The sequence below is a fragment of the Callorhinchus milii genome, unplaced genomic scaffold (genome assembly GCF_018977255.1).
Source record: "Callorhinchus milii isolate IMCB2004 unplaced genomic scaffold, IMCB_Cmil_1.0 Scaffold5, whole genome shotgun sequence".
NCBI lineage: Eukaryota > Metazoa > Chordata > Chondrichthyes > Chimaeriformes > Callorhinchidae > Callorhinchus > Callorhinchus milii.
Genome location: NW_024704746.1, coordinates 51,644,914 through 51,917,873, shown reverse-complemented (window position 1 = coordinate 51,917,873; position 272,960 = coordinate 51,644,914). Strand labels below are relative to the sequence as shown.

Sequence of the window (272,960 nt, the reverse complement as noted above, 5' to 3'; positions counted from 1 at the left end):
GTGTGTGTCTCTCTCTGGGTCTGTGTGTGTGTGTCTCTCTGGGTCTGTGTGTGTGTCTCTCTCTGGGACTGTGTGTGTGTCTCTCTCTGGGTCTGTGTGTGTGTCTCTCTGGGTCTGTGTGTGTCTCTCTCTGGATCTGTGTGTGTCTCTCTCTCTGGGTCTGCGTGTGTCTCTCTCTGGGGCTGTGTGTGTCTCTCTCTGGGGCTGTGTGTGTCTCTCTCTCGGGCTGTGTGTGTGTCTCTCTGGGTCTGTGTGTGTCTCTCTGCGTCTGTGTGTGTGTCTCTCTGGGTCTGTGTGTGTCTCTCTCTTTGGGTCTCTGTGACTCTCTGGGTCTGTGTGTTTGTGTCTCTCTCTGGGTCTGTGTGTGTGTCTCTCTGGGTCTGTGTGTGGCTCTCTCTGGGTCTGTGTGTGTCTCTCTCTGGGTCTGTGTGTGTCTCTCTCTGGGTCTGTGTGTGTGTCTCTCTCTGGGTCTGTGTGTGTCTCTCTCTGGATCTCTGTGTGTCTCTCTCTCTGGGGCTGTGCGTGTGTGTGTCTCTGGGTCTGTGTGTGTGTCTCTCTGGGTCTGTGTGTGTGTGTCTCTCTCTCTGGGTCGGTGTGTGTCTCTCTCTCTGGGTCGGTGTGTGTCTCTCTCTCTGGGTCGGTGTGTGTCTCTCTCTGGGGCTGTGCGTGTGTGTGTCTCTGGGTCTGTGTGTGTGTGTCTCTCTCTGGGTCTGTGTGTGTCTCTCTCTCTCTGGGGCTGTGTGTGTCTCTCTCTCTGGGGCTGTGCGTGTGTGTGTGTCTCTGGGTCTGTGCGTGTGTCTCTCTCTGGGTCTGTGTTTGTCTCTCTCTGGGTCTGTGTGTGTCTCTCTCTCTGGGGCTGTGTGTGTCTCTCTCTGGGTCGGTGTGTGTCTCTCTCTGGGTCGGTGTGTGTCTCTCTCTCTGGGTCGGTGTGTGTCTCTCTCTCTGGGTCGGTGTGTGTCTCTCTCTCTGGGTCGGTGTGTGTCTCTCTCTCTGGGGCTGTGCGTGTGTGTGTCTCTGGGTCTGTGTGTGTCTCTCTCTCTGGGTCGGTGTGTGTCTCTCTCTCTGGGTCTGTGTGTGTCTCTCTCTCTGGGTCGGTGTGTGTCTCTCTCTCTGGGTCTGTGTGTGTCTCTCTCTCTGGGTCGGTGTGTGTCTCTCTCTCTGGGGCTGTGCGTGTGTGTGTCTCTGGGTCTGTGTGTGTCTCTCTCTCTGGGGCTGTGCGTGTGTGTGTCTCTGGGTCTGTGTGTGTGTCTCTCTCTGGGTCTGTGTTTGTCTCTCTCTGGGTCTGTGTGTGTGTGTCTCTGGGTTTGTGTGTGTGTGGTCTCTGGGTCTGTGTGTGTGTCTCTCTCTGGGTCTGTGTGTGTGTCTCTCTCTGGGTCTGTGTGTGTGTCTCTGGGTCTGTGTATGTGTCTCTCTCTGGGTCTGTGTGTGTGTCTCTCTCTCTGGGTCTGTGTGTGTCTCTCTCTCTGGGTCTGTGTGTGTCTCTCTCTCTGGGTCGTGTGTGTGTCTCTCTGGGTCTGTGTGTGTGTGTCTCTCTCTCTGGGTCTGTGTGTGTGTCTCTCTCTCTGTGTCGGTGTGTCTCTCTCTCTCTCTGGGTCTGTGTGTGTGTGTCTCTCTCTGGGTCTGTGTGTGTGTCTCTCTCTCTGTGTCGGTGTGTCTCTCTCTGTGCGTGTGTGTGTGTCTCTCTCTCTCTGGCTCTGTGTGTGTGTGTCTCTCTCTGGGTCTGTGTCGTGTGTGTCTCTCTCTGGTCTGTTGTGGTGTGTCTCTCTCTCTCTGGCTGTGTGTGTGTGTGTCTCTCTCTGGCTGTGTGTGTGTGTCTCTCTGGCTGTGTGTGTGTGTCTCTGGCTGTGTGTGTGTGTGTCTCTCTCTGGCTGTGTGTGTGTGTCTCTCTCGGTCTGTGTGTGTGTCTCTCTCTGGCTGTGTGTGTCTCTCTCTGGGTCTGTGTGTGTGTCTCTCTCTGGTCTCTCTCTGGGTCTGTGTGTGTGTCTCTGGGTTTGTGTGTGTGTGGTCTCTGGGTCTGTGTGTGTGTCTCTCTCTGGGTCTGTGTGTGTGTCTCTCTCTGGGTCTGTGTGTGTGTCTCTGGGTCTGTGTATGTGTCTCTCTCTGGGTCTGTGTGTGTGTCTCTCTCTGGGTCTGTGTGTGTGTCTCTCTGGGTCTGTGTGTGTGTCTCTGGGTCTGTCTATGTGTCTCTCTCTGGGTCTGTGTGTGTGTCTCTCTCTCTGGGTCTGTGTGTGACTGTCTCTCTCTCTGGGTCTGTGTGTGACTCTCTCTCTGGGGCTGTGTGTGTCTCTCTCTCTGGGGCTGTGCGTGTGTGTGTCTCTGGGTCTGTGTGTGTCTCTCTCTCTCTGTGTCTGTGTGTGTGTCTCTCTCTCTGGGTCTGTGTGTGTGTCTCTCTCTGGGTCTGTTGTGTGTCTCTCTCTGGGTCTGTGTGTGTCTGTCTCTCTCTGGGTCTGTGTGTGTGTGTCTCTCTGGCTGTCTGTGTGTGTGTGTCTCTGGGTGTGTGTGTGTGTGTCTCTGGGTCTGTGTGTGTGTGTCTCTCTGGGTCTGTGGTGGTGTCTCTCTCGGTCTGTGTGTGTGTCTCTCTCTGGGTGTGTGTGTCTCTCTCTGGGTCTGTGTGTGTGTGTCTCTCTGGGTCTGTGTGTGTGTCTCTCTCTGGGTCTGTGTGTGTGTGGTCTCTCTGGGTCTGTGTGTGTGTCTCTCTCTGGGTCTGTGTGTGTCTCTCTCTCTCTGGGTCTGTGTGTGTGTCTCTCTCTGGGTCTGTGTGTGTCTCTCTCTCTGGGGCTGTGCGTGTGTGTGTCTCTGGGTCTGTGTGTGTGTGGTCTCTGGGTCTGTGTGTGTGTCTCTCTGGGTCTGTGTGTGTGTCTCTCTGGGTCTGTGTGTGTGTGGTCTCTGGGTCTGTGTGTGTGTCTCTCTGGGTCTGTGTGTGTGTCTCTCTCTGGGTCTGTGTGTGTGTGGTCTCTGGGTCTGTGTGCGTGTCTCTCTCTGGGTCTGTGTGTGTGTCTCTCTCTGGGTCTGTGTGTGTGTCTCTCTCTGGGACTGTGTGTGTGTCTCTCTCTGGGTCTGTGTGTGTGTCTCTCTGGGTCTGTGTGTGTGTCTCTCTCTGGGTCTGTGTGTGTGTGGTCTCTGGGTCTGTGTGGTGTCTCTCTCTCTGGTCTGTGTGTGTGTCTCTCTCTGGGTCTGTGTGTGTGTCTCTCTCTGGGTCTGTGTGTGTCTCTCTCTGGGTCTGTGTGTGTGTCTCTCTGGGTCTGTGTGTGTGTCTCTCTCTCTGGGTCTGTGTGTGTCTCTCTCTCTGGGTCTGTGTGTGTGTCTCTCTCTGGGTCTGTGTGTGTGTCTCTCTCTGGGCTGTGTGTGTGTCTCTCTCTGGGTCTGTGTGTGTGTCTCTCTGGGTCTGTGTGTGTCTCTCTCTGGGTCTGTGTGTGTGTCTCTCTGGGTCTGTGTGTGTGTCTCTCTCTGGGTCTGTGTGTGTGTCTCTCTGGGTCTGTGTGTGTCTCTCTCTCTGGGTCTGTGTGTGTCTCTCTCTGGGTCTGTGTGTGTGTCTCTCTCTGGGTCTGTGTGTGTCTCTCTCTCTGGGTCTGTGTGTGTGTCTCTCTGGGTCTGTGTGTGTCTCTCTCTGGGTCTGTGTGTGTGTGTCTCTGGGTCTGTGTGTGTGTCTCTCTCTGGGTCTGTGTGTGTGTGGTCTCTGGGTCTGTGTGTGTCTGGTCTCTCTGGGTCTGTGTGTGTGTCTCTCTGGGTCTGTGTGTGTGTCTCTCTCTGGGTCTGTGTGTGTCTCTCTCTGGATCTGTGTGTGTCTCTCTCTCTGGGTCTGTGTGTGTCTCTCTCTGGGTCTGTGTGTGTCTCTCTCTGGATCTGTGTGTGTCTCTCTCTCTGGGTCTGTGTGTGTGTCTCTCTGGGTCTGTGTGTGTCTCTCTCTGGGTCTGTGTGTGTGTCTCTCTCTGGGTCTGTGTGTGTCTCTCTCTGGATCTGTGTGTGTCTCTCTCTCTGGGTCTGCGTGTGTGTCTCTCTGGGTCTGTGTGTGTCTCTCTGTGTCTGTGTGTGTCTCTCTCTTTGGGTCTCTGTGACTCTGGGTCTGTGTGTTTGTGTCTTTCTCTGGGTCTGTGCGTGTCTCTGTCTCTGGGTCTGTGCGTGTGTGTATCTCTGGGTCTGTGTGTGTGTCTCTCTCTGGGTCTGTGTGTGTGTCTCTCTCTGGGTCTGTGTGTGGCTCTCTCTGGGTCTGTGTGTGTCTCTCTCTGGGTCTGTGTGTGTCTCTCTCTGGGTCTGTGTGTGTGTCTCTCTCTGGGTCTGTGTGTGTCTCTCTCTGGGTCTGTGTGTGTGTCTCTCTCTGGGTCTGTGTGTGTCTCTCTCTGGGTCTGTGTGTGTGGCGCCGACCCTCAGAGGTAGGAGCTGGTGAGCTCCTGTAGTCTCCCTGTTATGTGTTCCCCCCACTCCACAAAAAAATGGCCAACCAGTTTTTGTTAAAGAAGCAATGAATACTTTTTTTGCAACAATCTAATGTGTTATTTCCTTATATTTAGTTTTTATCCTAGTGAAAAAAATACCAATAAAATGTACCTCAATAGCACCAATCAACCCCCGCAAATTTCCCCGCAGAATTTAGCAAAAAGCCCCTCTGCAACTTCCCGCAGGGCCCATAAGGCGCCCCACAATTTTTTATTGGTCCAGGTCATGATTTAAAAGGTACTGATAAGTTGCACACATCTTGATTTTGTGGATGCTGTATTCTATTGCTTCTTCAATCTGAGTACAGTTGTGGTCACTGCAAAACAAGGAACTGCCCAGACACAGCAAAGGGGAAAGCAACATAGTTGATACTCGGTGTTTGAGCTATGGTAATTCCACAATTAGATAAACTAGATCTCTTCAGACTTGCAAAGAATAGAGGTAACTTTAATGAGGTCCATAAAATCTTAATTAGGATACAACAACAACAAAATTACATTTATAGAGCGCCTTTCATGTCGGGAAGATGTCCCAAGGAGCTGAGTACCTAGGTCCAAGGATAGAGAAGGTATTCAGAGTAATATGTTCAGATATGCCGATAGCAGAATAAGGCATCACATGTTTATGGTTGTGAAAGGCAATATCAGGATAACAAAGTATTTGTTTATATTGAAGGGAATGGGTTACCAGGAAGAGTGGTAGAATCCTGGAATCACTTATTCAAGAAGCAGCTCAACAGTACAATGGGAAGACATTGAAGTTCATATTTTGACCAAATTGATAACATTCTGCTTCTGTTATCTTTTTTGTGGTCTCCAATACTACTATCTGCACTGGACGCTGGAATCAATCACTTATCTGGGATGAATTTTTTGTTACTATTTCTGAGCTAGCAAACAGCGTTGTAAACCTCAGTGGTGTCATGTGTGAGACAGTCAGTCTATTCTGTGTTTCACTCCTGCTCATGTTAAACGTTTAACCCTATTTTATCATGTTAAAACTCTGCAGTAAAGTTCTGACATTATTTGTTGCTTTTTGAGGCTTTTCAATGCCAAGTGTCCCTAAGTGATGAAACTAGGCCTTTGGCCTGTCCAAGCTTTGTCAGTTCAGCTCTTAACCTGGATGTACAATTTACTTAGCATTTGACTTGTCTTCAATCACACATCAAGTCAATCCATTGCCCCTCACAATAGTGCTGCGACTTAAATTCAAAGGGGAGAAATGCACAGGGAAATGAACAGAACTGCCATAGTATGGTAGGGTACACTGTACAGCGGCCATAGTGTGTTGGGGGTACACTGTAAACAACAACAACAAGATTATATTTGTATAGCGCCTTTCACGTCGGGAGGACGGCCCAAGGCGCTGCACAGAATACAGCATTTCAGACCCAAGCTGGGGGAGGGGGGGAGGGGAGGGGAAGGGGGGTGTATAGCTGCTCTAGTGTGGTGGGGCACACTGTTTGGCTGCAATAGTGTGGTGGGGTACACTGTACAGCCCATAAGAGGGACACTTCACTTTGGTCATGGAATGAAAAGGATAATACAGGAAAGGATTAACCTGCATTGTTTTAGTGTCTTCTGTTGAAACGTCTCAACGAGCTTTATAAATAAAATGCAAAATACTTCATACCCTGGGAATCTGAGACAAAAAATGAAGTCGTTGGAAACACTCAGCAGGTCAGGCAGCATCTATGGAGAAAGGAAACGTTGACTCACTTTCCTTTCTCCATAGATCCTGCCTGACTTGCTGAGTGTTCCGAGCTTTATAAGTAATTACTTTTCAGTGTAGCAATTATTTTGTAGGATAATACAGCAGCCATTTTTACCACCAATGTCTCACAATCAGCTATGAGGTGAATGACCAGCTCATCTAGAGGATTAATGATGAGCACACTGGCAGACAATCTCTACTTTTTTCCATATAGAGTAATGACATATTTTACATCCACCTGCATAGGTAGAATAACTTTGGTTTTAACCTCAGGATACATCAGAACTCAATCCTTGCCCCCTCCTTTTCTTAAACTACGTACTTCCTCTCAATGACATTTTCCACAGAAATTCCCAATGCTATTTGCATATCACATGTATGCAAATGGAACTCAAATCTACTTCCAATCACAGAACCACTGATGTTCTGCCTGCCTGCTGGACTATAAAGGCATTGAGAGCACCAGCTCTATTCAGCTCAATATTGCCAAGACAGGAAGTATCCTTCTTGTCTCCCATCAACAACTCCTCACCTCTGGCTCTCCCTTTTCCAACCTTTCCCTCAAATTCACCAAACCAGTGTACAACCCAGGTGTCCTCTTTGATCCTCTGCTTCATGTTTGGTTCCTGACCAAGACTGCTTTCCTTCATGTCCGCCACATTGCCTACCTCCACCTCAACCTCACATCAAATGCCGCCTAAAGCCTCATACATGTCTTGACTTCTCAAACGTATTCTCACTGGTCTCCCCAGTTCCACCATCCACAAGAATCAACAAGCTCATCCAAAACTCTGCCACCCAGATTCTCACCCACACTAAACTCCATAATCCCAACACCTCAATTCTTGCCAGGCTCCACCACCACCCATCCATTCCCCCATTTGTTCAAACTTGCCATTGTGAAGCACTTCAAGACTTTATCCGACATGAAGGGCAGCATATAAATGCAAGTTTCTGTTAACATCTGAATTTGTTGGAGTAGGAGACCGTGCAATGAATTTTGATTTCAACATAGAAAGGATGCGACATGTAGATAGTATATCTGGAGATTGGGAAAAATAGAATGAAAATTAAATCCCTCCCTCTGTGTTTGCCTCTCGGGCAGGTACCTGTATTTTTATAAAGAAACCATGGATCTTTTAGTGGAGAACGTGATTGTGTCAGTGGAACAGATTGGCCTTCCGATCGTGTCAAAAGCAATCTCGCATCTCTGGCAGGGCATGTCTGCAGAGAAAAAGGCAGTCATATTCAAAAAATGTCTGTCCCCCAGCAAAGCCATTACTTTACAGCTTCCCATGCAGATGGACTATTCTTTGAGAGACAAGATGCTGGACAGCCAGGGGGCAAGTGCTTCTTCTGAATCTACTCCTGATGAGGTACCTACAACACCTTTCCATGTGTGAGATTAGACTTGATATTAAAGCCATATTGATTGGGAAGGATTTATGTTCAATCCGTACCTTGTGCTGAGTTGGCTTATGTCAGCATGTCAGCAGTGGAGGCCCAGTGTCCCTTTAACCCGGGATAGAATTGTAATGCAATTGTAAATGTGTAATTTAATTTCCATATTATAATGTAATCTCATGTTTTGAGGATCAGCTGGATGTCTGACTCACGCAGAAACCAGTTACAATGCTTAAGATTATCCAAACCAAACTGAGAATTCCAAGCATCCCACCTACAGATGGAAATACCATAGATGTTTATTGGAGTGGAATAATAATAATAATCCTTGCATTTGATATAGCGCTTTTCACGTCGGGAGGACGTCCCAAAGCGTTTCACAGAACACACTGTAAAGTGAATTGACTGTATATTTGTGGGCGAACCGGCAGCCAATTGCGCACAGCAATGTCCCACAAACAGTCGTAGATTGAAAATGACCAATTTTATTACTGTTTTTGGTTTTGGAGGGATTATTATTAGGTGTGTGGAGTAAGGAAACTTGCCTAAGGTTTCGCCCTGCCTGGAATTGAACTCAGGTCTCTTGCTTGCAAAGCGAGTGCTCTAACCACTTAGCTACAGGAATGCACACACTCTCCCTGGAGGGACGCATCCTGCTTCCCTAATTCCGGGAAATATTAGGCATAGGTTGCCAAGGCTTGGGGACCTCAGAGTGTGCGGTGGGGTACTGCTGGAGACTAACCAGCTAAAACTGCGCAGCTTGCCATTGAGAGTACTCCCTGGCTAGCTTTCCTGCTGCTTATCCAGCTAGGATCACCCTACCCATTAGGGCTTTGTCTTCCAGGGTTAACAGGAGCTGAGTGTCACAGTGCATTTTAATGCAATCTCAATCACAATAAAGTAATTTAAATGTTATCTCATTGTTATCTCAGCTGATCCCATAACAGCTGGTGATTGAGGCCAATAGCAATGAGGACTTTGTGAGTGAGCCACTGTTTTGGCTCACTCATGAAGAACTGGGCAAGGTACTGGAGTGTGTCTGAGGTTTGTGGAACCAAACCTTAGCACGGATCAGTGCCTCAATGAGATGTGGACAGAAACAAATAATGATAGTAATAATGTAATTTTTTAAGAATGAGAAAACGTGTCTCCATTAATCGCTAACATACATGAAGTGCAAAGAAGATTGTTTCCACTTTCTGTCTTTCTTCAAGAATTATGTTATTGTGGGTTAAAACTGACCATGTGTGAGATGTCCACATTGTGCTGCTTTTCAGCACTAAGAAAAAAGGGTTCATTTTATCTTTTGTTCTGTGTTCCTCACATGTTCTCCTGCTTTATTTGCGTTCCCCCTCCCCCCTATCGACTGTCCAACATTCTCAGACACTTGCCAGATGCAGCTATTTCTCTTGTTGTTGATAGTCAGGAAATTAACTTCTGTTTTTTTCTCTTTTTATTCTCCATTGAGGGGCAAACTCGCCTGGATACTCACCCGCACAAAACTCTGCCCCCCCAACACACCAGTGCTTGCCAGGTTCCACTGGCTTCCAATTATGGAACAGATCGTTTTCAAGATCCTCTCACTCGTTTCAAATCCCTTCATGCCCTCGCACCTCCCTACTTATCCAATCTGCATACCCCTCACCTCCACCACTCGCTGCCTCCGCTCAGCTGGCTCTGACCTCATAACATAACATGTAGGAGCAGGAGTAGGGCATTCGGCACTTCGAGCCTGCCCTGCCATTCAATCATGACTGATCTTCTAATCTAACTCCAGCTAATGTTTATTCCCTCATTTATATTTTGTATTGTTCTCCTTTTACCTCCTGCTTGTCCCTCGTCCCCTCTGCATATCAGTGGCCGTGTCTTCAGCCATTATGCACCAAAACTCTGGAACTCTCTCCCTCAATCCCTCTGCCTTGCTCCCTCCCTCCCTCCCCACTTTCATATGACCTTCCTTTTTTGATTGTGTTTACGGTCACCTCCCTGCTCCCTCTCATCCTGGCTCGGTGTAAGACTCCACCACTGTCAAGCACTCCGGGACGTTACCCCGTATGAAGGGCAAGCTGTTGGTGGTGGTACTCTTTATGGTGCCTCTTAAATGACTCGGGGGTTCTCCTGGAGGAAGGCTGCCTTTATGCAGCATGGAAGGGAATGGTATGTGAGAACCATTTGTGTTCATTGTATGTGTGAAGAAGATACCTCTTGTTTTTCTCTTTCTTTCTTTTCCAGATGCTTTTTGAAGATGCATTTGATTTCGCCTCAGGGTTCCTGATAAAATCCGAATCAAATGCTCACACTGGAATAAAACGAGAGAACAGGTAGAAATGTCATATAAGAAATAATAACTGTATTGTAACTATGAAATCCACATTTTTGTCCACCAAAGCCTGGGGTGTTTTCTGCCTAATTAAACCCAGCATTCTGTTCTACAACTGTAATAGTTTGCGTATTTTTCATGAGGAGTTGAAAGTATCAAACGAAGTGGTTTCCATATGAAATATTTGGAAATGTTTATTCCATCATTTATATTTTGTACTGTTCTCCTTTTATCTCTTTTTTCTTCTATTTCTTTCTCAAACTCTCATTCGCCGTTTCTATTTCAAAAAAATGCAGAGAGGAATACATGCAAGTGGGAATATGACCTCAAGTCAGAAGACAGTGAAACGTTTAGGAGGTATTGGTGTCATGTGAATTAATAGGAATCTCTGAGCCTGTGGCACACTCCCACCCTTTCGCCCACAAAATACCATCGAACCACTGTAATATATTATATGAGATGTCTCAAACAACATGATTAGGCATAATATCAAATGCAAGGATTATTTATTATTATTCTTTCTCGTTGTGGATAATCTGCAGCTTGAGCTTCATTTGCCCCAGGTTAAATGACCATGGAAAGATGCTGTTTTTCCACATGCTAACCCTAACCCTAACCCTAAGGATCACATGATAATGTTCAACAAGAGAAGATAAAGAAGATTTTCCCGGTGTCTTGGTTAAGATAGAGTTGTTCTTCCAATTCATAGTGTTTTGTGGGGACATCTCTGTGTGCAAATTGATTGCTGCGTTCACCTACAAATACACAATCACTATACTTCACCGAAAAACTGTGAAGCACTTTGAGACATTACAACACAATGAGGAACTATTTTAAATGCAAGCATTATTATTTTCTTCTCTTCCCTTTTCCTTTCTCCATCCTCATCTTCTGAATCTTGTTGAATATCATTCTTTGGCTCTCAATCACTCTTTGGTACTTTGTTCAGATGGCCAATTTTTATCAAAGTGCCCAGACAGTGAGTGGGATATTTACAGGTATGCCCAATTAGGTGCAGTTCATTGAGCTGGTGGAGACAAGGATCAATAATTCAGTGATCTTGTGTATGATGTTACACTGTATTTCAGCATAATCATTTAATTAACTAATTAATTAAACTGTAGTTAATGCATCTCATTTTATTAAAATAAAATATTGATTATCCCACATGACTCAGTATGAGATTTACATTGCTGTTTACAGTGGACTACATTATTAACCACGTAGATGCGAACGTCCTGACACCTGTATCTTTTATCTTTATTTCCTTGTGATTGGATGGAAAGCTCTACCTTCACTCATTGTGCTTCTGAAAATCCAGAAGAGACCTGCACGCTCTACAAGCAGATTGTTAACTTTGTGAAGGCACAATGTGATGCAGCAACACACCTCCTGCAGGTAAGACTTGTCAAGTACAGGACAGCTAAGTACTGATTCCTGAATTAGGCGGGCGGTGGGGGAGGAGTTTAAAAATCTTTGCATTACCAGCAGAAGACTTTTTGCAATCAACATGAGTCTGTATACTTCACCTCAAAATAAGTCACCTGCTCCACCTTCTTTCTACTTATACTGTAGGGGAGGTGGAGACAAGAGTCTCCACCTCCCCTACAGACACAACCTGGAGTTTGATCCATGGGCATCATCAACTATTTTGTTCACAGATGGAATTATAGCTGAGCTTGACCCAATCACACCTGAGTTTCTCCTGGTCTCTTGGCTCACAGCCCACCAGATGAAATTGTTTTCCCAGTTCATCAATAAATAAATAATCCTTGCATTTGATATAGCTCTTTTCACTTTGGGAGGACGTCTCAAATCACAACACTAAAGTGTAGTGACTGCGTATTTTGTAGGCGAATGTGGCAGTCAATATGCACACAAGCAAAGTCCCACAAAACAGTATTTGAAGTGAGTAACCAATTTTATTTGTGGGACTGTAATCAAATGTAAGGATTATCACTATGGACATTCCTGAAGGGATCTCTGGACCATGATCAGAAGCAGAAACCTGCTTCTGATCAGGACCATGACTAATTTTTTTCCTTCCTTAACCCAGCATTCTGGAGTTATCATATACAACAACAACAACAAGATTACATTTGTATAGCGCCTTTCACGTCGGGAGGATGTCCCAAGGCGCTGGACAGAGTACAACATTTCAGACCCGAGTTGGGGTTGGGGGGAGGGGAAGGGGGGTGGCCGATGGCATGGTCGAAGAGGAGGGTCTTGAGGTGGGACTTGAAGGAGGCTAAGGAGGGGCGAGGCAGAGTGACTGGGGGATGGAATTCCAGTGGTTGGAGGCAGAGTGACTGAAGGCTCTCCCGCCAATGGTGGGGCGAGTGGGTCAGGGGATGTGGAGCAGGCCAGAGCCGGCTGAGCAGAAGGAACGGGCGGGTTGGTAGGGAGTTAGGAGGTCCCAGATTTAGGGTGGGGCGAGACCATGGAGGGCCTTGTAGGTGAGGACAGGATCTTTAATTGGATCCTCTGAAGGATAGGGAGCCAATGGAGTCGGGCGAGAGTGGGGGAGATGGGGTCACGGAGTTTGGTACGGGAGAGGACACGGGCTGCAGAGTTCTGGATTATCTGCAGCCTATGGAGAGAGGAGTTGGGAAGGCCGACAAGCAGTGCATTTGCATAGTCGAGCCTGGAGGTGATGAAGGCATGAACAAGAGTTTCAGTGGCCTGAGGGGTGAGGTAGTGGCGGAGTTGAGTGATGTTACGGAGGTGAGGGAAGGCAGAGAGGGTCATGGCTTGAATGTGGGGGAGAAAAGACAGTTGAGGGTCGAACAAGACACCAAGGTTCCTGACTGGCTCGGTGAGGTGTGGTGTGCAACCATGGAGGTTGATGTTGCCAGAGCCTGAGGTGCAGAGGCACTGGCGTGAGACAATCAGGAGGGCCTCAGTCTTGTTCACATTCAACCGAATAGCCCCAACTGCTCTCGTAAGCACAGTCGAAGAGGAACGTTTTCATGTGGGACTTAAAAGGGGAGAGAGGGGGCAAGGCGGAGGGATTGAGGGGGAGAGTGTACAGAGACACAAAAGACATCTGGTTCATCAGAGGGACCATATTTACATTCCTGAACCGTACATGGATTTGCATAGACTGTACAGGTTGGAAACAGACCATTCAGCTCAACTAGTCCGTGCCGGAGTTTATACTTCAAGTGCGTTTCCACCCACTTCCTGCTTCCTCCCATACCCTTCTTTTCCTTTCTTCATCATATACAACTTCAGGGTGGATTCAGTGTATTGTAACTTGTTGGAATTTATTTTGTTACTATATAACAACTTGCATTTATATAGCGCCCTTCACGCGGGGTAGCGTCCTGGAGGACATACGTGGTTTGCGGAGTCTGACCCCAAGCCAGGGGGAGAGGGAGGGGAAGTGGGGAAGTAACCATAAGCACAATCAAAAAGGAGGATCTTTAGGTGGGGTTTGAAGGTGGGGAGTGAGAGGTTAAGACGGAGGGATTGAAGGAGAGAATTTCACAGTTTTGGGTGTAGTGGCTGAAGCAACGGCCACCAATGGTGGAACGGAGAGAACGAGGGACAAACAGGAGGCTGGAGCCAGCCGAGTGGAGGCCGCGGGTGGTGGAGTAGGGGGTAAGCAGGTCAGATATGTAGGGAGGTGCGAGGGCATGAAAGGATTTGAAATGAGTGTGAGGATCTTGAAATGATCCGTTCAGTAATTGGGACGCAGTGGAGCCTCACAAGGACTGGTGTGATGGGGGAGTTTTGTGCAGGTGAATATCCGGATGGCGGAATTTTAAATTATTTGAATTTTGTGTATCATGGAGCTGGGGAGACCAGCGAGAAGGGCATTGGAATAGTCCACCCGGGAAGTGACGATGTCAATAGTCCAGCTGGGAGGTTCAGCTGCGTCGGTTATGAGGTACAGACAGAAGCAAACAATATGGTGGAGGTGGAAAAACTGGACTGGAGGGGTTCAAGTAGGAAGTGGAGGGTAAAGTGTGAGTGAAGTTGGTTTGGAACAACGTGTTCCAGGGCGTTGGTCAGAAAGAGCAGGTTTTAAATGGGATGGTAGTGCGTGAGGTTGAAGGGATCAAGAGTAGGTTTTTTAAGGAGGGGAGTAATGACAGCGGTTTTGAGGGAGAGTGGGACTGAGCCTGAGAAGAGGGACCAATTTATCATGTCTGCCAGAAGTGGGCAGTGGATGGAGAGTTGAGCAACCAGCAGCTGGGTGGGAGGGGGTTGAGACATTAATATAATAAAAAATTATGTTTGTAAATCAAGGGATTTAAAGCTATAAATTAATGATAACAGTGGGAATAGTGCTAGTGAAGATAATGGCAGCCTTGGAGCATCACTGAGAAGAGAGATTGCTCTGTCTTGCAGATGGTAGCAAAGAAATATCTTGGTCAGAGTAAGAAGTCATCGCACAAGAGCATTGAAGAGTCAAGAATAAGAAAAAGGCATTCAACCCATTTATCTGTATCCCTCCACAGACCATGTAAACCCTAACTTGGACGCACATCACCCACCTCCCATAGTAACCCCCGACAACTCAGATATAATTTTGCAGCAACTCCAGAGTATTTACTTGGTGCTCTGAGAGAAGCTTTAAAGCGGAGAGAGCGAAACTACCAGCTGTTAGTGTCTCACTTTCTTATTGCAGACAAGCTGTGTCCTGGCTATTATTATTCTCTATCTCTGTTGATTCACAACCAAACCACACAGTCACTGCATTAACCGTAAATCCTGTCAGATGCTTTGAAACATCCTTCTGCAGTAAAATACTAAACCTTGCATTTGATATTGCGCTTTATCACGTCATTGAGATGTCTCAAAGCTCTTCACAGGATAGAAACATAGAAACAGGAGTAGGACATTCAGCCCCTCGAGCCTGTTCTGCCATTGTATAAGATCATGGCTGATCTGTACCTCAACTTCAATTACTTGTCCTGGTCTCATATCCCTTGATACCCTGACCTAACAAATATCTATCCACCTCAGTCTTGAAATTGTGAATGGATATACTGTAAAATGGATTGACTGTGTATTTTGTGGGTGGAATGAGGATGATATATCAAGTGCAAGGATTATGCGCTTCAGGATAAAAGCACAGCAGTGAAGTGTCAGATGACACTTTACGAGTTCCAAGTCCCGACATAGAGCTTGAACCCCAGCCTTCTCAATCAGAGGCAAAAATGTTACTATCAATTGAACCAGGCTCAAACACAAGCTGGGTATTTCCCGGAATCCAAGCCAGTAATCCTTCAGATAACTATCATACATTTCAGGGCTATTTGTGGGATCTTACTATGTGTAAATTGGCTGCCAGATTTGTCTGTCGATACAGTCCTATGCTTTGCAGCAATTGTTTGTGAAGTGCTTTGAGACACTTTCATATTTAAGTGATATATCAAATCCATAGATTATTATCGGTTTTGAAAGTGGTTCAATCAATCATCAATTTGGAACCGCTAAAATCTGCTAGAATCTGCTATTGGGATCAGATTTTTTAAAACTAAACTGAGTGTTATTCCTCTGGCTTCAGCTCAGCCTGTGTCTCTCCACTCAACAGACTGGCTCCCCAAACTTCGATGATGAAGCTTTCCTGCTGAGGTGCACAGAAACGTTTGATGATGATCTGTAGTGAATGGAATTTCTGCACCAGACATTTAAATCTGCAGAAGTACAGGAAGCAAGAAGTGGGGTGGACCACAATTTAAGAGTTTGGGTTTATGCTGCCGTTACTGGTAGCAGTACTCTGGTGCATCATTGTGACAATGTGCAGCTGAATGGATAACTTATTAGTTTAGTCCGGGAAGGGCTTGAGGCCCAACTTCAGTATAGCATGGTTACCATTCCTCCCACACCTAGTACTTGGTACCATGTGTTGTCACCATGAAACAGCACTTCCTCTTTTGGAATGGATTGTGCTACATGGAGAACTGTACACGTCACTCAGACTGGCTTATGAATTGAGAGGTTTCAATGAGAAAGAAAACCTTGCAAAGTGATTTAACCGCCAGGGAAGTTCTTTTGTACTTCCAGTCCTGTACTCGAGGAAAAAACAGTTCTGAGAACAGTTCAACTTCTATCAACACTCAACACTTTACATCGGATTCAACACTTGTTGGGGGAAACAGCACAAGTGACTCCTTAAAGAGGAGTGAAGATGAGGACACATACTTTGAAAGTCTTTTCCCCCAAGCTAGTAAAACGTTAAAAATAAACCTGCTCAAGTAGTTTATCTCAGAGCAATGTACAAATTGTTTTGAGGGTGGAGTTTTACTTACCAATGTACCCCTGAGGACTCAGCTTAACTGCAGCATTATGATACAGATTAACAGGCTTATTTATTTGTGCATGTATAAAATGCCTATTTGTCCATGACAGCGCTCCATGATAGTGCTCAAGCGGTCGGGGACACTACCCTGCGTGAGAGCGCTATATAAATGCAAGCTGTTGTTGTGATAAGGAAGTTCGCTATTTCTCCTTTGCATTAACCACTTGGAACCATGTGAACCATGTGGCTCAGTCTGCTCGGATCCTTCGCACCTAATATAAACACCCTGACTCCAAAGCCCAGGACAAATGAATTTAAACCAGTGACAATATTTCATAGATATTATCACTGAAGATCACAGTATTTCTGCAATACTTTACCGGCAAGTCTGAGCCAAAAATCGGGATGCTGTTAACTCTTTAATTCATTGAAAACCAGCTCCTAGCCCAAGAAGCCCACATCGTTCCTTGCTCCTCTTTAAAGAGCTATTTGTGTTGGAACCGATGTAAATGAACAGATTGTGAGAGCTGATAGAAGTTGGAAATAGAATATTATAGAGACGTAGATACTGCACATTCCTTATTTAAAAATGGCCAAATTGTGTCAATTAAATGTGCAGTAGTGTCATCTGATTGTTTGAATTATCTGATTAAAAGACAGGCAGCGGAGGGGGGAACGGATATTCAGAACAGAATTAAATAAAACAGTAACATTTTGCATTAGAACCGCATTCCTTGCAGTTTGTATGTTATAGGAGCTTTTTCTTGAAATTCCTATTAAAATCATCTTCAATGATGGGTTTTATAGGTTACAACGGTGGAGAGAATATTGTTGTAGGATAAATGTGTTAATCAGTAGGTTATAGCTGTGCTGTTCAATATACATTGTGATATCAATGTTGTTTAATGTCTCTCTAACCTACTGTCAAGGGCAGGTCATGCAATCAACAAGGTATTACACACTCTGAAATGTTTCTGTTCAGAAAATAATTCATCAATAAAAAGATAAGTGAATTAACTTCCTGGGTTTGATTTCACGATGCTTTGATTCTTGAAAATTTTCTTCCCCCACAATATTTTTAATTTGCAAATGTGGATACACCCACCCTGCTAATGCTTTGCCCACATTGGATTAGAGAACTGGTGTGTGAGAAAGCAGTTCAACAAATCTTTAGCATTTGAAGGAGTGAGTTACATTTATGTGGTTTAAAACGTAAAGGCCACCACCAGATTTTGCAAAGGATACGGAAATATAAAATCCTGATGATAACCAGATATGCATGTCACTGTCCTGCAGAAACTCTGCTCCCGCATTATCTCTCTTCAGGCGTGTCAGAGCCGAGTTCCCACAAATGGTTGCTCTTTTGACCATACTCTGACACGCCCTCTCTGACCCCCTCAAAACTGCTGTCACCACCCCCCTCCTCAAAAAACCTTCCCTTGATCCCTCAAACCCCAGCCACTACCGCCCTATCTCAAACCTGCCCTTCCTCGCAAAAGTCCTAGAACGCGTTGTTGCCAATCAACTCCGCGCACACCTCTCCTCCCACTCCCTCTTCGAACCCCTCCAGTCCGGTTTCCGCCAAGTCCACAGTACAGAGGCTGAGCTTGTGAAAGTCACAAACGACATCCTCTCCATCTGTGACCAGGGCTCCCTCTGCCTCCTTGTCCTCCTGGACTCCTCCGCTGCGTTCGACACAGTCGATCACGCCATCCTCCTCCACCACCTTTCCTCCGTCATCCATCTCAGTGGGACCACACTCGCCTGGTTCGAGTCCTACCTCACAAACCGCCAGCAGTGCATCTGCACAAACGGCTTCTCCTCCTGCTCTCACCTGGTTACCTGCGGGGTACCCTGAGGATCCATCCTTTGCCCCCTCCTCTTTCTGATCTACGTGCTCCCTCTTGGGGATGTCATCCGCAGACATGGAGTACATTTCCATATATATGCAGACGACACACAACTCTATTTTTCCACTTCACTTTGCGACCCCCCAGTCCCCTGATGTTGTCAGCCTGCCTGTCAGATCTCAGGGGCTGGATGAGCACAAATTTCCTTCAGCTGAACGTTGACAAGACGGAAGCCATACTCTTTGGCTCTTGTCAACATCTAAAATCTCACGGTTCTCACCTCCTCCACCTACCCGACCTTCCCCTAAAACTCTCCGAACCCGTACGCAACCTAGGTGTCAGGTTCGATCCCCAATTATCCTTCCTCCCCCACATCCAGTTCCTCACCAGCACCGCCTTTTTCCACCTCTTAACGCATCGCCCGTCTCCACCAATACCTCACTCCGAAAGCCACTGAAACCCTGGTCCATGCCTCTGTCACCTCTCGGCTGGACTTTTCAAATGTCCTCCTCACCGATCTCCCATCTACTACCATCCATAAAATGCAAATTATTCAAAACTCTGCCACCCGCATTCTCACACACCCCGGTCCTTGCCAGACTCCAGTGGCTGCCTGTCCCAGAGAGGATCGACGTCAAGATCCTCACCCTTGTCTTCAAATCCCTCCACTTCAAATCCCCTACCTCTCTGACCTCCTCTCTCCTCAAAAGAGTTCCCGTTGCCTTTGTTCCTCCGGGTCTGGCCTCCTCCCTGTTCCCCGAGTTCTCCGCTCCGCCCTTGGCGGCCGTACCTTCAGCCAGTATGCCCTGAGACTCTGGATCTCCCTTCCTCACTCCCTTCGCCTCGCCCCCTCTCTTCCTATTTTCAGGTCTCTACTGAAGACCTTTCTTTTTGACTGCGCCTTTAGTCACCTTTCTCCCCCTCCCCCTGGCTCGGCTCCGGGATCCGTTACTATGAAGCGCTCTGAGACGCCGTCCGGCATGAAGGGCGCTATATAAATCCAAGTTGTTGTTGTACTCTACACATGAGATTTTCTCATCAGAAAATGTTACCCATTATAATTACTCAGGTTTCGTGCATTGTGTCAGGAAAAGCAATGAAAAGGAACCAGTCAGTACAATTTACGTATGAATAGTGACAAGCTCAAAATCAGATTTTCAGCCATATGTACAGCTCTTCTGGCTGAAATACTTTTTCATACGTTTCATAGAATCATGGAATGATACAGGTCGCATTCAATGCATGTTAGCAATACAACAGCTTGTAACAGCCAATGTGTCAATGACCATGATTAAACAGTACCAATTAAACCAATCCTAGCAATAAAACCGCCTCAGTAACCATAACAGATTATCATGTAATCTTATGAATCTTGCAATTACTGAATCCGTAATTAACTTTATTTGCCCAGGTGTCTTTATGGGTGACCAGATGGGTACCCTGGCGTGCTTTCATTTTAAGATTGGCAGTCTCTCCTCCAATTGTAGGATCCAATGACAACTTGGTATCACTTGTAAATTTAACATTTTGCACTGAGTTTGTTAATCCAAATCATCAATGGATTCAGGGTACAGGAGAAATTCCAGCACATTTCCCTGAGGAGTTCCATTCAATAAATGCCACTTTGACCTAACTGCTCTTACGACCATTCTCTGTTTACTTTAGCCAATTTTTGTCCATGTTTTTCCCTTCAAACCCATTGACATAAGTTTGTAATAGATAGCAAACCTAAGGGATTTTTTTTAAAAAAGAAGCTGACCCAAGGGATATGAGGCAAGGCAGGTTTAAAGGGATATGGGGCCTGAGGCCTGGGTGAGAATCAAGAGATATGGGGCAAGGGTGAGTTGAGGTACAGACCAGCCATGATCCTATAGAATGACGGAACAGGCTCGAGGGGCTGAATGGCCTACTCCTGTTCCTATATTTCACATGTCTCTCGCCCAAATTATGAAGTCTAAACTTGCGAGTCAAACTTAACTGAATGAGGATGAATGCACACTGGCTAAAAGAAGATAATCTAATTGCACAATGAAGGATTTGCTGTTAAATGATATCCAGCAGGAAAAAATTTGATTACCAAAAATTATCTGCAGCAATCTCAATCACTGCAAACTTTGTGGGGCACAGAGTTTAATATTTTCACTGAGCACAAGGAGATTAGAATGATTTTGTCTCTGTCTTTCTTTCTCCTTCTCACCTTTTGCTTATTTTCTCTTAATATCCTCATTCTCTTTATATTAATCTTTGGACGATGATGAATGCACATTGGCTAAAAGCAGCAAATCTAATTGCACAATTGAAGAGTTTGTTGTTAACTGACATTGTAAGATTATATTTGTGATGTTTACTGTTGTTAAGGTTTTTAATTAGTATACTTTTAGAATATAACCAACACTTATAATCTTTTTAGTAAGGATTTCATTAGTTACTAGGGTTGTGTATTTTAAATGACTAATTTAGGGCCCCTGAGAGGGTACATATGCCAATTATCGTCAGCGAAGGTAAAGATATATTGGCTTGACCCCGGCTGAGGTCAGGTTGTGATAACTTTCCCTCATCCAGTATTTGGGTAGGTGTCATCCTCCCATCTATATGTTAACCAATGTAGTCAAAATAATTATTTTAATCAATGGTTAGAAATGCTTATGTTGAATAGACACCATTTTGATTAATAGTTAAAAATGATGATGTAGCTTGGAAAATGTCAAGCTGATTTGTTTATTGTAGCTGAAGGTTGTTGAAGATGTTCGCCATCACAGATTCATGTTCCATAACAATCATGTTTTAATTAAGTGTTGTGTTAATGATGAGGTAGTTGAAGAGGTTTTCCTGTAACAAATTATTTTTTGGCTAAAGATGTTTTCTATAACAATTCAAGTTTTATAACAATTCATGTTTTCATATATCAATTGGTGTTTTTAATTGGTGTTTGTTGAAAATGTCCTTCTATAACAATTCTGTAGATTATATTTTATTATTATGACTAAAAAACAGGGAGATGACAGAATCCTCCCAAAGCGAAAGTCCTGGGTTCAATTTCTGGCAGGGCGAAACCTTGGGCAAGTTTCAATAATTCTTCAAAAAAAGAAATAATAATAATTTGGTCACTCAATCCCCAACTGTTTGTGGGACACTGCTGTGCACAATTAGTTGCCGTGTTTCGCCCACAAATATACAGTCAATTCACTTCACAGTACTGTGAAGTGCTTTGTGATGTCTAGAAGATGTGAAAAGGATTATTATTATTAAATTAGTTGTCCATATCTCTTTCTCCTTCTTGGTTATTTCCCATGGAAAAGATCCAGCTCAAGATTGCTAGCAGCCTGCGAAGGGTGGGGACTATCTCTGTGACAAGGGGCAATGGAGTAAGAAATACCTAAAAGAAAGATATAACTTTGGAATAGTTGGAATCATCGTAGGAAGAACATTTGTGAGGCAGCTGGTGGTCAGCAACTTCCCCAATGGAATCAGGTAATATTGGTTTTGTTGATTCTTACTGATTTAATGTAACTTAACAATACAATGTGTTAAAGCATTAACCTTTGAATTGTATATGAATTGTATATCGTATATGAATTGTATATGAAAATAAAAGATCTGTAATTCCCACCACCTGTATTGGGTAAAGTCTCTTTCTGGCGAACCTTATGACATCCAGCAGAAAAAGATTTGATTATAAAATTACCTGGGATTATTAATCAGCAATTGTTTAACAACTGAGTTACCTATTGCTAGGTAAACAGAGGCATACCGAGAAATGTTGCCAACTATTTCACCCCGCCTGGTAATCAAACCCAGGTCCTCTTGTTCGCGAGGCGTGCCCTAACCATTAAGTTACAGGACTCTAATTGGCTATATTGCAGGTTTAATCTTTGACAAAGGAGGCTGTGTGTACATGAGCTGGAATTTTGTTACGAAGAAACTGAATCAGGAAGAATTTATAGCTAATGCATAACATTTGGCCGTTGCCTGGTTGCATTTGAAAAGCAGCTTGTTTTCTGGAGAATGCTGAAAATCTCTATCAAGTCTAATTCTCTCTCACTTGTCTGATGGAATGGTGATGTTTCAGGAAGCTCACAAAGTAATCTTTCTTAAGAATTTTCATTGTAAACAAACAGTTTATTAGGATTTCTTTTAAAAAAAACTGACGGAGAGATCACTCTAGTGTTGGATGATTCATTCAGGTTATCAGGGTTAACAACTCCTAACAACTCCTATCAGTTCTTCTGGCACGGTTCGCTGTAAACTTTCTTCCTTTGTTAGAGGTATATCAACTGCAATGTCTTCGGAGGAGAAATCCAGTGGGCTGGATAATTACAGTTATATTGTAAGTACATATTAGCAATCTCAAAGAAGGATCATTTGTATTCTATTTTGAATATCATGGGAGCTCTGTAAAACATGTTTTTTTTAAACAGCATCAAAGCAGTTAAATGATAAAAACCCATATTGTAACTGCTGTGACATGCACTCTTATGGCTCACTCTCATCCTTTTGGAGTTGTGTGTAAATTCTTTTTTATGATTCCAGGGGCTATTCATCCCTAACCTGCTTCAAATTTTATTTTTCGCTTGGATTTTTCTTGCTCACCCTATGCCATATTTGTATCTAGAAAGATGGGCAGCGACCTGTCCAAGGTCTCTGCTGACACGACTGTTCGAGTGCCTATTTTACAGTACATGGTCTTGCTTTGTGCTCCCTCTGCATAATGGTGCGGAACGCTTTGGGAATGGTGTACTCGTGGATAGTTTGAGTGTCGATGATGACTGATCCAATGGTGTAATTTTGTCATGGATCATGTATTCCACAGGTGTCTCCTTTCTAGTGTGTAGTGACAGGGCACACTTTAGGATGGGGTAGTCTACTTCAGTGACAGCTGTTTGGTATCTAATATACTGGTCTGCAGGAAACCCTTCTTCTAATCTACCATTTTCAAGGTTCAAAAATTGAATGGCAAAAAGCCGGTTAACTTCATGCCTAAACATGTTAACTTCCTGCCTAAATGTCTTGTCAAAAAAAGTGACTGTGGAGCTGGTGCCCAAGTATTTATTTATTGTTTCTTTTCACTTCCTGCACTGCTACGTGTGCCAATAAGAAGCACTGGTTGAGTACAAATCAGTACATTTGTTATTACTCTTAAATACAGAAGAGGATTGTTGCAGGAATCCGGTTGTGTGACAGAGATTTAAATGTTTTATTCTCACATAGAATGAAGATGGAGATGCTCCTAATATCAGTGAACACGAGAAAATTGAGAAGAGCAACAAACTTTCTTCTGAGGATAAGAATTCAAACAAGTTGGCTTACATTATCACTGATGTCCCTCCATGGTATCTGTGCATATTTCTTGGCATTCAGGTAAGAACGGGATGGGAAAGAAAATAGAAAGGGCAAATAGAGGGAGAAAGAGAGAGAAAATAAATGAGAGAAATGGAGAAGAAATCAGAGAGGCAAAAAAAAGTAAAAGTGGGAGACTGAAAAATTAAAAGAGAGGTACATACAGAGCAAAACAGAGAGAAACAAATAGACCAAGTAAAACAGAGAGAGAGGAGAGAAAAAATTAAACAGAAATAAAAAGAGCAAAATAGACAGAAATGACAAAGACAAAAACAGAAAAAAAGAGAAAGAGCAAAACAGAGAGAAAGAAAAGCAAAGTAAACAAATCAGGGAGAGACAGAGAATAGTGCAAGGAAACAAGTGGAATAGATGGAGCGATAGGGGAAAACACGGAAAGGGTGAGAAAACGAGGTAAACAAAAAGTCACATTCTTGGCTGATACTCCAATTTACAATGCTGGGGGAGCACTGCATTGTAATAATAATAATAATAATAATAATCCTTGCATTTGATATAGCGCTTTTCACGTCGGGAGGACGTCCCAAAGCGCTTCACAGAATATACTGTAAAGTGAATTGACTGTATATTTGTGGGCGAACGCGGCAGCCAATTACGCACAGCAATGTCCCACAAACAGTCATATGGATTGAAAATGACCAATTTATTATTGTTTTTGGTTTTGGAGGGAGTATTATTAGGCTCTATGTGGAGTAAGGAAACTTGCCCAAGGTTTCACCCTGCCTGGAATTGAACTCAGGTCTCTCAATTGCAAAGCGAGTGCTCTAACCACTGAGCTACAGGACTCCATTGTAGCAGTGCCATCCTTCGCTTGAGAAGTTAAACCGAAGTCTCCCTGTTCTGGTAGACTTTAAAGATCCTGTGACACTAGTCAAAAACCAGCAAGAGGTTTCTCCTGGTGTCCTGGCCAGCAATCCCCCTGAAAAATTGGTCATTCACTTCATTGTTGTTTGTAAGATATTGATATACGCAAATTGGATACCATGTTCACCTACACATATATCATCATTACAATTCACAGTAAAAATCATGTGAAGTGCACTCAGGATCCTCCTAAGAGGAAATGCACAACATAAAATCCAACGATTAATATAAAGAGAATGAAGATAATAACAGAGAAAATAAGCAAAAGGTGAGAATGAGAAAGAAAGGAGAGACAAAATCATTCTAATCTCCTTGTGTTCAGTGAAAATATTACCTTCCCAGGGGCCCTAAGTTCATCTTTTGAAACACACAACCTTGTCCATGTCCTAGTCTAACGAATGCCATACTAAAAAGATTATAAGTGTTGGTTATATTCTAAAAGTATACTAATTAAAAACCTTAACAACAGTAAACATCACAAATATAATCTTACAATGTCAGTTAACAACAAACTCATCAATTGTGCAATTAGATTTGCTGCTTTTAGCCAATGTGCATTCATCATCGTCCAAAGATTAATAATAATAATAATAATCCTTGCATTTGATATAGCGCTTTTCACGTCGGGAGGGCGTCCCAAAGCGCTTCACAGAATATACTGTAAAGTGGATTGACTGTATATTTGTGGGCGAATGCGGCAGCCAATTGCGCACAGCAATGTCCCACAAACAGTCGTAGATTGAAAATGTCATGCATTTTGTCACGCAATCTCATGCGTAGAGTACAACAACAACAACTTGGATTTATATAGCGCCCTTCATGCCGGACGGCATCTCAGAGCGCTTCATAGTAACGGATCCCGGAACCGCGCCAGGGGGAGGGGGAGAAAGGTGACCAAAGGCGCAGTCAAAAAGAAAGGTCTTCAGTAGAGACCTGAAAATAGGAAGAGAGGGGGCCAGGCGAAGGGAGTGAGGAAGGGAGATCCAGAGTCTCAGGACATACTGGCTGAAGGTACGGCCGCCGAGGGCGGAGCGGAGAACTCGGGGAGGAGGCCAGACCCGGAGGAATGAGAATGAGGATATTAAGAGAAAATAAGCAAAAGGTGAGAAGGACAAAGAAAGACAGAGACAAAATCATTCTAATCTCCTTGTGCTCAGTGAAAATATTAAACTCTGTGCCCCACAAAGTTTGCAGTGATTCAGATTGCTGCAGATAATTTTTGGTAATCAAATTTTTTCCTGCTGGATATCATTTAACAGCAAATCCTTCATTGTGCAATTAGATTTTCTGTTTTTAGCCAGTGTGCATTCATCCTCATTCAGTTAAGTTTGACTTCAAGTTTAGACTTCATAATTTGGGCGAGAGACATGTGAAATATAGGAACAGGAGTAGGCCATTCAGCCCCTCGAGCCTGTTCCGTCATTCTATAGGATCATGGCTGGTCTGTACCTCAACTCACCCTTGCCCCATATCTCTTGATTCTCACCCAGGCCTCAGGCCCCATATCCCTTTTAACCTGCCTTGCCTCATATCCCTTGGGTCAGCTTTTTTTTTTAAAAAATCCCTTAGGTTTGCTATCTATAACAAACTTATGTCAATGGGTTTGAAGGGAAAAACATGGACAAAAATTGACTAAAGTAAACAGAGAATGGTCGTAAGAGTAGTTAGGTCAAAGTGGCATTTATTGAATGGAACTCCTCAGGGAAATGTGCTGGAATTTCTCCTGTACCCTGAATCCATTGATGATTTGGATTAACAAACTCAGTGCAAAATGTTAAATTTACAAGTGATACCAAGTTGTCATTGGATCCTACAATTGGAGGAGAGACTGCCAATCTTAAAATGAAAGCACGCCAGGGTACCCATCTGGTCACCCATAAAGACACCTGGGCAAATAAAGTTAATTACGGATTCAGTAATTGCAAGATTCATAAGATTACATGATAATCTGTTATGGTTACTGAGGCGGTTTTATTGCTAGGATTGGTTTAATTGGTACTGTTTAATCATGGTCAGTGACACATTGGCTGTTACAAGCTGTTGTATTGCTAACATGCATTGAATGCGACCTGTATCATTCCATGATTCTATGAAACGTGGCATCTAAGTTTATGTTGGTGGTTTGTTCGTGATATGTGTTGGAAAATTGCAAGTATTTCAGCCAGAAGAGCTGTACATATGGCTGAAAATCTGATTTTCAGCTTGTCACTATTCATACGTAAATTGTACTGACTGGTTCCTCTTCATTGCTTTTCCTGACACAATGCACGAAACCTGAGTAATTATAATGGGTAACATTTTCTGATGAGAAAATCTCATGTGTAGAGTACAACAACAACAACTTGGATTTATATAGCGCCCTTCATGCCGGACGGCGTCTCAGAGCGCTTCATAGTAACGGATCCCGGAGCCGAGCCAGGGGGAGGGGGAGAAAGGTGACCAAAGGCGCAGTCAAAAAGAAAGGTCTTCAGTAGAGACCTGAAAATAGGAAGAGAGGGGGCGAGGCGAAGGGAGTGAGGAAGGGAGATCCAGAGTCTCAGGACATACTGGCTGAAGGTACGGCCGCCAAGGGCGGAGCGGAGAACTCGGGGAGGAGGCCAGACCCGGAGGAATGAGAATGAGGATATTAGGAGAAAGAAAGACAGAGACAAAATCATTCTAATCTCCTTGTGTTCAGTGAAAATATTAAACTCTGTGCCCTACAAAGTTTGCAGTGATTGAGATTGCTGCAGACAGATAATTTTTTGTAATCAAATTTTTTCCTGCTGGATGTCATTTAACAACAAACCCTTTATTGTGCAATTAAATATTCTGCTTTTAGCCAGTGTGCATTCATCCTCATTCAGTTAAGTTTGATTTGCAAGTTTAGACTTCATAATTTGGGCGAGAGACATGTGAAATATAGGAACAGGAGTAGGCCATTCAGCCCCTCGAGCCTGTTCCACCATTCTATAAGATCATGGGTGATCTGTACCTCAACGCCAATTACCCGCCCAGGCCCCGTATGCCTTGATACCCACCCAGGCCTCAAGCCCCATATCCCTTAAACCTGCCTTGTCTCATATCCCTTGGGTCAGCTTCTTTATAAAAAAATCCCCTAGGTTTCCTGTCTATAACAAACTTATGTCAATGGGTTTGAGGGCAAACATGGGCAAAAATTGGCTAAAGTAAACAGAGAATGGTCGTAAGAATAGTTAAGTCAAAGTGGCATTTATTGAATGGAGCTCCTCAGGGAAATGTGCTGGAATTTCTCCTGTACCCTGTATCCATTGATGATTTGGATTAACAAACTTAGTGCAAAATGTTAAATTTACAGTTAACACCAAGTTGTCTTTGGATCCTACAATTTGGAAAAGGGACTGACAGCCTTAAAATGAAAACACGCAAGGGTACACACCTGGTCATCGATGGCAAATAAAGTTAATTACAGATACAGTAGTTGCACAATTCTATGTATTACCATGAGCTGGGCATTGGACAGAGTGGGAAGAAAAAGAAGAGAGTTGAGGAAAGAACCAGGAGAGATGTTGAATTGAAAGAGAATGAGATTCTTGATATCTAAGTCTACGTTCTAAAAAATTCAACCTCCGAGAAAACATGGTTTCCCACTATGCCACAGAATTTTACTAGCTAGAGAAAATCAGTAGTGGGGAGTTTGGTGCTGTGCATAAATGTGTCAAACGTCTGGAGGACTGTCTCTATGCCAATAAGCGGTTGAAAAGACCTCTGTCTGGATCAACTGATGAACAGACAGCGCTCCGTGAAGTGTATGCACACGCTGTGCTGGGACATCACCCCCATGTGGTGCGTTACTACTTGACATGAGCAGAGGATGATCACATGCTCATTCAGAATGAGTACTGCAATGGTGGCAGCCTGGCAGATGTAGTGATGGATAACCTGAGAAAGGAACTTCACTTTCTGAAGGAGAATTGAAGGAGATTCTGCTGCAAGTATCCATGAGCCTGAGATACATCCACAATTCTGGCCTGGTTCATATGGACTTGAAGCCGAGCAATATTTTCATTTGTAAAAAAATGATTGATGCTAAGTCTGGATGCTTGGAAGAAGAAAAGTGATATTGACAAGGATGGTGTTTTGACCACAAATATACTATACAAAATAGGTGACCTTGGCCATGTGACCTCAATCTCAAATACCCAAATGGAGGAAGGAGACTGCCGCTTCTTAGCCAATGAGATATTACAAGAGGACTATTCTAATTTGCCCAAAGCGGATATTTTTGCCCTGAGTCTGACCATCACCCTGGCTGCAGGAGTGGAAAGACTGCCTCACAAGGACGTAGAAAACGCTATATCAAATGCAAGGATTATTATTTTATTATATTATTAGTATCAACTTCACTTTCACATCATGTTCAGAAAGTTGTGCACAACTTTCTGAACATGATGCGAGAGTGAAATTATCAGGTAAGATAAACTTATCAAGAGGGAAGCTGAAAAAGACCTATGGATGTTAGCTGAATCGCCTCTCACCATATCCAAATACTGAGTGAGATGCAACAAAAAGGCAAACAATGTTACAATGCCAAATTGCCTTTAGATACGTAGATGTTCTTCTCAAACTGTGTCGTGCTGTGATCAGGACGTATCTGGAATACTGTATTGGGTACAGTTTTAGTCACTGCCAAATGAAGTGCACAATAAGGGGCCATGATCTCAAACTTAAAGGAAGAAAAACAGAAATTTAGATTTCATTAGTTTACAAAGAGAAGCGATGAATATATGGAACATGTTGCCCAAGGAAACACTGGTAGCAGATAATGTCAACTGTTATAGGTGATATTAGATAGGTGTATGGTGGTGGGGCACGGAATATGATAGACAGAACTGAGCCAGCCAGTCTGCAATACCCTTTCGTAGTCATGTTTTTCTTTGTTGTTATCCCAACACTCATAGAAGTGAAAGGGCCTATTAACAGTACAGGACGTGTTAAGTAATAGCATTCAATGTTTTACATTCTTGTTATCAAAACTGCTTATCATTATTTCTGTCTCTTAAAAACAAGATAAGATAGTGAACTCCACAACTTCACTCACAAGTCCCAGTGGCAGGTAATCTGTGAAGCCAGGAAGAGAGCAGATATGCCACGACTGTTTGTGGAACACTGCTGTGCGCAATTGGCTGCCATGTTTTGCCCATATAATATACAGTCAAGTCACTTTACGGCATATTCTGTGAAGCGCTTTGAGATGCCTCAATGATGTGATAAGGCGTTATATGAAATGCAAGGATTATTATTATGTTGAAGTTGTCCCCATTTTTGTGGATGACATCGCCGAGAGGGAGCATGTAAATGAGGAAAAGAAGGGGGCCGAGGATGGAGACTTGGGGTAACCCACAGGTGACCAGGCAGCGGCGGGAGGAGAAACTGTTTGCAGAGATATATTGTTGCCAGTTGGTCAAGTAGGACTCCAACCATGCAAGAGGGGTCCCACTAAGGTGGATGGGGGAGGAGAAACGATGGACGAGGATGGCATGATTGACTGTGTGATCTGCTGCACTTTAACAGCAGACAGGACCACAGTCTATTGTCTAATGTGAAAAGCAGCACCTCAAACAATGCAATGGTCCCCCAGAACTGCACTGCAGCCTGGACAATGATTTTGAAACCCCAATCTCCTGACACAAAGGTTAAAATGCTACATAATAATAATAATAATCCTTGCATTTGATATAGTGCTACATACTGAGTTAAGTTGACACAGGAAAACTAGTGGAATGAAGAAAGGTAAAAGGTCATCTTCAGGGAAGGCAACAACATAAACAACAACAAATAATTGCATTAAATAGTGCCTGTCACATGGGGATGAAGGGAACAAGTATCATTTGTGCCCCAAAGAGCAAGCCATCTTTTGGTGTGAATCATTCCATGTTAACAAACACAATTTGAAAAGGTTTATTTCATATTTGTGACCCGTGTTAATATCCCTTCACAGAAACAGTCAATACCGGAAGTAAGAAAACAGTGAAAACAAATCACACATCAATTGTGTTCACTGAAGGAGTCTGGTTGCTTTGTTTAACTTCTACTTTCTCCTGATTCCCAGCATTTCCTGACTGCATTGGGTGGAATAGTTGCCATTCCCCTCATTCTGTCTCGAGAGCTCTGCTTACAACATGACCACATCACACAGAGCAAGCTCATCAGCAACATATTCTTTGTGTCAGGATTCTGCACTCTGCTTCAGGTCCTTTTTGGGGTAAGGTAAGAGCTCAGAAATATTCTTCCTGCATCAACAAGCCAAAAACACAAGCAACAAAAGGAAACACAAGTCTTCCATGGATGGAAAAGAACTTGCCAAGCTGACTCATCTCTTATCATCAAAATAGTGTGATGTGAAAATAAACTAGGCAAATGGGATGCTGGACTATATTACCAAATCAGTTTGAATCCCTGTAAGAAATACTCAAGCTATATAGTGCTCTAGTCATGCTGCAGCCAGAGGACTGCATACAGTTCTGGTTACTGTGACAAAAGGTCTGCCCAAGAGGCACTGCAGAAAACCCTTCACAGAGTTGAGCCCTACTCAGTGTCAATCCTGTACCATTCCACGACATCCAAACTTGATCATCTTGTAATAGGTTGCTCCTTTCAAGGCTTCATTTGACCTCTGAAGGGCAAATAGCAATAAGCCATGGAAATGTTTTGTACTTCAGATCTATGATCATAGTCTGTTAGCTCTGATTAAGTCCTTGTTAGAATAGAAGAAATCTTTTCACTTTTCGATTCCCGTTTCAAATGGCAATATAGAGCATTTGACAGGCTCCATCGCATTTTGCAAGAAACATGTTGCAAACATAATTTAGAAATCATAGAATCATAGAATGATACAGCACAGAAGGAAGTCATTCGTCCCATCATATCTGTGCCAGCTCTTTGAAAAGAGCTATCCAATTCAATCCAACTCCCACACTCTCTCCTTGCAAACTTGTCCTCCCCAAATAATTATCAATGTTTCAGCCCAGTAGATAATATTGATCATAACATAAAACTTGCTAACATTTCTGAACCATTAAACACAATTCTAAAGAGGTGCTGTTTTTTACCAAAGATGTGTAATATAGCCGCTGATTTCTGAGCATTATTTCTTTCAGGCTGCCCATCCTACAAGGAGGTACATTTGCATTCCTGACTCCTACACTAGCCATGTTGTCTTTGCCAAAATATAAATGTCCTGAATGGACATACAATCAGACAAAAGTTAACACCAGTGATCCCATCTTTATTGAAATATGGCAGTCACGCATGCAAGAGGTACTTTGCAACTTTAAAGTTGATATCATTTTAGTTTTGCTAATTTTATACTTCTCTCTTGAAGGCGCTGCATTACTGTAGGAATGGTTCTGTTAGCACTGGCCACATTCTGCTACCCTTCTCATGTGGCTGGTCATTCTTCAGTTGGAATTATCTTTGTCTAAGCCAAGGTGCGTTTGACCTCAGAGTGCTGGATGGGTCAGTGCAGAAGAACATTTCTTTATATCTAACCTATCCTGTATCTGACCTGGGAGTGTTACACTTAGGGTCATCGGAGTTAATGAGCTCAATTCCTGTTGTACTACATGATCCACAACCTATGGATGCAAAGACTAGATTCCTATGAACCAGAAAAAGCATCACTTAATTTAACATTAAAGCAACAATAAGATGACACTATGTCACTGATATTTGGCAAAGAATGAAGTAATGATAAATTGTTTTCTTTTCTGTGAATCCTAAATCAATTGATTGCTGTAGGCCTGCTGTTCATATTCGTGACCCCATCTCCTGCACTCACGCCCGACTTCATTGGCTCCCTATCCTTCAGGGGATCCAGTTCAAGATCCTGGTCCTCACCTACAAAGCCCTCCATGGCCTCGACCCACCCTGCCTCTGCGACTTCCTAACCCCCTACCAACCCGCCCATTCCCTCCGCTCAGCCGGCTCTGGCCTGCGCCACGTCCCCCGACTCACCCGCCCCACCATTGACGGGAGAGCCTTCAGCCACTCTGCCCCCAATCTCTGGAACTCCATTCCACATTCACTCCGCCTCGCCCCCTCCTTAGCCTCCTTCAAGTCCCGCCTCAAAACCCTCCTCTTTGACCATGCCATTGGCCACCCCCCTTCCCCTCCCCTCCCTTCTCCCCCCTGACCCCAGCTCGGAAATGCTGTCACTGTCCAGCGCCTTGGGACGTCCTCCCGACGTGAAAGGCGCTGTACAAATGTAATCTTGTTATTGTTGTTGTCTTTCCCTTTATAAACATGGAAATGTATCCTGTGTATAAGAGATGCTGCCTTCACTCGTACAGGCATGGTTCAGTTAGTAGTATTCTCGCATCTGGATCAGAAGTTTGTGGATCTCCAAATTGGGAACTTGACCTGACATAATCTGGGCTGACATTCCAGTGAATAAATGGGGAGCGCTGCTTTGTTGAAGATGTGGTGCTTTGGTTGAGATGTTAAACTGAGATCCCGTCTACATGTTCAGGTGGACATTAAAGATCCTATGGAACTACTTGAAAAGAGAAGCAAGCTTCTCTCCATTTTCTAGCTCAACCTCATGACTGTTTGTGTGACCTTGCTGGTGCAAACGTCTGTTGTGTTTGCCTGTAAAAACAGTGATGCACTTTGATATGTTTAAATATAAGACACTATAAAAAAGCAAATAGTTTCTTCTTCATTGACATCAAAACGTCCAAGATAAAGACTCATTGAGAAATACTTGGAATGCTGGAATATTTTTCTACTTTATTTAGTTTCGCTATTGGTTTTTAAGGCTTTCATGTTTTTGGTTTTCAAAACTAATTTAGCCACACTAATGACATAATTTCATTGGTTTCAGCTCCAGGGAGCGATTATGGTAGCATCGTGTTTCCAAATATTTGTGGGATTTTCTGGTTTAATTGGATTTTTGATGCAATGCATTGGACCTTTAACCATCGCCCCAACAATCTCTTTGATTGGATTGTCTCTTTTTGATTCTGCTGGAAATGACGCAGGAACTCACTGGGGAATTTCAGGCATGTAAGTAGCACAAGCTAATACCACAAAGAGCAAACTGAACAAAAGAACCGAGGGGATGCAAACACTGCAAAATAACAATAAATAAAACCAATATTGAATGGAAGCACTGCAAGGACTTCAAATTCTATTCTAACGGCTTCTCCTCCCACTCCGCACAGTCACAGGTGGTGTTCCTCGGGGCTCTATCCTTGGTCCTCTTCTATCTATATGCTCCCGCTTGGCAATGTCATCTGCAGACATGGGGTTAACTTCCTCTCTCTGCCTCTACCCTCCCTGCTGTTCTGACTAATTCCCTTTCTGATATTAAGTCCTGGGTGAGAGCTAACTTTCTCCAGCTGAATTTTAACAAGCAAAACTTGGCCTCAGGCGCTGCTGGTATCAGGCTGCATGGATGTACACTCCATCTTATACAGCTGGTGAAGAACCTCAGTGTCTTTTATGACTCTCAATTGTCTTTTAAACCACACCCGTGATCTGACATCTTCAGCTGTCCCCCACCTCCAAAATACTGCCTGTCTCTGCCACTACTTCTGCCCTCAGGCTACCGAGACCCTCATCCATTCATTTAACACATCCAGGCTTACTTTGCCAATATGCTGCACGCCGGACTGCTCAGTTCTTCCCTTCACAAGCTGCAGACTAACCAGAATTCTGAAGCCTTTTGTCCTTTTCCGCACCAGGCTTCACAAGCCTATTACCCCACCTTTGCCCGGCTCCAATGGTTCCCCATCCCCCAGCAGATCGAGTTCAAGATTCTCGTTCTCACCTTTAATTCCCTACACAGTCTTGCCCAATGTTCCTCAAACTGAACAGAGTAGGCCCCTCCCATGCCCAGTACCGCCGAATCAGCCTCATATCCCCCACCCCACCATCAGCCGTCATGCTTTCAGCTATTCTGCTCTACTTCTCTGGAACTCCATCTCGGAGTCCAATCCAACTTCTCTCTCCCTCATATCTTTCCAGATCTTTGACCATGCTTTCAGTCATCCTACCCAGCTTGGGTGCCAAGCCAATTTTGTTAAGTGCCTTGGGATGGCTCCCTTATGTGAAAGGTACTGTACGAATATAGCTTTGTTTTGTATTGTATTATATCAAACAGATATAATACAATACAATGTATTGTATACAATGCTAACCGCACATGCTTTAAGTACTCAGAAATGATAGGAAATACAAAGCACTCAGGACTGCAACTCAATGGAGTTGAGTCAGTTCTCAGGATTGATACAAATGGAGGGGTTGTAATTACTCCAAACTGATACTAATGGGGATATGAATACTCAGAACCTATCCTAAATGGATGGGTTATAAATACTTGGAACTCATACTAAACAGAGAGCAGTAAACAGAATTGATAGTAAATGGAGCAGCAGAAAGTACACCGAACTGACACAAATTAGAGGGGCAATTAGCACAAATTCTAAACAGCACAAACACAATGTCGTGTCAACATTCACCATTTAACCATAGCATCACAGCTGAAGATCTTTGACATTTCACGATGAAAAGGTAGGATAAAAGTTTACTGCCTCATAGTCTTATGAATGCAATAAAAATAATGGCACTTGCAATTTGGTATTATGTCAGCAGATGTCAGCATTCAGTAAGTAACTATTTCATTTGATAGTTACCAAGCTTAGAAAATACTACATTATAATTGTAAATGATCAATATTGACCCAATTTCCCTATGTTTCCCAATTATACTCTGCTCTCTCCTCTCTCCGTCCCTTCTCTCCCAAGGGAAATCATTCATGCTGGTGCTGGCAGCTATCCAATCTCTCAACCAGGTCCTATTTTCTTTATACATTATTTTCTTCATGCGCAAGCCTGGACAGTGAACCTGTCCAATAAACCTCGATTAAAATTGCTTCATGGCTGTTTGTGGCACATTGTTCAAATTGGCTGGATGTTCGACTAATAAATACACACTACAATAAATCCTGGGAAGCGCTTTGAGACATGTCAAAGTTATGATTAGATGCTATATCAAATGCAAGGATTATTATTATTACTAGTAAGATATTTAACCATGTGGCATCACAGCTGAAAATCTTATCCTCTTATCCTCACTCAATACTTTCCAATGAGAGTTACTAGATAATAATAGTAATAATAATAATAATCCTTACATTTGATATAGCGCCTTATCACGTCTTCAAGACATTTCAAAGTGCTTCATAGAATATACTGTAAAGTGAATTGACTGTGTATTTTGTGGAAGAAAAGTGGCAGCCATTTGCGCACAGCAGTCTCACACAAACAATCGTGGTTTGAAGTGACAAATTTATTATTATTATTTTGAAGGAATTATTACCCTTGGAAAAGTGATCTGGCAATCGACTAACAACTGGGTTCCTAATTATTGCTAGGTAAACAGAGGCATGTGGAGTAAGGAAACTTGCCCAACATTTCACCCTGCCAGGAATTGAAACCAGGTCTCTCGCTTGCGAGTTGAGTGCTCTAACCACTGACTCCACGTCCTGTAACAGAGCACTATGATTGGGAGTTATTAGATAGCAATCAGCAGCAGGAATCCTGCCACAGTCCCCAGTCTCTAAAGCCAATCATAGCTCTCTGTTGATGTCTGGCGAGGCAGCAAATTCAGCAGACCACGATTTGAACCTGGGATGTTTTGATAATTCAATCTTGCTTTTACTCAAAGTCTCCGGGCAGGCTTCACTTTGTTTCTACCTTGTCTTCTTATTTTGCAAACCCAAAACTGAACCTAGAATTTAACTGTGCTCCTCACTTCTGTAAAGAAATGCAATTATTGATACTTTGGATCAACATTATAGTTACCAAAATGACCATCTGGTCAATCTGAATGTGACAATGCTGCCTGCCCAGCATGTGTCTTTTACACCAGTTGGTAATCTTTTCATCATATTTCTGTGCTTGATTGTTGGAAAATGTATCTCATTAGAGGATTGGATATTGTGTAATGAAGAATGAGCATTGGTTTCTGGGATTTGGAGTATTGCATTTGTTATTTCATTTATTGATGATGAATCTTGGATATTGGGCAAATGCTTTATGACTGCAAAAATAAGTTATTCACCTGCAGTTATTGAAACCAGGAATGACCCACCTGTTTTTACCAAGTGTTCCAAATATTCTGTAATCCAGCATTCCTTGTTGTAATTGTGTTTCAGGACCACAGGCTCCATTGTAATATTTTCCCAATATTTGCGACATATTCCAGTACCCTTTCCTGCTTTTAGCAGGAGCAAACAGTGCCATATTTCCTGGATGTACATGTTCCAGATTTTTCCGGTAGGTATTAATTATATTCATAATTTATCAATTCAGTCCATTAACTGTTTCAAGGGATTATGGTGCAGTATATATCTATGTATCCAAAATAGTCATTTTATTTCTAGGAGCTAGAAAGATGATAAATGGTTGAAGTGCAATAAAAGTCACATGAAGGATAAATAGAATAAATAAATCTGAGAACTGAGTGGGTTAAGACAAAGGCTGCAAACTTGAACTTGTTACTTGTCTCAGCCAGAGCAGCAGTGATGGTGTTACAATTTGCTTCAGCTCCCCTAGGTTGGGAAGTTAAAATCAGCTAGGATACTTTGCAAGATATAATTGTGTGAATGTTGAAAAATATAAATCCCATTCAGTGTTATGTACAGTGCCTTTGTCAATGTGTGAGTATAATAGGAAATCCATAAGTGGCTGACATCAACAAAAACAATATGATGCTGAATGGTATTATTGTTCATGGATGAGGATGAAGTTGGAGGTCTGCTGTGACACCCATCAAATGACCTGAAAAACATTCATTGTGAAGGCTCACATATGATCAATTTGAGTAAAATACCCCATTGGGTGTATGGTCTGGCGCCTTTGAAACAGTACGCCAGTAAAAGAACAAAGGAATTAAATGCTTGCAGGAGAGGAGGACTGATAATTGTCATGCTCCTCTTCTTATTTAATCAACCGCCTCTATTTCATTTCAGCAAATGATTTCTCCTCCCTCTCCCACCCGATCACCTGCAGGGTACCCCAGGGCTCCATCCTTGGTCCTCTTCTTTTCCTTATCAATATGCTCCCTTTGGGATGTCATCCGCAGACTTCCACATGTATGCGACTGACACACAAATCTACTTTGCCTCCTCCAGTAACAACTCCAGGGCCGCCAGTGTTCTATCAGCTTGTCTGGCAGACATCAGGGCGTGGATCAGTGTAAACTTCCCGTAGCTGATTATGGACAAGGTCAAGGTCTTCACTCCTGCGGATCTAAACTCCTCAGCCTTCCTGGGCTCTCCCTCAGACTCACCGAACCACTACACAACCTGGGTTCGACCCCCAGCTGTCCTTCCTCCCCCACATCCAGTCCCTGACCAGGACCACCTTCTTCCACCTCCGCCACATTGCCTGCCTCTGATCATACCTTACCCTAAATGCAGCCGAAAACCTTGTGCATGCGTTTGTCACCTCCCGCTTGGATTACGCCAATGCACTTCTCGCTGGTCTCCCCAGCTCCACCAATCACAAGATCCAGCACATTCAAAACTCTGCTGCCTGCATACTGACCTGGACCAAACTCCGTACCCACATCTCACCAGTTCTGGCTAGGTTCCACTGGCTCCCCATCACCGAACAGATCGACTTCAAGATCCTCAAACTCGTGTTCAAATCCCTTCACTCCTTGGCACCTCCCTATCTCTCCCACCTCCGCACTCCCCAATCCACCACCCGGCACCTCCGCCCAACTGGCACCAGCCTCCTGCTCGTCCCTCGCGCCCTCCGCCCCCCATCAGGGGTCGTGTTTTCAGAAACTATGCCCCAAAACTCTGGACCACTCTCCCTCGGTCGCTCCACCTTGCCCCCTCTCTCTCTTTCCTCTTTCAAGTCTTGTCTGAAAACTTTCCTCTTCGACCGTGCTTATGGCCACCTCCCCCCTCCACCTGGCTCGGATTCAGACTCCGCCACTGTTAAGCGCTCTGAGACACTACCCTTCGTGGAGGGTGCTATATAAGTGCAAGTTGTTATTGTTGCCATTTTCACTCTGCACTAAAATGTGATAAACAGCCACAGTTGTCACCACAAAACATCATCATCTTCAGGACCCTACACGAAATAACCTAGGGAAGGGACAAACCATCTGTGAACATCACAAACCCATTATTTCCAGGACTGCAGAATAGCAGATCAAAAATATTTGGGCAATATGAAAGTCTAGTCTATTCTTCACAACTCCTCAATTCTTAAAGAATGAGACATTCTGAGCAACGATAATGAGATGCATTATCAGTCTAATACAATAGCAAGCAATGGATCTACTTTGAAAAGAGAGGACATAGGTTGCAGAGCAGAGGTGTATCAGTCAAGGGTAGACCTGGAGATGTCAGTGCAGATCAGTGCACTGGAACGAAGGCTCCTTTACACATTCCTACATCTTTAAACACAAGGCTTTGCTCCAAAAAGGGGAGCTTGACTGATGTGCTCATCCTTGTGCAGATATCAGAACCAGGGGTTTCGAAATATGTGAAGTGCCCATTTTCTAAAACTATATTTTTATTTTTACTTTCTGGACAGGTGCTCCTTGGCATTGTAGTTTCGTGGCTTTTCTGTTTTATACTCACAGAATGCAAAGTCTTTCCTGAGGACCCAGATGATTACGGATATCAAGCCAGAACGGATGTGAAGTCGGACGTTGTTCAGCGAGCTGATTGGTTCCGTTTCCCTTACCCAGGTAAATGCAGGAGCAAAAGCTGAAAGATTCACTAAAATGATCGCAACCAAAATCTAACAAATGTGATGTATTAAAAATAATCCTTGCGTTTAATATAACTAAGCATCACTATTTTCCCTTTTTAATGAAAAAATCAAAACTAAAATAAGTTGGGATTTTTTTTCCAGGTATATTTTTTTAAAAATAAGAGCAAATGAACACCAAAACAGGTAAAAAATAAAAGTTGAATATGGCATTCAGTTTGGAACATTCTCTTTATGGGTTTATCTGAAGCTCTCTCAGCAACATCTGTTTTAATTTCAGATTTCCAGCATCTGCAGTATTTTGCCCTTTAGGCTCTAACATTAGTCCACCATAATGCACACTGTAATACAATGTGTTACTGCTACAATATCACACATTTTAAAACCAGGTGCACCACTACTGGAATGTGCAGTCATACACTCTGTCCTCTATGCACAGGTCAGTGGGGAGTTCCAACCATAAGCATTGCTGGTGTTTTTGGAATTCTGGCTGGAATGATTTCTTCAATGATCGAGTCTGTTGGTGACTATCATGCCTGTGCACGCTTATCCGGTGCTCCTCCTCCTCCAAAACAAGCCATAAACCGTGGGATTGGCATTGAGGGAATCGGCTGTCTCCTGGCTGGAGCATGGGGCACAGGAAACGGGACCACCTCCTACAGTGAAAATGTTGGTGCTTTGGGCATTACCAAGGTAAAAGGAACAGTGAAGATGTTTTTTCTGAGTTACCATTTTTTTTAAATCTTCTGGTTTTAAACCAGATCCCTGGAAGTGAGAAAGAGCACTCGGCAGTTACTTTCTCTCCTGGCCTCCTGAAGAATAAAGCAAGGTCTTTATCACAATGACAGTGATGCATGCACATAAAGTGAAGCTCATCTTTAGCGCATCTAGTGCATAGGAACAAAGCTATCTATGTCCATGTGAGGTCAATGGGTTGATCATTCATGTCTACCAACCCATCTCCAACCTCCCTTTTCTTTCCAAGCCTTGAAAGAGTTGTTGATTCCCAACTTCGCTTTTTCCTCTCCCACCTCACAAGCCCCTCCAATCAGGTTTCCATGCTGCTCACAGCATGGAAACTGCTCTGGTCAAGGTGACAAAATACATTGTGTCCATCTGTGACCAAGGCTCCCTCTGCTTTCTCGTCCTCCTCGACCTCTCTGCTACCATGGACCACTCCAACTTCCTCCACCGCCTCGCCTCTCACCTCAACCTTCAAGGTTCTGTCCTTGAATGGTTCAGGTCTTATCTCCAATTTGTCTCCACCACCGGTTTCTCTTCCAGCCCCGCACAGTCTTGAGTGGTGTTCCTCAGGGCTCTGTCCTCGGTCCCCTCCTCTTCAACCTCTACATATTCCCCCTTGGTGACATCATCCGCATACATGGGGTCAACTTCAATATGTACACGGATGACACCCAAATCTTTCTCTCTGCTTCCACCCTCAATTCCAGGACAACTGACGTCCTGACAGACTGTCTGTTAGGCATCAGATCCTGGATGAGAGCCAACTTTCTACAGCTGAATTTCAGCAAGACCATGGCCCTCCTGATTGGCTCACGCCAGCACCTCAGCACTTCAGGCAGAGAAGAAAAGATATACTCGCCTTAGAGTGGGTGCAACGTAGATTCACTAGGTTGGTTCCTGGGTTGAGGGGGTTGACCTACGAGGAGAGGTTGAGTAGACTAGGCCTATATTCTCTAGAATATAGAAGAATAGAGGTGATCTTATAGAAACCTATAAGATTCTTAAGGGTAGTTATTGTGAGACTGTTTCCCCTGGTTGGAGAATTTAAAACTAAGGGTCATAGTCTCAGGATTAAAGGTCAGCCTTTTAGTTGAGTTGAGAAAACATTTCTTCACTCAGAGGATAGTGAATTTATGGAATTCTCTATCCCAGAAAGTTGTGGGTGCTCAGTCATTGAATATATTCAAGACTGAGATCAATAGATTTTTAAAAACTAAAGGGATTAAGGGATATGGGGATAGGGCAGGTAAATGAAATTAGGTTAGAAGATCAGCCATCATCTTATTAAATGGCGGGGCAGGCTCGGGGGGCCGAATGGCCTACTCCTGCTCCTATTTCTTACGTTCTTATGTTCAGGCATCACCTTCTAGGGATGCACACTCCACCTCACCAAGCCAGTAAGAAACCTGGGTGGCTCCACTGGCTCCCCATCCCTCAGAGGATAGAATTCAAAATCCTCATCCTCACTTTCAAGGCTCTCCACAGCCTTGCTCCCTTTCTACATCTCTGACCTGCTGATCCCCTATCACCCTGTCCGCTCCCTCCGCTCAGCAGGCTCCGGTCTGCTCCATGTCTCCCGCCCGACCCACCCTACATTGGCGGTCCGGCTTTCAGCCGCTCTGCCCCCACCTTTTGGAACTCCATCCAACAATCCTTTTGCCTTGCTCCGTCCCTTGCTTCCTTTAAGGTGCGACTCAAGACTCTCCTTTTCCACCATGCCCTCAGCCACCCTCCTACCTCTCTGCCCTCCCTCATCCAAACCCTGCCCCCCCACACTCGGGTCTTGATCCCTGATTGTTCAGCGCCTTGGGTTGTCCTCCCGATGTGCAAGGCACTTTACAAATGTAATGTTGATGTTGTTCTTGTTGTTGTTCTTGTTCTTGTTGTTGTTGTTTTCAGTAACTCTATAAATGGGAGAAGAACCAGCATTTCTTTCTATATGATAGGTTGGGAGTCGTGCGGTAATCATCACCAGTGGGATTTTACTGATCTTCATGGGATTGTTTGTTAAAATTGGAGCGATTTTCGCCACCATTCCACAGCCAGTTATTGGTGGAATGTTGATGGTGATGTTTGGTGTTATTACAGCCGTTGGAATTTCAAATTTACAGGTATCGCAAAGTATAGCTAAGTTTTCTATCTTCATCTGAAAGCACACAGTGATTTGTTCATTCATTGCAAGACAGCAAAAATAGAGGCTCCTGCAAAGAGTAACGTTGGGAGTACAATCACTTCTCCTCTTTCCTTCTAACACTCTCCTGATTTAATTTGGGAGAGGCAACCCTTTGTATCTGAACATGGAAATGCCAATGCAGTATAAGATAATCAGAGAGAACTGACATACATAATCCAATGCACTTTAAAGCTTGCCGTGATCTGAAGTATAGATTCAGCGCAGTATGAGGTTGGCACAGTAATGTGACACAAACTCCAGAGCAGGATGAGCCTGGGAGAGTGACCCGAAATACAGAATCCAGCACAGTCCAAGGCTGACAAAGTGACCTGATCTGCAGAATAAATCACAGTATGAGCCTACGGAAATCGCCTGACATATAGAATTTAGAATAGTATAAGGCTACCAAAGTGACCTGACCAATTCAATCTAGCTCAGTAGGAGGCTTAGATAAATGACTTGACAGATAAAAAAAAAGCACAACACAAGCCTGGCACAATTGCCAGCTTTAAATTGTTCAACTTCTTTCATGTTCAGATCAGAACCAGTTCCATAGAGGAAGTCCATGTAAGAATTGAGATTCCTGCTTGGAGTGAAATCCTTTAAAGGTTACCACTATTTAGAAAAAATGTAGTGGATGGAGCACATTTAACAGGCCTAAGTTCGCTGAGCAGAGGGGCACAAATCAGGAGTGTGGTGTGGGGAACCATCCAGCACACAGAAAGTTAGTTGGCTGGCTATGTGCAAGTACAGTGAAATTGGCCATCACTGCTTGTTTTAACATGAGTTTGGATTTTATGGATTCCGATCACAGGAATAAAGCAAGACTACACGGTAATGAGAAACAGGAAAATATGCCTGTGTTTTCTCCTCTTACCTGAGGGTGTTGAGGCTAATTGTAGTGTACCTTCTGCCAAATTAAAATATCTAATCTCTGTGTGTCACTGAGAAAGATAGTCATTGTAACATTTATTATTACCACGTCTGTGGTATTTGGGTTTTGAAGCAGCACACTGTTGGTTGCACTCAATTGCATGCTGTCAGGCAGATTGTTTCACTGGTACCTTACTCTTCCTGATCCATTCCCATCAGAGCTAAGGAGTTTGTAAGGAATGTTCTACTCTTGGATGTTTTACATGAGATTCCTTCTCTCATCATTGAAGTCTTACAATTTGCAGTAAATACAGAAGCATTCTCTCTGTCTGACACAAGCGGAACCTTCCCTATGCTAAACAGAATCCAAACCAAACTGAGAATTCCATGCATTCTACAATGGAAATTCCAGAGATAAATTGTTGGAATGGAATATGCACTCTGTCCCAGAAAATGTAAGAAGCATTCATAATGTGGGCAGCTAATTAGATTAAGTGACCTTTCCTCATCCCACTTGCTCTTACATTTATTCTTTTAGTTTGTAGATATGAATTCTTCAAGGAACATCTTTATTTTTGGATTCTCTATGTTTGCTGGCTTGGTCATACCTAACTGGATGAATAAGCATCCCGATGCAATCCAAACAGGTAGAAAGCATTCCTTTTTTCTATTATGACAAATATTGCTTACTTCCTTTTTAGGAGAATATTGTGGAATTGCACCATCTCACTACATGAAATTTGGAAAGTCTCCCATAAAGTATTTTTTGGAGAAAAATTCTGAAATGATTAAGAACCAAATATTCCACAGTGTGACCTAGCGTCAGAGAGCTTGATGTGTATTGTTTGCCAAGACTGAAAGTGCTGCTGCCAAAGATAATTGGGTATATATATTGCTCAACACATTCCATTCCTTATTTAAGGAACATTGTTAAAGTACATTTTGAAACGCCCATCTGACTTGTGATGGTGGTTGTACCCAACCTGGTTCAAAAGCCTGGGGGGTCATCATTTTGGATTTCAGCTCAGTGGGGATCATTTATCAGAGCTGAAAATGGCATTTTCTAGTTTATTTAGGGTATACCAGTCAAGCTCAACCTAAATTACGGCAGTAAGCCGTGGAAAAAACAGATGACTTTCTATGTTCCTGGTTGAGGCCAACAATTTTAGAGACCTTTATTGCAGTTTGTGAGCATGGGATAGTATACAACAACAACAACAAGATTGCATTTGTATCGCACCTTTCATGTCGGGAGGATGTTCCAAGGCGCTGGACAGTGTACAGCATTTCTGATCCGAGCTGCGGTCAGGGAGGGAGAGGGGAGGGGAGGGGAAGGTGGGTGACCAATGGCACGGTCAAAGAGGAGGGTTTTGAGGCGGGACTTGGGGGATGGATTTCCCGAGGTTGGGGGCAGAGTGGCTGAAGGCTCTCCCACCAAGGGTGGGGTGGGTGGGTCAGGGTACAAAATACAAAATAGAATATTACTTACAGCACCAAAATATGGAGCTGTGAAATATTCAATATATTTTAGAAGTAAGAATTGTATTGAGTTAGAAGAGATAGCAATGGTAAGAAGCTAATGATCTGCACAGTATGTAAACAGATGAGGAGAAAGGCCAATGATTTAAAGGCACAGGGTATCATATCAACAGGGTTAAAAAGGCACTGCTTAATTTTCTCTTCCTTGGTTTCTCTGAGAAAACACCTGGTCTCATGTATACCATTAAGCAGTGTGGGATTTCATTGTTGTATACGACATTGAATTCGGAAAAAATATATTTAACTTGAATGCGGCTTTGGTTAGGGTCATATCATTGACCCCAAAAATTGTTTTGTTTTATAGGAGTACTCCCACTTGATCAAGTTATCTATGTTCTTTTAACGACCAGTATGTTTGTTGGCGGATTCTTTGGATTTTTTCTGGATAACACTGTACCAGGTAAACTTTCTTCCTGTCAAATTAGGGAGATTAAGGACTAATAATCTTACAGTGATGCATAGCATTAACAGAAATTGAAGTGACAGGAATGAAAAGGGATTGCTTGATATGTAAGAGACACCTGCAAAGTTAAGTTAATTGGGCCAGCATTCATAGGATAAATCATGCACAGAGACGGAATAACAAAAGGACACAAATTTAGGGTTACAAAACCAATTTCAGAACAGACACTTGGAAGCATTTTTTTTACCTTGTCTTAGATGTAATTCTCTGGTGAGATGGGTTTAACTAGATGATACTCAGTTAAGTTTAGTTTGTCACACTCTGCTAGGACTTTGAGCTCTTAGTGCATGATGACAGGATCAGGACAACATTTTAGATTTCCTGTAACCCACCAGGCCAAACCATATGAATTGTCATTTTATAACAATAATAGAAGCATGAGTGAGAAAATCGGTTGTTCCGAAGGCATATTTTAAATAGCCCAACAAGTGGAAGGACTCTAAGCTTGTTAAAACCGTACATGCCAGTTTCATGACTCAGGGCTCAGGCCTGTCTCAGGGAGCCAAGAAGCGCAGTTCTGTTCCATACTTGGTTCTAATGAGTGATCCAAGCACAAATGCCAGAGAAGGCATACTTGAAACATGAGGCAATAATGACAATCACTCAATGATATTTAAACTAGATTGGGAAGCAGAAGAGAAGCCATTGCCAAACAGCTCATCATTGTGGTTACCATAGGAGCCAGTTGAGGACATATTCTCAGAGAACTTTGTGATGGAACTAATTATTATTGTTTTGTTTCTCAGGATCAGAGAAGGAACGGGGAATACTAACTTGGAAAGAAGCTCATATCAAAGAGGGAGACACTGCATGTGACACCGCTTGCTATGACTTACCCTTTGGTATTGGTACAAAGTGCTGCACTGGCTCATGGCGGAGGTTTCTCCCCTTTTGTCCAAAGCCAAAACCAAAACCCGCTGCCGAACCAGCAGTAGAAGTGAAGCCTGAGGAAAATCATAAGGAGACTCTGTTTTAATTACAGGGAAAACAAAACTCTTCGAACTCCCCTCTGCAATTCTGCAATCAACTTTTGAGAAAGAGCACAATAGACCAGGAGATGGAGACCAGTACAATTCCTAGACCTTGATCAAATCAATTAATGCCAATTCAGTAACAATGTTCACAGCTTCTCCTTCATACCCACATGTATATATACCCATAATTGTCAGAGATATTATCCTTTTCTACAATGTCTGGCAGCTCACACCTATATTATGATGCAAGGGCTAGACCCTCTTGCATCATATTATATGTGTGATTGTCACACCAGAAGTTTCTGCCAGTGTAATTAAAAATTGAACTTCAACGAAACCTCAAGTAGGAAAGCTGAATGATGAGATGATAATAATAAACCTTACATTTGATTTCATGTCAGAAGAAGAAGTGAATGACCATAATTATCTGGAGTATTGTAAGGCAGAAAATCAGGAAAAACTCTTCTTTGCAAATAGGTGTGCCACATGTGAGGTAGTTGGGAAATGAGAAAGTAACAAGAGGGGGGATAAAGGTTGAAACAAAAATTAAAGTTAGAAGCATTGAAATAAAAAAAAACCACTACTGAGTCAGAGGTGAATCTGGGTTCTCGAGGATGGATCCCAGGTGCTGTCATCTGAGGGACAAATATTTTTCTTGAGGCTCGTTATTTTTGAAAGTCACTTAGCTTATCAATATACTAGCTGGACCCGTTGCAGCTTCGCTTGCCACCAAAGGATCCAATATGGAATGTAGATTGACACACAGACAGACATTTCATCTTTATCTATACTCATCTAGGAGGACTCCTTTTTGGAGGATTCAGTTGGTGGACTCAGTGCTTTAAAAATGTAATTTTGTTGTTGTTGCCGCGGCCTAACTTTGTCTGTGTTCTTTATTTTGTTCCCGCCACTTGGCTACGTGTGTGCTCTGTGACACAGGATGCCACAGCGCCACGGTCACCCGGCATTGCCACCAGGTGTAACTGCCCTGTGCGCATACATACATACATAGGTAGTGGCCACAGTGCCACTTTTACTCGGCTGCCACCAGGTGTAACTGCAGGAAAAGACGCAAAACTGAAAATAACTCGTGAATGATAGGAGATACATGAAAACAAGTGCACTCATGTCACTCCCAGGTACAAGACCTTTCTGATGAGGTACAAATCGGGTTTACATCAATTGGTTATTGAGATCCTTCTTGAAGCACAGATAGACATTGTCGTTTTATTGGTATCGAAGATTTTGAAGACTGGGCAAATCTTTGAAAAAATGAGAAGTAAGGATTGTTCCTTCCAGAGTGTACCTGATAGGAGCGTGTAATTCACACCTAAAGAAAACAGATAAGAGTACCGTGAAACACGGGATCTTTAACGTCCATCTAAAAAGGCAGAAGGAATCTTGCATTTATTCTCATCTGAAGCATAGCACCACCAACAAAGCGGTCTGACCCCAGGTCTGTCTTTGAGTGTCAACTGAGATGTGGGCCTTGAACCCACGACCTTCTGACTCAGAGGCAAAACGTTACCAAATGTGCTCGGCAGACAATTCTATGAAAGGACAGATTACCAATTTACGAACAATTTAGAACTAAACTTCCCCCTCTGCACCTAATTCCCACTCTCACCCAATTCCTTCTTACTCTGGCCTCGCCTCACTCCAGATATAGCTCGCTCTGAGCTCTCTGCCCGAGTAAGCCTCTCGCAGCTATCCTTTTTTTATACCCTCTGGATGCAATCAGTTTCCAATTGGTCAGCAATAATTTGGAATACTTTTGGATGCACCAAGACAAAAGAATAAGAGTACCGAAATATTGGATTGTAAAGTGCAATTTCAGGCCAGACACTGATATTTATTCAACAAAGGGTAATTAAACAAACAAGTTTCTTGGAAAGGTGGATGCGACCAGGAAGCTGGACTTGTTTAAAAAATAGCTTGTTGCTGTGATGGAAATAGTTGGGTGAGTATTCTGGAAACACAAGATCAAACGGATCAAAAGATCTTTCTTCCTTCGAACTTCTCTTGTGACCATTAACAGTCATTTGGAATGCTTTTTGTGTTGGAGTCATTACGACAGAATTACAATGTTATATATCAATAATTAACTGGCTTAACATGATGCGCTTTCTCAAGCATGGCTAATGTGCTATCCTAAACCAGAATTTCTTTAAAAGTGAGTGAAATGTCTCTATGGACAAAGAGATTTCTACAATTTTCAGTGCAATGAAAACTTGGCTCATTAGTATTGCACCAAAGAAAGTCAAGTTACAACAATATCAACCTCTTCTGAACAACTTGATTCTCTTGATTCTCATATGTTCAACTTTGTGGCTCCCCTTCACATACCCACATGCATAGCCACCCTCCCCCTCAAACAAAGAGAACCACCATTCCCCTCACACCTGCAAACAGAACCACCCTGAACATATTCAGTAACAGCCTCTCTTATGATCACCCTGTGCAACCTCCCTCCCTCACACCCACCCCAGTGCCACTCTCACTCACCTACCCTAGTGCCACTCTCACTCACGCACACCCACCCCAGTGCCACTCTCACTCACGCACACCCACCCCAGTTCCACTCTCACTCACGCACACCTACCCTAGTGCCACTCTCACTCACACACACCCACCCCAGTGCCACTCTCACTCATGCACACCTACCCCAGTACCACACTCCCTCATTCACTCACACACCCCAGTGCCACTCTCCTCCCACCCACCTTAGTGCCATGCTGCCTCCCTCATACCCACCTTAGTGCCACTCTCATTCACTCACACCTACCACAGTGCCACGCTCCCTCACTCACTCACACAACAACAACAACAACAAGATTCCATTTATAGAGCGCCTTTCACATCGGGAGGACGTCCCAAGACGCTGTACAGTGGGGTCAGGACCTGAGCAGGGGGGAAATGGTCAGGGTGAGGGGAGGGAAGGGAGGGAGCGAGGAGGGGCTAGAGAGTTGAGAGGGAAGCTGAAGGCACGGTCAAAGAGAAAGGTCTTGAGACCGGCCTTGAAGGAGGAAAGGGAGGAAGCAAGGTGAAGGCACTGGGGGATAGAGTTCCAGAGCCTCGGGGCTGAGAGGCTGAAGGTCCGGCCACCGATGGTAGACGGTTGGGACGGGGGATGTGGAGCAGACCGGAGCCAGAGGAATGGAGGGTACAGGCAGGTAGGTAGGGGGATAGTAGGTCGGAGAGGTAGGAGGGAGCAAGGCCATGAATGGCCTTGTAGGTGAGGATGAGGATCTTGAATTGGATCCTCTGGGGGATGGGGAGCCAGTGGAGGCGAGCGAGGGTGGGAGTGATGTGTTCCCGAAGCCTGGTGCGGGACAGTACACGAGCTGCAGAGTTCTGAATGACCTGCAGCTTGTGGAGGGAGGTGGCGGGAAGGCCGGCGAGGAGAGAGTTCCCATAGTCCAGCCTTGAGGTGATAAAGGCGTGGACCAGAGTTTCAGCAGCGTGAGGGGTGAGGTAGTGCCGTAGTCTGGCGATATTTCGGAGGTGATGGAAGGCGGTGCCAGTTGTGGCGCAGATATGAGGAAGAAAGGACAGCTCAGGGTCAAACAGAACCCCGAGGTTCCTGACCGGCTTTGAGAGGTGGAGAGTGCAGCCTTGGATGCTGAAGCTGGCAGCGCCTGAGGTGCGGAGGCGCTGACGTGAGCCAATCATGAGGGCCTCAGTTTTGCGCACGTTGAGCTGAAGAAAGTTGTCTCTCGTCCAGGACTCGATGTCAGACAGGCAGCTGTCAGGACATCGGTGGTCATGGAGTTGAGGGTAGAGGAGGAAAGGTAGAGTTGGGTGTCATCCGCATACATGTGGAAGTTAACTCCATGTCTGCGGATGATGTCATCGAGGGGGAGCATATAGAGGGTGAAGAGGAGGGGACCGAGGACAGAGCCCTGAGGGACACCGCACGAGACAGTGTGGGGGCTGGAGGAAAAGCCGTTTGTGGAAACAAAATGACGACGGTGAGAGAGGTACGACGTAAACCACTCAAGGACAGGGCCTTGAAGGTTGAGGTGGGAGGACAAGCGGTGGAGGAGGATAGAGTGGTCGACCGTATCGAATGCTGCCGATAGGTCGAGGAGAACAAGGAGGCAGAGGGAGCCCTGGTCGCAGATGGTCAGGAAGTCATTGATGACCTTGACCAGGGCAGTTTCTGTGCTGTGGGCAGCACGGAAACCCGACTGAAGGAGTTCGAATACACACCCACCCCAGTGCCACTTTCCCTCCCTCACACCCACCCAAGAGCCACTCTCACTCCCTCCCTCACACATACCTCATTGCCACTCTTCCTCCTTCACACCCACACCAGTGCTACTATCCCTCCTTCCCTCCCTCACTCCCTCTCGAGTGCCACGCTCCCTCACTTAATCACACCCACCCCAGTGCCACTCTCCCTCCTTCCCTCCCTCACTCCCTCTCGAGTGCCACGCTCCCTCACTTACTCACACCCACCCCAGTGCCACTCTCCCTCCTTCCCTCACACCCATCCCAGTGACACTCTCCCTCCCTCCTTCCCTCACACACACCAGTGACACTCTCCCTCCCTCTCTCACATCCACCTGATTGCCACTCTGCCTCACTCACTCACACCCACCCGAGTGTCACGCTCCCTCTCTCACACCCACCCCAATGCCATTCTCCCTCCCTCCCTCACACCCACTCCAGTGTCACTCTCCCTCCCTCACTTCAGTGCCACTCTCCCACCATTCTTCCCACACATACTCCATCCCACTCACTCACTCACGCACGCACGCACTCACTCACTCACTCACTCACACAATATCTCCCCTCCTGTGGCCCAGTCCCTTAACTCAAGTTGCGGCTCCAGTCTGTCTTGCAAGGCGAGGGCAGTGGGGGGGTCACGCAAGCCCTGCCCACCCAGTCAGAATTCCCGCAGCCATGGTCACCCCCACACTCCCCCATAGCCCCAAGGGAGGTAACCAGAGGCACAAAGAAATTGATTTGAATACAGAATTTGAAAACAGATGTAGCCACCAGTGATGGTACGGTGGAATCCTTCGAGTCCTTCCAAAGAGTCAAGCTGACTATTCTGTCATCAGACCCACCTGGGTCAGGAACTGGACTGGAGACCTTCACAGAGTGTTGTCTTGATTCTGACATGTTATTGCCAAGCCCATCACCTTGGAGCCAGGTGAGTCACAAGTAGATTCTGCTTCCATCCACGCCACCTGAGGAATATAATCACAAATGGATGAGAAATTCAATAAGTCTTGAACAGGAAAGAATGCAGGCTGCAGAGTTCTGGATGATATGAAGCTCATGGGTGGAAGGCTGGCGAGTAAGGTTTTGTTTGGAAGTGATAAGGAATGGACATGGGTATCAATGTATTGGGGGGAAGATTGTGACAAAGGTGAGTTTCAGCTAATTTTGGCAAACTGGAGCAAAGAGATTGGATTAAACGAAGTAAGTAAGGTTTAAATTGCTCAGATTTCATACTGTCTCACCATTTTTCGCAAAATCCATGGTTAATACACTTTGTTCTTTGAGATGTTTACAGGCACTATGTCACGTGCAAGGATTATTTTTAAGGAACTGTATTATGTGTGGGCTGCGTTAACGCCCTCTCGCATTTGATGGCGAAAGTGGGCTTCATATTGTGGCTAAACAGTGTATTGATGCCACCTAATGGCGGAGTTGTGGTATGACAAAATTCAGAAAATTTCTTTCTCCACAAAGAGCAAAATGTGGACGGTAACTCAAAAGCTCACTATATCAGCACACTTCTTGAAAATGAACTGGATATGTACCTTTATTTTTGATTAGCCAGGTGTCTCAAGTGGAAATCCATCCCCAGTGGATAGAGTTCAAAATCCTCGGCCTTGCCACTCCTTAACTCTGCGACCTGCTGACCCCATATTAAACTGTCCGCTCCCTCCGCTCAGCAGGCTCTGGCCTTCTCCATGTCCCCCACCCAGCCTACTCCACCATTGGCAGCTGGGCCTTCAGCCTTTTCGCTCCAACCCTATGGAACTCCAACCCACATTTCCTTCACCTCATTCCCTCCCTTGCCTCTTTCAAGGTGAGTCTCAAAACCTTACTCTTCGACCGGGCCTTCAGCCATCTTCCTGCCCTCCCTGCCCTCCAACCTCCCCAATCCCGACCACCAGCTCAGGTCCAAATCCCTGACTATTCAGCGCCTTGGGATGTCCTCCTGATGTGAAAGGGGCTATACAAATGTCATTTTGCATTTTGTTGTATTGTATCTTACTTTAAAGTATCGGGATCAGACTGAGAAATCCACATATACAAAGTACATTGTGATTTTTCTGTCTGAAATGGAGTCTGCACTCTCTTCCTTGAGGGGTGCACCCTGCGAACACTGTAGAGATTTGGCTGCTGCTTCTGACCAGAGTCTCCATTGTGAACCACATCACCTCAGAGCCAATGCAGCCCAAGGGGACTCCGCTGACCAAACCCCCAAGGAGAAATGTCACAAGTTGATCATTTGACATCTGACAAGCATCTAGATGAGGACATTGAAGCTAATATAGCCGCTAAAAATGCAGCGAGACATAGATAGGTTAGGTGATTGGGCAGGTAAGTGGAGATGAAGTATAATATAGGGAAGTGCGAAGTCATCCACCTAGGAGTGGAGTCCTGTAGCTCAGTGGTTAGAGCACTCGCTTTGCAAGTGAGAGACCTGAGTTCAATTCCAGGCAGAGGGCGAAACCTTGGGCAAGTTTCCTTACTCCACACAGAGCCTAATAATAATCCCTCCAAAACCAAAAACAATAATAAATTGGTCATTTGCAATCTACGACTGTTTGTGGGACATTGCTGTGCGCAATTGGCTGCCGCGTTTGCCCACAAATATACAGTCAATTCACTTTACAGTGTGTTCTGTGAAGCGCTTTGAGACGTCCTCCCGACGTGAAAAGCGCTATATCAAATGCAAGGATTATTATTATCATTATTATAGGTAGCAAAAACAGTAGAGTGGGTTATATTTTAGAAGGAGAGAGATTGCAATGTGTTAGCGTCCAGAGGGACTTGGGTGTCCTTGTACACCAATCACAGAAAGTTAGTCTGCAGGTGCAGGAAGCAATTAGGAAGGCGAACGGTATGTTAGCATTCATTATGAAAGGATTAGAGTATAAGAGTAGGGAAATCTTGCTGCAACTGTATAGGGTCCTGGTGAGACCACACCTGGAATACTGTGTCCAGTTTTGGTCTCCTTATTTAAGGAAGGATGTACTGGCCTTGGAGGGGGTGCAGTGTAGATTTACTAGGTTAGTACCAGGGATGAAGGGGATGAGTTATGAGGATAGGCTGACCAATTTGGGCCTATATTCTCTAGAATATAGAAGAATTAGAGGAGATCTTATAGAAACCTATACGATCATCAAAGGGCATGATAGAGTAGATAGTGGGAGATTGTTTTCCCTGATTGGAGAAACTAAAACCAGGGGGTCACAACCTTAAAATCAGAGGCAGCCCTTTCACACCGAGTTGAGGAAGAACTTCTTCACTCAAAGGGTGGCGAATGTATGGAACTCACCACCCCAAAGAGCTGTTGACGCTCAGTCCTTGAACATATTCAAGACTGAGATAGATAGATTTCTTATTGCAAAATGTATTAAGGGATATGGGGATAAGGCAGGGTTAGGTTATTGGCTGGAGTTAGATTAGAAGATCAGCCATGATTGAATGGCGGGGCAGGCTCGAAGGGCCGAATGGCCTACTCCTGCTCCTACAAGGTATGTTATGTTAAGCATGGGTTTGAGGTCCCAATTAGTGGATAGCACGTAACAGCAGGAATTCTCTGCGAGCCTTTTGTTGAGCAGGACAACTCAGCATAAAACATGTGAGAGCAGTGACACTATCGTCTTGCCTTTCCACTGAAAATTGGATCCACTGTTCATAGGGTGGAGTTTCAGGAGCAGCTGCTTAGCTCTTCACCTACCATACAAATAGGTGGACAGAAACCATTGTAGCATACAAATTGGTGGATAGAAACCCCTAGTTCTATGAGCGTGAATGTCACCTCATGGTTCCATGTGGGGTAGCGACCCAGAGTGCTTCACAGTGGCAGAGTGTGATAACAAGACAAGGGGAGAGAGGGGGAAGGTGATTGTAAGTACAATCAAAACGAAAGGTCTTTAGGTGGGATTTGAAGGTCGGGAGGGAGGGAGCAAGACAGAGGGATTGAGGGAGAGAGTTCCAGATTTTCAGGGTATAGTGGCTAAAGGCACGGCCACCGATGGTGGAGCAGAGGGCAGAAGAGTCAAATAGGAGGCTGATGCTAGCCGAGGGGAAGGAGCGGGTGGTGAAGTGGGGGGTAAGCAGGTAGGATATGTAGGGAGGAGCGAGGGAATTAAGTGATTTGAAAACGAGTAAGACGATCTTGAAGTCAATCCGTTTGGTGATTGGGAGCCAGTGGAGCCTGGCAAGGACTGGTATGATTTGGGTACAGAGTTTTGTGTGAGCAGCAGAGTTTTGAATTAATTGGATTTTGTGTATGGTGGAGCTGGGGAGACCATTGAGCAGGGCATCGGAATAGTCCAGCCTGGAAGTGACGAAAGTGTGGACAAAAGTTTTATCTGCGCCGGTTGTGAGGTATGGACAGAGTCGGGCAATGTAACAGAGATCAAAAAAAGCAGTTCTGGTCAGGGAACGGATGCTTCATAGAAAGGAAAGCTGCGGATCTAACTTGACGCCTAAGTTGCGCACGGGTTCGGAGAGTCTCAGGGAGAGCCCGGGGAGATTGAGGTGTTCAGACCTGCAGGAGAGAAGACGTTGACGGGAGCCAAAGAATATGGCTTCCATGTTGCTGACATTCAGCTGCACGAAATTTGTGCTCATCCAGATCTTGATGCTCAATAAACAAGCTGACAGGGCATCAGCAGACTGGTATTCACAGCTGGAGGAGAAGTGGATTTGGGTTTCATCTGCAAACATGTGGACGTTGACTCCATGTCTGTGGATGACATCGCTGAGAGGGAGCATGTAGTTGAGGAAAAGAAGGGGTCCAAGGACGGGCCTTGTGGTACTATGCTGGTGACCAGGCAGGGGTGAGAGGAAAAACCATTGACTGAGATGAAGTGCTGGTGGTTGGTCAACTAGGATTCGAACTGTGTGACTGCAGTTCCAATAAGATGGATGAGGGAGAGGAGGTGGAGGAGGATGGCGTGGTTGATTGCGCCAAACTCAGGTCCAGGATGAGGAGATGGGCGGAAACCGGACTGGAGGGGTTCGAGTAGGAAGTGGAGGGTAAAGTGTGAACCAAGTTGGTTGTGTTCCAGGGCTTTGGCCAGGAAGGGCAGGTTTGAAATGGGACGGTAGGGCATGAGGTTGAAGGGATCAAGAGTATTTTTTTTAAGGAGAGTGAAGTCAGTTGTTTTGAATAGGAGTGGGACTGAGCCTGAGGAGAGCAGTGGGTGGAGGAAGGGAAGTTTAGTCATATTCCGGAGAATTCAAATCAACACTTCCCGCCAACTCCCGGAGCTGAACGCGCATGTGCAGAGAGCCGCGTGGCCTCCTGGGAGTTGTAGTCAGCGCAGCCGCAGCAGACGCGCTGGGACCGTCCGCTTGAACTCTATGTCCCGGCGGCAGCGCGGGGCGGCGGCTCACAGGGCTGCAAAGGCGACAAAAAGATAACAAATACATTGTTACAAAAGGTGATGTCAGACACTGCAGCGGCGCAGCCACACACACCGGTCAGTCACCGCGGCCGAGAGGGAGCAGAGCAGGTAGGGCCGGACTCGTTGGCCGCACTCTCTCTCTGTCTGGAGACCTTTCTTCCCACAGATGGCCAGAGGTCGGACCTTTGCAGCGCAACTAATTTTAAACGGTGACTGTGGCTTTGCGCAGAAAAGTTTTCCAGCAAACATTGAGGGAATATAATCGCTCCTCCGACGGTAACCCCGACACAGTGTCACCCCGACACCGTGTCACAGTGTCACCCCGACACAGTGTCACCCCGACACCGTGTCACCGTGTCACCCCGACACAGTGTCACCCCGACACAGTGTCACCCCGACACCGTGTCACCGTGTCACCCCGACACAGTGTCACCCCGACACAGTGTCACCCCGACACCGTGTCACCCCCTCACAGTGTCACCCCCACACCGTGTCACCCCTCACAGTGTCACCCCTCACCGTGTCACCCCTCACCGTGTCACCCCCTCACCGTGTCACCCCTCACAGTGTCACCCCGACACCGTGTCACCCCTCACAGTGTCACCCCCTCACCGTGTCACCCCCTCACCGTGTCACCCCCTCACAGTGTAACTCCGGCACCGTGTCACCCCGACACAGGCACCGTGTAACCCCCTCACAGTGTCACCCCTCACCGTGTCACCCCCTCACCGTGTCACCCCCTCACCGTGTCACCCCCTCACCGTGTCACCCGGCACCGTGTCACCCCCTCCCACAGTGTCACCCCCTCCCGTGTCACCCCCTCCCGTGTCACCCCCTCACCGTGTCACCCCCTCACAGTGTAACTCCGGCACCGTGTCACCCCCTCACAGTGTAACTCCGGCACCGTGTCACCCCCTCACCGTGTCACCCCTCACGTGTCACCCGACACAGTGTCACCCGACACCGTGTCACCCCCTCACAGTGTCACCCCCTCACAGTGTCACCCCCTCACAGTGTCACCCCCTCACCGTGTCACCCCCTCACCGTGTCACCCCCTCACCGTGTCACCCCCTCACAGTGTCACCCCGACACCGTGTCACCCCCTCACAGTGTCACCCCCTCACCGTGTCACCCCCTCACCGTGTCACCCCCTCACCGTGTCACCCCCTCACCGTGTCACCCCCTCACAGTGTAACTCCGGCACCGTGTCACCCCGACACAGGCACCGTGTCACCCCCTCACAGTGTCACCCCCTCACCGTGTCACCCCCTCACCGTGTCACCCCCTCACCGTGTCACCCCCTCACCGTGTCACCCCGGCACCGTGTCACCCCCTCACAGTGTCACCCCCTCACCGTGTCACCCCCTCACCGTGTCACCCCCTCACCGTGTCACCCCCTCACAGTGTAACTCCGGCACCGTGTCACCCCCTCACAGTGTAACTCCGGCACCGTGTCACCCCGGCACAGGCACAGTGTAACCCCGGCACAGGCACAGTGTCCCCCCGGCACAGGCACAGTGTCCCCCCGGCACAGGCACAGTGTAACCCCGGCACAGGCACAGTGTCCCCCGACACAGGCACAGTGTCCCGGCACAGGCACAGTGTCACCCCGACACAGGCACAGTGTAACCCCGGCACAGGCACAGTGTCCCCCGGCACAGGCACAGTGTAACCCCGGCACAGGCACAGTGTCCCCCCGGCACAGGCACAGTGTCCCCCCGGCACAGGCACAGTGTAACCCCGGCACAGGCACAGTGTCCCCCGGCACAGGCACAGTGTCCCCCCGGCACAGGCACAGTGTCCCCCGGCACAGGCACAGTGTCCCCCCGGCACAGGCACAGTGTAACCCCGGCACAGGCACAGTGTCCCCCCGGCACAGGCACAGTGTCCCCCCGGCACAGGCACAGTGTCCCCCCGACACAGGCACAGTGTCCCCCCGGCACAGGCACAGTGTAACCCCGGCACAGGCACAGTGTAACCCCGGCACAGGCACAGTGTAACCCCGACACAGGCACAGTGTAACCCCGGCACAGGCACAGTGTAACCCCGGCACAGGCACAGTGTAACCCCGGCACAGGCACAGTGTAACCCCGGCACAGGCACAGTGTCCCCCGGCACAGGCACAGTGTAACCCCGGCACAGGCACAGTGTCCCCCCGGCACAGGCACAGTGTCCCCCCCTCACAGTGTAACCCCGGCACAGGCACAGTGTAACCCCGGCACAGGCACAGTGTCCCCCCGGCACAGGCACAGTGTCCCCCGGCACAGGCACAGTGTAACCCCGGCACAGGCACAGTGTCCCCCCGGCACAGGCACAGTGTAACCCCGGCACAGGCACAGTGTCCCCCGGCACAGGCACAGTGTAACCCCGGCACAGGCACAGTGTCCCCCCGGCACAGGCACAGTGTCCCCCCGGCACAGGCACAGTGTAACCCCGGCACAGGCACAGTGTAACCCCGGCACAGGCACAGTGTCCCCCCGGCACAGGCACAGTGTAACCCCGGCACAGGCACAGTGTCCCCCCGGCACAGGCACAGTGTAACCCCGGCACAGGCACAGTGTCCCCCCGGCACAGGCACAGTGTAACGCCGGTATGTGGTGAACAAACACCGCGTCCCCGCGCTGAGAGAAGTGGAGGGCGATAAATTATTAAAAGAATGAAACGAGCAAAAGCAAAAGGGACTGTGAAAATGATCAACTTGTGTCTAATGTAGAAAGACGTACTTGTTGGTCAGACGGTGTCTGATAAGGGCAGAAACCCACCACCACCGGTGCTGAAACATCTCAAAAACAAAACCACATACAGTTCAATCTCTTGTTAGAAACCGGGCGTTGAACGGTTACTTTCCTTACAATGGAATATGCTTTTTTTGCTCAATAGGATGTCTGACACATGAACTCACTCACCGTACTTAAGACGACCCAAAACAAATGAAGAGTAACGCGTGTCCCACCTACACATGGAAGTTCCCATGTGTTGGAATGGAATGCACATCCACGTTGTCTCCCTGGAGGGATGCACTCTGCTTCCCTAATTCCAGAGAGTATTTGCCACAGGTTGGCATGAACCAAGTCCCCAGAGTGTCTGTTAGGAAACTGCTGGAGTTTAACCAACTAAAACTGCATAGCTTGCCACTGATCCTACTTCAGGTAGGACCACTCTACCCATTTAGGATTTTACCTTACATGGTTAAGGAGAGCTGAGTGGGAAGAATTCTTGCCCTCAGGACTTTGATCTGTTATTCCAAGTCCTACGGATGAGGCAGGCTGGCTGGCCTGTCATCAGCAGTGTTCTGGAGTACTGGAGACTGGCATGGCTCAGGACCTGGATAACCTAGATCGCCAGAGGAATTACTCAATTCAAATATTCCATTGGACTTACTGCCGATGTTGCAGTTGCCCTTCTTTAGAAAGCAAGAGAAAGTTTGCTGCTGATGTTACAAAGATCCAATGGACATGTGGTTTTTTGCTTGCTCAAGCATTTTTCTTTCAATTGCTACAATTGGTGTAGTCCAAAGGCCTTATTCACTTGCGTGCCTAACATGAACGATCCACTGTATCCAGATATCACAGAATAGCTAAACCTGTTGCGTAATTAAGCACATGATAACAGGATTGAACTATTTGTCTGATTTCTGTTTGTCTGACTTGGTGTGAGCACATTTACTCTTCCCAGACAACAACAAATAACTTTGTATAACACCTTTCACATCAGGATGACGTCCCAAGACTCTGAAGAGTCAGGGATCCATACCCGAGCTGGTGGTTGGGATTAGGAGGGGTGGAGGGCAGGGAAGGATAGGGTAGGAGGGTGACCAAAGGTAGGGTCGAAGAGGAGGGTCTTGAGACATGTCTTGAAAGAGGCAAGGGTGGGGTGAAGTGGAAGAACTTTGGGATGGATTTCCAGAGGGTGGGGGCAGAGAGGCCATACGTCACATCCTGTTTGCCTCAACCTGGAGCGTTTAGGAGCACGTTGGGGGAACCCAAAGTGTGCACTGGGAGTACTGCTGGAGTTAAATCAGCTGAGACCGCACACCTTACCATTGTAAACTCTATCATAGGTTTACCAGAACCCTTTATACTATTTTGGAGGATGAGTGAGACCTGTTGTAAAAAAGAAGCAACCGAGGGGAAAGATGTGAGGCTGTGAAAGTGGAGTTTTGGAAGTGCTTTTGACCACTCCCTGCTGTGTGATTTGTAATGTTTATAAGAATGTAGTGGTGAAGTAAAGAAGAGATTCTCCACACCCTCAAAACTGAGGGTTGTGAGAAGGCCAGTGCCTTGGAACGTTCCCCCAACGTGTAAGGCACTTTACAAATGTAATTTGTTGTTGTTGTCTGGTAAACACAAATGTTGGAATGATGCAGGAGGTGAGGGAAGCAGGATTGATGAATGCCCACAGACAGACACTTCCTAAAGGTCTGGGGAACTGCTTCAGTGCTGGGCAGGTGTCAGGCACTCCTCTGTTTCCAGAGCAGGGCTGTCAGATCTTGATCAAGGTCATTGAACCCGTGAATGAATCTGGAAGCTTTTGAAGTATAAGGTTGGAAACGAGCGATCAATTGCGAGCTGATATTGCAGACACACTGGGGACAGTGCCAGTTTGGAGGGGTTCATGTGCCTCACGGTTTGTGATGCTGCTCTTGTCCTGTCATTCTTTATGACCTCACCGAAAGCCATGGTTAAGTCACCGTTTAATGTCTGCATTAATTGTTTGTATGGCTGAAACTTTGACTCCCGACATTTCTGACTGATTTTCTGTTTTCTTTCCTGCATTCAAGCATTCACCAGTTGGTGTCAAAGGTGATAGGTGTCAAAGGTGATAGGTAAGTGTTAGGTCAAATTGACTTGATAGTCTCTTCTCTTTGTATGCAGTCCCTGCCTGCATTGTGACCTGTGGTGAGGAAGGGCACTGGACACAGGGTAATACGTGGAGGTTGCACTATTTGAGGATGAAGCTGAAATGTTTTGAAGTCTAATTGTGCTCTTCCCCATCTGTACACAAGAGGGCAATGTAGAAAACTGAAACATGACAACGCCAAATGGGCTCACTAGGCTCTGCATTGATTTCAGTGACCCCACTCACTATCCTGCTTCCATCAGTGGAGATTAACCCCTTTATTAGTCCACTCCACCATTGGCACTGCACCCTGAAGCTTAGGAACTCTCTCCCTTCAATCCCTCCGCCTTGCCCCTTTCTTCCCCTCTTTTAGATTATGACTGCAGAAATATTTCTTTGACCATGCTTACGGACACCTACCCCATTCCCCCAGCTTGGAATCAAGCTCTGTCATTGTTAAATGCTTTGAGAACCTGCCCCACGTGAAGGGCACTATATAAATGCAAGTTGTTGTTGCAAGGCAGATGGGTATTTGCCAGGATGAGTTACTATGCCCCATAATGTGAGGAACTGGATTATCAGAAGTTCTGAAAGATGAGAGAGAATGGCTGAAGGGCCTTTTTCATCCAAACCAATCTTGTGATCTTGTGGGGCTGGCTGTTAGGAGTTGTAGTTTGGGGATATCTTTGAATTGGCACATGCCTAATTGTTTGAGTGACATTAGTGTGGCTTCTTATTCTGTGATTTTGTACAATAAATATTGTATGTGTTGGTGGGGGTGAAAATGAGCTAAAAAGAGGAAGTTGGTGAGTGATCAATCATTACAATGACAACTTACATTTATATAGTGCTCTTCATGTAAGATAACAGCTTGGAGCGCTTCACATTGGTGGGGTTAAATTCTAAGCAAGGGAGAGGGTGATGGGAAGTGACCATAATCCCGGTCGAAGAGGTGGGTTTTAAGGTGGGATTGAAAGACAGGTGAAGAGGGGGTTAGGTGGAGGAGAAGAGGCAGAGAGTTCCAGCGATTTGGGTTATAGTGACTGAAGGTTTGTCCACAAATGGTAGCGTGCAGGAGCGGGGGACGTACAGCACTTATTGTGTCAAGGAAGATGACAGAAATTGGAAGACAAAGCTATATAGGTCAGGGTTAGGAGCTTGAAAGTGATCCTTTGGAAGACAGGGAGACAATGGAGCCTGATGAGGATTGGGGTAATGGATATGAGGAATTTCTCTGGGTGAGGAGGCGGGTGGTGTAGTTCTGGATTAGCTGAAGCTTATAGTGGAGGGAGGGTGACCAGCGAGGAGTGCATTAGCAATATCTGGGCATGCGGTAACAGATGTTTGAATAAGGGATTCAACAGCCTTTGATGAAAAATTTAGGCAGAGGTGGGCTATGTGGTGCAGGTGAAGAAAAGCAGTCTTGGTCAAGAACTGAATTTAAGGAAGAAAGGAGAGGCTGAGGATCGAATCGTAAAACCAAGGTTGCGCATTAGTTCGGTGAGTTTGAGAGCGAGGTCAGGGAGGTGGAGGAGGTCAGAGCTGGAAGTGAGGAGATGTGGGGAAGGACCCAAGGAGGATGAATCCGTCTTGTCAATGTTCAGTGATATTATTTAGGGAATTGTTGGTCAGGACACCAGGAGAAATTCCCTTCTCTTTTTGTGTAGTGCCAGGGAATCTTTAACATCCACCTGAACAGGCAGACAGGACCTCAGTTTAATATTTCATCCCAAGGTACTTCAGACTACAGCACATTTTCCCAGTACTGTATTGAAGAGTCATCCTGGACTATGCATGTTTCTCGGTTGGGACTCCTGATTTGGGTTTGTACCCATAATCTTCTGATTCAGAAGCAGAAGTAATAGTGCCACCTGAGCCAGGCTCACACCAAGAGTATTGAATTCAGTGGAATCCCCCCCTCAGATGTTACAGGGCAGTGACTTGACATGTCAGTAATTCGCAAATTGTGCTTTGTGGCTGTTTTCTAGCCCCAGACATTCTTAACCTGTCGGTGAGAGCTCAGCTTGGGTTCCAAGTAGAAAACTTGATGGCCCACCATCCCTGATACAACGTACATTACTGTGTAACTGCCATCGCCTCTTGGAGTGAGAACCACAAGGTTCAGTTCTCCTAAGGTCAGGGCAGCTGTACCTACAGCTAAATGGACACAAGATACAACCTGGTTATAATTGATGTTTCCATGACTGAGCCCCTTGCTGTAATTTTATCCACAACACTTTGTTCCTCTACCATTACTTTGACTCCACAAGCTACCATCTGTCCTTGTGGAAAGGTTTGTAGGGGTTTGTGGTTGTACAGCTTCAGTGATTTCTTCACACAGTGTTTTGAAAGGATAGAGAGATGACCTGGCGGTGTATCAAGCACAAGCCCGTAATACTGTGTCACTGCACTGCTAATCCTGGATCAGCAGCCGCTGAACAAGCCTAATCTCTACACAAACTGGCAGCTGATTAATTCTGCCGATGCTCCATTCAACATCTCCCAGCAGAGCAGCCAATAATCTGAGTGTGTGCTCTTGAGGATGGTGCTTACAAAGGAAAATACTGCGTATCCATGGAGCAGTGTGAAATATTGAGTTGTGATGAGGAATGTTCAATTACAATGGTGATTGCTGAGAAAATGTTGCTAGGATTGGAGGATTGGAGTCCTGTAGCTCAGTGGTTAGAGCACTCGCTTTACAAGCGAGAGACCTGAGTTCAATTCCAGGCAGAGGGCGAAACCTTGGGCAAGTTTCCTTACTCCACACAGAGCCTAATGATAATCCCTCCAAAAAACAAAAACAATAATAAATTGGTCATTTTCAATCTATGACTGTTTGTGGGACACTGCTACAACAACAACAACAAGATTCCATTTATAAAGCGCCTTTCACGTCAGGAGGATGTCCCAAGGCGCTGCACAGTTGGGTCATGACCCGAGCAGGGGGGAAATGGTCAGGGCGAGGGGAGGGAAGGGAGGGAGCGAGGAGGGGAAGAGAGTCGAGAGGGGAGCTGAAGGCTCGGTCAAAGAGAAAGGTTTTGAGACCGGCCTTGAAAGAGGAAAGGGAGGAAGCGGCGAAGGCACTGGGGGATGGAGTTCCAGAGCCTGGGGGCTGAGAGGCTGAAGGCCCGACCACCGATGCTGTGCGCAATTGGCTGCCGCGTTCGCCCACAAATATACAGTCAACTCACTTTACAGCATATTCTGTGAAGCGCTTTGGGACGTCCTCCCGACGTGAAAAGCGCTATATCAAATGCAAGGATTATTATTATTATTATTATAATAAAGTGGAGAGGCACAGAAATAGGGTCTTCTGTGGGCAAATGTGGGTTCCATCTCTCTGGGGCACGAAAGAAAAACAAACTTTGTATTTTTATAGTGTCTTCTACACTGAAATGTCTCAAAGTGCTTCACGATAATAATTGTCATGTGTTATGATTGTTTTTGCCAAATATGGCAGCTGTTTTGTGGACTTCAAGGTTCCACAAAATGTTCCATTGAATTTTTAACACTCATCTGAACAGGACAACGAACCCTGTCAGGACAACAAGTCTCATCTGAAGGATGACTCCTTTGACATTGCAATGCTCCTCAGTGCTGCAATGGAGAGTCAATCTGGACTGTGAGCTGAAGCACCCACACATGGGGCTTATTGAGCCAGAGGTCAGAGTGCAACAAGCTGAGCAAGGCCAACATCTAAGTTGTACAATGGGCACAGAGCAGTGAATCAATGATTCCCAAATGTGGACAGAATTGTGTTGTCCAAGTTTTCCTGTGAGCCTAAATTGGGTGGGAAGTTATCCCAGTAAAATATCTGGCGATCGAACAGTTTCCTGAGACATGATGTCCACAGAGGGAACTTTACTCTGTATTCAATTTAAACTAGTGTCGAGTGGGGATGGGTATCCCAGGATAAACAATAGATTAGGGAATAGAGGAACAAAACACATGGGAAATATAGAGCAGGTACATGTGGACAATTTCCTCAAATGCATGTACCTAAATGCACGTAGCTTAGGGAATAAGGTTGATGAGCTGCAGGTTCAACTGGCCTTAGGGGGTTACGATCTGGTAGCAGTAACTGAGACATGGCTCAAGCCAGGACAGGAATGGGAGATAAATATTCCAGGGTATAATGTGTTCAGGAAGGATAGAGAAGGAAGAAAGGGTGGAGGGGTGGCAATATTAGTTAAGGATACAATTGTAGCTGTAGAAAGGGACGAGACTCTAGAGGGCCCGACAACAGAATCGATCTGGTTAGAGGTCAGAAATAGGAAAGGAGTGGTTACACTGATAGGGGTTTACTATAGACCACCAGATAGCGGGAAGGAGATAGAAGAGCAGATCTGCAACCAGATCACGGACAGATGTAGGGCGAACAGAGTTGTCATAATGGGGGATTTCAATTATCCCAATATAGATTGGCAAAATAGCAGCGTTGAGGGCAAGGCAGGAGAAAGATTCATCAACTGTGTACAGGAAAATTTTCTTGAGCAGTATGTCTCCAGTCCTACAAGGAAGGAAGCATTGCTGGATCTTGTCCTAGGGAATGAAGTAGGTCAGGTTGAACAAGTTTCGGTAGGGGAGCATCTAGGTAACAGTGACCATAATATTATTAGATTTAGATTACTCATGAACAAGGACAAAGTACAGTCAAGGGTGAAAATGCTTGACTGGAAAAGAGCTAATTTTGATGGGCTAAAGAGGGACCTAGAGTTGGTGGACTGGCAAGTAAGAATGGCAGGTAAAACGACTCATGAGCAATGGGAAATCTTCAAAGATACGATAGCTCAGGGTCTAAATAGATATATTCCCACAAAAGGGAAATGTGCGAGAACCAAGCCAGCCTGGATGACCAGGGATATTCTGTCTAGGATGAAAAAGAAGAAGATGGCGTACGACAATTGGCGGATGCAAGACACTGAGGATAGCAAAGCGCATTATAGAGAATGCAGGAGTGATCTTAAAAGAGTGATAAGACAGGCTAAAAGATCGCATGAGAAGAGGTTAGCGAGTAACATAAAGGGGAATCCTAAAATATTTTATAAGCACATAAAAGAAAAAAGGTTAGTTAAAGGTAGGGTGGGGCCAATCAAAGACAATGATGGCAATCTTGTTGTGGAGGCAGAGGCTGATGTACTGAACGAGTACTTTGCATCTGTCTTCACAACGGAAACGGATCCCCCAAATGCCACAGTATTGGATGAGAGGGTAGAGGAAATAGATCAGATTACTATAGACAGAGAGGAAGTTCTGAAAAGATTGACTGGGCTCAAAATTGATAAGTCACCAGGACCAGATGGGTTTCACCCAAGGTTGCTGTGGGAGATACGGGTTCAAATAGCAGAGGCTTTGGCCATTATATTTCAATCGTCATTGGACACAGGAGTGGTGCCAAGAGACTGGAGAGTAGTTAATGTTACCCCACTCTACAAAAAGGGGCAGAAAGACAAGCCCGGAAATTACAGGCCAGTCAGCCTAACTTCGGTAATAGGAAGAGTGATCGGGGAAGGAGTTCCAGAGGTTGGGGGCAGAGTGGCTAAAGGGTCTTATTCTTTGTTATTGAGTTGTAATTCTACGTCCTCACATGGAAACTTTGGCCCCTGTCTGGGGAACACTTGTCCTTCGCTTCCCCAGGAAAGGAAAAGTTGGAGGTTTCTATGAACAAACAAACTTTAGGAACAGGACATTTAATGTAGCAATCTCACACTCTACCTCCTCTTCATATCCAAATGCCTGAATCTGTTTTATTCTGTCTTGCTTCAACAACCTTCACAAACTGAATCCACATTTGGAAGTCTCCACCGTTTTGCCTTCCAATGGAAGATGGTGCAGAACTATGACAAATTCTTAACATTTTAGCTTGATTTGAAAAGTGGTTTTCAGCAATTCTTAAGAAGAACCAAATTGCAAATTAAGACTGAATTAAAACAATTCGGCGCAGCCATAATTTTTAAAACAGAATCACCTCGATGGAATTTTAGGGCTTTGTTGTTCAAAGTGAACTAGTGTTATTTGTTGTTTTCTCCAGCAGAGAGTTGATGCAGTGCAGGTTCCCCTGACCAACGTGTAGATTATTTATCAGTATGCAGAATCAATTGTTTGAGTGTGAATACGCTCTGCATGTCTCAGTCCCGCAGTAACATGAGCTCTGCATGTCTCAGTCCCACTGACATGTGCTACACATGTCTCAGTGCTGAAGCAGCTGTATGCATGTGTATATATATATATATACGTATGTGTCTACATTGGCAATTCTGTCAGGCTCTATTAACTCTTTTTGTGGGTGGCTCAAAGGGCCACATAACTATAGAAATCTACAATGTAGTTGAGGGCCATTTGACCTGTTGAATTAACGTCTGTTCTTAAAATGAATGGATGCTAAATTATAATAATCTCTACTAATAAAGACACAATGTCTATCTGTGTTTCTTTCAATAACGTAATAACCGATTGACATAGAGACATGATTTATACCTCATCAGAAAAGTCTTGCATAGGTAGTGTCATGGGCATATTTTTCGGGGATCTCCTATTGTGATGAGCTATGACATAAACAAGCTCATCACACATGTATGGACTCCCACAGGAGTCCTCCCCAATCCTGCCCACAAGAGTCCTCCTCTACAAGAAGTCCTCCCCTACAAGAAGTGCTCCCAACCAGGAGTCCTCCCGCAGGAGACCTCCCAATAGCAAATTTTCTTAACCTTAAGGGATAAAGATGGCTAAGAAGCAAAGATCAAGCCTTTCAAGGACAAATAAAAATGCCAGATGAAAGAGAAGGAAGATTAAATGAAACTGAAGAACAAAGAACCACAGGGTTGGGTTTCGACACAGAAAGGCATGCAAGAACACGGCAAAATGAGTTCCAGCAGCAGGTCATTCCATTTAGCTGCGCTCAGCTATGATCCAGACAGATATTACACATCAGGTGGGGCCCATCACCACTGAAATCTACATTCCGTATTGGATCCATTGGTTCCAAGAGAAGCTGCAATGGGTACAGCTATTATTATTATAAAATGAAGCCATCTATGTGAATCACAGTTCCTGTGTGCCCGGGTGCCCGTGTGCCTGTGTGCCCGGGTGCCTGTGTGCCTGGGTGCCCGTGTGCCCGTGTGTCTGTGTGCCCGGGTGCCTGTGTGCCCGGGTGTCTGGGTGCCTGTGTGCCCGGGTGCCTGTGTGCCTGTGTGTCTGTGTGCCCGGGTGTCTGGGTGCCTGTGTGCCTGTGTGTCTGTGTGCCCGGGTGTCTGGGTGCCTGTGTGTCTGTGTGCCCGGGTGCCTGTGTGCCTGGGTGCCTGTGTGCCCGTGTGCCTGGGTGCCCGGGTGCCTGTGTGCCCGGGTGCCTGTGTGCCCGGGTGCCTGTGTGCCCGGGTGCCTGTGTGCCCGTGTGCCTGGGTGCCCGGGTGCCTGTGTGCCCGGGTGCCTGTGTGCCCGGGTGCCTGTGTGCCTGGGTGTCTGTGTGCCCGTGTGCCCGGGTGTCTGTGTGCCCGGGTGCCTGTGTGCCCGGGTGTCTGGGTGCCTGTGTGCCCGGGTGCCTGTGTGCCTGGGTGTCTGTGTGCCTGTGTGCCCGTGTGCCTGTGTGCCTGTGTGCCCGGGTGCCTGTGTGCCCAGGTGCCTGTGTGCCCGGGTGCCTGTGTGCCCGGGTGCCTGTGTGCCCGGGTGCCCGGGTGCCTGTGTGCCCGGGTGTCTGGGTGCCTGTGTGCCCGGGTGTCTGGGTGCCTGTGTGCCCGGGTGCCTGTGTGCCTGTGTGCCCGGGTGTCTGGGTGCCTGTGTGCCCGGGTGTCTGGGTGCCTGTGTGCCCGGGTGTCTGGGTGCCTGTGTGCCCGGGTGTCTGTGTGCCCGGGTGTCTGTGTGCCCGGGTGTCTGTGTGCCCGGGTGCCTGTGTGTCCGGGTGCCTGTGGGGTGGGTGGGCGGGTGCCTGTGGGGTGGGGTGGGTGGGTGGGTGGGTGCAGGATGCTGAGGTATGGTTTGCTGAGGAGCAGGAGTTCACTTTGTTTAAAATTGTGGTAATGTCAGTGAGGCGAGGGTTAATGTGGCTGATGCTGGAGATCAGATGGTGGCACAGTCGGGCGCTGGGGGTGGGGGTGGGGGGTGGGGGGGGATGGAGCTCGCGAGTGAGTGCCTGTGGGCGGAGCAGAGAGGCTGTGCCTCCTTCTCCTGACCTTGCAGACGGTCGGTGTGCTGTGCGGTGCTGTGCGGTGGTCTCGGTGGCGGGAGCTCTGGCCGCTGTGCCCAGTGACATGAGGAATGTTTCGGGTGCGGAGCCATCTGCCATCTCCCCGCCGCGGCCTCGCTATCCCGGGGGTGACCGTCCCCTCACACTCACTGTGAGTACCGGTGGCGGAGCGGAGAACTCGCCTGGGGCTGTGGTGGGGGGGAGACAGGGGCTGTGGTGGGGGGGAGAGAGGGGCTGTGGTGGGGGGGAGAGAGGGGCTGTGGTGGGGGGGAGAGAGGGGTGTTGTGGGGGGGAGAGAGGGGTTGTGGTGGGGGAGAGAGAGGGGCTGTGGGGAGGGGGAGAGAGGGGCTGTGGTGGGGGGAGAGAGGGGCTGTGGGGGGGAGAGAGGGGCTGTGGTGGGGGGGAGAGAGGGGGCTGTGGTGGGGGGGAGAGAGGGGCTGTGGTGGGGGGAGAGAGGGGCTGTGGGGGGAGAGAGGGCTGTGTGGGGAGAGAGAGGGGCTGTGGGGGAGAGAGGGGCTGTGGTGGGGGGGAGAAGGGGCTGTGGTGGGGGGGAGAGAGGGGCTGTGGTGGGGGGGAGAGAGGGGCTGTGGTGGGGGGGAGAGGGGTTGTGGGGGGGAGAGGGGTTGTGGTGGGGGGGAGAGAGGGGCTGTGGTGGGGGGGAGAGAGGGGCTGTGGTGGGGGGAGAGAGGGGTGTGGTGGGGGGAGAGAGGGGCTGTGGTGGGGGGAGAGAGGGGCTGTGGTGGGGGGAGAGAGGGGCTGTGGTGGGGGGAGAGGGGCTGTGGTGGGGGAGAGAGGGGCTGTGGTGGGGGGAGAGAGGGGTTGTGGTGGGGGGAGAGAGGGGCTGTGGTGGGGGGGAGAGAGGGGCTGTGGTGGGGGGAGAGAGGGGTGTGGTGGGGGGGAGAGAGGGGTTGTGGTGGGGGGGGAGAGAGGGGTTGTGGTGGGGGGGAGAGAGGGGCTGTGGTGGGGGGGGAGAGAGGGGTGTGGTGGGGGGGGAGAGAGGGGTGTGGTGGGGGGAGAGGGGTTGTGGTGGGGGGGAGAGAGGGGTTGTGGTGGGGGGGAGAGAGGGGTTGTGGTGGGGGGGAGAGAGGGGTTGTGGTGGGGGGGAGAGAGGGGGGAGTGGGGCTGAGGAACTGCTTGTGCTGCTGTTTTGTAACCCAGGAGGGCACTGGTGGGGGGAGTCGTGCGGATGGGACAAGTGGGACTACGGGAGTGAGTCCGAGGTTGTGGGGAACTCTTTCATATGTGTTTATGTAACGTGTGATTCAGTCTAAGCAGCTGTTGACCGGGACGAGTATTGGACGGTGCTCGTGGTTGAAGCTGACAGTGTGTTTCTCTCAGGGCGCAGAAAGCTGTTATGTTAGTGTTTTGTGTGTGTGTATGGACTGCTGTTTCAGCACAGGGTGTCTGTCTGTCTTCATTGGGAAGGGGGAGAGATGGGGGAGGAGTCTCGGCAATACCACAATAATTGGCTGTGCTCGAGTGCACACTGTTGTGTTACAACCAGATCAGCAGATCCGCACGGAGGGCAGGACTGGCCGCTGGGGATGTTTGAGATTCATGTGGGTTGAGTTTCAGGGTGTGGGTGGGCGCAGTGTGGAAGCCGGGCTGAGCTCTGCTGGGCCCCTCCCCTGCAGGGTGGGTGCTCACACCCCAGCAGAGAGCCACGGGCAAGGGGGTAACTGGCCTGTGAGGCTTTGGCAGGAGGAGGTGGTGGGGGTTGGAACATGAGCGTCTTGGCACACATTTGGTATCTGTCCCATTCTCTATCTCACTTCTACACCATGGTTCAGACACCTCTTCGCAGCCCACATCTCCAGTTATTGACTTGAGTTTCTCAGTGATGTGTTAGTTAGCACATCAAATATTTGATGTTCAGCCTCTGGCCCGACGTGAAAGGCGCTCTATAAATGGAATCTTGTTGTTGTTGTTGTTGTGGCCTGGAATGAGTAGCTTGTGGAGGGAAGACATCCTCTGGAGGTAAACAGGTCAAGTGAAATGGTTGGATTCCCAGCTCCGAATCTCCTGAGGTCTTGGGACTATGAAAATGTAATTATTCTGTTGCTGTTGGGTTTGGACCTCCCGTTGCCTCAAGTTGAGAGGCGTCGGCACTGTGAGGAAAAGTTGCGGAGCTCCATTCCTGGAGACATCCCAAGTTTGGCCCACATCTCCCTGTCACTCACACTATACATTCCAACATTCCTGTGTGCATGAAGCATCATTAGTATTTGATGTGCAGATGAAGATTCAGAGAAAATACCCAATGTACAAGAAATGTGTCTGGCCCCGAATTAATAAATAAATGACTTTTTAATAATAATAAAAATGCTTGCATTCGATGTTAGCACCTTTAGTATCATCGGGATGTCACAAAGAGCTTATATATTAATAATCCTTGCATTTGATATAGCGCCTTATATCTTCGAAGCGTCTCACAGAGTTCACAGAATATATTGTAAAGTGAATTGACTATATTTTGTGGGTGAAACGTGGCAGAGAATTGCACACACACAGCAGTGCCCCACAATCAATCGTGGATTGAGTGGCCAACATGATTATTATTTTTTTTAAAAATTGAAGGGATTATTACCCCCGGAAAAGTGATCTGCCAATTGACTAATGACTGGATTCCTACTTATGGCTAGGTAAACAGAGGTGTGTGGAGTAAGGAAACTTGCCTTACATTTCCCCCTGCCCTTCTTGGGTTTTAGTGTAAAGTGCAGTGACTATATTTGAGGTGAACACAGCCGCCCATTTATAATAAACTACCTGTACCCATTGCAGCTTCCCTTGCAGCCAAAGGATCCAATATGGAATGTAGATTGACAAACAGCCACACAGACAGATATTTTGTTTAGACATTATACTCAGCTGGGACGATTCCTGTGGAAGGGAGAACTCGAACTCCCATGACAACCAGAAAAAAATGCCATACATTTGTTGCCGAATATAGATGTATCTCTCTGAACGGTGTGTGCTTTCCTCTGTCGCTATGTAGTTGCAGAATACGATGCATACCTCATATTTTGGGGCTTATTTAAAGCATTTTTAATATAGCTCATCAATGATAAGAGATCCCCCAAAAAATATGCCCATGACACTGCCAGCTGCAAGACCTTTCTGATGAGGTATAAATTATTCTCTATGAGTGATTGTCGGATACACTGACATTTCATCTTTATTAGTATAGATAATAATAATCCTTGCATTTGATATAGCTTCTTATCACATCTTCTAGACACTCAAAGCTCTTCACAGAATATACTGTAAAGTGATATGACTGTATATTTTGTGGGCGAAAGAAGAGACAAAGAGGAATACTCCATGCGGAAATTGAGTGGACGAACACACTTTACCAAGTGCTTGGTGGGCGGCAGTCTGATGGTCTGAACTGGTGCCCTATCTCCCTCTGCTTACCAGTAAATCAAAGTGTTCCTTCCTTCAGTACTTCCTGTTGCATGTCACAGGCTTGAGGTGTAACCAGGAAGCAATGGAGGAAGGGCTGCGGCAATGTAGAGTGTAGAACAACTCTACTTTTGAATGAGGTGCAGAAATAAGTACAACTACCTAATTTCCAACTTTCCAATTATTGAATCAAAAGGAAATGCAAGAAATCCTTCTGGTTATAAAATGAAGCAGCTTTGTCAGAATTTTCCAATGAAGAAGTTCATATCATCAAAGACCCCACACTTAATGTCAAAAGGACCTTCACCACAAAACACTTCCCACACCCTCTCAGATTAGCATGAGAAGAGTAAATAGGAATTTTAGACCTCCGTGTCTATTAAAAGTTCAAAAATCCCCTCAGTCGTTTTTGTTGTAAGTAGTGATTACATTTTGATGTAAATGTGGGAGCTAATTTGCAGGCAGCAAGGTCCTGCAAATAGGCATTTACATTTGATAAAGTGCCTTTCACGACAGGAGGCTACCTCAACATGCCTCACAGGATACACTGTAAAGTGTAGTGACTTTGTATTTTGTAGGTCAATATGACAGCCAATTTCTGCACAGCTGTGTCCCACAAATACACCAATTTTATTTGGGGGAATTGTCAGCCAGGATGCTGGGAAAAACTCCCTGGAATTAGAAATGTTAAGGATGTGGCGAGCAGGTAGGTGGGGTGAGGGAAGGTGGTATGAGCTGTAGTATGAGATGGATGGAGATGGGACAAGCTTGAACGTAATGATTTGTCTCTCCCCTAAGCTTTGAATGGTCCAGTTAAGTACTTCCAAATTCAAACTGAATTCAATGATTTTCTCCAATTCTGAGCAAATTAAATTTCAAGACAAAATCTAATTTCCACTCTCTAATTTTCAACTCTTTAACATGCTAACATGAGGAATATTTTTGAGCCTTTGATTTCAACGCAATGAGGAGGACAAGGGTGTGGGCAGTGGGAGCTTGGGAGGTCAGTATTGAGAAACACAAGGAACTCTGACCTGGCACTGGAAAACAGTCATTGCTAGTGATGTGCTATTCTTAGAAAATTACTGCACCAAATCGTTTGCTATGGTTGTGCCAGAGTTTGTGTAACCACCCCACCCTTAACCTCATTTTCCGATCATCAGTATACCAGTTTACAGGCCTTTAACCAATCGGCATCTATGACCAGCTTGAGGCAAGGTAACAGACAGCACCCTTCACAATGCCCTTCTTCCAATCGGTCTCTTGACCAATTTTGAGGGAAGAGAACAGTTCTGCTCTGTGTTCCTTTTATGCATTTATATGGCATTCCCCATTTCCCAAACTCGTGATTCATGTCTTGTCAGAGTTTAATTTCTGAGGCCTGAATACTGATATGCTCTGGGTTCAAACAATTTGAAACCTCAGCTCTGAGTATCTGGTCTCAATCTTGTCATACATGTTGGCCACATTTCAAGCCACGTTGGACAAGTGATTCAGACTGCGTAAGTTCATGATCTAAGTTCTCCTAGTTGCCTACGGAATGAATCTACCGCAAAGCAAATGCTTACTCCCTGGAGGGGTGGAATTCTCTTTTGCTCTTTTCCATTTTTCTCCTGGGAAAAGTGGAAGGAAAATAGCGACTTTTTTCAGGGGTCTGGATCTGCTCAGTAGCTTGGCCAACTAGTCATTTACTCATAAGCCCTAACATTGAGTGTCACCAAGCTATCAGATCTCTGAAGCGAGAGGTGTCCGTCTGGCTCAGTTGCTAGTACTGTCGGTGGGTCAGAAGATTCTTCTTGACCTATCTGTCACCTTCGACCACTTCATCCTTCTCCACTGTAATGAGATTCCGGTTATGGCCAATATTCATTCTTCATCCTAATTCAATAATGCAGCCGGATTGAAATTGGCGATGTTGCTGGCACACATTAGCTGCTACATCTATCCACATAAAATGCTACATACCAAGCCCTGGATATTTGAGCCTATGTATCTGCCCTTGTGAGACGCTAAAATTACATACTGACTGGGGGAGCTTGTCCATATCACAGTGCATATGGATATGGAGTCCTGTAGCTCAGTGGTTAGATCACTTGCCTTGCAAATGAGAGGACCTGGGTTCGAACACGGGTAGGGTGAAATGTTGGCAAGTTCCTTACTCCACACTCCTACGTCTTCCCAGCAGTAAGTACAAACCCAGTTGTTACTTGATTGGCAGATCGCTTTTCCAGGGGTAACAATTCCATCAAAAACATGTATATATTATAATAATTTGGTCACTCGATCCACGACTGTTTGTGGGATACCGCTGTGCGCAATTGGATGTTGCATTTCGCCCAAAATATATACAGTCAATTCACTTTACAGTATATTTTGTGAAGCGCTTTAAGACGTCTCGAAGACAAGTGATAGACGCTATATCAAATGCAAGGATTATTATTGTTATTGATTGGAATGCAGCGAGTTAGCTTGCTTATCAAATCTGAGCCTCTAACTGGAACCATCAATCCATGTGTCTGAGCTGAGACAATGTTCTCGCACATTTTACGCTGAGCTGTGCTGTTCATCAGCAAGTGCTATGGTGGTTCCAAGGTGACGTCTTGGCAATGGAATGTCAGGAACGAGTCAATCCTCTCTATCTTTATGAAATGTGTGTGGATGCTTGTGTGTGCATGCACGTGCTCTGGATATGTGTGTGCATTTATGGAAGTCTGAGTTGCTAGGCCCCCCCCCCATACCTCCCTCAATGCTTGTGCTGAGTTCAGATGTACATCTGGCAGGGCAAGGCAGGCAGTGTGTGCTTATGGCCTCAGTTGTGAACAGATGCTTTGGCACAGAATGGAGAACTTTTCCAAAAATAGCCTCTGTGGTTCTATCAAGAACATTTTCTTGTTTCAGCATACAATTAGTGCTGAAGATGGGGAGAAGAGGATGGATGATGAAACATTCACTGCACATAAAAGGCGTTACAGATATGCAAGTTGTTGTTGTGAGGCTGGTGAAAAGAAGAGATTGAGCTATAGGCTTTATTTTAACCTCATGAAGCGAATTTGCACCTGTGTTAAGTCATTTTCACAGTTGTGCCTCAGTCAATCTCCTCCCTCCCCTTGTGTTTCAGCTCTTTTTTTTCTTTCCCTGAGGACCTGTAACCAGCATGTGCTGGCAGGGTTAAGTTGGCACTGCTTGTGAAAGCAGCAAATTACAGGTGGGTTTGAGAGGATGTCTGGCGTCTTTCCTTTCTGTTTCAATGTTGCTCAGTCAGAGTGGATGTTATCATTGTACAACAGCAGCTTGCATTTACATTGCGCCCCCCACTCACGCATGGTAGTGTCCCAGAGCGCATTACAGTGGCGTAGCACGATGCTGAGCTGGGGGAGGTAAACCTAGGCATGGTCGAAGAGGAAGATCTTCAGGCACGATCTGAAGAAGAAAGGTAGGAGTAAGATGGAGGGATAGAGGAAGAGTGTTCCGGAGTTTTGGGAAGTAGTGGCTCAAAGTGCGGCCACCGATGGTAGAACGGAGTGTACGAGGGGCAGACAGGATGCTGGAGCCAGTTGAGCGAAGGCAGTGGGTAATGGGTTCAGGAGAAATCAGGTTGGAGAGGTAGGGAGGTGTCAGGAAATGAGGGTGGACTGTGTATTTTGTTTGCCTGTGAAATGTCTTTCACTACAATTAACATTATATCCTGTGAAGCTCTTTGAGACATTGTTCTGACATGAAATGCACAAAATCAAATGTAAAGATTATTATTACTAACAATAACTTCAGATATACCGGGTGGAGATGTACAGAGGCCCAAAATTCCACCTTGTCTTGCCTACGAGACCATTTTGCCGTAAAATTTAGGATCATACAGAACTGTGGAACACTTTTAAATCCAAAGTTAAATTGGATGGTGTTCCACAGGTCTTAAATTAAAGTCAATTTAAGAATTTTCCACAATTCTGCACAAATCTTAAATTTTAATACAAAGACAGTCTGACAGGTTGAGTGAGGCCAGAAGGTGGATGTTTCTGGCATGAGGTTTGTTGCTCAACCCTCTTAAAGAGAGCTCTTCAATATGTTTGCTCTCTGCCACGTTAGGTGTGGTTTGTACTGACCAGGGCTTGGCGTTGCTGCAGTACACTGGCAGCTGAACAACAGCACAGTGGTCGAAAGGCAGCCGGGGATCAGGCTCCCTGTAATCCCTCCTTCCTGCTCAGCAGCCCAGCTGCTTAATGTGTACTGCCTGCATAAGCTCCGGTGAACCTTCAAACTTCCATGGCAGGCCTGTGCGGGGGCAGGAAGAAAGACACAGGCCCCTGACTGTAACAAGTGACTGCACGCGAAGATTATAATGAACACTGACATGCGTGCTGTTTGCTGTAGAGTTGTGTCAATGTTGTGTAGAGAACAGGAGTAGTCCAGTCTGTGTCAGAGATAAGAGTCGTGGACTTATCCAGTCCCTGCAGTAGCTGCGATGTCATCTGGTTTGTCACAACACCGGCTGGGCCTGGATTAACTGACTTTTTTNCTCATCCCCAGCTCCTAGGGTTGTGGCTGCTTGTCTGTACAGTACCTGTGTTTCTCCACACACTTTGCTGTAGCAGCTGAACACGCCTCCTTGTTTAACTCTGGTAAATCATTTTCAGTGAACACTTCCTTTCCTGCTTTCTTTCCATTCCCGCTGAGTTGGGGGGAAGGAACGACTCTGACTTCTCCATAACCTCACCCATGTGACTGCACGTGTGAGAGTTGGAAGGTAACGCAATTGCTGAGTCTTATCATATCCTTACCTTAAGTCACCCATAAACACATACAACAACGATCACACACATCACAGCAGTCCATCCCAAAGAATTACTTGTAGATTCTCCCTCTGCTCAACTCCAAGCCTTGCTTTCTTACAGTTGCCTCATATATGTCAGTCTGTATAAATGGTAAAGCTCGCTCGACTCAGTGCCATCCAGCACTCATGGGTCTTGTGTAGCCCAAATTAGATACAGAGCTTAGCTCCTTCTGCAGTCCCATCTCGCACATCCAGGTCAGGTACAGCGTGGTTTACAAACAGAGTAAAGTTCCCTGTACCTGTCCTTTCCATCATTCCTTCGTCTGTGTGGGACAGACAGGAGTTTGGTTCAGACATGCTCTAAATGCTTGTCTCATAGGTTACTTAGGAATCTGAGGCTTCTCTCTGAGCAGGATTAAAGGCCACGTTCCCCAGAACTGAGAGGATTGTGTACTTATCCAGTCTGTCACTTACTAGTGCCATATGAAACCCACCACCCACTCCCTTGAGCCCCATCCTTACCCCTCTCCTTACCTCCCACCTCCTTGCCCCGCTAACAACAGACCTTGTTAACCTCTCCCTATCCACTGGCACCGTACCCATCCTCCCAAAGACAACCATCATCACCCCTCTCCTCGGAAAAAAAACCTTACTTAACCCATCTCTGCTCTCCAGCTATCGTTCCAATTCAAACCTTCCTTTCCAAGGTCATGGAAGAAGTCATCAATTCCAGCTTCGCTCTTTCCTCTCCCAGCATTCCCTCCATGAACCCCTCCAATCTGGGTTTTGTGCTGCTCACAGCACAGAGACGGATCTGGTCAAAGCGACAAATGACATTCTTTCCACCTGCGACCAGTGCTCTCTCTGTCTCCTCGTCCTTCTCGACCTTTCGGCCTCTTTCGATACCGTCAACTGCTCTCTTCTCCACCGTCTCTATTCTCACCTCCATCTCAATGGTTCTGTCCTTGCCTGGTTCCAATTCTACCTTTCCCACCATCTGCACTTCATGTCCACCAATGGCTTCTCCTCTAGCCCCTGCACTGTCACCTGTGGCGTCCCTCAGGGCTTGGTCCTCGGTTCTCCTCTTCTTCAATCTATATATTCTCCCGCTTGGTAATGTGTTGTCTGCAGGCATGGGGTCAATTTCCACATGTATGCGGATGACACCCAACTCGATTTTGCCGCCTCCACCCTTGACTCCAGTACCCTTGATGTCCTGGCTAATTGTCTGTTTGACACCATGTCCTGGACGAGAGACAACTTTCTCTCGCTCAATGTTGGCAAGACAGAGGCCTTCCTACTTGGCTCCCGGCAACACCTCCTCACCTCAGCCACTGGCATTAACACTATTCCTAGCTGCAATCTTTGCCCCACCGAGCCAATATGAAACCCTGGTGTCCTTTTCGATTCTTAGCTATCCTTCAAACCCACATTCGTGCCGTGACCTGTTCTGTCTTTCCTCACCTCCGCAACATTTCCGAGACCTTGATCCATGCTTTCATCACATCCCGGCTTGACTACGCCAACTGCCTGCTCGCTGGACTTCCCAAATCTTCCCACCACAAGCTGCAGATTATTCAGAACTCTGCAGCTCATATCCTCTGCCACACCAGGCTCCGCGAACCAATCACCCCTGTTCTTGCCCGACTTCACTGGCCCATTCCTCAGTGAATTGAGCTCAAACCCTCGTTCACCGTCAAAGCCCTCCACGGTCTTGCTTCACCCTACTTCTCCGACCTCCTAACTCCATTCAGTCTATCCGCTCCCTCCGTTCAGCGGACACTGGCCTGCTTCAGTTCCCTCGCATTTCCTGCCCCATCATTCGCGGTCGGGCATTCAGCATCTCTGCCCCCACACTCTGGAACTCTGTCCCACAATCTCTCCGCCTCACCCCTCTCTTGCCTCCTTCAAGTCCATCTTAGACCATGCCTTGGTATCTAGCAATGGACTTGGACCTCTGGCACATTTTCCTGTCAAATACCTGATGAGGACATTTTGAACCTTTTGTAACGACAGCTGCTGGAAGGTATTACCTGGAATCTCGGTTCATGAATATGTGTTTATATATCTAGGACTTGCTCTCCACCTTGATGGGCATGCAGGTTGTGAAGCAGCTGCTGCTCATGCTTTGAGCTTCCAACTGGTGGAACTTTTGCTTAAAGCGTCAGGATGTATGTCTGAGCCATGGTCAAAGAGATGTTGGCAATACTCTCCTGCATTTTGGCCTGAATTTCTTTCATTCACCAAATGAGGGTTCAAACTTCTGCTTGTCAGATGTCAAATGACCATTGCCTGAATATCTTTCTTGGGGGGGTGAGGTAAGTGGAGTCTTCTAAAGACTGAGCTAACTCTAAGGTGATGGCAATGACATGACTGACACCATACTGGTGTCCACAACTGTGAATGACAGGCCAGCAAGACATCTTGCCAGCAGGACTTGGAGACACAACCCAGCAAATAGGAGCAGGGAATAGTTCCAGGAGACCCTGTTAACCCTGGAAACCAAAGCCCTTGGCGGGAAGCTTCCCAAACAATACTCTCATTGGCAATCTACGCGGTTTTAGCTGCTCAAACCAATGGTGTTCCAATGCCGGCCCTGCAGCCCCCAAGCCTTGGTCCAGCTTGACACTCCAGCGTGGTGCTGGGGGAGTGTGGATTTGCCAGAGCTGCTATATCTTTGCATGAGATGTAAAGCTGAGGTACTGTCTGCACTGTTTGCCTTTGCAGGTCTTTGAAGGCATGATTGAGAACAGAATATTTCAGATATTTCACCTCATAATTGTGTAGTGACCTTGTTATGCACAATTGGATGCTGTTTGTGGCTTCAACAGTCGCTACACCTGACAGTCATAACATTTCACTTGTGGTTTGGGTGTCTCCTGGGGAGAAGTGAGTTTCTCCTGGAGTCCTGGCCAACATATCTCCAGGTAAATTGATCATTCACTCCACCTGCCACTTGTTCCGCAAAAGGCTCCTGCGTTTGTCTACAAATACATAATAACTACAAGTAACACTGACATTTGTAAAGGGTTCCGAGATGTTTCGTTTTTTCAGGCACAGCACCAAATGCAAGGATAATTATTATTTTAAGTGCTCAGAGACGCTGCCCCACGTGAAGGGATCTATATCAATGTAAGTTGTTGTAATGAATGGATGGAAAGTCTGGTGAGGGATCCACCCCCAATGTGACCTGTAATTGGGATCTGTCATTGCTGTGCTGGTCTTCCTCCTCGTTTTTCGTGCAGTGATCCAAGACTTCAGCGCGATGTGAGTTACGAGCTGTGCTGCCACAAACTGAGTGATCAGCTCCCCATGAAATTACTTTAATGAGATTTGTTTTGAAAACTCTCTTGCCCTAATGTGTTGCCAGTTTAATGTTTCCCTTCAGTAATGCGTCAAGAGGATGATTTTATGAACCATAAATTTACACACACGCAGGCAAGGCTTGTGATGAACTGAATCTGTCCTACCGCACAATGCTCCCAATATGGCCACTCCCTTTGCTCAACGGGCACTGGCATGTCATGTTCCCTTCCTCACCACCGGCGGTGGGGCTTTCAGCGCGTCTGCCCCCACTCTCTGGAACTCCATTGCTGGAGTCCCTTCAAATCGCCCCTTCCCTCTCCTTCAAGGTCCATCTCACAAGCTGTTGTGCGAAGGTCTGTCCACCACGTTGAAGGCAGATGTCCACCAGATAGCTGATGAGGAAACTCTGAGGTGGGGCGACATCTGCTGGAAGGCGTTACCTGGAATCCCGAATTTGTGAACACACGTTCGTACACCCAGCGCCTGGAACCCACCTTCATTGGCCTGGAGAGAGGTCAGCAGTTGTTGCTTAAACTCTGCATCTCCAAACGGTGGAACCATCACTCAATGGGAAGGGACATGTGCCCAAGCTGCGGACAAAAAGATGGTGGCAATGCTCTCACGAATTTCATGCTGGGATGCATTGCCCACCAGGAAGTTCGCAGGGAGTTCCTTTTGCTTACCATCACCAAGTGAGGGCTCAAACTTACGGATGTTGGATGTCGAATGACCAACTAGACTTCCTTGGGAGTGGGAAGGTAAGCGGGGTCTCCTTGGAGCTGAACTGACTCCAAGGTGAAATGCCTGGCAATGGAATGTCAGAATCGAGCCAGCCCTCTCTGGTGGTCTTGGTAGTGTTGGGTTCCTGAGACAGGTGGGTCCGCAGTATTCCAGGGCACTGCTGATAACAGGACAGCCAGCCTGGTTCATCGGCAGGACCTGGAAGAGCAGACCAGTCATTGGGGTCAGGGAGTCATCGCACTCAGCTCCTATTAATTCTGCAAGCCAGCAGGTAGGATGGTCCTAGATGGACAAGCAGTGGGAAAACGTGCCAGCAGAAATATCAATGGCAAGCTACGCAGTTTTAGCTGGTTAGAGTCCAACAGAACCCCAACTCATACACTCTGGGATCCCCAAACTCTGGCCCTGCACCTAATGTTTCAGGAATTAGGAAAGTAGGATGCGTTCCTCCTGGGAAAGAATGCTCATTCCATTTCCGCAATCTATCTCTTTAGGATTTCCATGTGTAGGTGGGACGCATGGAGATCTCAGCTTGGTTTGAATACTCTCTCTTGGTGATGGGTTTCTGCATGTGTCAGACATCCAGCTGACCAAAAAAAAAGGTCCACCTCAAGACTTTTGATTGTGATTCCCCTCTCCCAACCATATATATATATGTGAGCATATGGTGTATATTATAGGGCCTGCATATAGTTTGTATTATATGGGTTGAGTGTAGTAAGTTTTATATGGGCTGTGTGTATATAGAGTGTGACGGTTGGGACATTGGGCTGCTCCTCTGCTCCCGACATCATAAACTGGATTGTCTGCAGGACCCACTCAGGTGTATCTCAAGATACACAGCACCCAGCCAACTCTCTCTGACTCTCTGCTGTATATTTTGGCATATACTTTTGTTTTAAATTCCTTACATTTCGAGACGGCAAAGTGGACAGGTAGCTGTCTCCACACGTCCTGTCGGATCGCTGTTGCAAGAGAGAAAGCAAACCAGAACCTTGATGCCGCCCTTGCCCCACAGCCCGAGTCGTCGAGGATGTAGCACACACCCAACAGCTGGATTGTGAGAGATATTTCAAGAACAACTTTTTTTTCCCCCCCCTATGTGAATCTGTTACACACTTCACTAATTAAGTATGTGATTTCCACCGAAGCTCGTCACAATCTTTTTTAGTGAGGAAACAAGATGACTTAGGTTTAGAGATGCAAAGCACAGTTTCAGGACAGTCACAAGGAAATGTTTCTTGACCCAGAGGGTAGTTAACAACTGGAACAGGTTGACAGGAAGTGTGGTTGAGGTCAGGAAGCTTGAGTTATTTAAAAACAAGCTCAATGCTGTTATGGGGGAATTGTGGGGTAGGGATGGTGAAGCGCTCCGGGATGGGCCCTTTATGGGCACTATTTGAAGTTGTATTCTGAAGTAATGACATCAAATGTCTAAAGGCCTCCTTTGTCCAAATCAATCTTGCAGTCTGGGGAAGCTCACTCCTTGTCCAGTTACTTAAATTGCTGGGAACACAGCTTTGTTGGTAATTGTGCATGCGTGGTATGTTTGTGTGTGTGTGGGGTGGGGCGTGGGGGGGAATCACAGGATCAGGAGTCAGATAATAATAGTCCTTGCATTTGATATAGCACCTTATGACGTCGTTGAGACATCTCAAAGCACTTCACAGTATACACTAAAGTGTATTGACATATTTTGTGGGCGAAATGCGGCAGACAAATGCCCATTACAAAGTCCCACAAACAGCCATGGAGTGAGTGACAACAACAAATTACATTTGCAATGCGCCTTTCATGTAGGGAGCACGTCCCCAGGTACTGGACAATTCGGGATTTGGACCGAGCAGGGAGTTGGGATCAGGGGGGGTTGGAGGGCTGGAATGGTAGGGGTAGGAGGGTGGCCGAACGTCTTGAGACGTGCTTTGAAGGAAGCCAGGGAGGGAGCAAGATGAAGGGATTAGGAGATGGAGTTCCATAGGGTGGGGGCAGGGAAGTTGAAGATCCAATTACCGATGGTGGAGCTTGCTGGGCAGGGATATGGAGCAGGCCGGAGCCTGTTGAGCATAGGGAACGGACAGGTTGATATGGGGTCAGCAGGTTACAGAGGTAGGAAGGAGCAAAGCATTGAAGGACGTTGAGGATTTTGAACTCTATCCTCTGGGGGATGGGGAGCCAATGGAGGAGGGTGGGGGTGATAGGGTCATGAAGCCTGGTGCAGGAGAGGTCACGAGCTGCAGAGTTCTGGATGACATGCAGCTTGTGGAGTGAAGAGTTGGGAAGGTCGACAAGCAGCAAGTTGGCGTACTTGAGCCTAGATGTGATGAATGTGTGGATGAGGATTTGGCGGTCTGAGCGGAGAGGCAGTGGCGGAGTCGGCTGATGTTGTGGAGGTGGGGGAAGGCAGAGCGGGTCATGGCACGGATGTGAGATAGAAAGGATATTTGAGTGTCAAACAAGACACCAAGGTTTCGAATTGGCTTAGTGAGTTGAGGAGTGTGCATCCCTGGATGGTGATGCTGCAAGTACCTGAGGTGTGGAGGTGCTGGCGGGAGCCAATCAGGAGGGTGTCAGTCTTGTTGACATTCAACTGGAGAAAGTTAGCTCTCATCCAGGATTTGATGTCTGTCAGACATTCATGAAGGTGGGAGGAACAGCTGGGATCTGCTGGGAAGAGCACGGGGGAGTGGGATTAATTTGACAGCATTTTTCAAAGAGTCAGCTCAGACACGATGGGCTGAATGGTCTCCTTCTGTGCTGTATAATTCTATGATCCTATGATAGCAGTGGTCCTGGAGTCGAGGGCGGAGGCAGAAAGACAGAGATGGGTGTCATCCGCATACAATTGACCCCATGTCTGCGGATGATTTCACCAAGAGGGAGTATGTAGATATTGAAAAGGAGAGCCAAGGATAGAGCCCTGAGGAACGCTGCATGAGATGGTGTGGGGGCTGAAGGAGAAGCCATTTGTGAACAATTTTATGGGGATTTGACGCCCAGGACATCGAGACAAACTGCCTTCTCTTTTCGAATACGGGGATCCTTAACATCCACCCGAACAGGCAGATGAGACCTCGGTTTAAAGTCTCATCCAAATGACGACATATGTCATGGCGCTGGGCATGGAAACGTTGCGTTCAGTGTCATGGAGGTGGGAGGAACAGCTGGGGTCTGCGGCATTCTGCACCCAATCTAGGGAGTGTGGGGCAGAGGCTGCTGGTTTTCCTCATCAAAGAGGGGAAGTGAGGGGAGCAAGCAGTTGAGTGCTGTCTATGTAGATCTCTCCCCTGCAGTGGCTTGCTCTCTTGCTCCGGATGGCAGAGCAGAGAGTGCAGGAAGAGTTGGACCTGGGAATGACAGCGCCTCAAGGGCAGCCTCGAAAATGTGTTTGTTATCTCATAACCCGATGAGGTGGTTGTCCGTTTTGCAGAGGGAACCAAGTTAAATGGCAGCAGTGGCTGACATTCCAAAGCACTCTCTGATATCTGGACTCGGGTGAATTGCCAATCATCAGTCATTTTGAAACGCTTAGTGCTCAGGGTTTGGTGTCAATCTGGCTCAGCTGAGGTTGTGGGTTCAACCCTTACATCAGGGGCGTCTGCATTTTTTCGAGGTGCATTCCTTCAGATGAAATGTAAAACTGTGGTCCCATCTGCCTATACACATGGGCGTTAGATCCAGTGCCCCAATTTGAAAAAAGGGTGTTTCTCCTGTTGTCCTTGCCAACAATCCCCTGAATACAATTGGTCATTCATTTATTTTATGGTTGTTTTGTGGGACATTGCTGTGTGCAAATTGGCTGTCACAGTGTATGATGACACTACACTTTACAGTACATTTTGCGAAGTGCTTTGAGACGTCCTCTCAATGTGAAAGGTGCTAAATCAAATGTAAGGATTATTATAATTATACTCTGTATATATGTGGTGTGCACTCTGTATGTGTGTGTGTGTGTGTGTACATGCGGGGTGCCCAGATGTCTATGTAGTGCAGCTTATGTGTGTATCAGGGATGCGGTTGTTTTTCTCCACTTGCTCTCTTCCTGAAACCACAGGAGATTACATCCCGGTTCCCATAGTAACCGCTGCTGATCCCGGCTCCTTGGTTCCAAGATAGTGATATTGTGTGATCGTGCAGCATCTCTGCTCCTTACTGAGCTGAGCACTCGGGAAGACCTTTACAATGCTCCATCTCCATCACAATGCTCAGAGTCTCTCTGAAAGAGGCTAACATTTTATACAGTACGTCTCACAGAGAGGAGTGTCCTTGATCAGGCAAGAATTCGGCAAAGACGAGGGGAAGATGGAGGAAGCTGTGTGACAGCACCATGTCATCCTCCTGACTTTCTGGATTTTAAGCAGGAAGGTTCCCACAGGAGTAGGTGTCTTATGTGCGTACACCGAACGCTCACAGCAACATTGCTTTTGTGCCTTCAAATGTTTGCTCATCCTCTCATTGTGCAGCACAATTCATTGAGCCCTGCATTGTTCAGCCATTTGCAGGGACGGGAGCTGGGATCTATGTCACGGCACAGGTTGGTTTACCCTTTATGATGACGTGTGGCTTCAATCGAAATTGTGCAACTGACATGTGTATATGCTGTGGGCTCACAGGCTCTAGGTGAGGTGTGTGTACGCTATTAGCTCGCGTCAGTGCCTCCGCACCTCAGGCGCTGACAGCATCAGCGTCCAAGGCTGCACTCTCCACCTTTCAAAGCCAGTCAGGAACCTCGGCGTTCTGTTCTATCCTAACCTGTCCTTTCTTCTTCATATCCGCGCCACAACTTGCACCGCCTTCCATCTCCTCCGAAACATCGCCAGACTACGGCACTACCTCACTCCTCACGCTGCTGAAACACTGGTCCACGCCTTTATCACCTCAAGGCTGGACTATGGGAACTCTCTCCTCGCCGGCCTTCCCGCCACCTCCCTCCACAAGCTGCAGGTCATTCAGAACTCTGCAGCTCGTGTACTGTCCCGCACCAGGCTTCGGGACCACATCACTCCCACCCTCGCTCGCCTCCACTAGCTCCCCATACCCCAGAGGATCGAATTCAAGATCCTCATCCTCACCTACAAGGCCATTCACGGCCTTGCTCCCTCCTACCTCTCCAACCTACTATCCCCCTACCTACCTGCCCGTACCCTCCGTTCCTCTGGCTCTGGTCTGCTCCACATCCCCCGCCCCAACCACCCTACCGTCGGTGGCCGGGAATTCAGCCTCTCAGCCCCGAGGCTCTGGAACTCCATTCCCCAGTGCCTTCGCCGCCTCCTCCCTTTCCTCCTTCAAGGCCCGTCTCAAGACCTTTCTCTTTGACCGTGCCTTCAGCTCCCCTCTCGACTCTCTACCCCCTCCTCGCTCCCTCCCTCCCCTCCCCTCACCCTGACTATTTCCCCCCTGCTCGGGTCCTGACCCAACTGTCAAGCGCCTTGGGACGTCCTCCCGACGTGAAAGGTGCTCTATAAATGAAATCTTGTTGTTGTTGTATTAACCCACAGGCTCTAGGTGAGGTGTGTGTACGCTGTTACCTACAGGCTCTAGGTGAGGGATATACACTGTGTACCCACAGGCTCTAGGTGAGGGGTAGTTGTGTATGTGCTGTGGACCCAACAGGTGTTTATGATGGGTTTAAATAAGGAAAATCATACTTAAAGTCCCCTTGGACAGGTAGTTTGGACTAACATCTCATCCTAAGGACAGCACCTCAGATAGCACACCCCCATTATGGCATTGGAGTGTCAGTGAAGACTAAATGAGTTCCAAGTACCGACATGGGGCTTGAACCAACAAACCACTGACTCAGAGATAAAGAGTGCCACCAACTAGCCAGGCTGAGCCCAGGCTCTGCTGGGAGCCAGTGATATTGCTCAACAGTACAGTACTGCCCTTTGTGTTGTTGCAGCAGAGAGAGTGCTGAGCTATCACAACACACCAACCAGCCTCCTGCTGCTGTGTGCACACCGAGTAAGGGTTAAGCACATTCATTTAGGCCTTTGTGCCAGTAACAGATAAGAATGTGATGATGACCAAGATCCCACTTCTCAAAATCATCTAAAGTAATTGGGTCAGCTCCCAGAATTCAAGTGAATGATTCAGACGGTCCTCTGCTCTCAAAACATTCCTACTTCCTTTGTACTTCATGCTCTAGCGGAATATATCCCACTATAAATATATAATGAATTTGGGTGGGGAGGTGTGCGGCTACTATGCATTTGACAGGTTCTCTGTGACCAGCTGCATGGCTGCCCATTGCTGTGCAAAAGTGTGTGTCATGTCCAGGCTCAGGCTTTGCATTGATCTCTGTGGTGACAGGCTGGTGTGGGGCTAATATATAACACCCTTATAATGATCGCTGTGATGGATTGGGTAGTGTGTGATTGTGTGTAATACCGATGATGACGTACATTCTATCCTTTTTACGCTCATGAAAATTAATCAGTGGTGGGGGTGCTGGTATGGATCATCCTTTGTGACTTGGGTCGGGCAGGAAGACATAAATCCCAATGCTGAATGTCGGTGTGTCTGGGCTGGGAGTCAGTGGCCAGGGAGTTGGAGGATTTAGCGTCAGTGGGGAGGGAGCATTGCCCCCCCACCCCATACATTTAGATTAATTCTGAGAAGCACTTTAAGAAGTCCTCCCGACTTGAGATGTGGTCCCGATGCAAAAGGCATTCGTATCAAATACAAGTATTATTATTTTTCTGATATATAAAGTCTGGTTGTGCCTATTGGGAGGAAGATATGTCCAGAGCGTCATGAATGGTGGCTAGGAAGCAGATATTCAGAAACATTTACAGTGCTTCTCTGTGCAAAGAGTTTCTCTGTTACATTCTGGCATTTCTGTGATTAAACCTGCTTAAACTCTTCACCGCCACATACCAGTGCTCAGGAAGGAAGGAATGTGTCAGCAGTGCAAACACCAAGAGCTGACCAAGGAGTGAACAATGCTAAGAATGAATGCACATGTCCTGTCAGTGGAACATGCTGTGTGCTCCATTCAGGATACAAAAATCTTCAGATACCTCAACGGGTGATGGGAGGAGGGGGAACGGGGAATAGAGAAGTAGGAGCTGGGATCCACAGATGTTTAACACCTGTTCTTAGTCTCCAGGATCTGGCTTCTCTAATGATACTAAGGAGTCCTGTAGCATATTGGTTAGAGACTCGGCTCGTGAGAAGACCCAGGTTCGATCCCCAGGCAGAGCAAAACCTTAGCCAAGTTTCCTTACTCTACACACCTCTGTTTACCTTACAGTAAGTAGGAATCCAGCTCTTTGTCGATTGGCGGATCATTTTCGGGGGAAATAAAACCTTCAAAAATAATAACAATCATAATTTGGTCATGCAATCCACAGATGTTTGTGGGGCACTGCTGTGTGCATTTGGCTGCCATTGAGAGGCCTTTAATCCCATCACTTATCTGTGTTTGTCACCTTTCCCCACCTCCGGCGAGTCTTGTTATGAGCTTGGTTTGTTATTAAGCCACCGTTTGCGGTTTGCAGTTCCGCTCATCTCACTCCAAATTGGACAGTGACAACTTTAGACTAACCTCACAGAGTGAAAGAACTTTGTAATAGTTTCCCTGCCCTTCCAGTAAAATAAGTCTGCTCTGATTTAATAGTTGTAGCAAGTAATCCAGAATGTACCAACTCTAGAATGGGTGACTGCATGCTTGTTCAGGTCCTCGTTGTTATTCTCTTTTAAAGACTCCCTTTTTTTCATTTGTGGCCATTTCAATATTAGGGACCAAACTGGGACAGGGTCTGATCCTCCTAAATTATATATTTACTGATGGCAGAGTGGAAGCAGCCCACACTGCGATTGACCTGTTAATTGGATTGGAGAGGAAAAAAGTTAGGGTTCTGAGGGCGATTCTTTGACTCAATTTCTCTTTGTCTTAAAACATTGCTATGGAAGGCATCGACTGGGGGAAAGCAACGGGTTATGTTGGCATTCCTCACTCAGTTCGACATGTTTATTCTACTTAGAGCCAGCTCAGGATCTCCTTGTGACTCACTGAATGTATTTGTGTCTTTAGGAAAACCCTTATTGAATGAAATTAGTTTTATAAACAGTATTCACACGCTGCAGCGGTCTGGCACCAGTATTGACAAAAAATAATATTTGCCCACAAAATATACAAGTCAATTCACTTTACAGTATATTCTGTGAAGCGCTTTAAGACATCTCGAAGACATGATAAGGCACTGTATCAAATGCAAGGATTATTATTCTTCAGAATTGAATAAAAGGCCAAAAACAAGTCATCCTTGGTACACTGTCAGCCTGACTTGATTGTCAGCACTCCCATTTCTGGTTCAGAAGTTTGTGGGTTCAAACCCCACAGAACTTTGAACTCATACCGTCTAGGATGACGCTCCAATGCAATAATAGGGGGTGGCGGCATTGTTAGGAGTACCATCCTTCAGGTGAGATGTTAAACCGAGATACTGTTCAGGTGGGTGTTAAAGATCCCACGGTGCAACTTGAAAAATGAAGGAAGTTTCTCCAGGTGTCTGGGTTGATAATTCCACAGATAAATAAGCCATTTATTGCTCCATGCTCAGGTATGGGTCCCCGTATGGTGGATTGGGCCGTGAGGAGGTCAGAGAGATAGGGAGGTGCCCCGAATGTGGATTGGGGAGTGAGGAGGTCGGAAAGGTAGGGAGGTGCCAGTGAGTGAATGGATTTGAACACGAGTGTGAGGATCTTGAAGTCGATCCATTCGGTGATGGGGAGCCAGTGCAGCCTGGCCAGAACTGGTGAGATGTGGATACGGAGTTTGGTCCAGATCAGTACCTGGGCAGCAGAGCCTAATTAGTGTATCACCACTTTTTGTTTCGCAGAGCACCCCTGACTCTTGGTTCAAAACGTTATATTTTTGGGCAAGCGCTAAGGATTTGTTTACAAATGAAGGTATGATTTTTTTTCACAGCCCATTTAATTTTCCACAAACATTTCCAAGCCAGACTATAGGGGAAAATATTGGGCCTGTGAAAAATCCCTCTTCCTGATTCATCTTTCTTGGGAGCATTTCATTTATACATATATAAAAAAAAGTTGCTCGCAGCAGTTTCACAAAGGGGATTCCCTCATTGTGCTAAAGGGATGTGTCAGCACTGAAAGATTAGGGAATCCGAATCTCATCATTGCAATCTTGCACCTCACAATCTTACACACATCCATTTTTGAATAGCCCCTGTGTTTGACCAACTCACCCAACCTCTGGTGATTTTGTGAATTTTTGCTGCATTACAGTAAGTTTGTGAGTTGTATGACAAATTTAGTGTTGCTTTCAGTTACAGGGAGATATCTGTACATTGTCTGATATTTCTCAGTTCCCCTCTAACAAGGAGATATTTCTACACTGACTTGTATCGCTCAGTCCTCTCTGAGGGGAGATATCTCTAGACACCCCAGTGATGAGTGGTGTGGTAACATCCCCCTTTACAAATAATAATAATAATCCTTGCATTTGATATAGCGCTTTTTACATCGGGAGGATATCCCAAAGCGCTTCACAGAACACACTGTAAAGTGAATTGACTGTATATTTGTGGGCGAATGCAGCAGCCAATTACGCACAGCAATGTCCCACAAACAATCGTAGATTGAAAATGACAATTTTATTATTGTTGTTTTTGGTTTTGGAGGGATTATTATTAGACGTGTGGAGTAAGGAAACTTGCCCAAGGTTTCGCCCTGACCTGCCTGGAATTAAACTCAGGTCTCTCGCTTGCAAAGTGAGTGCTCTAACCACTGAGCTACAGGACTCCACAAATCCCTGGCAGAGGCAGTCTGACACCAGTACTAGGTTTTGTTTCCCTGCACAGCACTGAGATTGATGTAATCAATTGGTTTAAATTGTAATTCTCATTTGTGCCCAGCCAGCGGTACATGACACATGATTAAACAAACACACACACAAATCCTTTCACTCCCATCCATTTGTGTTGAATAGATCACTGAGCTTTGCAATGAAATCTTCTATTCGCCTTTGGTCCATTAGACAATGTCCTCAACTTCATCCTCACCCATAAATCCCTTCATACCCTAGCACCTTTGCTCTCCACCTATACCCATGCCTCTGCTCGTCCCCTCCACAGCTCCCCGGGTTTGCTGCCCATCCCCCAAATTGCCTCCCCATGCTACCATTGCTGGCTAAACTTTTGGATTCTACACCCTTAACTTCTAGAACTCCATTCCTCTACCTCTCCATCTTGTGGACTCTGTCTTTGGGTCCTACCTTAAAATCTACCTCTTTGATCATGCCTATGGTTACCTCTCCTCCTATATTTGGTGTCTGACTCCAGCATTGAAAAGCATTGAAGCATTTTTGTATATGAATATAAATACAAGCTTTTCTAAGCATTAAATGTAGCGCTGTTACTGAGGAGTTTGGATGCATCCTTACGCATGGGCTGAGCTCTCTCTCTCTCTCGTTACCTGAGATTACTTGCTTGCAATTTAGGAATTGCTCTTGAAAGACGAAAGCAGCTCTATCCCAAAGCAGCACTGGACCTGGCAGAGTAGATGTTTGCAGGTTGGATTCTCAGCATTGTAATTCGTTAGGAAGGCTCCTGCTCCCACACAGACTTCCATGTTGAAGAGTTCACAAGTTGGACATTCAATGAGGATGGGCTCAACTTTTTCTCAGTGAGTTGCCCTGCTCAAGCTTAAAATTGAGCCACACTCAGCACCACTCATGGCACCCATGAACTGTTCCCAAGCAGAAGGAAAAGTCGAGCCACTTGGGCAGAGGAGAAGGGGAGGAAAGTTGATGGGAGTGGGTGGGAAATCAAAGAAAGGAACTTGATTTGCAAATCGCTCTGAGATTACCATTTTAACTGTGTGAGGAGGGCAAACTCATCTGAATTTTAATTCCAGGCTTACTCTCCTGGTTCTCGCTGGCACTTCAGTGCAATGCTGGTGGAACTCACACTACAATGCAGTGGGACTCAGAGTCAAAGGTATCATCCTTTGGATGAGTCTTTAAACCGAGGTCCCATCTGCCCGTTCAGGTGGATGTTAAAGGTTCCATGGCTCTATTCGAAAAGAGAAGGGAGTTTCTCTCGGTTTCCTGGCCAACAATCCCCCAAATAAAATTGGTCACCATGGCTGTTTGTGAGACATTGCTGTGCGCAATTGGCAGCCACATTTTGCCCACAAAATACACAGTAGATCTTGTGACGTGCTTGAGGCGTCTCATTGAAGTGATGAAGCGTTGTATCAAATGCAAGGATTATAATTATTATAAATCCCAGGTCCAGTCGTCCTCTCTTCAGAGAAGAATCTGTAATCTTTCTGCAATCTTTAAATATTGCAGAAACACCCATGTTTCTCTTTACATTAAATATTTAGGCTAGAAGGAGATGTAAAAAGCCGAGCCTAGCTGTGAACGTGCGTTGTCAATCAGCCAGCTCCTTTTCACCCTCCCCCACCATTCCTCCAGGAGACACTTTCATTTGCATCCCCAGATGAAGATTGGCATCACCCTGCTGCTGCTAATCAGTGTGTAAAAAAACACTTCAGGACCACGTGGGCCAAAACCAGACAGATATAAACATTTTTCAGTTTAAGATTCGCTGTCTAAAACATTTCTTCTGGAGGTCCTGTCGAGTTTCCCTTGAGAATGTGAGAATTGTTGGTGTGAACTTGATGCTGAAGCAGCATTTGTTTCCATTCTCCCTGGGCTCTCCCTCAGACTCACTGAACCACTATGTGATCTTGGCATCCGGTTCTACCCCCAGCTGTCCTGCTGGCCAGACCCCTCCATCTTCCCCCCTCTCTCCCCACTTTCAAAATCTCCCCGGGGCTCAGAGTCATGCCCCACCACTGTTAAGCGCTCTGAGACGCTGTGCTATATAAGTGCAAGTTGTTGTTGTTTTGCTGTTTTTGGAAAGATTTATGGAGCTTGCATTCTTAAAGGTTGACATGTATCTTGCCGGCCTGGTGTTTTGAAAGTAAACAGGACATTTGCGCACATTGAGGTACCATTTCCAATTCAGCCTCCACCTGAACAGGCACAGGAGACTGGTTTTACATCAGTAAAATGGTACCTGGTACAATGCAGCGTCTCCTCCTCTCAGCCCTGTGCTGGAGGATCAGCGCTCACTGGGAGCTCAGTCAGTGTGAGAAGCAACACTGGGAGCTCAGTCAGTGTGAGAAGCAACACTGGGAGCTCAGTCTGTCTGAGAAGCAACACTGGGAGCTCAGTCTGTCTGAGAAGCAAACTGCTCGTCTGTGAGAAGCACACTGGGAGCTCAGTCAGTGTGAGAAGCAACACTGGGAGCTCAGTCTGTCTGAGAAGCAACACTGGGAGCTCAGTCTGTCTGAGAAGCAACACTGGGAGCTCAGTCTGTCTGAGAAGCAACACTGGGAGCTCAGTCAGTGTGAGAAGCAACACTGGGAGCTCAGTCTGTCTGAGAAGCAACACTGGGAGCTCAGGCAGTGTGAGAAGCAACACTGGGAGCTCAGGCAGTGTGAGAAGCAACACTGGGAGCTCAGTCTGTCTGAGAAGCAACACTGGGAGCTCAGTCAGTGTGAGAAGCAACACTGGGAGCTCAGTCTGTCTGAGAAGCAACACTGGGAGCTCAGGCAGTGTGAGAAGCAACACTGGGAGCTCAGGCAGTGTGAGAAGCAACACTGGGAGCTCAGGCAGTGTGAGAAGCAACACTGGGAGCTCAGTCAGTGTGAGGAACAACCAGTGAGTGAGGGCTGTGGAAGGCGCTGCCTCTCTGAGCGCGGACACGTGTGTTGTCAATCACCCGCACCGGGGACTCTACCATTTACGTAGGAGGGAGGGGAGGGTAAAGTAGCTGTGCAATTGGCTTCTCCCGGTGAGGGGGGGGGGAGGGTCAGCAGTGATAGTGTTGCAGTGTGTGTGTGTGCGTGTGGGGGGGAGAGGAGAGAGAGGCTGTGGACAGACAGTGACCGCTGGTCACACTGCCCCCCCCCCCGGGCTGCTGCCGCCGCCGATGTCAGTGGTGCCCAAACTTGCGGACAGGAGGCGGCGGCTGTGCGGTGCGGTGCGGTGCGGAGCCCCGGGGCTGCCTCCGGTGCCGGTGAGTGAGTGAGTGAGTCTGTGCACTGAGCTTTTAAACGGGTGTAAAAATATCCGTAAATCTCTTCGTTTGTCGCCTCGTAACTGTGAGTGCGGAGCACAGTGTCGCTCTCGCGCTGTTCACGCGGCGCCGCTGTGGGGAATGAATGGGAGTTGGATTTGCACAATATATTTCTTTAAGACACCCGTTGTTGCTGAAGTATTACCAGTGTTGGTGCTGTGCATTGTTACCAGTCTCTGGGACTTGGATGACCCGTGAGGGTCTGGCGATGGTAAGGCCAGTCAGGCTGGACAGCTGCCCACTGTGTCACACCACTGCACGGACTTGTTTGGGCCACAGCACTGACCACTGTTACCCTTTCACCTACTCTGCAACTTTTGCGGTCTCTTCCTCTCATTGTCTTAAGGAACCCAAGTGAACATTTGCCCGTCACAAAGACATGAAAACAAACTGGATGATAATTTTGACTTTTTTTTTCCTTAGTTTTCTAATTCATTAGTTGACCCACAGATTCCCATAGAACACATTTCCTCATCTCCTGGAAAGAAGATGAGGGTTAGAGTTTGCAATTTGCCGAAGAGCAAGTCTTAAGGACCCAGAACCTACCTCTCTACGTTCAGCCCATTCCCACGTTTTCTGCAGCTCCATTCCTGTCTGTTTGACGATGTTATGAACTGATGGTTGAGTCGAAAAGACCAAAAGCAAGTTTATTGATGGGAGAAGACATATTCTGAGCACATACGAAACATGAGAGAAATTATAACTCGGATCAACCTTTCAAAATTATTGCCCAAAATGTACTTGAAGTTCTTGAAGGGTTAACCCTAACTGTATTGTATTGATTTTGTGACTCGGATCAATCGCAGTGATGCACTGTTTGGTCAAAGTTCAAGAATCTCAGCAACCGATTTTTTACCACCACCCCACCCCCCCCAACCAAAAGGTATGAGCAGCCTAAAAAAAATTGAGAATTGAGGACCTTCATAATTTCTCATTTTACTCTTGAGGGGAGGGACAGGCAAACGCCCCTTTAACGACACGGGTTCACACAGCAGCCTCAGATTGCTGTTGGGAAAATCCATAAGGCAAATTTTGTGCTGGGAATCCAATTGTTTTTCAACCATGGTGGGATTTTAAAATATTCCTTGCATTTGATATTGCGCATTATCACATTGTTGAGATGTCTCAAAATGTTTCACAGGATATTGTAAAGCGAATTGAATGCATTTTGTGGGAAAAACACGGCAGCCAATTGCACATAGCAGTGTCCCACAAACAGTCATGGATTGAGAGCTTCAATTTTTTTTGAGGGATTATTACAAAAAAAGCAAATATCCCAATCGATTGAATAATTGGGTTCCTATTTACTGCTAGGTGAATAGAAGCCTGTAAAGAAACTTGCCTTGGGATTCACCCCGCCGGGAACTGACACTGCGTTCCGAGAGAGACTGGAGCTTTAATAGGATAAACTCCTTGGTAAAGAAGCTTTTGTTCAGTAACGTATTTTTTTTGTGTGTAATAATATAATCCTTGCATTTAATGCCTTATTACGTCGGAAGGATGTCTTGAAGCGCTTCACAGGATTTATTGTGGAGTGACTGTTTATTTGTAGGCATGATGACCTGGTATTAACTCAATCTTCATTGTCCTGCCCTTGCCTGGTTCATATCCTACCTTTCGCAGTCTCCACGAATGGCTTCTCTTCCATCCACCACACTGTCTCTTGCGGTGTTCCTTAGTGCTCTGTCTTTGATCCTCTCCAATATATACATGCTCCCTCTTGGTAACATCATCCGCAGACATGAGGTCAACTTCCACGTGAATGAGGATGACACTAAAATCTATCTCTCTGCCTCCACCCTTGACTCCAGGACCACTGTTGTCCTGACAGAATGTCTGTCAGACATTAAGTCCTGGACGAGAGCTAACTTTCTGCAGTTGAACATCAACAAGACCTCTTGATTGACTCCCGTCAGCGCCTCCACACCTCAAGCACTGGCAGCATTATCATCCACAACAAAAACAAACTGCATTTGTATAACGCCTTTCATGTCGAGAGCCCCCAAGATCTCCATCCATGGAGGCACACTCTACATCTCGCTGAGCCAGTACGGAATCTTTCTGTCTTGTTGACCCTCAACTGTCCTTTCTACCCCACATCCGTGTCATAGCCCGTTTTGCCTTCCTCCACCTTTGCAACATCGCCTGACTCTGCCACTGCCTCTCCCCTCAGTCTGCTGAGACCCTCATCCATGTATTCATCACATCTAGGCTCAACTGCTGACCCATTGGTGAATGACATGGACTTGCTCTCTCGCTTGCTGGCGTTACCTCACATTTGAGTGAAATGGTGGAGGAGGAGAGGGTGGTGTGAAAGTTACATGCAACGAGTGGAAGGGATCACTGTGCAGTGAGGGCAAATACGTGGCGCATGTGCTAAACCTTTCTAAGGTTCTGTTTCCAGACGGCTGCTGCCAGTGGAAAGGTCCCACCTGAATATATTGCGTCTTTGCTCTTATTACTTTTTTTCGAAAATAAATAAACTGCCAAAGTTTTTGGTCAGTGCATGGGACATCACTGCATCCTGTTGCTCCAGTGCTGAACCTTTTCACTCAGAGACAGGGACACCTGGAGAGAAGGAGGGAAGGCAGGCAAATGGCAATTGGCAATCAGGCACATGCTTGGAAGGAGTTTGGGGCAGTCCTAACTCAGTTTTGACTGCACTGCAACACTGGATCCGACTGCAGAAGGCCCACAGATATTTATTTGGCCCTGGGCAATTTGACTAGTGCCGAGAAAAATGGCTTTTCCCTGTAAACAAACTGGTAACATAAAGTTGTAGACTCATTTGACACAAATGACTGTACACTCATTTAACACGCCGGCAGCTGGCACAACAACAACAAGATTACATTTATAGAGCGCCTTTCACGTCGGGAGGACGTCCCAAGGCGCTGGACAGTCAGGGGTCAAGAACCGAGCATGGGTGGTGGGGTAGGGGTGAGGGAAGGCAGAGAGGTGGAAGGGCGACTGAAGGCACGATCGAAGAGGAGGGTCTTGAGACCGACCGTGAAAGAGACATGGTGGAAGCGAGGTGAAGGGACTGGGATGGAGTGTGGGGGCAGAGAGGCTGAAAGCCTGGCCACCGATGGTCGGGCGGAGACATGGAGCAGGCCGGAGCTCGCTGAACGGAGGGAGTGGGCAGATTGCTAGGGAGTCAGCAGGTCAGAGAGGTAGGAGGGGGCAAGGCCATGGATGGCACTAATCCGTGTGACAATCTGAAGCAGAGTGTCTCTCCAATTAACCCTTTATAGTATACCAACAAAACAAAATCCCTCTTACAAACTGCGGATACAAACAATCCCTCACACCTCTCATCGGCATTCCCAGTTCAGGTGCAGCATTGGACAAAATTCCATCTGCAGTGCCCAATTCAACACTTCCAAGTCAGGTACAGCATGGGTTAGTACAGAGTGAAACTCCTGGTGATACCTCTCAAACTGACAATCTGACCTAATGGGACTCAGTGCAGTTGGAGCTGGGTTGGGACTGCCCCACACTCGGTTTTGCTGCTTTTATTTTTCACCCTACAAGTCTGGCCTACATTTGAAAGACAAGATCTTGTGAAGACAAAACAATGTGGTCCATACAGGACCATACCCAATTCATATTTCCTTTTTATTTGAAGGAACAGGAGGAGGCTGTTCAAGCCATCAAGCCCATCTATTAGAAATTGGCAGATCTTTTAATCCCAATGCCCTGCCCTTTGGCCTTATCCCTTAATTGCTCTATGACCTGTCTATCTCTCTTTTGAACATCCCAATTGATCCCACCTCTGCAGTGATTTGAAGCAGAGAGTTTCACATCTTCAAATCCCTCTGTGTAAAGAGACACTTGTTAAAGCCGATTCAGGTACCCAAAGCTGGCCACAGCTCTCCAAATGAGGTCTGAACAGCCTTGTATTTAGTTGTTGCTATTGTGGCTGCTGCAGCCAGCGTGTATCAGAGGCCCGGCTCTGAGGTGATTTCTTTGATTGTGGGTGGCTTTGATCACTGCTGTGTAATTGTGAGCTGGGAAAGAGAACGTCCAGCTCAAACAAGGATCTTTGTGCTTTTAGGTGTATGTTTCTTGATAGTCCGAAACACTGATTGTCCATCGCCTTCGGATGTCCTCCCAACGTGAAAGGCACTATACAAATGTAATTTTGTTGTTGTGGTAATGAAGAGCTCGATCAGTCCAAACTGTGGTTTCAACCTGCCACTAACACCTGAGCAGGGCGATGTGATTGATTTATTTTTGGTTGTAGGCTGGCTGTACATTGAGCGGTTTAACAGTGCAGTTATGACTTACCTTGCGACCAGCCCCCTGATTGAATTAAGGATTGAAGGAAGGAAACATGTGCTGGCTTTGAAGTGGTAGAGAAAACATTGCAATAGAGCTTGGAATAAAGTGCCAACAAACCGCATGCTAGAGCTGTGTGTTGTGTCACAGTTCAGTGACTGTCATGCGGAGGCTATTGCATGGAAATATGTGAATGGCATGTGGAGATGTGTCATTGTCGTGGCCATGTGTCACTATTTTGGAAGCTGCCATTATGTAGAGGCAGGTCAACACATGGGAAGCGTGTAATGTGGTGCCTTACTGTCATGTGAAGATGTCCTCATCTCTATCCCCCCCCAAGCCACAGTATCAGGAATATCCTTTTAGAGACATGTGGGCTGACTGGTCATGTTGTAGGTAAACGGTGTGGGATGATGCTCTCTGGCACGGGCCGTTTTTACAAAGCTATGTCTTTCACTTGCCGAGAGGGAAGTGAGAGAGCTCAGTGAGCGGATCCTGACATCAAATAATCTCAGTCTCAGGCTGGTCTGATCTCTGGGTTTAGCATGCCATGAACTAATCGGCAGCTAATCTCATTGTGCATGCAGTGTCTTGAGTGAGGGACATTCTCCCATGAAACTGGTTATTTATTGACAGCTGCGGTACCCTTACAACAACTGAGAAATAGCACACTGGTCTGGCCACAAACTGACCCACATGGAGATTTATGTTTGCAAATGTCCTCCAAAACATGCTGAATCTTAGAACAGAGCAGCAAGTGTGCTAGCACTGAAACCTGCACTGCCGGTCACTGTGCCACCAGCCCCCTTCCCCAACCCCAGATGTGCCCTCATTCCTCTCATCTTCCTACAGCTCCAGGCTACAAAAACAGCAAATTACATTTGTAAAGTGCCTTCCGGGTCGGGAGGACGTGTCAAGGCGCAGGACAGTCAGGGATTTGGACCCAAGCTGGAGGTTGAGATCGGGAGGGTGGAGGGCAGGGAGCGAAGGTGTGGTCGAAACGGAGGGTCTTGACATGAGGCTTGAAGATGGCAAGGCAGGGAGCAAGGTGAAGGGATTGACTCTGAGATGGAACTCCAAAGGGTGGGGGCAAAGAGGTTGAAGGCTTGACCACTGATGGTTTGGTGGGTTAGGTGCAGATATAGAGCAGGCCAATGAAAGGAGAGAGTGGGCAGGTCCATATGACATTAGTAGGTCACAGAGGTAGGAAGGAGCAAGATTGTGCAGAGCTTTGAGGCCGAAGATTTTGAACTCTATCCTCTGAAGGGATGGAGAGCCAGGATGGGGGTGATAGCGTCATGGAGCTTAGTGCGGGCACGACCTCAGCTCCCAACCCACCCCCCCACCACTACCCCAGAGTTGTATCCTCTGTTGTGCCGCTGCACGGACCAGTCAGACCCATTGTGTATTGAAGTTTGTGCCTCCAACCTGAGGACCGTGAGGCTAATGACAGCTGTAAATCCTGCCACGATGAGATCAGTACAAACTCTGTGAATCTCCAGCTGAGTGCTTGAGCTGCTTTCAGGATCACTGAAGAATGGTGTTGGGGCCCTCTTATGTACAGGCTGCAGCTGAATGTACCCTTACTCAAGAGTTGGTATTACTATGATGTGTTGGAGGGTGTGGTTATCACAGTGATTACAGCTACAACCTGGGTGGAAAAACCTTTTTGAGAGGTGTTGGCTGTCAGGACTTGTTGTCGGGGAGGGGTGTGGGATGATGCTCTCTGGCACAGACCATTTATTGCAAAGCTATGTCTTTCACTTGCCACAAAGGGGGAGAGAGAGGTCAGTGAAATGATCCTGACATCAAATAATCTCAGTCTCAGGATGAGTTTATTTTAGCATGACCTGATTGTGACCTGATCGCGAACTAATCTCGCTGCTGCTTTCCAGCCCCGTCATTCGCACTAAACTTCCGGCATCAATCACAGAGAATGTCTGTCTCTCTTCACCCAGTGACATTGCTCATATTTGGTGATGTTGCACACATTCAGTGGCACTTCACCTTCCCATCGACAATGTACCCACTCAATGATGCGTTCTCACCCATTGACACTGCTCTCACCCATTGATACCGTGCCCACCCATTTCTGCATTTCCTACCCCCTTTAGTCCCCAAGAGTTACAGCTCCTTTCCGGGTAATTCTCTTAGCATATGTCGAATATAGGTCCTCAAAGTGAATTACACTCTCAGGTTAAATGTGCCTGATTTATTTGTGCCTGATGTTAATCCGGCTCCCTCACACCGTTGTGCTCAGTAACCCCCAGTTAGTGGCTGTTTATATTCCTGTTATCCCAGATTCCATCAGTAATGCAGTGTTAGTGGATAATGAATTAATACTGGCACTGATCAGGAGTTTGCCTGGGTTTTGATATGTTTGATATGTTTATATTATGCTGAGATCAGAAAGCAGAATGCCTGGCTCTCTTCACCGAGTGACACTGCACCCAGTCAGTGATACTGTGACTTACCCATCGACAAAGTACCGAGTCAGTGACGTTATATTCACCTTTTGTTAATGTATCCACCCAGTAATGCTGCTCTCATTCTGTTCCCACATATGCAGCAATGACCATTGTGCCAGTCAGAGATTGAGAGTGTCCTATGTGTATCAGTTCTGCTAGATAAAACTGTTGGGAGAAGGAGCATACTTGGGACAATGCCAGTGCTTACCACACTTGCTGCAGTTTTTTGGCCAGAAATGTTGCAGCCTATAAAGTGGCAGGGAGATTGCTGAAGCCCCGGCTGGCATGTGTGCACAAATGCACAAGCCATCACATGCTTCAACAGCAACAAAATTACATTTGTATAGCGCCTTTCACGTCGGGAGAACGTCCCAAGGTGCTGGACAATCAGTGTTTCGGACCCGAGCTGGGGGTCTGGATCGGGGAGGGTGGAGAGCAAGGTGGGGAAGGAGGGTGACTGAAGTCACAGTCAAAGAGGAGGTCTTGAGACAGGTCTTGAAGGAGGCAAGGGAAGGGGCTGGATGGAGTTCCAGGGGAGCAGAGTGTCTGAAGGCCTGCCTGCCATCCAATGATGGGGGGTGAGGCAGGGGATGGAACCTGCTGAGCGGAGGGAGCAGGCAGGTTGGTGTGGGGGTTAGGAGGTCGTAGAGGTAGGTGGGGGGAGCAAGGCCACGGAGGGGTTTGAAAGTGAGGACCAGGATCTTGAACTGTATCCTCTGGATGCCAGTGGAGTTGAGCGAGGATGGGGGTGATAGTGTCGCGGAGCCTGTTGCAGAAGAGGACACAGGCTGCAGAATTCTGGATGATCTGCAGCCTATGGAGGGAGGAGTTGGGAATGCCGACAAGCAGGTAGTTTGCGTAGTCGAGCCTGGATGTTATGAATCCGTGTATGAGGGTCTCGGTGGCCTGCGGTGAGAAACAGTGGTGGAGGTGGGGGAAGGCAGAGTGGGTCGTGGCACGAATGTGGGGCAGAAAGGACAGTCGAGGGTCAAACAAGACACCAAGGTTCTGGACTGGCTCACTGGGTTGGAGTGTGCATCCTTGGATGGTGAAGCTGTCAGTGCCTGAGTTGTGGAGGCGCTGATGGAAGCCAATCAGGAGAGCCTTGGTCTTGCTGACGTTCAACTGTGGAAAGTTAGCTCTCATCCAGGACTTGATGTCTGACAGACTATCAGGACAACAACAACAAGATTCCATTTATAGAGCACTTTTCACGTCAGGAGGACGTCCCAAGGCGCTGTACAGTTGGGTCAGGACCCGGGCATTGGGGGGAAATGGTCAGGGTAAGGGGAGGGAGCGAGGAGGGGGTAGAGAGTCGAGAGGGGAGCTGAAGGCACGGTCAAAGAGAAAGGTCTTGAGACCGGCCTTGAAGGAGGAAAGGGAGGAGGCGGCGAAGGCACTGGGGGATAGAGTTCCAGAGCCTCGGGGCTGAGAGGCTGAAGGCCCGGCCACCGATGGTAGGGCGGTTGGGGCGGGGGATGTGGAGCAGACCGGAGCCAGAGGAACGGAGGGTACGGGCAGGTAGGTAGGGGGATAGTAGGTTGGAGAGGTAGGAGGGAGCAAGGCCGTGAATGGCCTTGTAGGTGAGGATGAGGATCTTGAATTCGATCCTCTGGGGGATGGGGAGCCAGTGGAGGCGAGCGAGGGTGGGAGTGATGTGGTCCCGAAGCCTGGTGCGGGACAGTACACGAGCTGCAGAGTTCTGAATGACCTGCAGCTTGTGGAGGGAGGTGCCGGAAAGGCCGGCGAGGAGAGAGTTCCCATAGTCCAGCCTTGAGGTGATAAAGGCGTGGACCAGAGTTTCAGCAGCGTGAGGGGTGAGGTAGTGCCGTAGTCTGGCGACATTCCGGAGGTGATGGAAGGCGGTGCCAGTTGTGGTGCGGATATGAGGGAGAAAGGACAGCTCAGGGTCGAACAGAACCCGAGGTTCCTGACTGGCTTTGAGAGGTGGAGAGTGCAGCCTTGGATGCTGATGCTGTCAGCGCCTGAGGTGCGGAGGCGCTGACGTGAGCCAATCAGGAGGGCCTCAGTTTTCGCACGTTGAGCTGAAGAAAGTTATCTCTCGTCCAGGACTCGATGTCGGACAGGCAGCTGTCAGGACATCGGTGGTCGTGGAGTTGAGGGTAGAGGAGGAAAGGTAGAGTTGGGTGTCATCCGCATACATGTGGAAGTTAACCCCATGTCTGCGGATGATGTCACCAAGGGGGAGCATATAGAGGGTGAAGAGGAGGGGACCGAGGACAGAGCCTTGAGGGACACCGCACGAGACAGTGCGGGGGCTGGAGGAAAAGCCGTTGTAGAAACAAAGTGAAGACGGTGGGAGAGGTACGACCTAAACCACTCAAGGACAGGGCCTTGAAGGTTGAGGTGGGAGGACAAGCGGTGGAGGAGGATAGCATGGTCGACCGTATCGAATGCTGCCGATAGGTCGAGGAGGACGAGGAGGCAGAGGGAGCCCTGGTCACAGATGGTCAGGATGTCATTGGTGACCTTGACCAGGGCAGTTTCTGTGCTATGGGCAGCACGGAAACCCGACTGAAGGGGTTCGAATAATGAATGGGTGGAGAGGAAAGAGCGCAGCTGGGAGGCGACAACTCGTTCCAGGACCTTGGACAGGAAGGGGAGGTTGGAGATGGGCCGGTAGCTTGATAGCTGCGACGCATCAAGGGAGGGTTTTTTAAGGTGGGAGTGATGGTGGCAGTTTTTAAGGGAATGGGAACAGAGCCAGAGGAGAGGGACAGGTTGACGATGTCTGTGATATGTGGGGCAAGGAGGTGGAGCTGGGAGATAAGGAGTGGAGTGGGGATGGGGTCAAGGGAGCAGGTGGTGGGTTTCAGGGATAGGATGAGTTTGGTGACAGAGGGTGGGGAAACGGGTACGAAAGTGTGTAGGGGAGGATGGGTAGGAGTCGGAGTGTGGGAGGGAGGGGGTGGGTGGATGTTGGAGGGGAAGTGACCGCGGAGCGAATTCCCTTGATTTTGGATTCAAGGAAATCCAGCATCTCCTCGCAGTGAAGGTTGGAGGAGATGACCTGCGCGGGGTGGCGGGGGGACGGAGGAGTTGGGATGTGGTGGAGAACAGTAGCCTGGGGTTGTCCTTCGCCTCCAGGATTATCCTGGAGTAGAAGGACGATTTGGCCGAGGCTAGAGTGGAGCGGTAGATTTTGAGGAGGTCCAGCCAGATTTGTCGGTGGACCGTTAGGCCAGATTTGACCCAGGTGCGTTCAGCGGCCCGCACTTGGGTCTTCAGTGAGCGGAGGTGGGTGGTGAACCAGGGGGAGGAGCGAGAGTAGGAGACAGTACGGGAGGTGATGGGGGCAAGAGTGTCAAGTGAAGAGGAGAGGGTGTTGTGGAGGAGGGTGAGAGCAGAAGAGGGATCAGTGAGGGTTGAAGGCCAGAGGGAGAGGAGTTCAGAGGACTCTAAGGCAGCGGTTAGGGATTGAGGGGGTAACTTCTTCCAGGGGCGGTAGAAGATGGTGGTGGGTCTGGTGGAGGTGGGGAGGGGGGTGGAGGTGGTGAAGGAGATGAAGTGGTGGTCGGACAGCAGTGGTCCTGGAGTCGAGGATGGAGGCAGAGAGATATTGGGTGTCATCTGCATACATGTGGAAGTTGACCTCATGTCTACGGATGATGTCACCAAGAGGGAGCATATAGATATTGAAGAGGAGGGGACCAAGGAGAGAGCCCTGAGGAATGCCCCACGAGACAGTGTGGGGTCTAGAAGAGAAATTGTTTGTGGAGGTGAAGGGAAGATGGTGTGAGAGTTCAAGTCTCTGACTGAGATCAAGGCTGCAGTGAAATATTTCTTCAGCAAGAGGAGGAAGCAACAGAGAAGTATTTGATGTTTGGCAGCTTATCTTTCCATAGGTGAGTTTTGGTTATGAGGGTTTGGAAGCCTGTCAGATCATGGTGAGTGGGAGGAGAGGCTTTGACTATCAGCAGATCTTAGTCCTGTGCTTTATACATCTATGTGAACAGCAATTGGAACTGAGGTTGAGATCAGCACCTGTGGGCTTCCTCAGTTATATGTTAGCTTGACTTAGTTGGTAGCTCTCTTGTCTCTTGGCTAAAAGGTTGTGGGTTCAAGCCCCACATTCATATTTGAATTCACAATCTAAGATGACCCTCCAGGGCAGTTCTGGGGAAGGGCTACATTGTGGGTGGTGAGACATTAAACCAATGTCCCGTCTTCATATTTTCAGTTGGCTGTTAAAGATCTGTTGTAAAAGAGAAGAGAGTTTCTCTGTGTTGTCCTTGTAACCAATCCTCCATTTGAGATATTGGTGTTCACAAAAGGCTGTTTGCTGGGTTTCGACAAAAGCAGTCATCACACTTGATAGTAGCTTACTGGAAAATACTTTAAGACATTTCTATACAGTATAATACAAAATTACATTTGTATAGCGCCTTTCCCATCAGGAGGACGTCCCAAGGCGCTAGACAGACAGCTTGTGGTGAAGGAGGTAAGGACGGTGGCCTAAGGCCTCCTTGAAAAGTGCCTTGAAGGAAGCAAGGAATGGAGTGAGGCGAAAGGAATGTGGGATGGAGTTCCCAAGACTGGTGGAGGAGAGGCTGAAGACCCCAACTGCTGGTGGTGGGGTGTGCCGGGTGGGGGATGTGGAGCAGACTGGAGTCTACTGAGCAAAGAGGTTGATAGGGCTTAGCAGATCACAGAGGTAGGAAGGGGCATAAAATGTATTGTAAAAAACGTATCTTTGATCATGATTTTGGTCAAGATCTTCAAATCAAACACCATGGTGTCCACTACATTTACTTTCCACACTCCTGTGGGATGCACCTTTAGTGTGGCAGGGGCTCCTTCACTTCTCAGCAGACCTTTGTCAATTGCATATCTAATTAGAGTAGAGCACTGTGCAGCCCACAGTGGATAAATCCCAACTCCAATCTTGTGGGCCCCCTGAAGATAAGTCCTTCCAGTACACTGCTGGCTTAGTTGGTCACCTTCAGAGAGCTGCCTCGCAGTGGGTGCAACCTGCACAACTCTGTTTGTCTTCAGGATTCTTTGCGGACAAGATGTAGGTGACACTGTACGGGTTGACTGTCTTTTGGTCACATTATTATTATAATAATAAAACTTGCATTTGATATAGCAACACCAACTGTGAGGAGATGCTGGACTTCCTCGAATCTAAAATCGAGGGGATTCGTTCAGCCCTCTCAGCGCCGTCCACAGCCACCCCCACATCACCTCTCCCTCATGATCCACCACCGCCCATCCCCCCATACTCCTTCGACCCTATCTCTCCCTCCCTCACCATGACTGTCCACAAACTCAAACCCACCACCTGCTCCCTCGATCCCATCTCTCTCCTCATCTCCCAGCTCCACCTTCTGGCCCCTCTCCTGTCCAATGTCATCAACCTCTCCTTGTCTCCTCTCCTTGTCCATCGGTTCAGTTTTTCTCTCACCGTCTCCACTTTGTTGCCTCTATCGGTTTCTTCTCCAGCCCCCGCACTGTCTTGTCTGGCGTCCCCCAGGGCTCTGTCCTTGGCCCTCTCCTCTTTAATATCTACATGCTCCCCCTTGGTGACATCATCCGCAGACATGGGGTCAACTTCCATATGTATCCGGATGACACCCAACTCTATCTTTCTGCCTCCACCCTCAACTCCAGGACCACTGCTGTCCTGACAGACTGCCTGTTGGACATCAAGTCCTGGATGAGGGCAAATTTCCTACAATTGAATGTGAACGAGACTGAGGCCCTCCTGATTGGCTCGAGCCAGTGCCTCAGCACCTCAGGCTCTGGCAGCATCAACCTCCATGGTAACACATTTCAACTCACCAAGCCATCAGGAACCTTGGTGTCTTGTTCGACCCTCAACTGTCTTTTCTCCCATGTCTTTCTTCAAGCAATGACCCATTTTGCCTTCCCTCACCTCCGAAACATCGCCCGACTCCGCCATTACCTCACCTTTCAGGCTGCTGAAATCTTGTTCATGCCTTCATCACCTCCAGGCTCGACTATGCAAACGTCCTGCTTGTCAGCCTTCCCAACTCCTCCCTCCACAGGCTGCAGATAATCCAGAACTCTGCAGCCCGTGTCCTCTCCCGCACCAAACTCCGTGACGCCATCTCCCCCACTCTCACCCAAGTCCATTGGCTCCCTATCCTTCAGAGGATCCAGTTCAAGTTCCTGGTCCTCGCATACAAAGCCCTCCATGGCCTCGCCCCACCCTACCTCTGGGACCTCCTAACCCCCTACCAACCCGCCTGCTCTCTCTCCGCTCAGCCGGCTCTGGCCTTCTCTACATCCCCCGACCCACCCGCCCCACCATTGGCGGGAGAGCCTTCAGCCACTTTGCCTCCAACCTCTGGAATTCCATCTCCCAATCACTCCGCCTCACCCCCTCCTTAGCCTCCTTCAAGTCCCGCCTCAAGACCCTCCTCTTCGACCATACCATCGGCCATCCCCCTTCCCTCCCCCCACCCCCGACCCCAGTTTGGGTCTGAAATGCTGTACTCTGTCCAGCACCTTGGGACGTCCTCCCGACATGAAAGGCGCTATACAAATGTAATCTTCGTGTTATTATCAATTGAATTTACTGTTTATTTTGTGGGTGAAATTCGGCAGCCAATTGCACACAGCAGTGTCTCACAAACAGTCATGGATTGAAGTGACTTTGATAATTTATTATTATTATTTTGTTTTGAAAGAATTATTACCACTGGAAAAGCGATCCGCCAATCGACTAACAACCGGGTTCCTAATTACTATTAGGTAAACAGAGGTTTATGGAGTAAGGAAACTTGCCCAACATTTCGCCCTGCTGGGAATCAAACTCAGGTCTCTCGCTCCTGAAGCGAGCTGCAGGACTCCAAGATGGGAGGAGTGTATTTGTGATTGAGTGACAGAGGACTCCAGCGATTCACAAGCGGCTGGAGTTGGGCAGTCAATCACTGAGGGGGCAGAGAAATGGGGAATAACAAGGGAGGGAATAGGAGGAGTCGAACTGTGATTGATTGACAGCCGGAGCCACTTGTGAATGGGTGGAGGGTCAAGTGCCTCCAAGTCTGTCAACCACCTCAGAGCCGTTGCTAATTGGTCCCCTTCCCGTCCGATGGGGACAGCAATGAGAGGGAGGAAGCCCCGGGCTGCTCCTCTGCTGGCGGGACAGACTGTACTGTATACTGCAACCAAACAAAGGGAAATATATTCTGTGAGAGTGATTTAACTTTATCTCCAAGGTTAAAATACTTGGTGCCCTCTTTTGATAGTCAACATGTCTTCAAGTGAAACAACATTATTATATATTATTAAATGGTGCCGACGCCACTCCTCTGCTGAGCGGGAATGGTATTTCAATTAACTTCGGATGCTTCTTAAACTGGACAATACATCTGTCCCCGAGGTGTCAGCCTTAACCGTCTTCCACTGTATTTGTAGTTTAAGTATTTTGAAGACTGAAAAAAATTTATGTTGACTACTGTGAATAAAGCTGCTTTTTTATCTCTCAGACCCTTCATTCCACTTATTGGCAAATAGCTCTGAAATTGTTGCTGACCAGTTGTAGCCTCCCTCCTTTCGCAGAATCATTTGCTTCACCATGCATCTGAGTGTTTGCTGGGAATGTGTTGTGGACGTGAGGAGCACAATGACAGTTTGTTTTTTATTATATTAAATGTGAATGTAGCAGATGAGCAGATCGTGCTTCTCAAAGACAGTTTGCTTTAGTCACTGAGCGGCCTGTGTGCCACTGGGCTTGTTGATCCGTCACTAATAGATATGATGCTTAGTAGGTTCATAAAGGGTTCTGTGTTCACTGACCTTGGTAACTGTTTGCACTCTGTCCTATATCCTGCCTGTGTGCACAGCAATGCCTAGGGAGCAGAGTGGCTGGGCACCCAAGTCACGTGGAAACCCCAGGGACGCACATGGTGAGACTCTCACATCATAGACCCACACATTGTGGAACTCGACTCACATACTATTGAACCATGAGATGAGATTCCTGCTCCCACACCGTTGAGGAGAAAAAGCAGAACTAAAAGCAGCTGTTTCATTGAGTCTCACGCTGGCAGGAGTACTCACGTACAAAGCTCTGGGATACATACGTGGGCTTCAAGGGTAGTGTATGCCTTAACAGAAATAAACGACTTGTAGGCAAATGTTCATTTATCCCAAAATTATCAGCAGAATTATGGTGATCTCAGACTGTTAATGAGGTGGGGGGAGTCCGAACATTTTGTACTCTTCAGTGTATTGTGGAGAATCTGCATATCGTGAGGAATATTGTGTTACAGAAATGGTTCTTTGTTGAGTTCTTCCTGTCTGGGCTTTGAATGGCTAGATAGTGGCTGGTTTGTGAGGAATTGATCCTTTGATGTTTTTCTTTGCAGGTTTATGATGAACGAGAGGTGAGGTGAAGTCACCCTCCATTGCACTGTCTGAGCAGAGTGTTCTGTGACCATGGGAGACAGCAAGAAGCCACTGGACAACCTGAGCCATGTCCTGTATGACCGCTTCATCCAGGCCACCACCTGCAAAGCCACCTTTCATGGGTTCCAGGAGCTGTGCAAGAACCTGGATCTTGAAATCCCTGACTACCCCAACTTCTTCACCAAACTCAAGGCCAAACTCAACTACTGGAAAGCAAAAGCTATCTTTGCTAAACTGGACAAGCGAGCAAGTCACAAGGACTACAAGAAGGGCAACGCCTGTGCTGACACCAAGGTATTGGAGTTATTTTGGCCTCCCAGCTGTGTGTGACGGGCCCGGCCTTACACACATCTCTTTTACAACATAGTCTGTAGAAACCCATTAGGTTGAATGTTTGCCTGAAGTTGTGTTTTCTTCTGATGAACATAAAGCCTTCACTCTCTCTGTGGAGAGATTGGCATTACCCTCCAGTTCCCAGCCTGAGCCTGAAGGGTGTGGTGGTGGGTTTAACGTGTGCCTCAGCAGCCAATAATCTCGCGACACCATGTACACAGCAGCCATCATCCACAACAGGTGGTTGCAACTATGGGTGGTGGTTGCCGTGATGGTGTGGGTGGGGGTGATGGTGAGGGTGTGGGTGATATTTGGATTCATGTTATATCTTTTCTCCTATGAGCAGTGTATGGTGATCGGAGCTGGTCCCTGTGGCTTGCGCATAGCCATCGAATTAGCATTCCTTGGAGCCAAAGTCATCCTGGTTGAAAAGCGGGACACGTTTTCCCGCAACAACGTGCTGCATCTCTGGCCATACACCATTGTCGACCTACGCAACCTGGGCGCCAAGAAAATCTATGGCAAGTTCTGTGCTGGAGCCATCGACCATATCAGTAAGTAGCTTTCTGCATTCGCTCCTAGCCCAGCCCTCCCGACTGCTCTCTTTCACTTGCTTCTCCTTCTTGTCTTTCTTTCTGTCTCTTGTTATCTCTCACTGTCTCTTTCCCTCACTTACTCACTCTCTCACTTGTTGCCCTCCACTCATGTTAAATGTTACCATAAAAAAACGGTTTTGAGCATCTTAAAAACCACACAGCATCCAATAATCGTAAACCAGATATCAATTAACACAACAAAATTGTGTTTTGCCAAAATTGCACATGATAGCTGATAGAGAGACCTCATTACTCTGCAACTAACGCGTATTGTAACTGATGTGGGTGTGCTGCAGGGGTGTTTAGGGATCTTTGCGTTGTATCTAACCCTGGCTGTACTTGAGCTAGCTGTGCTAATGGAACAATGCAGAGGGATCTTTACTCTGTATCTAATGCTGTATGTGAGGAAGTGTTGGATGGGACTGTCAGGGTGCTGTTGGGGGGAATTGCTCACAGTTTCAGAGTGTTGTTGGGAGGAACTACTCACAGTTTCATGTTGAGCCTTGGATTGCGTACAAGATAATTTTTAGTGTTGGGGATGGCGAAGGGGAGGAGGGGCAATGCTGGTGCCAGTATCACACACAGCTCTGGGTAATTTCTCTTTATCATGCTGTAGGTATCCGACAGCTACAGCTGGTGCTGCTGAAGTTGGCCCTGATCATGGGCATCGAGATCCATCTAAACATAGAATTCCGTGGACTCATTCCACCCAGAGGCACCGGGAATACACGTAAGTATTGTCAACAGGACACCTTCCACACTGAGGGGACATTAAGCATGTGGGGGGGTGGGAGGGTCTCTTGGGGTGTGTGAGAGAGAGAGAGAGAGAGAGAGAGATGTTCTCTGTGTGTGGGGGGCTCTGTGTGTGTGTGTGTGTGTAGAGGGGGTTCTCTGTGTGTGTCTGTTTGTGTGTGTGGAAGGGGGGGCTCTGTGTGTGTGGAGGGGGGCTATGTGTGCGTGGAGAGGGACTCTGTGGGTGGAGGGGGGCACTTGTGTGTGGAGGGGGGCACTGTATGTGTGTGTGTGTGGAGGGGGGTCTGTGTGTGTGTGTGTGTGTGTGTGTGTGTGGAGGGGGGTCTGTGTGTGTGTGTGTGGAGGGGGGTCTGTGTGTGTGTGTGTAGGGGGGTCTGTGTGTGTGTGTGTAGGGGGTCTGTGTGTGTGTGTGTGTGTAGGGGGGTCTGTGTGTGTGTGTGTAGGGGGGTCTGTGTGTGTGTGGAGGGGGGGTCTGTGTGTGTGTGTGTAGGGGGGTCTGTGTGTGTGTGGAGGGGGAGTCTGTGTGTGTGTGTGTGTGTGGAGGGGGGTCTGTGTGTGTGTGTGTGTGGAGGGGGGTCTGTGTGTGTGTGGAGGGGGGGTCTGTGTGTGAGTGTGTGTGTGGAGGGGGGTCTCTGTGTGTGTGTGTGGAGGGGGGTCTCTGTGTGTGTGTGTGTGGAGGGGGGTCTCTCTGTGTGTGTAGAGGGGGATCTCTCTGTGTGTGTGTGGAGGGGGGTCTCTGTGTGTGTGTGTGGAGGGGGTCTCTGTGTGTGTGTGTGTGTGTGTTTGGAGGGCGGCTCTGTGTGTGTGTGGAAGGGGTCTCTGTGTGTGTGGAGGGGTGGCTCTGTGTGTGTGTGTGTGTGTGTGTGGAGGGGGTCTCTGTGTGTGTGGAGGGGGGCTCTGTGTGCGTGTGTGGAGGGGGGCTTTGTGTGTGTGTGTGTGTAAAGGGATCTGTGTGTGTGTGTGTGGAGGGGGGCTCTGTGTGTGCGCGCGTGCGGAGGGGTGGGCTCTGTGTGTGCGCGCGTGTGGAGGGGGGTCTCTGTGTGCACGCGTGTGGAGTGGGGGGGCTCTGTGTGTGCGCGCGTGTGGAGGGGTCTCTGTGTGTGCGTGTGTGTGGAGGGTTGGCTCTGGGTGCGCGTGTGTGGAAGGGGGGGTTCTGTGTGTGTGCGCGCGCGTGTGGAGGGGTGGGCTCTGTGTGTGCGCACGTGTGGAGGGGGTCTCTGTGTGCGCGTGTGTGGAGGGGGGCTCTGTGTGTGCGTGTGTGTGGAGGGGGCCTCTGTGTGTGTGTGTGTGGAGGGGTCTCTGTGCACATGTGGTGGGTGCTCTGTGTGTGTGGTGGGTGCTCTGTGTGTGTGGAGGTCGGTTCTGTGTGTGTGTGTGTAGAGGGGGCTCTGTGTGTGTGGAGGGGCTTTCTGTGTGTGTGTGTAGAGGGAGGGCTCTGTGTGTGGGTGTCGAGGGGTCTCCGTGTGTGCGCGTGTGGAGGGGGGAGCTCTGTATGTGCGTGCGTGTGGAGGGGGGAGCTCTGTATGTGCGTGTGTGTGGAGGATGGGCTCTGTGTGTGTGCGCGCGTGTGGAGGGCTCTGTCTGTGCGCGCGTGTGGAGGGGTGGGCTCCGTGTGTGCGCGCGTGTGGAGTGGGGGCTCTGTGTGTGCACGCATGTGGAGGGCTCTGTGTGTGCGTGCATGTGGAAGTGGGGGCTCTGTGTGTGCGCCCGTGTGGAGGGGGGTTTCTGTGTGTGTGTGGAGGTGGGCTCTGTGTGTGTGTGTGTGTGTGTGGAGGGGGTTTTCTGTGTGTGTGTGTGTGTGTGGAGGGGGGGCTCTGTGTTTGTGTGTGTGTGTGGAGGAGGGGGCTCTGTGTGTGTGTGTGGAGGGGGGCTGTGTGTGTGTGTGTGGAGGAGGGGGGCTCTGTGTGCGCATGTGGAGGGGGGCTCTGTGTGTGTGTGTGGATGGAGGCTCTGTTTGTGTGTGTGTGGGGAGGGAGGGGTCTCTGTGTGTGTGTGTGTGTGGAGGGGGGCTCTGTGTGTGTGTGGAAGGGGGCTCTGTGTGTGTGTGTAGGGGGGCTCTGTGTGTGTGTGTGTGTGTGTGGAAGGGTTCTCTATGTGTGTGTGGAGGGGTGGCTCTGTGTGTATGTGTGTGTGTGTGTGGAGGGGGTCTCTGTGTGTGTGTGGAAGGGGTCTCTGTGTGTGTGGAGGGGTGGCTCTGTGTGTGTGTGGAAGGGGTCTCTGTGTGTGTGGAGGGGTGGCTCTGTGTGTGTGTGTGTGGAGGGGGTCTCTGTGTGTGTGGAGGGGTGCGCTGTGTGCGTGTGGAGGGGGGCTCTGTGTGCGTGTGTGGAGGGGGGCTCTGTGTGCGTGTGTGGAGGGGGCTCTGTGTGCGTGTGTGGAGGGGGGCTCTGTGTGCGTGTGTGGAGGGGGGCTCTGTGTGTGTGCGCGTGTGGAGGCGGGGCTCTGTGTGTGCGCGCGTGTGGAGTGGGCGTTCTGTGTGTGCGCGCGTGTGGGGTGGGGGGCTCTGTGTGTGTGTGTGGAGGGGCTCTGTGTGCGTGTGGATGGGGGCTCTGTGTGTGTGTGTCTGTGTATGGAGGGGACTCTGTGTGTGTGGAGGGGGGGGGCTGTGTGTGTGTGTGGAGGGGGGGCTCTGTGTATGTGTGGACGGGGGCTCTGTGTGTGTGTGTGGAGGGGGGGCTCTGTGTGTGTGTGTGGAGGGGGCTCTGTGTGTGTGTGTGGAGGGGGGGCTCTGTGTGTGTGTGGGTGTGTAAAGGGGGGGCTCTGTGTGTGTGGGTGTGGAGGGGGGCTCCGTGTCGCGTGTGGAGGGGGGAGCTCTCTGTGTGCGTGCGTGTGGAGGGTGGGCTCTGTGTGTGCACGCGTGTGGAGTGGGGGGGGGGCTCTGTGTGTGCGCGTGTGTGAAGGGGGGACTCTGTGTGTGTGCGCTCATGTGGAGGCGGGGTTCTGTGTGTGTGTGTATGTGTGGAGGGGTTTGTGTGTGTGCGTGTGGTGGGGTGCTCTGTGTGTGCGTGCGTGTGGAGGGGGGAGCTCTGTGTGTGCACGCGTGTGGAGTGGTGGGGCTCTGTGTGTGCGCGCGTGTGGAGTGGGGGGCTCTGTGTGTGCACGAGTGTGGAGTGGGGGGGGCTCTGTGTGTGCGCGCGTGTGGAGTGGGGGGGGGCTCTGTGTGTGCACGAGTGTGGAGTGGGGGGGCTCTGTGTGTGCGCGCGTGTGGAGTGGGGGGGGCTCTGTGTGTGCGCGCGTGTCGAAGGGGATGCTCTGTGTGCGCGCGTGTGGAAGTGGAGGCTCTGTGTGTGCGCGTGTGTGGAGGGGGGCTCTGTGTGTGTGCGCGTGTGGAGGCGGGGCTCTGTGTGTGCGCGCGTGTGGAGTGGGCGTTCTGTGTGTGCGTGCATGTGGGGTGGGGGGCTCTCTGTGAGTGTGTGTGTGTGGAGGGGCTCTGTGTGTGTGTGGAGGGAGGGCTCTGGGTGTGCGTGTGGAGGGGGGGCTCTGTGTGTCTGTGTGTCTGTGTATGGAGGGGACTCTGTGTGTGTGTGGAGGGGGGGGGCTGTGTGTGTGTGTGTGGAGGGGGGCTCTGTGTGTGTGTGTGTGTGGAGGGGGCTCTGTGTGTGTGTGTGTGTGTGTGTGTGGAGGGGGGCTCTGTGTGTGTGTGTGTGTGGAGGGGGGCTCTGTGTGTGTGTGTGTGTGTGTGTGGAGGGGGGCTCTGTGTGTGTGTGGAGGGGGGCTCTGTGTGTGTGGAGGGAGGCTCTGTGTGTGTGTGTGTGTGGAGGGGGGCTCTGTGTGTGTAGAGGGAGGCTCTGTGTGTGTGTGTGTGTGGAGGGGGGCTCTGTGTGTGTAGAGGGAGGCTCTGTGTGTGTGTGTGTGTGGAGGGGGGCTCTGTGTGTGTGTGTGTGGAGGGGGGCTCTGTGTGTGTGTGTGTGGAGGGGGGCTCTGTGTGTGTGTGTGTGGAGGGGGGCTGTGCGTGTGTGGAGGGGGACTGTGTGTGCGTGTGTGTGTGTGGAGGGGGGCTGTGTGTGTGTGTGGAGGGGGACTGTGTGTGTGCGTGTGTGTGTGTGGAGGGGGGCTGTGTGTGCGTGTGTGTGTGTGGAGGGGGACTGTGTGTGTGCGTGTGTGTGTGTGGAGGGGGGCTGTGTGTGTGCGTGTGTGTGTGTGGAGGGGGGCTGTGTGTGTGTGTGTGTGTGTGGAGGGGGGCTCTGTGTGTGTGTGGAGGGGGGCTGTGTGTGTGCGTGTGTGTGTGTGGAGGGGGCTCTGTGTGTGTGTGGAGGGGGGCTGTGTGTGTGCGTGTGTGTGTGTGGAGGGGGACTGTGTGTGTGTGTGGAGGGGGCTCTGTGTGTGTGTGGAGGGGGGCTGTGTGTGTGCGTGTGTGTGTGTGGAGGGGGGCTGTGTGTGTGTGTGGAGGGGGGCTCTGTGTGTGTGTGGAGGGGGGCTGTGTGTGTGCGTGTGTGTGTGTGGAGGGGGGCTGTGTGTGTGCGTGTGTGGAGGAGGACTCTACCCGTATGTGTTTGACGGGTGGAGTGCTCTGGTTGTGTTAGTGGGTGTACACAGCCACACAGTGGAGGGTGGGCTCTGTGTGTGCACGCGTGTGGAGTGGGGGGGGGCTCTGTGTGTGCGCGTGTGTGAAGGGGGGACTCTGTGTGTGTGCGCTCATGTGGAGGCGGGGTTCTGTGTGTGTGTGTATGTGTGGAGGGGTTTGTGTGTGTGCGTGTGGTGGGGTGCTCTGTGTGTGCGTGCGTGTGGAGGGGGGAGCTCTGTGTGTGCACGCGTGTGGAGTGGTGGGGGCTCTGTGTGTGCGCGCGTGTGGAGTGGGGGGGGCTCTGTGTGTGCACGAGTGTGGAGTGGGGGGGGCTCTGTGTGTGCGCGCGTGTGGAGTGGGGGGGGGCTCTGTGTGTGCACGAGTGTGGAGTGGGGGGGGCTCTGTGTGTGCGCGCGTGTGGAGTGGGGGGGGCTCTGTGTGTGCGCGCGTGTCGAAGGGGATGCTCTGTGTGCGCGCGTGTGGAAGTGGAGGCTCTGTGTGTGCGCGTGTGTGGAGGGGGGCTCTATGTGTGTGTGCGCGTGTGGAGGCGGGGCTCTGTGTGTGCGCGCGTGTGGAGTGGGCGTTCTGTGTGTGCGTGCATGTGGGGTGGGGGGCTCTCTGTGAGTGCGTGTGTGTGGAGGGGCTCTGTGTGTGTGTGGAGGGAGGGCTCTGGGTGTGCGTGTAGAGGGGGGCTCTGTGTGTCTGTGTGTCTGTGTATGGAGGGGACTCTGTGTGTGTGGAGGGGGGGGGCTGTGTGTGTGTGTGTGGAGGGGGGCTCTGTGTGTGTGTGTGTGTGGAGGGGGCTCTGTGTGTGTGTGTGTGTGTGGAGGGGGCTCTGTGTGTGTGTGTGTGTGGAGGGGGGCTCTGTGTGTGTGTGTGTGTGTGTGGAGGGGGCTCTGTGTGTGTGTGTGTGTGTGTGTGTGTGTGTGTGTGTGTGGAGGGGGGCTCTGTGTGTGTGTGTGTGGAGGGGGGCTCTGTGTGTGTAGAGGGAGGCTCTGTGTGTGTGTGTGTGTGGAGGGGGGCTCTGTGTGTGTGTGTGTGGAGGGGGGCTCTGTGTGTGTGTGTGTGGAGGGAGGCTCTGTGTGTGTGTGTGTGGAGGGGGGCTGTGTGTGTGCGTGTGTGTGTGTGTGGAGGGGGGCTGTGTGTGTGTGTGTGTGTGGAGGGGGGCTGTGTGTGTGTGTGTGTGGAGGGGGGCTGTGTGTGTGTGTGTGTGTGTGTGTGTGTGTGTGGAGGGGGACTGTGTGTGTGTGTGTGGAGGGGGCTGTGTGTGTGTGTGTGTGGAGGGGGCTGTGTGTGTGTGTGTGTGGAGGGGGGGTGTGTGTGTGCGTGTGTGTGTGTGGAGGGGGGCTGTGTGTGTGCGTGTGTGTGTGTGGAGGGGGGCTGTGTGTGTGTGTGGGGGGGGCTGTGTGTGTGTGTGTGTGGAGGGGGGCTGTGTGTGTGTGTGTGTGTGGAGGGGGGCTGTGCGTGTGTGGAGGGGGACTGTGTGTGTGCGTGTGTGTGTGGAGGGGGGCTGTGTGTGTGCGTGTGTGTGTGTGGAGGGCTGTGTGTGTGCGTGTGTGTGTGTGGAGGGGGGCTGTGTGTGTGCGTGTGTGGAGGGGGACTGTGTGTGTGCGTGTGTGTGTGTGGAGGGGGGCTGTGTGTGCGTGTGTGTGTGTGGAGGGGGACTGTGTGTGTGCGTGTGTGTGTGTGGAGGGGGGCTGTGTGTGTGCGTGTGTGTGTGTGGAGGGGGGCTGTGTGTGTGTGTGTGTGTGTGTGGAGGGGGGCTCTGTGTGTGTGTGGAAGGGGCTGTGTGTGTGCGTGTGTGTGTGTGGAGGGGGGCTCTGTGTGTGTGTGGAAGGGGGCTGTGTGTGTGCGTGTGTGTGTGTGGAGGGCTCTGTGTGTGTGTGGAGGGGGGCTGTGTGTGTGCGTGTGTGGAGGGGGACTGTGTGTGTGTGTGGAGGGGGCTCTGTGTGTGTGTGGAGGGGGGCTGTGTGTGTGCGTGTGTGTGTGTGGAGGGGGGCTGTGTGTGTGCGTGTGTGTGTGTGGAGGGGGGCTCTGTGTGTGTGTGGAGGGGGGCTCTGTGTGTGTGTGGAGGGGGGCTGTGTGTGTGCGTGTGTGTGTGTGGAGGGGGGCTGTGTGTGTGCGTGTGTGGAGGAGGACTCTACCCGTATGTGTTTGACGGGTGGAGTGCTCTGGTTGTGTTAGTGGGTGTACACAGCTTTATTTACAAATCCCATCTGACCTCTTCACTAACTTGGGTTTGTTTTAAATATAAATCCTTTGGAACTCTGCAGTTCCATCGCTGGGAAACGTGAGCCCACATCTGACCACCTGCCAGGCTGCTCCTGTTTGAAGTCTGCTTTGTGTGGACTTTGGTGTCTCTTTTATGTCCCAGGCATGCGGTAACTGACTGTTACTCTGTCATGTATAGGGAGTTTTGCTCTTTATCTAACCCTTGCCAAATCTGATCTGGGAGGGCTGATGCGACAATGTAGAAGGAGATTTACTCTGAATAGTAACTCCACACATGCCCCCATTCTACTCCACTCTGTGCTGCAGGGACATGCCCCCAATCTCTTGAACTCCACCCCAGAGTCCTTCAGCTTCCCTCTCCCTCACCTCTTTCAATGTCCCTCTCCAAACTTTCCTCTTTTACCGCACCGTTGGTCATCTCTCTACCCCTCTTGGCTCCCACCCTCAGCACAAGTGCCAAGTCAGGACTGTCAAGCACCTTGGGACATCTTCCCAACATGAAAGACGCCATATAAATATAAGTTCGTTCACAGGTGTTATATTCATTGTGAATCCGTAAACTGAGCTATTATTGTGATGCTGCTGGGGTGTGTCTGTTGGTAACAGGAGTGTGTGTGGCTGCTCTGCCTATGGTTTCCTGTGATGTATTGATGGTCAGTGTTGCTCTCTGATTTAGCTTTGGGTTGGAGAGCGGATTTGAAACCTTCCGACAGCTCTGTGGCAGATTTCCAGTTTGAAGTTATAATTGGTGCAGACGGGCGGAGGAACACTCTGGAAGGTGAGTGGAGGAGGTCTTCCTGACTTCTTCCCTGGCAGTCTCGCAGGTAGACCTCTCATTTTTTTTCTGTTGATCCCTCTCTCTGTTTCTTTCCCTAGTTAACCTCTTTCATTCCCTGGTTGACTTTCCTTCCTTTGTGCTTTCTTGGGCTATTTTGTGATGTAGGAATATTAAAGAATGTGGAGGGAAAAGATTTAAACATATGACTTGATCTAATAAACTGACAGAAGAGGAATGGCAGATCCCTCCTGTTCCTATGATGGAACAACAGCAACAACTTGGATTTATATAGCGCCCTTCAAGCCGGATGGCGTCTCAGAGCACTTAAATGGGCTGCCACTTGTATACATTGGGCGGTACCCGTCATGAGATGATGTGTGAGAAATGATCACTTGGGGTCAGTATGTGATGGTGTGTGAGTGTTGATCACAGGGGGTCAGGATGTGACAGTGTGTGCCTGTTGATCACTGGGGGTCAGTATGTGATGGTGTGGGCATATTGATCACTAGCTCAGTATGTGATGATGTGGGCATGTTGATCACTGGGGGTCAATATGAGATGGTGTGTGCATGTTGATCACTGGGTGTCAGTATGTGATGGTGTAAAAGTGTTGATCACTGGAGGTCAATATATGATGGTGTTGAGTCTTGATCACTGAGGGTCAGTATGTGATGGTGTGGGCATGTTGATCACTGAGGGTCAGTATGTGATGGTGTGTGAGTGTTGATCACTGACAGTCAGTATGTGATAGTGTGTAGGAGTTGATGGCTCGGAGTCAGTATGTGATGGTGCGTGGGAGATGGGGACTGGGTTTCCCGCTGAGGAGGAGCAGCAGCCTCGGGGTAGCTCGCTCATTACTATTTAAAATCTTAATTTTTAAAGGGTTTCGGAGGAAAGAGTTTCGTGGCAAGTTAGCAATCGCCATCACAGCCAACTTCATCAACCGACACACCAGAGAGGAGGCAGCGGTGGAGGAGATCAGCGGCGTGGCATTTATCTTCAACCAGAAGTTCTTCCAGGACCTGCGGGAGGCCACAGGTTTGTCCCTGGTCCCTCCCAACAGTCAGGGTGACATTGCTCCGTGGGTCAGGGAGATTCAGGTTGTAGATCCATTGGCAATTTTCAAAAACAAAAGGGGTTTCCCCCGTTGTCCTGGGCAACAACCTCCCCCCCCCCCCAAATAAAATTGATCTTTCATGCTATGGCTGTTGGACATTCCTCTGTGCAAATTGGCTGCCGCATTCATTGACAAAATACACAATCACTACACTTTACAGTGAATCCTGTGAAACACTTGAGATGTCCCCCTGACATGAAGGGCTCTACATGAAATGCAAGGTTTCTTTTATTGTTTTTAACATTGTGCTTCTGTCTCCAACAGGTATCGATTTAGAGAACATTGTTTACTACAGAGATGATACGCACTACTTTGTGATGACTGCCAAAAAGCCTAGCCTCCTGAGTAAGGGCGTCATACTCCAGGTGGGTGTGACTCGCAGATCCCAGCACAGGAGAGCACCAATTCCAGCAGACTGGTCAGGAACGGTGGGAGACAGGGAAGGGGAAGCACGGAAAACAACAACAAATTGCATTTATGTAGCATCCTTCATGCAGGATAGCATCTTGGAGTACTTATCAGAAACAAAATAAGATATCACTGCTGTTGCGTTTTATATTGAATGAGCTGATTGTCTCCCAACTCAAGTGAGACACCTTCTACAACTCAGGGTGGCTGATAGTGCTGTTCTGATCTCAGTGTGTCATCACTTCAGAAGTTGTGCCATTTAAGCTCCACATTGAGACTTGGAATTGCATTGTTTCAGCTGACGCTCCAATGCAGTGCTGGGGGGGTGCTGTCGTTTGGATGAGATGTTAAACCAAGGTCCTGTAGGCGTTTCACCCACAAAACACACAGTCAAAACCACTTTACAGTATATCCTGTAGAGGTCTTGATGACATGTTAAAGTTCTATATGAAATGTAAGGATTATTAATATTATCTCAGTGAATGGCACCCATTGTAGTGCAGTGAAGAAAACTCCCTAAATCCCTTTGCCTTGTTCTCTCTCCCATTCCTCAAACCCTTTTAAGAACCTATCAACTATGGCTTCACTGAAATCCTGCATTCCCCCCCCTCCACCCATTTCTTTCTACCCAGCCCAATCATCCATGTCGTCTGTGACGCACTTGGAAACTTTATCCTATGTGAAAAAAACGGGGTTTGGAAGCTGCGTCAGCTGGTCCTGAACAGGAATCTAAAAACTGATGACAAACTGTACGTGACTCCGGAGTCCCCATGATTTCCTGAAATACATTTAGTGGTGTCAGTATGAGCAGCCGATCAGGTATTCAGTCTGCTGTTCAGATCCCTGGTCTGTGCTGAGTTAGCTGCTGCGATGCTGAAATATAAAACCCCTTAGTTGCAGGACCTGAAATCCCAACTGAGAGCGAGACCACGGGGAGTTATTCCGCTCCACTTTGCAAACTATTTTTTGGGTGATGAATATCCCACTATGTTCAGTTTGGCAGATTTAGGATTGTGGGAACAGGAGGAGGCCATTCAGACCATTGAGTATTTTAGATCATTGCCAAACCTTTTAATCTTTTTAACCATTTTCCCACCTTTTATGTCTATGCCCGAAATATCTGTATGAAGCTGATCTCCACAACGTTGACTGAGGATTCATCATCTCAACCCCCGCTCTTTGCAATTCTCCCTTTACCTTGCACCCTCTCATCCTGCCTAAAAAACATACCTTATGCTTAACGTCCTTAAATTTCATCATTTCTTCAAACCCTGCTTGGTGAACCAGCATTGTCACTGTAATAATAATAATAATCCTTGCATTGATATAGTGTTTTACAAGTCTTCGAGACGTCTCAAAGAGCTTCACAGAATATACTGTAAAGTGAATTGACTGTATATTTTGTGGGGGAAACGTGGCAGCCAATTGCGCACAGCAGTGTCCCACAAACTCATGGATTGAAGTCACCAAATTATTATTGTTTTTATCTACTTGAGAAATTATTATCAGGCGTGTGAAGTAAGGAAATTTACCCAAGGCTTCACCCTGCCGGGAATTGAACCTAGGACTCTCGCTTGCCCGGCAAGTACTCTAACCACTGAGCTACAGCACTCCACTGGTCTGACAGTGCCAGGACCACAAAAGTCACAGTGTTGCGGTCAGAATTCAGATAGCTATGACGTGTGTGTTTTTCCCATCCCAGGATTACCCTGACACAGACAGGTTGCTTTCCCGGAATAACGTGGATCAGGATGCACTGCTGAACTACGCCAGGGAGGCAGCCGACTTCTCCACCAATCAACAGCTCCCCCGCCTGGATTTTGCCATTAACCACTATGGGCAGCCTGACGTGGCCATGTTCGACTTCACGTGCATGTATGCTTCAGAAAATGCCTCATTGATCCGGGAGGAGAGCGGACAGCGTTTGCTGGTGACCCTGGTTGGGGACAGCTTATTGGAGGTCAGTGGAAGATTCAGTCAACTTCATCATGAAAGGTTTGCTATCATAGTTCAATGTCTATCCTAGTGACGGTCTCACTGTGTGGGCATTTTATACCCTGTCTTACTACTACTACTAGTGTGTAGTCACTACTGGTTATTTGTAGGTGTAGTCAATGTGTTGATTATTTGTGGGTGAAGTGCAGTTAACACGGTCGGCTCGCAAGCGAGAAGATCCTGGTTCGATTCCCGGTAGGGCGAAATCTTAGGCAAGTTTTCTTACTCCACATGCCTCTGTTTACCTAGTAATAAGTAGGAACACGGTTATTAGTCGATTGGCGGATCGCTTTCCGGGTGTAATAAACGCGTAAAATAAAATTATTAGTCCACGACTATTTGTGTCTTTCCAAGGTCTTGGAAAGAGTTGTCGCCTCCCAACTGCGCTCTTTCCTTTCCACCCATTCTCTTTTCGAACCCCTTCAGTCAGGTTTCCGTGCTGCCCATAGCACAGAAACTGCCCTGGTCAAGGTCACCAATGATATCCTGACCATCTGTGACCAGGGCTCCCTCTGTCTCCTCGTCCTCCTCGACCTATCGGCAGCATTCGATACGGTCGACCACGCTATCCTACTCCACCGCTTGTCCTCCCACCTCAACCTTCAAGGCACTGTCCTTGAATGGTTTAGGTCGTACCTTTCTCACCGTCTTCACTTTGTCTCGACGAATGGCTTCTCCTCCACCCCCCGCACTGTCTCATGTGGTGTCCCTCAGGGCTCTGTCCTCGGTCCCCTCCTCTTCACCCTCTATATGCTCCCCCTCGGTGACATCATCCGCAGACATGGAGTTAACTTCCACATGTATGCGGATGACACCCAACTCTACCTTTCCTCCTCTACTCTCAACTCCACGACCACCGATGTCCTGACAGCCTGCCTGTCCGACATCGAGTCCTGGACGAGAGACAACTTTCTTCAGCTCAACGTGCGAAAAACCGAGGCCCTCCTGATTGGCTCACGTCAGCGCCTCCGCACCTCAGGCGCTGACACCATCAGCATCCAAGGCTGCACTCTCCACCTCTCAAAGCCAGTCAGGAACCTCGGCGTTTTGTTCGACCCTGAGCTGTCCTTTCTCCCTCACATCCGCACCACAACTGGCACCGCCTTCCATCACCTCCGGAACATCGCCAGACTACGGCATTACCTCACCCCTCACGCTGCTGAAACCCTGGTCCACGCCTTTGTCACCTCAAGGCTGGACTATGGGAACTCTCTCCTCGCCGGCCTTCCCGCCACCTCCCTCCACAAGCTGCAGGTCATTCAGAACTCTGCAGCTCGTGTACTGTCCCGCACCAGGCTTCGGGACCACATCACTCCCACCCTCGCTCGCCTCCACTGGCTCCCCATCCCCCAGAGGATTGAATTCAAGATCCTCATCCTCACCTACAAGGCCATTCACGGCCTTGCTCCCTCCTACCTCTCCAACCTACTATCCCCCTACCTACCTGCCCGTACCCTCCGTTCCTCTGGCTCCGGTCTGCTCCACGTCCCCCGCCCCAACCGCCCTACCATCGGTGGTCGGGCCTTCAGCCTCTCAGCCCCCAGGCTCTGGAACTCCATCCCCCAGTGCCTTCGCCGCCTCCTCCCTTTCCTCCTTCAAGGCCGGTCTCAAAACCTTTCTCTTTGACCGTGCCTTCAGCTCCCCTCTCGACTCTCTTCCCCCTCCTCGCTCCCTCCCTTCCCTCCCCTCACCCTGACCATTTCCCCCTCCTCTCTCCCTCCCTTCCCTCCCCTCACCCTGACCATTTCCCCCCTGCTCGGGTCATGACCCAACTGTGCAGCGCCTTTGGACGTCCTCCTGACGTGAAAGGCGCTTTACAAATGGAATCTTGTTGTTGTTGTTGTTGTTGTGGGACATTGCTGTGTGCAATTGGCTGCCATGTTTCACCAACAAAATACACAGTTAATTCAATTTACAGTATATTCAGTGAAGCGGTTTGACCCGTCTTTGAGATGTGATAAGGTACCATATTGAATGCAAGGATTATTAGGATTATTATTATAGTTCTTGCAGTATTTTCTCTGGGCTTTTGCTTAGGAACTGAGCACTCTGTGTGGTCCGTGATTCTGTGCGGTCCACAATTGTGTGATTCATAGTTTACAGAATTGGTTTTATCTGCCGATGGCATATAATATTGTATACATTCAAGCTGCACTTTAAAACAAGCAAACACTACTAAATAATAACAATAAAAATGTTTCATGTTTACTCTATACAATATCTGACCACCATCTATTATTCCTGTAGCCTGTAGCTACAGTCCTGGAGTCCTGTAGCTCAGTGGTTAGAGCACTCGCTTTGCAAGTGAGAGACCTGAGTTCAATTCCAGGCAGAGGGCAAAACCTTGGGCAAGTTTCCTTACTCCACACAGAGCTTAATAATAATCCCTCCAAAACCAAAAACAATAATAAATTGGTCATTTGCAATCTACGACTGTTTGTGGGACATTGCGCGCAATTGGCTGCCGCGTTCGCCCACAAATATACAGTCAATTCACTTTACAGTGTGTTCTGTGAAGCGCTTTGGGACGTCCTCCCGACGTGAAAAGCGCTATATCAAATGCAAGGATTATTATTATTATATTATTATTATTATCTAGTGGCTAATCTGTTTATCTTGTGTTAGTCCACTTAAATCAGTTGTAAAACACATTCAGCTTGCAAAAACATGAATAATAAAAAAACTTGCTCTTTCCTTCTCTGAACAAATCCTCTTTGTGTTTGAATGAAAATGCAAATCATGACATAGTCATAGCGTCAACACGAACAGAAGACCTGCTTAAAGCATAGCAGTGCCATGCTGTTGGCCAGTTTATAATGCACATTTTACGCTAAAACAGGAGAACAGTCAATGAGCTTGTAGATAGAATTTGAGGCGGGGGCTGAGCCCTCTCTAGCCCTAGCCACCCACCACCAATAGGCAGTGTGTAGGGAGTTCACACCCTTCCCCGCTCTTGTCTGGCTTCTTTTCGTCTCCTGCAATGTTCCTGTGTGTTTATTTTTTTCTTCCAGCCGTTCTGGCCAATGGGAACTGGCATTGCCCGAGGATTTCTGGCTGCGTTCGATTCTGCCTGGATGGTGCAAAAATGGGCACAGGACACAAACCCCTTGAGCATTGTGGCAGAGAGGTGAGTCCTCCTTGTGTGCTTCTCCTTTTCCCTCTGGTCACTTCCTGGGCAAATACACAGCTGGGTCACCCTCTTTGCCAGATCAAACTCTCTTATTCACCACCAGGGCATTGCACCCTCCTTAGAGTGAAATCAGTTGGAGGGTATTGACTAATGGGTGACGTCACATTCATCTGACTCTTCCCAGCTTCTCCCTGATGTGACCACTCCAGCCAGTGTGAGTGTGACCTCTCCAGACAATGCCACCATGACCTAACCTAAGACCCCTCTCCTGATAACTCCCTGTATCCTTTAATACTCCTGCTCTTTAAGAATCTGTCATTATCTTTCCAAAAAATTAATGGATTTTTCCTCAGAGGATGTATCTGCTTGATTTCCAGGGAACTGATTTACAGATTGTTGCCTCAGACAACGCCACAGAATATCAATAAGAACTTCAACCAGTACAGCATTGACCCCAGCACCCGCTACCCGAAACTCAATCTCCAGATCACTTCAACTGATCAGGTACTGTCCCCCCGCTCAGGTAATTCTAAACTTCATTCAAGGTTAACGAAGAACTGTCTACCTCTTTTGGTAACTATTAACAATCGTGTCAGTGTTGAAAACGGAAAATTTACTCCTGTTGAACTGGCCAACAGTCTTCCAGAGAAACTAATCATTCATCACGTGGCTGTATGATCGAATTCGCTATGTATAAATGTGCTGCAATGTTAGCCGATTAAGAATTCTCACGATAATTTACAGTAATTTTTGTTAAGGACCTTGAGATGTTGAGATGTGATAATGTGAAAAGCGAGTTCTTTGTTTCTCTCTGTGACTGGCCTTGTCATCGACAGGTCCGGCACTTGTATAATCCCGGTCAGGGGAAAGAGTTGGAAGTCCAACTTCCTCGCACCCCATCCATCAAGCCCAATGGTGAGTTATTGCAGAAATACAGGCAGATCAAATTCCCATCAAAACCACTTAGATTTCTTTGCACGACTCGTATTAATCACCTCCTAACTTGTAACGCCGCTTCCCTATCCTCCATTACTCCCACACTTACCAGAGGCCTTGAATCATTGGAGTTGACATTCTGACTTGAAAATGTGTACGCACTTACCAGCCTTCTCACAAGAGAATCGCATTCAATCGCGGGAAACGTAGTTTTCATCTGTCACCGCATAAGCAGAAGAACTTCAGAAGAAAGTGCAGTTCAATATCTGTGTGCCGGGTGGGTGGGCTGTTGTGGCTTGTACTGGTGATTTCTTGTTACGCCTGTTTGTTGAAGCCAGGCATGTGGAGGGTCAGCCATGCTGCTAACAGTACACCAATTCCCTCCTTATCAGAAAGCATGGCCCGTGCCCACAAACTGCTCACCTGGTGCCAGAAGCAGACGCAGGGTTACAAGAATGTCAATGTAGTTGATCTGACTTCTTCGTGGAAAAGTGGCCTGGCGCTCTCCGCCATCATCCATCGCTATCGACCAGACCTAATGTGAGTCATGGGTGGAATGTGGGGCCTGAGGGCTGTCAGCACGAGAGAGAGGGAGAGAGAAAGAGAGAGATTTAGTGACCTCATAACAGGGCTCAGTCACTCTCTCTTTCTCTGTCTCTCTTTTTCTCTCTCTTTACTCTCTCACAACTCTATTTCCAACTCTTTCTGTTTGTCTTTTTTCTCCTTTCAAATGAGAGTTAACTCCCAACTCTCTCTGTGAGTGTAACTCTCTCTGTTTACCCTCAGGGTATTTCCAGGCTGATCTCTCCAGTGTCTGAATGTCAGGGTGGGATTGTCTGTAACCTATTCACCAAGTTAGTAACATGTTTAAAGTGAGGATCCAATGTGGTGGGTATTGCCTGATTTTCCTCTGTCTTTTCCACACATTTCCAAATCAGGGTTCAGGTGAAATAACAGGTAAACACCTCTCAACTGTGTGTGAGAGAGAGAGAGACCTGTCACTGAGGGCGGGGGCTTTCCACTCGACTCCTGCTAACCCTCCTCTAACACGTAGGATGGACAAGCAGTGAGAAGTGTAATAATTCCTTCAAAACAAATTAAAATAATTTGGTCACTCAATCCACAGCTGTTTGTGGGACACTGCTGTGCGGAATTGGCTGCCATGTTTCTCCCACACAATATACACTTTATAGTATATTCTGTGAAGCACTGAGACATCTCGAAGACGTGATAAGGCGCTATATCAAAATGCAAGGATTATTATTATATATAAGTTTTAAATTCTAGCAGAACCCCAACATAGACTCTGGGTCACCAATTCTTGCCTCTGACCAACCTGCGCCTAATACCTGGGATCAAATAGCTAATACCTGCATCCTTCAAGGGAGATAGTGCTTATTCCATTCCAGGTGCATGGAAATTTTGATGCATATGTGGGACTCTTCATAGTTTGGTTTGGATATTCCTAATGACAGTGATGGGTTTCTGTGTGTGAAAGACACCTGGCCGACCACCCCAGTTCCCGGAGAAAAATGACTGAATGAGATAGAATGTGCACAGTAGGAAATATCCCTTGGTCTTCTGCCAACATTCGCACTCAGTTACCCCTTCAGCCCATTTTTCACACTCTTTTTGAACCCAAATAATAATTATAATAATAATCCTCGCATTTGATTTAGCGCCTTATCGCGTATTTGAGTAGTCTCAAAGCGCTTCACAAAATCTGAAGTGTAGTCCCAGAGCGTAGTAGTTAAAGCACGTGCCTCGCAAGCGAGAGGACGCAGTTTCAATTCCCGGCTGGGCAGGACGAAAGATTAGCCAAGTTTCCTTACTCCACACGCCTCTGTTTGCCCAGTAAGCAGGAACCCAATAGTTAAGTTGATTGGTGGATTGCTTTCTGGGGTTAATAATTGGTTACTCAATCCATCGCTGTTTGGGACGCTTCTGTGGACAATTGGCTGCCGCATATGGCCCACAAAATACAGTCAATTCATTTCACAGTGTATTCTGTGAAACGCTTTGACATGTATGAAAGATGTGATAATATCAAATGCAAATATTATATAATTATAATACACTATGAAGTGGATTGACTTGCCTGAAATTTCACCCCCCCATGAATTGAACCTGGGGCTCTCTCACTGGAGAGGTAAGTGCAAAAATTTAAGAGTCCCCGAATGATCCAACCACCAACATAGATCACCTGGTATCATCTCGGATTCTCAGTGTAACAGCTGAGCTGAGGGTTGGTGGCAGTGAGTTGGAAGCAACTCGCCTCTTCCTGCTGCTCTACCCTTAACAGTTTAAATACGTGCTTTATTTCTCTCCGCTCTTCCCCCCCTCCCCCCCCACTCTCGTTATATCAGAGAATTTGACAGTCTGGATGAAAAAGATGTGGAGAAGAACAATCAGATGGCATTTGACTTGGCAGAACACGAGTTTGGAATCTCTCCGATCATGACAGGGAAGGACATGGCGTCTGTGGAGGAGCCGGACAAGCTCAGCATGGTCATGTACCTGACCCAATTTTATGAGATGTTGAAGGACGTGACCCCTGAAGGTGAGCTTTGCCAACACACAGCAGCTGCCTGTGCACCAATGTGCTGTGCACCAGTCTGGCTGTATTCAAGGTGTGAGTTACTCGCTGTATGTGAGCTCTTCCTGTGTACAGGGTATGAGTGCTCGCTGTATGGTGTTCTGTCTCGCTCTCGCCCCTCGCTCTCCAAACCCCACCGACACCCCCCCCCCCTCCTCAATACCCCTACATCGACACTGCCCCCCCCCTCGACACCCCCCCTCTCCTTCGACACTCTCCCTCGACACCCCCCTCCCTCGAACACACCCCCCTCCCTCAACACCCCCCCCCTCCCTAGACACACTTCACTTCACAGTGTATTCTGTGAAGCGCTTTGACATGTATGAAAGATGTGATAAGGCGCTTTGACGTGTATGAACGATGTGCACCCTCCCTCGACACACAGCCCCCTCCCTCGACAACCCTCCCCTCCCACCCTCGACCGCAGGCCCCCTCCCTCGACCGCAGGCCCCCTCCCTCGACCGCAGGCCCCCTCCCTCGACCGCAGGCCCCCTCCCTCGACCGCAGGCCCCCTCCCTCGACTGCAGGCCCCCTCCCTCGACTGCAGCCCCCTCCCTCGACCGCAGCCCCCCTCCCTCCACCGCAGCCCCCCTCCCTCCACCGCAGCCCCCCTCCCTCCACCGCAGCCCCCCTCCCTCCACCGCAGCCCCCTCCCTCCACCGCAGCCCCCCTCCCTCCACCGCAGCCCCCCTCCCTCCACCGCAGCACCCCCCCTCCACCAAAGCATCCCTCCCTCCACCGCACTCCCCTCTCACTTCACCACAGCTCCCCTCCCTCCACCGCAGCCCCCCCTCCCTCCACCGCAGCCCCCCCTCCCTCCACCGCAGCCCCCCCTCCCTCCACCGCAGCCCCCCTCACTCCACCGCAGCCGCCCTTCCCTCCACCACAGCCCCTCCACCGCAGCACCCCCCTCCCTCCACCGCAGCCCCCCTCCCTCCATCGCAGCCCCCCTCCACCGCAGCCCCCCTCCCTCCACCGAAGCATCCCTCCCTCCACCGCACCCCGCTCTCACTCCACCACAGCTCCCCTCCCTCCACCGCAGCCTCCCCCTCCCTCCACCGCAGCCTCCCCCTCCCTCCACCGCAGCCTCCCCCTCCCTCCACCGCAGCCTGCCCTCCTTCCACCGCAGCCCCCCCTCCCTCCACCGCAGCCCCCCTCCCTCCACCGCAGCCCCCCACTCCCTCCACCGCAGCCCCCCACTCCCTCCACCGCAGCACCCCCCTACCTCCACCGCAGCCCCCCCTACCTCCACCGCAGCCCCCCCTGCCTCCACTGAAGCCCCCCTCCCTCCACCGAAGCTCCCCTCCCTCCACCGCAGAACCCCCCTCCCTCCACCGCAGACTCTCCCTCCCCCGACCGCACGCGGCCCCCTCGACCGCACACGCTCCCCCCCTCCGACCGCACGCGCTCCTCCCCCACCCTCCGACCGCATGCGCCCCCCCCCCCACCCTCCGACCGCACGCGCCTCCCCCCCCTCCAACCGCACGCGCCCCCCTCCTCCAACCACATGCATCCCCCCCTCCGACCGCACGCACTCTCAATCCCTCAGCCTCACCCTCACTCTCTCTTATTGTCACTCTCTCTCACTGTCACTCACTATTTCAGCCTCACCGTCACTCTCTCACCCTCACTCTTTCTCTCTCACTGTCACTGTCTCTCACTGGCACTCTCTCTCATTGTCACTCTCTCTCACTGTCACCCTCACTCTCTCACCATCGCTCTCTCACTGTCGTGCTCTCTGTCACTCTTGCCATTTTTCTGTGATGGCTCTGAGAAGTTAGTGCAGACAGTAACTGGGATAATTCTCTCTGTTAAAGAATACCTGCAGGGCTTTCATCAAAAATCTGATAATCTGCCTGGGAAATCACCAATCTCCTTCCTGAGCAAACTGGGACAAAGTCTTAGCAAGCGTGTGAAGGTAAGGGCCTCGGGTGGGGTGGGGGGCTGTGGCTGAGTCTTGTGTCGGTCATCCTGTCTATTCAATGAGTGTGTCACACTGACATCTGTCAATGATTTTGTCTGTACAGTGAGTGTGTCACACTGACACCTGTCAGTCGTCCTGTCTCTGTAGTGACTGTGTGACTTGGAGATTAGTCAGAAATCGTGTTCATACAGTGTGTGTGTCAAATTGATGCCGGATATGTTACTGATGAGCCGGGTTGGTAGGCACTGCTGATGACACCCCAGCCAGCCTTATCGGTAGCATTTGGAAAGGCAGACCAGTCAGCTCCCATTCACCTGCAAGCCAAAGCCCTAACGGGTAGGGTGGTCCTAGCTGGACAACCAGCAGGAAGGATGCCAGACAGTGTTTTCAATGGCAAAGCATGCGGTTTTAGCTGGTTAGACTCTGTCTGTCCAGCGCCTTGGGACGTCCTCCCGAGTGAAAGGCGCTATACAAATATAATGTTGTTGTTGTTACGAACACTCTGAGGATCCCAAGCCTTGGCTTCTGCCAACCTGCACCTAATACTCTCTAGAATTATGTTAGCCTTGGACTGATGCCTGGACAACTCTCACCCACAAGTTACTGACAGACTTCACACTCCCATCATGCCAGTTCTTGCCAGGCTCCACTAGGTCCCTGTTGTAGAATGGATCAATTTCAAGATCCTTACTCTGTCTTCATTTCCTTGCATCTCCCTACCTCTCCGATCTGCTCACACTCCACTACCCCCTGCCTTTGATGATCTGGCTTGGGTGTGCTGCACATCCCTTCTACTCCACCATAGGCAGATGTGTTTTCAGCCACTGTGCCCCGAATCTCTGGAACTCCCTGCCTCTGTCTTGTCCGCTCTTTGCCCACCTTCAAATCACGCCTGAAGACTTTCCTCTTCAACCGTATGTTTGGTCACCCGAGCTGGAAAGAGAGGGGAGGTCCACAATCTGTAGCTCCACAAGCTGACGAGGAATATTCAGAACTCTGCCACTCATGTCCTCTCCCACACTAAGCTCCGTGAATCTATCACCCCCATCCTCACCCAGCTTCACTGGCTCCCCATCCCTCAGAGATACAATTTAAAATCCTCATCCTACCCTTCAGAGCTCTCCATGGCCTTGCTCCTTCCCACCTCTGTGACTTGCTAACGCCATATCGACCTGTCCACTCCCTCAAACATACAATACAAAATTACATTTACACTTCGGAAAGATGTCCCAAGGTGCTGGCCAGTAAGGGATTTGGACCCTAGCGGGGAGGGTTGGGATCAGGGAGGGTAGGAGGATAGCCGAAGGCACGGTTGAAGAGGAGGGTCTTGAGACGTACCTTGAAGGAGGCAAGGGAGGGAGAGAGGTGAAGGGACTGTGGGAGGAGTTCCAAAGGGTGGGGGGGGCAGAGAGGATGAAGGTCTGACCGCCGATCGAGGGGCAGGCAGGGCAGAGTATGTAGAGCAGGCTACAGCGGATAGGTTGATATGGGGTTAGCAGGTCACAAAGCGAGGAAGGAGCAAGGCAATGGAGGCCCTAGAAGATGAGAACAAGGATTTTGAACTCTGTCCGCTGGGAGATGCGGAGACAGTGGAGCCGGGCGAGGGCGGGGGTGATAGAGTCACAGAGTCTCGGAGAGGAAACAAGCTGCAGAGTTCTGAATGATCTGTAGCTCGTGGAGGGAAAAGTTGGGAAGGCTGACAAGTATTAAATTGTCACTAGAAAGTTAGCACTCATCCAGGACTTGATGTCTGATAGACATTCTGTCAGTGGTTCTGGAGTCGAGGGTGGAGGCAGAGAGATAGAGTTCAGTGTCATCCGCATCCATGTGGAAGTTGACCCCATATCTGTGGATGATGTCACCAAAAGGGAGCATATAGAGAGGAGGGGACCAAGGACAAAGCCCTGAGGAATGCCACACGAGTCAGTGCAGGGGCTGGAGGAGAAGCCGTTTGAGGAGACTAAGTGGAGATGGTGTGAGAGGTAGGATCTGAACCACTCCAGGACAGAACCATGAAGGTTCAATTGAGAGGTGGTGGAGGATAGAGTGGTCAACAGTATCAAAGGCAGCAGAGAGGTCAAGGAGTACGGGGAGACACCTCGGGTGCAAACCCTTGACTATCCAACCCTTGACTATTGAACGCTCTGAGACGCTGCCCACGTGAAGGGCGCTATATAAATGCAAATTGTTGTTGCCACACTGACACCTATGAGTCATTCTCTATACAGTGATTGTCATTACTGAGAACTGTCAGCCATCCTCTCTGTTTGGTTCAGTGGCATCACAATTCTCCCCTCACACAATGACCAGGCAAGTGAATGCCAAGTGTCATCACTAACAAATTGCTCAGGAAGGGAGACATCTGTGGAATTGTTGACAGTTGACAGTCAACCCCCTCCTCATACCCTGGTGGAGGGGGAGGATAGCAAACCACGCAGTAAATCTGTGCTCAGAAGTGTGCCTATAGCGAACTCTCAGGAATTTAGCTCTCTGTTTGTTGACATTTATTTCTGCACTTTTAGGATAACACTGAAGAAGTTGCTAGTGTAGGACAGTTGAGAACAAAATTTCAGCGAGATCAGAGAAATGTAAGTGATTCTGTTCTTCATGTACATAGCACTGCCTGCTGGTGAATATCTGCACTGACATGGTGGGACCACAATGTATTACCTCTGAAGTCAGGTACACAGCCCTGGTTAGAAACAGATTAAAGCCCCCTCTGCACTGTTTCATTGAGCACTCTCAAGTTAGATACAGCAAACCACACACACAAAAAACACGCACACAAACCACAACATGAAACGACTGGTTGTGGGACACTGCTGTGTGCGTGGCTGTCCCGTTTTGCCCACAAAATACACAAATTTACAATATATTCTTTGAAGTGCTTTGATACGTCTCAATGACATGATCAGGCGCTATATCAAATGCAAGGATTATTATGATACGCACACTTACCCATATACATACACAATTATATGTACACACACCTTTAGACTCTCATATACGCTTTTGCATACACAGAACCACCGTGCACACACGCAGCAGCACATGCACACACAAAGCAGACATCTGTGAACAGCACATACACAGTACATGTGAGAACAGCATATGTCAGTATGCACACTCAACAATATGCAGGTCTGTTTCTCCTGCTGGAAAGTGCTGGTATGTGAAAGTTAGGTCAGATTAACTTCCTACTAAGTCTGATTTCACACATCAATCATCAATCCTCCTTTTGTGGAGGGAGGTAAGCGGGATCCTCTCTGAGCTGAACTGGCTCCAAAGTGACGTACTTGACAGTGTAATGTTTCAATATCTGTCACCGTCTCAGAAGTCCGATTTCTGAGCGAGATAGGTCCGCAGCCTGGTAAGTTTCCATGTGCAAGTGGCATAGATATGTGGACCTCACAGACTGGGTTGGATACTCTAGAAAAGTGATGGATTTCCACATGTGTTAAGACATCCAGCTGACCAAAAAAACAAAACTTACGCAGAGCAGCTACTTGGACGAGGTCCCTGAGGGCACCCCTGGAACTGTGTCCAAGTGACAGTCAGCACCTTCAGGTAAGGAGGGCAAAGAACGTGAGTAGAGAAACGTGAATATGTGTGCAGTAACGTTTCCCGAACTGCAGCATGCAAGTGTCTGTGGTTCTACAGTTCATCAGCGTAATCTTGTACTTCTTGCGAAAACATTTGGGCTTTAATGGTAGAGGACACATAAAAGCAATGAAGGAGATGGTGAGGCGGTAAGTGACTAGATTATTCAGATACAAAGAGCCCCCTTCTGGTGATTCTCTGGTCTGTGTAACCAAACATGTTGTACATATCGCCATCTTGTGGCAATTCTCTACACTGATATTGGGTTCTCGCCATCACTGCCCCTCTACAGAACACTTTTACTATTTTCTGCACTAGTGGTGCAATCATCGTTCCACACTGCTCATTCCAGTCAGTACAGCACAGGTTAGATACAGAGTGAAGCTCCTTCCAATCCAGCACTCAGATCAAGTACAGTATGTCTCACAGAGGAAAACTCCCTCTGCAAAGTCCCATCCAGTACTGTGAAGTCAGGTGCAGCATGTGGTAGATACAGAGTAAAACTCTTTCTACAGTTTTACATCCAGCACTTTCAGGTCAGATGCACAATATGTAAGACACACAAAAAATTTGTACTGAAGTATTTTTAGAGGAGCGAGATGCCTCCAGTGTCCTGGCCAATGATCCATCAGATAAAATTGGTTATCATTCACTTCATGGCTGTCTGCGAACATTGTTCTGCGCAAATTGGCTGCTATGTTTGCTTACATAATACACAGCCTCTGCACTTTACAGTGTATCCTGATGTGAAAGCTGTTGATTTAAATGTACGGATTATTTTTATTTATCATTGGCTGAGGATCAGATGAGGCTTGCCTGTAATTTTGGGATTCCACCCCCTTCTGTTGAACTCCTGACCAACTCTCTGAGTCTGAACTCCAGTCCCTCACCAGCACCGCTTTCTTCCACCTCCGACGCATCGCCCGTCTCTGCCAATATCTCACCCCAAAAGCCGCCAAAACCCTGGTCCATGCCTTCGTCACCTCTCGGCTGGACTATTCAAATGCCCTCATCGCCAGTCTCCCCTCCATTACCATTCATAAAATCCAGTTCATTAGAATTCTGCCGCCCGTATTCTTACCCGCACCAAACTCCGCTCCCCGATCACCCCAGTCATTGCCAGACTGCAGTGGCTGCCTGTCCCAGGGAATGTCGATTTCAAGATCCTCACCCTTGTCTTCAAATCCCTCCACTCCTCTGCACCTCCCTACCTCTCCGACCTCCTCTCTCCTCAAAACAGTACCCGTTGCCTTCGTTCCACCGGGTCTGGCCTCCTCGTCCTCCAAATCCTCCACTCCACCGTCGGCGGCCGTGCCTTCAGCCACTATGCCCCAAAGCCCTGGAACTCCCTTCCTCACTCCCTTCGCCTCGCCCCCTCTCTTCCTACTTTCAGGCCTCAGCCAAAGACATTTTTTACGACCGCACCTTTGGTCACCTTCCCCCTCCCCCTGGCTCGGCCCCGGGATCCGTTATTGTGAAGCGCACTGAGACGCAGTCCGGCGTGGAGGGCTCTATATAAATCCAAGTTGTTGTTGTTGTTGAACTCACACATGTTGTGATCATTTGGATGAGGTCCCAGAGTACATTCCTGGAACTCTGTCGCAGAGACAGGCAGCCTCTTCAGGAGAGGTGGACAGAGAAAAGTAAATATGTGCACATGGGTGGATGGTTACTGTCTGTAGTTCTGGAGTTTTATCAGCTTTATTTCTGCAGGTTAAAAGACAGGGACCTAGAAAAGCAAGCAACCTGCAAGCGTTACTGCAGCAAGACACAGTAAGTGACTTCCTGACCAACCTTCAGATGCTAAAAGGTGGTAGATGGAAGAGGCTTTCATCCCTGTAGCTGGACTAGGTTTGAAGCAAATCAGAGCGGTGAAAGATTGATGTTCCCAGCCCATCTCAGTCTAAACCCAACGCTGACTGACTCAAAACACTGCACTGTTGTTGAGAATATTGAGCAAAGTGACAAAACAGTGGGAAATATTGAAAGAAAACTGGTCCTAATCGTGGCGAGGGGGGTGGGTGCTGGTCTGTATGACTACAATGGGAATTTGAGAGACAGAACAAGATAGAAAGAGATTCTCTTGCATACATGAGGGAGAATACTGGGGTATGGAAGATGGGGAAGTGGGGATTCGGATGGCTGGAGGACTATAAACACTAGCACGGACATGTTGGGTTAAATGCCCTGTTGCGGTGCTGTCTATGTGATTCTGTACAATGAATGGAAATGTTCTTCACATTCCAGTTGTATTTAGTTTAATAGTAACACAGACAGTGATATTTTATGGACACGTATGCAACAACACAGGCAATGTACCTGGACCCACATACACTGATATGTGGGACCATGTGCATTGCCTATATGGGTGCTGTAAATAATAAATAGAGGCTTGCTGCTGCTGAAGTACACCCTGATGCCGGGGTAAAACCATGCAGACAGAACATTTTCCATTCCTGATCTCAGCCAGGTCTGCATTTGGGTCTACAATTGGCTCAAGCACCTTTGGCTTAGAGAGGAGATAATCAGCCAAGGTCCAGCTCCACAGACTCCCTTACCTGACTGGAAGGTTGTTGGTGTGGGAAAGTTGGCTGAAACTGAATCTCCTGCCACCTTTGATTGTTTGAGCTCACATGAGGACAATGGCATCCCATAATGTATTGGTTAGTGTGCTCGCCTCGCAAGCAAAAGGATCCAGGCAATTCCTGGATGAGGCGAAACCTTAGGCAAGTTTCTTTACTCCACACGTTGCTGTTTACCTAATAGTACTTAGGAATCCAGCTGTTAGTCGATTGGTGGATCGCTTTCCAGGGGCAATAATTTTGTGGGACACTGCTGTGCGCAATTGACTGCCATGATTCGCCCACAAAATGCACAATCAATCCATTTTATAATATATTCTATGAAGCGCTTTGAGACATCTCAATGATAAGGCACTATATCAAGTGCAAAGATTATTATTATTGGCCAATTGGATGAAGTCTCAGAGGATGCCTGTGGTATGGAGCTGTGCTGCAATAGCAGTTGGCATCTTCAGGAGAGGCGGGCAGTGAATGTGGGCACAGTTGCATTCCCTGACCTTCTGCAGGGCTATGGTGGATGGTCTGTCTGTACGTCTACAGCTTTATTCTTATCAGCTATCAGCTTTATTCTTATATTTTTAGGAGAGAAGTAAACAACTAGTTAGCAGGACCAAGCCATTCGACACAGAAGATGTAAGTGACTCCACCCTTTAACTAGACCTCAAAGTAGGTTTGAAGTTGAGCTGTAGATCGTCTTTTAAAAATAATTATTGTCCTTTACAAAGCCTACGTAGCTGCATAAGGCACATGACAGATATGTTCACGCAGAGCATGGTTGTGAACCATAGCGCCATGGGCCACATACAATATAAAATTACATTTGTATGGCGCCTTTCACAAAGAGAACATCCCAAGGCGCTGGACAGTCAGGAATTTGGACCGGGGGGGTCAGGATCGGGAAGAGTGGAGGGTAAGAGTGTGGCCGAAGGCTTGGTCGAAGAGGAGAGTATTGAGGTGCACCTTGAAGGAGGCAAGGGAGGGAGTGAGGCGAAAGGAATGTAAGATGGCGTTCCATAGCAGACCTCCTGAAGTCGAGGGTGGAGGCGGAGAGATAGAGAAGAAGCTGTTTGTGGAGATTAAGTGGAGATAGTGAGAGAAGTAGGATCTGAAGCATGACGGTTGAGGTGAGAGGAGAGGTAGTGAAGGAGGATACAATGGTCAATGATATCGAGGGCAGCAGAGAGGTCAAGGAGGATGAGGAGACAGAGAGAGCACTGATCGCAGATGGACAAGATGTTATTTGTCACTTTGACCAAAGCTATTTCTGTGCTGTGGGTGGCACGGAAACCCGATTGGAGAGATTCATGAAGGGAGAGGAAGCAACGACTTGTTCCAGGAACTTAGAAAGGACAGGGAGGTTGGAAATGGGGTGGTAATTAAGGATGACCATGCCATCGGCCACCCCCTTTCCCCTCCCCTTCCTCCCCACCCCACCCCACCCACCGACCCCAGCTCGGGTCTGAAATGCTGTACTCTGTTCAGCGCCTTGGGACGTCCTCCCAGCGTGAAAGGCGCTGTACAAATGTGTTGTTGATGACAGTTGTTTTTAAAGGAGTGGGAATGGTGCCAGTGGATAAGTAGAGGTTTATGATGTCTCTGAGTAAGGGGGCAAGGAGGTGGAGCTGGGAGGTAAGGAGAGAGGTAGGGATGGTGTTGAGGGAGCAGGTGGTCAGTTTCATGTGGGTTATAATGGTGATGCGAGAGGAGGCAGGTTCAAAGGTGTGGAGGGAGAGATGGGTAGGGGCTGGGGTGTGAGGGCGAGATGGGGAGGGTGTAGAAATTGGAAAAGTAGAGGCAGCTGAGCGGATCCCCTCGATTTTGGTTTCGAGGAAGTCCAGCATCTCCTCGCAGTTGGGTTGGAGGAGAGGACTGGTGAGGCGTGAGAGGGTGGGCGGAGGAGCTGGTTGGTGATGGAGAAGAAGAGTCTGCGATTGTGCTTGGTGGCACCACCTGTGTCTTGAGGGAGCAGAGATGGCTGGTGGTGAGGGGAGCAAGGGCATCGAGAGTGGCAGAGTGGGAGTTGGGGAGGAGAGTAACCAAGGCGGATAGGTCATTGCGGGAGGAATCCCAGAGAGGGAGGAGTTCAGCTGACTCCAAGGGTGGGGGCTAGGAGTTTTCTTCGAGTGGCTTATGAAGGCACTCGGTATGGCTCACAGCCATCGTCAGCTTCAGCAGAAAGCATGTGTCTCATAATTTCCGTTGATAATTTGCTTAGAGAGAGATGTGCTGGGCTTTTTAAACGTGTTATAGATATTCGGTAAAAAATTCTCTAGTCAGACTTTTTGAATATTCAATTGAAATAATCATCTCAAATATTACTCATCTGAATAATGTAACAAAATGAGTAAACTCAATTGATACATGTTTTTCGAGTGACAATATAATGATATAGATTTATTTATTTATTAAACTCACAATTCCCACAAATCATTTTCCATGCATTTAAATGAATATAACTTGCACCTCATGATGTCTCTGCTCTCTTCCTATGTAAGTGGGTATCAATTAAATACTAGCAACCTCCACGTGCAAGAGTACAAGGTTCAGTGTTACATTTGAAAATTAACTCTATTGCGTAATTGCTACAAGTTTGAATTGAGTGTGAAATATTTGAACCCCCCCAGTGTTTTCGATGTACACGTGTGCAATGTCTTTGTTGTAATGGCAATGCTGCACTGTTGTTTCATTTGTCTTTGATTCAAGTTGAACATAATTGGATACTCACATGTTCGTTTCTGGTATAACATTTTTCAACTGGTGTGACCCACACATTAATGTGGCTCATGACAAATGTGGGTTTGACAAAGCTAACACACAGAATCTTGTGCTGGAAGTTATTATGAGGACACGTTGGAGACCGAGTGTCCTGAGCTTTTCACTCATATCTTGTTTTTTTCCCTCTCGCTGCCTTGGCTCAATTTGACCTGAAACTTCTCAGTAATGTTTATCATACAAGGGCTTTGAATGAAACTGGACCAGTGACCAATATAAAGTTTTCTGGGTGCATGGCTAAAAATGGAAAAATTGAGAAAGAATGGAAATATAAGTATAAAATATAAAAAAGTGTGGAAACAAAAGATATAGGAGAAGGGTATGAAGATAAAGGCGGGTAAGAGATGTGAAGATATATGCAGTGGGAGGCAAAAAAATATATGCCTTACACTTATATTGCACTTCTATGGCATATAAAAGGCGTGAGGATATAGGAAGGACATAGGTGTGAAGGTATCTGAGGATATATAGGAGTGAGGATATGAGGGGGTAAGAGGTGTATGAAACAACAGGGAAAAGCTTCGGAGTGGTGAGCTTTGGTCTCTAACCTTTGGTCTGCTTTGTTGATGTCTTTCAGGAAGATTGTCGTCCTGAGAAGCCAGTTGATGTAAAGTCTGTGCTGTCAAAATTCGAGGTGAATGCTCCTGGCCCATCTTCAGCCTTTAAAAGACAGGTAAGGAGGCCCAATATGGTTGTGTCGCCAAAAAATATTTGAGGACAGAGTGGAGTGAGAGCTCAGTGAGGTAAGTGTTTCTCTACCAAATCTCTCACGTTATCACTGATGTGATTGGATTCCCGAGGTTCAAGGAGAGACTGTGCCTGGATTGTGTTATCAGCTTGTGTTTATACATTTGTAAATGTCTTGGGAAATCTCGTCATTATCCGCAGACATGGGAACATATTTAGCTCCATTGCCACTAATCTCTCTGTATTAATCACATGCGTTCTACGACATAGTGTAAGTGTACTGGTGTGAAACATGGGTTACAGTGTGTGACACTAGTTAGTATACAGCTAGACACGGGTTAGAGTACATTGAGACATGGATTGGTGTGCCGTGAGACACGGGTTGGCGGGACCGTGAGACATGGATTAGCGTACCACAATGGGATACTGTTTAGCACAGAGAATAGGATATGGGTTAGCACAGATTAGGTATCAATTGATATCACTCAGAGGGTTCAGAGTTCTTGTTACTGAGCCAGTGATGAGGCTTCACTGTGGGATGGTGTCCTGCAGTTTATTACTGAGATGCTGATATTTCGGTGCAGTCAGTTTTGAGTAGAGACTCTGTTATACCATTGGGAGCTCTCCAATCCCATAGGTCGCAATCTTTTAATGTATTTTTCCAGCAAATGTTTAATTCTGCGTTTCTCTTTGTCTATCACTGCCTCCTCGTGTCTCCTACCTGCCGACCTGTCTTTGCTACGCCTCCTCTATTGCTGGGTCGCGCTCCTCCCCCAACCCTCCTTCCCCGCCCTCTGGTTGTGCAGCGTCCGCACCTCCCCCATAAGGAACGCCTTCTCCAGCGACCTGGCGGCAGGCAAAGGAACCCCTCACGGCTTGCTCCTGCACCACAGTGGAGACAGGTAAATTGGCCCATGAAGTGTGGCTCGTGTGACCATGCTTGTGAGCTCCTCAGTAACTCTGCTGCCTCAGTGTTCGTTCTCACCATTGTCGCTCCCTCGCTGTCCCCTACAGCGCAGTCACCTTCTGAGGTGTTGTTGAAACTGCGGTGAGTGGGAGAGTGAAAGCACAGGCAGCAGGCGAGCCATGTCATTGGTGTGCTCGTGTCAGTGACGGGGCACATGAGGCAGAACAGCGTTCTCAGCTTCGGGAGGCTCATCAAAATGATTATAGTGTGCATATGTTGGGGGATTGATGTGGTTATGTCGGTGTAGCTGTGCGTATATTAGTCTGTGTGCATATACATGTGGGTGTAAATGAAAGGGTGTAAGTGTATGTGTGGGAGTGGGGTGGTTGTAAATGAGAGTGTATGGCTGCAGATGAATGGATGTGAGCATGTGTGTGGGTGGTGGTGCAGGTGTGCATGTACACCTGTTTTTATCCAGGTTGATTCCTCCAAACTGCACTTCAAGGGTTGGATTGATCTGCTACTGCTCCCCAGTGACACTGAGTGACTGAATGCACATCTGTAGGTGAAAGGCATTCCCAGTGCTGCGATGGAAGTTCAGTGTGCGTCTGCACGAGAATATGTTGTACCAGGAGCCGTGGCAGTGCTGCACTGAGGCTGGATAATCTGTCAGATCAGGCAGTCGAGAGGGTGGTGGGAATGTGGACCTCTCTGCCACAACAACAGGGTTGATGGGGAAAGCCAGGTAAATGGGATTGAAAGGTTTGTGCTAGCACAGAATGATGGGTCGAATGGCCTTCTGTGCTGTAAATCTTAACAGTTCTACAAATAGTGGCAGAGACCTTCACATTTTTCAGTATGAAAATATAATAATCCTTGAATTGGCCAGCTTTAGGAGCAGGAATATTATTAAATGGTAGGAGGAGCAAGTGGGAGAGTGGGGTTAACACAAGTTTTCTCATGTGGAGATACAAATTGGGTAAATGGAGGGCTTTTGCACTGTTGTGTTGTGTAATTGGGTGTTTTAACAAACATCCTACACTGGATGTCCATCTTTTGGTTGCATTCAGTGTCCTTTCACAGTTCCTATTTACTTCCTTCTCTTTCCCTCTCCCCCTCTCTCCATTGTTTTGATGAAGGGCAGAGATCCAAGCCGATCTGGAACATGTCCCAAGAAGATAATCTCCCTGTCCTCGCCTCAGTCTCCCGCTCACCCCTGCTGCCGACAGGTGATGTCACAGCATGGGTTGCTAGCTCCACATGTGCCCGAGGCTGATGGCACTTTGCTCTCTCCTCTCTTTTCTCCTTTAATACCTCCACTTAAACCTGTTTGCTCCCGTCTTTGGTGGACTTATTTCAGTAACTGGAGTGCTGTAAACCAGTTAACCACCTTATATTTTACACTTAACAACACGTGTTTGGGAGACCGAAAAGCCTTCTGTTATGGGAGTGTGTAGATGCTGTCCTTTCACTGTGGGACTGGGTGATGCAGTGGGTTAGACACTGTTTCACTGTGGGACTCGATGGTGCATTGGGTTAGATACTGTTTCACTGTGGGACTAGATGGTGCAGTGGGTGAGATACTGTTTCACTGGGACTAGATGGTGCAGTGGATGAGACACTGTATCACTGGGATTAGGTGATGCAGTAGGTTAGATACTATTTAACTGTGGGACTAGGTGATCCAGTGGGTCAGACAGTGTGTTTCACTGTGGGACTAGATGGTGCAGTGGGTAAGATACTGTTTCACTGTGGGACTAGATGGTGCAGTGGGTGAGACACTGTATCACTGTGGGATTAGGTGATGCAGTAGGTTAGATACTATTTAACTGTGGGACTAGGTGATCCAGTGGGTCAGACGGTGTGTTTCACTGTGGGACTGGGTGGTGCTGTAGGTTAGATACTGTTTCACTGTGGGACTATGTGATGCAGTGGGTTAGATACTATTTAACTGGGATTAGGTGATCCAGTGGATCAGACAGTGTGTTTCACTGTGGAAATGGGTGATGCAGTGGGTTAGACACTGTTTCACTGTGGGACTGGGTGGTGCAGTGGGTTAGACACTATTTCACTGTGGGACTGGGTTGTGCAGTGGGTTAGACACTGTTCACTGTGGGACTGGTGGTAAAGTGAGTTAGACACTGTTCACTGGGACTGGTGGTAAAGTGAGTTAGACAGTGTTCACTGTGGAACTGGTGGTAAAGTGAGTTAGACACTGTTCACTGTAGGACTGGTTGGTGCAGTAGGTTAGATACTGTGTTTCACTGTGGGATTGAATTAAATTTGTTCTAGATTTTGTTGTTCAGGCAGCCCGGTGGCATGGGCCTGTGGGTCACATACTGCCCCACAGTCTCGTTCGGTTGAGGCTACGGGGAACTGAGACTAGTGGAGTTGGAGATGCTCTGTTCAATTTGGGGTTTGGCACTTTTGTGCCTTCATTGTACTGATTCTATTGATCAGAGTGTAGAAGGAGCTGTAGATTCCCTTCAGTACCACCTGACCTGGGAATCGCACAGAATAGGACAGCTTAACACCAAATCTAAATTATGCTGTACCTCACCTGGCAGCGCTGGGTGGGGCATTGCAGAGGTTTTTCAATTCTCGGGACTAACCTCCCATGTGTAAATGAGAATAACCCTCACTAAGTGTTCTCACCAACACTCCTCCGGTAAAACTCTCCCATCTCACTGGCAATCACAACGATCTCCCCTCATACCAGGTTCTCTCGTCGTTCTCTTTCCTCCAGTTCACTCCTTAACGAGCTATGACAATGCATGGAGTGGCTGTGTGCCGTGTCTCATGTAGCCGGAATGTTATTTTATATTGTGGTGTCGTACAGTCTTTATAGTTCTCTCTTTCTCCAAACCCCTTGTGCAATGATGGTAACTAATGTGCCAGCTTCTTACCAGCTTTACCACTAGATGCCAGTCTGTGTGGCATGATCCCAACCTGCCTCTCGATTCCAGTTTAATAGTGGCAAAATAATCAGAGTCCTGCCTCTTGATGCCAGTCTGTGGGGCATTGATCCCACCCAATTCTCTCGACGCCAACCTCAATGTGGCACTAATCCCATTATTGTCTGTCCATGCCAGTCACAGTGTTGCATCTTGCCGTCTTGCCTCTTCAGCGTGGTAATGATCCCAACCTTTTCTCTTGTTGAGTCACAGCATGGTCTTGTCTCTCCATGCCAGTTGCAGTGTAGCACTGATCCCAGCCTCGCCTCTTGAGCAGGTGGTGACACTTATTCAATGGTGCCTTCTCTGGACTGTCTACTATAGGTGCAATCTAGTGGCAGCATTGGGTTCCTGAGCCAAGAGGTGCACCTGAGCAATCTCACAATACTTTGTGGTCTCCAGTTTTGGACTGGCATCTTCCAGACAGTCTCTACCTCATCCACCACATGCAGTACTGTCGCCTGGAGTGCATGTGGGTTCTGGGAGTATGCTTTTAAGAAGTGAAAATCCTGTCCTGTACATTAATTTAAATAATAAATCATAATCCTTCAAATTGATATAGTGCCTTTCATGTCATGAGGACAAAAGTGCTTAGCAGGAATTATTGTAATGTGGAGTGACTTGTATATTTTGTAGGCAAACGCGGCAGTCAGTGTCACACAGCAATATCCCACAGACAGCCATGAAGTGAATGACCAATTTTATCTAGGGAATTGCTTACCAGGACACAGGGAAAATGCCCTCTCTTTTTCAAATAGCGCCGTGAGATCTTTAATGTCCACCTGAACAGCAAGACAGAATCTCAGTTTAACATCTCATCCAAAGGGCAGCACCATTGGCAATGAGCACACACCCTGCAGAGTACTGGATGGAGTTAAAGCAATGTTTAAGTAGATACAAGAAATGTCTCTTGTGTGTGACACCTCCACTGATTCACTTTCTCCCTTTTGATGTGTGATATGTCTTCCTCAGGACATGGATATACTCTCTGAGGATGTGTGTGCCGATAAGTGGCAACAACCGATTAGATGCAGCCCCTCAGCTCCTCCCTCTTTGCCTTCCCGCAGTGCATACCGTGAGGTAGAGCCTGGCGTTTGCTCAGCTCTGCATGGCTCTGCTCTGTGGACTGAGCGGTCGGCTCATATGGGACAGAGGAATGGCATGACTGTGGGGTGTGATAAACGGATTTGTGGAGTTGCATGAGCAGGCTGTGGGGATGGAGGTTGAAGGGTCCAGGCCGGGGTTGAAGGGTCTGGTCCAGGGTTGAAGGGTCCGGGCTGTGCTGGATGGTTGTCGGCAATAGGGTCAAGTGGAGTTGGCGATGAGTTGTGTCGTATGAAGAATGGAGTTGCAAGGTTGGGGGTGGGGGTATAGGGTGGAGTGGTCGGTCATATGGCAATATAGCGTGGGGCTGTCATGACCATTTGCTGTGCGCTACGTTTTTTTTAAGGTTTAAACCTGCCTGCTGGTTCCCATGTGTGCTCTCTAACACAGGGTGGCTGCTTGTGGAAGGTGAATTGGAAAGAAAGCTGGTGCTTTATTACTGATGTCTCCTTCACTTCAAATAGTGCCACTGCTTATTGCTTAGCTTTCTTTGGTCTATTCTCAATCTTACTATTTTCATTTCCAATCTCCAATTTCCTCCTTCCCCACTGTCTTCTTCCCTTTCTCCTCATCTTTCCTTCTGTTTCTCTTCTTCCCTTCCTCTTTTCCTTCCTCTCTTTTTCCCCTTCCTTCCTCCTCTCTACCCTCCATTTGCTCTTTTCTCCCTGCTCTCTCGGTCTCTCTTGCTCCTGATAATAGGGATGTAGCAGGCTTTACACAGGGGGTGTCAGTTCACTGGCACAACAGATCACCAGTCAGCTTCACCGCCAAGATGTGCCTGGGCCATTCCAGGAGAAACGGGTCCTGGTGAGTGAGTGAGTGTGTGCATTAGCATTGAGCTCTGATCCAAAACACTGAATATTGCAGAAGGATGGACGTTTTCAGATACCATAAAACCTGCCAGTGTAGTTCCTGAGGGTAAAGACTCTAAAGACATTCTCTTCTTTTTCCTTTCTTCCTTCTTGGCTATTTAAAGGCTAGAATTGTCACAGCCAGACACTGTGATGGAGGGGGATTGATTGGTGGGTGTGCCTGAAGGCTGAAATCAGAGGGGCGAGAAGAGGCTTTAACACCACACCTAAAATTCAACATTGCAGAGCTCCAGCTGTGTCAGCCTTGATCATGGGAATAAGGGGAGTTGAGGGATGTGGATAAAAGGTGGGGGTGGGGTGGTATTTAAAGATCAAACACCATCCAATAAAATTTCACAGCAGGCTCTGTAGGACTGAATGGCCTCCTCCTGTGATTTCCCAACAAAATATTGTTATAAACAAATAAAACGGAGAGATGGAAGCTCTGTTCCTCATATTCTCATTGGGGATCCAGATTGTGAATTTGAATCCGGGGCAGACACGGCGATATAGTTTACGGACCAGGAGCTCACTGGTTCTAAACTGATTCGTGCTGAGTTTAGCCCCAGGCCTTCCCCTAGGTTAGGGATAGGACTTCTGCTGTTTGCCCCTGTTTGGCACACACTGTCTGCTGGCATGTGTATGTCATCTGGGTGAGGAGATGTCAGGTTCAGCTCCTTAATGCTCACTGCCAAATCTTACAAGTGATTAGTGACTGCTTTTACTGTTGACACTTGTGCACAAAAGAACAGTCTTCTGAGGCCACTGCCCATCGTGAACATGAGCCAGAGAGATTGAGAATGTCAGAGGTTCGAATGCCTGCTCTGTGCCGTTGCTGATCTCAGCTGGGGCAGATGGCAGTCATTAAAACTGGGTAGCTTTTGCTGAGTTTGGGAGGTGATCCCCACTGTCAATCACTCTCCAGCTGGAGAGATCGCAGGAGGTGACTCTTTCTCCCAACTCTCGGGAAAGGCAGCACCCTGTTAAGCAGCAGTCCAGATCCATTGATGAAAAACGACCTGGCTTGAGGACATTAGAATTCAGTATGCTATCGGAGACAGGGGGAGGGGCTGATTGGACCAGTTCACATTTGATACTTAAGGAATCTTATCAATTTCAAGCTGTGCTTTGTGACTGATTATTTCTTGAAGTGGTGCTGCTTTTGGAAAACAAAGTAAGAGTTTGAGTGCCCTGACCGATACTGTGGAGAGGTTTGAGTCTGGGCAGTGGCAGCTTCTGAGCTTGTCCATGGTCTCCAGCGATTGACTGCGCTTCTCTCTCCTCTTCTCCCCCCACCCCCACCTCCCTGTGTCTCCACAGCCATCGATGAGGATGCCTGTCTCTCAGTATATGGGTGACAGTGACGTGTGCTACTTCTGTGGAAAGCGGGTGTACGTCATGGAGCGTTTGAGCGCAGAAGGTGTTTTTTTCCATCGAGGCTGCTTCAAATGTAACTACTGCGGCACCACCCTGCGGCTCTCCTCCTACGCCTTCAACCCGAATGATGGTAAGATTAAACACAAATAATACAAATCATTGCATTTGATAGAGTCTTATCATTGAGACTTCTCATAGCGCTTCATGTGATATATTGTGAAGTGTGTTTACTATCTCAAGACCCTCCTCTTCGCCCATGCTTTCGATCACCCTGCCCTCCACCCTCCCCAATTCCGACCCCCAGCTTGAGTCTGAAACTGACTGTCCAGTGCCTTGGGCTATTCTCTTGACGTGAAAGATGCTATACAAATGTATTTTTGTTTTTGTTGTAAGGTTTCACCCTGCCAGGGAATTGAACCTGGGGCCTGTCACTTGCGAGACGAGCCCGCTAACCACTACGCTACACTACACACACCACACATTGCTGCTCCTTCCCTGCTCTGGGAGTCTTTATTGGGCAATTACTGGAGGGAGAGTTACTGTGAGGAGTGGGGGATAATGAGCAGAAACCATGTGCTGTCCCATCCCTCAAGAAGCAGACTGAGTGACCTACTTTGCTTCAATGAGAGACAAAACTTCTGGGATCTCTGCCAAATGATACACTGGGAGTGCGGACTGTGTACAATATTTACTGAACTGTACACTGGGTGCACGGACTGTTTACAACATGAACTGAACACTAAACTGTACACTGGGAATTTGGACTATGTACAGTATGGACTGAACTGTACACTGGGTGAACAGATTGTGTAACTATGCTGAGAACTGGGTTCATGGATTGTGTGCAGCTTATACTGAACTGGGTACAGTATTTACTTAGCTGCATATTGGGGCATGGACTGTGTACAGTGTGGACTGAACTGTTCATTGGACACAGCCTGGACAACTCTTTGTTCCAAACAGACCGAGGGATCTTTCATGTCAGTTGAATTCTTTCTCTAATTGTGACTGATTTGTTCACACAGTGAGATCCCAAGCCTGCTCTTATTGGGCGTTTCACACTGTTATAATAATCCTTGCATTTTGAATAATAATTCTTCCATTTGATATAACTCCTTTTCACGTTGTTGAGATGTCTCAAGACACTTCACAGTGGATTGTAAAGTGGCTTGTATTTTGCGGGCGAAACGCAGCAGCCAATTGTGCACAAACAGTTGTGGATTGAGTGACCAAAAGTTTTTTTGGGGGGATTATTACCGCTAGAAAGTAATTCGCCAAGCGACTAGCACCCGGGTTCCTGCTTACTACTAGGTAAACAGAAGCGTGGGGAGTAAGGAAACTTGCCTAAGTTTTCGCCCTGCCCGGGAATCAAACTCGGGCCCTCTCACTTGCAAGGCAAGTGCTTTAACACTACACTACAGGACTGTAAGCACGTCCTGGACTGAGTGTTTGGGACCCTGCCAGCTCTCACCTGTGCTGAAACCTGGCTGAGAAAGTCTTTAACTAAGCTCACACCCTACAGACTGTGCAGAGGAGCTGGGCTCGGGGAGAGTAGGTGTGTCAGAGAGAATGATTGAAACCCTGACTTTTGTGTCTGCTCATTGTTCCCCGCAGGAAACTTTTACTGCAAACCTCATTACCGTCAGTCTTCAACCAGGAAGCGACCAGCAGAGGCTACATCTCGGTTCCGGGTATGAACCACAACACTTAGTCACCTCTCCAGGCTCAGCATCAAGGTCACAAATGTTACAAGTGATTGATCAACATCAGCTACAGTTATACTGCGGCTTTCCATACTGGAACATCACAGAATAGTTGATCATGGAAATGTGGACACCAACTGAATGAGCAGAGATATTAGAAATTTAATTGAGAGATTTGAAGATAATGACCATATTTCCAACTATTGAATCCTTCCGGAGACCTGGTGTGTATCAACCCCGCCCTTGAGAATGCCAGGATTTCCTTCCGGGAATGCAGAGCGGAGTTCCCGCGGGTTGATAAGTCTCAGGTCCAGGTCCCGGCAGGATTCAGTGTTGCACAAACCCGACAATGGACGCATTTTTTACCCCGACATCTTTTAGTTCCCAGCGTGTGGCCTGGAAGAAGATTGAACCTTGTTTAAGTTTTCCAGCTCTTCTGATGTAGGTCTCAGACAGTTTATCTCATCTGTAGCTGAGCTTCCCCCCCAAACAAGGAAAAATAATAATCTTACATTTGCAATAGAGCCTTATCACATTGTTGAGACGTATCAAAGCTTCACAGAATATATTGTAAGGTGAATTGACTGTGTAAAATACAATGTATTGTATAACCCGTGTGAGAGGTTATCAGTTCGAGTCTTGAAACTCAATATTGATGGCGAGATTCCTTTCAGGGAGAAGATATCTGTTCATTGGTAAATGGTTTGGGACCGGAAATGACCGGTTGTACTGTAACATGTGGCTTTATTTTGTCTCTTGTCTGGTGCAGGAAAAAGCGTCTGCCCGTCCGCGCCCGACTCTGATATCCTCTGGAATGGGCCATTACCAGACCGCCTGCCAGGAAGACTCCCCAGGTAGCTGCTGCTCAGTCCTTGATAACTCAGATTGGATTTCCTGCACGATGAAAGGCAGGGTCTCCAAGATGTACCGGGGGATGAACCACTGGATATACAAATCTCTCGGCTCGCCGGACAACTTGAGCTGAGGAAGGGTCTCCGACAGTGGGGCTCTCAGTGTGGGTGCCTCGTTCTCTCTTGAGACTGAGGCCATGTATCTGACACTGCACAATTGCAACATTATCATCACTGAGTTGAAAGGGACCATTTTGCTCTCTTTAGATGGAGTCACAGCCTTGCCACTCTAAACCCACTCTATCTTTGCCTGACGCCATCTGACACATTTGCCCCGAGGTTCAACACGCCTTCTGTGGTTAACTCAAAGTGGGTTGACGTACTAGTCCCTTCTTCCTCCCAATTTTCTGCCAGACGGAAGATTGAAGGGAGACTCAAAATGCTTCAATCCTACCCCTCCCCTTGTTTTTGGAGAATCCTTTCCCAGGAATCATGTCCACTCCCTAATTCTTCACTGATACTCTGCTCTTGGTTTCCTCATTCCTAGGACATAACACAGCCTGCAGCCTCCTATGTGCTGAGGCCTGAGCTGCTGGGTGTGGTGACACCCCTATAATCTTCAGTCTGGCGTCTCCCTGCCATAGTCAGAGGAGATCACAGCAGATGAGCTGGTGGACAAAGAGCGACAGATCACACCTCACGGAGTTTGCGAGCTCTCCTGAGCTCACCCTCCATCAGTTATCACCCAGCTGTGCACTCCCTTCAGTGAAGCACAGAACTTGTTAGACCTCTCTCTGAATTATTTTAGTCCGTGGATTGTGTTGTGTGCTGACCCATTCTCTTCCCCCCGCCTACTCCCCACCCATTTGTGGGACTGAAAGCATAGCTCCTGTGCCTCACCAGGCTCTCATAAAGAGAGTATGGCCAATGTAGTTCTACAGGCTGCTGGGAGAGTAACCGGACGCCTTGGCTGTGCTTCCGATGCTCCTTTCATTGAAGCTGCTTTAAATGTTCTGAACGTGCAGTGCTTTTCAATTGCACCTTTTCTCGAATAAAATCTGGAGCCTTCCTGTGTAGTTTGGCTGTTTTAAGCGCTAGAGCAGGATTCACATTGATTATAGATAAAGCCACTAACTCAGGGAGTGACTCACTCAGCCTGACACTGAGAGGGGATTAACATCAGTAACAGATACAGTCACTAACCAGGGGAGTTACTCAGACTGACAGTGTGAGGGAGGAGTTGAATTTAGCAAATTGAAATGAATGAGATGTAGGATTAATCTTTGCAGCACTGTTACGTTGAACTGGGCTCTTTGACTCCTGTCACTAGCCCTGGAGTTTTGAATTGAGTTGAGAAGAAAGAGGTGGAACAGCAAGGGTGCTGAAGGCTGTGAATCTGTGCTCTTCCCGTGAAGAAGCACTATGCGGCCAGAGCCATTCTTTGAGTTAGAAAGAACCAGAACTACAGAATATTTCAGCACAGAATCGTGGTTACAGATACAGCCACGAATGCAGGGAGATACTCAGACTGAAATGGGCCATTTAGCCCATCATGTCTGTGCTGGTGTTCCTCTCAATATGAGCCTCCTAACCTCATTACACTTCCCTGCTCCCTCTGCATACCCTTTAATATTTTCCCTCTTCAGTCATCTATTAAAACAATAATCCTTGTGTTTGAAGAGCACTTTATCACGTCCCAAAGCACTTCCTGGGCTATACTGTGAAGTGGTGAACTTTTATAGTAGTAACAATAATAATCCTTGCATTTGAGCTGTCTTACCTGTCCTTCAAGGCACTTTGTGATGGTCAAGATATAATCTGTTACTGATTATGTACTGTCTGTACTGTCAACGATCTGTACTGTCAGAGCCCTTCGTAATCATTATCTCTCTGACCTGCTTACTCCCCACGCCACCACCTGCCACATCCGCTTGACTGGCTCCGGCCTTCCTGCTTGTCCCTCGTCCCTGCGTTCCACAATCGGCAGCCGTACTTTCAGGCATGAAGCTCGAAACTGGAACTCTCTTCCTGAACCTCTCCGCTTTGCCTCCTCCTTCCCCATTTTCATATTCCTGCCTTAAGACTTTCCTCTTTGATCGTGCTTACGGCTCACCTCCCCCTGTCTCGGCGTCAGGCTCTGTCACTATTTAGTGCTCTGAGACAGTAACAATGTGAAGGGTGCTGTATAAATGCAAGTTGCTGTTGTCAGTCAGGTCACTCCTAACCTTTGCAATGAAAAAGTCCCAACATTTCAATTGCCAATTGTAAATATTTCAAGTGTCGGCTGCTGAGTCACACTGGGCAACGCTCGAACGAGTGCCTGCTTACCCATCACCAGAGCCTTTTCCCAGGTCAGGAGTGAACAGGCCCATTATCCCTCACCAGTGATGGTCAGCTCTGAGGTCAGGTTGGTGGTGCCCTTGTTTTGCATTTCCCAGCAGTGAAGTGAAGAACAGCCTTTTGCAGTGGTCAAGGAAGTGCAGCTCATGTAGCAGTTGGAGGTGAGAAAGAACCAGCAGAGTGAGAAAGATTTCAAACCCCCAATCTGTTCAGAGTTAAAAGGGGCTACAGTTGGCCTCAGTGCATCTGATATGTGTGTGTGCGTGTGAGGGGGGGGGCCGCCAGTGTTTCCGCTTCTTATCTCCAGTCCGAGCTCCTCTCGCTGGAGAGTGTGTGGCGCTGCTGTTGGGTGAGGAGAGGATCCAGCTCAGCTGCTGTCAAGCTCCCGGCCTCGGCTCCCGCAGGAGACTGGCCATTAGATCGAGGTGTTGTAGGCGCCCAGTGCTTTCAGAAGTAGCGGAAGGAGAAAGTGGAAAAACAGAGAAGGAAAAGCTCCTCCAATTCGTGCGGTCGTTTGATGGATTCCATACAGTCAGGTAGAATTGTGATTAGACACAGTTTTGTTTCTGGGACCCCTCGTGCCCAGTCCAAGGTGGTGAAAGTCTCCACTCTGCACTGTCATTATTGGCTGAACCAGTACAGCAGAAAAGTGACCAAAACTTTTGCACTGGCCGTGAGAATAGAACCTTTCACAATCTAGTTGGCAGGTTGGGACAATTTGGGGGAAAATGTAGAGAGAGCAGTTATCTTTTATCTGCTGCTATACTTGAACTGGGAGTTTATATGAGACAGTGTAGAGGGAGCTTTACTCTGTATCTGACCCACACCAGAGGTGAGAGTTCAAAGGGACTGCCCCATTTCTCTTTCCTTTTTCCTCAGCCCCTTCCACCCTTCTTTTATCTCTCTCCGTATCCCTCTGTCTGTCGCTCTTATATCTCTGCCTTCTCCCTTTTCTCCCTCTGTAACTCCATCTCCACCTCTCTCTGTCTCCCTCCCTCTGTAACTCACTCTTAAGTCTCCCCTTGTTCCCAGACAGCAGCCCCCACGCACTGCTGTGTGCAGTGGAGGGGAATGTGAATGCTGGTGCTCATTGTACGTTTGGCTTTCTCCTGGCAGCTGCTGTGGAAGAGCCCAGTCAGCCGAAGCGTCTGCGTGGCACGCCGGAGAGGATTGAGCTGGAGAACATCCGGGTCTCCCTGGAACGTGAAGAGGAGCTTGAGGAAGTGCCTGAGGAGACCCTCGCTGAGCACAACTTGAGCAGTGGTCTGGGGAAAGGCAGCCAGGAGCCTGCGAGCAGGTCAGTATACTGTCACAAAATCACCCACACCGCCTGGTGGTGTTGGGAATATCCTGTATGTGCTGGTTAAAAGGGAACAATTCACTCTAGTCTTACTGTACAGCTCGTGTGTTTCTATCAGCTCCTGAATGTTGGGTTACAGACTGTTACTGTATGGGTCTACTATATAGTCCACTACTCGTCACTCTGCTCAACTGGCTCCAGCCTTCTACTTGTCCCTTGTGCATTCGTTCCACCATTGGTGGTCGCGTTGCTCTTCGACCATGCTTTCTATCATCTCCCGCCTCCCTCCAGCTCAGTGTCGTACTGCGCCACTGTCGAGGTGTGATATAAGTGCAAGTTGTTGTTGGGTCGTATGTCTACTATATGTTCAGTTGATGCTGGTGTGTCTGTGTGTTCTTGTATGCACCGAGTATGTAAAAAGTAACAATTCACTGCTGTCTGGTACTGTTCAGCTCGTGTGTCTTCTCTGCTGCGTGCTGCAGGTGTGTTGTACTGTTCACAGTGGAGCTGCTATCATGAGATTGGGCCAGGCTGTACATTGGTAATATCTGTCCAAGTGTTCATCTCTTGCTTGTGGGTTATAGTAATAATAATCCTTGCATTTGATATAGCGCTTTATCAAGTCTTTGAGATGTCGCAAAGCACTTATAATAATAATAATCCTTGCATTTGATACAGCGCTTTTCACGTCTTCTCAAAGGCTCAAAGCGCTTCACAGAATAGACTGTAAAGTGAATTGACCGTACATTTGTGGGCGAAACGCGGCAGCCAATTGCGCATGCAATGTCCCACAAACAGTCGTGGGTTCATACCCCACGTCAGTACTTGGGATGCATTGATACTGACACTCCCAATACAGAGCTGCATTGCTGGGGGTGACGTCCTTTGGTTGTTAAACTAAGTTCCTGTCTACCTGTTCAGATGGACATTAAAGATCTTATGCACTATTTCAAACAAGAAAGGAATTTCAGCTGGTGTCCTGGCCAACACTCTCCCAAATAAATTTGGTCATTCACTTCATGGATGTTTGTGGGACAGTGCTGTGCACAAAATTGGCTGCTGTGTCCACCCACAAGATTCACCACCAAACTGCAGAATATCGTGTGAAGAGCTTTGAGATATCCTCCTGACGTGAGGACGTGATACAAAATCCAAGGATTATTATTATGTCTTACTGTTAACGTTGGATATATGATTTCATTCTGTCTCATTCTAAGCGCTCTGAGACACTACCTTGTGTGAAGGATGCTATGTAACTTGCAGTTGTTGTCTGACTTGTGTGTGTGTGTGTCTCTTGGTTATTATTATTATTGGTTCAATTGCAGCAGTTCTGAATCAGAGATGGAGGAGCAGGAAGAGGAGGAAGATGAAGAGGAGGAGGAAGAGGAAGAAGGTGAGGAGTTGCCACCATCAGACCTGGGTGGAGTTCCATGGAATGAGGCAGTGAGGAGACATCAGCTGCTGAAAGGCACAGCTGGGGTAGACACAGATCCTGAGGCCGAGGAAGAGTCTGAATCCAGCGAAGGTGAGGTTTGCAGCTAATTGATGGAATGGACATCAGTCCAGAAGCGCTGCTTCTCCTGCTTCAGTGATGTGAACTGGGTAACCCTGTAACCAGGCAATGACAATCCCTGTAACCAGACAATGATAGTCCCGTAAGACAGTTGCAGTTACTACACCTGGAGAAGTGGGGATTGTGTTTCAGGAAGTAACTTGTACTCATCACAGTGTGCAGCAGGATATGTTGGTTGAGAAGTAGAAGTGAACTGGGACCCACTGGCATGAATCTTAGATATACAACAACTTGCATTTATACAGCGCCCCTCGAGCAGGATAGCGAGAGGAGGTGAGCCACTGGACACTTGTGGATGAGAAACACTAGCTGGAAGGAGCCCATAGGTATTGATGGATTGGTTGTTCTCTGCACTTCCATTTCTGACCCTAATTCTCCCTTCTCTCCTGTCCCGATTGCTTGTCTGTGTGCAATGTCTTGTGTGCTGTGCTGTTTTGTGTTTCTCTTGTATCTGCTCCCTTTGGTATAGAGGGGGAGTACAGCCCCTGGGAGAAGGAGCTCCAGTTCGGACTCTGGCTTCGTCGCCTGTCCGATGAAGAGGACGGTCTTCCGTTCCGAGGTATCCTGCTTTGTATCGCTGCACAAGGCTGTCTTGCTAGACCACTCCTTCTGCTTCTCCTGTTAGCGACAAAAACTGGCCTTCCTACATTGCTTTTCAAAGCAAAATAAGATAAATCGGAATGAAATCTACAAAAATGTAAACAGCCTTTCAAAAAGAGAAATGTGGTGTTAGGGGGAAGAATTTTGATCCCTTGGTTGGAGTTGTGAGTCAGGGAATCAAGGTGGAGATGCTCCAAACTGGTTTATGTGGTGGCCAGTCTTGTGCAACTGGGAAGCGCTGGATAATGAGTATTCTGTCAGCCGTCCAAACTGCTGTCGTCTTTGTCTAATTCAGGTGTGACATTGGGTCCATCCTACTTTACCCTGGTTTCACCGGGCTGGCACATCAAGCAGTTTCTGGTACTGGCCAGTACGTGGTCTGAGGACGATGGGCAAGCAGCCCAGCCTAGCAGGGGCTGTATGTTCATTGTAAGCGGTTGACAGCTTCATTATCCACTGGTCCCATTTTGCGTGTGTAGTGTGCTGTTTGTCTGTGTGCACAGTGTCACCCAACCTCTGTGTGGATCCACACCCCATTGATCCACCAAATATGGATGTGCCTCGGATGAAGGCTGGGGTGAACTGAGTGACGCAGGCTTTTCGGAGTGGTCACCGTCCTGTCTGGCTGCAGTAACAGAAAACATTAACCATGTGGACAGGAAGGACACTTTGGGAAGGATATCAAGGCACTTTAGGAAGGATATCAAGGAGATGCAGAGAAGAGTTACAGAATGGTACTAGGGATAAAGGACTTTAGTTTTGTGGAGAGACTAGAGAAGCTGTGATTGTTCTCATTAGAGCAGAGAAGGTTAAGAGGAGATTTGATAGAGGCGTTCAAAATTATGAGGGGATTTTGATAGAGTAGATAGGGATCAACTGTTTCCACTGGCAGGTGGGTCAGTAACCAGGGCACATCGATTTGAGATAACTGGCAAAAGAACCAGAGGGGAGACTAGAATTTTTTACACAGAGAGTTGTTACAGTCTGGAATGCATTGCCTGAAAGGGTGATTGAAACCAATTCAATAACAACTTTCAAAAGGGAATTAGATAGGTACTTGAAAAGGAAAAATTTGCAGGGGTATAGGGAAAGAGTTGGGGAGTGGGACTGATTGGTTAGCTCTTCCAAAGGGCCGGCGCAGTCACAATTGGCCAAAAGGCCTCCTGTGCTGTAATATTCTATGATTCCGTGATTCTTTGAAAGTTAAAGGAGCCTTTGTGACTGGTGCTGCACTACGGTAGGTGACTGCCTCCAGTGACCCTCCTGCCTGTGCAATAACTATGTTCCTTTGTAAAGATCTTGATGAGGGAGAGGGAGTGTGCAATATGTACTGTGCATGTCTGAGTGTGAAACTCCTTGCTTTTCTCTTAACAGTCTGGATTTGCTGTGTTATCTCACAATCCTTTTGCTTTCCTTTCCATTGATATCTCATCACTCACTTATTCTCTCCTCTCTCTCTCTCTCTTACCCCTTTCTCCCCCCCTCTCCCTTCCCCCCGCACTACCACTCCATCCTTCCATGGATCGATTGACTTTTTGATGGCTCAGCTTCGAGCCTGCGGGTGCAGCAGATTGTCAACCCCATCGACCCATTCGATATCAAAGCAGACGTGCACTGGACACACATCAGAGGCGAGGAAGATGCAGCCTCCCCCAGCAGCCCTCCCTCCGCAGGTACAAAACGTGCTTGCTGACCATTCAATTTTGACAGGTGCCGTAATGAGATCCAATTTACCCTATCTGGTCCACTGACCTAGCCCAGAGATTTTTTGGTTAGCCGAGTGTCTGACACATGCGGAAACCTATCCGCATGCTTAAGAGTATCCAAACCAAATTGACAATTCCAGGTATCCCACCTGCACATGGAAATTCCATAGATAGATTATTGGAATGAAATTCACACTCTCTCCCTGGAGGAACGCAGCCTGCTTCTGTAATTCCGGAAAGTATTAGGAGCAGATTGGCAGGAGCCAAGGCTTGGGGACTCCAGAGTGTGCGTTGAGGCAACTCCTGGACCAGCTAAAACCACGCAGCTTACCATATGACCAGACTAGACACCGAGCCTGGAGACTACGCGATAGCAATTAGTGCCTCACTGGGGCAAGGTAAACCTTTATAGCGGCTGCAGGATCTGTATTCTTGCTGGTTTATCTTAGCAGGTGTTTGACAAACCTCTTCTTGTTTGTAGTCTTTCCTCTGTTCTGTACCGTTTTTCTTTCCTGCTCTTTGAAGGTGACAGTTTGTGCTACAGGAGTCATGGAGGGGGTGCATCGCTCAGCGAAGTGTCCAGTGTTTGCCGGCCAGTGACATGGGTGGTGGGGGCGGGGTATTAGGCTGAGTTTGCAATTCGTGTTGGACTTCACATCTGATGACTAGCAGGGGGGGGTGCATCTTGTGACCAGTAGGCTGGTGGGGGGTGCGGGGGTTGCAGCGCTGTGTGCACTACACTTGGGGAGCTTGAAAGGCTGGTGCACGTGGGCTTTCACTCTTCATGCACATCACACTGAACATTTGTTCCATCACCATCTTCCATTGAATTTCTTTTGTATTTCTGTTCTTTGTTTTGTTTGTTTGTTTTTAATTTAGCATCCAGCGCTCCCTCAGTTCGGAACGAAGCCGTGCGGGCTTGGTTGGAGTCTCTGTCCGGAGGTAGTTGTGTTTCTTTTAAGGCTGCTTGACCGTCCAGCTCTTCGGCTCTCCTCTGCTCCCTTTGCTTTTTTTTCTTCCTTGCCTCATTGCCTTGCATGTCAGGGCAGGTCAGTGCATGCTGGGGTCCTCCGCATGGCTCCTTGGAAACCTTTCAGGTCTTTCCCCGCTCGGGATGGAGTTGTTCTCTCTGCACACTGATTGCTGAATGCCTGGTCACTTGTGCTTATTTATCTCTGTAAGAAATCTAAGGGGGCAGCATCTCCACTGTGATGCTGCAATAACACACGTAGTGCACACTGTGAGAGGTGGGGACATCCTGAAATACGAGGTGTCCAGGAGTGTCACACTAGGGCAGAAATCCTTGGTCCTATTGCTCCAACCTGCTTCTAGTTAGTAACCAATATTCATTTGCTTGTAGCCACTTTTGGTAATTGGGATGTGTGCGTGGGGGCAGTGGAAGTGGGGATTTGCTTTGCTCAGCTACTGCCTTCCTGCGTGACCGAGCGCTGTAATACGTAACTCATTTCTCTTTTGCCAGACCGAGCTGCTTGTTTTCTGTTGAAAAGGTGGGCAAGGGCAAGTATGGCAGTGGTGGGGGGTGAAAGGTCAGAAAAGACCATTTTTCACTCTGTCGTGGACTGAACGACACCTCGTGAGAGGGAAGGCATTCACATTTAACTTTTTATCTTTGGATGGTTTCTAAGAGAGGCAGTAAAATCGGTGTGTAACACACCTCACTGTCTTTACACAGCAAGACATTAGCTATTCTCTTTATACGGTGAGAGACTTCAGATTATCTTTATACAATGTGAGATGTCGATATCCTCTTTATACAGTGTGAGATATCAGCTATTATCTTTATACAATGTAAGATGTCAGCTATTGTCTTTATACAGTGTGAGATGTCAGTTTATTATAGTTTCTGATTGAATTGTCGCCAGTGGGATGGTGCTGTTGTCTGGATGTAAATTCCTTCTCTGTGTGTTGCAGTCCCGGAGGATGACAATGAGCTGGAGTCGTGCCCTGAGCTGGCATGGGATGAGGGAGCAGGGGGCGAGGACAATGGTATGCTGAGCTGCAGAGTGTCTGAGGTTCCTGTATCAGATGTAACTACTGTTTACTTGGGATGATTGGTCCCTGGGAGTTACCGATGCATCATTCCTTAATTATTCATGAATTAATGTAGTAAGTTACCCTCACTGGCCTCAAAATCCTCCTCTTCGACCATGTCATCGGTCACCCCCCTTCCCCTCCCTTCTCCCTCCCTGACCCCAGCTCGGGTCTGAAATGCTGTACACTGTCCAGCGCCTTGGGATGTCCTCCCGATGTGAAAAGCGCAATACAAATATAATCTTGTTGTTGTAAGGATCAGGATTCTAGTCCTCACCTTCAAAGCCCTCCATGGTCTTGCTTCCCCCTACCTCTGCAACCCCCTAACTCTCTATTGCAGGCTTCGTCCTGCTTCACGTCCCCCGCTTCGCTGCCCCACCATTGACGGGCGGGCCTTCTACCACTCTGCCCCCACCCGCTGGAACTCCATCCCGCAGTCCCTCCGTCACGCCTCCCATCTCAAGACACTCCTCTTTGACCGTGCTTTCCACGGTCTGCTTCGACCCTGCCCTCCACCCTCCCCAATCCTGAGCCCCAGCTCGGGTCTGAAACTCTTGACTGTCCAGCACGAAAGGCACTGTAAAAATTTAATTTTGTCGTTGTACTCTGGAGCGAGTGAAACTCAGTTGCTCCTTGCAGTGACTGTGCTGACGACGGACATTGCCTACCGATGCAAGGATCCATCCTTCGCATGAGACGTTAAACCGAGGTCCCGTCTGCCTGTTCAGGTGAACGTTAAAGATCACATGGAACTATTCGAAAAAAGAAGGGAGTTTCTCTGTCCCGGTGTCCTGGCCAACAGTCCCCCAAATAAAATTAGCCATTCACTCCTTTGCACCATAATTCCTGGGAAGCACTTTGAGAGGTCCTTCCAACATAATAGTGCACTATACCAAATGCAAGGATTTGTTGCTAGGTCTCCTTCAACGTCCGTCTCAAGACCCTCCTCTTCAACCGCACCTTCGGTCACTCTCCTGTTCTCACTCTCCCTGCCCTCCTGATCCCAACCCCCAGTTCGGGTCCAAATCTTTGACTGTCCAGTGCCATGGCATCTTTAACGTTTACCAGAACAGGCAGATGGGATCTCTGGGCTGTTCTCTTGACATGAACAGGCCTTGGGACATCCTCCTGACATAAAGGTGCTATACAAATGTAATTTGCTGTTGTTGGGCATGGACTTCACTGCCATGGTGCAGAGAGCATAATGCACGGAGAACTCATTCACTGCTGCTCTTAACAGATATTGCATCAGATGCAGAGGCCGAGAGTCTGTTAGCTACAGACCAGCACAGGCTGGAGGAGGCCGAGCAGGAGGACGGGAGCGAGGAGATGGAGCACCCAGGGAGGATGGGTAAGTGCAGACACACACACAGAGACATGCACGAAGAGGCAAGTGGAGTTGGGATGAGCAGTTTTATCATTGAACCGGGTTTGGAATTGATAATTTATTAAATAGAAATGTACATTTATAAAGCGCCTTTCACATCAGGAGGACATGCTGCAATGGTGAAAATTTTATTAATGTTTTTGTACTAAGTGGCCTCTGCTTCTCTTTAAACCCTGTTGGTGAGACTCCCTATTTCAAAGGTGACTGAACCAAGTCAGAGTCACACACAAACAGGTATTCCCAGTTAACCCCAATGCCCGGTAACTGGAATGTCTAATCGGAGTCTGCTCGCACGAGTAGACCTCCGACGTTGACAACTATCCTCCGAAGTGCTTACTTCTTTTCTTGTCAAGAATACTAGAGACTCAAGGATACATTCGATTGGAACAACAGCTCTTTATTAAAACTAGCAACCCTAGGCTACCTTGTAACACAACAATGGAAAATATACAGCAATAGGAGCAAACATAACAATCACACATAACTATAACAACTGGCAGCACAATACTACATTAGTAAAGGAATATAAAACCAACCCTGACTGTACAGTTGTCCTGCGCACATCAGTATGTACTGGATGATGATCATTAGTTAGCAACCACGTGTTATTTTGCTTGTTAGCTGACTGTCAATCAAGCAGCCCTGGATCTATTGCTTTGTTGCAACTAGTGCAGGCTGCTTGCTAACTCTGTGCTGCCAGCAGCATCTGCAACTTGGAATCTTACAGAACCCTTTTAAAAGGGAAAAGGGGCAGGCCTCTCCATTTCCCTTAATTAATATTATATAGTTTTATATACATATTCTTTACACATTACAAAAGACTGCAAGAATAGGGTAACCTTGATAGTACCAAGGCACTTAACAAAACTTGGAATCAAAGCTGGGGGTGGCAAGTCTGCCGGTCTGACCTCTGTTTGCGGGGATGCTGATTGCTCACTAATGCATCACCCATGTGGCTGTTGTTCACCCTTGAGGCTTGGCTGTGTGTCGATAGGCCACCTGACTGCAGAGGGTGTGTATCACAGCCAAGCCTGACTTCTCCTCACATGTATGCCACAAGCTCACACACCAGGAGAGGGACGAGACCAGCAGCACCCCCAGGATCAACCCCTCCCAATCCTGGTAATGCTGGGACAAATTCACCAGAATACCAGGGGTTAAAGTTTTAAATTATGAGGACAGGTTGCATAAACTTGGCTTGTATTCCCTTGTATTTAGAAGGAAATATGATTTGACCAACAAGCTCCTGGTTTGTAAGCTGTGGCTCTGTCTATTTCATCACCAGGACTCGACCAAGCGTGCTCTGTTCCCTTTGTGGGTATGTACACTCTGCTGCAGCAAAGACCCTTACAGACAGGGTGCCAGGCCTGTGCAGAGCCACCTGATTGCAACTAAGTCAATGGTAGGGAACATTGCAACTGACCACATACCTGGGCTGAGCTGAGGTGACTGTAGATCATCATCCACTGATTACACAGCTCAGGGAGAGTCTGCTATCCAGCTCAGAAACAATCAGTCAGGCCCTTCTTACAGAGAAAAGTGGAGTCAGTTTGCTACTGGATTTGTTACTGAGATGTGTCAGCATGGTCCCAACACAGCGGGTGGAGCCTGACCTTTATGCAGATCTGGTAAATGGCAGGAGAAGCTGGGAATTAGAATAGCTCTCCCCCCACTTCCTCCTCGCTGCCCTTGAGTCATCTGAGCTCCTCCTCCTCTGGACCCCCCCCGCGCAACGACATATTCTCCTCGGTCACTCTCACAACTCTCTATCTGCCATTCTTGAAGCCCCTCACCTCCCAAACTGCCTCCTACTCAAGCAAATCACCCTGGTACACCAGCCACCTCCGCGCTCTCAAGGCACCACCGGTATGTGCCACTGAACGCATTTTGCTCAAGTATAACTTAATGGTCCATCTGGCTGGACCACATCAAAGCCTACCACTCTGATGTCACCTCCATTAAGTCGTCCTTCGTAGAATTATACAGCACAGAAGGAGGTCATTTGGCCCATTGTGTCTGTTCCGGCTCTTTGAAAAGAGCTATACAAATCAATCCCCCGTGCTCTCCCCATAGTCCTTGCCGTCCCCAAACTTGCTGTCCCCAAATAACTATCTACTTCTCTCTTGAAAGTCATTATCGAATCGGCTTCCTTCACCCTTTCAGGCAATGCATTCCAGATCCAAACAACTCGCTGTGTGAAAAAATTTCTCCTCACTTAACCTCTGTTTCTTTAACAACTATTTTAAATCGTGTCCTCGGGTTACCGACCCACCTGCCAGTGGAAATAGTTTCTTCTTCATCCTATCGAATCCCCTCATAATTTTGAAAACTTCTATTAAGTCTCCTCTGAACCTTCTCTACTCCAAGGAGAATAAACCTAGTTTCTCTAGCCTCTCCTCATAACTGAAGCCCTTCATTCCAGGTACCAACCTGGTGAATTTCCTTTGCATCCTCTCCAATGCCTACATATCCTTCTTAAAGTGTGGTGCCCAGAACTAAACACAGTAACTAGCTGAGGCCTAACCAGTGTTTTATAAAGGCTCATCATAACTTACTGACTTTTGTATTCTATGTCCCTATTCATAAAGCCTAGTATCCTGTATGTTTTTTTAACGTATGCATCTAGGTTCAACTGTGCCATCTCCCTGCTTGTCAGCCTTCCCAACTCTTCCCTTCACAAGTTGCAGGTGATTCAGAACTCTGCAACTTGTATCCTCTCCTGTACCAGGCTCCATGACCCCATTACACCCACCCTCGTCTGATTCCACTGGCTCCCCATACCCCAGAGGATAGAATTAAAAATCTTTGTCCTCGCCTTGAAAACCCTCCACAGCTTTGCACCTTTCTATCTCTGCTAATACCAAATCGACCTGTCTGCTTCCACGCTCAGCAGGCTGGCCCGACCCACCATCGGAGATCGGGCCTTTAGCCTCTCTGCCTCCACCCTTTGGGACTCCATCCCACAGTCTGTTCACCTTGCTCAGTCCCTTGCCTCCTTCAAGGCACATCTCAAGAACCCTCCTCTTACATTAGAATACATTAGAATATACAGCACAGAAACAGACCATTCGGCCCAACTGGTCTATGCCGGTGTTTATGCTCCACATGAGCCTCCTCCTGCCCTTCCTCAACTAAGCCTTCAAGCATAACCTTCTATTCCTTTCTCCCTCATGTACCTGTCTAGCTTCCCCTTAAATACATCTATGCTATTTGCCTCAACAACTCCTCATCTTCCACATTCCCACTATTCTCTGTGTGAAGAAATTTCTTCTAACTTCCCTATTTGATCTATTTATGACTATTTTAAATTGATGAACCCTGGGTTTTGGTCTCCCCCCCAAAGTGGAAACATCTTCCCTGTGCCTACATTATCAAAACCTTTCATAATTTTAAAGACCCTTAAAAGGTCACCCCTTACCCTCCTCTTTTCAAGAGAGAAGAGTCTTTTCTGATACGTATAACCTCTCAATTCTGTGATCATCCTTGTGAATTTCCTTTGCACCCTCTCCAATGCCTCTACATACCTTCTATAATGTGGGGACCAGAGCTGCACACAGTATTCTAAGTGTGGTTTAACTAAGGTTCTATAGAGATTTACCATAACATCCCTGCTTTTCATTTCTAACCCTCTAGAAATGAACCCCAATGCCTGGTTTACTTTTTTTATGGCATTATTAACCTGCATTGCTACTTTTAGTGAATTACGTATGTGTACCCCTAGGTCCCTTTGCATCTGTGCTCCATTTAGGTTTTTATTTTCCAGGATGTATGTGACTTCTTTATTCCTTCTACCAAAATGTACCACCTCACACTTTTCTACATTGAAATAAATTTGCCATTTAAATGTCCATTCAGCAAGTTTATTAATGTCTTGCTGTAATTTATTGCAGTCCTCCTCTGTATTAACAACTCCCCCCAATTTGATGTCGTCTGCAAATTTTGAAATTGTACTGCTGATTCCTGAATCCAAATCATTAATGTATATTGTGAACAACAGTGGTCCCAATACCGATCCTTGTGGAACACCACTGCCCCCCCGCTGCCAGTCTGAGTAGCTACCCTTTACCCCTACTCTCTGTTTTATTTTTTGCTATCCATTCTATCTTGCTATTCATTCTGCTATTTTTCCCCTGACTCCACATGCTCTGACCTTATTCATTAATCTATTATGTGGTACTTTATCAAATACCTTTTGGAAATCTAAATATATTACATCTACCCCATTACCCTTGCCTACTCTATCTGTTACCCCTTCAAAGAATTCAATGAGGTTGGTCAAGCATGACCTTCCTTTTTGAAATCCATGCTGACTATTCTTTATTATATTTTTGTTTCTAGATGTTTTTCTATTACCTCCTTCAGTAAGGATTCCATTATCTTTCCTACCACCGATGTTAAGCTGACAGGTCTATAGTTCCCTGGGCTTGTTCTATATCCCTTTTTAAATATAGGTATAACATTAGCTATTCTGCAGTCCTCTGGCACTGCTCCCTTTTCTAATGAGTTATTATATATGTGTAATAGTACCTCTGCTATCTCTTCCCTCGATTCTTTTAATATACACGGATGCAATCCATCTGGACCAGGGGTTTTATCCTCTCTGAGTTTCGTTAGTTTTTCGATTATATCTCCCCTTTGTATCTTAAATGTATTATATTATTTTTGCTCTCTTCTTCTATTGTCATATCCACCTGATCCGTCTCCCTGGTGAATACTGAGGCAAAGTAATTATTTAATATTTCTGCCATTTTACTGTCGTGGCTTGTGAGCTTACCTTGTCCATCCCTTAGTGGCCCTATTCCTATTTTGATTTTATTATTTATTTGTCTGTAGAATATTTTACTATTTCCTTTTATATTCCTTGATAATTTAATTTCATAATTCATTCCTCTTTGCCATCCTAATTGTTTTTTTGACTATTTTCCTGACCTCTTCATATTCTTTTTTGTCACGCTCTCCCTTGTTGTTTACGTACTTAGTGAACGCCTCTTTCCTGAGTCTCAACTTTGCCCTTAGTCTTTATTAATCCATGGTGTCTCATTATTATTTAGCTTTGTCTTGCTTTTTAGTAGAATATATTTCTCCTGGACTCTATTGATCACTATTTTAAATGTTTCCCACTGCTGCTCTATCTCTTTGTTTGCCAGTATTGTTTTCCAGTTTATTTTCCCAACTTCCATTCTCATCTCCTCAAAATCAGCTTTTTCCCAATCTATTACCCTGGTCTTTGTCATACTCGTGTCCTTCTCAATCTTTATCTTAAACCTTATTAAGTTATAATCGCTATTGCCTAGTTATTCCACTACTCGTACTTCTCTTATCTGCTCTGGTTCATTTCCCATTACTAAATCCAGCAGGGATTTCCCCTATGTTGGGCCTCTTTCATACTGGGTAATAATAATAATAATCCTTGCATTTGATATAGCGCTTTTCACGTCTTCTAGACGTCTCAAAGCGCTTCACAGAATATACTGTAAAGTGAATTGACTGTATATTTGTGGGCGAAATGCGGCAGCCAATTGCGCACAGCAGCATCCCACAAACAGTCATGGATTGAAAATGACCAATTTATTATTGTTTTGTTTTTTGGAGGGATTATTATTAGGCATGTGGAGTAAGGAAACTTGCCCAAGGTTTCGCCCTGCCTGGAATTGAACTCAGGTTTCTCGCTTACAAAGCGAGTGCTGTAACCACTGAGCTACAGGACAGGGTAAGAAAGGAGTCCTGTACACATTGAAGGAACTCCATTCCCTTATCCATTTTACCTACCTCTTCTAGCCAATTTATTTGGGGTTAGGTGAAATCCTCCATGATTATTATTCTATGTCTTGTACTCATTTCTCTAATTTGCTTGCATATTTCTTCCACTGTTAGGAGATCTGTAGAGTAGCCCTATTTGTGTTATTGATCCCTTCTTATCTTTTATCTCTATCCACACAGATTCTGTTTCTGTAGACTAATGAATAAGGTCAGAGCGTGTGGAGTCACTATGTCCCTTTTTTCTACTGCCATGATGTTATCCCTGACGAGTGCAGCTACTCCACTGTCCTTTTATCCCATCTCTATCCTTTCTAAATACATTATATCCTGCAATGTTTAGTTGCCAGTCCTGTTCCTTCTGTAGCCACGTTTCAGTAATCCCAATTATATCTGGTTCCTCACTACAAATTATTTCCTCCAGTTCTCCTATTTATTTTGGATGCTGTGTACATTGCTGAACAGACAGTTCAATTCATTACTATTAATTGTTCCTCATTTTATTCTTGATAGTGTTTTCACACTTCTGTTCTATAATTATATTAATTCCCTGACCATTTATATTCTCCTTATTTCTTACTTTTGCCTTTGGTCACCCTCCTACCCCTTCCCTCCCCGTCCTCCACCCCTCCTGATCCCAACAGCCCCGCCCCAACCCCCCGGTCCAAATCCCTGACTGTCCAGCGTCTTGGGGTGTCCTGCCGATGTGTTAATTTGTTGTTGTTGTTAAAAGTCTGAGGAAGGAGGAATATGCATTGCTGTAATGCTGTAGTGCCAATGCTACAACGACTTAAAAAAAACTGTCTCTGTTTAAAATATTAGGTACATCTGAAGGAATGAGCCCAGCAGAATCACCAGTTGGGGACAGGCCTCTACAACCATTAGTCTGTACCAAGCCGGAGTCCTCTCAGGTATAGGATCTTAGAGTGGTCAACTCCAGACAGCTCCTTAATAGGCAACCTATTCTCTATATGCACCTGTGAGGTCTTCAGAGAAGGGACTGGACGATGTAGTGGGTTAGACTTGGTACTTTCACTATGAGAGTGCGTGGTGCATTGCAGAGGAGCTTTCGCCTATAACTAACAACAACAACAAAATTACATTTATGGAGCGCCTTTCACGTCGGGAGGAAGTTCCAAAGCGCTGAACAGTCAAGTGTCGGGGCCCGAGCATGGGGGAGGGGTGGTGCAGGGGTGAGGGAAGGCAGAGAGGTGGGAGGGAGACCAAAGGCACGGTCAAAGAGAAGGGTCTTGAGACCAGCCTTGAAGGAGGCAAAGGAGGAAGTGAGGTGAAGGGACCATGGGATGGAGTTCCAGAGTGTGGGGGCAGAGAGGCTGAAAGCCTGGCCACCGATGGTAGGGTGGGTAGAGCGGGAGACAGGGAGCAGGCCGGAGCCTGATGAACGGAGGGAGCGGTCAGGTTGGTAGGGAGTCAGCAGGTCAGAGAGGTAGGAGGGGACAAGGCCATGGATGGTCTTGAAGGTGAGGATGAGGATCTTGAACTCGATCCTCTGGGGATGGGGAGCCAGTGGTGTCGGGAGAGGGTGGGTGAGAGTAATGGGAGTTCCCGTAATCATGCCTTGATGTGACGAATGAGTGGGTGAGGGTTTCGGCAGCCTGAGGGGTGAGGCAGTGGCGGAGTCTGGCAATGTTGTGGAGGTGATGGTAGGCAGCGCTGGTCATGGCGCGGATGTGGAGGAGAAAGGACATTTCAGGGTCAAACAAGACACCCAGGTTCCTGACTGGCTTAGTGAGGTTGAGTGTGCAGCCGTGGAGGCTGATGCTGAGGTGCAGAGGCGCTGGCACGAGCCAATCAGGAGGGCCTCGGTCTTGCTGACATTGAGTTGGAGAAAGTTGGCCCTCGTCCAGGACTTGATGTCGGACAGGCAGTCGGTCAGGACACCAGTAGTCCTGTAGTTCAGGGTGGAGGCAGAGAGTTAGAGTTGGGTGTTATTCGCATACATGTGGAAATTAACCCCTGGTGTAGCTGACCTGAATCCTGTACAAGAGGATGTGGAGGAATCTTTACTCAGTATCTAATGCAAAAGCTCTGGGTAAGGTTTGATGCTGTCATGATAATTGTTTTTCTGAATCTTGTTACTTTGCGAAAGCTCCTACGGAGGCATCAACTCACCACAAACATGTAGGAATTGCACATCATAAACTGCACAGCAAACTAAATCCTTACCTCCCACTCCACACGCGCACATATATACATGCGCGTGACACATAAACACAAGTTTCCTTCCTCCACATGCCTCTGTTTACCAAGTAGTAAGGAGGAACCAGGTTGTTAGTAAATTGACAGATCGCATTCCAGAGGTAATAATCCCTCCTCCCCCCCCAAAAAAAGAAATTTGGTCCCGCAATCCATGACTGTTTGTGAGATATTGCTGTGCGCAACTGGCTGCTGCATTTTGCCCACAAAATATACAGTCAATCCACTTTACAATATATTCTGTGAAATGCTTTGAGATGTCTCACCGGCGTAATAAGGCGCTATATCAAATGCAAGGATTATTATTAGTATTAAGTGGGTGCGCACACATTTATATAACTCTGTCTCGCATACACGTGTGCACACATGTATAAGGCACATGCACACACAGAGGTAGATGTACACGGAGACACAAACATAGACCCTTGTGCGAATGCACAGATTTGCAATTTTTGCATGTATACACATAAACATATTTCATAAATAGCTGCCTAAGATGTTTGTCACTGTTTGAATATAATTACCAGAATTGTGCTTAATTCACTTTACTGTATATTCTGTGAAGGGCTTTGAGACGTCTCAAAGATGTGATAAGGCGCTATATCAAATGCAAGGGTTATTTGAACATTTATTTTACGAGTAATTAACATCCTTTTCTTCATGCTTGCAGGATGAGGGAGAGCTCGTATCTCCCCTTAAATCTCCTGGCTTCCCATTCCCGGTACCGTTCCTGCTCGGATCTGCAGGTCTGGAGCCCAGGTCTGGGAGTTCTCAGCAAGCCACCAGCGCGATCCTTGCTGTCCTCCCAATCCGTTCACAGCCTGCGCCCAGCATCCCAGATGCTGCTTCGCAAAATAGGCAAATCCAGCCTCAGTCACTCACTGGCTCTGAGGTGGCGAGTCCCGGTCAGTCCCCTGTATGTTCCCAACCATTGTCCTCACCAGAAGCATCTAATCCAACCTCTTCTCAGTCGCCAGTTAGGTCCCAGCCAGTCTTCACCACGTTGATGTCCACTCCGGCAAATGACAACACAGTCAGGATTAGCCTGGGCGAGTGTGATCACAAGCTCGCTCGCCGGACCTTCTCAGACGAAGAGCATGTCTCCAAGTTGGACACCATTGATGAGTTTTGGTTGAAAAGCATGGAAATAAGGAAGAGCCTCGGGGTGAGACCTGCGGACAGATCGGGCAGCTCGGAGACCAGCTTCACCCTGTCCACCCCAGAGTCCACGTCCCCAAGGTCCTTCACCCCCGAGGAGACACCCGAAGAGCACAAGAGACCGCAACCCATCATCAGAACCCCAACTCTCACCATGGCTGAAAGGCAGAGGCTTCCGGGCTTAACATCCACTGCCAGTGAAACCCGGAGCGTGATCAGCGCCCCCAAGGACCTGACCAGCACCTCCGGGCTGGGACTGAACGGCAGCCTAACCCTGACCGTGACAGGCACCAGTGATAGCTTCAACAACTCAGACATCATGCTCACACCGCCCTCCAGCCCGCCCCCGCCACCCCCCGCTGATGAGGAGCCGGCCACCCTCCGCAGGAAGAAGCACTATGCTGATTGGCAGGCCCAGACCCAACCCTCCCCACTATCCGCCCCCGGCACCTCGTCTCCGTCCCCAGCGCCACCGAGGCCCAACGATGTGAGAAAGTCGCTGGCCGAGAGCATCGACGAGATTCCTTTTGCTGACGACGTGGAGGACACGTATGAGGACAAGACCCCCGACAGTAGCCTGCAAGAGAGATTCTACACTCCGCCCAGCGGCAAGCCCAGAGCAGACAAGCTTCCTGACCTACCCTTGTCCCAGGCTTCGCCATCGCCGGGAACCATCCTCAGCCGGCGCTCCCTGCCCCAGATCTCGCCCGAGGCCAAGGAAGTGGCTGAGGAAAGGATGAGAGCACGGGAGAAGTCAGTGAAGAGCCGGGCACTCCGGGATGCCATGGCCAAACAGTTGAGTAAGATGAAGGACATGGAGGTGGTGAGTGAGGCCAGACCCCGGCCAAACCTCCCCATGTCCTCGACGCCCAGGGAGCTCGAGCTTGAAGCCGAAACGCTAAAGCCCCAGGTCTTCTGGCTGAAGGACAGCCACCGGCTGCTGCAGGAAACGCCGGTGGACAGGCAACCTGGCCGGTCTCAGGACCAGGGCTCGGCAGCCTCCTCGGACAGCTCGGCCAGTAAAAGCAAGAAGCGGAGTTCGCTGTTTTCGCCGCGCAAGAATAAGAAAGAGAAAAAATCCAAGACGGACGGCACACTGCCTGACAGAGCTGGAACCAGCCACGAGGAGGCCACCAAACCTAGGTCAATTTGGAAGTCCGTCTTCTCCGGCTACAAAAAGGACCGGAAGAAGAAAGAAGAGAAAGGGTGTTCCAGCTCCCCATCCAGCTCCACCACCATGGACTCCGGCAGGAAGCAGACCACTGACATTCTCCGCACCGCAGCAGGTACTCCAGAAAATCCTGCCTTTGCTTTGTTTCTTTCCTGGTTTCCCGAAGACAGTGATTTATGTCGCCTCACGTTCTACCCCCCCCCCCCCCCCCTCCCCCACTCCAAATCCGCCTGGCTCTCCCCTGAGATTGGCTCAGTTGTCAGCATTCTCGTAAACCACACTTCCAGTCTGACTTTGAGCTCAGAGTCTCGGCTGATGCTCCAGGGCATTGATGGGGAGCGCAGCTTTGTCGGAATGTGCTACCATTCATTAAAGATCAACAGTTCTGTTTGAAAAGAGAAGCCCCAAGTCAGGACTTGTAATCACATTGCCTAAGATGACACTCCAATGCAATGCCGGGGTGTGTTGCATTGTCGGAGGTGTCATCCTTCAGATGAGATGTTAAACTGAGGTCCCGCCTACCTGTTCAGGTGGATATTAAAGATCCCATGGTACTATTTGAAAAGAAAAGGAAGTTTCTCGCTCACAGTGTCCTGGCCAACAATCCCCCAAATAAAAATGTGGTCACTCACTCCTTGGCTCCACAGTCATTGTATGTTGGCAGTGACGGAATCTGCCAGTCTTTCTCTCTGGCATGGTCTAATCTCTTTTTCTCTCTCTCTCTCTCTCTCTCTCTCTCTCACACACGCTTTGCCTCATCAGCTGGTTGACATATTTGACCATGTGTCAGATTGGCACAGAAGGACATTGCTGTGCACAACTGCCTACAGTTTCGCCCACAAAATACAGACAATCCACTTTACATTAAATCCTGTGAAGCACTTTGAAACAACTCAATGATGTGATAAGCCCCTATATCAAATGCAAGGATTATTATCATCCTGGCCAACATTCACCCCCTCCCCCCCAAAAAAAATTGATCACTGTTTGATTGATGGCTGTTTGTAGGACACTGCCGTGCACAAACCTGCTGCCTCCAACTCCCTGTGAAGCACTTTGAGATGTTTGCTCAATAGGGTACGATGGAAATGTCTTGCTGCTTTCTCCATCTCTCGCACTGTGAGGGTCATACAGGTTGACATAGAAACCTGATGCTAACCCTTTGTTCCCGTTTTTGCAGAGCTCCAGTTGCGACGACACCTCAGTTTCTCGGAGGACTCAGACCTGTCCAGTGACGACATCCTGGAGCGCACGTCACAGAAATCCAAGCGTGAGGTACAGCAGTGAGACCCAGACACCACAGTCATTGTATCCTCACGTGATCAATGAGTGTTGCTTGGGTGCAGTGATGGCACCTTGACTAGTGGGTGCCCAGGCTGGTTTATTGTATGTTGGCAGTGACAGAATCTGCCAGTCTTTCTCTCTGGCGTGGTCTAATCTCTTTTTCTCTCTCTCTCCCTCACGCTTTGCCTCATCAGCTGGTTGACATATTTGACCATGTGTCAGATTGGCACAGAAGGAAGGAAGAGGTACCGGGGGAGGGATGAGGGGTGGGGTGCGTGGAACAGTGTTGACTCGGGGACTCCGGCACCTTTGTTCTTTGACCGCCAGTCAGCGACGGAAACCTGGCTCCTAAGGCGGGGAAACAAAATCTCTTTCCTTTCCTGCTATTAATTCCACCAGATAATACAGAACAAATTGCCAGGGGTGGATGTTGGGGAGCAGAGCCAATTCAAGCATTTAATAGGGAATCTGATGGTCACTGGTGGAGGAGAGGAGTAGAGTGTACAAGGAAACAGCGGGGCGATTGGGATTGGCACAGGTGGATTCATTGGAAGTGGAAACACCAACCCCAGGGTGAAAAGGCCTTCTCCTGTCCTGGGGATTTCTGTGGGTCAGTGCATCTTTTGTGTGAAGTGCAAGCCACAGCCTCGACATTCCCGCTTGGCACAAACAGAACAGCCTGTGGGTCTGAGAACTTGGTGGAAACTGGGTTCAAGTCCTGGCCAACAAATCCCCCAAATAAAATCGCTAATTGTCTCTATGGCTGTTTTGGGAAATTGTTGTGTGCAACCTGCTGCCGCTTTTCATCCACAAAATACACACTCAATCCATTTCACAGTATATCCTGTAAAGTGCTTTGACGGGTCTTGAAAACGTGATAAGGCTAGCGCAAACGCAAGGATTATTATTATTAGTGTCAGCCTGCTGACTGGCTGTGACGGTACGCTGCCGGCAGATAACCGCTCCTGCCCTCTGCCGGTGAAACGTCTCCCAGCACGTTGCTGTGAGATGGTTAGTGTGACTTGGCTGCAGGGAGCACGAAGGCTGCCCTTTGTTACTGTATACAAATGTAATCTTCTTGTTGTTGTTCGGGGGATAAAACTGGAAGGACAACCAGCTTCCTTTCCCAGCACAGACCCCTCACAGTGGGCAGCGCTGCATGTTCCTATTTGCATTAGAGCCTGCAAACTCAAAGCTATGTCCAACCTATTCCCTCCCAGCTCTTAGACAGACTAGCACTCTGACAGACGGTATCACGCAGAGTGGCTTTAGCATGTAGCCTAACTGTAGCACTTAGTACGGTGTGTTAGTGTGTGTGTGTACGGTGTGTGGTGCAATGTGCGGTACAGTATGTTAGGTTGTGTGGACGTGTATGTTCGGTGTGTTACACTTTCATGCTCTGGGTGTCTATTACTGTGTCTCATGTTCTGCTTTCATTGCCTAAGTTGCTGCATTGTTTTTCTCTTTTTTTTAAAGTCTATGTATGTTCCACATGCCTTGGCATTCAAGAGATCATACACATCAAAGGTAGTGTACATGGCTAAAAGAAAGCCAATAGCTTCCTGTAGAGCATAGTTAATAGGAAACTATACCAAAGAACAGGGTGCACTCGGTGGCCTGTGGTACAAGGATGGATGATATTTGCCCAGAAAATCAGGGATCCTGAAATCTCACCCTCTGTCAGCTGTGAGACTATTTTACCTTAAAATTTAAGATCAGGCAAAATTGCGGAAGATTCTTCAATTAAATTTTAATTTGAAAGTATAAACATAAATGACTGCTACCTTAAGACTGATTTTCCGCAACTCTTTGAGACCCTAAATTTTATGACAAGCTAATCTGACGGGTAAAACAAGGTTGAATTTTGCGACTTTGGAGAGTCACGTGAAAATAAGGCTACAGCGTGACATGAGAGACATATTCTTTTAGCACTTTTTTGGGTGAGCCAGGTGTCTGACACATGCGGAAAACCATCACCATGCTTACAAGTATCCAAAACAAACAGATTTCCATGCATTCCATCTACACATAGAAATCCAAGAGATAGATTGTTGGAATGGAATGCGCATTCTCTCCCTGGTGGGACGCTTCCTGCTTACCTAATTTCAGAAAGTATTAGGTACCCCAGAAAGGCTTGGGGACCCCAGAGTGTGCATTGGAGTAACTGCTGGAGTTTAACCAGCTAAAACCACATAGCTTGCCATTGACATCGCTGTCAGGCAAACTTTCCCGCTGCTTGTCCAGCTAGGACCACCCTACCTATTAGAGCTTTGGCTTGCAGGGTTAACAGGAGATGAGTGGGATGATTCCCTGCCCTCAATCACCAATCACTGGTCTGTTGACATGGATTGATCCCATGCTCTATTCTGTGTGTTCTGGGTGCTGTGCGCTGTAGATCCTGGACCTGGAGTAATTTGTGGATGTGATTGTTGAAATGGACTCAAGCTTTCAGCACGGTTACTCCACAAGTTTTTCTGTTGATGAGATCTATTGTTCAACAGTGAATCCTGTGATCTTGTGTTGAGCCTCACCCCCCCCCGCGCTCAGAGATCACCTGCATTGTGACTGGCTGCCTCAGCAATCTGATGAATCTGATGGCCAGGTGCAGTGTGTGTGGTGCTGAGTGAAGCTGATGACATTGCTCTGTCTATCTTTCCACAGAAACCCTACACCGAGGAAGAGCTGAACGCTAAGCTAACTCGCAGGGTGCAGAAAGCTGCTCGCAAACAAGCCAAGCAGGAGGAGCTGAAGAGGCTGCACAGAGCACAGGTTGGTAGGTGGGCCAGGTAATGGTCAGGGTGTTCATAAGGTCCTGTTACCTCCATGTTTTATTTTCTATACTGCACTCACTAACAACTGAAACATGTGGAAGAATGATAATAATTGTATTTAGGGGTACTTAATTGTATTCATTACAAGTATTTAACTGTATTCAGATATCCTAAGGATTGGTGTGAGTGCCATTTTCATGGCAGATCATGATCCATCGGCATGTTAGGTGTGACATTTTCCATAACATGAATGTAGTGAACAGGATGTTACTGGTATCAGACATTGTTACACATCTGCAACAGAAAATAAAAATTAATTGTAAGAAAAAACCGGGGCGGGGGGTGCAGTAACAGGACTTTGTGAACACATTGTTGTGAACCACTACCAGCGGGCGCCACTCTGCACCCCCCTCTGGATCTCCATCCCGCAGTCCCTCCGTCTCACCCCCTCCCTTGCCACCTTCAAGACCCACCTCAAGCCCTCTTCGACTGTGCTTTCGATCTCCCTGCTTCCCCCATGCCTGCCCTCCCCCACCTCGACCCTCAGCTCAGTCCGTAACTCTGTCAGTCCAGCGCATTGGGACGTCCTCCCGACGTGAAAGGCACTATACAAATGTAATTTTGTTGTTGTTGTTGAGTGACTGGTGTCTGTCAGGGATGTGTCTGTGCAGACTGGAGTTTCTCAGCCTGTCTCTCTCAGGGAGATATCTGTACAATGACTGGTGTCAGTCTTGTCTCAGGGAATAGACTGGATCCTGCCAGTACCCACTCGAGCACGGTTGTTATTTCACTGTCTTGCATGTGTAGATCATCCAGAGGCAGCTGGAGCAGGTGGAGGAGAAGCAGCGGGAGCTGGAGGAGCGAGGTGTGGCCGTGGAGAAGGCACTGCGAGGGGAAGCAGGTATTTCTCCCTCATCTCCTCTTGGGTTCTTTCAACAGGGTGCGTGTCTGAGCCCAGTCACCAAGTGCTGGGAGTGTATGTGTTGCGCGTGGAGCCTTATCACTGTGTGTTTCTGATATTGTGTGGTTCTGAGGTCAGTAAGGGAGGGAGGAAGGAGAACTGACCCGTGATGTGCCTAGGCTTTTAACACCAGTGCAGTTTTCCTGATGTTACAATTCAGGCAGCGATTCGGCATCGCTGGCTCGCACAGTTACTAAACCCGCCCTGGATGGTTTTGTTTACCGGGGGTTTCTTTGCACCAAGAGCACTTCAGTTCCTTGCCTTGAGCAGTGGCTCCCTCGAGTGCTGAAACGTGGTGTGTGCACGCAGAGTCACCACTTTTAAGCAGAGCCTTTCAGCAGCAGCAGAGGTCCAGTTACTTGTCCAGTCCACAAGACCGCCCCGATCCTATTTGGATCTTTCTCTCTCCCGCTTACTTCCCTTTGATCTGCTTCTCCCTTTGCTTCCCTTTCATGGAGCTGGTGCTCAGTTACGCCTGACACAGTGGATGCCAGTAGCTCACTCTATCAGTCTCGAGAGAAACACAACTGAGCCCAATCCTGCTCTCACAAAACATCCACACATGGGAATATCTTGCAGGGACTAGGGAGTGGACAATTGCAGGAACCCTGGCTGGTTTATTATTTCCTCTCTAGCCCAGGCCCAATACCTCCATGTCCTCATGGTAAGTCACCGTGGTTACAGGACAAGCCAGTGCCATATGTGTAGGAGCTAATGATGTGTCTGGTGCCCAGTCATCGGTGTCTTATTAACTGTCCCTGTGTGGATGTGACAGAGTCATGTCTGGTGCTCAAGGGATGGTGGAGGGACTCAGAGTCAGGAGAGACTGCATGGATGGTGGAGAGGCTGAATGGGTGGGAGAGAGGCTGCGAGTGTTCATTAGAGACTGCGAGTGAGTGGTAGAGGCTGTAAAGACTGGCGGAGAGGTTGCATGGTTAGTGAAGATACATCAAGAATGTCTTAGATGGTGGGGAGAAATTGCAAGGGGGTGGCAGAGGCTAAGAGGGTTGAGGAAAGAATGCTAGGGTGACAGAGGTTGTTGGGGAAAAGACTGTGAGGGTGGGCAGCTTCCTCCATTTCTCTGTCGCTGTCCTGTTTTTACTGCTGTATGTCTTCTGTCCAATTAGGCGGCTCAGCACTGGTCCCAGAATTGCTGAGTGCTTCTGCCAGCCAACACTGTGACTGTGACTGACACACCTGCCAGCCAACACTGTGACTGTGACTGACACACCTGCCAGCCAACACTGTGACTGTGACTGACACACCTGCCAGCCAACACTGTGACTGACACACCTGCCAGCCAACACTGTGACTGTGACTGACACACCTGCCAGCCAACACTGTGACTGTGACTGACACACCTGCCAGCCAACACTGTGACTGTGACTGACACACCTGCCAGCCAACACTGTGACTGTGACTGACACACCTGCCAGCCAACACTGTGACTGTGACTGACACACCTGCCAGCCAACACTGTGACTGTGACTGACACACCTGCCAGCCAACATTGTGACTGTGACTGACACACCTGGCAGCCAACACTGTGACTGTGACTGACACACCTGCCAGCCAACACTGTGACTGTGACTGACACACCTGCCAGCCAACACTGTGACTGTGACTGACACACCTGCCAGCCAACACTGTGACTGTGACTGACACACCTGCCAGCCAACACTGTGACTGTGACTGACACACCTGCCAGCCAACACTGTGACTGTGACTGACACACCTGCCAGCCAACACTGTGACTGACACACCTGCCAGCCAACACTGTGACTGTGACTGACACACCTGCCAGCCAACACTGTGACTGTGACTGACACACCTGCCAGCCAACACTGTCACCGCACAACTTGATGTACCTGACTCACAACCTGTATTTATATAGCACTCTTCACTTGAGTAGCGTTTCTGAGCATGCAACAATTCATTTAACACAGTACTAAGACTCTCAATACTGTCACTGTGACTTGAGATAGCCGACACCCTGATAGCCTAATAATAATCCCTCCAAAAAAGCAAAACAATGATAAATTGGTCATTTTCAATCCATATGACTGTTTGTGGGACATTGCTGTGCGCAATTGGCTGCCGCGTTCGCCCACAAATATACAGTCAATTCACTTTACAGTGTGTTCTGTGAAGCACTTTGGGACGTCCTCCCGACGTGAAAAGCGCTATATCAAATGCAAGGATTATTATTATTATTATTATAGCACTGTCACTGTGAAAGACACATTGTACCACTTGTGAATGCTGTTTAGAATCCCTGTATGATGATGCGAAGCTGAGATACATTGACTGAAAAGGTTACCAGATTCAATCACATGTCTGTTAGACCTGTAGGAATTCCTTATGGACGCCAATGTGCTGAGAACTTCGTGAAATCAGCTTGGATTTGAATCCTGATTGTCGTCATATTCGGCACCCGCAGGATTCGATATCAGTCAATTTGATTTTGAATCCTAGAAGTGATCCCAGTGAACTAACCTGACTGGTCAGGTTATTGGGAGAGCTTCACATCCTACCCAACAAGCAGAACAAATTCTTTTCAAAGTAAATGAAAAACAAAATGGTGCCTTAATGACCCACAGGAGCTGCTTCAGTTCATCTCTGATGTCCCCTCATTACACGGCCTCCAGAGGTCACCCTGACCGCAGCCAAGTGGTTAGCAGTAGATGTTCCGGTACCTGTTCTGAGCTGCCTTTCTCTGTGCATGTGCTACATTCGGGTGTTGCATGGGACTGTACAATAACTCTTTCTAATCCTTATTGTAGACTATTGGGGAGAGTCTAGTTACACTGATATCATCGACTTGCACCTGGGTGGTACGTATGGCTGTCCCTCTGCCTTGCCTCTTTCGCTAACCGCCCCCCACTCTCACCCCAATTTTCTCTGTCTAATGCTGCCTCACTGCTTCCTGCCAACGTCCCCATTAACACCTTTTAAACTTCCAACTCCTTGTCATTGATATTTTCTGGCTGTTACTGGTTCAGAAGGTAAAGGGGCCGGGATTTGTACATGCCTTTGTCTTTGCAAAGGAAACCGCTTTGTTCTTGTCGCTTTGCCCAGTAGTCGTGTTTCAATCTCACAGGAAATTGTCACAAAAATTGCCCCCAGAGCCAAGTACTTCTGCTAGCCCTCCAGCACCCTACCCAACGTGAAGGGTGCTACTTAAATGCAAATTGCTGTTGCTGGAGAGGCCAAATCCATTGTCTCCGTGTGAGTTGTGACAGATGGCCTTAACTTCACACCAGGCTTTCTCACCGTGAAAGGCCTGAGACAATCTGTAACAGTGCTGAAACCTAACCCTGAGCAAACTCTGCAGCAACTCAATGATTCAAGACTGGATTCCGAGCATCAGCCATGATTCTCCTGAGGGTTGTTGCAGTGACAGCTCTCAAAATTTTCAGGAATGGGTCTATCGCTACAGATAGTCCATGACCTGAATTACCTGTCTCCCATACATTCTGGTTGCTGGTGGTACAGCCAGAATGTCATGTTTGGTCACACAGCCTGACAGCAAGTGGTGCCCGTTAACTGAACTGCCAGTGACATGATCATTTGTTTTGATCACTGCCCCACCCCTCAGGCTGCCAAAACCCTCACCCACGCATTCGTCACCTCAAGGTTCAATTATGGAAACTCCCTCCTTATCGACCTTCCCAACTCTTCCCTTCACAACCTGCAGATCATCCAAAACTCTGCAGCTCATGTACTCTTGCGCACCAGTCTCCTTGACCCCATCACTCCCACCCTCGCCCGACTCCACTGGCTCCCCATCCCTCAGAGGATCGAATTCAAGATCCTCATCCTCACTTTCAAGGCCATCCATGGCCTTGCCCCTTCCTACCTCTCTGACCTGCTGACTCCCTACCAACCTGCCCGCTCCCTCTGTTCAGCGGGCTCCAGCTTTCTCTATGTCTCCCGCCCGACCCGCCCTACCATCAGTGGTCAGGCTTTCAGCCTCTCTGCTCCCACACTCTGGAACTCTCTATCCCACAGTCCTTTCGCCTCCCTTGCCTTCTTCCAAGGCCGATCTCAAGACCTTAGTCTTCGATCGTGCCTTCAGTCGCCCTCCCACCTCTCTGCCTTCCCTCACCCCTACCCCAGCCCTCCCCATGCTCGGGTCCTGACCCCTGACTGTCTAGTGCCTTGGGACGTCCTCCCAACGTCAAAGGCGCTCTATAAATGTAATTTTGTTGTTTTGTATGAAACTGGTCGGTGTCCTGCGACCCAAAGGTCTAATGTTGGCTTCACAGAGGTTCCCATTGAGAGTGGCGTAGGATTAGGAGAAGAGGGGTTGTCCTCTCTGGTACATGAATGTTGAATGCGATGCTATATAGATCAATGCACAAATGTAGCCAAGCTGCAGATTGTGTACACGAGCAGATCTGGAAATTCCTGAATGAGAAATGACTTTTAAGAAAAAGTGTCTTATTTTCCAGTTTTGTGCACTCACTTCAATATCAATAGCACTCGCCTTGAAGGTGAGAGAATCTGTGTTTGATTCCCATGTAGGCCAAAACCTTAGGCAAATTTTACTCCACACGCCTTTGTTTACCTAGCAGTAAGTAAGTGTGGTTGTTGTCGATCGGCGGATCGCTTTCCAGGGAATAATAATTCCTCCAAAAATAAAATTGGTCACTCAATCCACGATTGTGGGACACTCCTGTGTGCAATTGGCTGCCGTGTTTCGCCCACAAAATACACAGTCAATACACTTTCACTGACTTCCACATCGTAGCTTTCTCATCCCAACTATAGAAGCTCCTGCGTTGTTTGCAATAAAATCAGTTTCCTGCTAACTATAAGTCAGAACCTGCGAGCTGAAATTTCAATGACATTCGATTGAGAACGAGGTTAAGATCTGGCTCTGGCACATTGAGTGTGGGGGATACCTTGGAGTGGGGCATGGAATGTGGGGCAAAGGCATCCACTGGACCAGTACCTGCAGAAAAACAAGTAGCTTGAAGTAGCTTAGTGTGTGTCTTCCTGAGTGTGTTGGGCACTGTTGAATGTGGTTTCCCCTTGTGACTTAATCTGTTTTCCCAGCTCAGTGGAATAGCTGAGCCACAGAGAATGGGATTTTGATCAGTTTCAACCTCATCGGTGCTGATATGCTGATCTCACCCTGGGCAAGGGTCAGAGTTGCATTCGTGGGGGCATTGAGCTTGTGCTCCCAATCCAATTCTCCACCCAGTGATCCCTGCATGTATAGACCACATAGAATACACATGGTCAAGGCTCACCAGCGAAGAATGTACTCCTGGGGTGAGTTACCGAGGAAACCTATGGCTACTGTACTTCTGTGAGAAGAAGTCTTCATGAGAGGAGAGGGGGTAAAATTGTGAAGAAAAGGATTCAATGTGCACAGCTGTGCAGTGAATAAAACGACCCAGATGTCTGAGTTTTAAGCTCTCCAAGACACTATGTTGCGTGAAGGGCACAATGCAAACCAACCAGAATGAACAAGTCAGGAAAAGTATCTTAAGAATTTGATGCCACACTGGAACCGTACATCAAGCTCACCTCTGAGCGACTCCATCCTCCAATGTAACATTTACTGGGAGTTGCAAAGGACATAATCATCCCCTCGTTCTGGATTGGATGTTTCAATCACAGCACTATAAGGGTTTGGTGCCACGCTTTTACCAACCTTGCTGCACACCAGCCTTATTGTAGTATTTGCCCCTCAGATGTCATCAAACAGAGACAAGCAAAGAAACCAGGGTTAGGAAGGGTTACAAAACACAAAAATACCACAGATGCTCTTCCCAGCTATCTCTGTTTTTGTTTCAGGAAGTGTCATGCTGGAAAAGAAGGTTGAGAGGTGATATGGTGGATGTTTTTAAGATTCTAAAGGGACTAGATAATGTAGACCATGACGAGCCATTTCACCTTGTCCAGAACAGTAGAACCAGAGGACATGGCCTGTGAATGAAGGGGGGGTGAATTCAAAACTAATCTGCGGAAACACAATTTCAGTGAATGAGTGATAAACCTATGGAACAGGCACCATAGGGAAACTGTGGAAGCAGAAAGTGTTGATTCTTTCAATTACAAATTAGATTTAGATACAAGTTAGAGACTGCAGTGTATTGCATGAGGTTTGATCCCATAACCCTCTGACAAGAGGCAAGAATGCTACCAACTGAAGTTAGCTGCCACGTAAGAGCATCAGGATAATACGCACTTCCAGTAAAACACAGCCTCATTGTTTGGTGCACAAGCAGTCTGAAGTCACAGCGCAGTCACACATCCCAAGCTCTCCTTGTCTTGCTACATGCATGTTCCTGGCTGAAGAGGATCTTAGTCTTCTTTCCCATAGCAAATTCTTATGTTCTTATGGCTTTATCATTCTGTAGTTTGCCAATGGTTCCCATCAGCAGACTCTTTCTTGTTGCCCTCTTCTTGTGGACTGTCTTTGCTGAGCTCTGTGACTGTTCACAATTACCCGGTTTGTAGCGATTTGTGTGTTCAAATCCCTCTGGCAACTCTACCGCCCTAGCCGTTCCTTCTGCTTGGGCAAACACTGGCCTGCTTCACTGCCAACCATCTGTCGGTAAGCTTTTAGCCATTCTGGTCCTGCGCTCTGGAACTCCATCCCTCGGAAACATCCAACTGCCTCGTGCCCTCCTTCCTCATCTATAAAGCCTACCTCAATTCCTTCTCAACTACACTTTCAGATACCTTTCCTTCCGCCACCTACCACCAACTTCCTCAGCTCCCTCTATCCCAGCTTGAACTCCCAATCGGCTCTGTGAAAAACTTCGACTTGCACTGACATGAAAGGCACTATATAAAATTGTGGCTGTTGTGTAACTGGGTTTGGCTTCCCCACACACACTGTAGGAGTCTCTCAAATTGACACCGAACGCTTAATGCCAGCATGTTTTAGATTAAACAACTTCTTTTATCATCACCAGATTATTTGACTAACAAAAACAACAACAAAATTACATTTGTAGAGCGCCTTTCACGTCGGGAGGACTTCCAAAAGCGCTGAACAGTCAGATGTTGGGGCCCGAGCATGGGGGAGGGGTGGTGCAGGGGTGAGGGAAGGCAGAGAGGTGGGAGGGAGACCAAAGGAATGGTCAAAGAGAAGGGTCTTGAGACCGACCTTGAAGGATGCAAGGGAGGAAGCGAGACAAAGGGACCTTGGGATGGAGTTCTGGAGTGTGGGGGCAGAGAGGCTGAAAGCCCGGCCACCGATGGTAGGGCGGGTCGGGCAGGAGACATGGAGCAGGCCGGAACTTGATGAGCGGAGGGAGCGGGCAGGTTGGTAGGGAGTCAGCAGATCAGAGAGGTAGGAAGGGGCAAGGCTATGGATGGCCTTAAAGGTGAGGACGAGGATCTTGAACTCGATCCTCTGGGGGATGGGGAGCCAGTGGAGTCGGGCGAGAGAGGGAGTGATGGGAGTGACGAACAGAATTATAGATGGAATACTCTTGAGCACTGTATTTCTCCTGGATGAAAATAAACAGTTCAAGGAATGATTAAAGGTATACATTGTCAGGGAGAGAGCATTATTATTGTATTGATCATGTTGCAACGACTCCCACATAATTACTGTCAAGTGCGGGACAAAAAGAGTAGCCAATTTGCACAAAGCAGTGTCCTGCAAACAGTTCTGAGGAGAATGATCAGTTTTATTTGGAAGTTTGGCACAGGGAGAAATACTCTTTTTACTTTCAAATTGTGTCATGGGATCTTTAACTCCGTGACCCCATCTCTCCCACTCTCGTCCAACTCCATTGGCTCCCTATCCTTCAGAGGATCCAGTTCAAGATCCTGGTCCTCACCTACAAAGTCCTCCGTGGCCTCGCCCCACCCTACCTCTGCGACCTCCTAACCTACCAACCCACCCGTTCCCTCCGCTCAGCCGGCTCTGGCCTGCTCCACGTCCCCCGACCCACCCGCCCCACCATTGGCGGGAGAGCCTTCAGCCACTCTGCCCCCAATATCTGGAATTCCATCCCCCAATCACTCCGCCTCACCCCCTCCTTAGCCTCTTTCCAGTCCCGCCTCAAGACCCTCCTTTTCAACCATGCAATCAGCCACCCCCCTTCCTCTCCCTTCTCCCCCCCCCCCGCCGACCCCAGCTCGGGTCTGAAATGCTGTACACTGTCCAGCACCTTGGGAAATCCTCCCGCGCTATACAAATGTAATCTTCTTGTTTAAAGTCCATCTTATAGCAAGACTGGAGGGTGACTTCGTGTGGAGCACTTCAAACAAAATAGCACAATAAATATTTCCAACGTCACAATGAAAACCTGATAATAAGAGAGCAGTTGTACAAAAAAGTTACACTGTCGATGCGCTTCAGGCGACTGAGACACAATAACCACTAGAAAACGCACAACCCTGAATAAGTTCCTTGCTGGAGTGTGGCAGCAAAAGCAGCTGTTTTCTTATCCTGGCTGGAGAGGAATAATGCTGGGTTGAGTTCCCAGAAAGAGCAGGTGGGGAGGATAATAGGATTACATTGGAACAAAGAGCAGGCCACTCAACCCACAGAACCTGTTTAGCCAGTTTATAAGATCATGGCAGATCTTTTGTCGTGTTTGGGTGATGGCTCTTCGTTCATAATGTGTTGGTTGCATAACAGAGGTAGGAGGTTGTATTTTCTGCAATATCTTCTGAGGTTTGGTTTTAATCGTAAAATCGCAGTTTGGAGAGCAAGCGTGTAAGGATTGGTGTGTAAGGATGTGCTGTATCTGATCCTGGAGTGCTGGGTAGGATAGTGTAGAGGGAGCTTTACACTATCTAACCTGTGCTGTACCTGAATTTAGGGTGCTGAATGGGACAACGTGGAGGGAGCATTTGTCCTTATTCCGTCCTGTATATGGGGCAATCTTATGAATAATTTGTTATCCTTGAAATTGTTTAGTCATTTGGGTGTGTGACTTCCACAGAATCCCATCACCATGCTTCGGAGTCTTTGAGGCAAACAACGGAGAGTGTACAGTTTTTATTAATCTGGTCTGGAGTGTCCACCTTGGAGCCAACTCGGCCCCAGAGAAACCCTACTTACCTCCTCCAAGCAGATAGTCATTTGCGGTAAAGGAGTAATAAACTTTATCGGTACTGTACAAGAACACTGTTGTTGAGTTGTTGATCGTAAAAGAATAATGTTATTCTGTATTGTACATGTACATTGTGGTTGGCAGTAATATTCTGCATTGGACACAGTGACTGAACCCTTCCAGTTAACTGCATGATAATGATGCATTATTCCATTTTATCTGAAGAATATTACCAGGAAATCTGAGCTGTGCTGCCTTATATACATTGATCGCTATAGTCAGTATAGCTGTACTTGATGTGTATGTTCTATGTGCTTTGTGTATACCCTCACTGGGCGATCTCTAAAACCTGTCCTTAGTGCCTATCACCCACGTGCGAGAAGGGAAAGCAACGCAGTCTGGACTGGAAGCCTGTGCCTCTGCTGCTGGGTTTATAGTTTCACTTGTTCTGTGCTGCGCTTTGCAGTTCTGGCTGCATCTCCCCAGCCCCCAGGATGACAGCGTCCTGTCTCAGAATCAAGACTGTACAGTGCCCGCAGTGTGTGCGTGGTGGGGGGACAGCAATAAATCATCAAAACTGCACCACTTTCACCACCTTTTGGCAGCCCCACTTGCTGGTTTGCTGTAGGGTCCCACATCTCGAGGCTGCTTTATTTCCGAAATCTCTGCAGAAAGTGGGCACCTTCCCTGTTATATTTGATTTTCTGCCCTCTCTTCTGTGTTTACTCCCTCCTCTTGCATTTCTTGCTCTGACCTTCAATTGTTTTCCTTCCCCCCTTTTTCTGTTCTTTTCTCCCTCTCACGCTCTGCTCCTGTGCTTTGCTTATCTTTCACCTCTCTTGTTGAAGTTGAGCCCTCTGTCGGAACTCCTCGCCGAAGAGCCCTTTCCTTCTGCCCTTGCTGCGCCCACGATCGAGGTAACGTACACCATCACCACGAAAGGTTGCCATGACAGCGCCAGGGTTTTCAGAACAACCCGCCATTGCCCCGGAGGTTCCGTAGAGTCCCCTTGGACATGTTTCGAGTGCACGTTCTGAGCTGTGTGGCTGAGGGCAGAGGCCCTGGTCACAGTCTAGGTGCGGGGGGAGGGGGGTCGCATGGTTCCCACCGGTAATGTTTCAAGGGAAGAGTGGCAGCAACAGCTCTGAGCTTTATAGTACAGTACAAAATTACATTTGTATAGCGCCTTTCACGTCCAGAGGACGTCCCAAGGCCTTGGACAGTCAGGGATGTGGACCAAAGCAGGGGGTTGGGATCGGGGGTGGAGGGTAAGGAGCGTCTTAAGACGTACCGAAAAAGAGGCAAGGGATCATGGATGGATTTCCAAAGGGTGGGGGCAGAGAAGCTGAAGGCCCGACTGCCGATGGTGGAGTTAGCATGGTCAAGCCTAGATGTGATAAATGCGTGGATGAGGGTTTTGACAGCCTGAGGGGTGAGACATTGGCGGCGCAGGGCGATGTTGCAGAGGTGGCAGAACGCAGAGCAGGTCATGGCACGGATGTGGGGTAGAAAGGACAGTTGAGGGTCAAACAAGATCTCAGCCTGCCAGAACTCACTCTGATAATGGGTCGTTGCGTTTACTAGCAGTTTCCGTCAACTTGGAGTAACTATTAGTGAATCCACTGCAAATTGGCCCTTTTTCAAGCCTGCTAATTTTACAAGAATGCAAAAGATCTTCCTAACTGCTTCGTGAGAGATATGAGTGAAGCACCAAGGCCTGGGGGATAGAGGGGTAAGAGAGTTAGGGTGAAGAGACTATCTGGGTTAATGTAGTCAGACAGAGGAGGAGTTGGAGCCAACCCGTGCTTGGACACATCAAACAATGTGGAGTCTAGGAGGAAGCGAAGACTGAAGGAGGGGAGGATGGTCAACAGGCTGAGAAGGAATGGAGTTTGGACAGGAGGAAATCCACAAAGAGCTGCAGCAGTGGATTCAGGGCTAAGTCAAACTGGAGCAGTTCAATAATGAACTCAGTTTTCCAGGGAGGGGAACATGACCTGGTGATGGTGTTTGAAGTTTTTAATTCTCCCATCTCCTCCCTGTGTGGCAAGAACCAGTCCCACTGAGAGGGCACGTATCTGCACTCTGTGAGAAGACGTCTATTGGCTTCACCTAAAACTCGAATTGCAAATACCCAGCCTCCACTCAGCACCTTTCCACAAAATCCATTGGTGGGAGGGAAACACGATGGAGAAGGGACCTTCCACCCACTAGTAAAACGGCGGGGTGGGGGGGGGGGGGTGGGGGAGAAGCTCTAGGAGCCTGTTGGGATTGGACAGAAAATGGGGTCAACACCTAGCTCAGTGACTTGAGTTTGGGATCGCAAAATGTTGCCATTCAAATGCCAAGTGTATCAGTGCCTGGCTGGGAGGGGTTGTTGAGCCGAGGCCCCCCCACCCCATGGTAAGTCATGCTCATTGCTCGTTGTTCACCGCAACCTCTTACAACTAGAGATACATTTCAGAGTTTAGAAAAGGTTCTGAGGAGATACCCAAGTTCTGTCTAAATCCCAGCTAATTCTAAAGGAATTTTCTCACCAAGTAGGAGTGCATCATCTCATATGGGATGCAATTCCACAGGTCTGTGATATACTTCTGGAGGAGCGTTCCCACAGCCTGGCATGTCATAGTTACGGTTACCAGAAGGAATCCCCATTTACCAGTTTCCAATCTTATTAAAGGATCCTATTAAAAATCATCAGAATTTACATCTGTGTAGATTCCATGGTTTCAATGGAAAAGTGAGGGGGGAAAAGCAGAGCAGGGTGGGGAGAGGCAAAATAGCCTAGGCTGGGTGGGGTTAGTGGGGGAGAGAGCGAGGCTGAGTGGGTGCAGGAATGGGGTGGGGTGTCTTGACACGTGTTTTATGAAATCTGGTCCTTGAAACAGCACATTCCTTATGGTATTCATAACAGTTTTACCACAGGCTTTGCACAGACCAGAGCTGTCACGGCTGCTCCTGGGACTCTACTCAGCCTCTCTGCCTGCCCGCAATAACAAAACGTCCATCCCATCCGCGCTAACACATACGTTCTGTTGGACCGGACTGGCTGTCTCCTCATCTCACTGATACCCTCATTAAGAGACTGAGCTTTGATTCATGCTCCTTTCTTCGCCCGCTTCGCTCCTGAGCTCTGCAAGCACTCTTCGGTGAATGGCCTGATACTTACCTTTGGCTGTGAAAAGCACATTGTTCCAGACACCATACCCCCAAGCCTTGGTGAGCTGCTAATGAACATGGCTGTATCTCAGCCCCGCAGATGTAATTGGAGTTGAGAATCGAGGAACTACAGTAGGTGGCAAACAGTAGCCATAGAAATACATAGGCTACAGGAACATAGATGGTGACGGTCACAAAATATGGTGTGTCTATTCTAAGAATTTAGGTATATACTTGGAACTTTGCTTTGGATACTCTTAAGCATGGTGATGGGTTTCTGCCTGTGTCAGACATCTGCTTGAGCAAAAGACAAATTTGTCAGAATTTCTTTTTTTGGTTAGCATCACCAAGCTTCAGGGTATCCTAACCAGACTGAGAGTTCCACATCTATGTACCATTTACGCAGGGAAATGTCCCATTTGTCTGAAGTGGAATGCGCACTTTCTCTTCCAAATCCTGGAAAATATTGGGTGGAGATTGGCAGGAGCCAAAATTGGGGACCCCAGTGAAATCTATTGGTGTAAAGTTGTTGGGTGTATGAAGTGGCTGACTCTTTCAGTTTCTACACTTTCTGCATACAGAATTGGATTTTCCAAATCTTGAAAAAATCTCTAATTTTACAACCCCCTCAAAAGCAATTTTAATGTTACAAACTCAAAATGGTCTCACACACAGATGCACAACCCCTCTCTCCCCAATTGGCAATGAATGTGACAAACCATTTTTTAAAAACAAAGTCCCGTTCCTGAGCCCACACCTACTGCAGAGCTTTTCAGCATTCACTCAATAATGTTGTTTTGATTGCTTTCTAAAAGGACTGTTCCTTTCATGAGCTGTGGGGCAGCCCGATGCTGAGAAACAAGGTACTTGGGTTCCATCAGTACAGTGTAGCTGGCGGGTATGGACTGCTACGTGACTACACTGTTATTTCATGACAACCTTTCCTGTAATTTTCAGCCACTTTATAAACCATGATTTTATCAAACTTATCTCCGCCGGTGCCATACCAGATTCACGAAATAGGAATAGATTTCATCCCAAGTCCAATCAATCAGTCCTGGAACATAGGGAGCAAGCAAATTTAAGTGGTAATGTTCCCCAATAGCTCAGGAGATAAATGTATCAATTTGGAGTGATATTGATCCCACACAGAGAGGGAAGCATCAACCTTTGATCTATATTGAGTTCTCTGAGAAATTCAATGGGGGCAAGACAACGTTGTTCACTTGAGTGAAATACAAGAGACTGCCCCAATCTAAGCCTGCCCGAGAGATTAATTTGAGTACAGGAATCGAGTCGATTAGGAAGAGGGGATCAAGGGAAAACGATTGTTTAAAAATGATTTGTTTGGGCTGCTTCCAGGCTTCAATTAAGTAACATTTAGTGATTTTATTTTTTGTGCAAATCCCCCCTAAAGAGGATAAGTCAAAGCACAGCCACACTTTTATGGATTCTCGCTCTCAGTTGCAGCCTGTGTTTGTGGGTATGGTTTTACTGCCTTAACAGAAAAGATTCTGCTTTGATTTCATTACCAGAAACCGGCTGCATCCATGTTTCCAAGATGTCAATGGGTAAATTTCAATGAGTTCAGTTTCCCAACAGGACTCTCTCTGCCTTGGCACCTCCTAAGACCACTCGCCTGGTCATCAGTGTCGCACAGTACAGATTACAGCCCAGTTACAGACTGGAGTCTAAACCAGGGCTTCGACTGGTTTAGACTCTCCAGTCTGTAACCGGGCTAACGAATCCCCGGGAAAGAGGATAACACAGGTCCCAGGACTGGAGTTTGGGGCATTGACTCTCAGGGTGCCCTCCTTCAGAGCAGCAAAGCTCCCAATACTGGAACTCGGGACATTGACTTTTTCTGTGTTATTAAGAATAGATGCTCTCTTTATGAGTCTGAGCCAAGAGGCAGCAATGGCAGAGGGTCTGTTGTTGAGCAATCCATTGAAATTCTACTTTTCCTCTGGCCTGAGAGTCCACTGCAGCCGTGCTACCGCGTTGACCCTGACTGTGTATGTTCTCTGACAGGAATGGGAAAGAAAGACGACCCCCGACTCATGCAAGAGTGGTTTAAATTGGTCCAAGAGAAGAACACATTGGTGCGGTATGAGTCTGAGCTGATGATATTGTGAGTAGTCTTTCCATTTGTTCATCCCTGCCTTCTGAACTCCCACGTGAGAGCTCGATGTAGAAAGAGCAGGGAATGGGACAAGACCTAGATACTTGCGGTGAGGGAACGTGTACCAGCTTAGTCATGATGGAGAAGAGCAGGGGAATGGAATTATAGTCAAACACTCCAATGGGGGGTGAAAGCTTATACGATGGAGAAACGAGTGGGATTAGAGAAGAGTACATATCTCTGATTGGGTCATTTGTAAGGATTGGCAAAACAGAAATTAACCAAGCGAGCACAACAATGGGAATAGATAGTGAGCACCAGCTCTTACACAATTGGGAAGGAATAAGGAAAAGGGATAAGCTCCTTGGGAGGATCTGACATCAGCACAGACACCATGGGTCGAACGGTCTATTCTGTGCTGGTGATATTCTCAGATGCGCCAATGAGATCACCTAATTAGGCTCAGATTCTCCTGGATTGTGATGGCATGAATTTACCTAGCAATATGTAATGCTCGGGCAAACTCATCCTGAGCTCACTATAACCCCCTCACACACACACACACACACACACTACATGTGGGCCTGTGCTTGTAATGGCGGTTCGTGTCTGGTCGCCAAGAAAGTGAAATGTGCTCAGATTAACCTGGGATTTGTATGTCTCTTCCCACTGTGCAGTGCGCGAGAGCTGGAGCTGGAGGATCGGCAGAGCAGGTTACAGCAGGAGCTGCGAGAACGCATGGCCATCGATGGTAGGTGGCTCTAAGTTAACAGGGGGAAGAGAGGAAGCTTTTAATTTGCTGATCTGCATCAGTGTACACTGTACAGTTAGAGTCCTCTTGCTTCAAAGGATGGTGACTTTCAATACATGCATGTACCAGTGGAAAATTCTTTTCTAAATTTATATCCGTAATATTCACATATTCCACTGTATATTACAAATATAATAATAATAATAATAATAATAATCCTTGCATTTGATATAGCGCTTTTCACGTCGGGAGGACGTCCCAAAGCGCTTCACAGAACACACTGTAAAGTGAATTGACTGTATATTTGTGGGCGAACGCGGCAGCCAATTGCGCACAGCAATGTCCCACAAACAGTCGTAGATTGAAAATGACCAATTTAATTATTGTTTTTTTTTTTTTTTTGGAGGGATTATTATTAGGCGTGTGGAGTAAGGAAACTTGCCCAAGGTTTCGCCCTGCCTGGAATTAACTCAGGTCTCGCAAAGCGAGTGCTCTAACCACTGAGCTACAGGACTCCACAAATATACTTATATAGTCAGAAAATATACACATACCCTGCGTGATATAATACAGGCAGGGTTTGTAAATCAAAAGTACTTATTTGTAGATCTATGAGATGTTCAAATTGCTTGCTATGTAGACGTTTACACATATCAACTCAGTTGAAAAACTTTCACGAATACGATGAAAGACATCTGTAATAGCTGCAAACTCTACAAATGTTGTCTTAAAAAAACATAATTAATAATTAAAAACTATGTGTAAGGACTTCTGACTCACCCTGAATAGCGCTAATGCATAGTATAGGTACACTTTGTTTGCAGGGCTTTAGGGAAATAGGAGTCCAATGGAACTGAATGAATTGCTCTTTTAAAGAGCCAGCACAGACAATAGACCGAAAGGCCTTCTCCTGTTGTAAATTTCTATAGCTCTGCATAAAATAAAAGATGGACAGTTCTGAGTTAGCAGAATTCACTGCCCGCTTCTGCTCCGAGAGCTGTTGCTCAGATCTTGCAGAAGGGTACTCAGCAATACAACTAACCAGTCCATGCAGGCCAGGCACTTGTAAAACGGCCACAGGTTCATGCATGCAGTGTACACACAGAGTCTCATAGCTTAGTGGTCAGTGCACTTGCCTTAAAGCGAGAGGACCCGGTTTCGATTCCCGGGCGGGGCAAAACTTTAAGCAAACCTCCATCTTTACTTTAAGTTCAATTACCTGCCCTGGCCCCTTATTCTTTAATACCCTCACCTAACAAATATCTATCCACCTCAGTCTTGAAGATGTGAATGGATCCAGCATCCACAACCTGTTGGGGGAGAGAGTTCCAGATTTTCACTACCCTTTGGGTGAAAAACTGCCGCCTGATTTCACTCCTAAATGGCCTACCTCTAATTTTAAGATTATGCCCCGTTGTTCTGGATTCCCCCACCAGAGGAAATGGTTTCATGGGTAGCCTTCTGCAAGGCAGAGTCATTAAACAAGTACTTTGCTACTGTCTTCACCTTAGAAGACACTGAAAACCTACCAAGAATAGAGGGACCAAGCGAGCAACTTGGAGAAATTAATATTAGTAAAGAAATGTTTTTAGGTAAATTGTCAGGTCTTAAAACTGATAAATCCCCTGGACCTGATGGCCTACATCCTAGGGTTTTAAAAGAGGTGGCTGCTGAGATAGTGGATGGCTTGTCTTTGATCTTCCAAAATTCTCTGGATTCTGGATTTCCATTGATTAGAAGATTGCAAACGTAACACCACTATTTAAGAAGGGTGGGAGAGAAACAATGGGGAACTATAGACCAGTTAGTCTGACATCTGTGGTGGGGAAAATTCTTGAGTCCTTTATTAAGGATGTCGTTATGGGATTCCTGGAAGACCATAACAAGATTAGGCAGAGTCAATATGGCTTTACAAAAGGGAAGTCATGCTTAACTAATCTTTTAGTTTTTTTTTGAAGACGTATCTAGCAGGTTAGATGGGGGAACCAGTAGATGTAGTATATTTAGATTTTAAGAAGGCATTTGACAAAGTGCCACACAAAAGGCTATTGCACAAGGTTAAGGATTAATGGGAACATATTAGCATGGATTGAAGAGTGGCTAACGGGTAGAAAACAGAGTAGGGATAAACGGGTCATTCTCGAATTGGCAGGATGTGACTAGTGGAGCGCACAAGGATCAGTGCTTGGGCCTCAGTTATTTACAATTTATATCAATGATCTAGACGAGGACATTGAATGTAACGTATCTAAATTCGCAGATGACACTAAACTAGGTGGGAGAGTAAGCTCTGAGGATGATGCAAAAAGATTGCAACGGGATATAGATAGGCTAGGGGAGTGGGCGAGTAGGTGGCAGATGGAATTTAATGTGGGGAAGTGTGAAGTTGTTCACCTAGGTAGAAAAAATAGAAAAACAGATTATTTTCTAGAGGGGGAGAGATTAGAGAGTGTTAGTATTCAGAGGGATTTGTACACCAGTCTCAAAAAGTTAGTTTGCAGGTGCAGCAAGCAACTAAGAAGGCAAACGGTATGTTAGCGTTCATTGCAAAAGGTTTAGAGTACAAGAGTAGGGAAGTCTTGCTGCAACTGTATAGGGCCTTGGTGAGACCGCACCTAGAGTATTGTGTGCAGTTTTGGTCTCCTTATTTAAAAAAGGACATACTTGCCCTAGAGGGGGTGCAGCGTAGATTCACTCGGTTAGTTCCTGGGATGAGGGGACTGACCTTTGAGGATAGGCGGAATAAACTAGGGCTGTATTCTCTAGAGTACAGAAGAATTAGGGGAGATCTTATTGAAACATATAAGATTATTAAAGGGCTGGATAAAGTAGAACTGAGGGACTGTTTCCCCTGGTAGGAGAATCTACAACCAGGGGTCACAGTCTTAAAATTAAGGGTCAGCCTTTTAGAACAGAGTTGAGGAAACATTTCTTCACTCAGAGGGTAGTGAATTTATGGAATTTACTACACCAGAAGGCTGTAGATGCTCAGTCCTTGAACATTTTCAAGGCTGAGACTGATATTTTTTTAAAAAATAGAGGGATTAGGGGATATGGGGATAGGGCAGGTAATTAGAGTTAGGTCAGAAAATCAGCCATGATCTTATCGAATGGCGGGGCAGGCTCGAGGGGCCGAATGGTCTACTCCTGCTCCTAATTCTTATGTTCTTATGTTTCTCTGTATCTACCCTATGTAATCCTTTTATTATTTTAAAAACCTCAATCAGTTCACCCCTCAACCTTCTAAATTCAAGGAAATAGAGACAAGGTTTATGCAACCTGTCCTCAGAATTTAGCCCTTTTAGTCCTGGTATTGACCTGGTGAATCTGCGTTGCACCCCATCCAGAGCCAGTATATTCTTCCTGAAGTGCGGTGCCCAAACCTGAACGAAGTACTCCAGATGGGGTCTGACCAAGGCTCGATATAGTTGAAGCATCATTTTCTCTCCTTTATATTCCAGCCCCCTTGAGATAATAATAATCCTTGCATTTGATATAGCGCTTTTCATGTCTTCTCGACGTCTCAAAGCTCCTCACAGAATAGACTGTAAAATTAATTGACCGTATATTTGTGGGCGAAACGCAGCAGCCAATTGCGCACAGCAGTGTCCCACAAACAGTCGTGGATTGAAATGTCCAATTTATTATTGTTATATTTATGTATATAGTGTTTTTGAGATAAAAGCCAACATCCCATTTTGATAACTTTTTTGTGCCTGTGAGCTTGTTTTTAGTGATTTGTGTACATGGACACCCAAATCCCTTTGCTCTTCCACGGTTCTTAGTTTCTCACCATTTTGAAAATATTCTGTTATGCTATTTTTGGATCCATAATGGATTCCTCACGCTTCCCCACATTGAATTCCATTTGCCACAGTTTTGCCCACTGACTTAATCTATCTAAGTCCCTTTGTAACTTCCTATTACCATCGGCCGTGCCACACATAAAGGCTGCCAGATTGCACCTAGTATCCGCGTACTTGACTTGAGTCCTGCTATGTACCCTGCTGTGCAGACAATCTGAAGAGCAGTGCGGAGCTGGGAGAGGAGAAGAGGATCCTGAACGAGATGCTGGAGGTGGTGGAGCAGCGGGACTCACTTGTCGCTCTTCTGGAGGAACAACGGCTCCGGGAGAAAGAGGAGGACAAGGATCTGGAGGCTGTGATGCTTACAAAAAGCTATAACTTGAACTGGTCATAACCCCTGCTGCAACTTCAGCCCACACCCTGCCAAAGGCAGACCTTGCGTAGATGCTGCTGGTGGGTGGGGAGCAGAATGTCAAGCAATTGCTGGGATATGGAAAAAGTAATCTGGGAACTCAGGTGACCCAGAAGGAGTGAAGGCAACACAGGTACCAGCGGGGATGGGAGGAGACCACTTTGTGTGACAAGCTCGATGCTGGAGAATTTGTGAAAGGCCCGAGGTGATTTTCTGACATTACCTACGCGAGAGCTGTGTCCGTGACCCCGTTATAAGGTGATCGACCTTCTGAGTTTTGACGAAGGTTGAAAGGACCCTCCCTGTCATTTCCTGGCACTGAGAGGCCGGCCTAGCAGTCTGGGACAGAACAGCCATGCTATACCAGTCTGGTACACATGCTCACATAGAAGTTACACATACAATACTCACAATGAGGCTGTGCTGTATCTGTCTGTTACTATTACACGCCCCCTCGTGGAGGCCATGCTATACCCGTCTTTTGGGTAGGGGAGGGGGGAGTGAAAAGAGAAAAAAAGCACTGCCACGTAAGTTTTCCTGTTATTCCCACTCGATCTCCCCCACCCCATTAGATTCTTCCACCGAAGGGCAAACACGCATGACCTTGCCTGACACTTTCGAGTGGCAGTGACACAGTTGCTGGGAGCCAGGGGATGCTCACACACACACACACACACACCCCATCCCAACCTGCCACCAATGCAGTGTTTCGAGCACTGGTAGAGTGCAGAGCAGTGCGGCTGTTTGCTCCACACATCACAGATGTTGGGCAGTGCAGGTAAAACCTGTGCAGTTACTCCAGTGAATGCATCAATTTCCTGCCTAAAACATTCTTAAGGTGGCAACATCCACGTGAAGTTGGGTGGTCAGGGAGCCAGAAAGACGCTGCCACACCCAACAGCATCGGTTGTGCAAGTTAAACGTGACACAGCCATTCCCAGGGCAACCAGCCTTGGTGTGGTTGAAAATGCAGTGCTTACAAACCAAAAGTCTCGGTTGCTTTCTGCTCTTAGACCAGAAAATGACTGCCAAAGGTCAGAACATGAGTCACCAAGGCAGCCTTTGATGAAGGACAATATTGAATAAGGTTTTGGGAGGCTCACTTGTCTGTGCCCTTTTAGATCCTGCGAGACAATCTCATCTCCAATAAACAGTCCCAGCTTCTGGGTTCTCCCCTCACTAGCCGTGAGGCCCAATGCCAGGCACTAATAGAGTTGCATTACCCCCATACCCTTTTTTGTTCCCCCCAAATTGTGTTTCATGACAAATCCTGCAATTTCAGGTCACAAATTGTAAGTGGCAACAAATGTAGCAAATCCTGAATTTTCAATCCCCATCATGACGTTTATCAGAAGTGTAACAAGCGCTGGGTAGTGGAGGACAGGCATACCGTGCTGTGTTTGCTTGTTAGCTTGTTATGCTCATGGTGGAAGCGGAACAGTGCGTCACTCCACTGTTGTCTTTTATGCTCAGTGTTATTTCACAGTTTGCAAGTTGCACGCGTGTGTGTGTATACATGCATGAGTGTGTCCCGACAGAGATTGCATGGGGCAGAGGCAGAAAATAATGTATTGGGTAAATCCTGTGGAAGACAATGAGAAATGTAATTATGAACTTTTTTTTGTAAAGGAGGGTTGATTTCAGGAGGGGAGAGAATGTGTGCACCTCTTTCAAAACAAGCTGGAGTGTAAACCAGAATGGAAGGAGATTAGAACAGGGGACGGACAGACAGGATTCTTCCGTCCCTATGAGCGCCACCCTGGGGAGGGAGGTAGCTGAGAGTGTTGAATGTGTTCTTACTGGGAACATTATTTTCAATTTAATTGTACCAGTATTTTATATCTTTTAAATAAATGTGTTGAATCTAAAGTTTCATATATATATATATGTGTGTGTGTATATATATATATACAAACAGTATGTATATATATGTATATATCTAATATATATATTATATATATAAATCTGATTGCTATGTAAATGTAAAAGTCTGAGAGTGGCCAATGTGGGCTGTGTCTGAGGGAGTTGTCAGTGTGCTAGGATAGCATCAGGTGAGTGAGTGAGAGAGATGTGTACTGTTGGGGGAACATAGGAATCTACAGCACCAGAAAGCATTATTGTGGTCCAGCTAGTCAGTCCCACAGACAAGAAAAGTAATTCAACATGACTCTCACACACACATACACATACCCCTCAATCCATCTCTTTACCAGGACAGGATTAGATATCAAATTCCCTCTTAAACTTGCTCTCTTCAGGTCGTGCCTGAAGACCTTCCTCTTCGACCCCATTTCACTTGCTCCAATCAACGTTCCCAGCTTCTCCAATATTTTCTCATAGCTTGATCTAACTACCCTTCTTGTAGATTCTCCAGCAGAATATTACCAGTGGACACCCCACATCAGTTCAAAACACTCCAAGTAAAGGGGTGGGGGGCGCAGACTCAATTCATTCGTGGGCTTTGACCCAAGTTCTATGTAGACCCGTAATTGGATCCTGATTTCCACTCTAACTCTCTCTCACTGTGAACGCTAAACTTCTGTTTGCCTTCCATGCCTTGCTGCTGTCACACACTACTGAAGCTTTTACTGTTACTAACCAGTGTCCCAGATCCAGGGCCGTGTCCTTTAAGAATGTATCATTTCAATTTATATCCCCAACTCTTATTGCCCCTTCTCCTAGCTTCAGGTTTGTGTACTTTCCATGTGGAGGAGCTGACAGTAAAACATCCTCACAGCCATATCATACCAGAAAAGAGCCAATCATTCCCTTTCTCCCAGTGTGTGCTGTTTACACACACAGCTGATTCTGAGACACTCACAAGCCATACAGTACTAGATGGGACTGGTTCTTTGTCTTTCACCCCATGTGCATGTACATACAGTACATAATCCTGATACACATAACACGAGTTACAGATGAGCCAAACACTCCCCAACAGGAGAGAACCGATCCCTTTTATCTTGTGGCTGTTCAATCACTGTTTCACTTAGGGAGACTCCAGTTTGCAGTGTTAAAGGGGTGATTGTGTAGATTTGTAGCGCTAAGACTGTAAATATGACAATGACTATTCTGTGACTGGTTCCTGGCTCTGGACATGCTCCAGTCTTTTGCACTCACTGGGAAAGTTACGTTGATTTGTCCTACATGTGTGATGTTACAATTAAAAGTTATTTATTAACACTTATGAGAAACTTTATACATAAAAAAACTTCACTTTTATAATGCATTTTTATTTCTTTGTGTTTTTTTTATTCCTGTGAATTATATTGTAGATTCTCGCTTCTGACTGGCTCTTGCTCCTGCTTTGTGGGTGCAGGTACAATGTGGAGACTTGGAGCTTGTACAGGTGTTAAAACTAAGACCGCTCTTTCACTCTGGAGCCTGGCTTTCATAGTCAGGATGCTGTCTTGTTCTGTCTGAATTTGATTGATTTCTTAGAATTTGGCTGAACCGAGTCAATCTTATGTGACTGTCAGGACTTTAAGAGTCCTGTAGCTCAGTGCTTAGAGTACTCGCTTTGCAAGCGAGAGACCTGAGTTCAATTCCAGGCAGAGGGCGAAACCTTGGGCAAGTTTCCTTACTCCACACAGAGCTTAATAATAATCCCTCCAAAACCAAAAACAATAATAAATCGGTCATTTTCAATCTACGACTGTTTGTGGGACATTGCTGTGTGCAATTGGCTGCCGCGTTCGCCCACAAATATACAGTCAATTCACTTTACAGTGTGTTCTGTGAAGCGCTTTGGGACATCCTCCCGACGTGAAAAGCGCTATATCAAATGCAAGGATTATTATTATTATTTGTGGGGCCTTAAATATTAATGACCAGTCACTCACTGCTTCCCTCTCCACACAACAATGCTTTGTGACTTTCAGAATCGGTTTGCAAACAATATAAATGAAAATAATACTGTGGATTTATATAGCGCCTGACAAGTGAGATAGACCGCTCAAAAACCTTTAATGAAACAAGCGATAAGAAATGAACCTGAATACTGTTAATAGTCACTCAACCTGAGGCAGCAATGCCCTATGAAAATGAGCGATGGTTGGATTAAATTTGGGATAGATGAGGAGTAGCACCTTGGACGTCCTCCTGACGTGAAACAAGAACAACTTGCATTTCTATAGCGCCCCTTATGCAGAGTAGTGTCCCAGAGGCACTATACAAATGTAATTTGTTTTCGTTGAGGAGGGTGAATCTATACTAATAAAACAACAATGTCTATCTGTCTGCACTTCCAAGTAGGATTTCAATAACCAATCAATGTAGAGACATGACTTAAACCTCACCGGAAAGGTCTTGCACCTGGGAGTAATATAGGCATATTTGTTTTCGGGTATCTATAATAATAATAATCCTTGCATTTGATATAGCACTTTTCACGTCTTCTCGACATTTCAAAGCGCTTCACAGAATAGACTAAAATTAATTGACTGTATATTTGTGGGCGAATGCGGCAGCCAATTGTGCACAGCAATGTCTCACAAACAGTCGTGGATTGAAAATGACTAATTTATTATTGTTTTGGGTTTTGGAGGGATTATTATTAGGCTTGTGGAGTAAGGAAACTTGCCCAAGGTTTCGCCCTGCCTGGAACTGAACTCAGGTCTCTCACTTGCAAGGCGTGTGCTCTAACCACTGAGCTACAGGACTCCAAGTTCTCCTATCGTTCATGCATTATGACCTAAAATGCATTTCAGTTTTGCATTTTTCGCTGCAGTTACACCTGGTGGAGGCCAAGTCAAAGTAGCGCTGTGGAATCCTGAGTCACAGAACACGTACGTATGTACGCACACCCCCAGTGACACCTGGTGATCGTGGCGCTGTGGCATTGTGCGTCACACTGGCATCCTGCGTCCAGAGCACGCGCATAGCCAAGTGGTGACGGGAACAAAATAAAGAACATAGATGAAGCTAAGCTGCGGCATCAACCACAAAATTACATTTTTAAAGCATCTTTCACATCGGGAGAACATCCCAGTGATTATAAATTATACATTTACGTTTATCATGTAAAGATGCCTAAGTGAAAATCAAACCTTTCAAGGATAAGCAAAAATGCTAGACAAAAGAGAAGACTATTAAATAAAACTGAAGCAACAAATAACAGCGTGGCTGCACTTCAATGCTGCAAGGACTGCAACAGGTGCCAAAATGAGTTGCCCACTCAAAGAACAGCATGGCCAATATGAGTCCTCCCAGGTGAGTGGAGATAAAGATGAAATGTCGGTCTGTCTGTCAATCTACATTCCATATGGGATCTTTTGGTTGCAAACAAAGCTGTAATGGTACAGCTAGTATTTTATAAACCAGGAGAAAGACTCCATGTATTTTTGAAATAGTAATGTCAGGATGGTTGCTTTTGTCCACCTGTATCACAAGGTAGACACAATCTAAACATCCAAAAACGGGCTCATCTAGAAATAAGCAATAGCAGTTTATTTAACATGAAATGTTCTGAGGGCAAATTTAACTGCTCTGCATCTTTACAGGACCCGAACAGAGTAGGTTTTGACTGAACTTTTCACTAACAATTGGAGAGAAAGTTCACACCTGGCTGTAGGTTTAATAATAATAATCCTTGCATTTGATATAGTGCTAATCACATCTTCGAGACATCTCAGCGCTTCACAGAATATACTGTAAAGTGGGCAAAATTTCAGTGATTTCTCACAGTGTCCAGTAAGTATTTGGCAAAATGACAGTCAGATCACAGCCAGGAGGTTTCTGTAATTCCTTGCTAGAGTGAGGAGAAGGTTGCAAACTGGAAATGGGAGCAAGATCAAATTTCCTTACAATATTACTGGTTAGTGGTTAGTCATAGCTAGTGGGGGGTGGGAAACTGAAACCCTCAAAAGGGTTAAAATCTCAAAAGCATTGGAAGCACAGTGACAGGAATCCTGTGCTGGGTAAACAACCACTTTTATCGCAGCCACTGAAGCCTCTTAATGGAATTTGAGAAATTTGCTGTAATCTGATAGGTAAAAGCGTTATTTAAGGCAGCTCAGAAAGATTTGGGTGTAAAAGGGGGCCACTCAGATCAGGTCTGCATCGTATCTCCTCACCAGGCTGACAGGACTGGGATACTCTGCCTCTGTCGTGCTCTCTCATTCCTGGCTGTGAGGGTGCTCTCTCCTGCGTTTTCTTTTCTCACCGCTGGCACAATTGGGACTTTATCTCGGCTACAGGATGGTGACACCCTCCCTCTCTTTCTCCTTCACTCTCTAGGCTGGCAAGACGGAGACACTCTTGCTCTCTCTATTTGGGCTGGCTGAACTGGGGCCCTCCTCTCCTCTCCCACTGGCACAACTGGGACTTTCTCTTTCTCAAGGCTGACAGGACTGGAGGGCTCTTTTGCTTTCCCCATTCTCTCTCTTGGTCTCACACTTTCTCTCCCAGCAACACATAGATGTGAATTTCAGACACACCTTCAGCTAATCCTCCCTCCGTGGCTTTAGGCCAGTCTCGCCCACAATGAATTACCAAATCTCAAACAGGCGTTTACATCAGAGTGGCTGTGAGCTTAACTCCTCACCTGCACCAGGCATAAACTCTGTTGGGGGGGAAAACACTCACCTGCAATCAAATATAAACTCCTTGGGGATTAACATCAAAATGTCCATTGAGTAATATCAATGCGGTTCAAGGAGAGAAAGTTTAATGTGAGAATTGAAAGTCTTATTGGTGGTGGAAGTCTTATTGGACTTTGGTACGTCCTGATATGAAAAGCGATATATAAATAATTTTTTGCTGTTGTTGGAAAGACAGCACAGATTTATTGTGTTTTCTACGATTATAGAATTGAATCGTTCCCAAGTTAAGGCAGGAGGTTTTACTCTGTATCTAACCTGGGCAGTACCTGACCTGCAGGAGCTGGGGAGGACAGTGTAAACTAGACTCCATGTGTAAGAACAAAGGTTTCAATGTGAATGCTTCATGCTCTGGATGACGTGCCATGGAAAGGGCTCAGTAACTCCAAGGTGTTAGACTGTGTGAAACTGAGAGCCAGATACTAGCCACATGTTGAAACTGGTTCCAGGAAACTGTGGTTGCTGACAGTCAGAAAGAGAATGGTGGAACTATGAGCGGGAGAGGAACTGCAAATCAAACCAGAAGTGCAATGCAGGAAGCAAAGAGGGAGAAAGCGATGTTGAGCTGGGGCTGAAGCATCTGAGGCAGAGTCAGGAGCAAACTGCTGACAATTCTCCTCACTCCCTGCTGGAAATTGTTTTTCTAGTGAAAGGTTTTCAGGCAGGACTTGGAATAAAGGGGAGGAAGAGGACAAGGCAGTACAATTGAAGGAGAGTATTCCACAGTTTGGGGGTGTAGTAGCTGCATGTGGAGTCCTGTAGCTCAGTGGTTAGATCGCCTCACAAGCGAGAGTCTTGGGTTCGATTCCTTATTTCACACGCCTGATAATAATCCCTCAAGAAAAAAAACAATAATAAATTGGTCACTTCAATCCACACTGTTTGTGGGTCACTCTGGTGCGTAATTGGCTGCTGCGTTATGCCCCCCAAATATACAATCAATTCACTTTACAGTATAATTTGTGAAGCGCTTTGAGACGTCTAGAAGACATGAAAAGTGCTATATCAAATGCAAGGATTATTATTATGATTATCTCAGTGACGGGAGAAGTTTGTGTGGTTGGGCAAGAATTCATCAGCACACACTGCATCTGCAGACAAGGAAACAGCTCATATACAAGCACAGACGAGACAAAGACCAGGGACCACCCGCCCACCCCCAATGCACAGGAGCATCCAGAACTCCATAAACCCCAGGCCTTTGGAGGTGTCCTCCCAGGGATTCTCTTATATACATAGAGCACGAAGAACTCTCAGTCCATAGGTGATTCATTGCATTTTAACAAAGCACCGTGGAACGGTGACACTGATCAGGAATCTGTTAAGTTCCTGCAAAACAAGGTGCAGCAATATGTAAGAAGCAGGAATGCGGATCAGCCAGGGCGATGGAGAAGTGGCACATTAGTTTTGCACCTGGAGGTTGCGCTTTCAGCTACCACGCCCCAAAACTGTGGAACACTCCCACAATCCCTCCACCTTGCCCCCTCTCTCCCCCTTTTCAAGTCCCACCTGAAAACCTTACTTTTCGACCGTGCTTACAGTCACCTTTCCCCCCACCCCAGCTTGGAGTCAGGCGCTGCCAATGTTAAGCGCTCTGAGACGCTGCCTGTGTGGCGGGTACTATATAAGTGCAAGCTGTTGTTGCGCCTGGAACAACTTCCCCTCCTTGGCTGCAACAGTTCCGGTTTCACTCCCGTGGCCTGGCAGCAGCGGCCCTCAGTGGAGCGCTGGCAGCATGTATTGCCTTTGCCAGACTGACTCAGTGAGACAGACACCAGAAATGTATTCAGTTCTCCACACCACAGCTTCCGCATGATATGGGGGATTTTAATTTATCTCATTTGGCAATATAGCTGAGTATCCTGTTTGTCTTATTGCTTACCACCACTGTTTAGACCTGCCAATCAATGCGTTAACTAATTCCCAAAGTTCTCTTTCAGCTTCCCTTTGCAAAGTTCCCATCTGCAGACCCTTATTAGAATCGTAGAATTATACAGCATAGAAGGAGGCCATTCAGCCCATCGTGTCTGTGCCATCTCTTTCAAAAGAGCTATCCAAATCAATCCCACTCCCCCATTCTCTCCCCAAAGCCCTGCAAACTTGTCCTCCCCAAATAATTATCTATTTCTCTTTTAAAAGTTGTTATTGAATCGACTTCCACCACCCTTTCAGGCAATGCATTCCAGATCCGAACAACTCGCTGTGTGAAATAATTCTCCTCACCTCCCCTTTGTTTCTTTTAACAACTATTTTAAATCGGTGCCCTCGGGTTACCGACCCACCTGCCAGTGAAAATGGTTTCTTCTTGTTCACCCTCATAATTTTGAAGACTTCTATTAAGTTTCCTCTTAACCTTCTCTACTCCAAGGAGAATAATCCAAGCTTCTCTAGCCTCTCCTGATCACTGAAGTTCTTCATTCCTGGTACCATCCTGGTAAATCTCCGTTGCACCCTCTCCAATGCCTTAACGTCCTTCCTAAAGTGCGGTGCCCAGAACTGAACACAGTCTCTAGCTGAGGACTAACCAGTGTTTTATAAAGGTTCATCATAATTTCCTGTCTTTTGTATTCTATGTCCCTATCTATAAAGCCGAGTATCCCTCATGCTTTTTAACAGCTTTATCTCCTTGTCCTGTCACCTTCAAAGATTTACATATATGAACCCCCAGGTCTCTCTGTTCCTTCACCCCCTTTAAGATTGTACCATCAGCTTATGTTGCCTCTCTTCATTCTTCCTCACAAAATGCATCACTTCACATTTCTCACATTAAACTTCATCTGCCACGTGTCTGCCCATCTTACCAGTCTGTCTATGTCCATTTGCAGTCTGCCGCTACCTCCTCATTGTTTACTACTTTTCCTAGCTTAGGAAAACTTCTGCAAACTTGGAAATTGTACTCCCTATACCCAAGTCCAGGTCATTTATATAGATCAAAAACAGCAGTGGTCCCAATACCGATCCCTGGGGGACACCACTGCACACTTACCTCCTGTCAGAAAAACAACCGTTCACCACCACTCTCTGTTTTCTGTCTCCCAGCCAGTTCTGTATCCATGCTGCCACTGTCCCTTCATTACTGTAGGCTTCTATTTTCTTACAAGTCTCTTAAGTAGCACTTTATCAAATGCTTTTTGAAAATCCATATAAACTCCATCTACTGCACTACCTTCATCCACCCTCTCCTTTACTTCATCAAAAAAAACTATCAGGCTTGTTAAACACAATTTGCCTTTAACAAATCTGTGTTGGCTGTCCTTTATTAACCCATATTTTTCTAAGTGAAAATTTATTTTGTCCCGGATTATAAACCTCTAGAAGTTTCCCCACTACTGACATTAAGCTGACTGGCCTGTAGTTCCCAGATTTATCCTCTGCCCCTTTTTGTACAGGGGAGTAACATTTTAAACCCTCCAGTCCTCTGGCACCACCGTGGTGTCCAAGGAGAATTGAAAGATTGTGGCCAGAGCCTCCGTTATTTCCAACCTTGTTTCCCTCAATAACCTAGCATCCCGTCCAGACCGGGTGACTTATCTACCTTATAATCATAATAATAATCCTTGCATTTGATATAGCGCTTTTCACATCTTCTAGATGTCTCAAAGCTCTTCACAGAATAGACTGTAAAGTGAATTGACCGTATATTTGTGGGCGAAACGCGGCAGCCAATTGTGCACAGCAATGTCCCACAAACAGTTGTAGATTGAAAATGACCAATTTATTTTTGTTTTGTTTTGGAGAGATTATTATTAGGCGTGTGGAGTAAGGAAACTTGTCCAAGGTTTCGCCCTGCCTGGAATTGAGATTATTATTATTATTTTACACTGTTATTTTGCAAGTCTATGTTAGGATAATTGAAGTCCCCCGTTATCACTACTCTATTGGTTTTGCATGCTTCTGGATCTGCTTGCAGATTTTCCCCTCTATCTCCTTCCACTATTCGGTGGTCTATAGTATACACCTAACAGAGTTACAGCTCCTTTTCCGCTCCTTAACTCTAACCAAATGATTCTGATTTTGAACCCTCTAGCACATTGTCCCTTTCCAGGGTCATATCCATTTCTTTAATCAATATTGCCACCAAACCATACTTTTTTTTCCTACCTATCCCTCCTGAATACATTGTAGCCAGGAATATTCAGCTCCCATTCCTGCCCTTGTTTGAGCCAGGTCTCCGTTATTGCCACTACATTATAACCCCATGTGGCTTATTTGTCACATTCCATGCATTTACACACATGCACTCCAAAACCGACTTTGTCAGCTCTGCATTTCTCTCCTCTACTCCCTCCTTTTTATGGACTACCCATTATTGGGTTGCTATTCGTCTCTCCCAGTCCCCTATGTACCTTGTTTGTCCTTTCGATGCTACATCCTGATTGTCTTCCCCCCTTGAAATTAGTTTAAACCCTTTCCCACAGCACTAGTTAACCTCCCTGTGAGAACATTGGTCCCAGCCCTGTTCAGGTGTAACCCATCCACCTTGTACAGGTCCCACCTGATCCAGAACTAGTCCCAATGTTCCAGGAACCCGAAGTCCTCCTTTCTGCAGCATTTCTCCAGCCATGCATTCATGTGTTTGATCCTGCTGCTTTGATACTCACTTGCACGAGGCACTGGGGAGCTTACTTAATGAAGTTATTTTCAATGCAGGTAGCATTGGGGATAGCAGTTCATGTGTTTTAATAAGAAACCTGGAACAAATGATTTGATAGCAGACACAAGAGCAGAAATACAATAAACTGGGAGTGAAGCTTTTTGAAGTATTCAAATGAATCAGAATATGGTCACTAAAAACTACCTACTTTGCGTGATTCTTTGCACATCCGTTGTTTGCATTGGAGACAATTATAATACAATTTCCAACTTGTAGAATCTGGTGGAAGCCTTGACTACCTACAATTCAGTCAGCAGAACTGTTGGTGGAGGATGATGGTTACTCAGACCAGTTATTGGGGGTAGGGAGTAAACACCCATCTATCCAAAAATCCCTTGCTGGAAAGTACATACATCTGGAAGGTCCTATCTTGTGAAGTGCTTTGAGATTGACAACATGATAAGGCACTGTATCAAATCCAAGGATTATTATATCTGATCACCCAGAATCATACTTTCTTGTCATCTCCTGTCAAGTCATTTGATATTGCACAAGCGTATAAGAAACCATACCAGCAGAAGTCATATTCACCAATGAACTGAAGGAATATGTATTCTCTGTGGTTTGTTCTTTGGCATCATGCTGGAACAAAACATGTGAAATAAAATCTTAGAACTAATCACTAAAAATTATTCAAATATTTTTATTGTATATTTATACCATCAGTCCGTGATTTCTTTCCCTCTAGGAAGATGCAAAATCTTACAATTGGACAAAAACAATAACAACTTGCATTTATATAGCGCTCTCCACTCCGGGCGGCATCTCAGAGCGCTTAACAAGGCCAAGCCAGGGGAAAGGTGACTGTAGGCGCGGTCGAAGAGGAAGGTACGACCTGAAGATGGGAAAGGAGGATTTGGGGTATACGGAGGAAGCCGGACCCAGTAGAGTGGAGGCAGCGGTGTTTTATTTTGAACTAGCAGAGACTGGGGAGTCATTTCAACACTGATATTTGGTTAACATCTCCTTAAAGCCAGTTCAGCTTAAATGAGACCTCCGCTTGCCTCCTCTTCACACACCCACCCTACCCCCCAGAGTATCATCATAATCTTAGTCATTTAACAAGTTCAGATTTCAGGCCAAATTAAGTTGGACAGCAGGGATCAGGAACGCCCTGGTGAGCAACAAAACTTTGTATGAGATGCTTAAGAACACTGTCACCATCTTCTTGCCAAAGCTTAGACAAACAATCCTACTTTTTTCAATGATGAACATATTTGAATTTGTGCTTTGTATGGTTCTCACTCCTTAATGTACGTGCAAATTTTAGCATTGCTTTTGTACTACGTGGCCTTTGTTCCCTCCTAACCCTGTTAGTGTGAGTCCGTTTCAAAGGTGACTCAACTGAGTCAGAATCACACACACAGACTGGTATTCCCAGTTAATCCTGGAATCCTGTAGCTCAGTGGTTGGAGTCCTGTAGCCCAGTGGTTAGAGCACTCGCCTTGCAAGCGAGAGACCTGGGTTCGATTCCTGAGCGGGGCAAAACAAAGTTTCCTTACTCCACACGCTTGACAATAATCCCTCAAGAAAAAAACAATAATAATTTGGTCATGACTGTTTGTGGGACACTGCGGTGCGCAATTGTCTGCCGCATTTTGCCCACAAACATACTGTCAATTCACTTTACAGAATATTTTGTTTTGCTTTGCGATATCTCGAAGATGTGAAAAGCGCTATATCAAATGCAAGGATTATTTTTGATTATTTACCTCGGTAACTGGGACATCTAATTGGAATCTGCTTACACTACCAGACCTCTGATGTCGACAGCTACTCTTTCAAATGCTTGCTTCTTTTCTTGTTTTAGAATATTATAGTGACTCGAGGATACATTCAGTATCAATGTATTTGAAAGAAACAAGAGCTATTTATTAAGACCTATTAACCTACCTTGCATATAAGGAACACAACGATTTAAGATAAACAACAATGAGATCAAACATACTTGCCCAACATTTTGCCCTACCAGGAATCAAACCCAGGCCTCTTGCTTGCGAGGCGAGTGCTCTAATGATAAATTATTTACATATTACTACGGACTGCAAGAATAGGGCAACCATGACAGTCCTGTCAAAACTCTATCCACCATTTGCTCTGTCTCCAGACATGTGTTTTTTCTGCTTCATCTTATATTGAATTCTAATAATGGTGTCCTCGTATTGGTAAATACAGTGACAAAGTTGGAAACATCATCTTACAACTGATCTATAATTCCTCCGTGATTTTAGTCAGGTGTCAGATAATGATTCCAATTTCATGGAATTATTTAACATTTACAGCATAGAAGGCTAATCAAGCCATGTGTCTCAACTGGTGCTCACTCCGCCACTGGAGCTATGTGCTCTCATCCCTTTCTTCTCCTTTTCTCCATTATGTCTGTGCTGGTACAAGCTTTCGTACTGGAGATATTTACTGTAGTCCCTTCCTTTGATCTTTCTGTACCCTTTAAAATTATTTTTCCTCATGTATTGATCCAATTCCAGTTTACATCCTACACTGTATTCTCCTTCAGCAGTCATTTCTGATGACACATTGTATCAAAAGAATCTTTTAACCTCCCTTTTGTTTCCATGATAATTCTCAATATTTGTGAGTCATTGCAATTGTTACTCCTCGGTACTCTGACTGTGACGATAACTTGTACAAAATTAATGTTACTTTGTTGTTCTTCTGTTCAGTGCCCCAAGAATGCCAGGATTTATTACATATATGTAAAATCCTGTAGTGTATAGGTTAAAGTATTTGCCTTGCAAGCAAGAGAACCTGGGTCCCGGTCAGGGCGAAATGTTAGGCAAGTTTCCTTACTCCACACGTCTTTGTTTACCTAGCAGTAGGTAAGAACCCGGTTCTTCTGTCAATTGGCAGATCGTTTTTCTGGGGGTAAAATCCCCTGAAACCAGAGGACATAAGTATAAGATAATGTCTAGGGGATCTAAAATTTAGGAGGAACATCTTCATGCAGAGGGAAATGAGTGTGGACTTGCTGCTCAAAGCAGAATTTGAAGCAAATAGTATAGATGCATTTAAGAGGAAGTTAGATATACTCATGAGGGAGAAGGGAATAGAAGGTTATAGGCGTGGATGGAGATTAATGTGAAGTTAAACACCAACACGGACCGGCTAGATCAAATGCCTGTTTCCATTCTGTACAATCTATGTAATTCTACATAAAGAGTGAAAAGTTTGCCAGACAATATTTTCAAGGCAAACATGTAGCTTTAGTGGGTTAAACTTCAGCAGTCCCCCAACGCACCCTCTAGGATCGCCAAGCTTTGGCTCTTGCCAAACAGTGCCAAATACTCTCTGGAATTAAGGATACATCTTTCCATTTAAAGAGTGCACATTGCATTCCAAACACAGAATGGAGCTCTCAGTTTGGTTTGGATACGTTAAGCATAGTGATGGGTTTCCACATGTGTCAGACTCCTGACCAACCAAAATAAAGTGTACTTGGTATTTTGGTGGTTCACTCCTCGTCAAAGTTTGTCAGCTATGCAATTACTATTGCATGAGTTCAGAGGAGCTTGTTCAGTGAATTAGAAATGGCGGAATCATAGGCAGTTGTGTATGGAGCTACATCAGCATGGAAGGAAGTAACTGTCTGGAATGCTTCAGGGATTAATGATGCAGACAATGCTATTTGAAATACTGCACATTAATAATTTGAAAATGAATCAAAGAGGAAGATTTAAGTCTTTATGCAGAGATAGCTGAATATGTGGAAGAGAATCCCAGAGAGGCAGTGATTGCAGATTGAGTCATCAAGTTTAAAGTACTTAGCTAGTTGGCAAATAAAGTCTTCCTTCTTGTTTTGGTCAGCCTGACACTTGCTTCATCTCCGTTCTAACTGCTGAGACTCATAAAAGCAGAGGTTTAGTTTCCAGTCCTGCAGTGTGAAATCTCATTCCATGCTGGGTTGGGCATCTTTCCTGAGAAAGATGGCTAAGACCAGGAACTCCTTGCTCTGAGCAGTGTGGAAAGAAACATATGTACATAATGTGTGCAACTGTGCAGCCACAATCCTCCAGAACAAACACTGCAGCCAGTGTAACTGTGAAGCTTAATTGTGTTTGCAATTCTATTTGTCAATATTGGACTGTTTGATTTTACAAACGTTCTCATTTAGTGGAATAATCATGTATATTATAGGTGTCAGGCTGTCTCAATTTGTAGCAGGCTTGCCTCTGAGTCAGAAGGTTATGGATTCAAGCTTCATATCGGGACTTTGAATACACACAGTCTTGGCTAACAATACACAGTCACTACGCTTAATTTACAGTAAAAGCCTGTGAAGAGCTTTGAGATGTTCTCCTGATATGAAAGGAGCTGTATCAAATGAAATGGTTATTAGTTATTTTTATATGTAAAACTCAAAACAGGCTTTTTAATTTGACCCAGCAAGGTTGGGTACTGACATAATCAGGCCAGAGATGTGGAAAACTCATGAAAATTAAATTCATATATTTCAGCTGGCTGTATTATTCTGAATGTAAAATCAATTTCCATTCCTTTCTATTTCCCTGCCTCAGTTGATAAAACTCACTTATGAATTGTGAATCAGAAGGTTGTTGGGTTCAAGCCCCATGTTGGGACTTTGAGCTCAAAGTACGGTGGGGTCCCCAAGCCTCGACTCTTGCCAACTTGCGCTTCACACTATCCAGAATTAGGTAAGAAGGGTATATCCCTCCAGGGAACTCATCAGAGCTTTGTTTTTTGGGGGTTAACAGGAAATGAGTGGGTAGAATCCCTTTGACTGGTTTGCTCTCCCAAGTTCTGTTGAAGAGAACAGGTTGACTAGTCTGTCAACAGCAGTGCTTTTGAGGACTGCAGACCTGAATGTGATCAAGAATTGGTGACAAATGCAGAAGGTTCCTCAATGAGGACATTCTTGGGATAGCCCAGGAATTCATAATCTTGAAATCTGTTGGAACTCATATCAACCTGTCCGTGCCCTCCACTCAGCAGGCTCTGGCCTGCTCCACATCCCCCATCCGGCCTGCCCCACCATTGGTGGATGAACTCGATCCTCTGCGGGATGGGGAGCCAGTGAAGCCAAGCGAGGATGGGGCTGGTGAGTTCATGAAGCTTAGAGTGGCAAAAGACACAAGCTGCAGAATTCTAAATAAACTGCAGCTTGTGGAAGGAAGAATTGGGAAGTCCGGTGAGCAGCAGTTAACACAGTCAAGCCTGGATGTAATGAAAGCATAAATAAGGGTTTTGGCAACATAAGGAGAGAGGCAGTGGCGGAGGCAGGCAATGTTGTAGAGGTGGGGGAAAGCAGAACAGGTCATGGCACGAATGTGGGATTTAAAAGACAGTTGAGGGTTAAACAAGACACCAAGGTTCTGTATTGGCTTGGTGAGGTGGAGAGTGTATGTGCAAATAATGATGTTGTCAGTGCCTGAAGGTGAGGAGGCACTGACGGGAACCAACCAGGAAGGCCTTGTTCTTGTTGATGTTCAACTGTAGAAAATTGGCTCTCATCCAGGACTTGATGTCTGAAGTCGAGGGTGGAGTCAGAGAGAGAGAGCTTGGTGTTACACATGTGGAAGTTAAGCCTATGGCTGAGGATGATGTCCCCGAGCGAGAGCATGTAAAAGGAGAGCACTGAACCAAGCCCTGGGGAACACACGTATGACCGTGCAAGAGCTACAGGAGAAGCCATTGGTGGAAACAAAGTGGAGACAAGATAAGAACGTAACCCCTTTTATAAGTTATCAAGCCCTTTTATAATTTTAAACACTTCTATTAGGTCCTTCCTTAAATGTCTCTTCTCTAGTGAAAAAAGACCTAACCTATCCAGTCTATCCTAATAGCAGTACTCTAACAGCCATGCTATCATCCTCAAAAAACTACACCTTTTTCCATCGCTGCTATATCTTTCCTAAATTTGCTCTATTCACTCGTTTTCCTCTCTCTGGTCTTTTCTGTGCTTTTCAAATGCTTTTTTTCCCTTGGTTGCAGCTTGTCTTCACCTCCTTATTCATCCATGACATTACATTTTTAGTTAATATTTTCTTAATGGAATGTATTTCTCCTGGCCCTTTTCTATCTTACGCTGAAAAATCTTCCATTGTTGCTCAATATCTTTGTTTGCCAATATTTTCCTCCATTCTATCTTAGTCAGTTCATTCCTCATACTATTATAATGAGTTTTTTCCCAAGCAAGGACCTTTGTCCTTGTCTATCTGCTTTTCTATGATCTTTTGAACCGTAGTAATACCCCCAAGGTGCTCCCCCTTTTAAATCTGAGACCTGCTCTGGGATATTGCCCAGAACTAGGTCGAGCAGCGCTTCACCTCTTGTTGGAGTTTTTACATATTAGAACAGAAAGAATCTTGCACATTTTGCAAAGTCTCCATCCCCTTCTTGCCTCTTATTGCCTTTCTCTGCCATCTGGAGATAAATGAAATACCCCACAATTATTCATTTAGTTTTGTTCCCTTATTTGCCTGCATATTTCTTCTTCTACTTTTCTGTTGTTGGGTGGGCCATGGTACATCTGCAATCATGTGCCTAGGCCTTTTTTTAAACTTATTTCTAACCAGATGGATTCTGTCTCTACCCCTTTATTTACTCCTTTCCTGTATAACTTTAGCCTCCTTGCCAATGCTGCTATCCCACCACACCAAAAAAGTCATCAACCTGAAACAATAACTCACTTTCCTCTCTCCATTGATGCTATCTGACCTGCTGAGTGTTCCCAGCAACTTCTGTTTCTGTTTTGGGTTAGAATTAAGTCTGTTTGATGAGGAATAGTCTGCAGGACACGTGTGTGATTGATGGGGAAAAGATTGTGATTTGTTCAATTTGTGATGGTTTGTTTGTAATTTCTCCTTTTTCCTTTGTTTTAGGTCTGTACTCAGTTTGCATTCAACGATTAAAGAGAAACCTTGGTAAGTACACAAAATATTCATCTCATACTGGATTGAGAATCAAAAAATTATGGTTTCTGAAGTGAAATTTTTGACTTACCTGCAGTTTATATTTACTATTTTTTTCATTTGCACAGTGTCTCCTGTTTACAAAGGCTAGGATGTGTGAGCTTTATTCTCATAAGTCATGTTATTTTGTCAGCGCTGTTAAGTTTGTTTGAGGATAAATATTTTCTTGCGGGCTCTGGCCTCGAGTGAGCTGTTGCTGTTATGAAATGGAAGATGTGGTCCTTATTTTAAATTGTTGCATTTAACAACAGAGAATTTACTTTTTAATGTAAGAATATGTTTTTGTTTCATTGTCTTTTCCAGATTGGATCATCTTATTCAAACCAGCAACTGAAGTGTGACCTCAGTTTTATGTAAATTCCTGGATAAACTCTGAAATCTCCCTGAACTTAGTTCTTTAAATCAGTGAATACCCTGAAAGTACACGTTTTATGCAAAGCAGCAAATAAAGATCTCATTATTTTTTCATGCATTTCATGGGAGAGAAAATACCCCTAAGTGCATTCAATAAAGGGATACATCCTTAATGCCTTAAAGGATCTCCGATGTAAAAGATGATGTGACAAGACTGACCTTGACTGATAGAATCCTTAAGGACAAGTGGAGACATACTCTTACTTTTATGATATAATCCTTTTATTATAATATCTCAAGCTAAAATGATCAAATCCTTTCTGGATGATCCATTTCTGTACCTTCCATTTGGGGCGGGCCAGCAAATCCTGGCATTTTATAGGCTGTGATGCACTGGGCCTCTCCCATTCGAAAGCCTGATCATTCCTATGAAAAATTGTTTTCTTCCAAACTTCGCATTGCAACTACAGATATCTAGAAAAAACTGAACTAGAAAAAAGAGGCAAGTTTAGAGTAAAAAGATTCAATAAACAAAAATATTTCTTCTCTTTCATATAATACAAATCAAGCAACCACAATAAACACACAAAAACAGAAACAAAAACAGCTCTGAGGAAGGGTCATGGACCCAAAACGTTGACTCACTTTCCTTCCTCCATAGATGCCGCCTGACCTGCTGAGTGTTCCCAGCGACTTCTGTTTTTGTTTCAGATTTCCAGCATCTGCAGTGTTTTGTGTTTTGTACAATAAACACACATTTAACTTTGCCACTCAACTGAAAACAGACTTTACAAGCCAAGTCTTACAAAATAGTTACATCTAAAGTGCAATTCAAATCTCTTACTACTTTCCCTCTTCTCTTGCTCTTGTGTTAACTTCTCTGTCTCAAACTGAGTGCAACTGAGCTTTGATTTACAATCTTCTATTTGGGAGAATGGCAGCAGCTTTCAATCCAGTCCTGGCCTTTCGTTGGCTGGAATGTGCTGGGTCCTTGCTGGGCCTGTCACGCTCCCACAGGCCTGAGCCGGACGGTCAATCTGTGGCCTCCTCACGGCCCTGTTACACCAGAGAGAGAAATAAAACCATGTGAAGAAATACAACCACAGACATGGGTTTGTTGTGGACGGACTCTCCCGCCATGAGAGGCGCTACACAAATGTAATTTTTTATTATATAGAATTATACCCTGGAATTTGAGGAAACACCGTTGTGAATTTAGCCTCACAAACCATCAAGGACATCTGTGCCCTGACTTTCTAAGAAGGGTGGAGTCATTCTTTAGACCAGTGTGGTCCAACAGGCCGCCCGCGGGGGGCGTCCGGCCCAGCTGGTAATTTTCCTCTGTCCCGAGACCATTTCCAGTGTTTTAATTTCCCCTCCCTGGTGAACGTCCTCCCAGGGCAGCGGCAGGAGCCGGCCATAGGGATGCCACGCGGATTTTACTGCAGTCTCTGTCAGGAAGGCTGGCGCGTCTCTTACCAACCGCGTCCTTAATAACCGCGTCGGCTCCTGCCACTGTAGATAGTGACCCGCGGCTGATTGGGAGAGGGAGGGTGAGGGGAGAGAGGGGGAGGGAGGAGGAGAGTCGAGAGAGAAAAGGAGAGAGAAGGGAAGAGAGAGATGGGGGGGGGGAGAGAGTATGTGTGTGACAGAGGTGTGAGAGTGAGAGAGGGAGACTGAGAATGATTGAAAGAGGGAGAGAACGGACAGAGAGATTGAGAGAGAGGGGGAGAATGTGAGAGGGTGGAAGAGGGTGCAAGAGGGGAGAGAGAGCATGGTGAGAGATGTAAGGGGGAGTGAGAGAGAGACTGAGATTGAGAGAGGGAGAGAACAGAGAGAGATTTAGAGGAGGACAATGTGAGGGGGGGAGAGAGAGTGTGAGAACGAGTGTGTGAGGGGGAGGGAGTGAATGTGAGGGAGAATGGGAGAGAAACAACAACAACAACAACAACAAGATTCCATTTATAGAGCGCCTTTCACGTCGGGAGGACATCCCAAACAGAGAGAGGGGGAGATTGAGAGGGGATAGAGAGAGTGTATATGGGAGAGAGGGGAAATGAAAGAGAGTAATTGAGAGAGGAAGAGAGTGAGAAAGAGATCGAGGAGAGAGAGAGATTGAGGGGGGAGGGAAGAGAATGTGAGGGTGTGAGAAGTGGAGGGACAGTAATTGAGAGAGTGAGTGAGAGGGGGTAGAGAAAGAGAGTGTCCCCTCCCCCTCTCTGTCCCACCTCCGTGCTCTCCCCCTCCACCTCTCTGCCCCACCTCCGCATTCTCCCTCTCCCCTCCCTCCACTCTGTCCTCTGTTCCCCCCTCTGCCTCCCACCCCTCCCCCACCACTCCTCCTATCTGCCCTACCACCTTTTATTTTATATTTTATTTTATACTGCTCCTCATTCCCAGCCCTCTCCCCCCTCCCTGCCCTCTTTCTCCCCCTCTCCCCTCTCTCCCCCTCTTCCGCCCCTCTCAATCTCTCTCTCCCAACCAGCCGCGAGGGTCACTATCTGCAGCGGCAGGACTAAGTTGTTAAGGAAGGTTGGTAAAAGACGCGCTTGCCTTCCTGACAGACTACAGTAACGGATGGTATTATTTCTAGTTTCCGCGCTGTGTCCTAACCGCCGGTTTCTGTCGTTGCCCTGGGAGGACGTTCACCAGGGAGGGAGGGAGGGGAAGTTGGAATGTTGGAAATGGTCTTGGGCCGCGTAAAATCACCGGCTGGGCCAGATGCGGCCCACGGGCCTTTCTCAAATAGGGAATCCGGCCCGCGGCAGCCAAAACAGGTTGGACCAACCTGATATAAATTCCCCTCGTCATCCAAATCTTTTGATGATTCAGCGAGTAGCACTCTCACCTCTGAATCAGAAAGTTGTGGATAAGAATTCCTGTTGTCTCTGCCGACACTCCAATTCAGGGGCTGGGAGTGGAGATGCCGATTGGACGGTACCTCCACTCCCAGTGGTTCCCAAACTTTGTGATTGGCCCAAAAAATTAATTTTCCTAATTGAATATTTCTTGATTTATGCCATAAAATGAAAAAAAATGAAAAGACATTAATGATCAAACACTTGTGCAAATGTTCTGGGAACATTGAATCATACAGTCTAAGCCAGCGGCGGCCATTCTTTTTCATCAGCCACAAAGTAAATTTTCTTGATTCGAGGGAGTCAACTTGGCTCATTTGATACTTTTCTCTTTCACCTGTGGGTCACAATATTGTGGTCAACACCAATTTCTGAACAGCCAGGATTTAGAACCATAAATATTTACAGCCCAGAAGAAGGCCATTTGGCCCGTTGTGTCTGGGCTTGGCTCTTTTAAAGAATACTCCTTTCAACAATAACTTGCATTTATATAGCACCCTTCATGCGACATAGCATCTTGGAGCGCTCAACAGTGACAGAGCTTGATGCTGAACTAGGGAGGCGGAGGAGGTGATAGTAGGCGGGGTCGAAGAGGAAGGTTTGGTCTGAAGATGGGCAAGACGGAGGGATTGAGGCCGAGAGTTACAGTGTCTCGGCATAACGACCCATTGTCCCATTTACCTGATTTTTCCCAATAAGCCTGTTGTTTACTCCTTTTTATGTATTTATTTCCCTTTTAAAAGCTAAGACGGATTATACCTCAATTACCATTCCTTGCAGTGCTTTCCATATCCTAACTATGTGTATGAAAAACATTATCCCAATCTTCTCATTTGCTCTTTTACTAACTATATTAAATTGATGCCCCCTTGATTCACCGACCAATGGAAATAATTTTCTCTTAGAACCAAACCACTCATTATTGACATGTCACCTCTCAAGCTCTGTTCCAGGGGAAAACATCCCAGTTCGTCCATCTCTGCTCATAGGCCAAATCTGTCATTCCTGTTATCATCCTGGTAACTTTCCTCTTCACCCCCTCTATGGCCTTAGCGTCCTTCCTAAACTTAGCAAACTCTTAAATTCAGTCTCAACTTTAGCCTAGGCCTGAGGCTTCAATGCATTGTTGGAGGTGCCGTTCTTTGGACTCGAAGAATAATCAGCTTCTCCTCCCTCACCCCTGGCTATCGGCCAGTCTCACCCATCAAGAATGTACCAGACCACAAATGGGCGTTTCCAACAGACTAGCTGGGAACTTAACCCCTCACCTAGACCGTGCATAATAAGCAGCTTTAATCTATACATAGTGCTTTTCACTGCAGGATAACCTTCAAAACAAAGTGGGGCATGAGCAAAGTTTGGGGGGTTGGGATAAACCAAAGAGACAGCCGAAGAGGTTTTTAGCAGGGTCCCTGTTTTGAACCTCCACTAAGACACTTTAAGAATACAGCGAACCTCACTGGCACTTACCTTGGACGCAGCCAAAACACTCGTCCATGCATTCGTCACCTCCTGACTGGACTTCTCAAATGCCCTCTTTGCCGGTTTCCCCAACTCCACCATGCACAGGATCCAACTGATCCAAAACTCCTCTGCCTGCATACTCTGTACCCCTATCACACCAGTTCTAGCCAGGCTCCACTGGCTCCCCATCACCGAACAGGTCAATTTCAAGATCCTTACCCTCGTATTCAAGTCCTTTCATGTGCTGGCACCTCGCTACCTCTCCAACCTGCTTAACCCACAACCCATGACCCATTCGACTGGCTTCTGCATGTCCCCCGTGCCCTCCGTTCCACCATTGGTGGCCGTGCTTTCAGCCACTATGTCCCGAAACCCTAGAACACTCTTCCTCTATCCCTTTACCTTGTCCCTTCCTTTCCCATTTTCAGGTCATGCCTGAAGACCTTCCTATTCAACCGTGCCTACAGTCACCTCCCCCTCACACTGACTCGGAGTCATGCTTCACCAATGTCAAGCTCTCTGTGACGTGACCCTGCGTGAGTGGCGCTATATCAACGCAAGTTGTTGTTGTTGAGGAGTACGAGCGAGGGAGGGAGGGAGAGAGAGAGAGAGAGAAATAGATAGAGAATTAGATGGATAGGGAGGGAGGTAGGTAGGTGGATAGATATTGATCAATCGATCGACCACTATCTCTCTATCTGGTGGACCCCACCAATACCTCCCTCTGCTCCAGCCTGGGCATCCTCTGCCAGGCCCATTGTGGCTCCCGCCATTGGTTGCCCCAGAGCAGCACTCCAACTGTCCCATCGCTCACTCTCTTCGCACCAACCACTTCCGAAAGGCTTCTCTTCCCCCTCATTCATCCATACCCTCTCCAACTCTCCCTCCTCCTCAGACTTCACGGTATTTTCTCTCCCACGACCCCAAATGCTCCCTATAAAACTCCCTCCTCCATCCCCCACCAGCAAACTTATCTGCATTTCCCTCTAAAATGTCCGCTTCCTCTCCACTAAAGCTTTTACTATCCAGGACCTCATTCTGGATGAGCACTACAATATTCTTGGGTTTACGGAAACCTGGCTCTCCCCTGGTGACGCGTCCCCCTTGTTGAAGCCTCCCCTCCTGGCTACACGTTTCACCACACCCCCTGCTCCAACCAACGTGGTGGCGGGGTGGCCCTCATTTCCCAAACTTCCCTTGGTTTATCCACCTATTCCTCTTGCTGTTTTTCCTCCTTTGAGCACCTCATCCTCCACCATCCCTCCTCTCTCTCTCTCAAAATTCTCCTAGTTTACTGCTCCCCCAAACCTGGCTCCTTCCTCCTCCCTGTCCCTCTGCACTGAACACCTGCTCATAATAGGTGATTTCGACCTCCACCCAAACTCCCCCTTGCATCACCTGCTCAGATTTCACTGCCCTCATCTCCTCCCTAAACCTCACTCTCAACATCAACTCGCCAACTCACAACCCGTGGCTACCTCTTGACCTCATCATCACACTTGGCCTTGACATTTACGACCTATCCATCACAGACAAGGCCATTTGTGGAGTCCTGTAGCTCAGTGGTTAGAGCACTCGCTTTGCAAGTGAGAGACCTGAGTTCAATTCCAGGCAGGGCGAAACCTTGGGCAAGTTTCCTTACTCCACACGCCTAATAATAATCCCTCCAAAAAAACAAAAACAATAATAAATTGGTCATTTTCAATCTACGACTGTTTGTGGACATTGCTGTGCGCAATTGGCTGCCGCGTTCGCCCACAAATATACAGTCAATTCACTTTACAGTGTGTTCTGTGAAGCGCTTTGGGACGTCCTCCTGACGTGAAAAGCACTATATCAAATGCAAGGATTATTATTATTATTATTATTATTATCTCGGACCACTTCCTCATCTCACTCTCCTCCTGCATCCCTCTCCCCTCTTCCAAGCCCTCCATTTTTTCTGCCCCGGAAAAAGCTTCCACCTGACTCCCTCACAAATGCCCTTCCTCCTCGGACCTCCTCTCACTCTGGCCCTCCACCCAGAGCGATCCTGATGCTACCATCAAGCTGCTGAATGATGTCTCTCCACAATCTTTAATTCCCTGGTTCCCCTGAATTCCAGGGCTGTTTTCAAATCCACCCGCTCCCCCTGGTACAACAGTCACTTAACACACAAACCCTGATGCTCAAGCACAGATGACGGAAATCCAGTCTCATGATTCACCGCCATCTGTGACTCGAGCACCTCCGCACCCAGTGCCTCTCCCTTTCACAGGCCAAAACTGACTTTTATTCCAAAGTCATGCTGGAGGCCTAAAACAACCCAAAGACGCTGTTTTCCACTGTCCATCACCTCCTCTGTGCACTTCCTCTAGCTCCCTCCATCCTCACATCAAACGCCAAGTACAAAGAGGTGCTAGACTTCGTCTCAAAGATTGAAAACATCCACTTGGCTGCATCGTCCTCCCCACCACCATGTCCCCTTCCACCCCACCCAGACCATCCACTGTCTTCTCCCTCTGCCAAGGCTTCTGCCACTCCCCACTCCTTACACTCCTTTGCCCCATTTCTCACTCCTCCCTCTCAACCACAATCACCTGCATGAAGTTCACCACCTGTTGCTTTAAACCCCTCCCCACCCAGCTGCTTGTCACTCAATTCCCCCTCCTCTCTTCCTCATCTATATGTTCCCTCTTGATGATGTCATCCGCAAACACGGGGTAAACTTCCACATATATGCGGATGACACATAAATCTACTTTGTCTCCTCCAGCATCGACTCCGGGTCTACCGATGTTCTATCAGCTTGTCTGGCAGACATCAGGACCTGGATGAGTGCAAACTTCCTGCAGCTGAACGTGGGCAAGACAGAAGCGATACTCTTTGGCTCCCATCAACATCTTCACTCCTGCAGATCTAAACTCCTAATTCTCCCCGGCCTATCCCTCAGCCTCACTGAACCAGCGCGCAATCTAGGGGTCCAGTTTCACCCACAGCTGTCCTTTCTCGCCCACATCGGGTCTCTGACCAGGACCGCCTTCCTCCACCTCCAATCGTACCTCACCCCAAATGCAGCTGAAACCCTTGTGCATGCGTTTGTCACCTCCCACCTGAATTACTCAAACGCACTCCTCGCCGATCTCCCCAGTTCCACTGTTCAAAAAATCCAGCTCATTCAGCCCACATACTTACTTGGACCAAACTCCATACCCCCATCTCTGGCCAGGCTCCACTTGCTCCCCATCACCGAATGGATCAACTTCAAGATCCTACACTTGTGTTCAAATCCATTCAATCCCTGGCACCTCCCTACCTCTCCGACCCTCTCACTCCGTAATCCACCACCTGGCGCCTCCACTCGACTGGCACCGGTCTCCTGCTTGTCCCTTGCACCCTTCTGTCCACCATTAGAAGTCACGCTTTCAACCACTACGCCCCAGAACACTCTCGCTCAATCCCTCCGCCTTGCCCTCTCTCTCCCCTTTTTCAAGTCCCGCCTGAAAACCTTCCTTTCAATCGTGCTTATGGTGACCTACACGCCACCCCTCCACCCCCACCAGTTCGGAGTCAGGCTCCACCACTTTTATGTGCTCTGAGACGCTACCCTGCATATATAAGTGCACTTTGTTGTGTAACTATCTATCTATCTCTATCTCGCTATCGCTCTCTGTCTCCCTAGAGAGAGAGATCGATAAGAGTCAGAGATAGATAGAGACAGACAGATAGATAACATATAGAGACCATGAAGATATTTGAAGATGTGATTTGCAGAGTTGATGTGCTGGGATAGAACAATAGAATCATAGAATTATATAGCACAGAAGGAGGCCATTTGACCCATCGCATCTGTGCCAGCTCTCCAATTCAATCCCACTCCCCCGTGCTCTCCCCATAGCCATGCAAACTTGTCCTCCAAAATAATGGTCTACTTCTCTCTTAAAAGTTGTTATCGAATCGGCTTCCACCACCCTTTCAGGCAATGCTTTCCATATCCGAACAACTCGCTGTATGAAAACATTTCTCTTCGCCTCCCCTCTGTTTCTTTTAACAATTATTTTAAATCAGTTAGCAACCCATCCGCCAGTGGAAATAGTTTCTCCTTGTTCACCTTATCAAACCCCTCATAATTTTGAAAACTTCTATTCAGTCTCCTCTTAACTGTCTTTGCTCCAAGGAGAATAATCCTAGCTTCTCTAGCGTCTCTGATAACTGAAGTCCCTCATTCCTGGTACCATCCTGGTAAATCTCCTTTGCACCCTGTCCAATGCCTTGACATCGTTCCTAAAATGAGGGGCCGTGAACTGAACACAGTCTCTAGCTGAGGCCTAACCAGTGTTTTATAAAAGGCTCATCATAACTTCCTGACTTTTTTATTCTATATCCCTATTTATAAACCCTAGTATCCCGTATTCTTTTTTTATCTCCCTGTCCTGCCACATTCAAAGATTTACTTATATGAACCCCCAGGTCTCTCTGTCCTTTCACCCCCTTTAAGATTCTACCATCAGCTTATATTGCCTCTCCTCAATCTTCCTCCCAAAATGCATCATGCATCGCATTTCTCCACATTAGTATCTGGAACTTGGAGCCTGGTGAGATGGGGGATAATTTGGTGCGCTGAGTTTTGTGTGGTGAACAATTCTGTATGAATAAGAAAGACCTGACTTGCTGCTGCGTAAAAGGGTTCAGCAGCTCCCAGGTATTAGACTGTGTCGAACTGAGAGCCAGATACTAGCCACATGTTGAAACTGGTTCCAGGAAACTGTGGTTGCTGACAATCAGAAAGAGAATGGTGGAACTACGAGCGGGAGAGGAACTGCAAGTCAAACCAGAAGTGCAATGCAGGAAGCAAAGAGGGAGAAAGCGATGGCGAGCTGGGGCTGAAGCATCTGAGGCAGAGTCAGGAGCAAACTGCTGACAGTTCTCCTCACTCCCTGCTGGAAATAGAATGTTTCCTCTTTCTAGCTGATCTCAGTGACGAGAAGCTTGTGTGGTTGGGCAGGAATTCATCAGCCCCTGACAGGAAGGGGATTTCCAGGACACACTGCAGACAAGGAAACACTTCCGATACAAGCGCAGACCAGACAGAGCATTACACTGAGAGTCTCAAGACCCCGAGACAACCACCAACCCTGGAGCACCTGAAGATCCCCAGCCCAGATGATTTTATGCTATTACCAAATGATAGTTGACACAGGGTAGAATCGCACAGTGCTTGACAGTGAATGAGCACGATATAAAACATTATCGTAGCATTTGACATTGCGCCTTTCAAAACAGGACAACGTTTGAAAGTATCTTACAAGTTTTTATTGATTAGTGTTGTGGCTGTATATTTTGTCAGCAACCAAAGCAGCAAATCCCCTTCATGTCAGGGCTGATGAATACACTTTACAGTATATTCTGTGAAGCGCTGTGAGACTGCTATACAAATGTAATTTTGTTGTTGTTGTCTCGAAGACGTGACAAGGCGTATATCAAATGCAAGGATTATTATTAATATTATCATTATAGTTACACAGACCCCAACACTCATTACAGACACACAGCTCTAGACACTGGTCATTTGAATGTGGCCCTGGAATGGAACCAGTACAGTTGGAAAAAGTACCACAGGCTGACTCAGAAATGAGAACAAAGCTCAGCCTGAACAAAGGTAATTACATCATCAGGTTTACACACTTATACTGCTGGGTGTGAGTACTGAAAACTTCACAGTTGGCATAGAGATTTAAATACACCCAGTAATGTGGCCTGAATACTCTGTAACACTGGCACACACAGAGCAGGGGGTACGCCCCCAGTCTGTGGGTGATTGATTGCATTTCAACAAAGCACTGTGGAATGGTGACACTGATCAGGAACCTGTTAAGTTCCTGCAAAACAAGGTGCAGCAATATGTTAGGAGCAGGAATGTGGATCAGCCAGGGCAACAGGGAAGTGGCACATTAGTTCTGCACCTGGAGAAACTTCCCCTCCTCCTCGGCTGCAATGAGACTGAACCCTGGCACAGACAATGCCACAGTTCCACAGTTTCACTCCAGAGGCCTGACCTCTCGGTGATAAGCAGCAACCCCCAAGAGAAGCTTACATATACAAAAAAAAGTGTCTTTCTACACATTGGAAATGCAGAATGGTTCATATTGAGGTGCTGCTCTTGTTGCATAATGTGCTGGAAATCAAAACTGTTTTAAAACCTCAGACCCCACCCCAGACATACAGGGAGGTCTGTGTGAGTTAGCTCATCTCACATGGGCCACAACAATTAATCTCAATGATCAGGCGAGGAAGCGAACAAAACAATCAGGATCACTATAAAGACAGTCTGACCACTGGACCCATTAAAAGGTGGTCCAATACTGCACATGGAGCCAAATAAGGCAAGATTGTCATGTAGACAGATTGAACAAAGTGAACATCCCCAATGCCATTGCACTTGCTGGCATGGTGGAATATCAGACATCGGGAACTCCCATCACAAATTCCTAAAATGTTTGCCAGTGAATGTGATGGTGTGGCAAATTCTATTGGGGTTTGCCTTCAGGAACACTCTCCACCAGTAACGTGATTTTTTGGCCTCATTAAATTTTGCCAAAGTGGAAAGAACCGACAGCAGGCACAGGTTACATGTAACGTTTCCTCTGCCAATGTCCCAAGGCTCATATATACATATTCATTTACCTTAACATTGTCTCCATTTCCACATCCCTCACCGACCATCCTTCTGGCAAGTCCATGTGTGTGCGACAGCAGGGGCAGGTCTTTCACAGATAAGAGAAGGAAAGAGCAGAGCACAGAGGATCGGATGATCAGATCAGGAGAATTGAGCCAGAGGTGAGAGGATTGATTTGTCAACTACAGATGAGCAGTTCAACAATATCAGCCAAGCTATTCATTTCTTGAACTATGTCAAACCTCTATCCCAATTATTGACGTAAACAATTGAAACATCAGGCTAGAGTTGTTCAGTCAGGTTGAGACCATTTGCGAATTCCTCTGCAAATCTCTCGGTTTGACCATCCACACTCAATTTGACTGGACTGACGCTGAACACAAATCCAGATCTTCAACATAAACATCTACTGCACATTGGCTTTTATTTCAGATGTAGCTTTTTTTTTAAAAAAAGAAATTTACAAAGATGTGTTTTTAGTAAGAAATAAGGGTTTATCAATATTAAGCCATTTAAATGTACAACTCAAAACAGCAAATTTGGTTTGTGCAGTTTCTTTTAAGAAGACAAAAATCGCTAAAATTTCAAGTTAAAATTATTAAGGGAAATAGTGCATGGAATAAAAGTATAACCTCCTCCCCTCTTGCAAGCAGCGCAATGCTGGAAGAGACATGAGTTCCAGATTCAGATTTCAGTTGGCAGGCTGTGGCCCAGTCCAGTCGTTGCTGTGGGTTCCGTGCGGATTCAGGAAAGTGCAGGGATCATGTGATGAAGGTATTGATGAATCACAGTACGTAAGCTACACTGAGCCGTGAAGGCTGCTTCAGCAGCCAATGCTCCAAAAGAGGAGCTCTCTGTCTGGGTGAAAGGGTCAATTCTGGATCCCTTCAACCACAGTTACTCACAAGTATGATGAAGTGATGAAGGTGCAGTAGAATAACTGTCGTAAAAATTGGAAGATTGCAAAGAAGCATACTTCGGGGTGAAAACACGTAATGTGGATGTATGTCACAGTAACCCATGAGACCTCCACACTGATACCTCCAGGAAGATCTCACCGGAGCAGAGTTCCCTCAGGTCACACTAACCCACAGCCAGTTAGATGTGCTTCCTGTTACAGATTTTGCACTTTAGACCCACTGTGATATCTGTCCTTTCCTGGACTTTCCATTACAGTGCCCAATGGAGGATGATCAGGCATCACTCACCCAGTGGGCATACACTGAGTCAGTAACGTAGCCATTAGCAGTCCAACAGCCTTAATCATCTGACATGTTTTAGGCAAACACGTTTGTTGTTTCACATGGCCTCAGACAACATTCATCATCCTGGTACAGAGGCTCTTCCATCTCCTGGGACTCAAGGTGCTCCAGTCTGTCTGAACGACTGTTCAGAATCTCATCGGGTGTCTTCATGAACCTGAGAAGAACAAACCAAATGCATACTTGGGGGTGAAAACACGTGATGTGGAGGTGTGTCACAGTAACCCATGAGACCCCCTACATTCCTTTGCCTCACTCCGTCGCTTGCTCCTTCAAGGCACGCCACAAGACCCTCCTCTTCGACCGCACCTTCGACCACTCTCCCTGATCACAACCCCCTAGCCCAGGTCCAAATCCCTGATTGTCCAGGGCCTTGGGATGGCCACACGAGTTGAACGGCGCAGTACAAGTGTAATTTTGTATTGTATTGTATGTGTAGATAGAATCATAGAATTATACAGCACAGGGGGAGGCTATTTGGCCCATCGTGTCTGTGCCAGTTCTTTGAAAAGAGCTATCGAAATCAATCCCACTCCCCCAAGCTCTCCCCATAGCCCTACAAACTTGTCCTCCCCAAATAATGATCTACTTCTCTCTTAAAAGTTGTTATCGAATCGGCTTCCACCACTCTTTCAGGCAATGCATTCCAGATCCGAACAACTCGGGGTGTGAAAACATTTCTCCTCGCCTCCCCTCTGTTTCTTTTAACAACTGTTTTAAATCGGTGCCCTCGGGCTACCGACCCACCCGCCAGTGGAAATAGTTTCTCCTTGTTCACCCTATCAAACCCCTCATAATTTTGAAAACTTCTATTCAGTCTCCTCTTAACCTTCTTTGCTCCAAGGAGAATAATCCATCCTAGCTTCTCTAGCCTCTCCTGATAACTGAAGACCCTCATTCCTGGTACCACTCTGGTAAATCTCCTCACCCTCCCCAATGCCTTGACATCCTTCCTAAAGCGCGGTGCCCAGAACTGAACACAGTCTCTAGCTGAGGCCTAACCAGTGTTTTATAAAGGTTCATCATAACTTCCTGACTTTTGTATTCTATGTCCCTATTTATAAAGCCTAGTATCCCGTATGCTTTTTTAACAGCTTTATCTACCTGTCCCGCCACCTTCAAAGATTTACTTATATGAATTCCCAGGTCTCTCTGTTCCTTCACCCCCTTTAAGATTGTACCATCAGCTTATGTTGCCTCTCCTCATTCTTCCTCACAAAATGCATCACTTCTCATTTCTCCACATTAAACTTCATCTGCCACGTGTCTGCCCATTTTACCAGTCTGTCTATGTCCATTTGCAGTCTGCTACTATCCTCCTCATTGTTTACTACCTTTCCTAGCTTAGTATCATCTGGAAACTTGGAAATTGTACTTCCTATAAGCAAGTCCAAGTCATCTGTAATAGATGAAAAATGGAGAGTGGAGGTGATCAAATGTATGCCTTGTCACTGATGCTGTGTGATTTGATTACGCATATTCTCCTCCCTCCTCTCAACCCCCACCACTAGAGCAAGGGACAGTACCTGAATAACAGCCTCTGGCCGGGCTCCTTTTTGATGATGTTGAGTTTGTAGTAGTGGCGCAGTGCCCTCGACATCTTTTCGTATGTCATGTTTGTCCTGTTCTGTTCCACAAAAAAATTTCAGAAAATCATCAGCCTCTGGATCTGGGGTGTCAAGCTTAACTAGATAATCAAATTCCAAAAAGAATCTTGTACCCAATATTGCCTAATCTAGAGGCGAAAGTGGTACCATCTGAAACAAGCTGACATCTTGTGTTCAATGCAAGTTCAAATTATATCCTTTATTTTTACCTAACTAAAACACGGGCAACACCAACAACAGATTGCATTTATATAGAGCCTTTCACGTCATTAAAACATTGTTCTCCCCTCCTCCAAGGCAAGGTATGGGTCCACAGGTGCCAAACATTCTTTCACTACCTCGTTCAAGTGCATCTATTTCATGTGTCATCCAAGACGCTAGTATCGGCAATTCCACATTCCACATTCTAGCCTGATCCTGTGTACACCAGATAATCACCAGAAAGTTAAATGAAACTGAAATATTCTGAAATGGATCAAGGATAAAGTTTAAAAGAAGATAAAGATAGTTTTTTTAAAAAATTGAAGGGGCAACCATCATGCTGAATAATACTCGCCTGAAAGCAATGAAGGCAGAAACAGCCTGCTGAAGTAGCAAGCTTGAAGTCTAGGGGGTGTATTTGTATTTCACATACAGTCTTGTTCCTAAACTAGGAGTCCAGCATGCCTTGGAGAGGCAGACTGTGGCAGGGATTCTTCCCACTCAGCTCTGTTAATCCTGCAAGCTAAGGCCTTAATGGGTAGTGTAGAACTGGCTGGACAACTAGCAGGAACAGTGCTCTCAATGCCAAATTATGTGGTTCAACTGGTTGAACTACAGTAGTGTCCCAATGCACACTCTGCGCCCCCGGTCCTTGGCTCGCACCAACTTGTCCCCTTCTGAAGTTAGCAGAGTGTGTTTCTCCAGGGAGACTGCATATTCCTTCCCAGACACAGAGACAATTTCCACATGTTGTTGGTGTACATATACAAAACTCTGTTTGGTTTGGATACTCTTAAACATGGGTTTTCACATATGTCAGGCATCCAGCTGCCCAATTTCTTTTTTCATGCGATTGGAAAACAAAGTAGTCTGTAAAATGTGTTAACATGAGCACGTTACCAGCACCTGGGCAGACCTGTTCACTGAATACTTTGAACTGGAATGCACTGTCTGAAAGGGTGGCGGAAGCAGATTTGATAGCAACTTTCAAAAGAGAACTGGATAAATATTTGGGGGGAACACATTTGCAATGCTATGGGGAGACAGCGGGGGAGTGAGATTAATTTGTATAGCTCTTTCGAAGAGCCAGAACGGGCACAATGGGCCAAATGGCCTCCTTCTGTGCTGCATAATTCTATGATTCTATGAAAGGGTTAAAAGAGTTGGAGGAAGTTCTTCTTTAAAATTCACCTACAAGTCACTTCATTTCCATTCTCCACACTTGGATTTCTAGTAAAACTAAAAGTTTAACTTAGCTGTTGGACTCACACGTGTGTCCATATTTGAGGATTTGGAATCCTACTGGTTATGACAATCCGTTAAATGTTAAAATAAACTTCTCATTTGGTTAATGAGTCCTGTAGCTCAGTGGTTAGAGCACTCGCTTCTCAAGCAAGAGACCTGAGTTTGATTCCCGGTAGGGCAAAATCTTGGGCAAGTTTCCCTACTCCACACGCCTAATAATAATCCCGCAAGAAAAAAATAATAAATTGGTCACTTGAATCCACGACTGTTTGTGGGACTCTGCTGCTTGCAATTTGGCTGCTGCATTTCGCCCACAAATATACAGTCAATTCGCTTTACAGTATATTCTGTGAAGCGCTTTCAGACATCTAGAAGACGTGAAAAGCGCTGTATCAAATGCAAAGATTATTATTATTATTACTATTATTATTAAGGGCTTGCATACAAGAATGCAAGCCTGCAATTGGTGTTGCATGTGTCTAAGAAGGGAATCGTGGTTAGACCCTGACCCAGGCAACTAATGTTTTGTCAACCGAATACTGTGTCTAGGCCAGGGAATATTCAGGAGTGCAATACTGCAATAATTTCTTAGAAACTTGTGGGTTCAGAAGGGGAAGCTCCTGCCTGATAAAAATCCCTGATGTCTTTGAAATACTACACACCCAGCAGACAAGAGACTATGAAACATTACTGACATTCAAACGGAAGTCTGGCGGACAGCATTGCCTCTGGATAAGAATGTAAGCTTCTATGTCTTTAGGATTAATTCTCAACTTGGGTCTTTTCCTATTTTCTGGTACAAAATCTATTTCTTAATTTGCCCAAACTTTTTTTTTTAGAAAAAGCAGCTCGTCAAAACACAACAACATGAAGCAGCAACATTTCCAACCTGCTTTCACTCTTACCTTGTGATTGCCCCATAGCCGTGCAAGTCCATTGGGATCCACAATGCGGAACACTTTTGACTCCTTGTCCTCCCATCGGATGAAAGCTTCATATCTGCTGTCAGAGAGTAGCTGGTACACGTAGTCCCACAGAAGTCTGCAGTCTGTCATGGATCAAGTAAAGTACTCAAATTACTGTGTTGACTTATTAAAGATGGACAGTTTATCTCCCCAAGCAGAATTTACAGTGGCTAGAGCCTGAATGTGTATCATTTTGTATCATTTAAAAAAGTTCAAAAGCGTCCTAACTAATAAGTGTTGCGATGTGGCTCCACAGACACAACAGCTTTGTCAAGTTCATTTATGAGGCTGGTAGGTGCCAGCAACATGTCTGTCCATGAGGGCATCACAGCAACAACAAATTATACTTGTGCAGCACCCTTCACATCGGAAAGACGTCCCAGGGACTGGACAGTCAGGGTTTTTTGGACCCAAACTGGGAGTTGGGGTCAAGAGGGGTGGAGAGCAGGAGGTGGGGGGATGGCAGGTTGGCCAAAGGCACGGTCGAAGTGGAAGATCTTTAGACAAGAAGATCTTTGAAGGAAGGAGGCAAGAGAGGGGTGAGGCTGAGGGATTGTGGGATAGAGTTCCAGAGCGTGGGGGCAAAGATGTTGAATGGCCGACCACCAATGGTGGGGCGGGAAATGCGGGGGACCTGAAACAGGAAGGTGTCCGCCGAGCGGAGGAAGCAGACGGGCTGATATTGGGTTCAGAGGTCAGAGAGACCATACCTTCTTAAAGGTAAGAACGAGAGTTTTGTACTCGATCCTCTGAGGGTTGGGGAGCCAGTGAAGCAGATAAGAACAGGGATGATTGGTTTGCAGAGCCTGGTGCAGGAGAGGACACGAGCTGCAGAGTTTTGAATAATCTGCAGCTTGTGGAGGGAAGATTTGGGAAGTCCAGCGAGCAGGCAGTTGGCGTCGTCAAGCCAGGATGTGATAAAAGCATGGATCAGGGTCTCAGCAGCCTGCGCTGAGAGGCAGTGCCAGAGACAGGCAATACTGTGGAGATGAGGAAAGGCGGAACGGGTCACGGCACGAATGCGGGGTTTGAAGGATCGCTGAGGGTCGAAAAGGACACCAAGGTTTCGGATTGATTCGGTGAGGTGAAGAGTGCAGCCATGAATAGTAATTATGTCATTTGTCACTTTGACCAAGTCTGTCTCTGTGCTGTGAGCAGCACAAAACCCAGATTGGAGGGAATGCTGGGAAAGAAAAGATTTGAATTGGGACAGTAGTTGCGGAGAGCAGAGATGGGTCAAGGGAAGGTTTTTTGAGGGTAGGGGTGATGACGGCTGTCTTTAGGAGGATGGGTACCATGCTAGTGGACATAGAGAGCTTAACAAAGTCTTTTAGTAGGGGGGCAAGGAGGTGGAGTTGGGAGGTGAGTAGAGGTGTATGGATGGGGTCAAGGGAGCAGTTGGTGGGTTTCATGTGGGCTCCTGCAGATCCTGACCTGACTCGATATTCACACAAGTACACTTGTTCCATGTAGCAGGATTGTAAATTGAATCAGGAACCAAGCAGTTTAGATCTTTTAACTGCAGGATCAATACAGAAAAACAGAACCACCATCAGTTGGAGTAACTCTCATGCACTCCGCAGGATTGTTAATCCCAGAATATATGGGTGAAAGAACCAATCGATAACCTCAGGAAAACTTAAGTCTCTTCATTGCCAACTTGAGAGTTAAGAATTCCTCCATATGGCCTTGGAAAAATGGTAGACTCCAAGCGAATCCGCAATATAAAACTCAGTTGGCAAGCCTAACAGCGACTCTAAACGCTGCAGATCATTAAATCGTCTTTCCTTTATTTTCCCCCGTAAATCTGCTTAATAACCACAGATTACAGCAGGGGACATTTCAAGATGGCGACTGGCAGGTCTGTCTGCACCAGTGGGCTGTGCTGAGTTAGGTGAGATTACATCATCAATATTTAAGAAGGGAAATAAACTTGTTTCAACGTTTCCAAATATTTTTGTGTTAAGTTATAACAAGGAACACATACTTCATCATCACAAATTTCACAGAGTGTAGAATTCTCTGCCACAAACATTACTCGAGTCCTTTTTTTTTAAAAAAAGAATAATAATCTCTGCATTTGTTACGCCACCTTTCACGTCGGAAGGACATCCTAGCTCTTCACGGGATTTACTGTGAGGTGGAGTGACTGAGTATTTGTAGGCGAATGCAGCAAGTTAGTTGTGCAGAGCAATGTTCCATAAACAGCCATGAAACGAATGATCAATTTGGGGGGGGGAATTGTTGGGCAGGACACCGGGAGAGAAACTCCTTTTGCTTTTCGAGCTGTACTATGAAATCTTTAATGTCTACCTGAATAAACCTTGGTTTAACGTGTCATCCAAGGGATGGCACCTCTGACCCCAATGCATTGGATTGTCGTCTTAGATCAGAGTGGGATTGGCTCATGTGGAGAAAAACACCAAAGCAGACTTGGTGGTATGTTTCTATCCCAAAACATTTTATGATATAAACCTCTATTCCAAATGCAAGGATTATTTATTTTTAATAAAATAACAAGGAGCAATCATTTTAACAAGATGAAATGCAACACTCTACACTATGAGGTTCCATGAGGTGTATTATTTTAGCAAAAGCTTTGAATATAAAGAGTTGTAGAGCCATCTTCTGCACAATGCTGATTTCCTGAGGGCGCTTACAGGCGTGGCCCAGCTACAACATGCAGGAGGCAAAGGAATTGAGACAAGACATTGAAAAGTAACGTGGGCATTTTGTGTTCATGGATATTCCAAAGATATTTAGAATGCTCCCTGGGTAGCGCTGCCTCACTTTGAGTGCAGGACTACAATGGATCTGCATGGACCTGAAATGCACGGTGCAACTGTTTTCCTGTATGAAAAAATAACCAGCTTCTGGGTTATCAGGTTGTTGCTAACGTGACCTCCTTTGTGCTGCATTGACATCTGACTACCTCAAAGTCAACCATTTTTAGCACTTACTTTACAATATGGCCTCTGAGGTATTGTTATAATAAGGTTTCCATGTGTATAGGTTGTTTTTCCACAGTCTGTGCTTTCCTTTGAAATTGATGGTGTCCAAAACCCAAATAAAAATGCTGGAGGCACCCATAACCAGTGAGGTTTCATTGTCCTGTGGGTTTCCAGCACAAACTGTTTCAGAGCTCATGTGATGACTCTGTAAGTAAATGCACTGTGCAGAATTGAACAGTTCACCAATATATTCACTTTAGAAATACTAAATGATGTCCCATTACCCATTATTCAGACATTCCAGGGCTATAACAGCTCTGCATCATACCAATTTGTAAAGCACCTTTCACACCGGGAGGATGCCCCAAGGCAGTGAACAGTCGAGATCAGGACCCGAGCATGGGGGGGAGGGGGTGGGGGGGAGCAGGGTTGGGATGTGGGAAGGCAGAGAGGTAGGAGGGCGGCTGAAGGCAAGGTGGAAAAGGAGGGTCTTGAGTGGTGCCTTGAAGCAGGCAAGGGAGGGAGCAAGGTGAAGGGATTGTGGGATGGAGCTATTTTGTATACGTAAAGAAACTCATTGCCCTGCATTGTTTGGTATTTGAAATAATAAGTGGTTTGCATTTTTTCCCTCAACCTGGTTATTGAGAAGAGACACCCCAATGTAAGGCATCATGCTCCAAGTGTGCTGAAATATCTATAATTTGAAAGACAAATATATCACAGGGTACAAAGAAAAATCAGTTCCAATGAGGGAATATCCACAGTTGAATTCCTTTCTTGTCTCTCATCCAACTTTGTGGGACCACACTAGCCTGATTCGAGTCCTATGTAACAAACTGCCTTCACTTTGTCTCTTCAAACAATTTCTCCTTCCGTCCCCATCTGGTTACCTGTGGCATACGCCAAGTTTCATCCTTAGCCCCCTCCTCTTCCTCATCTATATACTCCCTCTCGACGATGTCATCCACAGTCACGGGGTAAACTCCCACATGTATACGGACACAAATCTACTTCTCCTCCTCCAGCTGTGACTCCAGATCCACCCATGCTTGTCTGGCAGACATCAGGGCCTGGATGAGTGCAAACTTCTTACAATTAAATGTCGACAACACGGAACCTGTACTCCTTGGCTCCCTTCAACGTCTTCCGTCCTGCGGCTCTGACCTCCTCATGCCTATCCCTCAGACTCACCAAACCGGTGCATAACCTAGGCATCGGGTTTGACCCACACCTGTCCTTCCTTCCCCACATTCCCCTCTGACCAGGAACACCTTTCTCCACCTGCGCTACATTACCCACCTCCAACCATACCTTATCCCAGACACAGCCGAAAGATTCATTCATGCGTTCATCACCTCCCGACTCGACTTCCCAAATGCCCTCTTTGCCCTTTTCCCCAGCTCCACCATGCACAGGATCCAACTGATCCAAAACTCCGCTCCCCGATTACCCCAGTCCTTGCCAGACTGCACTGGTTGCCTGTCCCAGAGAAGATCGACTTCAATATCCTCACCCTTGTCTTCAAATCTCTCCACTTCTCTGCACCCCCCTACCTCTCTGACCTCCTCTCTCCCCACAACAGTCCCCGTTGCCTTCACTCCACCGGGTCTGGCCTCCTTGTCACCCGAGTCTCCGCTTCACCATCGGCGGCTGTGCCTTCAGCCACTACACCCCGAGGCTCTGGATCTCCCTTCCTCACTCCCTTCGCCTCGCCCTCTCTCTTCCCACTTTCAGGTCTCAGCTGAAGACCTTTCTTTTCGACCGCGCCTTTGGTCACCTTCCTTCCCCTCCCCCTGGCTCGGCCCCGGGATCCATTACTGTGAAGCGCTCTGAGACGCCGTCCGGCATGGAGGGCGCTATATAAAACCAAGTTGTTTGTTTGTGATCACCCTGACTAAACTCCATCACATCACATCAGCTCTAGCCAGGCTCTAGCCAGGCTCCACTGGCTCCCTATTTCTGAAAGAATCAATTTCAAGATCTTCACCCTTGTTTTCAAATCCCTGCATGCGCCTGCACTTCCCTACCTCTCCAGCCTGCTCACCCTCCAACCGTCTACCCGCTGCCTCTGCTCCACTAGCTCCACCTTCTGCATGTCCCTCGTGCCCTCCTTTCCACCATTGGTGGCCACACTTTCAGCCACTACGCCACAAAACTCTGGAACACTCTTCCTCTATCCCTCCATCTTGCCCCTTCCTTTCCAATCTTCAGGTCGCACCTGAAGATGTTCCTCTTCAACCATGGCTATGGTCATCTCCCCCTCCCGACTTCGCGTCATGCTCCGCCAATGTCAAGCGCTCTGGGATACTACCCTACGTGAGCGGCGCTATATAAATACAAGTTGTTTTTGTTGTTACCTGCAATCCTTCCAATTGGCATGACAGGTTCTTCTTGAGCTGACATGGGAAGCACGATATGGTTTCTGTAGAACAGTTCCTCCCTGTGTGAGAGGTTTAGAGGTTTCTCCTTGTACAGAGTTTCGTCGTGCAGCCTTGGCCTAAACTCAATTGACTGCCTGCTGCTGAGGATAAGCGGGTTCATCATGGAAGTAGAAATTAATTGGATCACTCTGGAGTTCTCCTGTGAGGAGTTGGGCCGCCTTTGGGCCGGGAGCATGTGCTCAGAGACAGGGGGGCAATGGTTTTCATCTGCTGGTGAAATGGAAAGTCTTTGCTCCATATCAGGGGAAGAATTCTGGGTGTTTTCCACCTGAGACCTTGGTGTTTGGTTTCGATCGGCTGGCAGCAGGAGTTGGTGGCAGCTTTCACGCTCGCTTTCTGGAGATGGCCGGTTATGGTTCTCTGATGGGGATTGAAGCAATCGCTGGAAGGGTTCTAGTGAATGATGCGAACGGAAGCTGCTCTGCTCTGAGGGCCTGGAATTCCTTTGCACAACATCTAGGGCAGGAGAGAAGATGTTAATAAGCAATGAGCCAGAGTGAAACTGTGAAATCTCTGCATCCCACTGGCAGTTCAACAAGTCCAAAGCCCAATTCAAAACAATGAGAGTTCCTCCTACTGCTGTGTTTATCATTGCAGCCCTGAACAAAGTATTTGTTTAGGATTCAAAGATCCCATTGTACAAAGGATATCAATGCAATGGGAAAAGGTTCAGAATAGATTTAATGGATATGGCCAGAAATGAAGGGTTTCATTGATCGAGAGACTGAAGGAGTCACCATAGCTAAGAAAGTTAAAGGAATAAATTAGTAGAGGTCTTCAAGACTATGAAGGTTTCTGACAGGAAAATAGAAATAGATTATTTCTATTGGTCAGTGAGTCAGTTAAAAGAGGTACATACTTAAGAATTAAAGAAGAGATTAGAAACAAAATGTGACCCAGAGGATTCTGGGAATATGAAATTCTCTGCCACAAACTGAATTGAAATTCTAAATATTTTTAAAGTGCTGTAAGAGCAATGCTTGAAAAAGAGGAATATTTAAAGTTATGAGGAACGAGCAACAGAGTGTGATTATAATAAGATGAGGCAGTTTAAATGGAGAGAAAAAATGCAGACTTGATGGTCAAATATCCTGTTTCTGCACTGTCACGTTCCATGATTATATGATCAACGATCCTATCTGTCATAATTAATGGTTGAAGTAAATGTTCAGTCGGACAACGTGAGAATCAGGATGTGATTAACCACAACTTGCATTTACACAGCATCCTTCACTCAAGAATGCTTAAAAAGCTTACGCTGCTCTATCTTTTCCAGCAAAGAAGAATCAACAGTGATCAGTGGATCAGCCAACAAGCTGTCCAAAGTTTAAACCGAATGCCAGCATATGGAATGGGCTGCAATGTAATAAATTGTCTTGCTTCCTGTAACAGTGAACCTGCACCATGCACCAGTATCCAATGACCTCAGGACAGAATTGACAGCTCTCACTTACTTCTTCCCCCCCTCTCTCCATTCTGAACATTACTTATGTTTTTCCTGAACTAAATTTCCATTTCAACCCAATGCATGCATCTATGGCACCAAGCAACATGTTCTGGATGCTTGCACTGGCTAAAAGTGTTATGTGCATTTCTGCACAAGTCAACTTAAGAATGAATGTAGAATATATGGATTGTCAAACCTTGGGAGTTGGGAGGAGGGCACCAGTGCAGGCCCAAAGGTCCTGGAGATCTGCCAAAAAACAGATACTCAGGACCAATGTCCTGACTGCGGGGCTACAGGAGCTTACCACCTTCTGCCTCTCAGGGCCTGGGACCACAGATAGACAGAGACAGAGACCCAGAGAGAGACATACACACTCAGGCACAGAGAGACACACATTCTCTGAGAGAAACACACAATCATAGACACAAAGAGACATACACAAACACACACAGGAGACAGAGAAACACATACACACACAGACACACTCACAAACACATACAGAGGAGAGACACACACTCACATAGAGACACTCACAAACACACACACACACACATAAAGACACACAAACAATCTCAACATAGGGGCTTCCGAATTTCCCGCTTGCGCCACACCGCCCATGCACGTCCAGAGACACTCCACCCACAGTAATGTTGGATAAAGAGCGTGAGAGGCCCGAATGCCCAAAACTAAATTTTTTAGCGGGTTTATAGCGGAATGCGTTGTTTATAGTGGATTCCACAGAAAAAATTCACTTTTCCATGCACTTTTTCCATTGGCCCAGGTTATCATTCCTTTCCTCAACCCTATTTTCTTCCCAAATCCCCTGGATGACTCATGCAGCAGTATTTCATTTATGAGATAAGACGATGAGTATCAGCAGGCTGCCAAAAGGCATCTCAGCCAGGCCCAATCCTTTCCACAGAGATGCAACAATGGCAATCGGGAACGAGAACGCGAGACGATTTCATCCTCCCTTGACCTAAGGTACTGACGCCAATTGTACCCTCAACTGTTGCATTGACATTACAGCATAGAAAGAACCATTCAGCCCATCGAGACTCAATTTGTTCATGTTCAGCAACCGGAGACAACCACTCGAATCCTGCTCGTTTCCTGTTTTCCCGCTTAATTGTTGTCACAGTCTAAGCTTCAATTGTCACTTGGAACAAATAATTCCATATTCTGATAAATCTCTGTGTGAAAACATTTCGATGAACTACCAAGAATTCCTTCACTGACAATCCCAAGCTTACACCATGGGGCAGGAATCTGCAACCTGCTCTGTGTGGCTGAGAGGCGATCACCTGGTGCATCTTACCTTGCACCTTTATGTCACTTGACTCACCTTCCTGCTGTCAGGCTCACCTTGCAGATGATTGTGCTGGCTAAGCTGGGGTGGGCTTTCCAGGCTCCTTCCAGGGTGCAGGAACGGCGGGTACCAAATGGGTGCTTCACTCTGCTTCAGGATGTGGTGCAGTAACTCATAGAGAACATCTCCTGAGGGTTGGGTTGAATGAAAGTTATGATTCAAATGATCCCAGTGAAATGATGTGCACAAAACACCAAATCGCATTTACAGCGAATAATTTGGGCTGAGGAGGGAAAGGGAGAAAGAAAAAGAAATAGAAAAAAAACTTTTTTTTTTTTACAGTACTTTATCACCTCAAAACATCTCGAAATGCTTCACAGGTAATTCCTGTGAAGTAGAGTGAATACATTTGCAGGCAAATTCAGCCGTCATTTTGTGCAAGGCAAGGTTTCACAAACATCCCTGAGGGAAGTTACTTTTCAATAATAGGGGGCTTGTTGGCAAGGTCACTGATAGTCAACCTTAGCTCAGGTTTAGCCTCAGAAACCACCTTCTTTGTAGGAACACACCTTCAATTTAATTTCTTATTTATAACATGTTGCCAGCTAGTTATTAAAGTCAGGCACTGTGTGTCGAGTTATTGAACTCACTGGCCACAGTTGTTGCCATTTCCTCTGCACAAAGATTATCAGTGATCGGAAGGGCTGAACTGAATAAAAGCTATTTACCTGAATGAGAGGATCTGTACCTAAAGTCCTCTTTGGTTAATAGGCATAGAGCTTTGCCGTTCATCTCAAATGTGTTGCTGTCAATCGGGCGCAGGGAATATTCCTTTTCCGCCCATTTCAGCCACTGGCCCACATCATCCCGGCTCCAGAAGACTGGCTGTAAACCTGGGAAAAGGAGTGTTGGATTAATATCAATCCCAGCCAAAGATGAAGACAGCCCAGAGGGAATGGAGACTGTCCATGACTAGTGATTAGTCCTAACAAAGTGTTCTCTGGTTCAAGAACACACGCCCGACAATTTACGCAATTGTCTAAGTGCTAAAAGAAAAGCAATGGGAGATCGAGTTGGTTTGCTCTGGGGAAAACTGGCTGCTCTGGAGGGCAGAGCACCAAATGCTGACTGAGGAGTCCACTGTGTTGATTTCTGGTGCACACAGATCTCTCTGAGGGACAAAGCTTCATGGCTGATTGGCTAAGCGTTCTTCATCCAACAAAATGGAACAGGGTTCATTCATTAGCTCCTCCTTTTCCATAGTTTGCAACAACGCTTAAATACAGTGGCAGAGCAAATTCCTCTTAAGGTTCCTATCCCAAGAAAAGATTACTTAAGCAAACTTTAGACAGAAAAGACATTAGGACCAACAAAGTCACCCCTCTTTATCTGTTCCTTAGCTTCTCACAATCTCTCTCAATCACATCACTGTACTTGCTTGCGGAACCAATTTTGTTACACAGATTAAGTTATTCCACAAACCTCTGTTTTGAACAGTTGTACATGATTTTTTTTAAAACTCATGTCCCCAGACATTTGATCCCTGATCTAGAGTGAACAATTTTCCTGCAGCTTTGCAAAAATCTCCATAATTTTGAAACCTGCAATTTGCACTAAAAGTCAATACCTCGTTACTGCACAGAGATCCTTGGAACAGGATCACGGAAACATTCCACTCATAGGACTGAATGAACGATGGATATTGTGCAGATCTGACTAGATTCACTTGCAGTCCGACAAGGGACAAAATCTTTCAGGAACTACATGAACGGGAAGTGACGAAAATTCCTTCTCTTTTGGTGGCTGAGAAACTGATATGGACACAGCTCATATCTGAGTCAGGCTGTTGCCGATTACCCGATTGCCAACAGCCTAGCTCAGACGATTACCGCCCCCATGCCCTGTGAAAGCAGACAGCTGCTTTGAATCTCTGGCTCTCAGCGTTCAAAACTGTTGATTGACGGTATACTAGCTCCTCTGAGGCCTTTTGTTCAGTAAAAACCAGTAACAGGGAGCCAAAATGTGGAATCGCAAGTCAAGTCCAGTGATTTGGAAATCCGACATGTGATATGTTTTAGGCCAGTTTCAAAGAAGTTGCTTGTGAAACAATGTGAGCGTGTTCACTCCAAACACATTCAATATAAGAAACTAAACGTGTCTCAAGAAGTCAATAGCTCACAGCCATTCAGTGCCCAGGCTCACACATGAGAGGAGCCCACCAACGCCTCACCCAAAGTCCCTTATTTTTTTGTGCTGGAGTAGAGTTGCTTCTTTCATAATAAAAGGATTTAAGAAGGAACAGAATTGAGGGAAAGAGCACTGTTTCCCCCAAGCAAGCTCCATTATATAAATGTATAGGACGTTTCACCCACAAAATATACAATCAATTCATTTTACAGTATATTCTGTGAAGCGCTTTGAGACGTCTCAAAGACATGATAAGGCGCTGTATCAGACGCAAGGATTATTTTTTATTATTTTTATATGTTGGTCTTTGTAATTGCAGACTAGATCACTTCATCTCTGCTCATAGAGCCACAAACATTTCAAAACTTAATGGGCTACACAAACAACAATTGCCCTCTGCCAAAAGTGAGAAACTCAAGAGTCTGTTTCAAAAGACATCTAAGGTTTCCCTGCAGTCTGAATGTGGACTACACAATCTAAAACATCGAAGTGAAATTAATACAACTCACAAGATCCTGGCCACAAGGTCCTCTTGCAGGCAGTTTCGTTTGCAAGCTCAGGCTGTGGTTTCAGAGGTGTCACAGCCTCCCTGCAAGGTCCCCTATACACAGGAAGTTTCCCCCAAATTTCCAACTCAGGAAATTTTCCGAAGAGAAGCCTGACCGCACAAAACTGCCTACACACAACGTGTTTTTTGAAGATAGTCTCTTCTCGGTGGAGTTTATCTTTCATTTTTAATTCAACGCCTTATCTCATGTCAAACATACAGTGTTTGTGCGTAACCTCGCGTGAGAATATCCAAGGCTGAGTCAGCCAGTACGTCTGACAATATTAAAAGAAACCAATCAGAATGACCCATTCGAAATGAGAGGAGATTCTCTCGTTTCGCTCAGTGAGTTTATTCTGTGAGCAGCTGAGCCTTGAGGACCAGAAGCAATCCCCATATGCTCTGATCTCAGTTGGGCAATTGGCCTCTGCAGATCTGTTAGGATAGGGATAATAGCCAGGGTTGTATTAATAATCAATGTCCACTTACCCCCCACCACCCCTCATCCCATGTCAGAAGATGTGTAGACAGGATTGGAGTCAGCTGTAATGTCCCTCACTGTTTAAATATTCTGCTAACATTCCTTGTCAATAGGACATGTGAATAACGGGCATTTAGGTGCGGTACCTGAGGATATCTGGTACTTGTGGAATCATCCCGTGAGGTTCAGGAGAGTAGGAGTTGAAATATATTGATTATATACATTTGTGCAAATAATATGTACAGTACTGCCCATCGGTGACCACTATATACACACCTGAAAGACACAAAGCTGTGCTGTGTTAGCCAATCTCAGCTGGGGCAGCAGTTGGGGCTATAACTACCCCTGGCTTGAGAGGGGAAAATCAAATGATGTTGCTTCTACACCTCCAGGTGTGAATAGATGTCTGAGGAACAAAAGTTGTGGCCGGAAAAACCCATTTGTTCTAAAATGTAAAGACCTGCAGAATTGTGGAACATTCTCAAATTTAGTTTAAATTTGGAAGGTGTTTCCTTTTTAAGAACTGAGATACCAAAATGAAGATTGAATTGAAGAATTTTCCACCTTTTCAAACAAAAAGTCTTACAAACTGATTAGGTGAAATTTAAGGCATTTCACAAGATGAGATTTCAGGTTCAAGTGACAGCCAGCAGGGCACAAATACAATGACGTCTCCATCTGGGCTGAAATTTCTAGATTCTGTTCATGTTCTCAGAAGAGGGAAAAGGTATAACATTGCAAAAGAACAAGGTGGCTGAACCAGAATGAACTTCACAACTGACTTGAGGCACAATGTGTCAAGACAGTGAGGCAAACAATCTGAGCTCCTATGCACTGCATTGGCCCTTTTTGTTCCCAGGGAATTGGAAGTGATAGGGCTGGAAGACTCCCCTCCAGCCTGCGTGGGAGTTCTGTTAGGAAAGAGACGGTACAGCAGGGATGCTGCCTAGCAACGCTGGCTTAAAGAATCTTCCTCACTGCCTTGTGGAAATTTCCCGGGAGCGGAAGTTTCCCTGAGGAATTTCCTGCGTAGGCGGCCTTTGACAGGTAATTTCCTGAACAGGAAATACCATGACTATAGGAAGAAGAAAAACACACACACAACAGGCACAGTATCCTGAGGCGTCTACATGACGGACCTTTCATTCATTTAAAGGGGAATGAAGGGACGGGCTAGTCAGACAAACGCACAGCAACATAACTAATCAGAACGCGTGCAAGACCACAGGGTCTTCTGCCACTGCCAACTCAAGGCAAAGTCTGGCCAAAATTTTAAAATAGGATGAATCAGTCAAAGCAACTGCACACTGAGCCACATCAGCTTCCTGCCTACTGAGGTGGCACTGAGCAATGAAAACCTGCAAACACAAGATCAGAAAGTGCAGCAAGAATAAGGAGCCTTGGATGAAAGAATCCCCTCAGAGTGATCACTTCTCACCTCTCTCGTCCATCTACAACATCAAAACATTTCAAAGAGCTCTGCATAATTTCATGCAAGGAAGTTGCCTTCAATGATATATGCCATACCCTGAGCTGTTAGTGTATTTCTGACTCATTCTCTCAGCTCCAATAACAACAACTTGCACTTATCTAGCACCCTCCACATAGGGTAGTGTCTCAGAGTGCAATAAAGAAAGGAACAAAGGCAAACTTACTTTGTCTGTATCATACCGCTGCACACGCTGGAGAAGGGTACACATATGCCGAAGTTATACTCCCATCTCACTTCAGAGCCAAAGCAACAACAACTTGCATTTTTGTAGCGCCCTTCACATGGAACAATTAACAGCGGTGTCGCTTGACGCTGAGCTAGAAAGGGGGAGGAAGTGACTAAAAGCCGACCGAAGAGGAAAGTCTTTAGATGTGATTTGAAGATGGGCAAAGAGAGTGCAAGTTGGAGATATTCAGGCAAGGAGTTCCAGAGATTCAGGACATTGTCTCTGAAAGCACGGCTGCCAGTCGTGGAGCAGAAGAGACATGCAGCAGACATGCCACTGAGTGAAGGCACGCATCAAGTAGAGGAGTGGCGTGTGAGTAAATCAAAGAGGCAGGCAGGTGAAAGGCATGAAGAGATTTTAAATTCAAGTGAGTAAGGATCTTGAAATTGATCCGATCTTCAACAGAGAACCAGTGGAGCCTGGCAAGAACTGGGGTGACAGGAGTGTGAAATCTGTCAGTCATAGGTGTGTCCTGTTCCAGGTTCATCAGTTTGTCACAAGTTTGCAGGGCTCACATCAGTCATTCAAGGACCTGCACTTTCCCAGGGTTATTCAATCAGGAATATGCACTATCCCCAGTCATTCAATCATGAATCTGCACTGTCTCAGGGTCCATCAGCCGGTCAGAACTCTGCACTATCCCTGGTCAGTCAGTTAGGAGTATGCACTGTCACTGGGTCAGTCAGTCAGAACTCTACACTGTCGCTGAGTTAGTCAGTCAGAACTCTACACTGTCCCTGAATTAGTCAGTCAGAACTCTACAGTGTCCCTGAGTTAGTCAGTCAGAACTCTACACTGTCTCTGGTCTGTCCAGTCTTTCCCGGCAGTGCAGCCAGTCAGCCAAATTGTTTCTTCCACAGAGCAGTTCTGGGCCTGATCCAGGTACCTGGTACCTTGGTATTCCCCAGATGACACTGCATTGTAAAGACAGAACAATGGGCACATTGATGCACTCCTCAAAGCACATACCTGATTAAGCCTTCCAACACCACAACATCACAATCAGATTTCCTTCCAATTTATGACTACAATATAAACCTTGCCTGCTTCAATTGATTCTCTGTATCATAAAACACTCGTCTTGCAGTCACCCTGTCCAAAACAATAATGTTGAATTTCTCATCACGCAACAAGGAAAAGCTGCATCTTAACACTTTCTCAAAGAATGGAGGTTGAGCACGTTAATTAGCTTTCGGTCACCGGCCTGCTCCAGGAATAAGTTGCCTCCGGGCTATGATCCTTGCATTTGATATAGTGCTTTTCACGTCTTCTAGACGTCACAAAGTGCTTCACAGAATCTGGGTGCATTAGCTGCTGCACAGCTTGGGTGGCGCAAAGGAACCTTGGACGTGAACAAATAATAAACGTCCATGCCAACAATTTAATCAAATTATTAATAGAACAATGATTTTAATTGTGATTGTTCGACAATCTTAAAGTCTTCACGATAGAACAATCTCCTGATTTTTAACATGAAAGAGCTCTGCACTCCCAGGTCAGTGCAACACAGGTTAGATATAAAGCAAAGCTCCATCCAGGGTAGTGAATTTATAGAATTCACTACCCCAGAAGGCTGTAGATGCTCAGTCCTTGAACATCTTCAAGGCTGAGACTGATTGATAGATTTTTAAAAAAGCAGAGGGATTAGGGGATATGGGGATAGGGCAGGTAATTAGAATTAGGTCTGAAGATCAACCATGATCTTATCGAATGGTGGGGCAGGCTCGAGGGGCCGAATGGCCTACTCATGCTCCTAATTCTTATGTTCTTATCTAAACTGTCCAAATCAGTAAAGTGTGAAAGAGGAAGTTAGGAACACTTCTAGAGAATGAAAGAATTAAATAAGTTGCTTGAGGTAATGTTTAGATCAGTGGATTAACGCATTTAAGAGGGAATTTTATGATCATATGTGCATAAAGAGTATAATATGTACAGGGAATTTGCAAAGATTTGTTTTAAGTACAGATGCTTCACAGAAGAAGCAAGTGCTGACACTAATACAAAATATAAAAGAGATAAGCGGGAATAATGAAGCACCCAATAAAATATAAAACGTTATCTGCCATTATCTCTCCCACCTCCTATGGACGCTAAGTACTCACGCAAGTGCGAGGGTAAAATGCATGATCCATCCTCCATTCGTCTGCCTTCGGAGGCCACTCTGCTGTGCACAGAGGATGTGAAGGACAGCACCGGGCTCACAGGTGGGGTGTAGGCGTTTCTTTCTTGCTGTGAACAAAAATGAAACCATGTCAAGCACTCAGCCCAACTGGCAGTGTGCCAATGACTCTGGTCTCTGTACATGTTCTCAACACATCAAGTCACTTTCTATTTGCTCCTAGACATGGAGAGCACTCGCCTGAAAACACGGAGGCCCTCTACACATGGAATTGTTTCTGCATGGAATTAAATGACCTATCAACACAGCTCCCATTTCCACGGCTTGGGATCCAACTTGATCGGTATTGCAGAGAGGTAAAACAGCTGTTGCTCAAGCTCCACACTTCCAACTGTTAAAGCCATTGCCCAGGAGAGTGCTGTGAGTCTGAGCTGTGGGCTGAGGTGTGCTGCTCACCAGATAGTTCTTGCAGGGGCTTTCTGGTACTTGCAATTCACCTTGTGGGGTCATACCTGCACTTGTCAGATGTCCAAGTGATCACACAGGTGACTGTCCTCTTTGTGGGGGAAGGTAAGCAAGATCTCCTTGGAGCTCACTTGGCTCCAAGATAATAATAATTCTTGCATTTGATATATGATATGCCTTATTACGTCTTCTGGACGTCCCAAAGATGAGGCACTTAAAAAAGAAATGTTGAGTCATCCCTCTGTGGGAGTCATGGTCATCTGCTTCCTGAGCCACGTAGGTCCGTAGTACTCCAAGGCACTGACGATGATAGGCCAGCCAGTCTTGCTTATCGGCAAGACGTGGAAGAACAGACCATCACTTGGGCAGGATTCTTCCAACTCAGCTCCTGCTAATGTCGCAAGCCAAAGCCCTAATGAATAAGGTAATCCTAGCTGAACAAGCAGCAGGCATCTTTCCTCTCAATGACAACCTATACAATTTTAACTGCTACTTCAACATTTGGTCCTCAAGCCTTGGCTCTCGACAACCTGCACCTAATACTCTCCAGAACTTGTAAATCAGGGTCATCCTTCCAAGAATACAGTGTGCATTCCATTCCACATACAGGGAAATGCCTCCGTGTAAAGACATTTACTCTCAGTCTGGTTTGGATACTTTTAGTGTGGTGTTGTGTTTATGCATCTGTCAAGACACCTGGCTGTCCAAAAAAAATTGTGGTATAAAATATACAACTTAGTGGGCAAATCAATGCCTCAGCAGATGATAGGGTGTTAGTTTAGCTTAGTTAGCAACGAGATTCATTCTGAGTCAGAAGAAATTCCTTGGAAATTTTTTTTTTTTAAATGGGAGTTTCTTACAATGTTGTGGGCAGTTATCCTTCATCTGGATTCTCCATTCATCTCATTGGCTACATATGGGATCTTGCTTTGTTAATAATGGTTGCCCTGTTTGCCAACATACTTGACAGGAATTACTGTGAAGGACTCTGAAAGATTTTGACATTCTTGTAACTGCAAAATGTAATAATAATAATTCATATTTAATACAGCACTGTTCAAGTAAATTAAATGTCTAGAAGCACTTTATGAAATAGAAACAGCCCCTCGAACCTGTTCCGCCATTCTATAAGATCATGGCTGATCTGTACCTCAACTCCAATTACCCATCCTGGCCCCGTATCCCTTAATACCCTGACATAACAAATATCTATCCACCTCAGTCTTGAAAATGTGAATGGATCCAGTATCCACAGCCTTTTTGGGGAGAAAGTTCCAGATTTTCACTACTTTTTGGTGAAAAACCGCCTCTTGATTTCACTCCTAAATGGCCTAGCTCTAGTTTTAAGATTATGAGCCCTTGTTCTGGATTCCCCCACCAGAGGAAATAGTTTCTCTGTATCTACCCTATCGAATCCCTTTATTATTTTAAAAACCTTAATTAGATCACCCCTCAATCTTCTAAACTCAAGAGAATTGAGACCAAGTTTATGCAACCTGTCATCATAATTTAACCCTGGTATAATTCTGGTGAAACTACGCTGACCTTTTCCAGATCTAATAGATCTGTCCTGAAGTGATTTGAGATGTCTTGAAGATGTGTTAAGGCACTATATCAAATGCAAGGATTATTATTATATTTCCCCAAGTGCTTGTGGCAAAAGAATTACACATCGCTCCCATATTGGAGGAAGTTCTTTTAAAGGGCCTTGCTCACACTAATGGACAGAAAGCAAACCAATGAATGATTTATCATTTCATGTGTGATATTTCACTCATCTTGGCCACTCTCTGCTGAAATCTTCTTTACTTTATTGATACTTATTTTAATTGTTCTTCAGAATGTTCCTCTATTAAGCTCCAAATATATATATATCGATTGAATCTGTTTTGTCAACCTTTTGGGGCACTACTTTCCTCATTTTCTCTGTGTGAAAATGTATGATTTGACCTCACTTCCAATCATTGACAAGTTCTACCTCTGCACTGTATTGAAATCGAGACTCATTGCCTCCGGATAAGTTGTTAAACCGAGTTACCTTCTGTCTGTTCAGGTGAATGTTAAAGATCCCATTGCACTATTTAAAAAGAGAAGGAAGTTTCTACCGGTGTCTTTCCCCAAATAAAATTGTTTATCCGCTACGTGGCTGTTTGTTGGACACTGCTGTGTGCAATTGGCTGGTGCATTTTGGCCACAAAATACAGTCACTCCACTTTACAGTATATCCTATGAAGGGCTTTGAGCTGTTTCAGTGATGCGATAAGGTGCTATATCAAATGCAAGGTTTATTATTATTATCAGCGCACCATGACCAACTTAAATGTATTATTTCGGAGGAATTGAAGACTGTGAAATTCCTTCCCTCCTTCAGATTTTTCTTCCTCCTGTGTTATTAAAATCGAGATTGGCATTACCTAACCTTGTTTTATTTTTCCTTGATCACTCTTGTCAACCTTGATGTGGTAGTTGACTGTGATCCTTGACACAGTTTTCTTAAAAAAACTTTGTTCAGCAACATTGTTCCTAAAACGTTTTAGTCTCAAATTTGACCAATCCCTTTCTAAAGCCACTCGTAGTTGGATGTGGTTCATTGGCACTAACTAATGGAGAACGTGCAACAACCAAGTCACCATTTTTAAAGTGAGAGCTCATGCAACACATAGGTATCTGAGCTGTGCCTGATCCCATTCTCATCCGAGGCCCCAAATTGTAGTTTTTGCTGAAAAGACCATGTTGTCTTAAATTTACTTTTTTTTAAGTAAAATGCTTCATTTTAGTGTTCATTTGGAACCTAGATCTTTTTACTAACTGCAAAAAATTGGTTTCAATATTCGGCCTGAATTTTAAGAATTTTCCTTTTCCATCTTAAATTTTAAGACAAATAATAATGATACATTTATGGAATACCTTTGACATAAAATGAAACATCTTGAAGTGGTTTACAATAGAAAACAGGAACAGGAGGATCTCACACATCGATTGAGCCTGTTCCACAAGTTTATTAAATCTCACCAGATCTCTTTTAATTTCAATGCCCTGCCATTCCCCATTCCCTTTTCTACTTCTGTTACCTCTTTTGTCAATCTCTTTTAAACAACCTTATTGATTCCTCCACTAAAGTTTTCTGGGGCAGAGCATTCCACATCTTCAAGATGTCAACCTTAGTATGAATTGTTTTACAAAATATATAAGAAATAAACGTGAAAGTAGTTGTACACAACAATTTAGATTTTGCCTTTCACAGCATTAATTTGTCTCAAAGCTGTGTGTGTGTGCGTGGGTTGGGCAGTCAAAATGACAGCCAGTGTTACAGGTCAAATTGGGTTTATAGTCTAAGATAAGATGAAATTTCAGGCTTCTGGTATCGAATAAGGTTCATGTTCCATCTGGAGTCACTGGATACAATCTGGAATGGGAATGATTTTTCCCTGCTGTAGGCCGGCCATGTTGACCTCAACTGTAGCGCCCAACCACTAATCCTGATCAAATGAACTAACTGACAAGAATGAACCCGAGACCTTTCTCGTCTGTAGGTTTCACTATCAAAACACCAGGTGCGTTTACCCCGAGAGCCTTTAGGAACAAGGAAACCCATTTTTGCGGGAACCTCTGTGACACTCGCTGTTATCAGTACTTCCTTCTGCCGTAAATAGAAACTCGCGACTTATTGGAAAAGTGGGCATTGCTCTCAGCAAAAGCTCATCTGTATGAAATCTCGCCTGAATCTCAGGAAAATAAACTAGAAATACTGGTGACATTGGCAATCTGAAACGACACTGATGTCTGTGGTAGGGAAGCAGGAACGAGATCCGGGTCATCCATTTAACCCATTCTCCCTACAATCACAGAAACTCCTGATGTTTCGAAAACTGCAAGAAAGTCTTCCGGCAATCAAAGGGTTACAGTTCTTCTTTCACTGTTTAAACCTGGTTTATCTGTACAGCAGCTCCGGCTCCTGACCTGCGCTCTGTGGATCTGGTTGATTTTTTAGCTAAATGTAAAAGACTGAATTTCGCCATAAAACAGATGCAATAATCACAGAGAAATGAAAGTCAAAGCTGCTCTGATGTCCTTCAAGGACAGGAAGTTGCACCATCAACCGGTTTGTTTTTCCCCTTCGATTTTCCATGTATCGAAATGCAACAAAAAAGTATCGACATGATTTCCTTCATCACCCAACACTGGCAGCTCCCCCTCACCCCACACTGGCAGCTCCCCCTCACCCCACACTGGCAGCTCCCCCTCACCCCACACTGGCAGCTCCCCCTCACCCCCCCCCTCACCCCCTCCTCACCCACACTGGCAGCTCCCCCACACCCCACACTGGCAGCCCCCCTCACCCCCCTCCTCACCCCCTCCTCACCCACACTGGCAGCTCCCCCTCACCCCACACTGGCAGCTCCCCCTCACCCCACACTGGCAGCTCCCCCTCACCCCACACTGGCAGCTCCCCCTCACCCCACACTGGCAGCTCCCCCTCACCCCACACTGGCAGCTCCCCCTCACCCCACACTGGCAGCTCCCCCTCACCCCACACTGGCAGCTCCCCCTCACCCACACTGGCAGCTCCCCCACACCCCACACTGGCAGCTCCCCCTCACCCCACACTGGCAGCTCCCCCTCACCCCCCCTCACCCCACACTGGCAGCTCCCCCTCACCCCCCTCACCCCACACTGGCAGCTCCCCCTCACCCCCCTCACCCCACACTGGCAGCTCCCCCTCACCCCCCCTCACCCCACACTGGCAGCCCCCCTCACACCCCCCCCCTCACCCCACACTGGCAGCTCCCCCTCACCCCCCCCTCACCCCACACTGGCAGCTCCCCCTCACCCCCCCTCACCCCACACTGGCAGCTCCCCCTCACCCCCCTCACCCCACACTGGCAGCTCCCCCTCACCCCCCCTCACCCCACACTGGCAGCCCCCCCTCACCCCCCCTCACCCCACACTGGCAGCTCCCCCTCACACCCCCCCCTCACCCCACACTGGCAGCTCCCCCTCACCCCCCTCACCCCCTCCTCACCCCACACTGGCAGCCCCCCCTCACCCCCCTCACCCCACACTGGCAGCCCCCCTCACCCCCCCCCCCCACCCCACACTGGCAGCCCCCCCTCACCCCACACTGGCAGCCCCCCCTCACCCCACACTGGCAGCCCCCCCTCACCCCCTCACCCCCACCTCACCCCACACTGGCAGCCCCCCTCACCCCACACTGGCAGGTCTCCCCGAGCCCCTCACCCCACACTGGCAGCCCCCCTCACCCCCTCACCCCCACCTCACCCCACACTGGCAGCCCCCCTCACCCCCCCTCACCCCACACTGGCAGCTCCCCCTCACACCCCCCCCTCACCCCACACTGGCAGCTCCCCCTCACCCCCCTCACCCCCACCTCACCCCACACTGGCAGCTCCCCCCTCACCCCCTCACACCCCCCTCACCCCACACTGGCAGCTCCCCCTCACCCCCACCTCACCCCACACTGGCAGCTCCCCCTCACCCCCTCACACCCCCCTCACCCCACACTGGCAGCTCCCCCTCACCCCCACACTGGCAGCCCCCCCCCCACCCTCACCCCCCCCCTCACCCCCCTCACCCCCATTGGCATCTTTCCCACTTCCTCCTCCACCAAAAGAAAAGCCCAAACAACAATGTATCACTAAACTCAACCATAAGGGGCAACAAAGGCTGAATCACAACTTTGTGCCACCGACCAACCGACCGCTCAGAAGACAGTAATTAAACATTTACACATCTAAACTTTGTTCCTCTCTCTGTGAGTAACGGTGGAGCTGTTTCCCGGTCGCTGTCGGGGATCGATAGTGATTTATTTACCTTAATGTGCCGTTCGGCTAAAGGTTCAGACATGTCTGTAAAGTCAGGAAGTTGGTGATCAGTTTTTACCCTCTGTCTCTGTCTCTCTCTCTCTGTGTCGCTTCTCACTTTCCTTCCTTTTTTCTCCCAAATAAAAAAAACTGCCTCCGTTGCGGTGCCGCGGGCGGTCCCTGAGAGGGGTGTTACACAGCGGAGGGCCGGAGGGCTCCGGCGGTGACCGAGTGCCAATCACATTGCTGATCCGATCGCTTTCTTCCGGGAAGAGAAACCGAAAGGGTTTTGATTGATCTCATTGTGTGTTGGGGGTCACAAATTTTGCAGCGAGTGAACCTTCGACGTGAATTCCCGGCAACAGCCGAGAGAGTGGTAACAGGACACCGGCGGCGGCCCCTTAAAGGGGAACTGTAACCCGGAAACAGCGCGCGGGTCGGGAGTGGCGAACGGGAACAGTTTGGCTTTAAACGTGCGGTGGTGGGGGGGGGGGGAGGGGGAGGGGGAGGGGCTGCAGCAACACCGCCACGGCCTCACACACAGCGCCGCACCGCACTGGGGCTTCACTCACCACAGACCGTACAGTCCACACTTGTATGTGCACACACCGCAGCTTCACCTGAACAGCCCCACAGATGGCTCGGGGCACAGAGGCATCGCCTGTGTACAGTCACAGGGGTCTGACCCGCGATAACGCTGAATCTCGTTCCACTTCAATTTCACTGAATTTGACCAAATGGCGCAGAGATATCCCCACACAGCGCGGGGGCGCCTGCGGCTCCGGGGGGGGCTCCGGGGGGGGCGCCTGCGGCTCCGGGGGGGCTCCGGGGGGGGCGCCTGCGGCTCCGGGGGGGGCTCCGGGGGGGGCGCCTGCGGCTCCGGGGGGGGCGCCTGCGGCTCCGGGGGGGGCGCCTGCGGCTCCGGGGGGGGGGCGGCTCCGGGGGGGGGGGCTCCGGGGGGGGGGGGGCTCCGGGGGGGGGGGGCTCCGGGGGGGGGGCTGCGGGGGGGGGGGGCTGCGGCTCCGGGGGGGGGGGCTCCGGGGGGGCGCCTGCGGCTCCGGGGGGGGGGGGCTCCGGGGGGGGCGCCTGCGGCTCCGGGGGGGGGGGGCTGCGGCTCCGGGGGGGGGGGGCTCCGGGGGGGGGGGGGGCTCCGGGGGGGGGGGCTCCGGGGGGGGGGGGGCTCCGGGGGGGGGGGGGGCTCCGGGGGGGGCGCCTGCGGCTCCGGGGGGGGGGCTCCGGGGGGGGCTGCTCTCAGTTGGGCAGCACATTCTGCAGTTGGCCTCAGCATCGCAGGGCTCAGGAAGAGAAAGCGAATCCGCCAAAAATCACTCCTCACATATCCCCGCAGTGATGTGCGTGTACACGGCCATCCGCTGAGGGCTGTGTGTGGGTCTCGTCTGCGATGCTCTCACCCCCACATCTGAAAGGCTTTGGAGAGCCATCGTCAACTCAGCGTAACTCCAGACCCGTCTGAGTGAAGCAAACTCGGCGAGAACAGGGGTCAGGGGCCAGACCATCAAATCTGGGCTTTCCTATCCTGTGTGGCTGAACCACTCAGTGGATGGGATGGCTCAGCCGCCAGACAGCAAACACTGCAATAATAATCCTTGTAGTTTGATATTGCTCAACATGTCTCAAAAGCGCAAAACTGCTCTGTAAAGTGCATAATCAAACACTGGAGCCACTGCACAAACTCATGTCCCTCAAACAGAGCAGCAGAACCTGAGCTGTGGGGGTGGGCAGAAGGAAGATGACCAAAGACAAAGGAGAAGAGTTTTTTTTTAAAAAAAGGATATTGAAGACAGATAGGGTGGCTCTGAGGTGGAAGGATTTGGGGAGATTTATCCAGTCCTGTCAGGGCACAGTTGCTGAAGGCTCAGCTGACAAAGGGAGGGTAGATGGTGTGTAGTCAGCAGAGTTTGCAGAAGGAGGACAAGAGGGTAATGGAAGAATAAGGAGCCTGGTAAAGGGGTGATGAGTTTGCAGTTTGCAGGACAGGGTCAGTATCTGAGTAAACTGGAACCGATGGGGCGGGTCTCAGCTAAGAAGCTGCTGAGGAGAAAGGAAAAGAGAAATTGAGTTGGTAAGTTCCTAAGATACGAATGCACGTTGGATTGAATAATAATAATAATAATAATCCTTGCATTTGATATTGCGTTTTTCACGTCGGGAGGATGTCCCAAAGCGCTTCACAGAACACACTGTAAAGTGAATTGACTGTATATTTGTGGGCGAACGCGGCAGCCAATTGCGCACAGCAATGTCCCACAAACAGTCGGAGATTGAAAAATGACCAATTTAATTATTGTTTTTGGTTTTGAGCGATTATTATTAGGTGTGTGGAGTAAGGAAACTTGCCCAAGGTTTCGCCCTGTCTGGAATTGAACTCAGGTCTCTCGCTTGCAAAGTGAGTGCTCTAACCACTGAGCTACAGGACTCCACAAATGGGATGACAGAAGCCTGTGACTATTTGATAGATAAAGTACGGAGGTCAAGGCTGGTTGTAGGGCTTAAATCAGAGCTGATGTCAAACAAAACACAAAGATTGCACGCTGACTGTGAGCTAACTGAAGTGTGTTGTGTACCGATGTTAAAGAGACAGAAAATGGCTGCATCTATGTATCATTATGGTGTTTGATGGCATGACAGACCGGAGTGGATTGTAGATTGATGGAACAGGAAGCATGTTGGAAGGCAGTAAAATATAAGGGCCTTTTAATGAAAGCAGATGTGAAGCAGTGATCTGTTCCCTTGCCAAGATATTTTATTGATTGAGCCACACCTACAATATTATTCCAGCCACGTTAAGCAGGAAGTTCCTGAGTATTGACAACACAGGTGCAGTTGTGCCTGACGTCCTGTACTGAGACAATATGTTGTGACTCAAATGGCACAATTATGAACAATATATTTCTGAACATATATTTACCGATCAATAAGCAGCCAGTGGAGAGCACAAGAGATGCACCTTGTGATGCTTGACTCAGTAACTACCCATCAGGGGTGGGGGGGAGGGGGGGACTTGCTCCAAGGTGACCGGATTAGTAACAGAATGTCAGAATCCAGTCAAACTTCTGTCTATGTAGTCTGGTTCCTGAGCCAGGCAGGTCCACAGTATTCCTGCACCTAATAGACTCCAATATTTGATAAGCAGGATGCATCCCTCCAGGGAGAGAGTGTGCATTCCAACAACAACTTGGATTTATATAGCGCCCTCCATGCCGGACGCTTGAGCGCTTAATTCCATTCTAAACCCAGGAATTTCCATTTGTAGTGGGTATGCATGGAACTTTGTTTGGGTTGGATATTATACGTTGGACAGTGATAGGTTTTTGCATGTGTCACACAGCTGACGAAAAAAAACCCTCAATGACCAGAACAGCTCAAGATCGCCACCTTGTGAAGAATCTTCCAAAACACTCAGTGGTCAGTCAGGAAAGCTGAAAACTGCATAGATCCACACGGTGGTGATCTTGAGCTGTTCGGATCTCTGAGGTTATTTTGGGTGTCTTCTCCATGGAGACAATTTCTGCCTCATCCAGTCTCTATGAATAGTCACTCCTCAAACATCTGAGATTCTCTTTCAGATGCTGACTGACCTGACTTCGTAGGTTTTCTCTTTATATCCTGACTAGTGCACAAATGTATGTGTCCGAGAAATAACCACCCAATTCCTTCCTTCTTCAGCCATCAGATCAGATGTGCGCAATGAAGTTACAATACAAATTTACACCTATATAGTGTCTTTCATGTCAGGAGTTTATCCCAAGGCAATGGAAGGTCAAGGGTTTGCTGGAAGGTGAGCCGGTAAAAGATGGCCGAAAGAGGAAAATCAAAGAGGAAAGTCTTGAGGCAAACCTTTAAGCAGACAAGGGAAGGGACAAGTGCAATGTTCTCTGGGATGGAGTTCCAGAGAGTGGAAACGGATATGCTGAAAACACCACAGTTGAGGTGGGGAGGAGGACATGAAGCAGGCTGGCCAGCCGGTGCCCACGCGTGGAGGAACCGGCAGGTTGGGGTTTGAGAAGATTGGAGAAGTAGAGTGGGGTAACACCAGAGAAGGATTTAAAGGTTAGGACAAGGATCTGGAACTCGATATGCCGTTCTCCCATAACAGGTAACAAGAAAAGTCCTGCCTGACTCTCAAAATGTCTTAACCAGTATTAAGCATACTGAACCGACTTTGTCTCTGCAAACCAGCTAAAAATTCAACATGAGAGTTGCTGAAGGCAACTTTTTTTGATAGAAAAGTTTACTGTTCTCTTCTTATCCCTCCAACAGTCTTTCTGCATTTCCAAACCATCCTTTAAAACCTCTGTGAACTCTACATAAAATACATTTACTGATTTATTTCCAGATCATCAATCCTTTTCATTTGAATTAATTTTCACTTAGAAAAACATAACAACAAGATAACATTTGTATAGCGCCTAATGACAGTCAACACGGATTTGTTAAAGGCAAATTGTGTCTGGCAAACCTAATTGAGCTCTTTGATGATAAACGAAGAGGATTTATGATGGTAGTACTGTGATGTAGTGTATATGGACTTTCAAAAGGCGTTTGATAAGGTGCCGCATAATAGACTAGGTACCAAAATTGAAGCCCATGGGATAAAAGGGATAGTGGAAGCATGGATACGAAATTGGCTGTGAGTCAGAAAGCAGAGGATAGTGGTGAATGGTTGTTTTTCAAACTGGAGGGCAGTATACAGTGGAGTTCCCCATGGGTCGGTATTAGGTCCACTGCTCTTTTTGATATATGTAAATGACTTGGACTTGAGTACAGAGAGCAACATTTTAAAGTTTGCAAATGACACAAAACTTGTGAACGTGATAAACAGTGAGGTGGATGGTAGCAAACTGCTGGGGGGACATAGACAGACTGGTGAAATGGGCAGACATGTGGCAGATGGAAGTTTAAAGCAGAGAAGGTGAGGTGATGCATTTTGGGAGGAAGAATGAGAAGAGGCAATACACAATAAATGGTAGTTTTAAAGAGGGTACATGAGCAGAGAGACCTGGGGGTTCACATATACAGGTCTTGAAGATTGCAGGATAGGTTGATAGAGCTGTTAAAAATATATGGGATCATTAGCTTTATAAATAGAGGCATAGACCATAAAAGCAAGAAAGTTCTGCAATGCTTTTATAAGTCACTGGTTAGGTCTCAGCTGGAGTATTGTGTCCAATTCTGGGCACCACACTTTAGGCGGCATATTGAGGCCTTGGAGAGGGTGGAAAGGAGACGTACCAGAATGGTAACAGGGACTTTTGTTATGTGAAGACTAGAAAAGCTGGGATTGTTCTCATTAGAGCATAGAAGGTTAAGGGGAGATTTAATAGAGGTGTTCAAAATTATGAGTGGGTTTTGATAGCGTAGATAGGGAAAAACTGTTACCACTGGTCAGTAACCAGGGCACATAAATTCAAGATAATTGGATAAATAATAATAATTATTATTATTAAAAGAACCAGAGGGGAGGAGAATTTTTTTTTGGACAGAGAGTTGTTACAGTCTGGAATGCATTGCCTGAAAGGGTGGTGGAAACAGATTCAATAACAACTTTCAAAAGAGAATTAGATAAGTACTTGAAAAGGAACAAAATTGCAAGGATATGGGGAAAGAGTGGGGAAGTGAGACTGATTGGGTAGCTTTTCCAAAGAGCTGGCACAGGCACGATGGGTCGAATGGCCTCCTTCTATGCTGTAATTTCTATGCTTCTATGGTTTAGGTCACGTCTGATTCAGTTGGATGTGAATCGATTCTCTCCCACTCTAATCATTCCCATTGGCCTTGTTTATATCAAATAAAATCATTCTTGCTTTTGATACACCATCTATTACATCAGGGGATGTATCAAAGCAATTTATAGGATTTACAATAAAGTGTGATTTTTTTTAGGCAAACCCAGCATTCAATTAGCACACAGCAAAGAAGCACAAACACCCATGAAGTGAATGTCCAACTTTATCTGGTTGATAAGCCATGAGACACAGAGAAACTTCTTTCTCTTTTTAAATAGTGGCCTGGGATCTTTAATGTTCACCTGAAGATGGATCTTTGGTTTTAATGCATCATCGATGGACTGCATCTGCAACAATGCAGCACATTTACAACAACAACAAGATTACATTTGTATAGCACCTTTCATGTCGGAAGGACGTCCCAAGGTGGTGGACAGAGTACAGCATTTCAGACCCGAACTGGGGGGGGTAAGGGATAGGAGGGGAAGTGGAGTGGCCGATGGCATGGTTGAAGAGGAGGGTCTTGAGGCAGGACTTGAAGGAGGCTGAGAAGGGGGCGAGGAGGAGTGACTGGGGGATGGAATTTCAGAGGTTGGGGGCAGAGTGGCTGAAGGCTCTCCCGCCAATGGTGGGGCGGGTGAGTCGGGGACGTGGAGCAGGCCAGAGCCGGCTGAGCAGAGGGAACGGGCGGGTTGGTAGGGGGTTAGGAGGTCGCAGAGGTAGGGTTGGGCGAGGCCATGGAGGGCTTTTATGTGAGGACCAGGATCTTGAACTGGATCCTCTGAAGGATAGGGAGTCAGTGGAGTCGGGCAAGAGTGGGGGAGATAGGGTCACGGATACGGGCTGCAGAGTTCTGGATTATCTGCAGCCTGTGGAGGGAGGAGTTGGGAAGGCCGACAAGCAGTGCATTTGCATAGTCGAGCCTGGAGGTGATGAAGGCATGAACAAGAGTTTCAGCGGCCTGAGGGGTGAGGTAGCGGTGGAGTCGGACGATGTTACCGAGGTGAGGGAAGACAGAGCAGGTCATGGCTTGGATGTGGGGAAGAAAAACAGTTGAGGGTCGAACAAGACACCAAGGTTCCTGACTGGCTTGGTCAGTTGTAGTGTGCAACCATGGAGGTTGATGCTGCCAGAGCCTGAAGTGCTAAGACGCTGGCGCAAGCTAATCAGGAGGGCCTCAGTCTTATTCACATTCAACTGTAGGAAATTTGCCCTCATCTAGGACTCGACGTCCGACAGGCAGTCTGTCAGGACAGCAGTGGTCTTGGAGTTGAGGGTGGAGGCAGAAAGATAAGAGTTGGGTGTCATCCGCATACATGTGGAAGTTGACCCCATGTCTGCGGATGATGTCACCAAAGGGGAGCATGTAGATACTAAAGAGGAGAGGGCCAAGGACAGAGTCCTGGGGGACGCCAGATGTGATAGTGCGGGGGCTGGAGGAGAAACCGTTAGAGGCAACGAAGTGGAGACGGTGAGAGAGATAGGAATTGAACCAGGCAAGGGCAGATCCGTGAAGATTGAGTAAAGCGGAGAGGCGGTGTATGAGGATGGAGTGGTCGACAGTGTCGAAGGCGGCAGAGAGGTCAAGGAGGACAAGGAGACAGAGGGAGCCCTGATCACAGATGTTCAGAATGTCATTAGTGACCTTGACCAGGGCTGTTTCCATGCTGTGGGCAGCGCGGGATTGGAGGCGTTCAAAGAGGGAATGGCGAGGGAGAAAGGAGCAGAGCTGGGACGAGATGACTCGTTTCAGGACCTTGGAGAGGAATGGAAGGTGAGAGATGGGGCAGTAGCTGGAGAGGAGGGATGGATCCAGGGAAGGTTTTTTCAGGATGGGGGTGATGACGGCTGTTTTTAGGGGGGTGGAAACTGAACCAGTGGACAGGGAGAGGTTGATGACATCGGACAGGAGAGGGGGTGGGGGGCAGAAGGTGGAGCTGGGAGACGAGGAGAGAAGTGGGGATGGGATCGAGGGAACAGGTGGTGGGTTTGAGTTTGCGGACAGTCGTGGTGAGGAAGGAGGGAGAGATTGGGTCGAAGGAGTATAGGGTGGGGTGGGTGGGTCATGAGGGAGAGGTGATGCGGGGGTGGCTGTGGAGGGGGCTGAGGTGGCTGAACGTATCCCCTCAATTTTAGATTCAAGGAAATCCAGCATCTCCTCACAGTTGGAGTTTGAGGAGAGGATGGACGAGGTATGGGAAGGTGGACAGAGGAGATGGTTAGTGGTGGAAAAGACCTACAGCATTGATTTGGAGTGCAAGTCAAGACTATTGGACCCATAACCTTCTGATTCCTAGGCGAGAGTGCTACCAACTGAGCCAATTTCCTCTTTACCCAATTCACCCGAAAACTAATGTAAATGAGTTGTAGAATGCCTTCTCACTAACCTTCTGTTCTGGTAACTTACTTCTGAAAAGAAAGCTGATCTCTTTGGCTCACTTCTCATCACCATGTCTTAAAGTTGTTTGCCAAAATCCTCCCTCAATTAATTCAATCTGTGCAAAGTGTGATCTCCTCACACTTTTCTGCTTAATTTTAAAATTCCTCCCCTTCAAGCATTCAGGTGGAGTCCTGTAGCTCAGTGGTTAGAGCATTCATCCTCACAAGCGAGAGACCTGGGTTCGATTCCCAGCTGGGCGAAACATTGGGCAAGTTTCCTTACACCACACGCCTCTGTTTACCTAGTAGTAAGCAGGAACCCGGTTGTCAGTCGATTGGCGGATTGCTTTTCCGGGGTTAATAATTCCTTCCAAAAAAACCCAATAATAAATTGGTCACTTCAATTCACGACTATTTGTGGGACACATTGGCTGCTGCATTTCGCCCTCAAAATATACAGTCAATTCACTTTACAGTACATTTTGTAAAGCGTTTTGAGATGTCTCGAAGAAGTGATAAGGTGCTATATCAAATGCAAGGATTATTATTATTATTATCTAAATTCCTTGTAAAAAGAAATTATGGATGCTGCTTCAATTACAATTGAAGAAAATTATTTCTCATTCCAACCATTGTTAGTGTAAATATTATTTTCTAATCTCTCTTTTAATTCTTGTTGCCGGCTTTCTCAATTTTTTTTCCGTCATCACAAACGCTATTGGGACTGAGGATGGGCTGCCACAAATTCACGCAGAATCAAGTGTAATGGCTTGCTGAAACTGATCTTACCTGTGAGACCACCAGTGTGGTTTATGATGGATACTAAAGAGACTAAGCATGAATAAATTTAAATCCTATCGCAAGATCCTAGTTAGCAACAGGAAATTGCTTCAACCGTTTGGTTAATGGAACAAGAGACCATCATTATTACTTATTTGATGATTTTTTAAAATAGATTTTCCAAATTGGTTAAAACATTCCGTCTTTATTGAACTTCAGCAATGTATCATCTACCAACCACCTATATCACCATTATTCCCACACAATACATTTACCACGACTGTATTTATCTCAAGCCACCATCTTCATTCACTGACTCTTCATTCACTGATATTCTCAATCCACCTTTTCACAGTGGGTTTGAAAGACAAGGAGTGCAATTGCCTTGTGGGATTAAAGACCAGCAAAAGCTTTAAATTCATAATTCGTAAATGTACAAATCAGGTATGAAGGTTCCCCCAATATTCAAATGTATTTATTAATGTATTTCAGCTCCTTGGGACGTCCTCCCGACGTGAAAGGGGCTCTATAAATGGAATCTTGTTGTTGTTGTAACCATCCACTGCCTCACCTACTTGTAATTATTCCCAATTTATTCTAAAGTCCTGGGCATTAGCTCAGAAACAGCAGAGCCCTGCACTCTGAAACACAGATGAGAAACAGCAGCTGCACCTCAGACAGATGAAATGATGTAGTCATAGTTGTGAAGCTAAACTGCTGGCCATAACCAGCAGAATACAGGAATCTTCATTCTCAAAGCAGGAAGAATCAGCGACTGGTGAAAGACTCTCGGTTTTTCAGAATAGCAAGAGCCTTTACGTCCATCAACTCAGTGGGTATTGGCACCTGCATCTTGCTCTGCTTTCCTATAGAGCAGCAAATATGCAGTCTGACCCCTGAATAAGAAAATACAATCATCCACAAAACTGCAGTGAACATCCCTCAACCTTTACAAAGCACAGAGATAAACAATGGGAGCCTGGTCAATGACAGGAAATACCAAACCAGACTCAGCAAAGGAGAAGGAAGAAACATGGACTTCATGCTTGGGCTTCCTGACAGCAGAACCAAGAGTGAGTTACAGAATTGAATCTAATTGAGGGTTGAGCTTTTTTTTATATAGAATAAGGGATTCCTAAAAATGATTTGCAGGCTAGAATTTAGTCCATGATTCTGGACTAAATTTATTTACAGAACATCAGATCTCCAGGAGCAAGTCACATGCTATAATCTAATCAAGAGGTTGGGTGGTTTATATGTAGAATAACAAGTCCCTAAGAGTGAAATGTTGGCTGACCCAATCGAGACGTATAGATATTTAATGTAAAGAATAAAAGATTTATAGATGTATAAAATGTATGGGTGCATAAGTGTTGTAAATTATCGAACAATCCAAGCAGGCATGCTTTGCAAATGACAGTTGCGTTTTTAAAACAAGAAAATCTGCAAGAAAAATGACTCACCTTTTGGAGCCAAAGGTCTCCTTTACAGCTTCCCATTGCACCTATCAATGAAACAATATGAATCAGTCCCTATATTATTTGTTGCTTCATCATTATCCTTTATGTAAAGAATACTTCTCCCAGGACGCACACTAAAGAGGTAGGTCTTAAGGTAGCATTGAAAGATAAAAAGGCAGCGAGGTAGATGGATGGAGTGACTGAAGGCACAGTCACTGACAGTGGCGCAGAGCGATTAGGGGTTGCGCAGCAGTCCTGTGTCTGCTGAGCAAAGGGGGAAGGCAGAGGAGTGGGGTATGAGCAGGTCAGAGAGATAGGGAGGTGCTACGGCATGTGAGGATCTTTGAATTGATCCTTTTGGAGACAGGGAGACAGTGGAGCTTGGCAAGGATTGGGGTGATGGTCAAAAAAGATGAAATGCAGCAGAGTGGGTTCTTTTTCCTCTTTGTTTAATATGAATATACAGGAAAAAAACATCAACTGAAAGAATGTTACCGAATGGACGGAGGAATCATCAATGAGGTACCACTTTTTATCTTCAAAATACTTCACGTATGCTATGTAGTGTCCAAAGTTTGCCGATCCCATGTGGACAATTACTGCAAACAGCTCATATAGCCAATAACTCTGTAAAATACAACCAAAGTTGTGTTGTAAAAATCTGACAGTCTGCTCACAGCAGGAAATATTACAGCATCACCCATAGCAGTGAATACACACTGAGTTCATCACTATCATTTGAAATCACTCAGATGCTACCAGGACAAAACAGTGCATAATGAATAGGATGTTTCCAGGGCTGAGGGTTTTCAGTTGTGAAGCAGGACTTGAGAAGTTGTGACTTTTTCACTGAAGGTTAAGGGGTGATCAGATCAAGGTCTTCAAGCTTACAAACGGTTATGACACAATAAATAGTTGAAACAGTATGTCAATGAGAGGCATTGATTAAAGATCACAGAATTAAAATGAAAGTGAGAAAAAAATAACTTTATACAGAATCTTGTGAGGAATGTGGAATTCTTTGCCACAGTAAAAAATATAAACATTTTCTGAAAGAATTAGGTCAGGTAAATGCAAATTAAAACTAAATGCTAAATTAAAATGCAATGTAACTTTGGTTTATGCAAAAATCTGTTGTTCAAAGAGTGAAAACAACCCAAAAGAGAAAGTCATTTTTGTTTTTCATTCACACTCTTCAGGAGCCACAAAATATCTGGCAGGAGGGAAAATAAAATCTTCTTGTGGATCTGATGAAACAGAAATAATATTGACCCTTACATTTGATATGGCATCTTATCACATTGTCAAAATGACTCAAAGCGCTTCACAGGATTTACTGTAAAGCACACTGATAGTGTATTTTGTATGTGAAATGTGACTGCAGCCATGATGTGAGTAATCAATTTTATTTGGGGGATTGTTGGTAGGAGCACTAGGAAAACCTCATCTCTCTTTTGGAATAATAACATCCACCTCAACAGACATAGATGGGACCTTGTTTAACATTTAAAAAATGTCACTCCAACAATGGAGCGCACCCTCATTTGAGTGTCAGCTGAAACAATATGAGTTTAAAGTCCTGACGTGGGGCTTGAACCTACAACCTCTGACTCAGGGGCTAGAGTGCTACCAACTGAGACAGACTGAAACATCAGAGGTGCCATAGTCGATCAAGAGTCTTCAAATGGTTTTAAAGGAGAATTTTATAGATTGCATTAGGGGAGGAATAATACAGGGTATGGTCAATTATCAGGAGAGTGGGATTAGAATAAGTGCCTCATGTGGAGAAAGACATTGGCTGGGTGGAGGCTTGTGGAAAGGTGGTCCACCAGCACAGGATTGACCTTCTGTGATGGTGCTGGAATATTCTACAATTCTCTGTGGACCGCACTGCTAAGTTCAGAATGTATATCTCATCTGGAACAGTCCAAGGAGTAGCAGCTGTTATTAAAGCCAGTGTGCACACAATCTCAAAACCTCACCTGGCTCTTTCTCTGGCTCAGGACCTTTTCTGAGATGGGAAATTTACTGAGATCCAGAATTTCATCGAATTCAAGTGTGCTGTTGATTTTACGTGTGAAACCGTCCAAACGATGGCAGAACCGATTCAGGTGGAAGTTTACAATGGAGGGCAGCGAAAACAGCTTGAAGCCCTGGAGAAAAAACAAGAAACAGAATTGATCTGATATGCGCCTGGCAGTTGTATTCTGTACAAGGTCTACTCTATAAACAGACAATAGAGGCAGATTTTTTATAAAAGTTTTTAAAAATCCTAAGATTTCATGGGCACCAAATAATGTTATTAAACTATGATACACCTGCAGGGACTCCTGGAAAATGCTGCCCTTAGCTATTCGAGCAGAGTACTTTACAGTTGAATGAGATCTTCTGACGCACCCAGAACACAACAGTATACATCACAAGAAGGTAGTGTGCAGACTGGATTGTGTCATGAAGAGGATGATCTGCATGCTGGAGTGGGTCATACAGAGGGTAACTCCTTACCTCCAACACCCCAGGCTCCATTGGCAATCTGTTTCAGAATGGATCTATTTCAAGAATCTGACACTCACATACAAATCACTTTGTGCCTTAGCATCCCCAACCTCTTCGACCTGCTCACTCCACTCACCCACCTCCTTCGCTCAGCCAGCTTGGGCCTCCGTGTGATCCTCAACCACTCAACTTCCCTTTCAGTGGCCGTGCCTTCAGCCACAACATCCCAAACCTCTAGAACTCCCTCCCTCAATCCCTCTACTTTGCAAATCTTCAAATCATATCTGAAGTCTTTCTCCTCGACCATGTCTGTGGTCACCTCCCCTTTCTCCCCAGCACAGGGTGAAACTATGCCGTTGTTCAGCGCTCCGAGATGTTCAATGTTCAAAGGGTGCTAAACAAATGCATTTTGTTTTAATCCTGGGCATAATGTGTCCAACTGAGGGTAATACACCAGTGTTCCATCCTTAGACCCCTTCTTTACCTCATCTATATGCTCCCTCTTGGTGATGTCATCCGCAGACACGGGGTAAACAACAACAACAAGATTACATTGGTATAGCGCCTTTCACGTCAGGAGGACATCCCAAGGTGCTGGATAGTGTACAGCATTTCAGACCCGAGCTGGGGTCAGCAGGGGAGAAGGGAAGGGAGGGGAAGGGGGATGGCCGAACAGGAGGGTCTTGAGGCGGGACTTGAAGGAGGTTAAGAAGGGGGTGAGGCGGAGTGACTGGGTGATGGAATTCCAGGGGTTGGGGGCAGAGTGGTTGAAGGCTCTCCCGCCAATGGTAGGGCGGTGGGTCGAGGGATGTGGAGCTGGTCAGAGCCTGCAGAGCGAAGGGAATGGGCGGGTTGGTAGGGGGTTAGGAGGTCACAGAGGTAGGGTGGGGAGAGGCCATGGAGGGCTTTGTAGGTGAGGACCAGGATCTTGAACTGGATCCTCTGAAGGATAGGGAGCCAATGGAGTCAGGCAAGAATGGGGGAGATGGGGTCACGGAGTTTGGTGCGGGAGAGGACACGGGCTGCAGAGTTCTGGATTATCTGCAGCCGGTGGAGGGAGGAGTTGGGAAGGCCGACAAGCAGTGCGTTCGTATAGTCGAGCCTGGAGGTGATGAAGGCATGAACAAGAGTTTCAGTGGCCTGAGGGGTGAGGTAGCGGTGGAGTTGGGCGATGTTACGGAGGTGAGGGAAGGCAGAGCAGGTCATAATAATAATAATCCTTGCATTTGATATAGCGCTTTTCACATCGGGAGGACGTTCCAAAGAGCTTCACAGAACACACTGTAAAGTGAATTGACTGTATATTTGTGGGCGAACGCATTGCCCCACAAACAGTCGTAGATTGAAAATGACCAATTTATTATTGTTTGGGGTTTTGGAGGGATTATTATTAGGCTCTGTGTGGAGTAAGGAAACTTGCCCAAGGTTTCGTCCTCTGCCTGGAATTGAACTCAGGTCTCTCACTTGCAAAGCGAGTGCTCTAACCACTGAGCTACAGGACTCCACTGGCTTGGATGTGGGGAAGAAAAGACAGTTGAGCGTCGAACAAGACACCAAGGTTCCTGACTGGTTTGGTGAGGTGTAGTGTGCAACCATGGAGGTTGATATTGCCAGAGCCTAAGGTGCTGAGGCGCTGGCGTGAACCAATAAGGAGGGCCTCAGTCTTGTTCATATTTAACTGTAGGAAATTTGCCCTCATCCAGGACTTGATGTCTGACAGGCAGTCTGTCAGGACAGCAGTGGTCCTGGAGTTGAGGGTAGAGGCAGAAAGATAGAGTTGGGTGTCATCCGCATACATGTGGAAGTTGACCCCATGTCTGCGGATGATGTCACCAAGGGGGAGCATGTAAATATTAAAGAGTATCATCCACATGTATGCGGATGACACACAAATCTACTTTGCCTCCTCCAGCTGGTTCTATCAGCTTGTCTGGCAGACATCAGGGTCTGAATGAGTGCAAACTTCCTGAAGCTGAATGTGGACAAGACAGAAGCCATACTCCTTGGCTCCCATCAACATCTTCACTCCTGTCAATCTAAACTCCTCAACCTCCCTGGTCTCTTCCTCAGACTCACCGAACCAGTACACAATCTAGGCGTCCAGTTCAACCTCCAGCTGTCCTTTCTCCCCCACATCTGGTCCCTGACCAGGACCGCCTTCCTCCACATCCACCACATTGCCCGCCTCCAACCGCACCTTACCCCAAATGCAGCCGAAACCCTCGTGCATGCATTTGTCACCTCCCATCCGGATTACTCAAACGCACTCCTCGCTTGTCTCTCTGGCTCCGCTATTTAAAAAATCCAGCTCATTCAGAACTCTACTGCCTGAATACTTACCTGCACCAAACTCCATACCTCCATCTCACCAGTCCTGGCCGGGCTCCACTGGCTCCCCAACACCGAACGGATTGACTTCAAGATCCTCACTCTCATGTTCAAATCCCTTCACTCCCTGGCACCTCCCTACCTCTCCGACCTCCTCATTCCCCAATCCGCCACCTGGCACCTCTGCTCGACTGGCATCAGCCTCCTGCTTGTCCCTCGTACCCTCCACTCCACCATTGGATGTCGCTCTTTCAGCCACTACAACTGGAAACAGTGGAACACTCTCCCACAATCCCTCCGCCTTGCTCACTCTGGCCCATTTACTCTCTCACTCCCACCTCATCTCCCTGAGCATAAATATATTGAATGTGAAAATGTTATTTTGTATTATGTTTACAGGCTTTGAAAGTGGCCACTGAGCATATGACTGCAGCTAATCCCACACCTTCTCTGACCCCAGTACCTGTAGTGTTGCAGTTCTCTTCTCACATTTCCAACAGAAACATGCGTTTCTTTGAGTTAAATTCTGAGGCTGAAAAAACATTTTCAGAGACTTTTCCTGCAAACATCAAAGAAAACAGTTATCACAACATCCAGGCAGAAAATCTATGCCCTTGGTAAAGTATCCAAGTACAGAGCAGGGCTAAACCAGCGTGCCAATCAACTTCGCGCACACCTCTCCTCCCACTCCCTCTTCAAACCCCTGCAGTCTGGCTTCCGCCCTGCCCACAGTACAGATACTGCGCTAATTAAAGCCACAAACAACATCCTCTCCATCTGTGACCAGGGCTCCCTCTGCCTCCTTGTCCTCCTGGACCTCTCCGCTGCGTTCGACACAGTTGATCATCCCATCCTCCTCCACCGCCTTTCCTCCATCATCCACCTCAGTGGAACTGCACTCGCCTGGTTCGAGTCCTACCTCACGATCCGCCAGCAGTACATCTGCTCAAACGGCTTCCCCTCCCGCTCTCACCAGGTCACCTGCGGGGTACCCCAAGGATCCATCCTTGGCCCCCTCCTCTTTCTGATCTACATGCCCCCTTTTGGGGAGGTCATCCGCAAACTTGGGGTACATTTCCACATGTACGCAGACAACACCCAATTCTATTTTGCAACCTCTCTTTGCGACCCCCAGTCCCCTGATGTTGTCAGCCTGCCTGTCAGATCTCAGGGGCTGGATGAGCGCAAATTTCCTTCAGCTGAACGTTGACAAGACGGAAGCCATACTCTTTGGCTCTCGTCAACATCTAAAATCTCACGGTTCTCACCTCCTCCATCTACCCGACCTCCCCCTAAAACTCTCCAAACCCGTACGCAACCTAGGTGTCTGGTTCGACCCCCAATTATCCTTCCTCCCCCACATCCAGTCCCTTACCAGCACCGCCTTCTTCCACCTCCAACACATCACCCGTCTCCGCCAATACCTCTCTCCGAAAGCTGCTGAAACCCTAGTCCATGCCTTTGTCACCTCTCGGCCAGTCTCCCATCCACTACCATCCATAAAATCCAGATCATTAAAACTCTGCTGCCCACATTCCTACCCGCACAAAACTCCGCTCCCCGATCACCCCAGTCCTTGCCAGACTGCACTGGCTGCCTGTCCCAGAGAGAATCGACTTCAAGATCCTCACCCGTGTATTCAAATCCCTCCACTCCTCTGCACCCCCCCACCTCTCTGACCTCCTCTCTCCTCAAAACAGTACCCGTTGCCTTCGTTCCTCCGGGTCTGGCCTCCACCTCGTCCCGCGAGTCCTCCGCTCCACCCTCAGCGGCCGTGCCTTCAGCCACTATGCCCCGAGGCTCTGGAATTCCCTTCCTCACTCCCTTCGCCTCACTCCCTCTCTTCTTATTTTCAGGTCTCTGCTGAAGACCTTTTCTTCGACCGCGCCTTTGGTCACCTTTCTCCCCATCCCCCTGGCTCGGCGCCAGGATCCGTTACTGTAAAGCGCTCTGAGGCGCTGTCCGTGTGGAGGGTGCTTTATAAATCCAAGTTGTTGTTGTTGTTGTGTGCTTAGGTACTGGAGTAGGTACTGTACTCATAATTGGAAGTCTGACTTACATTGTGATCCCTCTTCTTGCCTGCTCAATGTATGTCCCTCTGACTTACTACTCTGTTTATGTGTCTTTCTTTATTCATGTAATTATCTGTATCATAGTTAGTTTATACCTGCACTTGAGTAAAACCATGTAATAATGTTACAATGTATATATGTGCACAACTGAAAATTTTCAACAACATTTTAGCATCAATTCAGGATCAGGATCTCAGCATCAGCGCAGAGAAATATGTGGTTGTCTAGCTCTACTAAACTTACTACAACTCATCCCATTGTTTATTGCTTATCTCTGTAGTTCTATTTTTCTAAACACTATAAAATTGTACCTGGTTACACCTACCAGATTAAGATGTGGATGGTTTTCAGGAACCTGCAGAGGGAGGCTGATCATGCGGCTCTGCTTCTCGCTCACAACACCACACACCTGACACTTCACAAACTGCTCCACTCTGATTTCATACAGAGCCTTCATTTCTGCAGACTGTTAAGGACATGAACCAAACAAATAGATGTGGAAAACTTGACAATGTCAGGAGCACACACACTCGCAGTACGAGTAATAATAAATAATATGTAGAGCACACATCTGCAATGAGAGTAACAGTATGAGGAGCATGGATTTGCAATGATTTATTAGAGAGTAACAATATGAGGCGCACGCTTCTGCAATGAGATTAATAATGCCAGGAGCACACATCTGCCATGAGAGTAACAATGCAAGCAGCATCCATCCACAATGAGTGTAGCAATGCGAGGTGCACACTTCATTAATAAGACCAACAATGTGAGGTTCAAACATCTGCAATGACAGTAACAATGCAAGTAGCACACATATCTTGAGAGCAACAATGTGAGAAGCAATCGTTCATGATGAGTGCAACAAAAAAATAAGAATAATCCTTAAATGAGAAATTCCATGTGGGGTGTGCACTCCCAAAGAGAATGCAAGAATGTGAGCAGTAAAGATACACAACAAAAACTGTTGATGAGGGACATGCAGGAGATGTGGTGAACAGGGATTCAGACTGCTTTTCACAAGGTATCACACAGCGACCTCCGGCTAAGGTCAGGGCATATTGGCATATTAAAGATGGTCAAATGGATTGATAAGTGGCTACAAGGGAAAAACAGACTAGAGGTTAAGGGCAATTAATCAAATTGGATAGATGTGGTGAGTAGTGTTCCTCAGGGATCTGTTCTGGGGCCACTACCCTTCACTCTATATATAAATGATTTGGACCTAGGAATCGAGGGAGAAGTTTGCAGTTGATAGTAAATACCAAGGAAGATCAAAATAAGGTACAGATAATGATAGGATGACTGAATGGGCAGACAAGTCGCAGATGGAGTTCAATAAAAAAAGATGTTAGGTAAGTCATTTCAGGGGGAAAACAGGAAGAATATCTAACTTGAAGCAGGTAAATCTGAAAGGGGTAGAAGAACTGAGGCATTGAGGAGTACAGCACTTTGAGACATCCTCCTGATGTGAAAGTGTGATTTAATGTAAATTCATATAGTATTGTACAGATTCACAGGTCGCTGAAGGCAGTGACCCAGGTGGATGAGGCCATTAAAACGTCATTGGGAACTTGGGATTTATAGCTGGGGAACAGAATACAGGAAAAAGGCTCCTAATAATAGGAAAGATGTTCAGGTGCTGGAGACAGTGCAGCAAGTTTCACCAGGAAGTTGCCTGGATTGAGGAAGTGCTGTTATAGAGAAAGGCTTGATAAACTGACTTTTCTCTTTGGAGCTCGAAAGACTGAGCAACATAATACAACACCATTACGTCATTGTGAAATTTATGCAATGTCAAGGCATCCACACAAATGTAGAATGCACATTGACACAGGTGATGTCTGGAGTCGGTGAAAAGTGAGTCTTCAAATTCACCTTTCATGCCAGCTTTGGGACTCTGGAACTGCAAAGCAAAAGTACTCCTACTTACTATTTGTGGATTGTGTAGCTGGTCCAGCAGTAAGTTGAAGAGTGTATGAAACAGCTCTCCCGCATCCTGCTGAATGTTGGCTTTCAAACAAAAATAGAAAAATAATCATTTAGGGCTGATGAAACAGTATGCTGAAGTATCACTCGTAGAACAGTTATCCATAGGAGTCAGTATCTCAAGCAAAATATTGGTCCAATGTGATGTTTGCGAGGCTGTACAAAACGGATTCAGATCCATGACTGTTGCATTAGGAATATGCTCAGACAAGGCAGCATGAGCTCCCTCATATGTCTTGGAATCAGCTTTTCCTTTATCCTAAGGAAGCAGCACCTGTCACTGTTCTGAGACAAAGGACTCCGGAAGTCTAGATTCAAGAAGCATCAACAGCAAACCCCTTGAAAACTTTTGCAAGCAGTTTGTTCACTTTAACAATTAAAAAGTCATGAATTCATTGGGTGGAAAAAGCCTGAACATGATTAACTCCAACTTATTCACCTGAACTGAAATGTCTCAATAAATAGCTATTTTTAAAAAAAAATCATTCAAAGCTGTCAAATTAATGGGCAAAAAATAAATTTGGATGAAATAAATTATACATCGAGAGAAACAACGACTTCGACAGAACAAGAAAACTACTCTCTTCAAAAATATAAGCAAACCCTGAACTTTTTGTTTTAAGATTCCTCTCCATTTTCTCCCTCTCTCTTCTCCGTTATTGCTCGCCGGTTCTTACACAGTGCACATCCACAATGCGTCCTCAGGCTGTGCCCACCTGACCGCACGAGCATTCATGTGTTTAACAAGGAACCAACAGCGTCTGGATCCTGTTCTGGACAGAGCTAGTGTCACTGCACGCTTATTCTAGAGGAAGAGGCGGCCACTTCTGTTCAGCTTCAGAATCTTTCCCAGTCGCTGCTTTGCAGTCGCCATCCCCTTCTTTGGACGTTTGCCTATGAGAACAGAAATGACGCCATTAAAGTGTGAAAAAACAAACACAGCCATTTTAAACTATCTCCAACCACCAGCTGACTTCCAAGTCCCAAAGAAGTTTAGTGGTGTAACTATCTTCACTCTAAATTGCTACTTGGTGAGAAGTCATTGAAGTCAATCGACAGAACTTACTCAAACAGGAATTAAATAAGACCAGAGTAGCAATACATGAATTGATACAATGCATAAGCTGAAAAGTGGAATTGAAAAAAAAGAAACAAAAGCAAACAGCAGCAGTGGTACACACTGAATGGGACAAATGGTGATCCATTATCCACTTGTCCTTGTCCCAAGTGGTCCTTATTCACGTGTGAGTCTCAGTGGACCACTCAGCTGCAGAAGGCTTTCTCCACCCAGATGGGGCTGTGGAATTACCAGAAGCAGGAAGCCACTGTTTTTCTCCTTCCTAACACCGGAAAGGTCAGGCCCAATTCAGCTGATCTGTGCAAATCAAGATGTCAATTGCAAACTCAGCATTCACTAAGATGCAAACCAGCGAGTTCCTGATCTGTTAATTGCAGCCGCATCCACAAAATAATCAGGATTGCCTCTTACACTTCATTGATAGGGTGCCATACAAGAGATTACTGGCAAAAATCAAGATATTTGGAATAGGAGGCAACTGGCATCAGATTATCGTCAAAGCAAAACTAAATATCCAAATTTAGCATCCTGTTTTGGTGCAGCAAATGGTTCACACAAATTTGTCTTTAGCAGACTTTACAAGTTGCGTTTTATTGAAATATATTAAATCACTGGTGAGCACTTTGAAGTAGCCTTTAAAAATGAAATTTTAGCCAGAGATTTTCTTGTTTTGTGGTTCAGAGCATGCTTGGGAAGAGGGTGGACTTGCTCAGGATGTGCTGATTCTGGTGATAGTGGGGATTTGCTACTTCAGGATGTGCTGAGTTGAGAGAAAATGCATCAACTTACCCTTAGTTGCCTGATTGCTCACAGGGGGTGGGTTGGTCAGCGCCCTTTTGCTAGATGGATGCATAGGTGGAGAAATTGGCTGTATGTGATCCAAACTCCGGCTATGATGGTCATTTAACCTGCCCTCTCCTTGGATGCGCTCAGCACCTGACGTGCATGTGATGCTCTCACTTGTATTCGTCCACCACTCACGGTTAACTAATTCTTCCATGAAGTTCTTATTTTCCTGAATTTTATGACTTGTAGCTGCTGAACATTCTTTTCTGATAAGTTTTGGCATCTTCACCTGTTTCAACAGATAAATATCACCATTCAGTGACTATGCTTTTATGTTGTTTGAGTTCAGTACTTTTTTTTAATAATTCTTGCATTTGAGACAGCACCTCACCATGTCATTGAGACGTCTCAAAGTGCTTCACAGGATATACTGTAAAGCTTAATGTGAATGAAAATTTTCAACAATC

The 272,960-nt window shown here is 47.0% G+C and overlaps 6 protein-coding genes across 13 annotated transcripts in view; 3 read left to right on the top strand and 3 right to left on the bottom strand.

Annotated features, from left to right (window-relative positions):
- The window catches only part of LOC121849205 (stimulated by retinoic acid gene 8 protein homolog), a 26,669-nt gene extending 11,181 nt beyond the window's left edge, over positions 1-15,488 (top strand). The window contains exons 6-9 of the mRNA XM_042335434.1: positions 7,253-7,523; positions 9,784-9,872; positions 11,158-11,269; positions 15,390-15,488. Coding sequence (XP_042191368.1) covers positions 7,253-7,523; positions 9,784-9,872; positions 11,158-11,269; positions 15,390-15,488 — 571 coding nt within the window. The remainder of the gene's footprint in view (positions 1-7,252; positions 7,524-9,783; positions 9,873-11,157; positions 11,270-15,389) is intronic.
- A 6,450-nt stretch (positions 15,489-21,938) lies between these two features.
- On the top strand, positions 21,939-46,461 carry zgc:110789 (Xan_ur_permease domain-containing protein). 4 transcript variants are annotated; one of them, XM_007905092.2, is made up of 12 exons: positions 21,939-22,055; positions 23,183-23,332; positions 30,264-30,421; positions 31,312-31,471; positions 33,036-33,217; positions 36,372-36,492; positions 38,770-38,926; positions 39,389-39,642; positions 41,640-41,804; positions 43,278-43,386; positions 44,583-44,678; positions 45,488-46,461. In XM_007905092.2, the coding sequence occupies exons 1-12, from the start codon at positions 22,029-22,031 to the stop codon at positions 45,715-45,717; spliced, it is 1,809 nt and encodes a 602-aa protein (XP_007903283.1). In that variant the 5' UTR covers positions 21,939-22,028; the 3' UTR covers positions 45,718-46,461. The 4 variants fall into 4 exon arrangements, with proteins under 4 accessions (XP_007903283.1, XP_007903282.1, XP_007903284.1 ...); XM_007905091.2 differs by having other exon boundaries at positions 21,939-22,301; XM_007905093.2 differs by lacking the exon at positions 41,640-41,804 and having other exon boundaries at positions 21,939-22,301.
- A 21,879-nt stretch (positions 46,462-68,340) lies between these two features.
- mical3a (microtubule associated monooxygenase, calponin and LIM domain containing 3a) lies at positions 68,341-196,935 on the top strand. The gene is made up of 44 exons (XM_042335752.1): positions 68,341-68,495; positions 108,792-109,125; positions 109,511-109,718; positions 110,377-110,490; positions 117,923-118,024; positions 118,907-119,062; positions 119,406-119,506; positions 121,252-121,509; positions 124,556-124,671; positions 125,052-125,178; positions 125,511-125,589; positions 126,003-126,150; positions 127,977-128,170; positions 130,024-130,124; positions 132,653-132,718; positions 135,444-135,503; positions 136,895-136,945; positions 139,662-139,757; positions 140,578-140,673; positions 141,818-141,907; positions 144,605-144,712; positions 145,436-145,543; positions 146,908-147,094; positions 148,579-148,655; positions 149,437-149,521; positions 152,975-153,155; positions 154,484-154,683; positions 155,201-155,290; positions 156,879-157,004; positions 157,917-157,979; positions 158,970-159,044; positions 160,330-160,440; positions 167,056-167,144; positions 169,121-170,894; positions 171,960-172,054; positions 172,258-172,308; positions 173,540-173,590; positions 174,725-174,832; positions 175,642-175,735; positions 178,579-178,629; positions 185,679-185,747; positions 190,021-190,120; positions 190,789-190,862; positions 194,878-196,935. Exons 2-44 carry the CDS (start codon positions 108,862-108,864, stop codon positions 195,060-195,062), a joined length of 6,579 nt encoding a protein of 2,192 aa, XP_042191686.1. The 5' UTR covers positions 68,341-68,495; positions 108,792-108,861; the 3' UTR covers positions 195,063-196,935.
- A 17,400-nt stretch (positions 196,936-214,335) lies between these two features.
- On the bottom strand, positions 214,336-251,764 carry LOC103190350 (ETS variant transcription factor 6). Of its 3 annotated transcripts, XR_006085145.1 has the most exons (9): positions 251,389-251,764; positions 245,075-245,201; positions 238,768-238,932; positions 238,096-238,227; positions 235,200-235,739; positions 229,832-229,974; positions 227,400-227,500; positions 224,620-226,030; positions 214,336-214,690 (listed from the first exon to the last, which is right to left on the bottom strand). XR_006085145.1 is itself a non-coding variant. In XM_042335241.1 (8 exons), exons 1-8 carry the CDS (start codon positions 251,419-251,421, stop codon positions 225,889-225,891), a joined length of 1,383 nt encoding a protein of 460 aa, XP_042191175.1. In that variant the 5' UTR covers positions 251,422-251,764; the 3' UTR covers positions 223,411-225,888. The 3 variants fall into 3 exon arrangements, 2 of the variants coding, with proteins under 2 accessions (XP_042191175.1, XP_042191177.1); XM_042335241.1 differs by lacking the exon at positions 214,336-214,690 and having other exon boundaries at positions 223,411-226,030; XM_042335243.1 differs by lacking the exon at positions 214,336-214,690 and having other exon boundaries at positions 223,411-226,030; positions 238,096-238,224; positions 251,389-251,481.
- An 8,705-nt stretch (positions 251,765-260,469) lies between these two features.
- Positions 260,470-270,653, bottom strand: LOC103190351 (ubl carboxyl-terminal hydrolase 18; the record flags this gene model as incomplete). Its single annotated transcript, XM_042334934.1, is given in 7 exon segments — positions 260,470-261,180; positions 261,748-261,788; positions 262,240-262,371; positions 263,727-263,897; positions 267,032-267,127; positions 268,966-269,106; positions 270,574-270,653. Coding segments are annotated over 7 exon segments (728 nt in total), but the record flags the coding sequence as incomplete, so codon positions are not given.
- A 470-nt stretch (positions 270,654-271,123) lies between these two features.
- LOC103181879 (lysine-specific demethylase 7B) overlaps positions 271,124-272,960 on the bottom strand; it is a 55,180-nt gene continuing 53,343 nt past the window's right edge. For all 3 annotated transcript variants that reach the window (XM_007898650.2, XM_007898651.2, XM_007898652.2), the window contains 2 exons: positions 272,497-272,782; positions 271,124-271,523 (listed from right to left, as the gene is read on the bottom strand). In XM_007898650.2, the coding sequence (XP_007896841.2) occupies positions 271,435-271,523; positions 272,497-272,782 (375 nt within the window). In that variant the 3' untranslated portion in view covers positions 271,124-271,434. The remainder of the gene's footprint in view (positions 271,524-272,496; positions 272,783-272,960) is intronic.

Coding starts and splice junctions, on each gene's coding strand:
- zgc:110789 (XM_007905091.2), top strand. CDS start 22,254: ATGTCTTCGGAGGAGAAATCCAGTGGGCTGGATAATTACAGTTATATT. Junction 33,218..36,371: donor CACTGGGGAATTTCAGGCAT/GTAAGTAGCACA, acceptor ATTGTGTTTCAG/GACCACAGGCTCCATTGTAA. Junction 39,643..41,639: donor GTGCTTTGGGCATTACCAAG/GTAAAAGGAACA, acceptor TCTATATGATAG/GTTGGGAGTCGTGCGGTAAT.
- LOC103190350 (XM_042335241.1), bottom strand. CDS start 251,421: ATGTCTGAACCTTTAGCCGAACGGCACATTAAG. Junction 245,202..251,388: donor TAGCCGAACGGCACATTAAG/GTAAATAAATCA, acceptor TTTTGTTCACAG/CAAGAAAGAAACGCCTACAC. Junction 235,740..238,095: donor CCAGCACAATCATCTGCAAG/GTGAGCCTGACA, acceptor CTCCTGCCCTAG/ATGTTGTGCAAAGGAATTCC.
- mical3a (XM_042335752.1), top strand. CDS start 108,862: ATGGGAGACAGCAAGAAGCCACTGGACAACCTGAGCCATGTCCTGTAT. Junction 130,125..132,652: donor GTCTTAGCAAGCGTGTGAAG/GTAAGGGCCTCG, acceptor CTGCACTTTTAG/GATAACACTGAAGAAGTTGC. Junction 185,748..190,020: donor TTGCTGCGCCCACGATCGAG/GTAACGTACACC, acceptor GTTCTCTGACAG/GAATGGGAAAGAAAGACGAC.